Below are 288,358 nucleotides of genomic sequence, written 5' to 3'. Positions count from 1 at the left end.
TGCCCTCTGGAGAAAAGAAGAGTCCCTGGGATACTATGCAATTTTAATTCTCTTTAAAAGTCTACGAAGGCCCTTCTGGGTGACATAGTGCTCACTATTTTATTTTATTTATTTATTTATTTTAACATTTATTTATTTTTCAGACAGAGAGAGACACAGCATGAACGGGGGAGGGGCAGAGAGAGAGGGAAACACAGAATCGGAAGCAGGCTCCAGGCTCTGAGCCATCAGCCCAGAGCCCGACGCGGGGCTCGAACCCGCGGACCGCGAAATTGTGACCTGAGCCGAAGTCGTCCGGATGCTTAACCGACTGAGCCACCCAGGCACCCCATTGCTCACTATTTTAAAGCCAGCTGACAGGGCTGAGGTGTGGACCAGGCCTAGAGGTTGATTGGATTAAATGCTTCTAAATCCATCCTTGCCAAGTCCCCATTCTCAGGGGTAGGTCAAAGTGAAGACAAGACCTCTGTGAGCTGGAAGAAGTTTCTTTCATCCAGGGACCAGGGCAAGGGGAGGATGGAGAAGGAGTTTGAATACATTGTATAAGCAAGGGGGTAGGGACAAGGAGGTGAATGTGTAATACTCCAGTATTATGTCCTTGAAGAGAAAACATGGAAACCATCAAATCATATGCAGTTTACAGGAATATATATGAATGGGATTACATTTAGTTAGGATTCTGTGCCAGGTTAACTGGAGTTCATGGATGCTTCTTGCAGATGGTAAGACTTTTATATTTTCACTTAAATAGTGAGATGGATTTAGGATATCCGATGAGAGGAGTAGCTGCTCCACATAGGTGAGGTCACCCCCGGGAAACTTTCAAGATGGTGGGGGAGGGACCTGTGTAAAGTCTTGCCTGCATGGAGGGGTGGGATGAGCTGGGCCACAGTGAGAGAAAAGAGCAGCGCAAAATGTTTAGTGGGCTTATGAAGACTAAAATCAAAATCGGTGCTTGATGAAGAGAAGCGGAGTCTGCTTATCCCTTAGGGCAACCAAATGTGAAAGGGAAGAGTAGTGGCTAAAGAGGCTTTTTGCAGGCAGCAATGGAGAGAAGACGTGGAAGGGATGTAGGGGTGGGGTGGGGTTCTGGTGATGAAGAATCCAGCAAAAGGAAATCATTTTTGTACATGAGGACCAACCAACATGTACCAACTAATCCTTTACTGAGGGCTTTATCACCCTTCTCTCTGAATAAGGGTGAAGGTACTGAATAAGGTATTGAAGCTCCAGAGGTAAGTAAATTTTGATTTCTACCCTCAAGGGTTTCACAGTCTGGCAGAAGGAGCGAAACTGCAAACTGAGCATTGCCTAAGTTTTATCCCAGATACAGGGGAAGTATAGGTCCACAGAGACTCCCCCAGGATAGGCGCCATCTTGTCTCTGCTAGATTCGTGTGACAGCTTCCTCACCCTCTACTCTCCTAATCTTCTTAGATATTCTCTTCCCTGGAACCAGCACGATCATTCAAACATGGAAATCTGTTCAGAGCACTTCTGCTAAAACCCTATCACGAATGAAGCCCAAACTTCTCACAAAGCCATACTTCTAGCCATTGTCCAGTTTGCTGTTCTCCTCACACTGGCTCCAAGCTGACCAAACTTGCCGCCAGGCTGAACCTTTGTAGACCTCAGAACATGGCATCTCTGTTTCACCTCTGGACCTTTGCACTTGGCATTTTCACTTCCTGGAATCTTTCCTTCACCTTGCTAATACCTACTTATCCTCAGGGCTCAGCTTATAGTCACTTCTGGAAGCCTTCCCTGGTCTCTGGTGGGTTTCTGACAACTGCCTGGACTTAGCAGTTATCCCACACTGCACTGTAACTGCCTGATGCCTTACTTGTCTCCCTGTGGTCTCCAATCTCATTGGGCCCATCGTCAGTGCTGCTTATCAGTGTTTCCTCAGTACCTAATATGACTCCTGACTCAATAAATCATATTCTAAAATAAACCCATTTGCTAAATTGGGCTTTTTCAGAATGTAGAAAGAGACCTGCCCAGGTTATCTTAAGCAACTGGGGTTTATCAGAAGGATCTCAGCCACATGCTGGCGGCCATTTCAACAGCTAGATGATTCCTTGGAACTCCTGAGGGGAGATGACTCATCAAGTAAGCCTTCTTCGCAGCAGGGAGGATTTTTGAGCTTGTACTGAAAGACAAACAGTGTTTGCCTGGAGACCAAGGTAGGGAAGAGGGTGTTGTAGCCTCACCCGAGCTGACTGGCTGCCCACAACTGTCAGGCTCTTTTGTTAAATATCAGTACCAATCAGAAAAGGTTGAGAACCGTATACCTCCTGTCTGACAACTTCACTGCCAGGTGGTAGGTTACTGTGAAAACAAGTCTTTGACCCCTGCCGTACTTAGAGCAGGCATCAGCAAGCACACACAGAAGTAGTCCCACAACCTGCCTTTATATTTGGTTACATCTCCATCGCTTGTTCCGGTGGGTGCTCCAATGAGCACTTTCCCAGCAGATTCTCTCTGAAGTCCATGCGACCACTCCGTGGGAAGAATCATCTGACTTTATTGTCAGATGATAAAATCCTCCATTAACTGGGGGTCCCCTGACTGATGGAGTTGCACAGCTGACGCACCGCTCAGAGGGTTCCGGGAGCTGGCTCCCCCAGATCCTTACAGCTCAGCAGGGAAAGACAGAAGTGGCTACACAACCCTTTCTAGCCAATTTATCTTAAAAATCCCTCATTCCACAGATGAAAAAAATGTCTTTAACCTCCATTTTGATAACTACAAAACTTTCTGCTGCAGATTTGGATAGTGATATTTCAAGCGTGGACTCTGAGATGTGTCCTTCAAACATTAGCTCATGGTGTCTAGAATGTAGATTATGGGGGTCATCACACGATAGTCTATATAAAAATAATATAAATTTCAGACAATATGAGGAGTGGATGGGCAAGGGGACAGACATCAGCAAAGGGCATGGGTGAATTCACAGATAACCCTCTCTTAGTTGATGTGAGTTAAGCCCATGTAAATATAGCTTGAGGAACTTAAATGTCAGAAATTCTTTCACATGGAGTCTGTGTGGTTAAGGTCCATGGGAGTGACTTGGCACCTTTCTTCCTCTGTTCAATGAGAATGATAATGTGTCTGTCACATGGGTTTTGGATGGGATGATTTAAAGAGAATACATGGAAGAGCTTGGCATGATGCCTTGTACGTAGTAAGTGTCCAATAAACATTAGCTGTAATTGCTTTTACTGTTATTGTTATTAATATTAAGGTAATAATTGTTGTTTGCCCATTGTCTAGCCCTATACGTGGTTCATAGTAGGCACTCAATAAGTAATTGCAGGGATGAATGCATTTGGAAGTCTCCTGATATATATTGACTCATTTAACAAATATTCGTATGTGCCAGGCTCAGTGCTAGGCCCTGGAAATAAAATAGTAAACACAGCCACACAACCTTACCTTAGAAGATTTTATAGTCTAGAAGGGTAAGTAGGCAAGTGAATGGGCAGTAGGGATGCTTCTACCTAAGCTTCGAAGGGCCCATATATATTCTAAGGGAGGGTCAGGAGGGAATCCCTGGAGAAGGTTATGTCTAAACTGAATCCAGAAAGGTGAGTAGGGATTAGCCAGGTGAAGGTGATTAGAGCAGGAAGACAATCCCAGTTTAAATGTGTTCAGGGGCCTGAGGCAAGAAAACACCTATCATTTTCTCACAGTTCTAGGCAGGTAATTTAGTTCAGCATCCCAGAGATGCTTAGACTAACATTATAACTTTTCTCATATACAACTACACGAAAATCATTTATATGTTCTGACTGCAAAAGATGGAATACAAGCAAATGTTGCCACCAAGTCTGGAGAATGGAAGACGGAAGGAATTATTTCCTCTCTCTTCCATTCCTTTCCTTTCCCTTCCCTTCATTCCTCTTCTACTCCCTCTCCCTCTGTCTTATTTCTGGTTTTTGTTAATATGATTTATGCTCTATCCAGGAATATAGGCTTTTATTCTTGGATTTCTACTTCTTGGAACTGATCTTACTGAGCCTGTTTATTGAAGGCTTCATGACTTAAAATAATGACTTCAAGTAAAGCATGTTCTTTTTGCTTCCACCATGTTTTTCAATCCACGGTCTTTTTTTTTTTTTAATGTTTATTAATTTTTGAGAGAGAGACAGAGAGACAGAGGGTGAGTGGGAGAGGGGCAGAGAGACAGGGAGACACAGAATCCAAAATAAGCTCCAGGCTCCGAGCTGTCAGCACAGAGCCCCACGTGGGGCTCAAACACACCAACCAGGAGATCATGACTTGAGCTGAAGTGGAGGCTTAACCGACTGAGCCACCCAGGTGCCCTTCAATCCATGGTCTGGATGAGAGTTCATTTGATCGGGCTCCAGGTTGTGTGTGGTTGTTGCAGAGGAGGGTGGTGGACGAGGGATGAGAGATTGAACAAATATTCCCATAGTCTTCTGGCTCTTTTGCTATATTATCCTTTGGAGTAGGGATTAGAAACAGATGAAGGGGCATTTGCAGGGTGATAGCAAGTCACTTGGGAAGCACCAATAACGGGGAGCTAGCCTTGGGGCACTTGGGTAGCTCTGTTGGTTAAGCGTCCAACTTCGGCTCAGGTCACGATCTCACAGTTTGTGGGTTCAAGCCCCGCATTGGGCTCCATGCTGACAGCTCAGAGCCTGGAGCCTGCTTTACATTCTGTGGCTCCCTCTCCCTCGGTCCCTCTCCCACTCATACTCTGTCTCTCTCTCTCTCGCTCTCAAACATAAATATTTTAAAAAATTAGAAAAAAAAAAAGGGGGGCGGGGGCTGGCCTTTGTCTAAGTTCTTCAGCTTTCCTGGGACCAACTTTGACACCACTTTCATTGGGCACAGTGCCCTGGTATGAAATTGGATTTACTTCAGAATTCCTTTCATTGTGCTTGGATATTGGAAAGTTCTGTTCTATGTGAATTAACTCCCACCCAACCCCTGCCATGGCTAGATCACACCCTCAAGTCAAGTGTTTACTAGTAAAATATCTTAGGATTCATACATTCACTTACCCATTTATAAATAGGTTTACTCAACAAAGATTTACTGAATACCTACCATAAGCAGAGTACTATAAAAAATAAGGAAAGGGAGGAAAATGGAAACTTACATTTTTAATAAAAATTTAAATTTATTAATAGCAGGTTTCTCAACCTTAGCACTACTACTACTGACGTTTTTGACTGGATAGTCCTTTGTTGTAGGGGCCTGTCCTATACTTTGTAGAATGTTTAGCAGCATCAGTGGCCTCTACCCACTAGATGACAGTAGCACCCCTCCCCAGTTATGACTATCAAAAATATTCTCAGACATTGCCCTTGGGGGGCAAAGTAGCCAGTGGTTGAGAATCATCCTAGACACTTCATATACATTTTTTCATTTAATCTTTCCTCCCCAATAAGCCCTTGAGGAATATGGTTTGAATATGAGAGTAAGAAAAGCTAAATGATTTACTCAGGGTCCCATGGGTAATAATTATGGGATTTGGGCTTTAAATCTAGACCTTTCTACAGACTGTCTCCAGACTTCCATACAACACACTGTCCTACCCCGAAAGGAACTTAAGATCTAGTTGGAGAGATGTGATATGAACCAGATAAATTATATGTTTGCAGTTATTGGAGAATAAGTGATGTGAGCACTCAGAAGAGAGAGGTAACAGTAGGCTAGAGAGGTCAGGGAACACATCCTGCAGAGATTAGAATGTTCTTTGAATATCTGTAGATCAACACTTTGACTGGAATAGTGATTTTGTGTGGAGGAGTGGCAGGAGGTAGGACTTGACAGGTATCGTTGGGGAGCAGTTAAGAACATAGCACTGGGTCCAGACGGAATTGGTTTGAGTTCTGGCTCCTCTACATATTAGTTGTGTGACCATGAGATAATGAGGTAATCTTTTAGCCCAGTTTCACTGCCTGTAGGATGAGTTGATAATGATAGTACATATTCTTAAGTTGTAATAAGGATTTAATGAGTTGATATGTAAGGGGCTTAGAACAAAACCCAGCCTCCAGTAAGTGCTCAGTAGGTGCTGGCCACCTAGTGCTTGATTCTGTTGGACTTCAAATAGTTCAGAATCCATATAGTAAATAGTTCAGGAGTTTTTGAATCAGGATCCACAGGTATTGCCATTCCCCTTCCTGTGTTTATGGCAAAATCACAAATTGGTATCTTTGAGTTAGAAACCATCTCTGGTTCCATCAACTGTTCCCAGAGTACCAGTGTCAAATGGTTCTACACCTCTGTAGGGACTTTGGGCTTGAAGCTTCAGAGACATCTTTCCAACAGAGATTTAAAGGGGGAAAGAGTTAGGGGTGTCTGGGTGGCTCGGTAGGTTAAGTGTCTGACTGTTTAGGCTTGGGTCGTGATCTCACGGTTTGTGAGATCGAGCCCTGTGTCAGGTCAGGGCTGACATTGCAGAGCCTTCTTAGGATTCTCTCTCTCCCTCTCTCTCTCTGCCCCTGCTCTGTTCACGTGCTCTTTCTCTCTCAAAATAAATAAGCTTAAAAAAGTAATAAAAAATAGAGGGGGAAAGAGGAAGCCTGGGCATCTGTTCAGACAGTCATTCACTCTTTACATTCAGTCAACATTTACTGAATCTGGGCATTATGTTTCCATTAACTACATCTGGAACACCAGGAAGTCACCACTCTGCCCATGTGTCAGCTGTAAGTTTATTGGATAGAATTGTCATTGTTTAGTTTTAAGACAATTCAAAGTTATTTCTGTGGTTTGTGTTAAAATCTTGAGGTTTCTTCTCATGCTTCAGTTGGTGCCACTGCTGGGCCTTGTATTTATGGAGATCTGATGGCCCTGGATGTGGTTGGGGATCTTCTCCTGGGAATTTCCTCTCTCTTCCTCTCTCCAGCTTTTTATAGCTACATAAGGTTTAGATCTCTTAGCAAACACATGGATAATTTTGCCCCTCTCTGTTTATAGACTCAGGATAAATTGTCCTAATGGGAAAATATCTGTCTTTTGTAGTAATTTGGATCAAGGCTATTAATATTTTATATGTGTGTGGTTCGTTTTGCCTTTCTGAAAATCATTTTGATGTTTGTTTCACTCACAAATCATCTATTGTTGATATACAACAGCACTCAATAAACCCCATTAAAAATCTTTTCTCAATCTAAAAGTAGTTTACATTGGAAAAATACGTGACCCATCCATATGCTTTCTCACAGATGTTGAATTAAAGGAAACAGTTGTAATTTTTTTAAGTTTATTTATTTTGAGATAGAGCAAGCTGGGGAGGGGCAGAGAGAGAGAATCCCAAGCATGCCCGGCATTGTCAGCATGGAGCCTGATGTGGGGCTCAAACCCACAAACCATGAGATCATGACCTGAGCTGAAACCAAGAGTCTGATGCTTAACTGACTGAGCCAGTGAGTTGCATTTTAAGACTCTTAAGGGGCCTCTGATAAGAAGCTCATACAAATGACCCACCAGAGTCTGATCACCAGCATGTTGGAAAAAGTCAATTCAGCTCAGCATCCCTGTCATAATGCATTTATATTCATTCATTCAACAGTCACAGAAGACTTACTATATGGAAGGTTAGGTTATAGATGAATAGCTTATAGTTTCTAAATAATAAAACAGAGGTAAACCTTGATTGGATTCTTCAGCTTTGTGACAGACAGAAAGATATGCTTCTGATCAGAAGGCAAAACCAGTTCTTTCCTCTGCTAACCTGGGAAAAAATTGCATTCCTTAGGTGTTATAAACCTATAGAAGTCTTGTTTTTTCATCAGTTTGGGCCAACAAGCATAAATGCTCCTCTTTGCAATGTTTCCTCCCTCCCAAGAGCTAGAAATACTTAATGATTGAAAGCAGTGGTTAATGGGTAAGCACACCCTTTTGAGTCAAACTAAATGAGTTTGAATTGGGAACTCCAACATTTACTAGCTTTGCTACTTAACCCCATTGTCACTCAGTTTCCTTGTGTTAGAATAAGCCTAATAATTATTCCCACTTCACAGGGCTCCTGCAAAAAAAAAAAAAAAAGAGAGAGAGAGAGAGAGAGAGAGAGAGAAAAGAGAGATAATCTACATAAAGTTGCTAGCACGGTGCCAACATAATTATAGTAAGAGCTTAATAATGCATAGCTATTATTATCTTTAACATCACCATCAACTAATATTTGTGTGCCCACTAACCAAAAAGCAATGTTGCCTATACAGAGAAACACTATAGGGTAGCAAGTCTATAAAATATACTTATCATCTATTCAGTGTTTGGAGTTGGACATATTCTTTTTTTCTTAAGTTTATTTATTTTGAGAGGGAGAGAGAGAGAGAGCACAAGCAGGGGAGAGGCAGGGAGAGAGGGAGAGAGGGAGAATCCCAAGCAAGCTTCGCACTGTCAGCGAGGAGCCTGATGCGGGGCTCGGACTCATGAACTGCGAGATCATGACTTCAGCTGAAACCAAGAGTTGGATGCTTAATCCACTGAGTCACCCAGGTGCCCCTGGAGTTGGACAGATTCTTAGACATACCCATTCTAATAAACAAGGATCCAATGAGATGTGAGCATATGTTTGCAGGGAGCCTTATATTTTTGTGGGCCTTGTAGAGCATGGACACTCAGGACCTTTGCTCCCACATTCCATGAGTCAAGAGGACCACTTTAGCCCTAGAAGGGAATGAAAGGAGTTCTCTAGACTGGCTCCTGCCTAAACAGACTAAGACTATCACTTAAGATGGAGTTTGATAGGTAAAGACTGCACAGTGATGTCAGTGTCATGTCAGTTACCATTAGCGTCAAGCAAGCCTCCTTCATGTCTGACCCAAATTTTAATGTTGAATTTGTGCCTCTTACCTCTTCTGTCTCCTGTGGAGATGAAGAACAGCTGGTCGGTATCCTCTTTATAATAACCCTTCAAATGGGAGATGACTGTTAAGTTTGCCTTTAGGCACTTTTTTACTCTAGACTAAACAATTGCAAATCCTTTAACCTTCCCTCAAAGGTTCTATTTTCTGTATCTTTAATCATTTTGGTTCTCCTTTGGAACCTTTCCAGTGTCTCCCCATCTCCCTTAAAATGAGGGGCCTCACACTGGACATATCACCCTAATAAGAGTCTATCAGCTGCCAAATTCTTCATTATGGGGGAGGAAGGAATGAGGAGAGGCATTTCTCTTTCACGTCAACCTCCCGCCAGTGTGAACTTGCCCCAGTACTGTGTTGCCTATTTCTTATCAGTACAATATGCAGAATTCATATTAAATGCATGGTCTGCTGTGATCCTTGCGTCTTTGTTTGTCTCAAATCTAGATATTAACTCCCATTTGTGCCTGTCATTTTGATCATCACCCCTCAGGACACTACTTTGTAATCAGCCATCCTGCTGAACTCTAAACTCTTTTTAATGAACCATTTCCTTTATGTGTTGAAGACACTTTGGATTCTCTTAACGTATCAGCAGTTTCTGCTCAAATTAATATTACTTGTAGACTCTGGTGTACACATAGCAATCGTAAGTATTATTTAAACCAGACCCAGGGTAAAATTGGAGGCCACTTTTAAAGCACCCCTTTGTTTACTGAACCATTGATCTCTTTTCCAGTCGGCAGTGAAACCGGTGAGGGAAAAGACTGAGCACATCATATCTTTCTGGCATGCTGATGAGAATGTCATATGCATTCCAAAGCTTTCCTGAAATTAAGTTATTAAACAGATGTCAAATTTTAATTCCTGGCATATACACACCCTAAACTGAGTTTAGACAACAAAGTTTGTGGGGGAAGGGAGAATATTTATTTGTACTAAGCTTAAAATCCTGGATTTAGTTTAAACAGCATTGATTTGCACATCATAAATTATATACCAGATTGAATGAAGGAGCAGACAAAGTTAGAAGTAAAGCACTAAGAAACTGTCAGTGGAGGGGCCCCTGAGCCCTGGGTGGCTCAGTGGGTTAAGCGTCCAATTTTAATTCAGGTCACGATCTCATGGTTCATGGGTTCGAGCCCTGCGCCAGGCTGTGTGCTGACAGCTCAGACCCTGGAGCCTGCTTCAGATTCTGTGTCTCTCTTGCTGTCTGCCCCTGCCCCGCTCACACTTTGTCTCTTTCTCTCTCTCTCTCTCTCTCTAAAAAATGAATAAAATTAAAATTCTTGTTAATTTAATAAAAAAATTTAAAAAAAGAAACTGTCAGTGGAGAAAGCAATCTGAAAGGAAGAAAGGATCACTTCTGAAATTGTTAGAAAATCATGCAATTTGAACCTAATTCCCATAAAACTTACCAGATACCGAGATGTATGCTAATGAATCTACTAGGACTACCACCCCTAAGCAGAAGAGAGGGAAATGGGAGCGGGGTGAGGAGCCAACATTCACCGAGACCTTATAATATTTGTAAGCCAGACACTGTAAGAGTTCTGAGCTTTTCCTAAAATCACAAGCCTCATTTGCTTTGACCCAGGAACTGTAGGGTCTTGAGGCATGCAAAGCTTGTTCTCACTGGACACCTATAGTGTTCTCCTAAACTCCACACACCGTTGTCAGTTGCGATACCCACACCTCCTAGAGACACACTTTATCCTGGGATTCTGTTTCCTTGTAGTACTTTCACAGGAACGCCAGCACCTGGCAGTCCTGCCTGTTGCCAGGTTTGCTGTTGTGCCAACCTGAATGAAGCAACTGGGGGTAATTCCAGGACTGGTGATTACGGTGATTAGTTACCAGTGTTCTCTGTGGGCTGCTTCAGAGAGAAGGCAGATTACCAGCCTGGCCTTGGCATGGCTTGGCCCCTCTCGGGCTCTAATTACCCATTCCAGTAACAGTAATAGTATTGGGAACAGGAGCCTTCTTTTGCCTCTTCCTTTACAATTAATTGCTTCGAATTCCACCAGATCTATACCTCACAAAGCTAATTTATGTTAAGGGGCTGCTGGATACCCAGGAAGAGAACCATAGCTGAGAGACCTAAGTTTGGGGCAAGATTCTGGTATGAACCCCAGGGAGTGGGATGGGTGTTCTCAAGTCCCAGGGGGCGCAGGTCTTCCGTTTGTGCCTAGATGGGTGCCATTCAACCACAGGTGGTCGCCATACCTCTGCCCCCTCTGGGAGCTTCAGCCGGATCCCTTTCTGAAGCCAGGTGAAAATGTGCTGTGAGCAGAAGTTCCTTCATGGTTTGAGGTTTGGCACAGCGATGCTTTTTACTTTTCAACAAGTGTTAAAGGTGGGAAAATGGAATAAAATACAATTGAAGTCTTAAAAAACCTCTTTATGCAATGAAATGTGGGGTGACTCCCCCTCTCTAGGAGAACCCCCCCCCCCCTCCTGCTTTAAGAAAAGCAAACAGTCTTTTCCTGTCTTATTTGTATTCCCATTAATTAGAGACAGGAAGCCCTCGGTGGGTGTGATGTAAACAATTCAGCCTCGTGGGTCGGGCTTCCTCATCAGTTTGCAGCTGGAGATGGCTTGAGCGGCCCAAGCCCATCCTTGCCTCTCCGGGGAATGACTTGTTGACTGAACCCCGCAGACGACGGGAGGGGCGCGGGAGCGGGAGAAGGTATAAAGGAAATGCTTAAGTTGTGCAGTCACCGGTGATTGTAATTCAGCGGTGGTAAATTGGGTTCCTGCGGCAGCAAGGCTCTGACTGGAGGTTTCTGAAAAGTTTCTTGACACGCTGCCCGGTGCGATGGTTGCGATTCTGGTTTGGGGCTCCCCCACCCACCCCCTGTAAGAACCCACGCTGCTGCTGGTTATGAAACGGAGCGGTTATGAAATGAACTGGTGTCGGGGAGGTGGAGCTTCTCGGAGAGAGGGAGAACTTTTGACCGGGCGAGGGTGTCTGAGAAGGGCGTTTGCTGCTCCGAACCTGCTCCCGGGGACGGCGGGAAGCCCCCCTCCCCCACCCGGCACTTGATGTAAACAAAGGTGTCTGCGCGAGCAACCGCAGAGTCCGTGAAACCCTCCCGCAGGCGGCTTCCTCTTCCCCGCGAGGGAGTGAGCGGGGAAGGGGTTCTGGAATGCTGTGGAGTTTTGACAAGTGAGCAGGGGAGTGACGGGCCGAGCCGGGATCCCATTACAGTCTTTTCATAACCTCCCAGCCGGGGCTGCGGGCGGGAGGAGGGGTCCTCCCACGGACATGGAGCGGACCGAGAGGCACCAGCTCCAGAAGGAAGGCGCGGAGGCGCGCAGGGGGGCGGCGTCCCGGGCGGGGAGCCCGCGCTGAGCGCCCCCCTCCGGCGCGCAGCGGGCGGCGGCAGGTGATTAAGCTGCGGCTCGCGGGCGGGCGAGCGGGGCCCCGGCGCGCGGGATTAGCGCGGCCAGCTGCTCGCGACGCGCACGCCGGCGGCGGGAGACGAGACCCCCGAGGTGACTGCAGAACTGGAGGTAGGAATATGCTTAGCAAATAGAAAGCTCAGGCTTCCCCTCCCCATCGGGTTGGGGGTGCGGATCCAGGCTGAATCCACAAATGTAGAAATTTAGCTCCAGCCTCGGAGAAACGCCGCAGCCAACTAACTCATCTCGCAGATCACTTGGGCGTCTTGTTTTTGACCTGGGGGATTGGCGTGTTTAGAGATGGTTTGTGTTCCTTGGGAGGAGAAACCGACTTGGAGCTGGTTTGTCAATTACTCGACGGAAGGAGGCGCCCGGAGTGTGTGTGATAGGCGGAGGGGAGGGGGCCGGGAAGGCACCAGGGACAAGGCTGGAGGGGCTCCAGAGCCACGGTTCTGTCAGACACCTCGGATAAGAGGTGCTGTTGAAGCCCATGAAGTGTGTTTGTGTGTTTGCGGCGTGTTCCAGCAACCTGGGCATCTGTGACATTGCCCTTATCCCAAGCTCCTCGCTTTGGCTAGTCCGGGAGGGAATCGGAGGCAGAGAAAAGATGCGTCTTGTCTTCCACCAGTGGGAACTTTTTTTTTTTTGAGCCTTCAGGGAGCCATGGCATCCTTTGGGGACAGATCTTTGCCCCAAACTACTAAACAGCCTGCTTGGACAACTCCCCCACCATTGATTCACAGAATATTTTGATTTAGTGTCCACAGACACTTTTAAGATTTTAAAGATGAAAGATGTTTGGAAAGAGAATGACCTTTTCTATCATGTTGTTATTCCCTAATAGATAGTTTATAAATACTAGGGGTGAAATTAAGTCAGTCTTGTCTGTGAAAGGGGGGTAAGAAGGAGATAACTACAGCTGTCATCCTGGGAACCATTTCTGGGAGAAAAGCTTCTGTGAAGGTAAACAATAAACACTTTTCATATAAATAGGTCAGGCTGAGTTTGATATCATAAAGGGCATGACATAAACTCTGTAAATACTATCATAAAAGGCATGACCTAAACATCTTCAAATACACATGAAATAAATAGTATTTTCAAACTTGACATGCCTAGACTGTTTTGCCCTTGCAGATGAAGTGAAAAATGAGGTACAAGGGGATCTTTCTACCTCCAATGTTAATCTGGCCATTTAACACTCACTAACCTATACCCTTTCTTTAGCTGAAATATTAACAAAGTTAACAGGACTTACTCCAATTGTTTTCAGGATCTCTAGTCAAATGCTTTGTCTTTAGGGAGCAGCCACAGGAGCCACTGGTGTAGGGTGGGCCTTGGGAAAGGACACCTTTGTCTGGTTCTACAGGAAAAGGGTTCTCAGAGTGGGCTACACACAAAACTGGAAATCAGATGTACCAGGCAAAGTGGGGAAACCCATGTGGACTCGGGATCTCAGGCTTGCTCACCCTCTTTCACCCTTAGGGTCTGTGAGCCTGCATGACTGGGTAGAATTGTCTGAGTACATACCCTAATCCAGTGGGAAAGGAAGACTTCATAAAGAGCTGCAAAGCTTCCAGAAACCGCCTTTCTGCTTGCCTTCTTGCTGCCACAAATTGCCTGACACTGTGCTTAGCATGTACAGTCCCCTTTAATCCTCCGTTCCTGCTAATCTCCTCTGTAGATCCAGGCAGGTCACACTTAGGAATTGTTTCCTTGAAGGGAAATAGTGACCCCATTCTGGCCTCTTTCCTGGGACATTAAGTTCTCTTCTCATCTGCTCTGCCAAGAGCTCAGCCCTGCCTCCTTCGTCATCTCTTCTGTTTCCCAAAGGTTTCACCAAGTACCTTTGCTGCCTTCTGGAAGTGGGTTCTCCTGGGTGGGGAACCTTTCCTGATCTGTGTTTGGGTTCTCATTCTGGAATCTGATTCCAAGTTTCCCTTTTTTCCTTAATCAAAACTATACATACATATAATTTTCTAAGTCCGATATTTCTAGAAGCAGCAGTCACTTGCCCCACCCTTCACCAATCTCAACTCGTGTGCCCCCAAAACAACCACTTTCGACTCTTTGTATGTATTTTCAAACACTGCAGGTACCCACGGCTCAACCTGGTACTCTCCCTCACCGGCCCTCGGGCCTCCTTCCCCACTGTGGATTTGCTGCTCTTGAGGTCTGCTCTACACCCGTCATCCTGGAAATCTTTCTTCATTCTACCGGGGACTCATACTGCCTCTTTCCCTTGTGGCATCCCCTGGGTTCTAGATCCACATCTTCCTCTTTCTTTGTTTCTGTTCTCTTTCTGGTAAGACACATCTTCCAGAAGTTCCTAAAAAAGAGTACATGGGAAATCAGTTTTTTAAGATCTTCCAAGTTTGACTGCATGTGTGATGAGGTATGAACTCTAGGTTGGAAGTCCTTTTCCCTCAGAATTCAGAAAACATTGCTCTGCCAGGTTCAGGCTTGGCATTGACGTGTCTGTCATCCTAATTCCTGATGCTTTGAATGGAATTATTTCCCTCTCAAAGTTTTTAGGGTTTTCTCCTTGTTCTTTATAATGTCTTCTGTCTGTAATGGAATTTCTTTATAACATATCTTGCTGTGAGTTGTTTTTTTTTTTTCCCCCGTCTATTTTACTTGGCTTTCAAGACACCTCAGTCTGGAAACTCATGTCCTTCGGTTCTGAACAGTTTTCTGGAATTAAAAAAAAAAAAAAATCATTTCTCTCCTCTTTTGGAACATCTATTAAGTTGGAAGGGGATCCTCATGGATTGAATTTCTAATTATTTTACTTTTTCCTCTTATATTGTCTCTCTCTTAAAAAAAAAATTCTACTTCCTGGGAAATTTCCTCCTTTTATCTTCCAACCCGTATACTGAATTTTTATGTATGCCATCAAATTTCTAATTTCCAAGAGCTCTTTAAAAAATCTCTGAAATATTCTTTTTATAACCTCCTGTTCTCATTTCACAGATGAAAAGCTTTCCAACTCTCTGCAGATCTCAATGACAGCTTCTTTGAAGCATTCCTCTATTCCCTGCACATTTTCCCCCCTCAGATTTCCTCCTAGTTTTTGTTTTGTTTTTGTTTTTAAATTTCATGCATGTTAAAAACTTTCCTCTAATGTCTGGTCCTGAACTGATCACTTAAAAGCTAACTGGAAAGTCTGCATGTGTGGATGGGGCTTACACCCAGGAATGAATAGTTCCTTCTTACAAAGAAAGACACCTAGAACAGTGTTCTGGAATCTGTAACAAAGCCTGGCACACGGTAAACTTTCCATTCCTATTTGCCAAATGACTGAATGACATAGGATCTTGCCTGGGGCCCAGGTAGTAGTGATTATTAGAAGCTCCCCAGGTGATCCGAATGTGCATCTGGCCCTGAGCACCTCTGCTGGAGGATTATCTTGCTAAACAGTTTCATTGGAGGACTCCCTCCGGTGGAAGGTCTGGAAGGTCGTTCCTCTCAGAGGAAACTAATCAGGTGAAAAGAAATCAAGTGGAAGGAATCAGGTGAGGGGAATAGGTTGGTGGCGGCATTCAGTGAGCCAGATTTGGGAGGGAGACCAGGAGTCCAATATTTGGTACGGAGACTTTGTCTTGTTCCCCGGTTTTTAAAGCGGCACCCCTTCCATTAGCTACCTCTTGTGTCTCTGAGTCCAGAGTTGCTCTGATTTAGCAGCGCAAACATGACACAGAATGTAGGCAGTCACAAGGGAGCTAGGGCTAAGGAGATTACAGGGGTCTGACCGCTTCAGGCACAGACTCTTAGCAAGCTTTCCTACCTTTGGGACCCTTGTCTGGTGACCCCAATTCCAGAGACTCTCTGCAGCTCTGTGGCATGAATCCCTGCCTGCTTCTGTGCTTCCTGCCCTGTCTGCGAAGTCAGTTACTACTGGATGGGCCACTTCCCAGCTTCCAAAATTTGTTGCAACCATTGCTGCTTCAGTTCTCTTGAAGAGTTTAGCGAATCCCTCCCCCCATGCTTAAAAAAAAATCACTTTACTCTCATTTCAATCCATCATGTTTACTGGGGAGTGACTCTCTTTGCCTCATGCCCCAACTTTGTCTTGGAACCCTCCCTGCAGTTCTTTCTGTATTTATCCCCCTCTACTGAAGGTGATACATTATACTAGATACATTAGCATCTTCTCCCTCGTGCTATTAACCATGCTTCTTCGTATGTGTGGAGTATCCAACAGAAGGCATTTTTGAACATGTTTGATGTGATGGCTTACCACAGTTCTATCTGTGGGAATAACTGTACAGCATGTTAACTTTTTTTGAAGTATAGTCATGTTCCTTTCCTTCTTTGGTCCTCACCAGAAGCCCACTGAGTGGCTTAGTGGTCATGTGGATTTGGAAGCATCCATTTTCTGAGATGATTAGCACATTCTGGTTGTGGTACCTCCACTCCACATTCAGAGACAAGTGGAGGAAAGAGTCTGTGATTCAAATCTGGGTGATGGGGTGTGAGGGAATGTCCCTTGTGGTGCTTCTAGGGAAGGTTTGCTCATTACTGAGAAAAGGCCACAAACAAATGACCCCTTTGCTTCCTGGATACGTTGCTCCATTCTTAGGCATCTTGTCTCCATTCTTAGGAGGAAACCAACACACAGGAGACAGCAGATCCCAGAGTGTCCTCAAGAAGCACTAGGCTCTCTCTTGCAGGTCCCATCCTGTGAGAATGATTAATTTCCTCCTTCTTCAAGCCACTTTGAATCAGGGTTTGGTATCGTTTGCTGCCAGACTTCGATACAGGCAGACATTTTTTTTATGTGTGGTCTCATTCCTAAGAGTGTTAAGGCAGACAGTGGGCTTACCTTACTGAAGTTCTAAGCTGATTCCTCATTCTGGCTCCAAATAGGATTCCTCTCTATTCTATTTTCTGGGCAGATGAAATTAATTTTATTCTCTCTTCAAGCTTCAAAAGAAGGAATAACTGGGGAAACATTTGGTGGGGAAAAGAGGATTCCTTGCTTTGGAGATTGTTAGCTGATCCCAGCGAGAGAACATTCTGGGGCTGTCACAGAAGGGCAGACTGTTCTTAAAATGACAAAGCAATGACGAGACCTCATACATTGCAGCCCATGAGAAGCCAAACACTAGTTTTCATTCACTGTTGTGGTTGTGGAGGCTGGCCAAGTCTTGCCTGCACACTTGGTGTTGTTTCCTCTGTCTTCCATCCTTTGTCTTTTGGGGAATCCCAGACTTTGGGAAGCTTTGGAGAAGAAATAAATTCTGAAAGTGCTCAGTGTTGTCAGGAAGACTGAATGCAGAAGAAGGTAGACAGTACCTGTTTTCCCCAATCTGACTCAAGTGGCAATGGCACACTGTCTCTATTTTAAGAGTAGGAAGCCCTCCTAATGTCTTCCATTCCCAGTGTGATGTCAGCCTAAAGAGAAGCCCCTGATTGGACTTAGCATTATACCATCATTGTCCTGTTTGTATCTTTTACTAAACGAAGACTGTAAGGATGAACTTCATATTGTAATACAGATAAGATTCGTTGAACACTTACTACTTGCCTGGCACTATAATAAACTTTATATGTATGCGGTAACCTAATCCTCAAAAATGATCTTATGAAGAAGATGCCATTATTATCCTGTTTACAACAGAGATCACTTGAGGCACCCCTTAGTTAGGGAGATTGTTCAAGGTTGTCCAGCTTTTCGGTGCTGAAGCAGAGAGATTCAAATGTTGGCAGTCTGGTACTGGAGGCCATTCTGTGCTATATAACATGTATGCTTTGTGCAATGTATAATTCATCATTATAGCCTGAACACCCTTTCACCATCTGTAGTGTGCAATAGGGATTCAGACATTACCATGAATGAATAAATACCAGGATTTTTCATGTCATTACAGACTCATTAATTTTAATGGCAGTGTATTTGCCCATCGAGTCAAAGGACCATAATTTGTATAACTATTTCCCCAGGGTTAGACATAGTAGTAACATGGGCTAGAATATTTGAGACTGGGACTGTCCTGAGAAATCCCAGGTATGTGGTCACTAATTGGGAGATGACCAGGAGACATTTTTTTTTTTTTTTTTAACTCTCCTCCCTCCCTCACACATTACTTTTCCCATCTTCTGCCACCCTTAGGAACGATCCTAATCCTCATCTTGTTCCAGATTCCCATTGCCATCAACAGAACTGCGCATAATAGTAAATGGTGTTATAGAGGCTTTCATACTTCTGGAACCTTTTCTGAAGGTCCCTGTTAGAAGTTAAACGTTAGTTGGCAGGGAATTGCTACAAGAAATGCAGATCCCTGAAATGTCGCCTGCCAAGTGCTGTTTTCCAGGTGGTTTCTCATAACATGTCATTTTGCACTTTTGAGTCCTGAGATAATATATCTGACTCCTTCATTTGTTATTTAAGACTTTTGGCTGACCTCTGGGATTCTTGTTTTAATTGCCAACTGATAGAAAATATAAATGGAAAAATGTGTGTGCAAACTTTGGAGTTTGTTTTTTTATCTTTGAAAATTGGGCTGGTAGGGATAGAAGATTAAGGAAAACTTATGAGACAGTTTTGTCTGGTTAATGGGCTATCTTCGTAACAGTTTCACTTGTTAGGCCCTATGTAAACAAATACACCGTGTGTCAAACAATATGAGCATTATGTACAAGCTATTTGCAGTTGAAGAAGTTTGTTTATATAAATTATATCTGAGGTACACCTCAGATGACCTTGATGTTTAAATTTAGATTAATCTTATGGTGAAACCTTTTTGTACAAGTCATTTTTTTGAAATGTCAAAGATACACTTGTTCCAAATATATTTCAAATGTATATACATGTGTGTATAATTTAGAAGTGTGTGTACACACATGTTGTGCACCCCTTACCTCCAATTCATCATCTGCCTTCCTGTGCACCAAGAGGTTTAGTGCTATAAATGACAACATCTGGACTCCCTTGTCTTGTGTCTGGTTGGCTTCAGCCAATGGGAGGCACGGGCAGGGGATCAGAAGGCCGGAGGAGACAGTGTTGGGGTATTTATTCCCCTTGTCACAGAGCCCTCAGCCTTGCAAAGGTTCTGATGATGGCTAATTTGCTCCAGCTCTTGATGGGCAGCTCACTTTCAAGGCTCCAGTTTGCACTGCTTCCTCCCGTTTGCCCTTCAGACCTAAAGGTGATAACGGTTTCCCAGCTTGTTCATTGCTGGCCCCCGGGTGCTTCATCCTGCCCGCATCTCTCTAAATAGTCCCTACATAAAATTCTCTCTTGTTCAACCCTTTGGAGTGTGCTTTCTCATTCCTGCTGGGTGACCTCATGATGTGTATGGTCCTCTCTTTCTCCTACACAATCTTGTCCTCTCAGGCTCTAAAATGCCAGTTACATTTACATGAGTGTGTCTGAATTTGAATTGTCCGAGAGTTGCCCTTTCACCCTTGTGTCTGTTTTGTCTTTTCTGTTTGATTACTAGTCCTGGGGAGTGAGGCAGGGGCGTGAATTATTCCTTTTTCTTCCTGCCACGCCTAATACGCTTTTTACATACAGAGGTCACAAACAATTGGCAACTTGAAGTAGAGGAACATAGGAGTACGTGTGTATGTGAGTGTATCTGTGACCATTGTTTGTTTTAACCTTTGTATCCTTACCAGCTTTGGTTCATTCGTTTATGCAGTAAACAAAAATGCCACGTGCCGGTTTATAGGCAACACATTATGCTAGGCATGCCTTCATATGGTCTCCTCAGAGTTCATGAAGAGTCATAAAGGGGTTTCATTAGGAACTGAAATAGAATTTCCAAGCTATAAGGAATCAGAGCTTTCCTAACCTGGATTTATCATTCTAAGGTGCAGCTCAGGCTGAGTGGGTCTGTGCCTTGTTCTGGAGCACAGATAGTAAGTCGTATGGATGACTGGAACTTGGTCCCCCACCTCCCAGCGTCCGCTCCCCTCCCCATCTCCCTCCTATCACACTGCCTGCTCATCTCCTGGGTGCTTTCTGGTGAAACAAACCTCTACAAGGTGTCCTTTAGAAAGCCTCTCTGCTGCCCCTTATTGCTTCCCTCTGTATGAAAAATGCAAACCAGATAGTCATGCTCTGGGCTTCATAAAAAGGCCCTAATAGGATGCAGACAGAGGATTCTAACCCAGGCTCCAACATCAGCCCCACGTGTAGACAGCTGGGGGAATATTTGGACCAACCCATCACCACTCTTGGATATCTCCCTTCACCAACTGTAAACTCTGGAGCAACGTTTTATGTGAGTGTATGAGGTGTTGGGATTGGGTTGGGAGTGAGTTATGTGCTCAGCAGCTCCCAGAGCCAGAGTCGCAGGCCTCATCTGTAGAAGATGCGATCTGTAAGGCCCTGGCTGCTCACAGAACCATTCTGTGGTTTGCTATTTGGCTCTGTTCCTGTGATGATGGCCCTTTATGAGTCCACTTAACACAAGGACCAGAGTACAGGTATTCCTACAAAATCAAAAACTTTGGCTCTGTTATACTCACCTTAAAGCTGGTTTAAGATGGACAAGAAAAAGCCTTAACAGAAACAAAGCAGATTGGCCAAGATTGGCATCACCCGTGTGTGATAAGATGAATGTAATTAATGTCCCGTCCTCCCTACCTTACCTTCTTTCACATATGCAGGTCAGCGGGGAGGTGGGGAAGATGGGTGTGTGAAGCTGATAAGTTGTTTGCCTTCACCTGTAAGCCTTGGGTTCAAGATTAAGGGAGGAAAAGGCAGGACAGTGTCTTTACTGAGTCCTGCTATTAGCCGGGCTTTAACTAAAGAATCTCACGCCCAGAGAAGTGTTAAGTCCATTTTGCAGATTTGGAAACTAAGGCTCAGTAGGGCTGTGACCTACTCAGAATTATGTAGCTACTATAAAGTGATCTATCACATTTTTAACTCTGTCTCCCCAAATAAACTTTGTCAGTGACTAGTGACGTTCCAAACCCAGCTGGCCCACTTTTGCGCTGAGTGACGCTGGGGAGAGTTAACTAGCTTCTCTGCGTTGGTTTTCTCAACTGTAAAGTGGGAATAAGGTGTGCCACTCCCTCTAGTTAGTGGTGACAGCTGAGGTATTGCATGTAGAGTGTTCATCACTGTGTCGGGCACATAACCCTTTAATGAAATTGAGCTCCTGGGCCCTTGGAGCTGGGTTTTGCGGCTCCTGTTTTCTGGGCATGCTTTGTTGTCTGTCAGCTGTTAACTTCCCTGAGCTGTTTCCTTAGTCCTCAAATCAGGCCTAGGTGAAAGGTCCATTTTCTTAATGGAGAAAATCCCGAGGAGAACAAGACAAATCCCCCATCTCTCGTGTTATAACTGTCAAGCTTCCAAAAGTGTGCGGTCTGTGTGTTGCTTGAGGATATAACCCACTCAAGTCCACGGCCAGGCTGTAGACTTGGTCAGCTGCCCTGGAGGTAGCTTTCTGAATCCAGCCAAATTCCAGCAACACTTCCTCAGTTCTACCGCTCAGGTTTTCCTCTCTTTCATGACTCACTGTCCCTGTTGTAAAGAAAAACTCTATTTATTGTTTTCATTGATGTTACACACAATACTCCCTGAATACTACTTCACTTCTGGTCACCAAATGTGTGTGTGTGTGTATATGTGTGTGTGTGTGTGTGTGTGTGTGTGTGTGTGTATAAAGGTTTCCTCAAACCAAACAATTCTGGGACCCTAGCTGGGTGTCCTCCAATTCAACTGAGTTCAGACACTGTCTACCTGGAGAGAGTGTCAGACCCCACATTTTAAGGGCTCAGTCCCACGATATCGTACCCCTCCCCTCCCCTCCCCACAATAGTCCAGATGCCAACTGAGGGTCCAAAGTCTGACCAGCTGGCTATAAATAGGTTCCCATGACCCCTCCCGTTAGTCATTAGTGTTAATTAATTGGGTTTGATGAATTTGCTAGAGCAGCTCACAAAACTCAGGGAAACAGTTTACGATTAGATTACTGGCTTATTACAAAAGGATAAAACCCAGGAGCAGTCAAATGGAAGATACATGGGGGAAGGGGCTCAGAAGCTCTCTGAACCCCATCCTCTTGTTTTTTTGTGGAGGCTTTGTTACATAGACATGCTTGATTAAATCGTTGGTGGTTGAAAATCTCCAGCCCCTCTCCCCTGCCTGGAGGAGAGGTGGGATTGAAGGTCCCTACCCTCTAATCTGAGTCTGGGTCCCCTGGCAACCAGCCCCCGTCCTTAAGGACTTTCCAGAAGTCACCACGTTATCCTAAACTCAGATGTGATTGAAAGGGGCTTGTTATGAATAACAAAAGACACCTAGTTCACCTTTATTGCTCCGGAGCTATTTCGGGAACTAAATACTCTGAGGAAAAATGCCCCTGGGGCTCTTATATAAGGAATTACAAGGGTTTTAGAAGCTCTGTGCCAGGAACAGGGAACAAAGACTGAATATTATTTCTTATACTCACAATAATCACACTGTTGTGTATATTCGTCATCATTATCCTCTTTTCTCCTCCTCCCATCCCTCCAACTGAAATTTAATGGCTGCAGTTAGCATCTTTACAGCTTGGAGTGTTGTCCATTGTTCTTTTCCGCTTTGGTCACTGAAATGGGTCCTAGGCAGGGGCTCAGTGAAGCTCTCGAGGTATTCAGGCCCTTCTCTAGAATGGTCCAGAAAGTTTTCCCCTTTGCTTACATATAGCCATCTTTGTCTTTCTTTGCCTTTGGTAAGGCCCTTTACCAGTGCTAGAACTGAGCTCAGAGTCTTGCTGCTGGAGCATCTGAGGACAGAGAGAGGGCAGGTCTCACCCCCTTTGGAGGGCAGTGATGGGATCTGGGGGGACTCAGGACCACACAGCTGGCCAGGAGTCTCCCCATTGTAGCTAGTCTCCTGTCACCCTGAAAATTATCACATCACAACTGCATAAACCATTTTTAAAAGAAGAAAGAAAAGACAGCATAGCCCTCCCAGGCTTGCTTGTGTGTCAGCGCCCATCTGCCTGTGGGAGAGGCACCTGATTCTGGATCCTCTAGACCTAGCATTTTGGATTACCCTGGAATCCCCCAGTTCTGCCCTGAGAAAGTCCACTTAGGATTCTGTACTGTGTTGCCATGGCTGGCTGCTGAGGAGCAAAGGCAGATGTGAGGCAATACGGAAAATGAAGTTACACGATTTGCCTCATATGCCCAAATGGAAGACATGGTTCCTTCGCCCCTCAAAGAGTTATGATCAGAAATGAGGGAGCTGCCTTAAATTTAAGCCCACAAACTGTCTCATGCTATGGGGAGATCTCACAGTTATTTTATTTTGAACATCAAAATATTGTTGAGGGAACACACAGCCTGAAATGACCTTTGTCAGTGCTGGTTTTAGATGCTTATACAGGTCAACAGAGGAAGTCATATTTAAAAAAAAAAAAAGTTTAAAAAAATCTAGTAATATTTTTGGGCATCTGACCTCACAATAACAAGTGTTGGATTTCTTTGTAAACAAGACTTTTAAAGATCATTTAAAAATGGAACAAGTTAAGACCCTTCTCCAGATCACATCACACGAAGGGGATAGTGGAAGAGACTCAAAATGTAGCCATGCTCGTAGGAAGGTATAAAAGTGCCAGTGCCACTGAAGACTTTGAATAAATGTTTTTCTAAAGTGTAAGGAAACCAGAAATATTTCTAAATTAGCACTGACTTGTATGATTATGTAATATTTACATATATATTTATGCATATACAATTATGTGTATTACACATCATTAAATAGCTTAAGGTAAATATTTTAAATGTTACATTTTTAATATCTTGGACTGTTTACATCTAATGATAGAGATTTTTTTCATTTACATCACTTACATTTATCTAACAAATCCCCCCCCCCATTTTTTTAAACTGTCTTCTGATTGGGACAGTAGGGGATCACTTATGTTTGAGTCACCTTATTTAGCTGAGATGTCTTGCTCACCTGTAACTCTATAGGAAATGCTAACTGATGTCAAGAAGTATATTTGTAATATATTGTTTTGTCCTCTTGAATCATTGTTTCAATAACTTGATTTTTTTTAAGTTCATTTATTTTGAGAGAGACAGAACATGAGCAGGGGAGGGGCAGAGATAAAGGGGGGAGAGAGAATCCCAAGCAGACTCCAAGCTGTCAACAGAGAGCCCGACGTAGGGCTCGAACTCACCGTGAGATCGTGACCTGAGTCCACATCAGGAGTCAGTCACTTAACTGACTGTGTCACCCAGATGCCCCTCAATAACTTTATTCTTGTTTTTACTTGAACTCTCTTGGTTTGCAAATGCCAAACCAACATAAAATAAAGTGAACAGAAATGCAGAATATTAAAATGGCTCAAATTTTAGTATCTTCTTTAAAATCAGTAAGGGATCTAAACTGGGAAAGGGGTATAACTTCTACTTAAGGTTCCTTCTGTCTAGACATGTGGCATTTGGAGGTGCATTGAGCAGATGAAGAGGAGTGTGGACTTTTGTAGAAAGCTAGAGCACTTAACACTATAGATGACCATGTGAGCAGAGCTGAGAGCCCGTCGGTGGAGAAGTAGTCTATAGAGCACAGTCAGTCTTGGGCAGCCTGTCAACTTGTGGTTTTGGTGAAACAAACAAGGAGAGTTCCCCTCAGGAAAAATCACAGGCACAGGAAGAACAGACCTCACTCCTCTGGCCCTTTTTCATCCACCACATGAGAGTATGGATGTGGGTCCTCCCCACAGAGCCTCAGGCCAACAAGCAATCACAGGCCAATAGGGAAATTTCCACTCAGAAAAAACAACATTTCCAACAAGAAGCCACCTTACAAAGAACTTTGTCTTCTCTTGAGATGCATTTTCCTAGAAAGTAAACACAAGATGTATTTAATTTCAATATGTTGCTGTTAACTGGTGTTATCATAGTTCCATCCCTCCCCCAAAGCATGCTTTTCTCCCCTTTAAAAAATGTTACAGAAATTGGGGACCATTTCAGTTGCTGAAAAAGCAAGGTTGCCCCCAAACTTGCAATGTTGGGTATTAGTCAAGGTTCTCCAGAGAAACAGAATGGGAAGGAGAGATGTATGTGTATGGGGGGGGGGGGGGTGTTATTTTAAGAAATTGGCTCATGAGATTGTAGGGGCTGGCAAGTTTGAAATCTGTAGGGCAAGCCAGCATGCTGGAAATTCAGGCAGGGTTTCTATGTTGCAATCTTGAGAATAATCCTTTCTCCTTTGGGAAACCTCAATTGGATGAGGCCCACCCTCCTTATGGAGAGTAATCTGTTTCATGAAAAAAGTTTACTGATTGAAATGTTGATCACATATAAAAAATACCTTCACAGCATCATCTAGACTGGTGTTTGACCAAACATCTGGGTACCATAGTTTAGCCAAGTTGACACACAAATTAATCATCACAGTTGGGGTCGATAACTTCATTTATGTCTCCCCTATTTATGTACTGTATTTTGAGGTTAAGAATAAGATTATAGATAATCAAGAAAATACTCTGTGGTTGATAGGGAAGTTTATGAAGAAAATCTAAATTTAACATTTGAGTTTTGAGAATCCTTTCTTAAAAAAACGTAAAAGATATAGAACATGCAAAAAATAATCTAGCAAACATCCATCCATATTCCTGCCACTCAGATTTAACAGCTATTAGTATTTTTCCGTATTTGCTTTAAGGGCTTTGTTTAAACAAAGCCAAAAGTCATAAGTAAAGTTCCTGTAGCCTTTCCCCATATTTTCTTCCAGTTTAATACATATCCTTCGAGCCTAAGTTTTAGATATTCAAGTGCTCTAATTTATACATATGCATCTTAATGTGTGTGGTTTAAAAAAAAAAAAAATTCATTTATTTTGAGAGAGAAAAGGAGAGAGAGAGAATCCCGAGCAGGCTTCCCGCTGTCAGCACCGAGCCTGGCACAGCTCAGTCCAGTCTCACGGATGGTCAGATCATGACCTGAGCCAAAATCAACAATTGGACACTCAACCGAGTAAGCCCCTATGTGCTCCTTAACGTGTATTTTTTTAATTTTTTTTTTAACATTTATTCATTTTTGAAAGGCAGAGAGAGACAGAGCATGAACAGAGAGAGAGGGAGACACAGAAACAGAAGCAGGCTCCAGGCTCTGAGCTGTCAGCACAGAGCCCGATGCGGGGCTTGAACTCACGGACCACGAGATCATGACCTGAGCTGAAGTCGGCCACTTAACCGAGTGAGCCACTCAGAGCCCCAACGTATATTTTAATTGACATAAATGGCATCCTGTTACATCTTGCTTTTTCTACTTTTTATATTTTTTTGAGATCTGGCCACGGTAATAGAACCATTCATTTTAACTGCCTTTTCTGTTTTAAGAACATACTCTACCTCTCCTATGTTTTTCATTCAGTAATTTTTCATATTTAGGTGGGTGTTGTTTTTGCACTTTCATGTGGAAAATGTAGAATTCGATCTTTACCTCAGTCTAAGGAGAAAGACAGATTTAAGATGGATTAAAAATAAATTTCAAATGGATTGCAAATCTAGCAGTGATTAGTGCTCTCACCCCACATATATAGTCCCTAAAAATAACTATAGGTAGGTCAGTGTCAGCCTCTGTCTTCCGTTCTATACTTTGTCTATTCCTAAGTCGATATACATTGTTTTAATTACATTGTTTTAATTTCTAATGTGTTTTCGGATAATCCACCCTCTTTGTACTTTTCCAGAATTGTCATAGTTATTCTCAGTTCTGTACTCTCCCATATAAATGATAAAATATTTTTCAAGTTTCCTAAAAATTCTTGTTGACATCTTTCACTGAAATTATTAATTGGGAAACACATCTTTAAAATGTTGTCTTTCTCTGTAGACAAGGTTTATCCATTAATCCAAATCATCTTTTATATCCTTCAATAAAGTTTTATAATTCCTTACAAAGCAACATTAGTTGCTTTCAGATTTATATTTCTTTCTAGTATGTATTAGTATGGAAGCTGATTTTTTTCTTCCTTTGTTCTCGATACTGCTGGTATAAAGGAATGCTATGGATCTTTGAATTTGGATTTTTGTTACCAATGTTGCAGCATTTCCTGTTCTAACTGTTTGGAGATTGGCCTTGATAATTAAAGATAAAAAACTGATTACAGGTCTTCACTACCATTCTGAATAATAAATTTCATAATTACATTGTCCACCCCTGAGCATAGTGAATACAAAGGACCTTGACTCTGAATTCGGGCTGTATGTCAAGGGACATAAAGGTGAAAACATAGAGTGGGCCACCAGTTTCGAGTGGTGACCAGCTATGGCCTCAAATTCAATTCTTACAACATTTTAATGTAAATGCAGCTTTTCAGACTGTTGAGTTCTCATGCCAGACTGCCCAGTTTCTTGCATTATCACATCCAAATGATGTTGGAAGCTGTGCCTCAGATTTCTTTAAATTGGAGGTAACAGTATTATCTATTCGTGGTGGATCGTGAGGCACTAATGAGTTATTGCAAATACCTGGCCTAGTTGAAGTTTTTAATAAACGTTAACTATTTTTATGAGATATCCTTACTGAATTTTTTATCTTCAGGTATTTCGAAATCTTTCAGATGTGTAGCATAGGATTGGTGTTAGTTTAGACTTAGTAGTGCTTTATCAGAATGTTGACCTTTTCTCCTTTATAACTTGCTTTAAAACACTTTGCTGTGTTCACTGTAATCCTATGCCTAGTATCATAATGCAGGTCTCTGGGCCCCTCCTCTATTCACTGGAAGTGCTATCTGGCCCATGCCTCCCACACTGGCCTTTTTTCTTGTTCCCACACGACTAGCTCCTTTCCTTCTCAGTGTCCCCATCGCCCATCTTGACTTCCTAGAATTTTGGTCTAAAGCACTGTTCTCTTTATCTGACCCTCAGAAGAACACAGACAGTCTGGAAACCCTGAATGGCATTGCTTGCTGTAAGGTTTCTGGGCCCCTAGTGATTGAAGGGCCTCCGCTTATTTTGAAATTTGGTGGAAAATAGCTAACCTGGTGTCTTAAATATCTGCTGTTGTATACCCTGCTGTCGCTGCCTGCCCACCGTAGAAACGTGGCCCTGTGCGGTGATGAAGGTGGACACTTCATCACAGTACTGAAGGTACTACTTGGACTATGACATTGACGTGATTATTCCGCTGGGGGTGGCCGGCCATTTTTTTATATTCTAAGTCCTGTTGGTGCTGGGGTGCTCAGATAGGTATTAAGAATTGACATTTCTCCTCAAGTATGACCAGCAAGTTGTCATGTGTTCTGTTTTAGAGCGCAAAGGCTGGAGTTGAGAGCATCTGTAGTCATTCTGAGAGCTTTCTTCTAAGTCTCTTCTTAGCGAGGGATAGAAGAGTACGCAGCGTGAGGAATCACCAGATCAATTTTAGCAAGAGGCAAACCTGGTTGCTCTTTCATGCTTGCATTTTATTTGTTGGCTCCTTCTCTTCCAGCCTCTCCAACATTCAGAGCTTCAGAGATCTGCGAGGATCGGGGATTTTCTTTCTTCTCAAAGCAGACTTTAAATGTTTTTCTGCATGGCACTTCTCTTTATCTTCAGCATCTTTGTTAAATACAGTGAATCTTGATTCTTTTCTGAGATGAAAAGAAGGGTGCTTTCAGTGACCAAGCTGATCTGGGTGTGATTCAATCCCTGGATCTGACGTTGACTCCACCAAAGGTGGGCTTCTGAGATGACTCACGCTTTCTCTAGCAACACCTGACTTTGAAAGACCAGAGTAATGTGGGCATTTTTATTTATGGTTTGTACTAAAGTCCATGGAGGTTAGTCCTGCTTTGGCCAATTTGATGACACAGATTGTTCTATTATTATTTACATCTTTTAGGATGCATCCAAATTTTGCAACACACAAATTGCCTGTGTCCAACATTCCCCTATACAGTGCATTTATTTCATCCTGTGTTAGTTACCATGCTTATGAATGCGTAGGAAGCAAACATGTTTGAAATTCTATGAACAGAATGTTTTTTCTTTTTTGCTTTTCCACAGCGGCTTTAGCCAGTATTCTCATTGGCAGAGATCAGAACTTGATCTGCAGAAACCCTATTTTGATTGGCTATAGGGCTTTCGTAACCCTGTAGCTAAATACCAATGTATGAAATGGTTATTGTTCCCTGGAGTGGTGGGCCTGGGCCAGAACACATTCTTTGTGATTGCCTGGGGGATGGATGTAAGTGTCCCCACAGCCAAGTCAAGTAAATAGGAGCTCCTATAACCTCAGACACAGAGATAGAAAGGTAGCCCTCTGGCTATGGTTTTTTGTTTTTTGGTTTCGTTTTGTTTTGTTTTCTTTGTTCTGTTTTGTTTTTTTTCCTTCTGGCTATGGTTTGGGACTGGGATTTCTAATCAGCCAGTTGACATTTAACTGAAGGTTCTCCATCACTCTGCCCCTGTGTGGTCAAAGAGTTTTAAGACCCACATCTAATATTTGCTATTACGATTGGATTTGACTTGCTCTGTAAATTAGGGTTATTCTCTCAGGAGTGTATTTTTAATAATTATGAGCTGGCTTATCTCGTCCCATTTCCTCATATTCGAGAGTGTTTAGTCTACTCTCTCCCCTCATTCTGGACGTGCAAAAACCCATCCTAAAAGTTGATGGCTTTGCAGACCTGATACGTGGTGAAAACAAAGTCCATTGATTCCATGTGTGTGGCATTGCTAAGCGACATACATTCATCAACACTAAACCTGGAAACCTAAGAGGTGCAGGCCCTATTCCTGTGTCCACTTTATAGAAGAGGAACCTGAGACTTGGGTCCTATAATTGCTTAACCTCCTCAAGGTTATTATCTCAAGTCAGTAATTAGGACAGCAGGTGAGAGAAAGACCCCACACTAGAATGGCTGACTCCATCTCCACGAGGTTTTTGAAAGGGGCCTTGAAGCTCTAGATGTCCTTAAAAACAGGCATAACAACCAGAAGCCTAAAGAATTCCATAAATAGGGAGGAGGAGGAGGAGAGTGGTCGTAGGTTCTCAGCAGTATTGCTTTCAATTATTCCATTTGGATTTTCATGACCCTGGTAGTCCTTCTTACATCTCACTTTTTAGGCCACCTGCTAATGGGTGGCTGTCCTAGCAGAGGTTACATTGAGAAGTGCAGTTGAAATTTCTTACAAGAGCAGATTGGATCATTCTTTGCTTGTTTTTAGCTATAGTGAATGGTTTTGGAGGTGACCATTTTTTTGAGACCTGTAATTTGACAGGCCTAGTTCTGGGTTTTAGAGATCCAGAAGAGAAGGACAGATAGGATTCCTTGCTCTCATTTCGCTTATGTTCTAGTGGGGAGAAATAGGAAGTTGACACAGTAGTATACAACTGGAAAGCAATGATAAGTGTCTTTTTAAGTTGAGTTTTTGAGTGAAATTTTATTTCACTGTTTATTTTATTAGCATGTTACTTTCTTTGATGGGAGAAAAGTACATGAATCAAATGCCGAATAGCTGTGTTTTGTTGTCATATCAAAGTGGAATGAAACTAGACTCTATACTTTAAAGACTGTACTGGGTTCCTAGAACCAGAGTAGAGCTTAGTTCTGGTCTTACTTCTGTTAGGAGACCTTGAACTCCTCCCTCCAGCAGCCTTTTCCTGCATTTCTTCATTTGTTACATGAGGGAATTGGACTGAATCTGTGATTTCAACCTCTGCTCTTGGAAGCTCTGAGGAGTCCCTCAAAATGAGAGTTGGGAGTTGGGGGGGGGGCGGTGGTAGGACCTTCAGAGGCTGGTTTATCCTCAACCAGAGAAGTTTGGCTGTTGTCTGTTACTGGGGGTTCCCCTGGATGGGAGGAAGGAATTTATCACTGAAAAGAACAATTTGGACATCGCTGTGTTGTGCATAGGAAACCACCCTGTTTGTGGGAAAATTCCAGGAGCAAAACTTTAAAAAGACTGAGAGAAATGTGTAAAACATCTATAACAGACAGATTGTCAGAATATGTAAAAACCTGTAAGTTACGAGGGGAAAGTAAATGACCCAAAAGAAAAATGGGCAGAGGAATGGCAAATCACAGAAGAGAAAATGCAAATGGCCAATAAACATGAGACAAAATGCTTAATCTCTCCAATGGAAAGCAGTGGGATTTCTTTGTTTCTAATACTGTCCACCATCCATTCTGGATCGTGTCCCGTTTAAGGTGAGGCTTAGGCAAAAATGAAGAGAATGATGGAATCAGGTGTGGGAAGGTTAGGGAAAGGAGTGCTGCCATACTGTGAGGGGGGGGGGTGAGCTGCAGCTGTACTGTCACATTACACATAAGCTGTGACCCATCGCTTTCACCTCTAGAATTGTATTCTAGCAAAATACTTGCATCTGAATGTCTAGTCACTCCAGAACTGTTTGAAATGGGGGAAAATGCAAATTAAACATCCATACAAGAGTGACTAAATAAAACACAGTCCACATCGTGCAAAACTATGTGTCAGTTTCAGAGAAGGAAGTGGGTCTCTTTGTGTAGATAGAATGAACTCTAAAACATATCATTAAATGAAGAGAAAACACAGTGTAGAGTGGTAGGTACAATATGTAGCCAATTAAGTAAACCAATATATATTTTTTGCCCTATGTGAATATAACAGTATGTAAATGCTGCATCCAGAAGGTCTAGATGAAAAACAGAAAACAGTGGTTATTTGGGGGAAGGAGAGTGGAATTAAAGAGGAAATTAAGGCTTATCTATATAATTTGGGTAAAATGCAGAAAGAATGTATCCATATAGACCTTAAGCAATTAACACATTTGTTGAAAGCCTGTCACTGTACAAGATGACCTCTGAGATGGGTAGTGGCTCAGAAGTTTGGTTTCATTTGCCCTGCCATTGCCAAGTTGTTGCTGTGCCTCCCGTGGGCCTCTTCCTTCCCTGCCCCTCCTTCTTCCTCCCAGCTTGCTGAGACTGTTGCCCCCACTCCCTTCCTCCCTCCTCCCTCGTTGAGGATTTGCCAGCTGAAGAAATTCCTCCCTTTGCCCTTTCACCCTTCTGAGAACTGTGGGCTGGCAGAGGACCAGCAAACTCCCTGCAGGAAACTGCTTCTGTGAAGGATGTTGTAGATGGAGCGTGGGCCCTCTGCCATGTCTCGGGTCCTTTGCTACGTCCCTGGTCCTCGTGCCCAGGGTGGAATTCAGTTCTTGCATTAGGACCAATTGACTCCACACACCAGGCCCAGAAGGACTAATGCTTCAAGTAGATTCTGTCAATGTCGTTGAATGTCTACCGGGTGCAAGACTTTGTGCCAGGCTGTAGGCTTATGAGTTCTTGGATGAGTATAGCCTCTCTCTGCCTAGTTCCTAAAGTTTTGATAGGAGCTGGACTCATTGTTTCTTTTGGTTTCTGTATATTGACCACTCTGATATGTTCTAGAAATACTACAAGCCTGTTGCAGAGTGCATGCTAAATAGTTCAAAACACAGATACAGATTCTTAGAGTAAGAATTGTATTAGGAAAACGACTCTTGCCTCGGAAATGCTTGGAGTGAATTTGGTGCCCTGGAGATTCTCAGAGGAGGGACTTCAGGTGTTAGTGGAGGGGATCACATTATGAGTTTGCGAGTTTTCACTCATCCACACACTGTATTCTGTTTCATTATGCTTTTTGAGGTTTAGAGGCCGACCTGAGGATCGAGGATGCTATCGAGATGGCAGCTCTTCCGATAGGAACTGTTTTAACAGAAAAGTACCACGCCTGAGATCCGGGAGTGCGCTTGCCTTATCTTGCTCTGCTTATCATCAGTTGCCTGTTGTTCTTGTGGAACAATGGGACTAATTTTCCATAGGAATCTTTGAAAATTGAGCATAGCTACCCAGAGAACTGTCAATTAGGAAGACAAAGTTGAGGTCACCACCAGCACAAATGCAGAAGGTTGCATGTGCACACACTCTTATTTCAGAACTTTCTCTTCTCTTTGGTTTCAACCATCAGTTTTCTTAGTTTTTTTTTTTTTTTAAAGCTTTTTCTAAAGGAAAAATAAAATAGATTGGCCTACTGGGGGCCACACAGAGCTCTGAAAGGCTGCTTAGCTAAGGGCAGTGAAAGTGGGGTTAACCTCAAACACAGACTGCTGTTTGGGGCCACATCAGAGGGAAACCGCTCTATTTTCCAAGCCTGGGTTCCAGGGGTGCTGCCGTTTCGGTCCATTTAGAGTACTGGGATTTCGAAGGAGCAGCTGATGCCCATGGACCGTTTCCTAAACAAGAAAATAGGGTTGGGTTGCTCAAGACCAAATATTAGGTTTTTTGAGGTAGTGGTCTTCTGTTAACTGCTAACTTGCTGGTTTATACTCTCCAAGGCATGTTAAATTATTTTAGGGGTTGGGGGTATTTCTCCAAGCATTTCTATAATAATTGACACTCAGTGTAGTAACAACCAACTGTTGATTATATAGATTTTCTTAACACTAAATCATTCACTGAGAGAAGTCAATAGCTTAACTGATTTTAATTGACTGCTATTTGGAAATCTTTATGGTAAATACTCTGAAGGATAGGAAGATGAACAGAGATACCATCAGTCTGGGATCACACACACAAACACATATAAACACACATACACACACACACACACACACACACACTCACACACACAAGGCCTAGGACCCCACCATTTGGGAGAGCAGTCCCATTGTATGATGGGTAAACAAATGTTGGGCAGAACAGAGGTGTCCAGCATCAAGATACCCCAATGCATGGAACCAGGAAAATCTCTAGACCAACCTCTCTCTGCTTCTCAGTTTCTCCTTCCTCTGTTTGCTTGCTTCTCCTCCATTTCCCCCAATCACATACATTTCGTGAATTGTTCTATTGTTTTTCTTTGGAAAGATTTATACATTTGTACAGAAAATCCCAGAGCCTTTTCCTCTTAATGCTATAAAGTTGCCTTTAATGAGGCATTTGGAAGGCCACCCAGCCACTTGAAATCTGAAGTGTCACACTGAAGGATTGTTACCAACAAGTATTTACATTGGAGCCATGGTATTACTTTCCCTTGGCAATTGATTAATTTACTGCAAGAGCCAATAAATCCTTGGCCAGTGAAAAACAGATCGGAGGGGAGGAGCTTCTGTTTCAGGCCATTTTCTTTAGGAATGCTTTTAACACTTAGCCCTGGGGAGGATTGTGTCCATTGGTGTTGTTAAATAGCTGGAGTTGGCCAATTGAGGGCGCTGTAAGGACAGTCCTGTCAGGTGGGAAGCAGTGAAAGTGACTGGGTCTCCCTGGTCCCTGGATTTGCACAAACCTAACACTTCTATTGAGAGAATGTTTGAAAATGCACTTTCTTGAAAGTAGGACTGTGTAAATAATTGATTAGGTCTGAAGGAGTGATCTGAGTATAACAGGCAGGGGAGCTGTGGGACAACTGTCCCCCATTGGCCTGTGCCTGTTTTATGTGTTGGGAACAAAAACTCTGCTGCTTTCTTTGGGAGAAAGCCTAGTTGTGGCCCTACTGCGTCAACACAAAGGGCTTCTCTCTTTGTAGGCGTTAAAATACATGTGGACCATTGCCTTCCTGAGTATTTGACAGGGCTGGGATGTTCTTTTCTGTTTTTTGTTTTGTTTTGTTTTTGTGTTTTATTGTTTTGTTTTTTTGGGTTTTTTGTTTTTTTGAGAAATCCAAAAGAGGCTATAGAGCAGTGGTGTCCAATAGAATTTTCTCGATGATGGCAGTGTTCTCTATCTTTGGCGGCCAGTATGATAGCCACTAGCCACGTGTGGCTATTGAACCCTTGGAATGTGTGACTGAAGAATTGAATTTTTAATTTTAACTAACGTAAGTTTAAATAGCCACATGTGATGAGTGGGTATCATTGGGTAGTGCAGTTCCAGGGGGCTTTTATGCTTTTTCTGTAAGAACTCCTGAGTTAATCCCCTTTGACATTCCTAGGCTGCTTGAGAGGGGTGGAGGTTTTTGGTAGGTAGCCTATTCCCAATAGGGAAAATGAAGAAACCAGGACCCAGAGAAGCCAAAGGATGGGTTCGTTGACCAGTAAAACAGCAGAGCTGGAACTAGGGCCAGGGCCCCTCTGCCTTGACTCCCATCTCTAACAGCCCCTCAGAGCCCAGATGTTAATTAGAAGTATGACTTAGCAGGGGACCCTAACCACAAAAGGAAGGCTTGCTGAACATCTGGAATCTTGGCTGTGGGCTGTGTATTTAATCTTCTCCTTTAAAATCAAACAGGCGTAATAAGCAGCGGGATTTGAGGAAGCCCGCTGGGCCCTTAAATCCAAGGAGGAGTTTCTCTGGAACCAGAGGAAATGGGCCAGACAGGTGAAGTCCTCCCCTCCCCTCTGGCCCCCTTTATGTGGCTCTGTCTGTGACAATTACAAGTGGGAAAGGACCCGAGGAGACTTACGGTTCTAGTTTCCTATCCTTAATGTGCTGTAAAAAGGCCAGACCCCAAGACAAATGGCATACACTTGGATAATCCTGATTTTATCAGTGCTTCTGGCAACTGTATTAACACACCCCTTGCTGCTGCATAAACCAGAACCTTAAACACCAAGTCTGTTAATTGGTGCCAGTGCCATCCTCACCTTCTCTGGTTCCTACCACTCCTCCATCCTTGAGGACTATAAGAAAAGCTGGGGGATTTTCCATTTCTTACGGGCAGCTTAGAGAGAGAGTGGTTTCATGGGCAGAATTCTGAGCCACGGAGCAGTGACATCTGGGTTGGAACGGCGAATGCTTGCCAGCATCATTGGTTTTCAGTAGTCCTGGTGTGGATTTAATATCAGTGTGGCTTTCTCCACTGCCCCCGACACTTCTAGCCATTACTGGCCTCATCCAGCATCTACATTGTGCCAGGGGGTTCAGAGAAAGCAAAGTCCCTTTACTGTCATCAAAGGATTGACTAGATAATTAGAAGGGAAATCTGCTGTAACAAATCAAAATTACCCAGCATGCTTTCTAATTCTTAACACACTAATTTCTGGATTACCTGCTTCTCAGTCAGTCTATTTATCTACCCAACCACCAACCTACCTGCCTATCTACCTGCAGTAACTGCAGCAGATAATGGGGAAATGACTTAAAAAATGAACAAACTAACTCCATAAAAACCAACAGCCGGGGTGGTTTTTATGAGTGGCTCAGTTGGTTTAGTGACCAGCTCTTGATTTCAGCTCAGGTCATGATCTCACAGTTCGTGAGTTCAGGCCCCACGTTGGGCTCCCTGCTGACAGCATGGAGCCTGCTTGGGATTCTCTCTCTGCCTCTCTCTCTCTGCCCCTACCCTGCTCGTGCTCGCTCGCTCTCTCTCTCAAAATAAATAAGCTTAAAAAAAAAAAAAAAACCAACAGCCAACATTCATCTACTGTCTCTTAACAGGGTGGTTGTAGGATTTGTCAGACATGCAAGTACACTTCTGTGAGCGAAAGGCGGCATTCATAATGATGCCAGGATAACCAGTTTGAACCTGACACAAACCTGTGGTAAATCTGCCTCCTCTTTGTTTTCACTCAGCCACAGAGTAAACATACCTTCCTGGAGAAGGAGCTCTCCCTCTTCCTTTCCTCACCTCCATTCTGTTCCCACCCCTGCCCAAAGACTGCAGTGTTTATGCCTGGCCTTAGGCATTCACATACTGAATTTTTCCTTTCTTCATGACCCTGGATAACAGGCTCTGTCCTCCTGTCACTGTTAGGTTACTAGCTTTACTATTAACCACCAAGGATGTTTTGGGGGCTTTTACATACATTCTTAGGTTTACGCCTTCCAACATCCTGTGACACAGCTGTTAGTTCCATTTTACTAATAAGGAAACTCTAAGTTGGAATTTAAGAAACGTGGGGCACCTGGGTGGCTCCATTGATTAAGTGCCCAACTTAAGGTCAGGTCATGATCTTACAGTTCATGGGTTTGAGTCCCGCATTGGGCTCTGTGCTGACAGCTCAGAGCCTGGAGCCTGCTTCAGATTCTGTGTCTCCCTCTCTCCCTGCCCCTCCCCACTCATGCTCGCTCTCTCTCTAAAATAAATAAACATTAAAAAAAAAATTTTAAGAAAAAAAGGAAAAAGGAACATGCCCAAGGACACTGACCCAGTAAATGGTAAGATCCAGAATTGGGTGACTAAAACCTGCCCCTTTTCCATGGGACCAGGCTTGCCTCTGACCCTCTCTTGACACCTCCCAGGTACTGTGACAGAAAAGTAAAAAAAAGAAAAACAAAAAACTATACTACACTAAGTGTATGTGTGCACAGAGTGGCATCCGCGGGGCAAGTAAGGTCTGTGAGTCCTCATCAGCTAGTTTCCTGGTGGTACACATGGACAGTGTTAGCCCATGGGTAAGTCCTAGGTGACTTCATTGCTCACCAGACTCCTATTTGATGGTCTCTGGTGATTCTTTCTTAAATCCCACGCCCAGCAGCACAGTTGGGTGCTGGCCTGGACTTGTCCACCCCAGCAGTGTTTGATGCTGTGAACTTGACCTAGCCTCTGCCTCTAATCATTATAGAATGCATTCACTCTAAACAAATTTATTGAACACCTGCTATGAGCCAAGCCGTGTGCTAGGAGCTAGGCATTAATTTAATACAAGCCATTAAATAGGTTAAACAAGGGTTTCTAAATCTTTAGATGCATAAAATATTTTAAACTTTTCATTACAATAATCTTTTTAAAAGTATTTTGCCAGTTCCTAAGAACAAAGTCCTCTTTTTTCAGCAATAATTTCTAACTGAAAGATATAGCAATAAAATCAGATTTTATACTCTTAAGTTAATATTACTCAAAATGAGGTCCATGGATATATGGTAGGGGTCTGATAAGATTTTATTTTGTTTAAAATTGGTCTATACATTACCTCTGTGTGAAAAATGCAAGGTTAAAATATTTTTCCTCCTGCAGAAACATACTTCTATTTTAGAAGACTTTCTGAAATAATACCTAAACCAATGGATTAACTTACACCGTAGCGTTTAGGGCCCTGGGACCATGTCAGGCTGATGCAGGAGATATTTCTGGGAAAGGAAACTTCGGTAACCCTTAGCACAACATGAACACTGTGTTCTTGCCTTTGGAGAATCTGGGCCGTTTGGGCTTTTCTTTATCTTCTCTGCAATTAATACTCCCCCAGCCACTCACTGCGATCACTTTGCCCCCTTGGACCTTTGAGTGCTGCACGCATCTCTGTTGTTGGTCCTCTGTGTTGCCTGATGTTCAGGTCTAAGTCAGGAGTAGCATACGTTCAGAAGAAACATTGGCTGAAGTTGCACTTGAGATCCCAATTATGACTGACCTCAAGACTCTTTACCTTCCCCCAGCATTATCGAGTGCTTTCTACTGGTATGAAGATATTTTCTTTCTCTGGGGTTAAGGCAGATAAAGAAGCAGCATGAGTAAAGTCTCCAACTACCAATAAATCACAATCTTGTTAAGTACAGAAGAGACACGTCACAAACACTCACATGATACTAGGGATCATTTTGAGTGATTGTTGTTGTGTGTACCTTTCGTCTTTGCCCTTAAAGGGTGATGACTCTTAGTCTTTTGTTTCCTCCCTGGAGTGATCTGTATTATAGGCATTTTACTTAACAAAGAACTAAAATCACACCTCCAAACGTGTAGAGTACACTAGGACTCGGAGCTGGCTAACTTCAAAGCCCGTTGGTTTTCCGTTAGACCAGGCTCGCCTTTATAGACTTGGCTGCTTCTATCATTTATCAGGTAATTGCACATAATGGCTGACATAAAAGTGTGGACATACAGGTGTAAAGTGTAGAGGACAGTGAGCCCTGTGCAGGGAAGCTCTAGGAGAGAGCAGTGACAAAAATGCCTCCTCTAGCCAGGTGCCAGGGATGAAGGACAGCTGACGGAGTGGATACAACATGGACCCTCCAGGATGCTCCTGTCAGGGCTGCAAGTGCAGGCAGGGGATTCACTGCTTTGACACAGAAGGGCTTTCCCAGAGCTACTCTTGCCCCGTTTCCTTCCTAGCTGGGTGTCCGTTTTCCATCCCGTGTATCTATAAGCTCTGGGCTCGACAGCCCTCAGGGATTTGTTCTGCTGGGGTATGTTGCTCACTTTGAACTGTGCTGCCCTCTTACCTGCGGACGTACATCAGCACATGCAGTGTGACAGGGTAGCTCCAGCTGATCTAGTCAGTACAGGAGAGAGGAGATCCGCATCCTGACACTGGATGGTCAGCAGGAAGCTGCTCTACCAGGAAAATGTGAGAAGTCTGCTGCCTTTCTACTAAAAGAGAGACTCTGTCTCTCCCTAGGACTGCCCCCAAAAGCCATCCTCGGTGAGCTGGTTAGCGATTCCCTTGGAGCCGGGGAGGGAGCTAGCTCAGCAAGACTCAGTGTCTACACACTATGTGTGGGGACATCCTTCCCCAGGTAAGAGGGGAGCAATGTTCAAAGCGAGCAGCATACACCAGCAGGATAATAACGATGCTTCCCACTCAGATTTGTCGCTGGGCTTCCATGATAAGAACGCACATAAAGCCAATGACATGACACGCAGACCGCAGCAAATAATGTAGGTACATGAGGGTGGCCAGGAGTTGGAGAACGACAGAGTGTGAGTGAATGGGATGGGTGGTTGTGGGTCCTCATCTTTGCTTCCTCTGGAGGTTCCTCTCCGCTCTGATTTCGGGGAGGCACGGATAGCACCAGAGTACCCCCCCCCCCCCCCATGGTTCTGGGACTGCTTGAGACAGGAAATACTCACGAACACATGCGGTCCTTTACTGAACTGGTTTATGGATTTGCTGACTGTTACTCTTCCCATAGAGAAAGCTGTCTACACGTAGAATTGTAAAGGGCTCACCTGTTACTACTGATGGAAGTCAGGCTTCCTCCCTCACCTGAAGGTGATAGGCAGAAGGGCCTAGAAGGGAGGTCAGCTCCAGGCTGCCCAACGGGGGGTCTGCTTTTTTGAGAAAGACAGGCAGGATAGAGGGGATGGACGTAGGCTCCCGCAGGGTCTGGCGTGCCTTTATCACTCTCCATTTGTTCCTGCTGTTGAGCGTCTGTCTGCCTTGGCCTGAGGAAGCAAGGCCCTGCCAAAACAAAATGAAACTGGAGACCGTAATTAGGTGATTCCATGTGTAAAATGCTATTTATTTCTTGAGAGACAGAAAGTGGAAGACTATCTCAGCTTCTGGGCGTTCTGAAGCTCTCTCTCTCTCTTAATTAGGATCTTGAGGAACAGCTAGTTTTGTTTCCCTGAATTTGTGTTTCTTTATCTATATAAAGCCTTTTCTAGTGTCGACCCTTAACTTCTTAGAAGGCAACTAAATGTTCCCATTTATTTATTTATTTTTTTTTTGCTGGGCCCCAAGGTTTATGTGGAATGCAGGGTGAGGGGAAGGGAAACCCAGCAAGAATGCTTAGATTATTTTACTTCTTAATTTTCTAATTTTCTATTTTACTTCTTAAATTTCTATGAAGAATTTTCTGTCTTCATGAATCTTCTTGGACAGATGCTTACTATCCGTATTAAAAAATAGTTGGATAATTTTTCTTGTTTTGCCCAAGCACTGATACGTTGCCAGTTCAGAAAAGGGGATGGGGAGTTAGAGGCTAGAGGTGATCTTCCTAAGAACTTTGTACTTGCCAAGCATTTAAAATATGCAGTTGGGTTAACTATTGTAAGAATAAGTGACTTTAAGTAACCTAGATAGCTTTAGTTCCCCTTGATTTTGCCTGTTTAAAATTTGAGAAGTTAGTACTTCCCCTCAGTCAATCTTCAGTGCCTTCGTTGAGGGGCACATAGTGTTAGAGAATCCACATGCCCTCATCCGTCCTCCTAGGAGGTGGGTTTTTTGTTTTTTGTTTTTTCCTTAAACGTACATACAATTCACCTATTTAAAATGTACGATTAAATGGTTTTTAGTATATTCAGAGTTGTGTAAACATTATCGCTATCTAATTTTAGAACATTCTTTTTAACCCAAAAAGAAACCCTGGATTAATTAGCAGTCACTCCTCATTTCCCCCCAATCTCCTCACTCCTGGCAACCGCATATCTAGTTTCTGTCTCTATAAATTTCTTATTCTGGACGTTTCACGTAAACGGAATCAAACAATACGTGGTCTTTTGTGACTGGCTCCTTTTACTTCGTATAATGTTTTCAAGACTCATCCATGTTGTAGGTATGTCAGTACTTCATTTCTTTTTATCACCAAATAAGAGTCCAGTGTATCAACTGATGGATGTTTGGGTTGTTTCCACCTTTGCCCAACGTGAATAATGGTGCTATGAACATTCCTCAGCAAGTTTATGTGTGGACATAAGTTTTCTTGGGGTATATACTTCAGAATAGAATTGCTGGGTCATATAATTCCATTTTTAATATTTTTTAATAACTGCTAAACTTTTCCAAAGTGGCTTTACTATTTTACATTCCTACCAGCAATGCATGATGGCTCCAGTTTCTCCACATCCTCGCCAACACTTGTTATTATCTGCTTTTTTGAATATAGCCATTGTAGTGGGTGTGAAGTTATGCTCTGAATGATTCACATTGTGAACGTTGTGGTTTTTATTTGCATTTCCCTGATGACTAATGATGTGGAGCATCTTTTTGTGTGCCTGTTGTCTCTTTGTGGATCGCTGAGGGGATGTCTATTGAAATCTTAAGCCAATTTTTCAGTTGGGTTGCCTGCTTATTATTGAGTTGTTAGATTTGTTTTTAATGTATAGTTTTAGCTCTTATATTTAGGTCTGTGATCCACTTTGTGTTAATTTATGTGGTGTGAGGAGGGGGGGGGTCTGGCTTCGTTCCTTTTTCCTGTGAATTTCCAGTTGTTCCGGCCCCATTTGCTGAAAAGGATGGGAGAAAATATTTACAAATTAACCGAGAAGGGGACTGTATTCAGAAAATACAGACAAACTCTTACCACTCACAAGTCAAAATCAGAAAGTGTTAGGTAAGTTAAGGATGAAAAGAAGATAATTGGGAGAGGTAATGTCATTCTAATTAGTGAAAAATATACATTTTGAAATATTTTGTTATTTTTTTGAAGTAGGCTCCACACCCAATGTGAGGCTTGAACTCTCAATCCTGAGATATCAAGAGTAGTGTGCTCTACCAGCTGAGCCAGAAAGGTGCCCCCAGTTTTGAATATTTTATTTTTTAAAGTTTATTTTGAGAACGAGGAAGTGCATGCACACAAGCTGGAGAGGGGTGGAAAAAGACAGAGAGAGGATCCCAAACAGCCTGCATGTTGTCAGCACAAAGCCGGACATGGGGCTCAGTCCCACAAACCACGAGATCATGACCTAAACCAAAAGAGTCAAATGCTTAACCTACTGAGCCACCCAGGTGCCCCTTGAATATTTTAAAGCAGTGTTTAAGTGTGTCTGTTTTAGTGAGGCAAAATACAAATAAAACAAATCAGCAAAATAATAACCGATAAATCTTCATCATGCGATATTTATTCAGCACTGAGTTATGCCATTTCTTATAAGCTTAATTATTAATAGGACCATGCTACATCTTTCTACAAATTACAGACTGGTCAGGGTTAATGTAATGAAAACAGCCACAACTGTTAAAAATCCAGGAAAAGTTTATTTAGTTTCCAGTCCTTCATTTAAACATTTATTGAGTGGTTACTATGGGCAAGGCTGGTCATGGCTGACATCAGAAAATGTAATAGATTTTTTCTTCCCAGCGCCTTTTAACTGAACCAGTGTTTGTAAACATGCCAGTATATTTCCTGGAGAAAACAATGAATGCTGCTGTTAGCGTCACCTATGAGCTAAGATGCAGGAATTTGAGCCTAGAGAGTATAACTCAAGCTGTAGGTGATGAATGTTATTAGAAAGTACAGATAAAGAATTCTGGGCACAATTACACTGAATAAAGCTGAGGCGAGAAAAGAAGCAGCACATGCTAAATGTTGCTCCTTGTCTTTTAAATTAGCCTATAAAATTATACTAGTGAGTCTGCCTTTACCAAAGGGAGTAGGTCCAATGAGTGCTCCTCCCCCCCCTTTTTTTTTCTTTTTTTTACTTTAGAGAAAGACACAGAGAGAGAATTAGCAAGGGGAGGGGCAGAGAGAGGGGGACAGAGGATCTGAAGCGGGCTCTGCATTGACAGCAGAGACCCCAACGCAGGGCTCGAACTCACAGAACTCACAAGCCATGAGATCATGACCTGAGCCGAAGTTGGATGCCTAACCAACTGAGCCACCCAGGCACCCCTCCCCTTTTTTTTACTAATGGATGAAGGAATGCAGAGCAAACCTTCCTCCTACCTTGCAGGCGTTCTGCACCCAAACCCCAAGGATGCTGGGGCTGCTTTTCTTCCTCTCCTAACCAAGCCGGGTAGTGGAATCTTCATCTGTGTTTTGGCCTGTCTTTTCCTACTTTTGGGTTGAGTTGAGTTGAGTCTCACTGAAAGATGTTTGCATTTTCCAACCCAGCAGACGCCTAAACACCATTAAATATTACCCCATTCTGGTTTTCTGCATATTCTTCTTGGTCATAAATGTGTCATCTTTTTGTTTGTTTGTTTGAGAGAGAGAGCGTGCGTGGGCAGAGAGAAGGAGACACAGAATCTGAAGCAGGCTCCAGGCTCTGAGTTGTAAGCACAGAACCGTATGCGGAGCTCAGACTCACGAACAGTGAGATCATGACCTGAGCCGAAGTTGGACAGTTAACCGACTGAACCACCCAGGCGCCCCAGAAATGTGTCGTCTTGAGAGGGAGTTCACCTCCCTGTTGAGAGCTTCCCAGAGTAACAGCAGCGTTATTCAAATACTGTGTGCCTTCTGATGATGCTGAATTTGGCAGCATCAGTTCTCAACATTTTAGATGACTTGAAACGCTTGGAACTCCCCAGTCAGAGCCTGGAGGAAATGGCCCATCTGCTAGAAGTAAACCTTTGTTGTTGGGGGGCCTGGGTGGCTCAGTCAGTTGATCCACTTGATCTGCTTTCGCTCAGGTCATGATCTCATGGGTAGTGAGTTTGAGCCCCACATCGAACTTGCTGCTGTCAGAGTGGAGCCTGCTTCGGATCCTCTGACCCTAACTCTCTCTGTTCCTCCCCAACTGGCACACTCTGTCTCAAAAAATGAATGAACATTAAAAAAAAAAAAAAAAAAAAGGAGAAGAAGAAGTAACCTTTGTTACCGGGTTTTGGAAATGTAGGAAAGGTTTGACTATTGTTACCAAATATCTTTCCTCAGTACAGTTATACATCACTCCATTCTTTTATGTCCATCTTTTTTTTTCTTTCTTTCCAATTATTGGACTAACTTTAATGATTCTTCCTGGTTCTTGAGAGAGAGAGAGAGAGAGAGAGAGAGAGAGAATGTGTGTGTGTGTGTGTTGCTAAGTAGGAAATCGAGATAATTTTAACTGAGATTCCACACAAGTGAAATGTGCCTCATATGATGTCTTAATTAGTTTGGTTTTAGCAATGATTTGGGAAATCTATTAAGAGGCTGTTTACAATGTCTTGAACAGAAGGTTTGGATTTATTTTTCCACATTTGGATAGTCTGATACCCAATAAGAACTGTATTTAATTCTGTCTAAATTTTTGAGAACTGTAGAAACCAATTCTGGGTAGAATGCTTGGTTAGCAAGAGTTTGTACTCACATTCAAACAGAACTGAGGACAAACAAGGTCAACATAAAGGGGCTATTTTGTGAGAATAGATAGTTGTCTTTGTTGGCGGTTGAGTTATGATCCCCTCTTAGCACTTTAAGTGGCCTCATTTGTAACCCTTTGGATTCTCCTTCATACGTCATAAACATCATAAATGTTTGACAAGCCTTTCAAGGTTATTGTGTATCTCCTTCAAAAGAACCACTAAAACTACATGCTATGGAGTATCTGGCTAAATTCATCTTTCCATTTCCAGTGAAGCAGAGATAAGACCCCGTGAAATATAATCTTTTCTGTGTATCATGTTCCACGCTTTATGAATGCAGAAAATCTTATTATGTTCATTGGATTTTTTTTATCCCCACCCCCAAGAAAATGAAGGCATAATGAAGGCATCTGATAAATACAGTTGGGGAACATCTTTATCCATTTTGGATGTTATGTATATTTAAGACACATGAAGATATTTTACATTTCCCTCCATTTTATTTTATTTTGCTTTGATGCTGCTTGTTTTTGTTTGAAATCTAAAAAAAAAAAAAAAACAGGAATGGGGTTATAAGAGCACTAATTTAAGAGAGCAGGGACATATGGTTTAAGATGTTTCTTGATATCAGTTTGAATTTTCTATGCTGGTGAAGGAGTAAGAACATTTTCTTTTACCATATATCATGGAATATAAGCCCCACACATAAGAAGATCTACAAAAAGGCTTTTGGCCAACATAAATATACATGAAATAGTATATTTAGTACACTAATCATATAATATTCAGCATACCAATAATGTGTCAGTGTACCTGAAGTAGTCGTGTCTGTACTGTCTGTTTTATCAATTTAATTCACACATATTTAAAATCCCATTTAAAATGTAAATGATATATTAATTTCAAATATTCTTTCTCACACTCATATACTTTATAAAGCAAATTTGTTCAGACTCAGAGCCCCATTTTAAGTCCAAGAAGTCCATTTTTCAGAGTGTATCAGTCACCTTCATTTCCATCTTTACTATTTAAGAGACAGCAATTTTTATATCCACATACAGTGCTATCACTGGACCTTTTTTCCAAGACCGCAAGAGTCCATTCGTGTAACCTTGGCACAGTTCTCCTACCCCTTCATCCTATAACTGAGAACACCTTGTATTTACGTGCATTTACCGTGTGCCAAAAACAGTCATAGGTGTTTACATGTATTATGCTCACTTACTCCTCAAAACAACCTATGAGAAAGATACCTTTATTATCTCATACTACTGTGGGAGTCAAGGTCTAGAGAGGTCAAGAAACTTGCTCAGAGTCACATAGCTCATGAAAGGCAGAGCCAGGATTCAAACCCAGCCATGGCGCCCACAGTTCATGCTTTTAACCACCATGCTACTTGGCTACAAAGAAATCCAGTGCCTAAGTTGTGAGGTCATTTCCCCCCGGAATAGTTGTTAAATTCATTGTTGAATTTATTCTCCCCCTTTATTTTAAACCAGTTCTTACCTCTCTAAACATCTAAAATGTCATCAGTTGACCTGAGACCATTGTGTCTTCTCCAAATATAATTTGCCAAATTAATTGAAAGGGAGATTCACAATATAACTGTTATAGACTCAAATATAAGACCTCTTTGTCTTTTTTGAGGATAATTTTAGGGAAAAATATAATCTTAGATTTTGACACAATAGATGTATTTCTCTATATTAACATGTAAGCCAAATCAGTTAGTGAAGGCTGGCGGCAGGTGGGGGGGCGGTGGGCAGCGGGTAGCTGTATTATTTCTGGTATAACTCCTGGTCCCTAGACCCTATATATTGGGCTGTTTACATACATTACCTAGTTTTACTCTCCCCACAACCCTATTAAGTAAATAGCATTGTTCCCATTTTGTAGATGAGTGAACTCAGGCTCCGAGAATATGAGAAACTTGCCCAGCAAATACAGAGATTAGGCAGTCATGTTGAGACTGTAGCTCGCGTCCAGCCAGCACTGAAGCCTGTGCTCTGCGGATGATGCCGTGTGGCCTCACTGGGCACACGGCACTGGATGGAAAAGCCCTGACTTAGCGCATGTGGCACTGCCCTGCTCCCGCCAGCTGGCTTCCGCTGCCCTCCCTGCTCCCTGTCATCCCTCTGCTTTCTGCCTTGCTGAGCCCAGCAGGGCTTTTGGCTGCAAACAACAGAAATTCCTGTCGCTAGTTTAAGCAGAAAGGGATGCAGTAAAGGATGTTAGTTAGCAGGTGGCTCGTAGAACTTCCGGGAGGGACCAGCATCAGGCTCGGATGTTGCAGAGCCAGGACAAGAGCCAATCCGCAGCCCCGGCCCAGGACGTTAGGGAGAGGGCGCCAGAATCATGTGCCTCTGCAGGAGCGCTTAACCTCCACGAGGCTGCGGTCTCGGTGGGGGAACGCCGCCCACTTGTGCATCCAGGTCTGCTTGGTGGAAAGTAGCTTCCTGGGCCTGCACTCTGGCTGCAAGGGAATAGGAGAAATGAGGGTGATCCAATTTTCCACTAAATGGGGGTTGACAAGCCAAGATACATCTTCTGTGAAACGTCACCCTGGTCCCAGCCCCAGCCTGGGCCGCAGCATGCCAAGATCAGATGAGTAGTGCTCATCCTCAGTACCTAGTGCCTCGTGGATCCAGAGGGACACGCGCATGCTCCTCTGAGTGCCGGGCCCCATCTGCCCTGCTCTGCTGCTCTGGCTCGAGGTCGTACAGCTGAGCGTTGGGCTAACCTGAGGGTCCGTCCAGCGTGATGGCATTTTCCCAAGTTACATTTTGATAGCAGAAGCCTTTCCTCTAGACTCCAGCATACTGGTTGAAGCCCACACAGCGGGGTGCATGGAGCAGAACCTTTCATTCCCACAAAGTGCCTCTCTTAAATCAGGACTTTCATCAGCTGGGTCCCATGTGCTGAGCACAAAGATAACAAAAGTAACAAGTGATGAAAGGGTTAGCATCTTTCTTCTTTATAAGAAATACACTGTATATACCTTTTCAGTCTTCGGGTTTCCAATTGCTTTTGAAAAAAGTAGCGAGTGGAGGCCCAAGGTCTGAAAATAATAGACTTGAGAGTAATATGTTGATTGGAAGAATAGTGTATAGAAGTGAAAGGAACACAAAACCCAAGAATTAGCTGATGACCCTCTTATCAGTGGGGCTACATCAGGCAAACATAATTGGTATTTCTGACTGGTGGTCTGTAAAACTGGATAAGATAACAAACATTAAGACTCTTAAGAGTCATTTTTAAAAAGGGGCAGGCGGGGGGAAGGCTCCTGGGTGGCTTGGTCGGTTGAGCCACCAACTTCAGCTCAGGTCATGATCTCTTGGTCTGTGAGTTCGAGCGCCTCCTTCGGCTCTGTGCTGACAGCTTGGAGCCTGCTTCGTATTTTGTGTCCCCCATCCCCACCCCCCCACATCTCTCTCTCTCTCTGTCTCTCTGCATCTCTCTCTCTCCCTCCCTCCCTCAAAAATAAAATGAAACATTAAAAAAAAAGGTTCTAAAAGTTATTACAAGAATTACATGCTCAAACTCTGGACACAGTGTCTGGCACACAGTTTTTTAACCGTCTTGTCCTTTAAAGAAACCACAGTCACACTGTGTGAGGCCATCCTCCCCACTCTGTGCTGCCAGCATGGGTTTTGTCTTTCTTTGCTGGAAATTACATGGGTAGTTTCCATTATCAAATGAGTACACAGGTTGAAGTTGAAGGAACTCAAGGTGACTGGGGAAAACAAGCCAAACCTTGCTTCAGCACCTGATTCACCGTGACTAGGGTTTAGAGCTTACACATCAGAGATAAAGTCATCAGGAAGGGTCTTAGGTTAGTTTGCATTTTTCTGGTCATCTTGAAATCTTGATGTGGCCAGGGGCTCATGGTCTATGTATTGATTTTCCTTCAGAGTTCATTTAGCAGCAACAGGCAGAGGAGTCATTTGCATTTTAATTGGGTCGTTGTCCTTCCCCACCCCACCCCCCCACCCCCCGTGTCCCCACCCCCAGCATTCTCTCTACTGCTGAGAGCTGGAGCCAGATGTCACTCATACTCCCTGCCTCTCAGTGACACAAATGTCAGTATCTCTAACTTTTTAGCAGCACCAACGCAACCACAGAGGGCCTCGATGAGTTCTCCAAGGCCACGTGATCCCAGAATTGAACAGCTAGGAAAATTCTCAGTTCAAGTGGCACATGCAGTTTCCAAAACATTAAAAATTTGGGAGTTTTGTAAATTGAAGTCACGGATGGCAAAAACCTCCACCATCCTTCCCAGTGATTCGTACTAAAGATTTTAGGAATAAAACACAAGGATCTCATTTTGAAAAGGCACATTTTGTAAGTGGGTGGTGCATGTCTCAGGGCACAACCGGGAAAATTTTTTGGAGGACAGATGTAAATATGAGAGTAACCCAAGGAAATCTGGCGCCATTGCTAATCTTGTGCTCTTAGGTGAAGAAACTGAAGCAATGATTGCGGGACAAAGGTGGTTTCATTCCAGCTGGAAAACTCAGTTCAAATCAAGGCCACCTTGTGTAGATACCACTCCCGGTGCAGAGCTGACATGGAAAGCTGGATGAAGCAAACCTGAACCCAGCCTCGCAGCCTCAGTAATTCTGACATGTGCTTGTAAGGGAGGTGGGGACAGCATAAAATATTTAGAGCAAGGCTGGTGGGGATTAGCATATACAGAGGTTGAGTTGAGCAAAATGTAGGACGCGGAGGAAGCCTTAAATGGTGAAAACGTGCCCAGTTGTCACGGGGAGAGATGCAAAGTTTGAGACATGAATTCCTGTTTGTTTTGAAAGCTCTACGGCGGCTTCACCAGACACCTTTACTTTCTCAGAACAGTTGTGTTAGATGTTTCCAGAACTGTGCAGTGATGCAAGGGAACATTGGGAAGAGATGTCCCCTACTCTCCCATTCCCTGTGCTCTAGTGAGGAAAATTACCATTTATTTGTAACATCCAGATTTTCTTAGATTATCCTCTCAAGCCCTGGCAAAGGAATTGATGAGCCTGTGCCCACGACAGTTGATCCTCTCTAGGGGCCCTGTGGCCTCCTCCAGATTTCGTTCAGACTACCCAGTTAACTAGCCACAGACCTTCTGTGCTGGGTGGTGGTCCCTCAGAGGCAGCACGCCTCCTAGATGCATTGCTACTCATCCTCTGGGCACTTAGAGGACCATCCTTATCAGAGCCTTGTATCTGGATGTTTCTACCAAGAGGTGGGTGAACTCTCCAAACTAGCCCTGCTGTCTCCGAAGAGAAGGTTATTTCTGAGTTTGCCTGCAAACACTCTGAAGACTCATGAGCATGCCTTTTGATGTGTGTACAGGGCAGAGAGTTTCAAAGACCAAAGGCTGAAGGATGTGTAAGAGAAAGGGAGCTCTGATCTGCATGTGTGAGTGTGTCTCTCTTGTCAATGTGCTCTTGCATAAGTATATGTTAATGGGTCAAAAAAATGTTTTTTGTTTCAACATTTAGCCTGCTTAGAAACAAATATTAGTCTCAGACAGGTTTTGGAAAAATAGAGCAAAGGATCAGGAGTAGGCAGACAGGTTAATGAGCTCTTGGCCCCTCTCTGAGCACAGTCCTGTTTTCACTCTGTCAATGGGGAAAATTTCCTTTTTACAGGGAACCTTCAGACCAGTGCTTTGTTCAAAAACCCTTTATTGAGAGCCTCTTGCTTTTTAAGAAGAATTTATTGGATGCTGATCTGGCAAGGGCTGTAGTCATCTCAACATCCATGTGTGGGGGCTGTTGTTGGGGGGGGGTGGGGCTCATATTTCTCCTGTTGTTTGCAAATGCTCATAAAATCTGAAGGCTGAATCCTGGGTAGGCAAACAACAGTTGAGGGGGGTTGTGCTGGAATTTTTTCATTTTTTTTTCCCCCTGGACGTTTTCTAGATGCAGTACACGGTGTTTACAAAAAGCCTTCCTCCATGGTTCATTCTAGAACAGGGCGTTGGTGTCCATGTTGGCAGCCATGTGTGCCCTGCTTGGACACATCTTCCTGCTGTCATTCAGATACTATTGGTGTGTCTGAGTATTGGCTTCTCCACTCCAAGTGCTGTTGTATTGAATGGGAGAGTACCTTTGTGTGCCCTCAGCCAGCTTTGAGCCTGATTTCTCCTCCCACTGGGTTCCTGATTGCCTTGGAGCAAGAGGTGAATGAGTACACCTGTGCCATTTTTGTATGTCTACAAACCCAGGGCCCCGGCTGTCCCAGCCCAGCAAACGAACCCTGTGAGGTAGGTGTGGTGGCATTCCTGTGCTTTCTGATGCTTTCTGACAGCTTCCTCCTTCAGGTGCACCTATTTTTAGACTGGGCTTGCCCCGATCTGAGTGTTAACTTTTGCAAAGCTGTGGCCTCCTGTATGTGTTCAGTGGTTTTTCTCAAGGACCCCTGGGTGTTCATTGCTTCCAACTCTTTGAAGGCCTTGTAATCTGCGAGGTGTTGCAAGTGCCGAAGCAAGTTTCCCGGCTGTCCCTGGGCAAGAGCATTTTGTTTGGCCAGAGATAAAACGTGGTGTCCAGATGCCGAAGGAAGGGAGGGAGCTCCAGGATTGATGGGGCAGTTTCCTTGAGGGTGAAATGGGATAGAGCTGTGAGCCTCCTATCAAAATCTGTCAGTATTTACTGAAGGTCCTGGTGCTAATTGTCACCATGATAGGGACAGCTCGTGTGTAACTGTTTATAAACTTAGTAGCAGTATTTGCAGACTTGGGAAGCATGTGGCTGGGAGCAAAGGTTGATGAAGACCGTCTTTACCACTTGAGGGAGGGTGGGGACACAGTGGCCTGTTGTGAAAGACAGAGGAAACCAGGTGGAGCTGGCAAGGAAGGTGGGGTCAGCCAGTTGAACAGTTTGGTGGCCACAGTCAGATGAGTTTGCGTTCGATCCAGGATTGGGATGCTTATGGCATTTAACACCTGGCACGTGGAGAATTTTGTAAACCTATAGCCAAGGAGGGCTAGAAAGGAAATAAGAAATACGGTCCCCCTCCATGTGAGGATGTACGGAAAGAACAGAGAAATTCTGACCGGGTTTCCCAAGAGCTCAGAGTGGAGGTGCCCATGAGGCTGAAGGGAGTACCTTGGGGAAAGGAGAGGTGACAAGCTGAGTAAAAGGTTATTGGCACATTCAGTTGCAAATGTCAACCCCCTACAGGTAACAGGGAACCAGCTTCAGTGAGCACACAGAGTTCCTGGGATTGAGAAGTTAAGTCAGGGAAAGAACCATCTGGAAATCATTTGCGGACATCATTCTGGGTACTTCAGAGTTCTCCCTCGAGACATATTATAGAGTCTATGGAAGGGACAAGGAAAGACAGCCGTGGCTCTCCTGGGAGTTCCAGGGGCTCTCAGGTAACCTTTCTTTTCAAGTAGCATAGCTAATCTAGTTCAGGCTTCTCCTTTAATTTTTAGAGTAGCCTTAATCATTACACTTCTTTTCTCTTCCATTTTTTCATCAAGTAAAAAGAAAAAAAAAAGGGACCTGACTCACGCCTATCCTGACAGGAAGTAATCTGGAAAAAAAAGATAGATGAAGCTCTCGCTCCTGAGAAGCAAAGTGCCACGCCCTTCCGAGTGGAAGCCTGGATCTTTTTGACAGCTCCACGTGGGCGTTTTGTGTGGCTTTTCAGGGAAAACCCTGGGCAGCATGTGGTTCCCTCTTCGCTCCTCTTGTCAAGTAAACGGTGGCTTGATTGGAGCTGGCATCCCCTTTGGGGGAACACTCAGCACCGACTCCTGGATCTTTTCACACTGCCCTTCACCGAGCCCTCTGCTTTCCCTTCCCAGTTTCCCCTTTGTCACTTTCAGTTAAGCCAGGAATGTTTGGAAGCAGGACAAGCCGTGTGTAATTCGGTTAGCAGAACAACTAAGAGGAGACTGAAATGCCAAGGACTAGGGGTAGAATGAGCGGGTCTCATACAGTGGTCACTGTAACCATAGTTCATCGAATGCCTGCTATGTGGTCGGCGCTGAGATGATCCCAGATACCACCATCTCTCTATTTTAGCGACGACTCTGAAAATGCATTGTACTTTTTCAGACGCGGAAGGCAAGGTGTTGAGGTCTGTTATTCTTCACGGAGCGAGTAAGCAGAGAAGGTTCTTAACCCGCCGTGGTCCAACCGAAGCTCCCTCTTTGCACAAAATGTGCTGTCCCTCCTAAGAGACTCTGTGACAAACGGGACATGTTAAGAAAACGGTGCCGGAGAGGAGAGAACAGAGGATTTAGGAAGGAAAGGAACAGGCAGACCTGGTTTGGTTGGCAACTTGGGGAAGTTCCTTAAACCGTGAGACGTAGTCTGTGCTCTCAGCCTGCAGTGCTCTGTGAAGCGTCCAGCCCCCCTTCGGCTCTCTGAAATCTGAGGTGTATGTCATGAAAAGTTGCAGCTAAAGTAATTTCTGAAGTTCTTGAGCCCAGTTTATTTTCTTTGGGAGTCTGATAGTCTACTTATTAGAATGTGAAGAGCTTTTGTGAACCTTTTTTCCCTGAGTCTTAAAAATTATGCTCTCATTGGTCAGTGCTGGGAGGACCACACTATTCTTGGTTGAGTACAAGCCAAGGCATCGCCCTCCCGTGAGGTACTTGCAGTTTTGTGCTTTGGCTGCTGTTCTTACTGCCAGGGTTTTCATTGTTACGAAGTTAGGCAGGCACATTCTTGGGGCTTTTGTTTTTAAACTGTTTTAGATAACGTTTAAGACCTGGAAGTCACCATCGCCTGATTCCCATGGGAAGTCTCCAGTTATTTAGAGAAATTCTTCTTGTGGGAAAAAAAGGGGGGACGGGAAACAAATAACTAATTGTTTGGAGGCTCAGAGAAAGAAATTTCCATGTATGACCCAGCTTCCTCACCGTTGCTTCTGAAAACTGTGGTTTTGTAAGACAAGTTCCTACCCCCCACGGAACCATGCATGATTCCAAGAGTAGATTCTTCCTGGTAAAGATGAGAAATACCTTAATGTACATTTGAGTCCAAACATGTCATTGAGTCTAATGTGGCTTTTGATGGGTTTCCTCCTCCAAGGGCCTCACCCACCCTTTCCTACTTGAATAAGAAAGACTCTAATAATATTTTTAATGTTTATTTCTTTTTGAGAGAGAGAGAGACAGAAAGCATGATTGAGCAGGGGAGGGGCAGAGAGAGAGAGAGAGACACAGAATCTGAAACGGGCTCTGGGCTTTGAGCTGTCAGCACAGAGCCCGACGTGGGGCTCGAACCCACGAACCGCGAGATCATGACCTGAGCCAAAGTTGGATGCTTAACCGACTGAGCCACCCAGGTGCCCTAAAACTCTAATAATTTTTAATCATAATGTAGACTTGGTAAGCTTAGGGGACTGTATTTTTTTAACAGGAATTATTTTGAGATCTGAAAATTACAGACTGGGTGCAATAAACCTTTAAAACCCAAAGCACCACAGGGAACTCTGTTACCACTATTAAGCTTACAGAAGAGCCCAAGAAGACAGGGCAGGGGGCGGGGGAGGAGTTGGCTAGTTATAGAAACTGCTTTAAAAAAAAAAAAAAATGTCCAGTTCCAACACGTTTCACCAGACCTTCTGAGGTGCACCTGCAGCCCGATCACATGATCGCACGGTGTGGAGGGTTTTTGGAGTGTGCACTCTGATCCGGTGACCCAAGTGATGTAGCATCAGTGGCTTCCCTTGACCACTCAGCACCTCTGCAGGAGTCAAAATTAAGCTTAGTCTCTTGCTGCAGGAGAACACTACCCAGAACCCTGCTCTCTGCCCTGAGTCTTCTGTGTAACTCTACAGTCTATGTGTGTTTGGGGCGCCCTTGCCTCAGTGGGATTGTTAGGGAGTAACGAATCATCCGCGTCACCTTAAGTTTCTGAAAGCCAAGTGGATGGCAACACCTTCACTCTTGGACGATATCAGTGCAGTGAAAATAAAATACAGCAGGCTGGAGATTCCAAACCCTGCCTGCTGTTTTTATTTCCCCTGTGTGGCATTCTAGCGGACTTGTGACTGTGGCCTCTGTCATGCTTATCTGGTTCATACACACCTAGTGGCATGGGCAGCAATCTGATCCCAAACCTGGCTGGCAGCGGTCCTTTCCAGAATGCCTGTTTAACAAGCCTGCCATTTGGCATGTTCTGCTCACCATGCCAGTGTGTCAGGTCGGGTGGGTCTGGCTGGAATGCAGTTGTCTCCAGAAGCCGCATCTATGAGACGTAGCCCACTCTCTATTTATCTGGGAGAAGTGTGGAGCTGTGGGAAAAGCCAAGACCAAGAAGCTGACTTTAAGACTTTCTATAAGACCCACTTCCTGTGGAAGTCACTCTTGATTACCCCACCCATCATGACACCTCCCTGTGGGAATCCTGGAGCCCTGACTGCCTGTATCTGTCACTTCTCATTCAGCACGTGTTGCATGGCAAGTGGTGGGAATCTTTTCTAATGAACAGGGTCTTGCCTGCCCAGCAAATTCACGTTGCACAGGTGCTTACAGGAGACCCTTATTAATTACTTGTCTGATTCTGGTCTTGAGGGGTAGCGAATCTTATGGAAATCTTTGGGGAAATGTCTGCAGAGATGCTCACAGAAATTGATGTCTTAGAGAGCCCAAGGCCATGAGAGGCATTACAGAGAGGTGTCGAGCTGAAGGTGGCTGGTGACATTGGCTAAGGAAACTGCTTGTTCCCTGTGCTCAGCTGAGTGTGAGTTATCAACACTCATGGCTTGGTCTGTGGGGGTCCTCAGGTCTGGGGCAGGTTTCCCAGGAGTGAGTTCAAGTTATGATGGGGGTGGATTTAGCTTCCAAAAGCAAAAACGTCTCCATTTCTATGAAAGAAACTGCCTCAATTCAAAGGATTGATTGGACTGACAAGCCAGGATAGAAAGTGGGGACCAAGCACCACTCTTGTGGCTAAGACCAGTGGCTGGTTGGTCTAAGCAGTTTGTCCTTGGCTAGGGTCTGAGGAGGTACAAATGCCTTGAAGTCAGGGCATGGGCTGGTCCACCTCTCTGTGGAGGAGTATGGCAAACATGTCTCTGGTGGTGTGTGTCATAAAGACTTTCTACTCCTCTGACGTTAGACTTTCCTTGTCCAAAATGATTGGTCCTTTCCTCCATCTGGGTGCAGAAGAGACACACTTTTCTTTTTGAATGGACTGACGTAATCCTCATCAATGGGCCTTGATTTTGTAAGGCTGGGCCTAAGAATCACGTGTCATTGTCCAAGATCCCAAGTCCTTGGGGCATGCCAGTGGGTACCTCCTATTCGATTGCAACCACTGACCATAGCATAGCTCTCATTTCCTCCCTCCATCTTTTCCTAAGACAGCTCCTTCCCGAAGAAAGCTGGGAAGTTTCAATGTGCCCACATTCCTGTAGATGTGGAGGCAAGTTATGAAGATGGGAAAAGCGGGAAGAGACCCATCCTGGCCTCAGAGATGGGGACGGAGTTAGGGACAGCTGGAACTTTCCTGCACCCATGTGCAAGTTTAAACCAAAGAGTGCCCCATCTAGATGGAAGGGCAAATCAAATGGCCAAGGAGAATGCTGGAGAGTGTTTGAAAAGTCCTCAACACACTTGTTTGCTATTAATCAGCTATATTATAAAATGTGTGGGAGCTGTTTGATAAAGTAAGATCTGGATGCACTAGTTAAAGGGAGAGCTAGTCTGCAACACTTCTCGAACGTATTGGACCATGGAGCCCTTCTTCCACAGGGCATCTTCTCAAACTGGCACTTTGTTGAATGTATTTGTGGGAAAACTGGAGTAGGGTAATGAATTGTACAAAGAAAGAACCCTTGAGAAAAAAACATTCAAAAGGACAGTGAAACTGCTTTAAGGATCTGACATGAAGAGAGCTTTGTCCTGTTTTCCCATTTATTCGCTAGAATTTAGGGGAAGGTAGCACTCTGAAGGAAATACAAAAGGGAACTTTCTAGTAAATGTTGATCCAGCACTTTTAATGGAGCAAGTGCCAGGGAAGTGAGCAGTCCTCACCTCTGCTCACGAGCCTCGTAGAAGCTGCATTGGTTCAGCTCAGGGTTTTTGGAATGTTGACTCTGAGTTCTTTAGGACGGAGATGGCTGCTCCAGTTTTCACCACCCCTGTTGCTCTTGCCTAACCTGCTTGTCTCATTCATGTAACTTTCTGCACCTGACAACATGCATGCTTGCAGCCCCAGAGTGGGAAGCCATTGTGGTAATAAATACAGTGTAATCCAACGCCGTAAGAACCCATATCCTCTGTTGTTTGTTGCAGAGGGCTGTCTTGCGCATTGTCAGATGTTTAGCACTACCTCTACCCTTTAGATGTCAGTAGCAAGCCCTCCTCCTTCCCACAGGGCGTAAACTCTTGCCCTGTTGAAAAGCACTGGTATATGTGAGAAGCATAAACAGATGAAAAAGAGCAGTAGCCGCGTGTTTCACGATGCAGGCAATGGGGCTAGATCAAGAGTAAAGATATTAAGACTTCATCCTTCGGGCGATGAGAAATTATTAGAGCGGTGAGAAATTATCAAGCAGATCTTACATACTTGCCAGCGGATGTCTCTGTGTGCAGGATAGATTGGAGGGGTAGACAACTGAGGAACAGAGAAGAGTTCGGAATGAAGACCCTAAACATGACACAATACAGGGGAGGGGACAACGAAAGACGTACAAAGTGGAGCAGACGGGACCCAACCAACCACGAAGTGCGAAGGAAAGAGGGTGGTGGGTGGGGACTCGAATGCTGGGTGACCAGGGGTGGGCATTAATTAAAAGAGGGAATATAGGAGGATGGGCTGGTTTGAGGGAGAGCATGATGGTTTTTATTTCAGGGCACGCTGAGTGTGAGATGCTACCCGCCATGCGGGTGGAGCAGGGCAGGAGGCAGGCAGAGGTCTGGGTCTGAAGCTCTGGAAGAAGATGGAGATTGAGGAGCTAGAGGCTCTCACTTGGTTGTAGTTGCTTGGCAGTGGGGGTGTGACCCAGGGAGGCGGGGGGAGAGACGCTCATGCCCATTCTGGTCTCACCTGGTTGCCGGCAGGGAGGAGGCAAGTTGAGCATGGAGACTGAGAAGGGCTGATCAGAGAGCCAAAAGCCGCTCCATCCACCGGACTTTTGGTCTCAGATTCAATTGCAAAAACAAACAAAAACCAGTTCTGTATACAAGTAGGGACCAAAAAAACACGATGGTATCAGTGGGTGCTGCTGGAGTTGAGCGAGGTGAGAGGGGTGTGTGACCTCCACGAGAGCTGCCTTGGTGGCCAGGTTGGAAGGGAGCCGTTTGTTCACATTGCCAGGCCAGGGCTCTCCGTGCTTGAACAAGTCTGAGGGTGTTGCCCATCAGTACCGACATTATCCTCTCCCGTCACAGAATATAGAAACAAACTGAGCACATGGGTGGAGTTCACAACATTCTGGGGGATGGGGAAAAGAAAGGAGGCAATTTTAGTGCTTCCTGTTGTTGTCAAGTCATTTATGAATTGGCAAGGGGTAGTCTTTTCACTTTGTGGCTTTAATAATATGAAGCATGATAGTCATACGACTGGCCAAGGGGCAATTGCAGAGAAGATGCAGGTTCCATTAGCTTTATAAAAGTGTATGTAATATAGAATTTACCATGTTAGCTATTTTTTTTCCTTTTTTTTTTTTTAAATGTTTTATTTTTGAGAGAGAGAGACCGTGCAGGGGAGGGGCAGAGAGAGGGGGGAACAGAGGATCCAAAGCAGGCTCTGAGCTGTCAGCACAGAGCCTGATGCAGGGCTTGAACTCATGAACCACGAGATCATGACCTGAGCCAAAGTTGGACGCTCAAGTGACTGAGCCACCTAGTTGCCCGCCATTTTAGCTGTTTTTAAGTATGCAGTTCTATGGCATTAGATGTGACCACATTGTTGTGTGACCACCACCACCATCTGTCTCCAGAACATCGTCTCTTGCAAAACTGAAACTCTGTACCCGTTAAACAGTAACTCTGTATTCTCCCCTCTCTCCAGCCCCTGGCATTCACCATTTTACTTTCTGTCCCTGTGAATCTGGTTACCCTTAGGTACCTGACATAAGAGGAATCAGGGGACATTTATCTTTTTGTGCCCGTTTTCTTCACTTAGCATAATGTCTTCGAGGTTCATCCCTGTCGTAGCATGCATCAGAATCTCCTCTTTAGGGCTGAGTAGTATTCCATTTTATGTATATACCACATTTTTTAATCCATTAATTAGTCAATGGGCACTTGGGTTGCCTCGACCTTTTGGGAATTGCTGCTGTAAACGTGGTTGTGTGTATAGCCATTTGTGTCCCTGCTTTCAATTCTGTGGGGTGTGTACCCAGAGTGTCCTTTGGCTTGTTGATTTCTTTCTCTGTTAGGGATTTCTGGAACATTCTCTAGCTCCCTGTCCTTCTGATGCTGCCTTTGTTTGTTACCCTTCTGCTTTTGCTCATGGGAGAGCCTTAGGTGTAAAAGTGAGAGAAGAAAGCAGAGTTCCAATTCTACCATGGGAGGTTTGACCCAAATCTCCTCTTCCCCAGAACCTTGGATGGTTAGATGTCTCTAATGGCCTGTGTATTTGTCTAGTACAGGCTGCATGGCTACTTCTGTGAGTAAATGTAACAGCAATTCCCCTTAAAGCAAAATTATATAATATATATTATCCACCCTTGGTTGAGAGAACAGGAGGCGGGCAGAATAACTGGTTTCACCATCGATTTTTGGCCATCTCACAAACTAACACTGCAGCGAATATAGGCAAACTTTACCTCTAAGACTAGTTGGTTATGGATCAAGAAAATTGTAACCTCCTTTTTTCCCTCACTCCTTAAATTTTTTTTTAAAGAACAGAACCCCTCCTTTTAGCTTAAACTCAGAGCAAGTCCACTGTCCTGGAACTAGGGAGGTGAATCCCAGAAGGGCACCCATGTAATCAACCTTCAGGCTCCTGGTTGGCATGTGAAAACTGGAACCGGTCCAGGGTTCCCTTCTCGGGCTTAGAGACTAGGAACTGATCTTCCCGTCAGTTCTTTTTGCCCTGCCAGTGACACATCATGTATTTACCAGTGACTTTGTGTCTTGCTTCTCTGGGTCTCCTCTGTAAAAAGCAGATCACATACTTTTTTTCAAGGATGTGGTCTTAGACTAGACTAGATGACTAGAACCCACTTGAAACATATGAAGATGTATAGCATTTTTTCTTAGGGGAAATTGTAACCATCTAATTAAAGAAAGAAGCAGACTTTAAGTCTGGATCCTAAGTCATCAGCTTTTTAATATAGGGAAATTAAAAAGCAATTTTTTAAACTTAAGAACTTCCCCTGGTGATTGGGACTAGCTTTAGACAGCACGAGGAAACATAGAAGGAAATCCATATTGGATAAAACTCTAAAATAAATGATGAGAGTGAAAACAGACCAACATTAACTCTAAACCCTGACCCGAGCATGCCTGACAATGAGCAGAGGAATTGCTCCTTTCTCGTTCCTGACAAGAACAGCTACTAAAAGACTGTCAGTATTTTCATAATAACACATTCCCATTTTAATGGCTTTGTGCAAATTTTCATATCTATTCCGAAGGCCATAGGGTTTTCAGGACCTGGTTGGTGGTACATGAATGACCCCTTTTGCTCCAGCTGCAGATAAGGTGAATTTTGTACGTAGTGGAAGTCGTGATACATGTGTATTGGTTTGGGGGAGCCTATTTTTCAAAGTTCTATTTCCTGATAAAATCTTATCATCTTTGTAGCTGCCGACATTCCGGCTGGGTAAGTGTTCTCAGGAGCTGGTTCATAATCTCTATTTTTGCAAGTAGTGGTCCAGAATGGAAGATGCAAGTGTTGTCAGAGTAGGAAACTTATAGATTAGGGATCATCATGACAACGGGCTCCTTTTTTTTCTTTTTTTACAAATGGTCTCTTACTGGGACACCTGGGTGGCTCAGTCAGTTAAGCGGGTTAAGCATCTGACTCTTGATTTTGGCTCAGGTCATGATCTCGTGGTTCGTGAGATCAAGCCCCACGTCGGACTCCGTGCTCTTGGCATGCAGCCTGCTTGGGACTCTCTTCTCCCTTTCTCTCTCTCTCTGCCCCTCCCGTTTCTCTCTCTCTCAAAATAAATAAACATTAAAACACACACACACACAAATGGTCTTTTACTTACCAGTGGGCTTCTTTATAATATTATTTAAAGTCTCAGTTTTTATTCCCATTTAAATGCAGTAAGAAACCTGGCCTTTTAATAAGTGCAAAGTAAAATAGGTCACTGGGTGCTGTTTCTTCACTGATCATCCGGGCTTCACATTTTTAGTGTATTTTTGTTGTCTCGTGCCTGAAATCTTCAGGGTATTTCAGGTTGTGGCATCTGCATACTGATGCTCTTACAACTCCATCACCAAGGTGTGGGTCCTTTGTGGATGGAAGTCTGGTCTGCAGATACCTGCAGGAGGAAACCCCAGATGACTTCTGCCACAAGCTAACGCTCCCCCATACTCGTGGAAAATTAAAGCCGCCTTTAGCAGCGTGGTTCCAGGACACTGGCAGGGCAGGGGTTGGCTCATTCTCTTACACACAGTTTCGCTGGATGCACTCATAAATGAAAAATGATCTGAGTGCTGTGGGTGGGGCCCTCGAGCGCAGGAGGTGAAGCTGGAGGAGGAGAGAGAAAATCTGCTCCTAAGCTCAGTAGAGCGTGGGGAGCAGGCAGGAAGTCAGAGCACGCCCTGGCATGGCTCACATTTTTGTTGATAGCTAATAACCCGGGACTTTAAAGGACTGAATGGAGAAGGGAAATGAAGCACGACAAACTCTGGAGCCTGTCCTGTTCAAGTGGGTGTGAAGCACAGTAGAGAAGGCTCACCTGATCAGCTCAGAAGCAGGTAGGAGGGGACCCGAGCTGGGGAGAGAACCCTGTCTTCTCTCTGAACACAACTTCTATGTTTGCATTTTTTTTAAGCATATGAGAAACGAGTAGATAATATTGACATCAGAAACAGACCTAGCGTGAATTGTGCTGATAGCTGCCCAAGCAAGAGTTTTTATCTCAGTGACTACTTTGATGACCAAATGACTTATATTCTGGAGGTTGCTTTGAAAACAATCCTACCAAACCATGCAGCATTGAATTAAAACTGATTTTAAACTTGGCAGATGATAAATGAACTTCAGGCACTGTTTTAGAACAAATAGTTTGAAGATAGCCAACCAGAAACTGATTTTCAGGCTTGACCGTTGTTGTATTTTTATATTTCAGTGCCAACAAGGTGCTTGCTAATTTTTGCTGGCTTTTGCAAGAAAGGAAGTAGATGTACAACAGCTGTGAAATATCTCGAAATTGACCGGGATCCAGAGTGAAGCCTGAATGCACTAATGTTTTCTCCATTAAGGCAGGCTTGCTTTGCTCAGCTTCTAAGTCAGGGAATTGGAAAGTAAAGTGTGCATCTAAATATTTGTCATGGTGGGCGCAGGGGGGAGATGAGGGTCAGAGGATTGGAAACTGTCACAGTAATGTCTTCATGCTCAGAAGTAGAAAATAAATGTGGAGGGCCATGGGTTGCGGCCACACGCAAGGATAATTTAAAGACAGATCTGTGGTTCCCGTGGTTACAGCTAAGTCTCAGAGCATCCTTTCCATTGTTGGGGCTTGTGAGATGAGAAGAGGAACAGAATAAAGAGCAGCTCAAACCTGGGTTTTGGAGCCATTGCCAGGCCTTGCTTCTGATAGGTGCCTGGATAATTGGACATGCATTTCCCCCCAGCGAAGTGGTCAGAGTAGTGGAATTGAGCTGACTTGGGGGCAATCAGAAATGGTGTGGGTGGTCAGAGTGACAGAAGCATCAGAATTAGATAGAGAACTTAAGATTTCAGTGGAATAGTCCTGCCTGAGTACTGGCACCCTTGGAGTGGAGCTTTGGAGAATGCCATATTAGCCACAGGGGTGTGTCTGAGGAGGTTGATGTGAGAGCTGCTTCGCTTACTGGCTGGCTGAGTCCATCCATCGGGCTGGGGAAGCCAAATCTTCTGGCTTTGCATTTTAGGCCTGGAGGGCTGTGCTTAGTCAAGGCAAGCCCATACCTTATCGCTGCTCTCTTGTTCTCTCTGACTTCTCTGCCTTCCAAAGCGATACCCAGTGTGTAGAGGGGAGGGGGGACAGTCTCTCCTGTTCCCACTACCCCCAAGTCTCCTTTCTGGCTGACTCTCCATCAGTTGGGTGGGGCGCCTTTGTCTCCCATCCTTTACATGCCTGTTCCAGGTGCTTTTGCCTGTGATTTAGGCTGAACTGGGGGACAGACTCCTTTTTCGGATCCATTCTGGAAGCAGTCAGAGGTCAGCCCACTGTGGCCTGTGCACCAAACCCAGCCTGTCTCAGCTTGTATTCAGAGGGCTTGGGAGCTAGATGTGTATTGTACATTTTAAAGGGCTGAAGAAACAAGAATACAGGACAGAGACAGATAAGGTCTGCAAAGCCTATGATAGTTTCTCTATGACGCTTTAGAGAAAATAGTTGCTGACCTCTGATTTTTAATATCACTCGTGACCAGAATGCTCAGTGGGTTGTTGACACAGCTCAAGTTCTCAACAGTTTGAATGAGCTGTTGTTTTGGAAACTGATTTTAGTTTCTCAGTCTGTTAAAAGGCAATATTGCCTCCAGAAGGGTGGATTCAGGAGCAGGGAAATTGGAAGATTTTCTTCAGGGTCCAATCAATGGGAAAGAAACATCAGATGAACTGTGCGTTGTGGTTGGGTTTTCCTCCTTCCCCCTTGTTGGTGAACCTTCTGGTGAAGGCATCTGGGAGACCCACCACATGGTGACGGTGCCCCCTGCTGAAAGAGTCTGATGGGGAACGAAACTCCGCTAACTTACACAAAAATGATTCACTTCCTTGTTTCTCTTTTGTGGACTGAATGCTGGCCAGAATTCTACAATCTGTGTTGTTTGTTATCGGACTTGGGAAAAAAAGATGTTTTCTGTAATAAAAAAGAGAGTGAAATGAATATCATGTTTTCTCATATCCAGAACAGTGTTCCTTTATTGCTATCTAAGAAAGCTTACTATAGGTCCACCGGCCTTTCCCTGAACATGGAGTTCTCCTCAACCCAGCACAGTATTTCATTGTTAATGTCCTTTCTAATAAGGGAAGAAGAAAATCTGGTGACCTTGCTCATGTTTAACTTGTATCAAAACTGCAGGCCTGGATATGGAGCAATGAGTAAGTAAGTAGCTTATTGTCTACTGCAGAAACACAGAAGAGTTTCTTACAAGAAGATTGTAGTTTAAGAAGAAAAATAAAATGGCCAGTATTAATTTTTTTCTCTCCAAGACATTTCACTGTCTATGTCCTGTATTTGGAAATTGGATGCTGTCAGTGGAGAAGAATGGGGGTGGGGCCCAGTTTGACAGATGGAAACAAGTGAGGAAGTATGAAAATATGTATAGTATGGTGTCCCATGGGAGTTCGGGGCTGGAAAACAAGATGGCGGCAATGTACTTGACAAGTCGGCCTGTCAGAACTGGCAAGGGTGGGTCCTTTAATCTACCATGTGATCCAGGCAGCACCTTTGTCTGTATTTAGAAAAGAGTTTGGCTCTGAATTTAGAGATTAAGCAACCTGCTATTCCTGTATGCACTGGAATTTCAGACATAGTCAGAAACCTGATTTGCGTAAGTGCTGAAACTCAACCAGAAGCAGAGCACGCTGAGGCCTGGACTCCCCAAGCAAGGAGCAGTTAGGAATCACAGCACGTGAGGCGATTTATGAAGCTTGCCCAAGAGGGTGTGGTGCTGGGTGGCCAGATTTAATGGGGCACAGGCTCTGGGGTGAAGGGTCAGCTTTGGGTTCCCAGAAGGCCATGGTTAGAGGGTGAGTAACCTCTTCCTCTGCATGGGTTGGCTGTGTGTATCTAAGAGCTCTCGAACTACCTGGTGTCTCAAAGTAGCATGAAGGACCTTTTCAGTTCTGAGCCACGCGACCAAGTTGGCTCATAAAGAGACAGAGGCAGCCAAGCAGTCAAAATATGATCATGAGCTAAACTGGAGGATAAGCCACAAGCAGCCCTTCATCAGCCAACTCATTTATAGACTATTGGGAGGGCAAGTGTGTCAGCTCATAGCTGGAGTATCTGCCCCCCTCCCTTTGGCTATCTGAACAGGACTCGAATCTGACTTCTGTTCATCAACTTTTCCCTGATGGTGAATGGGATAAAAGACCAACTTAAATGTTTGCCTATGTGTACAAAAGTACATAAAATCTAGAAGAGAGAAATGGCCAAGCAAATAGAAGTTATGATTCTGAGTTAGCAAGGGAAGCTTGTGATCATGTCCATGAAAGGGAATTAATAATTTCACCTCTTAGTGGCTGGCAGGGGTCCCTTTTGTATAGCTTTGTGTCCCTCTTAAGAACTTCAGGAGGCAGTGCACCCTCTCAACTTCAAACATTGCCTGCCGTGGGGGTCAGGGGGTATAGCACAACATCCCTGTCACCTTGGATGTCCTGACTGGAGCTCTGCTGTTTCCTCAGTGGCCAGGGAAGAAGGTGGTAGCATCCTTCTTCACTCACATGATACCTGCTCTGCTTAGCAAAGGAGGGGGCGGAGTGTGTCCTACGAAGACATCTTCTGATGTCCTATTCTGCTGATTGGCCCTTTGCGTTATGTGACCATGGTTTGTTAAATCTAGGTGTGCGTGGGCATATGCACCCACACTACACTGTATTCCACAGATGGCCTCAGTCGGGCACAGGGTGAGCTCACACAGTCTCGCCTTAGATACAAGGTCCCTGGGCAGTAAGTAGGTCAAGACAGCAATTGACCTGGGACTCTAGATCTGCCTGCCTTTTTATGGTCTCTTCCTGAAGAAGCAATATAACTATATTTTACATACACCAGAGAAACTTGGCACTTAGGAGGACCGAGAGTGATGCCTTTGGTAAAAGAGAAGCATTACTTTGTGTTTTTGGTAACTTTGAGGTCTGGAGGCTATCAGGTGTCTTAAAGCAAGACACTTGGGACTGTCTTCTTTGCCTTTCTAATTTCCACTCTAGTTTTCTTCCCAAATTAAAAGATGGAAACCAAGGTGGAAATTGGCAGAGTAGGGTGAGTCTGAGTATCAACCAGAGTGGTCCTTGAGAATCAGTTCAGTTCAAAAGCCTCTATTTCAGTGTGACGACTCAGACTGTGGGGGCAAAAAAACATTTGCACATTTCTTCCTTGAAGAGTAGATAGCTTTCTATTTCTACATTATATCTTCCCAAGCCTTGCCCTTTCAACAAAAGCTTAAACATTCTTACAGTCTCTCCTCCCTCCCCCTCCAAAAAAAAAAGGGGGGGGGGCAGCAGTGATCAATTTCACTTCCCACCCAAATAAGAACACACTTGGAAGTGCCCACGCCAGGGAGAAGTGGGAGAGAATTCAAAGGCACCATAGGTGACCTTCATTTTGAATGGCATGACTCTCTGGATTCATCATGGTACTCTTGATGGATAACAACCCTATACTCATACCTCTTGCTCTTGTTTCTGCCTCTTTAACAAAAGTGTTCTTTTCTCCTGCAGGCTGGTTCCATCAGCCAGAGGAGGGTCTGCCCTCCAAGGAACCATGCCTTGGCCTTAGCCAAATTCCACCTTAGCCTTCAACTTGCAACAATTTGACTAAAGTTCCCAGACCGCTGCCTGTGGGGTAGAGGGTTGACTGTTGGCAGTAAGCTGCTGGCTTTAGAAAACATCGCAGGTATTTTATTGTAGCAGATGCAAGACAGTTTTGGCAGGACAGCAGTAAAGACCCAGAGGGGGAAAACAGAAAATTGCCTCTGATCACTGCAGGGGAGAAGGTGGCAGAAATAAAGGCTGCAGTTTGGGTTTGGGAAGGTAAGTCCTTTGCACAATCCTTTTGACAGGCTAGAACTTGCCTGACTTCAGTTTCTCCCTCAAGTCAGTCAAAGAATGTTGAAGGAGAACTGAACGCTTCAGCTGAGAAGGTACCTAGGGGCATCTTGGTGGGTGAGGATTTTATGGAGGTCTCAGTGGCCCCATGAAACTTTGTGTGGTGGAAATTCTGCTGTTGGCATAATGCTGAGGCATTAGACATTCTTATGTCTATAACTAATTAGACATTCTTAATGCGTTTCTTATGGTAACAAAAATTCAACACTTCATCTTTAAGTGAGTAGAGTCAGTTATTTCAAACTTTCACTAGGAGAAGCTTGAGTCATCTCTACAGTGTTCTGGTGGCTTAATTAATTACATTTGTTGCTGTTGGGATTTCAGGGTGGGGAGAGAATCTGCCCTCAGCTTTAGTCTTTTTATTCTTTATGCACTCCAGCAGCAACCTCTGGGTTACTCTAAAACCAAAGCAGTCTCAAAGCTAAGATCTCAAACCTTGCAAAGAATCACCTTTCTAGGCTCGATGACAGTGAATAATACGGTGCTAAATTTTAAAAACATTTTTTCTCTGATGCAATTTACTGTGATAGACTCTTATCCACAGATTGACCCTTAAATCTGTGAGGTTTCTTCTGCTCCCAGCCTATTTTCTTTCTTATAACCATCTCCTAGATTAACTGCCCCTGAACCAGGATAGGTGGAGAACTAGATAAAGGAAATTGCAGGGTGTTTGAAAAGCAAGGTTTAGCACTCTTTTCCAGATGAGCACACCTAGGTAAAGAAAAGCTAAGTGTGAGTGACTAGTGTGTGTGCGTGTGTCCAGGAGAAGGGCTGCAAACGGAAACGAATTCATGCCGTTCCCGTGCACCTGGAGACATGGCTATTTTTGAGCAGAAATCTTTATGTAAGACTGGGTCTCAGGTTTGTAGGTCTTTCTTCCTTTTGTAAACATGTGGCTCGAACATGCTCACATGATTTGTGTTTGTTAGAGAAATGCTTCATTGTGTAGTAGCGACTTTTCTGTGAGAGTTCAAACCAAGTGTCAGATGAATTCCCCCAAGGCTGATGTGTTCAGTTCCATTTTGCTTTCATGGCACTTCGGTTAGTATGAGGGGGAAATGGCCTGCAGAGCGGTGTAGACGCCTTGGATGTACAGTTTTGAAATTCAGAGACAAATCGATTTTGGCTTTTTCTGAAAATGGATCTTATTTTGAGAACCACAGTTGACATGGCTGTGGGAAGTGTTGCTTATTCTTGGCAAGAAAAGTACCCTGAAAAGGTGCTTACGATCCAAGAGAGAGAGAGCCTGCCCCAGGCTCTCTGGCAGAGCAGGGAGAATGTTTCAGAACTCAGTGTCAGTAATTTATATTAAATCCACATTTGTAGGGAAGTACCTATGCAGATGGAGACAGCAGCTTCCTACAAAATGGGATTGTTTTAGTTACTCTGTGCAATGGTATTCAGAATGTAGCCTGGCATGTCTGTTTCAGAAATATTTGGGACCCCAACCTAGAGGATTTGATCAGACGTACTTCTTAAACATCTAAGTGCTCATCTCTGTGGTAGGAACTTGCATCAAAGCCAGTGGACAGAAGCCAAAAAGGCAAATGCAGTCTCTATTGGAGAAGGAAGTGATTTGGCCAGCTTTGCTCAAACTAAGATCAGACAGTCAGACAGATATGGGGCACAACTTTTACCTCCTTTTGCATAAGATCCCTGAGCATCTCTTATTCTTAACCTCGACTCTATTAATAAAGGGGGACTATGAACCTGGCAGGGAGGAAAATAAAATGTTTGTTGTCACTAAACTGTAGTTGAATTTAGTGTTTCCTTCAATAATTGATTTAGGGTCGAAGTACTATAGTATTAGCAGTCCCCATGCCTGGCACCAGTAAAAATGGTGCATGTTATTTGTAGTAGATACCTTCCAATATTATGCACATTACAACTTTGAAAATATACCAGTTAATAAACTTGTTGCCAGATATTCTTATTTAATATGTTAATAAAATGTGTTATGGTATACATTTAAAAACATTTAGGGTATTCTGTTTCACATAATTGGTTTTCTTTGTAATCCTAGATATCTTATGCATTGAAAAATAGTGAGATTTTACCTGACAGCCAGAGAGGTCCATGGTATAAAAAAGAAAAAAAGAGAAAAGAAAAGAAAAAGACTGCCTATGTTAAAGACTACCATTTGATTTTTTTTTCAAATTTTTATTTAATTTCTAGTTAACATATAGTGTAATATTGTTTTCAGAATTAGAATTTAGTAATTCATCACTTACATATAACACCCAGTGCTCAACACAAGCACCCTCCTTAATACTCATCACCCATTTACCCATCCCCCACCCACCTCCCTCCATCAACCCTCTCTTCTCTATCGTCAAGAGTCTCATAGTCTGTTTCCCTCTCTCCTTTTTCCTCCCTTCCCATATTTTCATCTGTTTTGTTTCTTAAATTCCATATATGAGTGAAATCATATGGTATTTGTCTTTCTCTGATTGACTTATTTTGCTTAGTATAATACACTCTAGCTCCATCCATGTCATTGCAAATGGCAAGATTTCATTCCTTTTGATGGCTGAATAATATTCCAATGTCTGTGTATCAGTATACACCTTTTTTATCCATTCATGAGTTGATGGACATTTGGGCTTTGGGCTGTTTCCATAGTTTGGCTATTGTTGATAATGCTGCTATAAACATTGGGGTACATGTACCCCTTCAAAGCTGTCTTTTTGTATCCTTTGGATAAATACCGAGTCGTACAATTGCTAGATCTTGGGTAGTTCTATTTTTAACTTCTTGAGGGACCTCCATACTGTTTTCCAGAGTGGCTGCACCAGTTTGCATTCCCACCAACAATGCAAAAGAGATCCTCTTTCTCTGCATCCTCGCCAGCATCTGTTGTTGCCTGAGTTGTTAATGTTAGCCATTCTGACAGGTGTGAGGTGGTATCTCATTGTGGTTTTGATTTGTATTTCCCTGATGATGAGTGATGTTGAGTATCCTTTCATGTGTCTGTTAACCGTCTGGATATGTTTTTTGAAAAAATGTCTACTCACACCATTTAATATTTAGATCTTTATTTACCAGGAGAAAAATACTAACTCAGGACAGTAGGGTGTGTTCCAACCTGTGAGTCACCTGGGGATAAAATGCAGATTCTTGTGCAGTGAGTCCAGGTGGAGCCTGACATTTCTGCGTTTCTAACAAATTCACAGTAGCCAGGCTCTAGCCCACAGCAATTCACAAAGGCCTGTGTTTTCCAAACTCCTTCTAATAATTTTAATCAATCTCCATTATAGATAATAGTTTAATTATTGTAATACTTGGTTATGGGAAGAGATGCCCCAGGACAGGGAAGGTGGGAGAATCTCAAAAGAAGACTTCACCTGCTTCCAAGGGTCCTGTGTTAGGTCTTCTGGAGCCTCAGAGTAGTTGCCAGGCTGGCGAGTGAATGCGGTGGAGGCTCAGGCCTGGGAAAGGCCATCAAGATAAAGGGCTCAGTAGCAGATGGGTGTCCCCCAATGGCTCTGTCGTGGGAATGCCTTGTCTGGGAAGCTGCTGCAGCTGCTGCTCCATGAGGGGTCACTTCCTGAGCTCTGGGGCTGGTGTGTGCCAGGCGAGCTGGGAAGAACATTGCCGCTGCCTGGGGAGGGCAGGGCGACCATCCGATCCCCATGTGTGCGTGGTGACCGTATGCTCTGCCCTGAGGAGCTCTGTGTCCTCTTTCCCCGAGGGTGATTTATTGATTAATGTGTAATTAAATGATGCAAGTGGTGTGTCTTTGTAAGATTTTCAGGGATGTTTGCGAATTAGGGAAAGGTACTTTGGCAGAGTATGGCGGGGGGAAAAAGTCACTGTGCCTCCACAGCCCAAGCAAGTTTCTTCAATAATCTCAGATCCCCCAGTCCTGACCTGCTACCTCCTAAAGGTGCTACAGACCTTGGCCCAAACCACTTATGTCATGTGGCCTGCTGGTGGCCTCATAGAGTGGCCACAGAGATCTGGGAATCCAATTTTGTCCATCTACCAGAGGTTATCAACTGCCTGGAGACTGACTTATGCTAATCAAACTCCCAGGAGATTGGCATCCCAAACCCAGTCTATTAACTCCTAGTGAAGAAAGGATCCTTCCGGTCACCAGTTACTGCCATCTTCTTTGTCATCTGTTTCTGCCATTTTAGCCCTATCTTCCCAGGAAAGAGGTAATTGAGCCAAGGACATAATATGGAATAAGTCTTAAGGAATATTCCACGGACCTACATTCTGTGTTCTCTCTCATGTCTAAGGCTGAATAATCACAAGATAGTCTCTTAGTCTTTGGGCTCGCCTTGACTAGATTCCCTTATGTCCCCTTCTCCCTGACCTGGTCCCCTGCAGTGACCCACCTCAGCTTCCACACTTCCAGGCCCTGCCTACCTGAGACCACCTCTGCTCCCCTGGGATAGGGGTCATCTCTGAGGAAGGATGTGTGTGTGGTTGTGGCAGGTGGGACGGCACAGTGCAAGGCCATTACAAGGTGACTCTTACTATCTCTACTCTCTGTTTTTCTTTTAATTCTTTCTTACTGTTTCTACTTCCGGGGCCAATTCCCTGTACCCTCAAGAGTGGCAATCCCAGCCTTGAGGAGACACAGATGACACCTCATGACCAGGAGACTGCTCCATGAAAAACGTGTTGCTTTATTACCCATCTATGGAAGAAGACTCCCTATTTACCATCAGTGCCCTCGTTCCTAAAAGCCAGCCGTTGACTCTGGCTGTGTCACAAGAGGCATTTGATAAGATACAGATTGCCATGCCCCAACCTCCATTCTCAGTGAGGGTCTGGAGTTGTATTTGTAAAAGGAGTAAAGGAATTCCTCACACGTTGGTCACCTGTTTCAGAATGTTTTTGCATCACTGCTGTCCTGTCACCAGTGGGTAATGGGGATTGGGGATCTCTTTTATTTCTTCTGTGTGCTGCTTGTCTTTGCTTAAATCTTGTATGTAATGAACATGTGTCATCTTACAAAGCTGTCTCTTTTTTTCTTCTTCGGATAAAAGTCTCCCCAGATTATTCTTCTGATCAGCTGTGTTTGAAACCACTGCTGTAGACCTGTTGTCCCAGACCCAGAGCCCTCACTTTATGGATGAGAACATGGAGGCTTTGTGCGTAAACTGGCTGACTAATATGGGGGGAGGGGTACCATGAAGGTTAAGTATGTAGACCATGCCCAATGCAGACTCCGTGCTCCTTGACCAGAGCCACTTATTTTAAGTCTCAGGGGCCTTAGTTCTGGGGTGTCTTCATAGAGCAACAAAAATCTAATGCCCACATGTGTGAAGTGCAGACCACATTTCACCCAAATAATAGTGCCGAAGCTCTGGCACGAAAATGTCCGTGACATCAGCCATCCTGCTGCTTCCACAGCTGACAGATTGAGGCCCCCAGAATGCCCAGGGGGCCCCACCTCTTCACTAGATCACTTCAACCTCCAATGCCTCAACTTCTCCATCTATAAGATGAGCATAATTCTGTTTGCACTTTCTCCTATACAAACTTATTGGGCAAATCAAATAAAACAGTGTATGGAAGGACTTTGGGAGAAAAAGCACAAAGCATTATATAATCTTAAGGTGGTCTCTTCATCACCAATATTATTGTATTACCCTCAAAGACTTTACCTTTCTGCTGAGTGGCTCCAAATAGAATCACTATGGGTAGAAGAAATACTTTATTCTATCATAACACAATGAAAGGCTTACTTTGGGCAGCAGGGGTAGGGTAGAGATGGGGGGAGTCGGGATTCCCATAGAAATATATCACTTCTAAATTTCCTGACTAAAGTAGCTCTAATGGCCCATTAGAAAATCATTTCACACCCTCTGCCCTTCAGTGGCCACTTTTCAGTGCCAGGAATTGTTTGGGTGAACAAGTTGGTACATGTAAGTCACAGGATGTTTTTCTGTCTGCTCAAAGGCAGGGATTGTCTTTCCTGCCTCTCCTGCTGCTCTGGGTAGTGAAAATGCTTCAGGATTTGTCATTTTGAGAATGGCAGGGTTTTTGACCTTGTGTTCCAGACTAGATTAAGAACCAGACAGATTTTAGTATCTGTAAAAATGTCTGCAGTGGTTCCAACAGAGAGAGATCTCTAGAATGGATTAAGCTTTACTTTTCTTCCCAAGAAATAACACTGCTTGAGAATGAGGGAACTCAGTGTGTGGTAAGTTAACCTTAGGGATATTAAGCACCAACTATGTCTCTCTAGAGTTGCCGAAGGGAAACTTATGGACTTGGAGAGATAAAGTATAAAGACAATGAAAATTGAAATAAAATTATTTGAAAGAAATTAATTCTAATGAAAGGAGTATGTGAACTAATGACATGACATGGATGGCATGTGCTTACTAGAGGACGCTTCCACTTCTGAAATTTAACTTTATGAAAAATCCTAGGTTGGAATGGAAAGGAAAGAGTTCATGAAAGAAGGCATTCTCTCTCTCTCTTTTTTTTTTTAAGTTTATTTATTTTGACAGGGAGAGAGAGAGAAAATGGGGGAGGGGTAGACACAGAGGGAGGGAGGGAGGGAGGGAGAGAGAGAAAGAGAGAGAGAGAGGGGGGGGGGGGAGAGAATGAGAATATCCCAGGCAGGCTCTGCACTGGCAGCACAGAGCCCGATGCAGGGCTCAAACCCACGAACCACGACTTGAGCCGAAATCAAGAGTCAGATGCTCAACCAACTGAGCCACCCAGGTGCCCTGAGAGAAGCCATTCTTAAATTGACCTTGATGCGTAAGTAGGATCTGTACAGGCAGAGAGAATGAAAGTGCCTTCCCAGGAGTGAAAGAGTAAAGTTTGACGGAGGGGGGGCACAGGGTTTTGTGGGTTTGGGGGAGAAGTTATGTGCTAATAAGAAGACTGGGAGGTGAGATTCACCCTGTAGACACTTGTAGATTGATCAGATTTGGCCTGAGACAGAGGAGATTGAAAATACTTTAGACAACCAGACAAATTATTTAATGGTTCATATCACTCTCATTTGCTTAGAAACCCAAATGCCAGACTTCTGAGAATCTGCATTCGAATTACCTGCAAAACTTTAGGGGGGGAAATGTGATGGCTTCTGCTCTACCACCCCCCAGCCCTGATTTAGTATTTCAGAACCTTGGAAACAATTAGGGGAAGTGGTAAAGGTAGAGATCCTAATTACTTTTAAGCTCTCCAGTGCAACCAATATTAGGGGCCATGTAGCTTTTAAAGAATTTCATCCTCATATATGATATAAGGATAATGTAAAATACCTCTTAAGTACCCCCTTCCCCAATTTATGTGATCCTATCAGAGTTTTGAAGTTACAAGTAATAGAAACCAATTCTGGCTCATTTAGGTAGAAAAGAAATTTAGTGACAGAATGTTGGGTAGCTTACAGAAGCCAACAGAAGTGTTGAGGTCTGGGCTCAAGAGAATGGGCAAGAACCAAGTGGCCAAGAACACACCCAAGGTCATGGCACAGGAACAGTCTGCTTAGGACACCACCACTGCCACCACCATGGTTACTGGACTCCCGTGACTAGCCTTTATCTGTCCCTGTGTCCTATCAACGTCCTCATGATCCAGAGTGCCAAGCAAGAGCCTCCTGGGGGCCAAATGTAAGTCATGTGCCTGTGGACTGGTTCATGGGTATGGGGACAGATAATTAATGTCCCGTCCCCGCCACCCCTCATGTAATGGAAGCGTCTCCAAATCCAAAAGCTGATCAAATGTCAGGCAGATAGCTCCCTGACCAATGCAGGAAAAACGAACTAGAGAGTTTGTCTCCTCCTTCGTCATCTTTCCATGTGTCCACATTCTTTCCTTTCCCTTCCTTTCCTCTCCTCCTTCACTGCCTTTCCCAGATGTCCCATTCTTTCTTGGGCGTGGCATACCTGGTAAACCACCAAGCTCAGTGTGATTGGCTTACTGCTGGTCCTCTCTCTTTATGGAAGTCCTCCCACCCAGCCCACCACCAAATCCAAAACCCTACCTGCAGCTTCCCTGCCTCTGAAGGCAGCCACTCCATCATGGGATTATAAAGCCAAATATCTTTCATCCTTTATCTTTTTCTCATGGGTCCTAATCCTATAACCTGTGTCACCTTGAGTGGTTTATCCCTTTTTTCATATAGCCATTCAGATAGTTGTATATAAAACCATTCTATCCCTCCTACACCCCGGCCCCTGCCTCTGCATTATCCTCTGCAGGATAAGTATCCTTAGTCCCTTCAGCTGCTCATCATAAGACAGGATTGCCATTTTTAAATGTTAATGCCTAAACTGAATCAAACTCTCTATGTGCAGTCTTATCTAGAAAAGGATTATCACCTTTTGATGCAGACAGTATACTTCTCTTAATGCCAATATTGAAAATGCAAATATTGAAATGCCTTTAGTTGGTCTGTTATAAGACTAAGTTGACTGTCGATGAAAACCCATAGATTTGGATTGAAGCTATGTGGTACTTGTTTAAAGTATCCTGTGGGATCAGATTCTAACCCAGGAGCCTGAGACCACCATCCTGGCACCAGCATTTAATACAGTTAACCTGATTCACTTGAGAGAACTTCCACATTGCTCTGTGGAAGGACTGAGAAGGTGAGTTTCAGATGCTGCAAACGAAGAGCACAAATCAGCAAGACCCAGTATCGTACATCGTCCATTAGGTGGATCCTTCCCCTACAGAAGTAAATAAGTTGCTAATAGCTATTGATGGACGGAAGATGGTATCAGAAGACAGTTTGGCTTGCAAGAGTATTCTTCTTTATTATTATTAAGTTTATTGAGATAGAATTTGCTTACACTCTTTAGCATGATGAATTTTACCCAATTCCTAAAGGATTAGATGGAATGTACTTAAAGTACAAAATTGAGACATTATGCTAAAACATAAGAAAGAAACTGGAGGAAGACCTTTCCAGTTGTACCATTCTGTAAATTATGACCAACATGAGTCATGTAAATTACCACCTCAGTCAGGAGGAGAACCATTCCATCACCCTGAAAAGTGTCCCCCTGTGGTCAAACCCTCCCCTCCCCCCATAGCTTCTGGCAACCGCTGATATGTTCGCTGTCCCTGTTGTTTTGCCTTTTCCAGGATGTTATATAAATGGAATCCTACATTAAGTCTTAATTAAGCTACTTAAGTAGCCATTTAAGTCTTTCACTTAGGATAATAATGCATTTGAAGTTCATCCATGCTGTTAAATGTATCAGTAGCTCTTCCTTTTCATTGCTGAGTAGCATTCCCTTGTACAGATGTGTCAATCTATGATGCATCTATTCACTCCTTGAATGTGTTAAGTCAGAAAAAGATCTGTGTAACATCTCATGAAAGAGAGGTTTTGTGCCCCTTCTCTCTCAGTCAAATGCAGCCTATCGGACAGAGAAATCGTTGCTCTTGCATGTGATCTCTGCCCTTCAGTCATGCTGGATTATTATCTTTATAATATCTCCTGAAGCATAGAAAAAAAAAAAAAGAAAAGTAGACTAGACAGAGTATGTTTTCTTTTTCTTTGCCCGCAAGCATCAGCACAAGATTTTTGTCTATTTTAAATACAGATCTTATTTCTAGCTCTTATTACTCTTTGAAACAAGTTTAAACCCTTCTTATTTGTTTGTTTTTGTTTGTTTTTCTTTTTAAGGAAAAATATGCTCCACCTTCTCTAAAGGAAATCCATCAGTGTTTTAATATTATGACTTTTTAATTGAATTTTAATTATTATATAAATAGGGATGCCAGAATTAAAATATATCTTTTAAAGTAGTGTTTTTAGTTTAAAATTGGACTTGTTCCACTAAATGTCTATGGTAATAATTTTGAGATATCTCTGCCAGGAGATATAGTATATCATAAAAACTGCACTCTAAAATTCAGGTTAGAATGGAGAAGGGAGAGGGTGATTTGAAATAATTATGTGATGGGAATGTCTGAATTTGTAACCTCTATATACCTTTGATTTATAATTTGGTAAAAATAACTTTTAAAGAAACCCTTCTTGGATTTCATAACCTCAGTTGAAAACTTGTGGGATGCTGATTACAGCATGGAGATTTATTCTAAAGATTCTAAGCTAAGGCTGAGTATGGTGAATTTGTTTGCTTTTTAATGGGGGCAATCTTAACTTTTTGCATCCTTAACTAAACAATTGTTCACATTATGTATCTATAATCACAGTTCTTGTACCTACAGCTCTACAGACAGTCCTTTAAGGATATTAGATCCTGCTGTCTTCCTTTCCTATCTGTAACTAAATGCAATTTCCATCAAAATTTGAAAAGAATTATTTTGGAACTTGAACAGATGAACTGGAACTCATCTGGAAGAGGGAAAAGCAAGTGATAGCTAAGAAATTTTTGGAAAAATAAGAACAATGAGGAAGGATGTGGGCTGCCTCACCAGAAAGCAAACTATACTTTAAAACTATAGTAATTCAAATAGTGTGGCACAGGAATTACCAAACAGACCAGGTGAACAAAGGAAGGAATCCCAAATAGGCCCATAAATATCAGGAAATTTGGTGTATGAAAAGGAGAGACTTTAAAAATGGAAGAAAAATTATGGTCTGCCTAGCGGATTTTATTGCAATAATTAGCTGAAACTTTTTATGGGAGACTGTGAGGTTAAGTCCTGCCTTAAAATAGATGACTAAATTCCAGATGGGATAAAAAGCTAAACATAAAAATGAAATCTGTGAAGGTATTAGAAGAAAAACAGAATATTATCTAGGGTGGGGAAGCCTCTTAAGTAAGACCATAAATGCAGGAAGTTACAAAGGAGAAGATACACGAAACTTATGGATGAGATAAAAGTCAAAGGTTATAGGAATGGTTTTGAGGATGATATGAAGGAGTGACTTTCACATCTCACTAACATCCCCACCATATGAGTTTTTGCAAGAATTTATTCACAAATCACAGAAGTTTCTCAATGTGCTTACTACAGTGTGTAGACCATGGCACATGCATATAAATTATAGAGCTATTACTATTTCTAAACCCCTTTCCTCACTTACAGTGATTCATGTTTCAAAAATGTGGCTCCATGTTTAAATACATTTTTGTAAAATTCTCATATGTTTTGAAAATCATTGCCTTGTTGTTGATACTCTGAATGCTGTTTTCTACCACTCTCATTACTTCTCAGTGCTGAGGATAAAGGATTCAGTTCTATTATTATATGCATGACTGTTGGCTTGCAGTATGCTTGGGAATACACTACATCCTAGGGGAGGACATGGGAGAGACAGGGACAAGCGGATGTAAAAGAGGGACGCCTGAGTGTCTCAGTCAGTTAAGCATCTGACTGTTGATTTCAACTCAGGTCCTGATCTCACAGGTTGGGGGATCAAGTTCCACATTGGGTTCTGTGCTGACAGCATGGAGTCTGCTTAGGATTCTCTCCTTCCCTCTCTCTCTGCCCCTCCCCTGCTCATGCTCTCAAAATAAATTAATAAACTTACAAAATAATTAAGAAAAAAAAAAAGGTTGCAAAAGAGCCATGAACCTGCTATAGGGTGCACACGGTCTTGTTGATCAACATGACAAGCACATAAAAACAACCAAGGAGCAATTTGAGGAAGTTTAATCATCAAATGCCAAGTTGAATGTAATCAGCCCAAGGCTGGGCACTGGAGGTGTCTAAGTGTTCTGTGGAACTTCCAAAGGGGACCACCTCTTGAGGAGTTGGGAAGAGATGAATCGAGGAGCCCAGCAGTGGTAGATAGACATTTCTGAAAATTTTCCTTGTCCTCTTGCTTTTTTGAAACAGGCGTTTTTCTAGCTGAGCCTATACTCTGAGTTTGGGGTGGTTCAATGTGACACTCTAGAATGCTAGGTTAGGAAGTTGAGTTGCTTGCAGGGGCTGCAGTAGAATCAACTTTCTCTGAGCAAGTGGGACTGGTATCCACTTCCCCAGCATTTTCAACTTTGTCACGTGGGTTCTGATTCTTCCCCTTCTCCAATGGCGATTTTTATATGTGGTTAGTTGACTTGTCTACATATGTAGCCCGGTGGGCTTGGATGTAGTCATTGTGAACATTTTTCAGGTATTGCTAAATATCATTTAATTCTCTTAGCAATCCATTTCAGATGAGGAAACTGAGGAAAAAATAAATAATTCACTTTAAAGTCCTACAACTGGCAAGTGACAAAGTCTGGATTCCAACCTAGGACTGCCAGGCTCCAAAACCTGCATTCTATCCAATGGGCTGCTAGGTCTAACTCAGCCCGTGCCCCAGTGAGCATCACATCCTCCCCGTGGTACAGGGAGAATTCTGGAAGATCTTCCCGGCTAGAGTCCAGCCGGTTCCAAACACAGCAACTTTACCATCTCTTTCCCTCTGTACGGAAGGAGGAAGGTGCTCCGGACCAGGAGTCCAGATGGGCTCCGTGAAGCTCCATCATCATTATTCCTAAATTTTAGCACTTATGGACTGGTGACAGCCACATATTCTTTACCCACCTCACAAGTTTGTAGTGGTCGGATAGTCACGATGATAGTACTACTACTGACTTTCATAAGACGTAGAGTTACACCAAAGTAAGGCGGTAGTGATAATAGTGTGTAATGTGTAACCCCAGGGGCTCTGATTAGTCTTTTATCCCTCCACTGATACACTTTGCCTGACACTATTCTCTTGACCTTTCCTCCCACTCTCTCCTACCTGAAAGCTGTGAGTAGCAAATCCAAACTTTACTGTATAAGGAATGGAAAACAGACCTGTTAGATGAAGGCACCCATTAGAAATGCGGGCCTGTCCTCTGGGCTGATGGCTCGGAGCCTGGAGCCTGTTTCCGATTCTGTGTCTCCCTCTCTCTCTGCCCCTCCCCCGTTCATGCTCTGTCTCTCTCTGTCCCAAAAATAAATAAAAAACGTTGAAAAAAAAAAAAAAATTTAAAAGAAATGCGGGCCTGTCTTAAAGAAGCTATGGCTGGGGACTCCTCCCCTTCGCAAGAACTTCTAGGTGAGGTCTGAGCAATGCAAATGACTGAAGTCTTTAATTCTGTTATGTAACATGTGCTGTCCATGCTTGGCTGACAAGATGGCAGCCCGTTGCTACTGCTACAGGAAAAGGAAGGAACTACTGCCGGGTTAAAACACGTGTTCTGATGACCTGTCAGATGGCGTAGGGGAAAGGACAAAGAGGAAACCGAGACTCTCCCAAAGTTTAGGGCCCTTTAGAAACCTGTGTGAAACATGGATAGTACACATTGACATCTTTATTGGGTTTGTTTGCTTTTTAAATACCCTCTGACGCATGTTTAGTGAGGAGAGAAGCTGATAGGACATATAATGCCTGTTGGCCCTGAGCCAGGGGGAAATCACCACTCAGTGGTTTGAGCTCTCTGAAACTCACCGTACCACAAGACCACACCCTCGGGCAGGAGGTCACGCATTACAAACCTGTGACGGGGAAGTTACCAAGAATTGGCAAAGGTGTTCCAGAGGTCCTGTTGTTAAAGGTGATCATGGAGTCAACTTCAGTTGTCTTGCTAAAAATCAAAAAATAAAATAATTGCTTAAACATTTTCCCCTCTGAAATTATTTAAGAATCTCAGAGCAGGTACTGAATGGGAAAATAGTTGGTGTTTCTGTGACTCAGTTAGCCACATGACTTCATCTCGTGGATGATCAGCTCTAGCCATCCTAGTGCTTTTGTCCGTTGTATAGTCCTAAATCATTTCCCTTGCTTGGCAATATCTTTGTTGCTATGCCTTTAAAAAGTCGTGAAAGACAGGGCACCTGGATGGTTCAGTCAGTTGAGGATCCAACTTTGGCTCAGGTCACGATCTCGTGGTTTGTAAGTTCGAGCCCCACATTGGGCTCCATCGCTGGCACCTTGGAGCCTGCAGCCTGCTTCTGATTCTGTGTCTCCCTCTCTCTCTGCCCCTCCCCAACTCACGCTTTGTCTCTCTCTCTCAAAAATAAACATGAAAAAATTTTTAAAAAAATTAATGAGGAACATACAGTGATGGTTCTCCTAAAGATGATCTTCACCAGATCTTAGGTGCCATTAGTCTGATCAAAATGTATATATAACATCTGTCTCTTGTTCTAGTCAATGTTGCTGCTGTTTATTGGAGTAAAGACTATTTACCCCGCAATGTATTGTGTGAGAAGAAATGATTATAAGTTGCAGCTGGAAATCTCTGTCATTCCTTTTCATCTAAATACAAAACATAATGATTTTTAAAATAAACCAGGACATTTTATACAATCCAAATGCAAAAATTCTAAATATTCAAGAATTAAAACAGCAGGGTAATGTTTTTCCTGTTATTGATGCCATAAGTATCACATAGGTAATTTTTCCCTGTATTTTTAAAACACATATTTTAAATATTTTTCAGTGATATATAGTATTTAAATTTGAGTCAATAGATCATCTTTGTTCTTACGGATTAATCTGAAGTAAATGAAACAGCATGCATTACTTGGGAAACAGGGAAATACATCTTGATATTTTGAAAGATTGTACTAAAAGGGGCTTTAAGTCACTTCAATAGCATATCTAATATATGTATTTAAAATCTTGTGGTTATATAACCATGAAAAACATGATGAAGCTATCTTAAGCAGGTCTTAGAGGCTTTACAAGACTGCATCTTACTGTGAAAGAAGTTCAAGAGTCATAGTCATGGAAAAGCTGAAAGGCTTGGGGTGAGGCTGTATTCATTTTCTCTGATGTAAGAAAGTACCACAAACGCAATGGCTTCCAGCAGCAGAAACGTCTTTTCTCATGGTTCTGGAGGTTAGCAGTCCAAAATCAAGTTGTCAACAGAGATGTTTCCTCCCAGAGACTCTGAGGAAAGAAATGTCTCGGTCTGTCAGCCTTCATCTCTGCAGGAAATCCCGGGCATTTCTTGGCCTATAGATGTATCACACCAGTCTCCACCTCCAGCTACATACCACCACCTTCTCTGGGTCTCTGTGTGTTCTTTTCTGTCTCTTATAAGGACACTTTCTTTGGATTCAGAGTCCACCCCGATACAGTGTAATCCTTAAGTAATTACATGTGCAATGCAGAGGCCCTCTTTCCGTGTAACATCACATTCTGAGGCTCTAGGTAGGCGTGTATGGGGGAGGAGGGGTGCGGGGGGAGCCATTCAACCCAGAAGCTATCCACTAGGACATCTCCAGTGTGAGCGGAATTAGAATTCACGGTCAAATTCCAACCCAGAGCCTTGAACGTGATCTTAATTTCTGCCTGGACCTTCTCTCCTCATTCCAGACCCCATGCTTTAGCCTCCTCTCAGCCTAGCTAACTTCTGCTGGACCTCAGACCCCTGGTTCTTCCTGAAGGAAACATTTCATGTTCATATCCATCCCCAAAGCAGGCCAGGCCCTCTTTTAGAAGTTTCTGAAGTAACCTGTGCTTCTGTTGGAACATTCTTCATATAATTAATATTATTTTAAAATTTATAGAATATAAATTCATATTATATGTTTTTATTTTACATATCAATATTTTTAAATATTTACCTAGTAGCTAATAAATTTTATTAAGATCTATTAATTTTTATCTTACTGTTTTGTTATATAAAATTTTATTTCTGTGATAATATAGTATAATTTATAATATAAATGTTATGTTAAAAATATAACCTGATGGGGCGCCTGGGTGGCTCAGTCGGTTGAGCGTCCGACTTCAGCTCAGGTCACGATCTCACGGTTCGTGAGTTCGAGCCCCGCGTCAGGCTCTGGGCTGATGGCTCGGAGCCTGGAGCCTGCTTCCGATTCTGTGTCTCCCTCTCTCTCTGCCCCTCCCCCATTCATGCTCTGTCTCTCTCTGTCTCAAAAATAAACATTAAAAAAAAAAATTAAAAAAAAATATAACCTGTTACATTATGTCAATTATGTCAATGATATATAATGTCAATATAACAATATATATTAATATATATAATATATAACAATGATATATAATGTCAATATAATGTTAATAATATTATTGACATAATATAATTCATAATATACTATAATAATTATAGAGTTAATTAGAAAACTGACACATTAATTTGTAACATTAATTATAGGTTCACTGTGAAATCTATGAGGGCAGAAGTCAACTACCTTATTCTATTCTTTGTCAGCACTGAGCCAGCATGCCTGCTCTGCATATTTTGAGCCTTATTCTCTGCATATCATCTCCTTAATTTTCAGAGAAAATCTTCCTTGGCATGACTGAGTCTCTTGTGTCTGCTAGTAAATGCCTCATGGGAAGCCCCTTTTGGGGGCTGGGGGAGTAGTTGTGTGTTTTTTTTGTCTTCACCTCCACATTCATTCATGGAAGCTGGGGAGTGATTTATGGTTGGATTCGGTGTTATCAGAGAGGTGTCTTTGTCTTGTCTTGAAATCCAAGGCAGGGCGTTTTAAATACAACTTCATTAATTGGCCCTGTTGAGATTTAAGAAAAGAATGAAATCTGAAAACCCACTTTTCTTACTTGTTCTTTCTCTAAGTTTCTTTTTGTCTTGTTTTCCTTGTATTCCTCACCTCTGCCCTAGAGAGAAAGAATTGGGACATCTAAACTTTAAAAACCAGACTTTTAAAAAATGTTTATATTTATTTTGGGAGAGAGTGCATGTACACGGTGGGGGTGGGGAAGCAGGGCAGGAAGTGCAGAGAGAAAGGGAGAGAGAGAGAATCCCTAAGCAGCCTCCGTGCTGACGGGCTCCATCCCATGACCACAAGATCAGGACCTGAGCCAATACCAAGAGTCAGACACTTCACCCACTGAGCCACCAGGAGCTCCCGGACATTTTCCTTAGACCGGAACTGTAGACTCTGATGTGGAACTTAAGCCACTTGAAAGAGTCTGTGAGAGGCCCCTTTGGACTTTGCCTCATATTTACATTTATGTCTTGAAGATATTTCTAGTGAAATTGGGCCTTATAAGCTTTGTGCCTGATAATGTAAAGATTTCTCCTTTTCAGTTCTTGAAGAAACAGCAGTATTGAAATTTGCCACCCATCTGCTTTGTCCAACAAAGCTTTTCACTCTCTTAAGTCATCTAAGAGATCATGTCCTTTTGCCCGAAGCCAAAGTACCAGGAAGGGCCCTTCTGAGAACAGGTGATGCCGATATGTCCATCCTTTGAGAAGTTGAACAGGGAAAGTAAACACCTCTCATCTTGATGTTCTCAGTACACCATAAAAGCAAATTTTAAAAGACTGCAGTTAAGTCTCTTTAGAAGGAAATCTCTGAAGAGAACTCAGGATGCAAGGTGTTAACAGCAAAAAAAAAAACCCCTCCTAGTTATTGAGAGTTGCTGTATTTTCTGAAATACGGTGTCCTGGGTCTTTCCCAGAGCCCACGTGGAGCATATGGGTGCCCTGACCCCTGATCACTGCTGTCCTCATAAAGGTCCAATCTCTGTGAAAAGTGGGTGTGGTTTGGTCCCCAGTTTGGGAAGCCAGAACAAGCTAAGATACCCCTTTATCTGTGAGAAATACTTGAGTCTAAATGGACCAGTGCCACAGTGGAAAACTCTCATATTTTCTTCCCCCAGAGATTCAAGAAGGTCCTCTGGTCAATGCTTTTGTTTCCCTCACTTCCAGACTCTTTCAGATCACACTTCCTGGTGTGCAATTCAAGAAATAACTTTTTGGGGTATTTGTTTTTCCAGGCGGCCCATGGCTCTGATTTTGTTTTTGGATGTTTTCTGTTTGCTCGAGGTTGGAGGGTTCCAAGTTTAGCATGTGCTGTCTGCCAGCTATTTCCTGTTGAGAACACTTGCTAACAAAGTGAGCTGCTAATATTCTAAAACATGCTTGTGACTCAAATACCCACACCTGTGTGCACCTCTCACAAAAGTAGAGATGCTGGCTGTTCATGCTGGGAGTGTTTTCCCCTAGAGTTGAAATCATGTATCTACAGAGACCCTCTCTAGACATTTAAAAAATATCATAATGTTTGTCTAATGGCATTGTAATATGTTGAAACGTTTAATATTAAAACAACTGGGCTTTTGAAATCCCTGCCTCAGAAAAGTAAAAGATGCCCTTTTAAAGGAGGCAACTGAACCAAAAGGGAGAGTTGTTGTCCAGTTATCTGTGACAAATGGCAGAAAGGTAGGTCAGAGAGAGAGGATGCTGAGAGAGGGGCAGCGTTTCTGCTCGTGCACACATGCATCTGATTTAATCGTGGCAGTTGCCCGTGTCAGCGGCCCACATATTTTGCAGAGTTTCAGGCGTCAGCCCATCTCACAGCGTGGTTGGTTGGGATAAGCAACCTCCCAGGCTCCACCCTGAGTCCTGGGTCAGTTCCAGGACCTCTGGGACCATCCTCGGGGTTCAGGTCAGGCCAGAGAGCTTGCAATTTCTCCGGGAGTTGGAGGCTGACCCCAGCCAGATGGACATGGAAGCAAAACAAGAGGCCACCCTTGGTCTGTGTTTTGAAAGACATGTGCCTTTCTCTCTCTGGCAGAGAATATCGCCTGCAATTGGCCACAGTCCATGCTGATTGCCTATATGAGCCTGATCCCCCACAGCACACACACACCCCTTCTTCTCCGTGGAACCACATAGTCCACGAGACCCCCAGAACGCCTGTCTGTGAGGGTCACCTGGGTGGCTCAGTTGGTTAAGTGTCTGACTCTTGATTTCGGCTCATGTCGTGATCTCACGGTTCGTGAGATCGAGCCCCAAGGCAGGCTCTGCGCTGACAGCACGGAGCCTGCATGGGATTCTCTCTCTCCTTTTTTCTCTGCCCCTCCCCACTTCGTGTGCTCTCTCTCTCTCAAATACACTTTTAAAAAAAATGCCTCTCTGTGAGGGCTCTGTGTCTAACACATGTTTGCTCTGCCTTTTCAGATCTTTGGTTTTAGAATAATTTCTGACTCTGCCTATCCTTGTGAATTTGGTTTTTCCAGAACCCATTCCCCTTGCCCCCACCTGGACTTGACTGTGGTTCTCTCTGCTTCATTCAGACCACAGAATCTGACCACTCCCTTCTGTGAGTTTGCTTTTCATCCAGGACAATGTCAGCAGACCAGTCTAACAGGCTGACCTATGATCACCTAGCAAATTTCTGAAAGGGAAAGGGGCTAGCACTGGTATTTATTATGTACCACATGGGAAACCAGCCCACGTAGTCCATTATTCTATTCAATCCTCCCAATGACCATAGGTCTACAACACTCAGGGGTCAGTCTCTGAGGTTTAATATCCTGCCCAAGGGCCCAAAGTGGCAGTGCTGACACCTGAACCAAGCATAATCTTGCTCCAAATACTTGATACTAAGATGAAGTTTGGTGAAGTTGTTTAGGTATTGAGTAAAGAGAGTCTAATCCAAAGGAGCACCTTTGCAAAAGGAGCCTCTTGCCCTTTGGTTTTTTCCTGCCATCAGCAAACAGGTTTAAATGCCGATCATCCAACTTGACTTCTCAAGAATGCTCTGCTGGCTGCTTCTGTACCCAGATTAGCTGAGTCCTACGCATCCCTCACAACCTTTTTTGGCTACTGTTATTTCCTATCACCTCCTTTTTGGGACATACTTTGTTATTTTCTTTATATTGCCCTCACTCACGTTCTCCAGGAAGCAGATGCTGAGTTAGAGCTAAGAGTGCAAAATGTCCTGGGAAAGAAAACGGGAGGAAGTGGTGCTGGGCAGGGGAGCCACACACCGTGCTGCCCACCTGACAAAGTCGGTCAGCCCAACAGGGGGCTCTGAGAACAAGTGTGCCTGGGGGAACTCTGCACTGGGTAGCAATGGCCAGGCCCCATCTCCCAGTTGTCAGGAAGCAAGAAGATCCTGTCTCCTCAAGGTCCTTCTAGCCAGACTAAGCATCATATTGACATGAGGCAGATTAACAGGAGAAAATCAAATTTAATAGCATACATACAAGGAATCCACACAGACATAGAAATATCAAAGACAGGCAAAAAGAGGTCTATGTGTCATTCTGAACTAAGAGGAAGGAGATAGGGGTCTTGGACTTCAAAAAGAGGGAATGCAATTCACAGGAAGATGAAAAAGAATGAATGTTTGGTAAACAGATGTTTGCTGGGCCACTCAAACAATGAGTTTGAACAAACTGGCCTTGCTAGGTTCCTCCCTGACCATCATATCTAGTTCACAGTACAATGCAGTTATCTATGCTGATAGCTCTCTTCCTGGAGCAGTTCCTCTATCTAAATTCTTAACAGGCCTTTGTAAAACATTGGAGTTGCCAAAACTGCTGAGTTTGATTGTTTTTTAACTCAAAATAATCTTCACACCAAAGTGGCCCATCTTGGGACAACCTGCCCTTGGCCGCTATACCATCTTGCTTGCCATTGGCCAGAAATTGCCCCAGGAGAGCATGACCTTGACTTGAAAGCTGAGGGGGACCCTGATGAAGCTCACAGCCGGAGGTCCTGACCTAACTAACACTCCTCACCAGCTGGACAGCAAGTGCTTACTTGAGGGGACATCTGAGTGGTACTTCAGCCCAGAGATTTACCTGCCTCATGCCCATTCTGACCCATGTGGACCCATCACCACTTGACAGCACGTTATCTTGGACAAGAATGCACAGGAACAATGAATATGGTATTAAGGTGCCTCTTTCGGCCAGAAAGTGTACACAGACTACCTGCAGTCAGAAGGGGCAGTTCATCGTAGAAGGAGAGGTGTGCAGTGCGTAATACTGGTCTGGGGTGGGGGCACTGTGGAGAGAGAGGGGGTGACTGAGCTCCAGAGTGTGCCTGAGGGAGAAGCCATCGCCAGAGGGCATATCTTGTGTTGGCCGTCTTGTGTGGCCTTGGCTGGGTTGGGGGCCAGGTTGGTTCCTTAATCCTCTGATTCTGGCTAATCTGAGCAAGTATTGCATCCGCTTTTCCGGGATTCCCCGGGGACTGTCTCAGCTCATACCTGAGAGATGGAATGAGAGCTGGCGGCTTCCACCCACACCCCAAGAAACCACCTCACCCCTCCCAAATACTAACCTGCCTTCTGGACCTGCCTAAAAGTACCTCTTGTTTTCCCTAGGGCCCTTTTCTTATAGGTGTGGGACATATTCTGGGTTGTTAACATATCACTAAAATGGAATCCTTTGTGATATTAAAGTGGGGAGAGGTTTCTTTTGGCTATTGGAAGTTGTAGGCCTTCTCCTTCATCCAAACTTATCATAATGACCACCAGTAGGATGGGGCTTGGCTACAGTGAATCCCAAGGTCCCTGGCTGGGTTTGTTTGTGATCAGGTGGGAATTTGAATCCCAGCTCGCTCTGAGACCTGGAGCCAGTTATTCTCCAGTTTTCCCCTCTCTGAAACATGACCTGTAACATCAACCTTAGGGTTGCGTTAGGCTGACATGAGGTAGAGTGCATGTGCAGTTAACTCTGTACACAGCATGGAGTTACAGCATAATATGGGTATTCGCGCCCCCCTTGTCTATTATAACTCCAGTGCGCTTTTGGAGCTTCTCTTATCAACACACCATTAAAAGTAAGTTTTACAGTTTCGAATCAGCATTGATGCTTGTGCATCCGATAATTTCAGCTTTCTTTAACACTTGCAGTTTTGTTTAAAATCTCAGTAGACAATTGCAAACATACAAATGCCTCTGTATGTTCCTTGTCTGAACTAGGAACCAGGGGTCACGAAGATACTCAACGATGCCACAGTTCCAGTTGGTCAATATGAAGAGTGCGCTGATGAGAAGCCAAGATTTTTCAGTGTTCTGAAGGACTTGTAAGGACTTGGCTGATGTGTTTCTCTAGGCCAGAGTTCTGTTGATCTGTCTTGCTTGTAACTGAGGTTCCCCAAACCAAGAAGGGTTCTAGAGGATCATGCAGATGGATGAACAAGAGGGAAAACAGCCACCAAATCCAACTTCTTAGAAGCACTCTTTGCTAGAGAAGGTTGCCAAACTTAGAAAGCCAGTTTACAGGAAACTTTGTAGATGAGGAGCTCTGTCCAGCCCAGCCCTGCCAGCCACAGAACCTTGGAAAAGAAAGAAAAAGAAGAAAAGAAAATCATACTTAAAAAAAATTTCTCATTATGCTGTATAGAAGAGATTCAAGAGAAGAACAGTGTGTGACATTAGTGGGAACACACTGATAGAAGTACTCATTTTGCAATTTCTTAAGTATCTTTTCTGTGCTGACTTCAAAACAGTGAAAGAAATTCGGAAAAGAAGCCCACTATCTTGATGGAAGCTGTTTTGGCATAAGTGAAACCAGGCTTGGAGTGAGGTGGGGGCAGACTCTGGCCAAGCCAATGGAACAGACCCTGGAAGGATTGAGGCAAGCTGGGGAAATTGTTTCAAGATGCAGCTGGAGCCACTTGAAAGGGGAGAGAACTGGAGGGTACAGACATTTCATCAGTGTTTGCATTAGTGTGTGAGTAGCTTGATGTGCGTTCTGAGATGCCTAGGCCTACAGAAGCCTCCCTTCTCTTAGCATCACCTCTGGGGAGGGGGAGGAGGGTGACTGTCTTTTGAATAGTGCAGTGTGAGAGTTTGAGGATTACTAGCTGGTGGTGAACTCTCAGATTTGGTTGGCTTTAGGGAAGAGGGAGAGAAAAGGAGAATGTGTGTTGCTAATTCTCATAGCTTCCAGTGGCTTTCACCACAGGAACATGGAAGCTGTGGCAGGGGCAATATGGAACTCAGTCTCTGTGTCATCTTTAACACATTTCTCAGCACTTGGTAACCCCGAGGCTGGAAAACAGATTGAGCATAATCTCTGGGACATGGTTTGGCTTCAGTAAGCCTTGAGCACTGATCTTGCCCTCTTTCAAGGAAAGTCCAAGGGCAGTACCACATGTAGGGAAGCATAGGAATTGCCATAGGAAATGCACCTGGCAAGGCTAGAAAGTTGGATCTCAGGCAAGACTCAAGACAGGCAGAGGGCTTTCCTGAATTTCATGTGTCTCAGACTGGGCCCATCTTCAGCTCTAGGGACACATCCTAGCAAAGACCTCTGGTGATATGAAGCATCATCTTTTGCTGGCCAGGGAACAAGGCATAGGGGAGATATGGAAGGTTCATTAGCACCAATCGAGGCAAAAGAAGTACAGAGAAGACTCTGAGTCTCATAATAATCTGTTGCTGGTAATTTGTCCTGGACAAAAATAGCATGGAGAAAATTAAAAACGAAATGCTGTTGATGTGAATGCATAGTAACATGAATATGTTAGTATATAAATTATATACTATGACATTAGCATAGTATTTGGATCATTTGCCTAGTCAATGTTAATGAGGAAAGATTTCCTTTTGCAGCAGAATTGGTTTATGATAATAGTGGGACAGTAGGAAAAAATCTAGGGGACCAAATGGGAAGGACTGCGTAGTCCACCTAAGTGCAGTCATGTGAGAATTTTTAAATGTGGGACAGGCTACCAGGGGTTTCCATAGCCCAAACTGGAAGGACTGGTGGGTATGACAGGAGGACATGTGAGACCAATAGGTGAGGTGCTAGCAAGTCTGTCTGAGGGCTGTCTCAGGATAATTGGGTATGATCTGAAGGAAAGTGAAAAAGACATCAAAAGAGCACGTTTGCACAAATCAAGACTTTATAAGAGGTAGATGGCAGAATCCAGAAGGAGGTAAAGTTGGGTGACTAAGAACCTACTAAGAAGGAGTTGTTTTTAAGATGCAAGACACAAGAGACTACGTATTAGATGATTCCATTTACATGAAATGGTTGGAAGAGGCAGCCCTGTAGAAACAAAGTGGTGGCTGGGATGGGGAACGGGCATTAACTGTAACAGCATGAGGGGTCTTAATGGGGTGATGAAAATGTTCTAAAATGGACTTATGGTGTTTGCACAACTTGATAAATTTCCTTAAAATACTGAATTGTACATTTGAAACAGATAAATTATATGCTGTGCAAAATATATCTCAATAAGGTCATTTTTTAATGATTTTTTTTTAAATAGAAGGGATCTTCTCATTGACCCTTCATTTTCATTATGGTGCTTTTTATGCGACAGCCACCATGCTAATGTAGGAGGGTATAAAGATGAAGATCTTCACAAACAGAGGGCATAAATAAGCAGTTTTCAAAGAAGGCAAATGATTAATAAGAATTTTGACCTCACTAGTCATCACTGGCTTGCAAATTATGACATGAGGTAGCTTTTGACTATCAGGCTGACAAAGATTAAAAAGTGACAATATTCAGAAACAAACAGTTCTCTAAGACACTACAGCTGGGATTATAAATTGTTACCCCCTTTTAAGAGGAAAGATTAGAATTACATATGAAACCCTTGAATATGCTCTTGATGAGCAAGAACTTTGGACCCAGAAAATCAACCCAAAGGAATTTATCTTTAGGGGTCTTAAAATGCCATGAATATTCTTGCACCTCCCAAGTTTCTGTCTCCAGACTAGTCCTCTGCTCCAAAATCCAGACTTAGAGAGCTAGCTGCCCACATAATCATATCAAGCTCAACGAGTCCAGAACTGAACTCCAGAATAGATGTGTGCATTCAGAATAGGTCAGAGAGCCCCAAACCCAAAGGCTGCTTGTTCTACCAGCTCAGGTGATGACAACTCCACCTTTCTAGTTATGAAAGCCAAACACTTCATCTCTCACTTTCTCTCATACCCTATATCACATCCAAAAGCACAGGCTACTGACTCTTCCTTTAGAATCCATCATGATTCTGGCCATTTCTTACCATCCCCGTGGCTACTCTCTGCTGAGCCAGCTTATCTTTTGCTGGAATTTCTGAAGATGATCTTCCATCTGGTCTTCGTCCTTCTACCGTTGCCCCCACCACAGTCCATTCTCAACACAGAAACAAAGGGGATCATTTTAAAACATAGTACATATCACCTTACTCCTCTGCTCAAAACTAAAGAGCCCCCCATTTTGCATAGAAGTCTTTACAACTGCTTATACAGCCCTCCAAAACCAGTCTCTGTTACCTCATCTCCTATTATTCTCCTCTCTTGCCCCTTTTCTCAAGCCTATTCCTCAGACACACCAGGAACGCTTCCAATTCATCACTCTTGCACTGGCTCTTCCCTCTGTCTGGAACACTTTGCTCCCAGGCAGCAGCATGGCCAACCCTTTCATCTTCTTCAAGTCTTTGCTCAGTGTGTTCTTCCCAGTGGGGCCACCTCAGGCACAGCATTTAAAGTTTCAACCTGGCTCTTCCAACTCCTGGCATGTTTGATCTTCTGTATCCTGTTCAGTGTTTTCTGTTTTCCATAGCACGTCTCACCTTCTAACATATGATATAGTTGGATGCTTATTTTAACAGGTCCATTGTTTGTTGCCTATCTCTCCCTTCTAGATAGTAAGCTCCACAAAGACAGGAATCATTTTGTTCACTGCTGTACCCCCAAATGCCTAACAGTGCTTAGCATGTAACTATTTGTTGAATGAATGAATGAATGAATGAATGAATGAATTTGTAATGAGCAAATAGTCATTTTATAAACAAAAAACAAGCATTATGTCATAAGGAAAAAAGTGATATGAGTTCCCATGTATATTGTCTGAGCTCATCACTCCATTCATGAGGTGTGATTGACTCATTCATGTACAGCAAAGTCTGACTCTCCCAGCATTCTTTCTGCCCCCATGGAGAATGTGACCAACATCATCAGGATGACCTAGCAAAGCAATGTGGCTGGAGTTTTGATTTGATTCTGTATAGGTTGCAGGTTGATCTCATAAAGTTATAAGAAACCCTGATTCACTCACAGTAATTTAATAAAGAAATGCAATCAGTTGCAAATAGAAGCCTGGAAGTTCTCTTTTAAGGGCCAGTATCTCTGTAGTATGTTTTATTAGGTCAGTTCTCACCATTGATCAGGCATCTCCTACTTAATTTAGCTTCTAAGTTTCTCTTTTCGAAAGGTATATGGTGGCTTAAAAAAAACCACTTTTATTGATTTAGGCAGAAATGAGGTGCGTGAAAACCTTTGAGAAAAACTGGAACTTCATGTCAACCTGCTGCTCTATGTTAGAAAGGACCACAACTGTGCTTCCTTTCTATTAAGCTGTACTGCAGTTGAAAATGTGTAGTGCATCCTAACATGGAGGCTACATAAATCATTTTTGTTAGTTTGAGATGTGAGTTTTTAAGATAAATATGAAAATCAATGATTTCTTGTTACGGGGAAGTCAAAACAATTTTTCCATTAATCATATGATTTGGCTGCTTTTTATCCAGTGTTTTTCTGCAGTGTCTCTACTACCCCCACCCCTTTGCATCCAGAAGCTATCTTGGCAGGAAACAGAAAAAGAATCAGCTGTGCTTCTGTACAGAAATGGATATTGCAGCCAATGGTTGCAGGAAATGGAATTCAAGTAGGGACAGGGCAGAAGTGAGTACACTTAACACGGATGAACACAAAATGTAGCTTCTGCCTTTGAGGCTGACACGCTGAATTCAATCAGTGTTTATAGAATCAGACAGTAGAACACCCACCTTCTTTCTTACACCCCTTAGTGTAATTTCTCCTCTGTTTGATATGCCTTAAAAGATTCAGTATTGGTTTGTATAAGATGCATGTTTATTTTTATTTCTTAGTCACTGGTATTAAGAGAAATATATTATTAAGCTCCTTTTCTAAGTTCAATGCTGGGGAGCAGAACCAATTATAAACTGAGTTACTCTGTATATTATCCTACTGTATGCCAGGAACTACAATTTTACTCTACTAGTAAGCTAACCAATTTGGCCTGCCTGGTTTCATGAATGCCGGTGGAAAGCATGAGACACTTGGATCAAAGATGGAAGACAGTTTATTATTCATAGAAATAGCAGTCGCCAGAGTATCAGTATATTTGCCCCAATTCCCCTGAGGGCAATATGGATCTCTGTCCTGCTGTATAGATGGATATGACTGAAATTTTGCTGCTAAGCTGTGTGGTGGTAGCAAGTTTTGGTAGCTGATAATTTGAATTGGATTTGAATGGTAATATTGTATTCTAGGTCAGAAAAAAATTCTTAAATAAATATTTAACCTGATTTTGCAATATCAACTTGTTTCCCAATCCAAGTTGTATGATAAAAAATAATACAGATTTTATGATAAGAGAACATATTCATGTATTCATATTCTCTATTCTTGACTCCAGATGAAGGAGAAGAGGAAAGAGTGGGTGACCCCCAGCTGTTGATGCTGGATGAGGACGAGAGAGTCAGCTAAGCTGGACTTTATCAGTCACCTCCCTCACGCAGCAGTTGGAATACGGTGCTCTATTCATTTATACTCTAAGCCTAGACTCTGGTCTATTTTCAAAGTCTTTTTGGTGCCTGAGCCCCATCTTTCTCCATCTAATCAGGGCTAATTTTCTCTCTCATGGTCCCAGCAAAGAAGTAGATGGATTTATTTTCAGAAATGGCCATATGAGCACACGAGGATATCAGTCACTCTTTTCAGCACAAAATTCACCCCCAAATTCTATTTTACAGAGTCTCCAGAGAAAGTCTGGCTCATTTTAGGAAGGGTTGTAGAATCTGGGAGGAGTAAGCCCAACATTCAAGGTAGCTGGGAGGCAACAGCTGAGAGAGACTGCCCGTGGGGAATCTTGTTACTAAATGACTCCAGGAGATGTTTGTCATCTTCCCACCCCCTCTCATGGAGCTGTTTGAACTTGCCTCCCTCTGTTTCCCAGCCGAGATTTCGCTGGGAAATTAATCTGTATATATTTAACACTTCCTCTCAACCCGTTCTTCTCTGGGAACCTACAGATTTACAACCTCAGACAGCCCTCTGGATTAATTAGGCTTAGCAGGTTTTCAAAGGACCACAAACAGCTTCTTAACCTCCCATTACTTCTTAGGCAAGAGGCAATCATGAGCAAGAACAGTCGATCTCCATTCATCTTGTGTGTTACACAGGGCGGCTATTAGCAGTTAGTCCCATTGTGTAAAACTCCTGCCTGGACGTAGGAACTCCTCTATAAACATCTTGTTCCTCTACTGTCTATCCTGGGGGCCTGACTCACTCAGATGAAGTGAGAATGTCTGCTTTGCCAAAAAGTCTGAGTTCTGGAATTCCTTTATGTTGTCTGAGTTATACAGTGTTTTCAAGGCATTGGGGTGCAGGCCACCCAGGGGTGGTGAGCCAACTGACTCTGAATCACACATATGTATACACCAATGGATCTGCCTGGCAGCTCCCTTCTGTGGGTTCACACTATGTACCAGCCATCGGTAACTGATGGCCAAATGCCCAAGATGATTTTCAAAGGCACCTGGAGATACTGCTCCTTCTGAGGACTTTGGCAGAACAGTCTAGGATATCAGAATTGCATAGCTGCCTCATGCCTTCTTTTGATAGAATTAGGGCATGGATAAATAATGCGTGTCCTTGGCCTTCCAACACCTACTGTCTCTGCCCCTCTCATCTCCTGCCTCCCTGTCCTTGTTCTTTAAACTCCAGGCAGCTTTATCCCTCTAGCTTTTCCTAGCACCCAACCTTACCTGCCAGTCCTTCCTGGGCCTCCCACCCCTGGAGAACCCAGATGCCAGAATTATGATAGAGCATCAAGAAACACAGGAGGTACTCAAAGCTATTTTATTTTATTTTATTTTTATTTTATTTTATTTTATTTTATTTTATTTATTATAAAGCACTTTTTGAGAGGAAAGGGAGGTAGAAGGGATTAAGTTACAAAAGGTGTTTGCAAAGGCCAAGTGAAGTGAGGAACCTCAATACATTCCACAGGGAGGATTCTAGGCTAGAATTTAGAACTTCATTTCTGGATATGCTTGTCTTTCCTCATTTATCTTAAGGCCATCCTGGGATGGTCAAAATCAAATTAATTTAATCAATAATTTTATATGTCCGAGGACAGTTTCAAATTTGGGGAAGAAACCAAAAAATTACTGAAGAGGAGACCTATTTTTCTGGACCAGGATTATATTCCATTTCTTCTTTCTCAAAGACTAACTTTGAAGTTTAAAGATTCTCATGGTGGGTAGGAATCCTTTTGAACTGAAAAGGGATTTGGACATATGAGTTAGCTAGAAAGGCACTGGAAAAGTTTGGTGAGTCATTTCAGTACAGATGGATAGGGAATATGGAGGCATTACATATAAGGTGGATGGAAGAACTCTAAGAAAACTACCCCCAGCCTAACAGTCTTTCTCACCAACTTGCTGTAGCGTCCGTAGTTGATTCATTACACTTTGTCTTCGGGATGACCTTAGAAGATGCAGTGTCCAGGAAGGAATAAAATAACCTGTCATACAGTTCCTTGAAAGTGTCAGAGCCTTATTTATTATTAGGAAGTCAGGAGGGGATGAGGACGTGGTGCCAAACTAAAGATAAACTCTTGCTTTGTAATTTTGTTGAGTATGGACCCTGCAGAAGGAATAAACCTCCCAAGATTCTTGGAGCTTCTGTGAGAGTAGAGATTTCCAAGATCCTATACTCTGACTCAGTGAGCCAGCCTTTTTGGTACTGAAAAGAAGGTTTCTGCACAGAACCCATCTAATTGTCCAGAGCTTAATACAAAAGATAGAATCCCAAAAGGAATTGCCTCTCCAGGTGATATCTTTTTCAGGTTGATAGTTAATGTCCAGGAGACCTAGGACACCTTGGACATAAAAGGAATGTTTGGGGGCGCCTGGGTGGCTCAGTCGGTTAAGCGTCTGACTTCGGCTCAGGTCATGATCTCACGGTTCGTGAGTTCAAGCCCCGCGTCAGGCTCTGTGCTGATGGCTCAGAGCCTGGAGCCTGTTTAGGATTCTGTGTCTCGCTCTCTCCCTGACCCTCCCCCGTTCATGCTGTCTCTCTCTGTCTCAAAAATAAATAAACGTTAAAAAAATTAAAAAAAGGGAATGTTTGTTTTTCCAGGGTTCTGTTTTGTCTTTGGCACTGGATCAATACTTTGGGGATGGCCTGCACCTTTGATCTCTAGAAGCCTTCCCAAGAAACTAGCATTCACAGTTCTGAACATGCGAAAGCAACTTGGAGATGACCTATTTTAACACCCTCGTGTTACAGACAAGGACACTAGAGTAATTGAGACAGCACAGCAGCACAGTGGACATAGCATGGGTTTGAGAAGCAAGCTGTCAGTCCAGCACTTGACATTTAGGTGAACTGGGGCATATTAATATTTCTAAGCCTCAGTTTCTTCTCTTGCAAAGGGTGTTCTTAAGGAGCACATACTCTAAGAAGTAACTCTGGGGCACCTTGGTGGCTCAGTTGGTTGTGTCCAACTTTCAATCTCAGCTCAGGTCTTGATCTCAGGGTTGTGAGTTCAAGCCCTGCATTGGGCTCCACACTAGGCATGGAACCTGCTTTAAAAAAAAAAAAAGCAATTCAAAACTTGGCAAGAATTATTATATTTGCTGTTATTTTTTTAAATTGAGACCTAATTCATATAACAGAAAATTCACTATTTTAAAGTATACAATTCAGTGAGTATATTCACTGTGTTGTGCAACCATCACCAGTATCTAATTTGAGAACATTTCCATCGTCCCCAAAAACTCTGTAAGCAGTCCCAATTCTCCCTTCTCCCGACTCCTGGTGACCACTAATCCACTTCCTGTCTCTATGGACTTGCCCATTCTGGACATGTCGTATAAATGGAATGACATGGCCTTTTGTGGTCTGGCATCTTTTACCTAGCATAATGTTTTCAAACTTAAGTTATGACATACACTTCATTCCTGTTATTGCCAAATAATATTCCATTATAGGGATATACTACATTTTGTCTATCCATTCATACATAGGTTGATGGAAATTTGGTATCATTACCATTGTTTTTACATGGTTGGGCCAAAGCCAGAATGAAGACTTGAGTGTCTGACTTTCCCCGTGGTCCTGTTTTTACTACCTTATGCTGTTTTTCATAACATCTGACATATGTCTTGCATTAATAGTAGTGATTTGCTCAAAGAAACCCTTACAGTCTGGCTAATAACTACCCTGAAGATCTTATATCTTTACAAAAATTTTTCCAGTGTGAAAAAGATACACAATTCAAAGAATGAAATTTAAACATTATAGAGAAATTATACTGAGAACCAAGTTTAATTTTCATTTTCCAGACTCTAGTGGACCTCTCTTTATACCTCTTCATCTCATTATATTTCACAGTACAACCTGAGGTCTATATGGTACCTTTTATCTACCTGGTTTTTATGTGTAAGTTCATTACCATGTTTTATAGCCCAGGATCAAAGAAAGTTTTTATTAGCTTTGGTGGTTGTTTAAGGACCCATCTCTCTTGTTCACTCTACTCCATGGCAAAAATTCAGAATTATTCTGCTCTTCATGGAGACTGGCATTGTCATTGCATTAACCTGACCATTAGGTATGGGTAATATATGCCTTTGTCCCAGAATTTAGTACATTTCAAACGCAACTGGTTATGGACGCAACTCTCGTTATGGACGCGACCCCTTCCTGTAAACTGACTATCCCAGCTCTCAAGTCTGAGCTTCAAGCCTGGAGGAGGAGCAGCTTGGTATACTTGAAAATGTTCTGTTTCTCATTTATTGAGGATGTGGGCAACCCTTTGTAGGCACATGAAGGCCAGAAGCAGTCCAACACATTAAGGATTTGGTGGTTGACATTCTTTGCTTGTGATCAGGTGATGTGTAGAATGTGGCAACATTCCAGTGGTGAAGGCGTTTCCCTGGATCCATCTGGGGTTTGTGCTTCCTTATCTTGGGTGGCATAAGTAGAGGGTCCAGCCCAGCCTAGTTTCCTGACTTTGAGCAAGTGTGTTTTCTTTGCTAAAGCTTTCATGGTCCTGAATACCACTAATTACTTATCTTGTTTGATGTTCTATTTATTGTTATTCCTTAAGATCTGGAGTAGTTATTGTGTGTCAGGCTTCACATGCATTATCTCACTTATATTATTTCCTGCTTCTAAGTGTTTGGCACCCCTCAAGTACATGAAACGCAACTGAGCCCGGCCTCTGCCCTCTCAAGCCAAGCATCCCTGAAGAGGACATCCCTGCCCTTTCACTTTTCCTGGTTGACACAGTTTCCAATAGCCTTCTGTATCCTAGTCACCCCATGTCTGCATGGTTTTCATTGGGGGTCCTCTCAAAGCGACACCCAGACTGAAAATGACACTCCTTGTGTGCCAGGAACAACCCAAACTAGAACCATTATCAAGAAGTGGACTTGATGCTCATTTAATGCAGCACACACTTGTCAACGCTTATTACCAGTTGTGTCTTAATTCCAGCCAACACCTCTCCACCCCCAACTCAGTATCTCTTTTCACTGGAATGCTGTGAGGCAGTGATTCTTGTTGTTGTGCAGTTGATATTTTCATCCTAAGAGCAGAACTTTACATGTCTCTCAGTTTATCTATTCTTTACCTTGGGAACTTGCAGAGTAATGACATCAAAACTATATGAATGGTGGGGCGTCTGGCTGGCTCAATCAGTAGAGCATGCCACTCTTGATATCTGGGTTGTGAGTTCAAGCCCCACATTGGACGTAGAGTTTACTTAAAAAAATTTAAGTTTGCGGGGCGCCTGGGTGGCTCGGTCGGTTAATTGTCCAACTTTGGCTTAAGTCATGATCTTGCGGTTAACGAGTGCAAGCCCGCACTCAGAGCCTGGATCCTGCTTCAGATTCTGTGTCCGCTCTCTCTCTGCCCTTACCCCACTAGTGTTCTGTCTCTCTCTGTCTCTCAAAAATGAATAAAAATGTTAAAAAAAATTTTTTTTAATTTAAATTTGTTTTTTTAACTAGATGAATGGGAGGCTAGCATAATTCTGATGTAAGAAATTGTTGAGGGAATGGAGAATTATTGTTTTTGTAGTCATATGTAAGGATTGGCTCTGTGAATAGAAAACTCCATTTCTAATTACCTACTCTAGGGTTTTTTTCATTAGTAATTTCTAGCTCGTGGGGATTTTGGTTTGCTTGGGGGTTATTTTTAGCATCAACAATTATGTAGATTAAAAGAATGAACTGAGCATTGAGCCTCTTTGGGAAGCTTAGTACCTCTGTTGCTTCACCAGGTTGTTAATCACACGGGTTCCGCGGGTGCTGCTGAATGCGTCTGCCCGATGCGCTGGTCGAGATGGATGGTGTGAGGGTTTCATCCGGCATTTCTGTGTGTGTTGCAGTTACCTGGCTGAGCAGTGCTGGAATGGCGGCTTTATCTACCTGATCATGCTGCGCCGCTTCAAGCACAAAGTTCACTCTCCGTATAATGGCAACGGTACCAACAGCTCTGAACCAGGAGAGACGCCAACCTTGGAGCTGGGTGACCAAACTGTGAAAAAGGGAAAAAGAGCAAGAAAGTTTGGGGTCATTTCCAGGCCTTCTACCCACAAAGCCACTGAAGAACCCAAGAGCAGTACTGGCTGTGAGTTGGACAATGACCCCATCTCTGAGCCGGACAACGGCCCAGACCCTGAACTTGGCAATGGCCATGCTTTTGAGCTAGAAAATGGCCCGGAATCTCTGAAGGAGCTGGCTGGATCCCATCTAGACAAGTCAGAAGCAGACAGAGGGACAGAGCATAGAATTCCAAAGACAGATGCTGCTCTACCTACAAGCAATGACAAACGTCGCTTCTCAAAATCTGGGAAGACAGACTTCCAATCAAGTGACTGCCTGGCACGGGTAAGCTTTTGTTTGCTTATCGAACCTGAATTTCAAACAAAGTACTGTTGAAATAGCTTTTAAGGCTCAGAAAATCTATCTAAGATGGCCTTGTATTTAGAAGCCAACACATTTAGTAAGACAAATGATCAGAGGACATAACAATAACAACAACAAAAAATCCAAATCATTTCATCCACTTAAATAAAGAGCTAGTTGAGTGATCCTAAGTGGAAAATTCAAGCCCTTCTGTGGTATAATTTGAGTCGTCTGAGGCCCAGATAAAGTACTCGAACTGCATCATTATTTATCACTACTGTCACCAGTGGAATTGCCACTAGTGAGGCCAAGAATTCCTGGTGGCAATTGATAGCAAAAACATTCAAACATTCAGTCCTCAGTATTACACAGGAAGGATGTTCAACACTCAGGGAAACATCTGCTTTTATTTTTAACACTTCAAAACCAGTGATATTTTTATGGGTTCGTGTTATTACGTTGCTGAATTCCAGTGAAGTTGGGGGAAATTTCACAGATATCTCTGATACTATGATATCCAGCTGTGATGGTCAGGGTTGGTCTTACCTAAAGGCAAAGCAGATGTGGTATACTCTGAGTGGTAACAGGTCCACTTCTAGCTTCAAATTTTCTCCTCCATTGTAGCCAACATTCTCTCATGAAATTATATTTCTTTAGGGCAAGCACGTTCCTTCCAAGAATCTTCTTGGCAGGTATGCCTGTGGGTTCCTAAAGAAGCAGTAACTTGCTATGTTGTTTCTGATTGGTTTCCTCTCTGAGTCCCTGTAGGAGACACCCCTTAAGGATGAAAGAGAAAGTTGGGAAGATAAGAAGCATCAAGTTCAGCTTTGCATACTGCTGAAATGGTACCCTGGGAATGAGTCTAATTTCTAGAAAGGCTATTTCATGCATATTTCTCCAATCATAGCCAATCTGTATAATGGGATTAGAGGAATCAAAATAATCCCTCTCTCAAGGAACCATGTTCCTTCATTTGAGTATCTGGGTGGTCTTCATAAAGCCTTACCCAAAGGAGGCATGATTTGTAGATAGAATTGTAAATAAAGGAGAAGAAAAAAGTAGTGTCTCTATCAATGATTTTCTACCAACTTTATGGTTCTCCTCAAAAAAGAATTAAGGTCAATAAAAAGATTATAATGTGGACCTCCCAAATTAAGGACAATACAAAGATTATAATTTGTTTCTTTCTGATGAGTACTATATTTGGATATGACTTTTTCTCCTAATGATTAGATTATGAATACACAGAAAGCTGAGGATGAGTAAGTTAGGGAGTGTTGGTTAGCTTAATCATTTTGAAGGTTTAAGTTAGCAAAAGAGACTAAATCTCACATATATTCCAAAGAATAGGCTTTCATTTGGCCTAGGACACAGTAGAAATAATTTGGAAATGACTTTAAAAGAAAAAAAAAAAAACTTTTAAGAGGCTACTCATTCTCTGCTAACCTTTTTTTTTTGTTTGTTTGTTTATGACAGAGACAGAAACAGAGCAAGAGTGGGGGGGTGGTGTGCAAAGAGAGAGGAAGACGTAGAATCTGAAGCAGGCTCCAAGTTCTAAGCTGTCAGCGCAGAGCCTGACATGGGGCTCAAACCCACGAGCCGCAAGATCTTGACCTGAGCCCAAGTCGGACACTTAACCAACTTGAGCCACCCAGGTGCCCCTCTCTGCTAAACTTAACTAAAAGCAGTAACATAAAAGTGAATTTCTGGATTAGACTATTTGAAGACTACACATATCAGACTTCCTTTGCCTGGTTTTTGCACTCAAGATCAAATGTCAAAGAAGATATAAATGAAATGGTGATTTAAAAAAAAAACAAAAACAAAATCTATTGCCTTTAGGACATTTTTTTTAAAGCCACATGCCTATAGAAAGGAGAGATCTGCCATCTGGACTTTGCATTCTTCACAACTGCCCATAATCTATAGATTGAATGTTGACCCTGGGTTATACTTTACATCTTAGAAAGTTGGAATGGGCCATACACCCTTTTAGGCATGAATATCTTTTAGGACCCTTTTCAAACCAAGAAGCATCATCATTCAATGCATTTACCCAGGATTGATAGAGTTGGCAAGAAGTAGATCTTCACTGCTTCCCCAACATCCAGATTGGAACCAGTAGACCATCACAGAAGGTGGTGTAGGTTCTTGGGCTGAGCGGATTTTTATTTTTACTCCAGGATGAGCCCAAAATCATGCTAAAATGGAATTTCCAGAAAAAACAAAAATTAGGCATTTACCTCTTAAACCCTTGGGGCAAAAAATTCTATTCCATTTGAATAATGGGAGATTAAACATGTCAGCATTGTTCTGTTTCTGCTTTATTAATGATTTAATATAAATCTACAAAGAATAAATTACAGAATAGGTTTATAATCATTCAGACCATTTATATTTGTGAGATGCTTCTTTTCACAGACTGTTATTTGTTACATAAAAATAAATCTTCTGTCTTTATTTTTATACCCTCTTTTCCTTTAACAGAGCTGTAGGAAACATTTTATCTAGTAAATATCTTCTTTTAAAAAAACATGTTTCTATAAAATATTAACACATAATAAGACATATGCAACCAGATTAATTTTTTAAATTATAAAAGTTGGGCCCATTGTCTAAAACGTTAGAATCTCCTAGGACATAGATAAGCAGTTTTAGAAATGAGTTCAGAGTTCCTTACTCCCTGTCTAGTGAAGATCATTATTCATCCAAGGGAACAGTTCTTGCAAGCCTGTTTACTACAAATGTGTATTTTTGTAATGCAGCATGGTAAAAATAAGTACAACTTAGTCACATAATAGGGAGAAAAAGAACCCTACCATTTACCAGTCAGGCAAGTTTCTTCATAGTTGGCATGTGTGTCTGTGGGTCCATTTGTGGTCTCACCCTAACACTTGTAATTCACCCTATAGAGTATCCGAACTCTTCCCTAGACCTTCAGCAGAGACCTCAGGAAGGCTGAGTGGTTCAGTGCAAGTGGTCTGCAGAGACCTCAGGAAGGCTGCCCCAGGTCTGAATCTGCAGGAAAAGGTAACTGAGGAGAATCACATCCAGGACATCTCCTGGGTAGTTTTATGTTTGCATCAAGCAGAGACAGCATGAGGATGATCCTATTCTAGTAAGCAATGGGTGAACGTCTATCCTTCTATGTGGTAATGTCTCCTAAGTCCGTGTCTGCTCCTTTACCTCTCTCCTGAGCGCCCCCGCCCCAAGCTTTCTACCACCTACCTGCAGTAGGTCTCCCATCTTAGATATTTCACATCGATGCATCATTTTCCCACCCAGCTGGCTCCAATGTTCCAGGTCCCATCACTCTCAAAGTCACCCAAGCCAGAAACCTGAGTTTCAGCTAGCAGTTACTCACCTGGTTTGTCTATAACTTTCCGTGGTTTTGTACTGACAGTCCCATGCCAGGAAATTGGGACAGTTGGCATCCTGGAGTCAACTGAAATACTGGCCTCTTCCTTCCCCATGTCCAGTCGAACACCAAATCCTATCAACTCTGGCTCCCTGTAGGGTCTCCCTCCTCACCCCACTTCTCTCTCCCACTCCCACTTCTATGGCTATAGGTCTGGACCAAGCTGCTTTCATTTCCCATGTGGGTGGTCATAGTAGTCTGCTACCCATCCGTGTCCAGTGTCTTCCTGTCATCTGCTGTCCCCACAGCAGCCAGAGGGACCTTTCTAAAGAGACTCCATCAGTCATGCATGTACCTGCTCACACACACTGCAGCTTAAGCCCTTTGGATGGGTCCACTTTACCCTCAGGGTAATATCTGAACACCTTAGCTTGACAAAGCACACGAGGCCTTTCACTCTCTGATCCCTGCTTAACTTTTTGCCTTCATCTCTCACTGCTTTCTTCCTCCTCAGTTTAGACTGAATTAGCCACATTTTTTCCCAAAAGGCTACCCTATCTCCTGTGAGCCTTTGCAGCTGCTGCTCTCACCATTCTGTTTCTTCTCCCCTCCCCCATGTAGCTTAGCGTCTTCCATTTCTGGGGGACACACTCCTCTAGGAGGCTTCTGGGGACCCCCCCCCACCTGTACCATCTTTAAGCATCTCCTCTTTGGGCTCCTGCATTATCCCCTCCTTATCTTGATCAATGCATGAATCCCACATATTCCAGTTGCCATAGGGCTTGTTGTGTCCCCAGTAGACTTTAAGGGCAAGGACCTTATTTGTCTTTGTGTCCTGGCTCAGTGCCTTGCACCTGCAGGTGTTCTGTGCCCATTTATTAATGAAAGCGCCCAAGAGCTCCAGGCCTAAGGGGCACCTGGGTGGCTCAGTCAGGTAAGTGTCTGACTTCAGCTCAGGTCATGATCTTGTGGTTCATGAGTTCAAGCCCAGCATCAGACTCTCTGTTGTCAGTGCAGAGCTTCCTTCAGATCCCCTGTCCCCTTCTCTCTGCCCCTCCCCAAATCACATGCACACTCTCTCTCTCTCTCTCTCTCTCTCAAAAATGAATAAATATTTTTTAAAAAAGAGCTCCAGGTCTGAGAGATGGGATACTATGTTCCAGCCCTAGTTCTTCCTTCCCCAACTCTGTGGCCTTCAAGCTGCCATGTTCTTTCTCTGAGCTTCTGTTTTCTCACCTATAAACTGAGCATTTTGGTCTGCTACCTCAGGAACTTCAACCCTGACATATCACACATCATTTCTTACTGATCATTCTAAATAAGAAGGGATAAGCAAACAGTCTCAGAATCTAAGTTTGCAACTAGAGCCAGACCACTTACTGCAGTAAAATTCTAGTTGGATGATGTTTCTTCTCACATTTGGGGAAAAGATGCTATTGTGAAATATTATTTTTGGTTCCAACAGAAGATGAGGTCATTTAAATGCTGCCGAGACAGCTCCCTTTAATGTACCACCTCTGTTTTGTAAATAAATCCCCCCCCTTTTTTTTTTGGCCTCTGTGAGGAGATGCATGTATGAGCTCACACAGTAATTGGCGTTTTTATAGGAAAGGGTAGCACTTCAACAACATTAATATAAATGTCCATAGCGTCCAGTTTTGCGTGGTTTGGCTTTTTCTCAACAGGCTGACAATCTCGTTGCCCTTTAAGCCAATGCAAAAGGAAGCAAAGGCTTGAGCCATCTGTCTAGACAGGATCTGTTTCAGAACTCAATCATCTCTACAACTGGATCGGGTGTTCACACGCTAAACATTGGCAAGCGTGCAGGTATCCCGTCTGGGTGAGCCTCTTAACATCAGTCTCAATAACTTCTGAAAAACCATAGGATGAGTGTATAAACATCCCACATTTATTAATTCTATGGCATTTATACGGTATTGTTATGTGCTAGGCACCGTTTTGTTGCTGGAGAACCCACTGGTAAATGAGAGACAAGGTTCCTGTGCCATGGCACTTAACACAAATAAGGGGCCACAGGGAATAAATAAGCAAATTGATGAATCAGAATGTTAGATGGTGACAACAAGTACTATAAATGAAATCGGTGAAGTGAAAGATGACTGGGCAGTGTCCTGGTGGGGTTAACTGAAATTGGTATCACTGAAGGCCTAATTAAACAGACAATGTTTGAGCCGAAGCCTGAATGTCAGGAAAGGACAGCCGTGCAACATCTAGAAGCAGAATATTTCCAGCGAGGAGGCAGCACATGTGGCTGCCCTAGGCAGGAGTGATTGGGTCTTCCAGGGATAGAGAGACAGTAAGTGCTGGGGAGAACACGGAGGTGGGGGAGGGGATATGATTTGGGATTGCAGGCAAGGCTAGAGATGGAGGTTTGTGTTCGCCATCTCAAAGATTTGGACTTCAGTCTGCGTCTACTAGGGAGCTGTTGGAAGGTTTAAGCTGAGTGCATCATGATGTATGTTGTATAATGGAGAATAGGGTATTGTAGGAGATGAGGAAAAAAAGGGAGACCATACTGGAGACTACTGTGATAATCCATATTAGAGATCCTGGTGGTCTTGACCAGAGTGGTGGCAGGAAGGAGCAGGAGTAGATAGACGTGGATGTGTTTTACAAGTAGAGCCTACAGATCTTGCTCATGGTTTGGGTATAGGAAATAGAAGGAGGAATCAAAGCTAGCGAGCTTTTAGTTTGCATATCCTCTTTAGCTGGCATAAATGATGGTGCTTTTCCCATGGAGGTGGGAAAGCCAGGAGGGAGAGGGAGGCAGAGTCCTGTTTTGACCATACTGAAGTGCGTATTACATACCCATGCAGAATTCTAAGGAGGCAGTTGGAAATCTACTTAATATTCTATTTAAGTTGGCCTGTTGATTTTTGGTGAGTGCCAGCTTTAGCCTCATAAACTTCAGACACTGATTTTATTTGTAACTGAACACTGCTCTCAGCTGTAGGCAACTAGATTTAATACTGACAGTTGTACAATTGAGACTGATAACATCTGCCACTTCCTGTTTGTATCTTCCTTTGTGTATCTTTGAACTCCTCATTAGATGATCAAGAAAACTTGCACTAATTTCTTTGAATCCCCCCCATCCCCCCCTGCCCCCCTTATAGTTCTTACTTTCAGGTATGGAGAGAAAACTCATGGTATTAGATAAAAGTGAAAAAGAAGAAGATCTGTTTCTTGACTGTATCATTGGGGGCTGTATTACAGATTGATCATTCCTACTTTCTGAAGCCATTTTTATTAGATATTTGCTTTATTTTGCTTTTAACTACTTGTGTGTATATTGGGCAGGGGAATGGAGTGGGCCTGTGAGTGCTCTTACTGAATTTTGTCTTTAGCTCTTTTGTCAAGAGTATATGTTAGGTCATTATTCTTTCTCCACGATCATAGGTTTGCATGTTTCTTGTCACAAGTCCTACTTCTTTTTTTTTTTTTAATTTTGTAATGTTTACTTATTTGTGAGAGGTGTGGGGAGGCAGAGAGAGAAGGAGACACAGAATCACAAGCAGGCTCCAGGCTCTTAGCTGTCAGCAGTACAGAGCCGATGTGGGGCTCAAACTCAGGAACCATGAGATCATGAGCTGAGCCGAAGTCAGATGCTTAACTGACTGAGCCACCCAGGTACCCCTCAAGTCCTATTTGTAAAGGCATTTAAAAATTAGAAAGGACTGTGTATCTAGTATTGTCATACCATCTGTGAACCATACTTAACATGTTCTGTTTAACAAAAGGATGGTAAGACAGATGTAACTGGTAATGGGATGGATAGGTTTTTATTAATTTGGGCTAAAGCCAAATGGGTTTGCTTATTTCTGGACTCTCCTAATAGTCCCTGTTGCTTTTGGGAAGGGATTTCACAGCTTTTCTGGACTGGGAGAGGGAAGAGCACTGTCCCATATCTTCAGGACCCTAGTAGCCATAGCATGTCTTCCATGGAAAAAACAAGTCAAGCCACCATTCCGCTCTAGTTTCTCAGCTACTTTGTTAGGCCCAGGGAGTCAGCTATGGGACTGACCCAGGTGCTAGTTTGGGATGCCCAGCAAGCTGGGACAACAGCTAGTCAGCACGTCTCTGAATTTGTTCCCTTTGGGGCTATGCACTAGGCCACGGCCTCATGTACTCGAAGTGTCAAAAACTGCCATGTCATAAGTAGCACTGATTCTCAAGGATGGCATCTTGGACATAGTGGAGCTGTGAGAGACTTGGAAGGCCAAGGAGGTTGTTTCTGAATGGAGAAGAGAGAAAGGTGTTCCAGAGGTCAGAGGCAACACACCAAAAACCATGAAGTCCAAAGTGAAATGATTGGATGATATAGGGATTGTTGACAAGTTCATGAACTACTGTGGTAAGCCAGTGACTTCTGAAGTTACATTTGGCCAGACAGGCCTCGTTTGTCTGTGGTCAGCAGATGAAGGAGACCGTTGGCAAACACTGCATGTTGCTGAGCAATGGAGCCCCGCTGAGTAGTGCTATAGTAGAAAAAGTATAGGATCCAACAGGTCTCTGTCTGTTAATAATTTCCCCAGACGTTCCTTTTGCTGCACATCAGTGACCATTTAACATCTGGTTTTTTTACTACTGCATAAAGTTTCATTTTAGTTTCTGACTGTGTATTTCAGATTTTCTGAATGCTTTGCATTCTTTCTCTTTTGCAAGCAGCTTAAATGGGAAGGTTGCCTATTTCTAGGGGGAGGATGGGTTTGTTCATATTGGACTGTAATGGTTTCATTGGACCTTCATGATAAATGAGGAAAGGACATGGCGCTTTTTTTTAATATGTTGAGGAATGCATTGTGACCCATACCCACATACCTAGAGATAAGAGGAACTTATAGGAGTGAGCATAAAGTAAGACCCTCCCAAAGGAAATCACTTTGGAAGGTTTTTCTTTCATTTCTCTGAACAACCAAGTATCTGAGGTAACTCAAACATTTTGTATTGGGTATATGTTTGCATCCTTCGAATAAAATAGGGAGTCAAGAGGAGAATTAACCAAAGTAGAAAAGCTACCAGTAATCCAGAGGACTTACAGACATGGTTAGCTTTTTAAAAGGATAGATTTTTATTAGGGTGTTTTAATGTATTTAAAAAGTGTACAGACCCATGTCTAGAGAAGCCAATAATAAATTCATCAATTAATATCCTGTTTTGGTTTCTCTTGCCAAAGTTCTCATTTATATGTTCTAAGGAAGTTTGAGATTCAATTCAACATGATGTATTTTTTTTTTAATTGAAGTGTAGTGGACACACAATGTTACATTAGTTTCAGACGTACAACATAGTGATTGGCCAACTCCGCCATGCTGTGCCCACCACAAGTGTAGCTACCATCTGTCACTATGCAACACTGATGCAGTACCATTGGGCATATTATGGTATGATGGTTTTAACACATATGTGTGCGTACATAAGTAATATATGGTTAGCAGTCAGCATTTATTATGTCTCTACTAGGTGTCGGAAGCACTGCTCCTTCCATAAATATCTCACGTAATCCTAATGACAAACTTGAAAGTATTCATAATTATCCCCACTTTAGAGGCAAGGAAACAGAGGGTTTTAGGCATAGGTGGCTTTCATAATTACTAAGTGGCAGAGCTGGGCTCAAATGAGTTGAAGTCTCCAAGACCTATCCTTGTCTTCCTTTCATCTTCCTTTATTTATTAGTAGCTGTGTGTAAATAAATGGAACCCAGACACAGCCAGTGTTTACACACACAGTGGTATCTGGGTTTCAGGCAGAAGAAGCTTTACTTAACATAACCTTGATCAGGAAATTCGATAGTCACTCTTATTGTCCAATATTATAGCCACTAGCCACAGGTAACTATGTAATTTAATGTAAACTAAATGAAATGAAAAATGTAACATCCCAGTTGCCACTAGTCAAGCCCTTGATGGCCACCTGTGGCTAGTGGCTCCATGTTGGATCGTACAAATATAGAACATTTCCATCATCATAGAATGTTCTCTTGGGCAGGACTGGCAGCTAGAGACTATGATTTAGCACATGGAACTTTTCCTTCTGTGGTCATCTTTAGTACCTGTTGACAATTGAAGAATATTTGGCCTGACCTAACAGCTCCACTCTCCTGTGTCAATGCCACGTGTCTGTCCGTATACTTCACAGTATGCTCACTTTTTCTTCCAAGGAGGAAGTTGGCCGGATATGGAAGATGGAGCTGCTTAAGGAATCGGATGGGCTGGGAATTCAGGTTAGTGGAGGCCGAGGATCAAAGCGCTCACCTCACGCTATCGTTGTCACTCAAGTGAAGGAAGGAGGTGCCGCTCACAGGTGACTAGATAACTCTTCCCCTTTCTCTGACTCCTCATCCTCTCCCTTCCCTTCCTCCGGGGGCTAGGACTCTTCTATTTGGCCAAAGCCCTGGTAATTACAGTTTATCCTTCGGGAGCATGGAAGAAAATCAGGCAGGAGCAGTTCCAATTAAACACACCCCTGGGCACAGGAAGTGGCTAGTTGCTGGAGATACTGTAGGCTCCTCCAGATCATAGAGAGATTGCATTTCTTTCCAGTCTGTTTTGAGTTTCAAGTGATTGTTACTTACACTAACTTTTGGGATACTGGTAATATGTGGTTACCTATTGAGACTATGCCATGCAACAGAAAACCACTTTCCTGAATCTTAACCCCTATAAGATGGTGGCTAATGACTTGGGAAAGTCATTGATTTTAAATGTGACCACATTTCATGTGATCTGTTAAGGCTCTCAGGATTCTACACACACATGGATACGTGTGTCATGCAGATGTGGAGTGGTAAACAGTAAATGTGAATTTTTCTCCTTGTGACCTTGAATAATTCATACTTCAAACCTTCTTTTTAAGTCTGAACTGTTGTTTTAAGTAGGAAGAAGGACAGTGCTTAGGCAGAGCATGCACAAAGAAGAAGTCCGTTTGGAGTTACAAGGATGTAGCTATCCCAAAATATAAAGCATGCTTTTGCCTTGCTAGCTGATTGCTTCCACATACACAGGGTGTCTACTACTTGCAAGGCACGTTGGGGTGTGTACACGCGTTGCATGCCCACATGTATACACCAGGTGTGTAGAGGTAGAGTTTCACTGATGAGGGAGGTAAATCTAGTTGAGAATTTGGTGTTCCATTCAGGTACCCTGGCTATAAAGGGGATAAGACAAATCAGAGTAGTGTTGGCCTGCCCCAGACCAAGAGAGGACTGAAAAATTTATCTCATGAAGTGGCGTTGAAGGAGCTGGAGGTAAAAAATGGAAAACTGAGGAGAGGACCAGGGTATAAATTAGCAAAGTGTGTCATGGCCCTGTTCTGGTCTTGTAACTAGAGATTAAGTTGCCAATAACTAGAGATAAGGTTAACTGCACTGGTCAGTTGTCTGGGCAGCAGTCATTAGGGAAGGATTAAGACTCTAGTTTTTATCCAGAAGAGCATCACTAAATTTCCCAAATGAGGTGTATACCTTGAGGAATTCCCATCAGAGAGCCATTTTCCCATTAATGCTACTAGGCCTTGGATTCTAGCATGTCTTTGGAAGGTTGGCAGTTAGAAAATTCCTGTGCCCAGAGATAAACTTAAGAAGAGCTGTTCTTGTCTGTTTTCTATGTGAGCTGTTTTTAGTAGGTGTCACCATTAGACACCCATTTTCTTTTCACCCTGAACCCTGAGTTTTATGTGTGTCTTTCTCTCTCTCGCTTTCTGGAGTATATAATTCACACGTGTGGCATTCTAGGTAATAACAGGAGATGAGGGAGATGGAATTGAAGAGGGAAATAAGAAAAGGGATGTGGGTAGGAATGGTCTTGCATACATTCAACGACAGTGGTCAGAACTTTGTGTTCGTTTTTACTCTTGATCCCTGTTCACCTGGGCCCACACACCTCCTTGAGCTTCCAGTTTGTTCTCTGTGGGTTTCCTATTCCCCTTCTCTTTCCATTCCAAGCAGCTAGAAGGGTTCTTAGCATTTCTCTGCTTTAGGGATTTTTGAAGGACAGAAAGCAGAGGCTGTCAGAAGACTCTGGTGCCTCCTGTGTTCTGTTAAAGGCTAAATTCATAGAAAAGACTATGATGCACGCCCTAGAGGATTAAGAGAAAGAAACTGGTGAGGGAGAGTAGGATGAGAGAAGGTGGTTTATTCACTGAAGGAGAGTGGAAATGTTGGAGAGAAAGTTGGTGAATCTGGGAATATGGGGGGCATGCACATGTCCAACAGCAGCACCCTGGGCATTGATGTAAAGCCTTCAGAAGGGATGGTGGGGTCCTAGGCTTAGGGTCCATCTGCATCACCAGATTTCCTATCCCATATTTAGCAATGGAGATGAAAAACCTCCTTTGGGATCATGGGAGGCCAGACCATTGGAGGTTCAAGTGGAACCCACAAGACTGCCAACCCACCGTGACTGAAAGGGCCTGTGCAATGCTCTGACACAGGGTGCCATGGCAGACCCTTGACCCACCCTTGAGCCTCTTGCCAGCCCAATGGGAAGGAAGCTGTTAGTTAGCTATAATTTACTTTAGAGGGAATAAAGAAACATTTATAGACCAGGTCTGATAGCTGCAATAGCAGTAAATTGGTCATTCTGTTTGTTTGCTTTTGTATTCATCCTTCTGCTGGTGAAGCTTGGCTGTAGGATGGAAAGAAACCTCATCCTCAAGGTCCTATAACTGTGTGTTTTGGGGACGAGGGCATGTCACCTGGAAAGAGAGAGGGCAGCAGTTTAGACAAGGCTTTTGGTCAAGCTTAAGATACCTTTGTTTGGGGGTGCTTAGCTCAGTGACTCAGCTGAGAACTCGGTTGTGAGGGCAGGATGGCAGATAGGATTGAGGTAAGAATGACTTAACTGTCCAAAAACCATGGGGTCTTCGTTCCTCTATCATTGTCTCCCCCTGGATGGGAGGCATTTCATTAAAGTTGATGCAAGATATGGTAGTGACTTAAGAACTTGCCTACTACCAGGCAACCACTTGAAATCATGGAGCTTCCCTAAGTGGGCATCAGGGGACCCAGCCAGACCAAAGGATAAATCCCATCCCAAACTATTGCTGGCCATCTCTCCTTTATCCTCAGCCTGATTTTAACTGTGCCCTCTCACGACCCTCCCCAGCTCCAGGAAAATGTCCCTTCTCAAGCCCAGAATATCTTCACAAGGGATTTTTTTCCCATCTCCATTTCCTCAGGGATGGCAGACTGTCCTTAGGAGACGAGCTGCTGGTAATCAATGGTCACTTATTGGTGGGTCTCTCCCATGAGGAAGCGGTGGCCATTCTTCGCTCAGCCACTGGAATGGTTCAGCTGGTGGTAGCCAGCAAGGTAGGTAGTTTGGTTATTTTTTATATCTGTTTTTAATGATGGTGGTGAATTCGGATTTGAGCCCTCCCCATCCCGCACACAAACACTGACACACATGCTCCCACTTGGGCCATTTAAACAGCTCACACTCGCGCATACCCATACTTGGGCCATTTAAACAGCTGTGATTCTATAGTGTAAGCCCATGAGGACGGCCTTTAGCTGAAATAGTAGATGGAAGAGCAGTGCTCAGACTGAGGAAAAGGGAAGGATGGTAGGGTGGACAGAAATTCAAGGTGGAGAGAGCAGCCTCTCTCCCAAGGAGACACTCAAGAAGAGACACGGAAGCCCGCCGGACGGCAGGGATGCCAGAGGCATGGAGCTGTGCATTTTCCAGGTCCCGAAGGAAGAAAGGTTTAGGACTAGTCACAGGCAGGCCACAGGCCCTGGTTCTGACTCATGGCCTCACGGAGTGTTGGTGCTGCAGGAAGCCCTGTGAATCCTGTTTGTCTGGTCACCGTCCTCCGCTCCGTCCTCAGTTTCCCCAAGGAGCCAGTGAGGACTAACTCCCATGGCTGGTTCCCATCTCACAGAGGCCTAGATGCTATCTGCTGTCTTCTTAATGCACAGCCGGTGTCTGTCCCCTTCCTCTGGCTGCCACCTCCTTTTCATAAGGGGCTCAGGCTGGTGTTTCTTGTATCCCCATCCCCAGAGTGTGTTAAAATAGCACTGAGGTCCTGGGCCCCAGCATCTGCTTGTCCCCTGGTGTCTTAGCGCCCTGGATGAAGGCTGCAGGCCTCCACAGCTGTGTGACCAAAAGGAGGAGGACCGGAACCCTCTTGCTTCTGCCCCGTGGTCCCGTCTGCTGTTGATAAGACAGGAAAGTGTCCCCAGGACTCAGGAGCTAGTGCAGTGGAACCTGGGCTTCATTCTAGTTCCTGTAAGCAGTGGTGGGAAACCACCCCGGTGCTCCACCCTTCGCGGCAATACGCTCTTGCCAGCGTGGCTCATTCTTTCCTCGTTATCCCTGCTATTTTTTTGAACCTCGCATCCACAGGCTCTTCTGTATTTTCTCTCTTAGATTACAAGGTCTAGTGCCTATTTTTGGAGTATTTAATAATTACAATATTTTAAACTATCTGAAAAATCTGTTTTCCTCTTTTCACACCTTTCACCCCAATCCCTTAACCCAGATTCTCAGGCTACCAACGAGAACACAGAGCCTTGACGCAGACTTGGGAGGAAGGGTTGGCTTTGAGGCCCCGGAGGCAGGAGTTGAGACAGCCTCCATTCACAGGTGCCCTCCTCCCCCTCCCAGAGATACCGCCGGGAGCCCTGCTGTCTCCTCACAGTCTATGGCTCAAGAACACAGGGGCTCTGGCACATGCATTATACCATGGCCACCGAACCTTTACTTCTACACTGACTTCTTTCTCCTGCTAGTTCAGAAAATGGAGAAGGGGGAATCTCTTCTATGTCAAGCTATTACCCACAAACACACAGAGCAAAGAAAACATAAAATAAAAATGAAAAAGGTCCACTTGTGGATAAGCATAATTAAGGAGCGTACAGGAGGGTGTTGAAGGCTGGTCTCCTGGATGATGCCTGATCTGTGGTCATGTTCACCGACTCAAAGAAAGGGCACTAATATGTATCAGGGACACACTGGATGCTAGGTGCTTTTTACCTATGATCTCATTTAATTCTTGAAATCCCATGAGAGAGCTATTTGTTCTTTTTTTCCAAAAGATGAAGTAAAAATCTGAGGGGTTAATTAATTGACCCAGAGGTCACACAAGCAGTGGGTGGCAATAGCATGTTCCGTTGCGGGTCCATAAGACTTCAAAGTTAACTTCTTTCCATATACCAAGCTGTCTCTTAGTCAAATAAGATAGAAAGGACACAGAGCCAATGGTATTAGAGAGAGGTAATGTGTTCCTGCCAGAGGCTTTGACTTTTTTTTTTTTTAAGTTTATTTGTTTATTTTGAGAGAGAGAGAGCAGGGAAGGAGCAGAGAGAGGGTGTCAGCACAGAGCCTGATGCAGGGGTTGAACTCACCAGCCATGAGATCGTGACCCTAGCCAAAACCAAGAGTCTGATGCCTAACCAGCTGAGCCACCCAGGCACCCCAAGGCTTTGACTTTTAAGGACACTCACTGGGTCTTTGTAAGGCTGAGCAGCAGTCTGGAGCCAGGAATGGGTGTTCCCATTGTCAATCTATTGCTGTTGGCCATCTGTACTGAATAATGGGCCTAAAAATGACCCAGACCACAGAGGAGTGACACCTTTCACCTCTTCCCATTGACTCTGTTTCCATCCAGGCAATACGTTGCCATAGCAGCTGCCTGCTCTTTGTTCCTGAGCTTAATCGGCGCCGTCGGAGATGCTCAAAAGTCTGCCTTTCCATACCTCCTGGCATCCATTCCTCGTCTTTATCCAACAAGAGCGAGTAATCCAGTCTTTATTTTCTCTTTATGTTTGAAGAGAGGGAGGGGAAAAAAAGATTTTTATTTGCTGAATAGAAAGAATAGTAAGAATATAAATTATTATTGTAGAACACAGTCCCTTTCCCCCCAAACTTTAGGGTGTTGTTTTGAAGATATAACAGTTACTTTCTTCGGGACAGGATGTCTTGTGTTTCCCCACAAATACGTTGTTTGCTTATACATGGGAGCTTAGAAAGTTTTTGTTGAACGAATGAAATCAGAATATCCAAGTTTGCTTTCATATTCCTGGAAGTACATGCGTAGCAATATGATTTCTCTCTTTTTATCACTTTGTTTTTATTAACAAGTAATACGTATTTATTATATCTAATGTAGAAAACCTAGAAGAAAAGGAAGATAAAATTTTCATAATGCTACCAGTAATTCTTTCCATTAACTTATTTGTCTGTCCTTCCAGACGTGTTTTTTTAATGGAGTCAAACACAAGAGATGGATTGCCCCTGGAGGCAGACCTGCATAGACTTCAGAGGCACAGCCTTTAAAAAAGCTGTATATTTTGGGGCACCTGGGTGGTTCAGTCAGTTGAGTATTGAACTCTTGATTTCGGCTCGGGTCATGATTGGATTGAGCCCCACATCAGGCTCCGTGTTGAGCATGGTGCCTGCTGAAGATTCTGTCTCCCTCTCTCTTTCTCCCTCTGTCCCTCTCTCTCTCTCTCTCTCTCTCTCTCTCTCTCTCTCAAATAAAAAAATAAAATAAAATTTAAAAATAAAAATAAATAAAAACTATATATCTTGAGCACATTACTATATTTTTTTAAACCTCGGGGTTCTCACCTGGATAATAAGAATCCATAACTGCTTTGTGGAATATCAGGAAGATTGAATGAAATATAAAGAGCCCAAACAATGCAGCTGGTTGCAACAAGCATGTGGTGAAAGGTTTGCCTTTATGGTTATCACGTGTTAACACATCCAGCTTATTGTTACATCCATTATTAATACGGCAATATTGCTTTTCCATCTGCCTTTTTCACTAAGTTGCATACCGTAAGAGTCTTTCCACCTCAGAATGTACGTTGCTGTAGCACCATTTTTAATGACCATGGAGTATTCTGTCCTGTTGTGCAACTTACTCACCAGTTGGGACCTTCATCTTTTTTTAAAAACTCTTTTCTGTTAATGGTCTAGCAGAGTTGACATCACAGAAGAGAGCTGAACTCCCTTTTTGCTTCATAGCTTTTGCTCCTTCCCTCAGATAAGGTCTAACTGTGTAGTATTCACAATTACTGACCTGACAGGAATGAGCTTCGGGTACCTCCAAAGTTGGACCTGCATCAAACTAGTAACAAGTGTCACTGTCACCAGTATACCTACTCACTAATAGTCTGTAACACCTGTTGTTTAAGATGGGTGTCTTGTGTTATTGTTCTCTTTTCTGTCAAGCCCCGAGGAATATGATGATCAAAACTTTCTACATGCTTCCTTCCTGTAGAAACAGCTGTGGAAGAAGGAGGGGAGGACGCATTTCTCTCTTTTATGGCCTCAGATCAGCCACCCCTACTCCCTGGCCTCCTATGCTGTGGTGTTTCCCCAAGAGTTCTCGGCGGCTGTGTGCACCTCACTTGCGTGTGAGATTGTCAAGTGGCCTCTGTGACCTTGCCTGCATCCCACTCACCCCTGTGGCCTTGTCTGTGTGTAGGAAGGAGGGCTATGATGAAGCCTTCTTTATACTCTAATCTAAATGGAGTCTGGGGGCGCCTGGGTGGCTCAGTCGGTCAAGCGGCCGACTTCGGCTCAGGTCATGATCTCGCGGTCCGTGAGTTCGAGCCCTGCGTCGGGCTCTGTGCTGACAGCTCAGAGCCTGGAGCCTGTTTCAGACTCTGTGTCTCCCTCTCTCTGACCCTCCCCCGTTCATGCTCTGTCTCTCTCTGTCTCAAAAATAAATAAACGTTAAAAAAAAATAAAATAAATGGAGTCTGATTCCATGTATTTTTTTTGACCTCTAAAAAGTGTTGAAGGGCTTCTTTCTTTGAAGAGACGTTATCAGTCTCCACTTTGGGGTTATGATTCAATCAACAGTCTGATCTCTTTTCAGTGAATGAAATCTCGTATGCTAGTGAGATGAGCAGTGAGGGGGAGGAGCACATGGATATTAGAGCTGTGTGCTGGGCCTGGGGACACAGCAAAGAGTAGAAATGGCATTCAGTTTGGGGAACGCTCCGATGAGCAGGAGAGATAGGCGTACTTAGACATACATGCAGGGCGATGAAAGAAACAGTAAAGGACATTTGGGAAGAAGGGAAAGACATGCAGAATGGCTTCTGAGCTCATCCAGGAAGGCTTGCAGGGGAGGGTGCTAAAGCTGATCTGCAAAACTGAGCTCCCTGGGCAGAGGGAGCTGCTGGTGGAAAAGGGCGTAGAGCAGGAGAGAGCCTGGCATGTCAGAAGGTCAGTACGGCTGGCACAGAAGGTATGGGTTGGAGGGGACGATGGAGGGAGGTGTATTTGGAATGCTGGTCAGAAGCGACTGCTCTAAGATCCTGACCTGCCAATGAGGGGGCTTAAAGTGTAAAGTAAGGCAGGGTATCAAAGAACCTAAAGGACAGAGAATTTGGATTGCCTGTAGAAACATCTGTCTATGAAACAGGTTTTTCAGGGAAAAAAAAATTGGTTGGGATTTAAATTGGGTCTTCGCCCCTGACGTGTGGTAACCCTGCCAACCTGAAGTGTGGGACATACGTTCCATACGGTCTTTGGGTTCAGAGCTCGTGGCCACGCTCACAGCTGCCTCTTCTAGGTTTTCCTTGACCTTGATCCAGAACTGCTTGGTGCCATGGGGTAATTCATAGCCCTTTAATTGTGTCCCCCTAGGAAAGCTCCACAGAGGACCTCCTGAGGTTGACATCTAAGAGTTTGCCTGATCTGACCAGTTCAGTAGAGGACGTGTCCTCTTGGACCGACAACGAGGACCAGGAGCCAGACGGGGAAGAGGACGAAGGACCTGGCTCGTCTTCCGTCCAGGGAGCAGTAAGTGTGCCTTTGGTTTCCCCAGCTGCTGTGCTGGAAAACGATGTGTCCCTGAAGATGTTGAAGGCAGGATCAAAGATAATAGCATAAGATAGTAGGGTAGAGACCCGGACGGGAGAGGACCACAGGGTGTTCTTTTTATTTTTTTTGTCACGGTCTTCGAGACAAATCCATGAGAGTAATGATTTTCATTTAAGAAAAAACATGGAGGGGTGCGTGGGTGACTCGGTTGGTTGGATGTCTGACTCCTGACCAGCTTGGGTAATGATCTCATCGTTGTGAAATTGAGCCTGTGTCAGGCTCTGTGCTTAGCACAGAGCCTGCTTTGGATTCTCTCTTGTGCGTGTTCTCTCTGTTCCTCCCTCGCCCACGCACACACACATATGCTCTCTCTCAAAATAAGTATTAATAAAAAAAAAAAATTGAAACTGGAAATGGGATGAGAGAGTAACTGTGTATTAAGTTCAGTGTGTATATCAATTTCTAGCATGCTTACTAATTAATATATATGAGAATTTTATTGCTACTTCTTGGTGTAGGTTTGAAAAGTAATGTTTGTGAATTTAAGCCACCCAGGAGAGGGGCTTCTGGGTGGCTTAGTCAGTTAAGCGTCCCACTCTTGGTTTCAACTCCAGTCATGATCTCACAGTTTGTGAGTTTGAGCCCCACATTAGGCTCCACAATGACAGCACAAGGCCTTCTTGGGATATTCTCTCTCTCTCTCTCTCTCTCTCTCTCTCTCTCCCTCTCTCTCTCTCTCTCCCTCTCTCTCTCTCCCTCTCTCTCTCTCCTCTCTCTCTTCCCTCTCTCTCTGCCCCTCCCCCACTTGCATGCGCTCTCTCAAACTAAATCAAATAAATAAATAAACAAGCAAACAAACAGGCTTAGATGGAGAGATTCTGGTTGAGAAGTGGAATGTTACAATAACACAAAACCCATTCGGGCAAAGTTGTGCAGATATGTCTTAGAATTTTGGGGCACCTGGGTGCCTCAGTCAGTTAAGCGTTCGACTTCAGCTCAGGTCATGATCTCACAGTTCGTGAGTTCCAGCCCCGCGTCGGGCTCTGTGCTGACAGCTCAGAGCCTGGAGCCCGTTTCGGATACTGTGTCTCCCTCTCTCTCTGCCCGCCCCCCACTCATGCTTGGTCGCTCTCTCTCTCACTCTCTCACTCTCTCACTCTCTCACTCTCTCTCTCTCTCTCTCTCAAAAATAAATAAACTTTAAAAAAATGTTAGCACCCCTTAAAAAAAAAATATGTTTTACAATTTTAATGGAACTGGGACTCTTGCATGGCTCGGAGCTCTTACGTGGCCTGTGATGTTTCACACCCTCGTGGTCTGCTGGCACACAGAGTCAGGAGGGCTTTTGGTTAACTGTGGTTGCAGTGTGGCCCCATGGTTTCCTCTTTGGACCCCAGATCTGATAGATGTGTCATTTTTAGTGTAAACTCTTGTTAGCTCTTGTTCCCCATCCAACCAGCCATGGAGAGGGGGCCCTCCTTCTGCCATTTGAAGACCCTTACTCTGTCCCACCAGCACTAAACCTAGGCAGCATGGGTAAGCATTAGAAAATTAGTTTTGGTTAAATTAGGCCTCAGAAGACCAAAAAAAATGCATTTTTGTTACATTTACACAGTATGCTATTTTATTTTAAGGAAGAAAAAGTTGCTTTTCTCCTTTCTCTTTGATTACTAGACATCTAGGGTCACTGAGGATGGTTGTGCGAGTGTGGACTGCACAAAAGTGCTACATCTAAGGAAGCACATTCACATCATAAAAATCAGGGACTTTTACATTTATTATGGCAGTTTTCTGGAAGATAGCAATAAAGAGTTTTGCTCTAACAAAATCAATATATCAAGACAATTTGCCAATAAAAGAAGGAAAGCATCTTAAAGAAAGCATCTTAAAGATGCCTTTTTGTAATTTGCCCAGAGGCATTATATAAGCCCAGTGTTGAGTTGAAACATTTTTCTAGCTGCTCTTCCTTCACAGAACTTTCTCAGAAGGCTAACCTGTAAAGTAAATAAGCCAGAGCTGAATGAATGGCATTCAGGTGAACAGTTTAAAAACAACTGCGATTATTCCCATTTCTTTGGATTATGACACCATTCAGTGGCTTCCCTTACTTTTACTTTTAGTTAGGGTAGAGACCAAACTAATTTTGTGGTTTACACTGCCTCCTTGGCTCCTGCCTACTTCTTGAACCTTACTTCTTTCTCACAGAGCTCATCACTCCTAAGCAACCACTACACTGCCCTTACTGTAGTCCCTCATGATGGCTACATGTTTTTCTGCCACAGGACCTTTGCAAATGCTCTTCTGTCTCTCTGAAATCCTCTGCCTGAATAAGATGACTCTATTCATCTTTGGGATCCCATAGTGTTACTGCATCAGAGAAGCTATACCCACGTATATTAAATCTGTTAGCTCTCTGGGGCATCTGAGTGGCTCAGTCGGATATCGGCTCAGGTCATGAGCTCATGGTTCATGAGTTTGAGCCCTGTATCAGGCTCTCTGCTGTCAGCATAAGCCCGTTTCCAGACCTCTCTCCTCCTTGCTCTCTGCCCCTTCCCTGCTCACACTTTTTCTCTCTCTCAAAAATAAACTTAAAAAAAAAAAAAAAGCTTAAACTAGCTTTAAAACAAAAATCTCTTAGCTCTCCTAGCATGATTATGTGGCTCTCCTGTGAACTGCTTATCACATTTGGATTTGTGATTATGTGATTAAGATCTGCTTCTCCCGTCCAACTCTAAAACTCCATGAGGTAAGGGAACGTGATGACTGGATTGGGTTCCCAGTGAATCCCTAGAATTTAGCCAGTACATCTGGTGCTGAGTTATAAATAACTAAATGAATTCAAAATCAAACAGCAGAGTAAGCATTCATTGAATGCTACTGAAAATGACACCAAAACTGAACTGGATTTATCCACCATGAAAATTATGGTTACTCCGAGGCCCACAGCTGACCATAGTGTGGCAGCCTCAAAGGGTCTTTGGGCTAATATCGACGTTCCGGCCTCCTGAGCCTTCAGGGATGGTCTTTGAATACGCCTGGAACAGGCTTCAACATCAGATGTCTCCTCCCTGCTGCCTCTCACTACTGCCTACCCATCTTCCTCCCCGTGACTTCCCAGCCCTAGGAGCCCTACGTTCTCTGTGTTGACACAGCAGTTACCCTCTGTTCCTTCTCATCCCTGGCACAAGAAATATGTGGCAGCCCACCAGAGACTTCTCAACTCCAGCACCACTCCCATATTTCCACCTGACTAACCAGGCTTCCTTCCCTGGCGTCTCTGCAGCCTGGCCCCCTCCCACGGGGACCTCCCCTCATGGGACCCCACTGCTGGGGACGCTGCCCTGGGTTGGCTTGGTCGCTTCTCCACAGAATGCTGAGCAAGCTCAGGATCTTAAAGAGAGGAAGAGGCTCTATAGCTCTGTGCCTCCTCTGATAAAGCCCAGGGCCATTTGTGTGGCACAGCAGTCTTTGTGGAGAGGTTACAGTCACGTTCGTTTTTAAAAATTCATCACTCGTACTCTCACAAAAAACACCAAGGAATTCTTTAATTGCAAATTTTTTACACTAAATACTGCTCTAGTAAATGGGCCTTTCTCTATATTAAATACATCGTGTTACATATTTGTAAATTATACTTATTTGCATAAATTTATAATTGATTAATTTATTATAATTTATTACATATAATTTAAATGAATTTTTCTGATTATAATACTATTTTCACTATATAAGTGATTTTTGATCAGAAAAACCCCACACACACAAAAAAGAAAAATCCCACAAGACCGTATAAATCACCCATAATCCTACTCAAAGATAGCCATATTTAACATTTTTAATGCCTTTCTGTTTGATATTTTTCCTTACGCACATATGTATTTTTTAAATTCTAGTACAGTTAACATACAGTGTTACCTTAGTTTCAGATGTACAATATACTGACTCAACAATTCTATACATTCCTAGGTGCTCATCATAAGTGTACTTTTTATTATCCCTTCACCCATTTCTTCCCTTTATCCCCTTCACCCATTTCTCCCATCCCCCACCCTCTTCCCCTCTGGTAACCATCAGTTCTCTATGGTTAAGAGTTTGGTTTTCAGTTTGTCTCTTTTTTCCTTTGTTCATTTGTTTTGTTTCTTAAATTCCACATGTGAGTGAAATCATATGGTATTTGTCTTTCTCTGATTTATTTCACTTAGCATAGTACTGTCTAGATCCATCCATGTTGTTGCAAATGGTAAGATTTCATCCTTTTATGGCTGAATAATATTCCCTTTGTGTGTGTGTGTGTGTGTGTGTGTGTGTGTGTGTGTATCACATCTTTATCCATTCATCTATCAATGAACATTTGGGCTGCTTCCATAATTGAACTATTGTAAATAATGCCACTTAAACATAAGACTGCACATATCTTTCTGAATTCATATTTTTGTATTCTTTGGGTAAACACCCAGTAGTGGAATTACTGGATTATATGGTAGTTCTGTTTTTAATTTCTTAAGGAAGCTCCACACTATTTTTCACAATGGCTGCACCAGTCTGCATTCCCAACAGTACGCGACAGTTCTTTTTTCTCTACGTCCTCACCAACACTTATTGTTTCCTGTGTTTTTTATTTTAGCCATTCTGGCAGGTATGAGGTGATACCTCATTGTGGTTTTGATTTGCATTTCTCTGATGATAGGTGATGTTGAGCATCTTTTCACGTGTATGTTAGCTATCTGTATGTCATCTTTGGAAGAGAGACAGTAATTTCTCTACCATAGCAACATTTTTCTAGACGTATTTCCTAAGGCAAGGGAAACAAAGCAAACATAAACTGTTGGGACTACATCAAAATAAAAAGCTTCTGCACAGCAAAGGAACAACCAACAAAACTAAAAGACAAGCTACTGAATGGGAGAAGATATTTGCAAATGGCATATCTGATACAGGGTTAGTGTTCAAAATATATAATGAACTTAAATAACTCAACGCCAAACCCACAAATAATCTAATTAAAAAATGGGCTTTCTCCAGAGAGATTATTTATACTAATTTAGACATCTAGCAGTGGCCAGTTCCCATCATCACCAATAACATGTTAAAAAATAACATCTTTTTAAAAAGTTTACCAATTCATCATATATTATTTTATATGTTTATTGTATTTTTGCCAAAGGAATTGCAATGCATTCTATTATAACATAGTTTATTTGGGAAACTCAGCACTAATTTTCCATAAGCACATGTTTCAATGCAGTATGTTAGGGGTCTCTGTCCTGTCAGCCCAGGCTTTCGTAGACAATCCCAAACCCAGTATCCACGCAAAACCCAAAGTCATCCTGCTTTCACAGTTCTCCCTTCTCTGAGCTTCTCTGCCTTCCTCACAAAGCACTCGTAGAGGAGGGGACACCTGGATTTCTCCCTGGCTCACCACTGATGCCTCAACACCAATCATTTGTCACCATCCTCTTGAGCTCTGGTCTTAACCAGGAGAACCAAGCCTGAGATAGAGCCCTGCAGGATCAGAAATTGGTCAGCTGGCATGAAGTATCTTCTGGATTTGACAGTGTGCCCGAGGTCTCCCCTGCTCTGCCTTATAAAAGTACTGAACTACAGGGAAAAAAGCTTCATTTTTTCCGTTCTATGTTTGCAGTCTAAGACTCTCTGTTTTATCACTTTTAAACACTAATGAACCATTTAAATGAAAGAAACCGGTACTGTTTACAAGTCACAAAGCCTTTTATTTCACAGATGATAATGATTAAACCTGCTGCCAGGCTCCACTCAGACCTTGACTATTTTTGCACCTGTAAAGTCACCATGTGCTCGAAGCCTTAGCTGAGTGAATGTAATATGAAAGCTGAGGATCTGTGATGAGTACCCCTGTGATTTACTTTGCATGGCTACAGTAGACAGCAATGAGATTTTCCTTCCAAAAAGATGGAACCATGCTTAGAATAAAGTCATATGGTGAATATCAAATTGGAGGAGTAGAGGCAGGAAAAGAGAATGCATTGAGCTGGGACAGTGAAATTCCATGGTCATTTGAATAATTTTCATCCATCTCAGAGGGGTCTGGCTTCAGTGATAGGGCTCTGTCTCCACCATCCACCACTCACCCCCTACATCCAATACAGAAGATTGCCAGTTCAGCCTCCAAGATACCTAAATCTGGCCCTCTCCCCCATATCAGCTGCAGTCCTGGTCCATAGGATTGGCCATTCTTTCCCAAGTCTTGCTTCTCCACTTTGACTTCTGTTCTCCAATGACAGTTTTTCAGTGAGAATCTGGCCATGTCACCTAATGGTTTGAAATCATTCAGTGACTCGGGGCACCTGGGTGGCTCAGTCGGTTAAGCATCTGACTTTGGCTCAGGTCATGATCTCACAGTTCGTGAGTTCAGGCCCCATGTTGGGCTCTGTGCTGCCAGCTCAGAGCCTGGAGCCTGCTTCAGATCCTGTGTCTCCCTCTCTCTCTGCTCCTCCCCAACTCACACTCTGTCTGTCTCTCTCTCTCTCAAAAAAAGAAAAAAACATTTAAAAAAATCATTCAGTGACTCTCAGTCTCACTGAGGTTAAAATCCCAACTCCTTAACATGGAATGCCATTAGCGCCTGCCTTCCTTCCCTGACTTCTGTACATGCTCCCGGCAGCCCTATACACACACACACACACACACACACACACCCTCCTAGCACTGCGAGCCCCACATTCCACAGGTGCTCCAGAACTCTCCACTACTTTATGCCTTACACCTGTTCTTTTTACTTGGAAGATACTTGTAAACCCAGCCCAAATGTCACCTCTCCCCATAAGTAAACCTTTCCTGACCTCCCAGAGTTACTTGGTCTGTGCTCTGCCCTTGCACAGCACTATGAATAGATTTCTGTCATAGTGCTATGACATATAAGCCCATCTTGTTTTCATAATTTATCTTTCTATTCTTCTGTCTTCCTCATTAGACAGGAACATTTCAAGGGCAAAGACCGTGGTGCTGTAAGCATCTCTGTTCCCCTGGGACAGTAGCATGCCTGAGATCTTTGAGGGGGTTGAAAAGGATTCTCCTGTGATCTCTTGTCATTCCTTGACCACTTCTGATCTGCCCCTCAGTGCTCACCTCGTCCTCTCATATCCTGGGTCCACAAGCTTCTGACTCTTGTGCTTCATTCCTCTCACTCCCAACACATGCCCTGCCTGGGTCCTTCTCCATCTACTCTTCAGAGGAATTGGCCCCTGTCTCTTCCACCATTGAGGACATCGCCCTGTGGGACATCACAGTGCTGCCAGATCTGGCCTTGCTGCTGATAGAATCAGGAAGAGTAATTCTCTTCTGGTCTTTGTGGCCAGTTGGAGGAGGCTCTACTCATTGCAGGTTTTGCACACTTGGAACCCTCATGGCATAGTGCAGCTGAGTGCGGAGGCCTGTGGAGGACATGAGCCACAATTCCTATTCTGCATGGTGACCTTCCCATAGCAAGGAGAGTCGGTGTTGATAGGAATTGAGATGTTTTGCTTTGAGGCATTACATGTGTGCCTTCATCTCTGGTTATCTAGGCACTAGCCTTCCTTTCAAGGACCTCTCAAGTCAGAGAGTTATCTCCAAGGCCGCCCTTGGCTTGCAGCATCTAACATCATTGCTCTCTCTCCCAAACGTGCTGATCACTGCTCCCTGGGCATTTAGCATCTGCTGTTCTTTTATTTATTTATTTATTTATTTATTTATTTATTTATTTATATGAAATTTATTGTCAAGTTGGTTTCCATACAACACCCAGTGCTCATCCCAACAGGTGCCGTCCTCAATACCCCTCACCCACCCTCCCCTCCTGCTGTTCTCTGTTTACTTGCTGCTTATCTCTTTGGGCTCCCAGTACCCATTGGAGTACCTTGTATTCAGTACTTACTCAGTACACACTTCTTGATCATAAAGCTGTCTCTAGAGCAGTGGTTCTCAGAGTGTGGTCCCTGGACCAGCAGCAACAGCATCACCTGGAAACTTGTTAGAACCACAGATCCTCAGGGCCCACCCTCAACCTGCTGAATCAGAAACTCTGAGGGTAGTATCCAGCAGTGTTTTTTAACAAGCTTTCTAGGTGATTTGGACACAGGCTAACGTGTGAGACCTTTAGAGCCCTCCAATAAAATGACTGTTTTATTATTGGCTATTCCAGAAAGCTTGTGTCCTTTCTCAAGTGTAAATAATTACAGTCCATCGTTTTAAAAATGAGACTTTTTTCAGGAAAAATAAATCTAGGCTTTGGAGAGAGTGGCTCCTCTCTCTCTCTTTTTAGTTTTATTTTAGAGAGAGAGAGCACAAGTTAGGGAGAGGGGCAGAGGGAGAGAGACAGAATCCTAAGCAGGCTCCAGGCTCAGCATGGAGCCCGATGCAGGGCTCGATCCCACAACCCTGGGATCATGACCTGAGCCGAAATCAAGATTCAGACGCTCCACTGACTGAGCCACCCAAACACCCCACGAGTGGCTCCTCTCTTTTAAAATGAAGACAGGAAGGAGAGTTTTAATACAAGAGGGTGTGGACTGGGTGATCCCTCTTAAATGACGGGGAGTCTGTCTCTCCCTTTTTATATTTTAACAAAAACAAAACTGGAAGTAATGATTGTCTTGCCAAACCTGCAATTGTCAAGGCTCAGCTAGGAAGAGTTTGTTTAGCACATCAATCAGCAGGCCTGTATCCGGCTTCCTTTGACATCAAGGGAATCAGTTCTAACATTTTTGGAATCACCAGTTCGGGAAAATCTTGCAGAACTTTTGGGTGATTAGGGTTTAAGAAGGAATAAAGGACCTCATCTTTCAAAAGGAAAGAAGTGCCAAGCTGGCTCTTACGATTCTGTAAGTCTGATATTGGTGTTTGATTCTTTATTGGAATAGTCATGAGGTGTGAGAGCCTGAGTTAGGAGAGTTAGCATCTCAGGGGTAGATATTAATCTATGTATGAAAAGAAAGGACAAGAGCTCTTGTATTTTGTTTGGATTGAATAACTGATAAAGTGTCAGCCCTTAAATGTTTCCAAGAGTGTCTGGGCATTGAGGACTTGTATTGAAGTATCTGGAAGTTTCTGGGTGAGTCAAGCTATCCTAGATGGGAAATTGTGTTTTGTTTGGTGCCTAGGCTAGATTGTTTTTCTGTGAATCGAACTTAGAGCCTAATGCAAAGAACAGTGAGCACCAAGTATATAAACTTGCAGTTAGTACTAACACGGAAAGATCTCATTTAGGACTGAAAATCAGATCCTCACAAAGTGAAACTGTTCATGCAGAGACACTGACACAAGGCACCCTGTGCTTTTTGCAAGGGGAGTGAATGTTCTTTCCCTCAAGGCTGGCGGGAAGGGTGTTAAGACAGATTGCTCCTCTGGGCTCAGTAGGCTGTGCTAGTAACCTCAGGATGCCTCTGAGTACATGGCGATGGCAGCAGCTGCTTAGAGATGTACTCACTTCGCTGGGTCAGGAATGGCCTTCCCTTCTTTCTGGGCTTCCTCTTTTTGTTCTCTCACTTTGGGACTCGCTTCTTCCAGGAAGTCTTCCCAGATACACATATCCTTTATTTCTGGGCCCCCAGCAGGTTATATGCCCTGTATTTTCCTTCATAGTCCTTAACACAATTCATAGTGACGCATATATTCATATGACAACTTGCTTAACATCATCCTCCCCCATTAGCAGAGGACCCCTGTAGTCAGGGACCATGTCGGGTTTGCTCCCTCATGTATCCCAAGTGTTCACTGCTGACTCTCAGTATGTATGTATGTGTGTATGGAATGGAAGGATGTTTGGACAGTGGGACAGCTGATGACGCCCCCTTGTCATGTTTGGTCATCTTCCACTGACTTGCCTGCCTTCCCCAGCGCTCCATGAATTTAAAATGGGCACGGCACATAGTCGATGCTTATTGTTTGTGTCTGCAAACTAGAAAGTCTATCTGTCTCTCCCTTCTGGAGTTTCCACCTGGCATAGGAATACTGATGATAGAGAAATCATTTTTCTAAGTATAGCATGGAGAAAACACAGCATTACCTTCCCTTAAAATAGGATATCCATGGTAGCTCCTCACTAACAAATGAGTAGATTTCTTTTTGTTGTTGTTATGTGAAGGTTTGAAAACTACAGGCTAGAAATGGAGTTTAGGACTTGATTTTTTAACAAATCAACAGAAACGACAAAAGATTAAACACCCCAAGGGAGTTGGTGAACTAATACATGGAATGTAAGTGAAGAAACAAGTCAAAAAGGCACGAGGGAAAAAAGCACGGAACTAGGAGTCTCGAAGATGCGGAGTTCCGATAAATAAAACTGTAAAGTGTCAGAGCTACAGGGAACTTTGGGGATTAGCTGGTCCAAAGCTTGCATTTTTTTAAAGCTAGAAATGTGTTGGGGCGCCTGGGTGGCTCAGTCGGTTAAGCGTCCAACTTCAGCTCAGGTCACGATCTCGCGGTCCGTGAGTTCGAGCCCCGTGTCGGGCTCTGGGTTGATGGCTCAGAGCCTGGAGCCTGCTTCCGATTCTGTGTCTCCCTCTCTCTCTGCCCCTCCCCCGTTCATGCTCTGTCTCTGTCTCAAAAATAAATAAACGTTAAAAAAAAAAAAATTTTTTTTAAATTAAAAAATTTAAAAAAAAAAAGCTAGAAATGTGTGATGGGAGAGAAGCCTACTGAGCTCTGCTTGTCCTCTGGACAAGTCATGTTTATGACTCAAGGCAGCTACGAGGGAAAAGAAAAAGCCAGGAAAGAAAAGGGGAATGTGCTCAGAAAGGTGTTCACAGCACGTCTCAGTTATGCAAGGGGAGCGACTGTGTGCTGCATCACACACGTGTGTACATGTAGCTCTACACTCTTCCCTGGGTCTAAAATGCACAGGGAGGGTGTGGTTTCGGCTGGTCATCAGATCGTCGGGGTCCATGCTGGAGAGTCCCATCTGCCTGGTCTGAGTGGGGTGGGGCCCAGGAGTTTATTTTCAGAAGCTTCCCAGGTGATTCTGATGCTCACCCAGATTTTGAAAACAAATTTTAGAGAAAAGGTGACTGCTCTAGGAAGCAGCAGTTTCGAATACACCCTTTGTTGGCTATGTGGCAGTTTCTAGGACCTGAGACAAAGTGGCAGGGCTCCTGAGTCTCCTGGCTAGGGGCTGGATGAGGCCCCAAGACCTCTTTGTCCACGGCTTTGAGATAAGGGGAGGTTTAGGCCCCCAACCACCTCCCTCCTTCCCATAGCTTGAGATGAGGGAGTGAGGCCATGTGTTTGAGGTGCTTGTGGCAAACTTGGAAACATAGATTCCCCCAGCCTCCTCTGGATCCTCCGTGAGCATAGACTTACGTGTACCTCGTGGTTCTTGTTGCCTTCGCAGACACCAGTTCCCGGTGGCGCGATGGTCGTGGGGTGCAAAAGCTCTCTTATTCCCTGCACCAACTCAAAGCAGGCAGCAACGCATACTGGTAGCAATTCCCCGACTTGCACATTTTCCATTCCACTGTCCCAGACTGTGAACTACTTTCTCTTTCCCCTCAGTGTCCTAGACTTTCTGAAGCAGGGCCCCATTCACTTAGATGCTCCTGAAGCCATGCTCCAGCCGGCTAAGCAGTATGTACGAGGCTGTGCGAGCTTAGCACAGTGTGTAGAATTGCCAGAACAAGATAATACAAGGCTGCAATTACTGCCGGTCTAGGAAAATAAGATTTAAAGTTGGGGGTGGTTTTTGTTTGGTTTCATACTTAAGGAGATGAAGTGATTATTTAAATGGGTGGGGGGGAAATAAGATAAGAATAATTATTTGGCCTGGATAAATTGCCCAGAAAACTGCTGGAGTTTGCATTAGGTTTATTCCCGTGGCACATTTTCTGGGGCCTGTTCCAACTCGTTACCTGGCTCTCTGCTGCACTTTTAAACGAGCAGTTTGCATTTCTCAAGGAAGTAAACAACTCGAGTGATTTGCATAAAAAAGGCAAATACTGTGTTCTCCAGTCTCAGCACAGTGGTCTCCAAAGTGGGGTGAACATACCCAGTCGGGGGATGCCAGACAGTCCCTTGGCATGTGCGAGGGAAGTATTAGAACCTGTATAGATTTTATTTCATTTTAGATTCTTTTGTGTTTCACAGTGTATACATACGTTAGTACAGTAGCATGGGGTTATAACTTGTGAATCTATGTTAGGAGGGCCTGGTGGTTACACCATCTACAAAGGTTGACGTTTCAGCATGGAACACTGTGAAATACAGCCAAAGAAATCCCCATAGTGTGCAGTCAACCCTATTTTCATATTTTGGATCTGAAAAGTTCCTTCAAATTTCAGTGAAAATAAAATATGGACCACCAGAACATGTAATAATATTTCTTTGCCCTCAAATTAATTTCTTTTATGAAAATAACACCATAGAAGTCATGAAGCAACTTTATGACTTCAAGTAAGTTGGTTGCTGTCTTTATGTACTCCATTATCGTATTCCAAGATGCCTTTCAGCCCTGACCCCTGTTATGAATTTACCTCTTATAAAGATCACCCCCACCAATCTAGTTCTATCTGTCCTTTGGGAGATTAAATCTGTGATCCTCACATTGAAATGTAAAGTAGAATATATTAAGACTTGAGGACGGTGGCAGTTCAGAAATGAAACTGAAATAAAACTTTTTCTGCCCTAGACAATATGATGGCAATTGCGCAGGAGGCAGAAGGGGATAATGTGACTCGTGTGTGCACCATGTATCTTCGGAAATCTGTCTTATTTGTTTATGAGCTTCACTAAGCCTTTAAGGTAACAGAAATCCTTGAGATGGATGTGTCTTTTGAGACTGTAAATGGAGATAGTGCTGATACAGTCAGATTCTTACTCTCTTAAGAGAAACAGGATATCCCCCACTTAGTTTCAATTCCAGTTATTGTGTTGGTTTTTTTAGGAAAATGACAAAACCACTTTGACAGTGCATAGATGAGTGAGACAAATAGGCAGTGTGTGCTAGGAAAAAACACCTCGCCCGATGACTCCATGAGCAGTGGAAGATTTCGAGGGTTTTGGGTGTTTTTTCTCTTTTTCACCACATCTTATGCAAAACAGTAGTCCAGAGCCTGGAAATAAAAACAGAGCAAAATATAAGAGGTCAGAAATTCCCCTGTGGAAACCAGGGCAGACATTTCTCAAAGAAATGGAGTTGTTTAAAATTAATAGTGTTCTCCCCACCCCTATTGTTAATGTTGTTTGTTTGCCTAGCTTTTTGTTTGCTGTTTGTTTGCTTGTTTTTGCTTGGTAAGCTTTTTACGTAGGACTGAGGGATCTCAGTAAATGACATTTGCAGAAAAAGAAAACCAAGCCTCTCCCTTCTGTTCTTGCTCTTATTCCTTCGCTTGAAATATCCTTCCTTCTACCTCTGACTGTGAAGATTCTGAGCCCCTTGGGGCGCCTGGGTGTCTCAGTCACTTGAACAATCAACTTCGGCACAGGTCATGATCTCACAGTTTGTGGGTTCAAGCCCCACATCAGGCTCTATGCTGACAGCTCAGAGCCTGCAGCCTGCTTTGGATTCTGTGTCTCCCTCTCTCTCTGTCCCTCCCCTGTTCTCTCTCTCTCTCTCTCTCTCTCTCAAAAATGAATAGACATTTAAAAAAAAAAAAAAGATTCTGAAGCCCCTTATCTTTCAAAGAGATTTTTTAAGTAGGACCAGCCTCTGTTATGTCTGTTTTCTCTGATTGCCAGTTTCATTTTTCTGTTTCTCACATCGTAGTACTTAATCAGAAAGACCCCTCCTGATTTAAAATGGGTTAGGGGTCCCTGGGTGGCTCAGTGAGTTAAGCATCCAACTTCAGCTCAGGTCATGATCTCATGATTTGTGGGCTTGAGCCCCACATCAGGCTCTGTGCTGACAGTTCAGAGGCTGCTTGCGATTTTCTCTCTCTCTCTCTGCCTCTCCCTGACTTGTACTTTCTCTCTCTCTCTCTCTCAAAATAAGTAAATAAACTTAATAAAAAATAAAACTGGGATGGATTTTTTTCAGAAATTTTTTGGTTAAGCTGTTGTTTCAATATTCAAATTTATTTCCTCTAGCAGCAGACATATTTACTTAATAGCTCTTTGTGGAATTATCTTTTGAGCTAGTAGAGACAGACAGGTAGCCCGCATGTTACACACACACACCTTCTCCTCAGCATCAAAAGCTGTAATTCTTCCTGACCTTCTTCCCACTGAGACCAGATACAACCTCAGAGGTTGGTAATGTGGCCCTGCCGAATGCCCACAACCAGGCCCTGTTAGGAGCCCAGGCTCGACTATAGCCAGCCTGATGCTGCCATCCATATGCTGAGGGCTGTGCTGGGCACTCTGGGAGATACAAAGGGATAACAGACACAGTCTTCCTCTCTTAACAGGACTTCTTATATTCTGTAATGAATTACGGTTATTTCTATACTTTTCATATTCCCCTCTTCCACATAATATATTCCTAGGAACCATATCCCATATTGACCCGTTCCTTCCAGGAATCTGGGAGGGCTCAATGGATGGGGTGGTGTTTGACTAATCCATGGACTTTCCATAGGAACACCCGCAGAAGTAGGTAACCTTTTAGGACAGAAAAGCAACATCCACAGTGGTCCTCAAATAGGAAATTTTACAGCCTGTTCAAGGATCAACAAATAAAAAAAAAAAAAAAAAGCACAGATGTTCAGCCTGTGCTTTTAGCTCCAGACTAAAGAATTTGACTTATCTTAACAACTACTCTACTCAATGATGGTTTTCAAGTTGAATGAGTCAGAGTATTTGTTCTTTTTTAAAAAATTCATTTATTTATTTTAATTTACATCCAAGTTAGTTACCATATAGTACAATAATATTTCAAGAGTAGAATCCAGTGATTCATCCCCTATGTATAATACACAGTGCTTATCCCAGCAGGTGTCTTCCTTAATGCCCCTTGCCTGCTTAGCCCATCCCCCTGCCCACAACCCCTCCAGCAACCTATAGTTTGTTCTCTATATTTAAGAGTCTCTTATGTTTTGTTCCCCTCCCTGTTTTTATATTATTTTTGCTTCTCTTCTCCTATGTTCATTTGTTTTGTATCTTAAATTCCACATATGAATGAGGTCATATATTTGTCTTTCTCTGACTAATTTTGCTTAGCACAGTACCCTCTGATTCCATCCATGTAGTTGCGAATGGCAAGATTTCATTCTTTTTGATTGCTGAGTAATACTCCATTGTGTGTATACCACTTCTTCTTTATCCATTCATCTGTCGATGGACATTTGGGCTCTTTCCATACTTTGGCCATTGTTGATAGTGATGTTATAAACATTGGGATGCATGTACCCCTTTGAAACAGCATACCTGTATCCCTTGGATAAATACCTCGTAGTGCTGTTGCTGGGTCGTAGGGTAGTTCTATTTTTAATTTTCTGAGGAACCTCCATACTGTTTTCCAGAGTGGCTACACCAGTTTGCATTCCCACCAGTGGTGCAAAAGAGTTCCCCTTTCTCCACATCCTCGCCAACATCTGTTGTTGCCTGAGTTGTTAATTTTAGCCATTCTGACTGGTGTGAACTGGTATCTCATTGTGGTTTTAGTTTGTATTTCCCTGATGATGAGTCATGTTGAGCATTTTTTCATGTTAACCATCTGGATGTCTTCTTTGGAAAAGTGTCTGTTCATGCCTTTTGTCCATTTCTTCGCTGGATTATTTGTTTTTTGGGTGTTGAGTTTGATAAGTTCTTTATAGATTTTGGATACCAACCCTTTATCGGATGTCATTTGCAAATATCTTCTCCCATTCCATCAGTTGCCTTTAGTTTTGCAAATTGTTTCCTTCGCTTATTATCTTGATGAGATCCCAGTAGTTCATTTTTGCTTTTGTTTCCCTTGCCTCCAAAGATGTGTTAAGTAAGAAGTTGCTGTGGCTGAGGTCAAAGAGGTTTTTGCCTGCTTTCTCCTCTAGGAGTTTGATGGCTTCCTGTCTCACATTTAGGTCTTTCATCCATTTTGAGTTTATATTTGTGTATTGTGTAAGAAAGTGGTCCATTCTTCTGCATGTCGCTGTCCAGTTTTCCCAGCACCATTTGCTGAAAAGAGTGTCTTTATTCCATTGGATATTTGTTCCTGCTTTGTCAAAGATTAGTTGGCCATCCATTTGTGGGTCCATTTCTGGGTTCTCTATTCTGTTCCATTGATCTAAGTGTCTGTTTTTGTGCTAGTACCATGCTGTCTTGATGATTACAGCTTTGTAATACATCCTGAAGTTCGGGATTGTGATGCCTCTAGCTTTGGTTTTCTTTTTCAGGACTGCTTTGGCTATTCAGGGTCTTTTGTGGTTCCATACAAATTTTAGGATTGTTTATTCTAGCTCTGTGAAGAATGCTGGTGATATTTTGATAGGGATTGCATTAAATATGCAGATTGCTTTGGGTAGTATTGACATTTTAACAATATTCTTCCAATCCATGAGCATGGAATATTTTTCCATTTTTGTGTGTGTGTCTTCTTCGATTTCTTTCATAAGCTTTCTGTGGTTTTCAGTATATAGCTTTTCACCTCTTTGGTTAGGTTTATTCTTAGGTATTTTATGGGTTTTGGTGCAATTGTAAATGGCATCAATTCCTTGATTTCTCTTTCTGTTGCTTCATTATTGGTGTATAGAAATGCAACCGATTTCTGTGCATTGATTTTATATCTTATGACTTTGCTGAATTCATGGATCAATTCTAGCAGTTTTTTTGGTGGAATCTTTTGGGTTTTCCATATAGAGTATCATGTCATCTGCAAAGAGTGAGAGTTTGACTTCCTCCTTGCTGATTTGGATGCCTTTTATTCCTTTGTGTTGTCTGATGGCTGAGGCTAGGACTTCTAATACTGTGTTGAATAACAGTGGTGAAAGTGGACATCCTTGTCATGTTCCTGACTTTAGGGGGAAATACAATCCTCAAGGGGAAAAACTGAGAACTTTCCTCCCAGAGTATGTGTTCTAAGGTTACTTTAGCGGTGAGATAGAGAAACAGCTGGACTGAATAAAAGGGCAGGGGCAGTGGAGTGCAGAGACAGGAATGGAGGCCTTTGCTATAGTCCCACTGGGAAGTGACCAGAGCCTGTGTGGCAGGAAAGGTGGCCATAAAGATGGGAAGGCAGGAAGCAGTGTGACTGACTGGTCAGGGGAGGAGAGGAGCAGGCCCAGCCCACCAAACAGAGTGCTGGGTTCTGCGGGCAGGGCCTTCTTGGTGGTAGAAAAGAAGGATGAAAAGGATTTCCTCCCCACTTTGTGTGTGTGTGTGTGTGAAGGCAGGGCCAATCCTAAGCAATAGTTTCAGTAGGATTTAGTTGACCTTTGAAACCTCCGACTTGATGTCATCTGTTCCTCCTTACTTGCTAGTTCCTCTCTTCACAGGTTTCCTGAAGTCCAGTGTCCTCATTCTGCTGTAAACTCCCCTCCTGAGGGTCCCCACAGTCACCCCCCACTCCTGTGAGACTCCAGGCTCCTAAGAAGTCCTTCCTTCCTTCTTCTCCAAGTCATTTCCCCCCTTTCACTACTAACATCGATAACAAAAAAGACCACCCAACAAACAAAATCTTTTCCATTTCTTCCAAGCAGTATGTTTGTGAATAAAGCAATCTAATTAAACCAGTCTAAATGGTGGCCAGTAATTCTATGTCACTGAGCAAACAGTGTGCATTTTAAAAAGAGAATCCTTGTTACTTCACATGAGTTTCTTACCAGTGTCATTTTAAAATGAAATTTAAAGGTAAAATCATAAAGTGTGGATGCTAAAGATATTTTTAGAGGAAATACCATGGTAGACCAGTAAGCCTTGTCTCCAGTAGCAGCTTCCTTAAGAGGTCTCTACTTGTCTGTACCTTTGCTTCAGCTTACTAAGTCATGCTTCCTAAAACTTCTCAAGTTTGTTCACAGTGACTTTGGATAGGGGTAGCGGTGGGGAGGTAGGAGGTTCATAGGGTATTCCTACAGTTGAGAGGTCAGCAGTTACAAAGGCCAGATCATAAACATTTGAGGCTTTGCTGGCCAAACAGTCTCTGTTACACTGGTTCATCTCTGCCTTAGTAGTGCAGAAGTGGTCACAGGGAATAAGTGAACTAATGGGCATGACTGTGTTCCAATAAAACTTTACGAAAATAGATGTTGAGCCAGATTTGGCCACCTGGCAGCAGTTTGCCAACCCATCTATAGATGATCATGTGGGATCCTGGGACAGCCTCTCTTACTATTGCTTCCCATGTGGGCTCCCATGAGCATACCCCAGTTTTCTATTCAGATTCTTCAAGAAGTACATGCCCTTAGAAATATATACCAGCAAATAAGCATGAAGTTAGTACCATTCCTGGAAAATAAAGAGTTGAGGGTGCAACTCATGTTGATCTGGAAAAGGCAGCAGAAGGCCTTAGGGTGCCCCCTGGAACTTACCAGCACACCAAAATATACTGTCTTCAGCATGACCAGTTACTCTTCATCTAAAACCTGCCTAAATGGTATGTTCAGGTTTTTAAAAATATTTATTTATTTTTGAGAGAAAGAAAGAGTGTGAGCAAGGGAGGGGCACAGAGAGAGAGGGAGACACAGAATCTGAAGCAGGCTCCAGGCTCTGAACTCTGCACAGAGCCCGACACAGAACTCGAACTCACAAGCCGTGAGATCATGACGTGAGTCGAAGTCGGACACTTAACCGACTGAGCCACCCAAGTTCCCCTAAAATGATCTTTTACTATTTTTCTAAGCCAGATAATCATGTAAAACTTTTTCTAAAACATTTGTATAGAGAAAAGGCCCTGGAAGGATCTTAATTCAGCCTTATTTTCTTTCTCCAATCCTCCTTCTTGCTTCTTGGGTCTCTTTTAACATGTCTTTCTTTTCTGATAGCTCACCCACCTCTACTTTTTGTGTGTTTTGAGATTTTCCTACACACACATGATTTTATCATTCTGGAGTTTAGGGTAAAGAATATCATAGTCCTGCTCCCAGAAATATGTCCATGGCAGGCAGGCAGCCAGCTCCTGCTGAGAAATGACCCAAGGATCTGTCTTTAGTAGCCAGCCCACAGGCCAAAGAAGAGCTCCAGACTGCACATTTTTCTCACCCACGAGGTTATGGAACATGGCGAGAGTGAGAGATTCCTACTTTGTAGAGAATGTCTGCACTCGCCTTGCCTCAATTTGAAATCAATACCAAGGAGGGACATGTGCCAATTCTCCTTCTTGCGATCCACATCTCCTATTATTTTTGAAGAACTGAGTCACTTGAGGACATTGTCCTCTCCTTGGGAGGGTGACCCATACAGACCCACCACAGGGGAGGCAAACTTGGGCCAACAGCTGATTACATTCCTACGTCCTTAGAGGTGATTTCTTTGCCTCAGCTTTCTAAGGGACTAAGAAATCTAATTTGTATGCATAAAAATCATCCAAATAATCAACATAATGTCGAGCCCATTCACGTTGTTTGGGGATGATCAATGGGATGAACCCAGAAATGGGCTCAGAACAAGGACAGTATTCCTTCATTTTCAGAGCACCAGCCTGAGCGCCTGGGTCCACGTCAGCTGCTGCTTTTCCCCCAGCTGCATCTGATGCTCTGCACACACATTCTACGTGTACCAGAGCGTTCTGGGGTCTGGCAAGTTTTGCTTTTAGGTTTTCCTGTTTTCCTCTTCAGTCCTGAGTCTTCTTTGTTAGGAAGCAATGAATCTAGTGTAGCGGTAGATTTGTGTTTTAATTTCTGAAGTCGACTCACAGCCTTCTTGCTACCTCGGGCTGATTTATTGTTGTTCTGATTCCCTTTTTCTGAATGGCTATTCATTCCCAGCCCTGGCCTCTTTGATGGCCATCTGGTTCTCCTTCGGTCACTCAAACATCTGCCCCAGAGATTTGGAAAATGAGCTTCCTTTGGCAGCCTAAAAATAATCTTAGTGTGACTGAAGCATGAAAGGGAAATCACCACGCTCCACAGTCCGGTAGATACTGACCAGGGGAATGAGCCAGCACAGCTTCCTAGGGATTTGGAGCTTGGAGGTCTTCTGTCACATCTGCAGATTATTTTTTTTTCAAGTGCTGGGAACTGTAAAAACATGGCATGAACTGGGTGCAACCCATCCTCCTGCAGTTTTCCTTGGGATCGGATTTGCTTGCACAATGGAAGTGGTTGGAGATAAAAGCCACACGTTGCATGGTTTGTTTGTAAGGCTTCAAGGGTTTGCTGAGGAAGACACATGATGCTCAGGGTCCAACACTCTATTAGTCACAGTGTGTTTAAGGAGATCTCATAAATGTTTTGGACAGCAGTTACCGAACATTTCTAAACACTAGGCGTTTAACTGGGACCCAGGGGGCCTGTATCTAAGGCAGTGATGGTTTGCTCCTCACCTCCAGAAGAATGAAATTTGCCAGAAGCTAAAAATCAATCCCTAGGCTGTTTCTCATACGCAATTATTTCTAGCCTCATTGTCCAGTGCAGCTTTTCAGAGGTGCTACAAAGAGATACAGTGTCAACATAATCATGATACTCAAACAAGTAAAATGCCAACAAATTGAAATCCCCTTGCAAGTCATAATATAAAGGTATTAAAATCTAAAGTAACTAACATCCAAACTTAAGTTTCCTTCACTTTTTGAGTTAAAAACCAAAGCACTTAATGGCCTTCTTAGACCTCTCCTATTCCTTATTTTGCTCCATCTTCACAAATGAGATTTTTTTTTTTTTTTTTTTTTTTTTTTTTTGTAAATGAGATTCTTGACGTTGGGGAGAGGTTGTGTGCTCTTCAGCATCTGCAGCCTGGGCGATTTCTCACTGGAACAAATGTGGCTCTTTCAGCTCCAAGAAAGCTGAATTTGTTGGACAGCAAGTCTCTTGTGTGCTTTCCTTTTTAATGAAATGTAAATGAACAAAGAGAAAATGGACCTATTACCCTTGACATTTAGAAAAATGAGCCAATCCCTCGCTTCTAGACAGTTGTCCCAGGCAAAATTTTGTTCCCAGGACCTTATTTAATTTTGCCAAAGACCACATCAAGAACCTTTAAAAGTTTGAGTTTTTACACTACAGTTTCATGGATGCTGGCACAAGACAGGAGATTCGTGGGTCAGAGACAAACGACTTTATTACTCATGGCACAGCAATTACCTTTTGGCTTTCTCCAATCCCAGTTTAGGATTCAATCCCAGTTTAGAGAGTCATGTTTGCATAATTTCCTCCTGTACCTCTATGTCCTATGGGAATGATATAGAGGGACTTGAGTAGATGTTCATACAGTGGATTTATATCATGGCTAAGGAACCCTGATTGTTGGCAACCTGAATCTTTTATGACAGGCTCGGAGCAAATCTGACTACCCTTTGCTCCAGAGAGAGATGTTATCTTTATTATACTGGACAATGAACAAACCTGCTTTTTCTTTCAGAGACACTGTCTCTGACTTTCAAGGCTGTTTACAAACATCCTTGAAAAGATAGATAATCTAGAGTAAAAACAGCCTATGTCTCTTTTCATAAGCCACATAGGAATGGGAGAGACCCATGGAGAACCCTGCAGCCCATAGCAGAGACCCAATCATATCAAGTAAAGGACAGCTGATGAAAATATTCTTGGCTTCTCTAAATACAACTCAGTGTGTGGCAGTTATTTGGAATCCATGACCATGAATTTAAATTCAACTGGCAGAAGTCTTCCTCCCAGTCTGGATGGGGAAGATCAACAGGGTCCTACTTATAGTACTTTTCATTTATATTCAGGATCTTCTTGATTTGCATTTGCACTTTGAGATGAAAGTGGAAGGCTCCCTGTGCACTGCATTTCGTGTGGATCATGCATCGGACAGATCCTCTGTGATCTCGGGTGCAGGCATTTCCAGTCCTGGGCCACGTTCTCCATTTCCACCACCTCTTAGAAGTGCTTAGACTAGATAAAGCCGTGTCTTCCCTTCCCCATTTACTCAGCTGGAAAAACACCTTCTGTAGATTCATGAACCAGACGTGCTGTTGATGATTCTGAAGCTTATGACCCTAATGAGCTAGTAAGGGCTAATACTTCTGCCACCTGCTCCTTGAGATTTGTCTTTCCTCAGGTTTTGAATGTTCTAAGGGTTGAGTAACATTGCTTCCTGCTACATATTTTGGGGTAGTAATTGGATATGCCTCTAGTGTTTTGTGTCCATCTCCTTTGGGGAAGACTCAGTTTTGTTTAACCTGCTGTTTAAATGGACTCCTTTCTTCTTTCATAGCCCTGCTTGTTGAGTCTATGTACTTTTTATACTTCTTCTGTCCCTTTGCTTTCTGACCTAGATTTTTTTTTTCTCTAAAATACTGTTCTAGATTCTGTCATGTGGGGCTCATCATTGGGAAAGACATGGAATCAATGAGTCCTCTGTTTACTAAAGTATCCATTGTTCAAATGCATCTTCACCACCACCACCTCTGAGTTGGCTAATTCCACACAGGAAATATTCTCCCATCTGACCAGCATCCAGTTCTGGCCTATTATCATCCTGCCTGGCTCCCCTTGCTATGTCTCATGTTTGCTTTCTTTACAATGTAATTTCATACATTTCTTAGGCCACTTCCATCAGGCCAACAAAAATAACCTAGTCCCTTTAAAATTTACCCAGAAATATTTTTAAATCTCTTCCTGGGCTTCTTCACCCTTCACCTTTAAATCTGTCCAAACTTTCTGATCCCTCTTTGGTACAGCTGTCCCAAATCCTCTTACTCAAGCCCTGCAGTTTTGAAATCACCTCTCATTGTTCTCTGGGCCTGAGATCTCCATAGAAGTATTGTTGCATTCTGTTCCCTGTGGTTTTGCCTCTTCTTCTCAGATGGATTTCTTGAGGCCCCGTCACGCCCTCCCTTCTAGTAAAAACTACAGTGGCTCCCCACTTTTATGACATCTACTTTAATTGTGGTTAGGAACTGGCCTCCTGGACTTCACAGTCTCCTCTCCCCTTCATATCTGCACAGCCTGTTGTCTAAGATCTCCGTTTTTCCTTTAAGGAAACCTCTTTCTTCCTCTAAGAAATCTTCACATATTCCTTTGTTTTCTCTCTTCCACTGATTCTGCTTTGATTGTAAGTCCACCGCATGTTCTCAAATCCTCCTTGGTGTCTTGTGCAAACCTGATTTCTAAAAACATGCATTTCCAGGTACATGCATTTGAAACTGTCTTCTTAGAAGTTTGCAGTAATTTTATGGTGCTTTGTTCTCATCTTGAACTCAGCAAGATGGCAGGCATATTCTTGTGGCGTCCCCATTTGTTTTACTTTGTTCATTCATTAAATGTGCCACCCTTGTGTAGGTATGAAGTTGAAATGTTTATCTCTGCAGTCTAGAGCTATAATCAGAGTCTATGTAGTCATCAGATCTAGAGGCACCATGAGACTTGGTGGGGAGAAAGCTTGAGGTGTTTTGTTTGAGCTGAACCCTCACTATAATTTCATGATACACATTAGGTATTCTGTTAGTACTCTCAAGTGCATTTTTATTTAATCCTCATAATAACCCTTATAAGATCATTCTAAGGCAAATTTATCCCTTTAAAAATAAATACTTTGGGGGCACCTAGGTGGTTCAGTCGGTTGAGCATCCGACTTCAGCTCAGGTCATGATCTCACAGTTCGCGAGTTCAATCCCTGCATTGGGCTCTGCACACTGACAGTGTGGAGCCAGCTTGGGATTTTTTTCTCTCTCCCTCTCCCTGCCCCTCCCCCACTCCTTCTCTTGCTCGCACTCTCTCTCTCTCTCTCTCTCTCTCTCTCTCTCAAATAAATTAACCCTTAATAAAATAAACAAAACTCTAAAAAACTAAAAATAAACACTGTTGGGGCACCTGGCTGGCTCAGTCAGTAGAGCATGCGACTCTTGATCTCAGGGTCATGAGTTCAAGCCCCCCATCCAGCATGGAGCCTACTTAAAAATAAATAAATAAACAATCCTAAAATTTGTATGGAACCATAGAAGATCCCGAATAACCAAAGTAATGTTGAAAAAGAAAACCAAAGTAATGTTGAAAAAGAAAACCAAAGCTGGAGGCATCATAATCCCAGACTTTAACCTATATTACAAAGCTGTAATCATCAAGACAGTATGGTATTAGCACAAAAACAGACACATAGATCAGTGGAATAGAACAGAGAACTCAGAAATGGACCCACAATATATGACCAACTAATCTTCAACAAAGCAGGAAAGAGTATCCAATGGAAAAAAAAACAGACCTTTTAGCAAATGATGCTAAGAACTGGACAGCAACATGAAGAAGAATGAAACTGGACTGCTTTCTTACACCATACACAAAAATAAACTCAAAATGGATAAAAGATCTAAATGTGAGACAGGAAACCACCAAAATCCTACAGAAGAAAACAGGCAGCAACCTCTTTGATCTTAGCCACAGCAACTTCTTACTTGACTTATCTCCAGAGGTAAGGGAAATAAAAACAAAAATGAAGTTTTGGGACCTCATCAAGATAATTCTGCACAGCAAAGGAAACAGTCAACAAAACTAAAAGCAACTGATGGAATGGGAGATATTTACAAATGGCATATCAGATAAAAGGTTAGTACCCAAAATCTATAAAGAACTTACCAACCTCAACACCCAAATAACAAATAATCCAGTGAAGAAATGGGCAGAAGATATGAATAGACACTTTTCCAAAGAAGACATCCAGATGGCCAACAGACACATTAAAAGATGCTCAACATCACTCATCATCAGGGAAATACAAATCAAAACCATAATGAGATATCACCTCACACTTGCCAGAATGGCTAAAATTAACAACTCAGGAAACAACAGATGTTGGCAAGGATGTGGAGAAAGGAGACTCTATTGCACTGCTGTTGGGAATGCAACCTGGTGCAGCCACTTGGGGAAATGGTGTGGAGATTCCTCAAAAAATTAAAAATAGAACTACCCTACAAGTCAGCAATTGCATTGCTAGGTATTTATCCAAAGGATTTAAAAATGCTGATTTGGGGGCGCCTGGGTGGCTCAGTCAGTTAAGTGTCTGACTTCGGCTCAGGTCATGATCTCGTGGTTCACGAGTTCGAGCCCCGCGTCGGGCTCTGTGCTGACAGCTTGGAGCCTGGAGCCTGCTTCCGATTCTGTGTCTCCCTCTCTCTCTGACCCTTCCCCCATTCATGTTCTGTCTCTCTCTGTCTCAAAAAATAAATAAACGTTAAAAAATGTTTAAAAAATGCTGATTTGGAAGGGCATATGCATCCCAATTTTATAGCAGCACTATCAGCAATAGCTAAATTTGGAAAGAAGCCAAATGTCCATCAACTGATGAATGGCTTAAGAAGATATGGTATATAAGGGCACCTGAGTGGTTCAGTTGGTTAAGCAGCCGACTTCGGCCCAGGTCATGATCTTAGGTTTGTGAGCTCGAGCCCTGCACTGAGCTCTGTGCTGACAGCTCAGAGCCTGGAGCCTGCTTCAGATTCTGTGTCTCCCTCTCTCTCTGTCCCTCCCTCACTTACAGTGTCTTTCTCTCTTTCAAAAATAAATAAACATTAAAAAAAAGATGTGGTATACACACACACACACACACACTGGAATATTACTCAGAGATGAAAAAGAATGAAGTCTTGCCATTTGCAACAACATAGATGGAACTGGAAGGTATTATGCTAAGCAAAATAAGTCAGAGAAAGATATGATTTCAGTCATGTGGAATCTGAGAAACTTAACAGATGAACATAGGAGACGAAAGGAAAAATACAAACAGGGAGGCAAACCATAAGAGACTGTTAAATACGAAGAACAGACTGATGGTCGATGAGGGCGTGGGGATGGGTTAAATGGGTGACGGGCATTAAGGAGGGCACTTTTCAGGATGAGCACTGGGTGTCATATGTAAGAGATCACTGGGTTCTACTGAAGCCAAGACTATGCTGCATGTTAACTAACCTGAGAATTAAAAGAAAAAAAAGAGTCAACTGTCTAAAATATATACATACATACACACACACATACATACATATGTACATACTGTTGTTTCTATTTGCATCATGAAAAACCACCTCTGATGTCCATGATCTATTGATATATTCTGGGCGCAACCCATGTCACGACCTCTAGTAATGGAAGTTGCATTAACTTGGCATGCGGTGCAGGTGCTTCTCGTTCATACCGAGAGTGAGGCAGGTTTCCGCCATTGCTGGTTAACATGCCAATGTGCCCGACAGAGAGCGGCGTGATCACCACCCTCCCTCATCCTTTGGCTGACAGCTTATTGTGGTGCAGCTGGAGCCTCCATCCTTCCCTCTAGAGTAAGCTCGGTAATTGCAGCTCGGCTCTGTCTGGACCAGGGCAGTGATGAACTGTGGGGCCTGCCCCACTTCCACCGGCCTGGGCATTCTTTCTTCGCTCTCCAGGGGATTCTCTTACACACCAAAGTTTGTCCAGGTCAGTGCTGAGACCTGGGAGTCTCCTCACAATCAGATCCGTTCTAAGTACCTGTGTCAGGCACTTTCCCCTCTCCCCGCTGCCTCAGCCTCACAACGACATCCCCACACCTCCAGAGACCCTTTATTGGCAACTCCTGAGCCTCCAGGGGACCTCTTGTTCAAACTGGGTCGCTTTGTAGCTTTCTCCAATCCCAGCTTTAGAATTCCGTTTTCTCAAGTTGGATCCGTTAGCACATAGTCGTGCTTACTGGTTTCCAGAGTCTTGTTGCTTTTGTCTTTTGTTCTCTTTGAACCCTTGTGGGATGATGTCTGTTATTTTAAAATCTCTTCTCTGTCATTTGAGTGTGGCTTCCCATGAGGGGGAAAAAAGGAAGGAAATCTGCTATCTTTAATCAGAAAATTATTTAATTCTTTTTTTTTAATTTTTAAAAATTTTTTTTTTCCAATATATGAAATTTATTGTCAAATTAGTTTCCATACAACACCCAGTGCTCATCCCAAAAGGTGCCCTCCTCAATACCCATCACCCACCCTCCCCTCCCTCCCACACCCCATCAACCCTCAGTTTGTTCTCAGTTTTTAACAGTCTCTTATGCTTTGGCTCTCTCCCACTCTAACCTCTTTTTTTTTTTTTTCCTTCCCCTCCCCCATGGGTTTCTCTTAAGTTTCTCAAGATCCACATAAGAGTGAAACCATATGGTATCTGTCTTTCTCTGTATGGCTTATTTCACTTAGCATCACACTCTCCAGTTCCATCCACATTGCTACAAAAGGCCATATTTCATTCTTTCTCATTGCCACGTAGTATTCCATTGTGTATATAAACCACAATTTCTTTATCCATTCATCAGTTGATGGACATTTAGGCTCTTTCCATAATTTGGCTATTGTTGAGAGTGCTGCTATAAACATTGGGGTACAAGTGCCCCTATGCATCAGTACTCCTGTATCCCTTGGATAAATTCCTAGCAGTGCTATTGCTGGGTCATAGGGTAGGTCTATTTGTAATTTTCTGAGGAACCTCCACACTGCTTTCCAGAGCGGCTGCACCAATTTGCATTCCCACCAACAGTGCTATTTAATTCTTTTTTAAAAAAAAATTTTCTTTTACATTTATTTTTGAGAGACAGAGTGAGACAGAGCACAAGGTGGGAGGGGCAGAGAGAGAAGGAGACAGAATGTCAAGCAGGCTCCAAGCAAGTGTTCAACACAGAGCCCGACGCGGGGCTCGAACCCACGAACCGTGAGATCATGACCTGAGCCAAAGTCAGTCACTTAACCAACTGAGCCACCCAGGCGCCCCAGAAAATTATCATTTAATTCTTAAAGCCCATTTTAGAGATGAGGATGCTGAAACTCAAGGAGGTTGGCTCATGCACCTACACTGGTAGTAAAATGGTGCAACCAGATCTGTACCCAGGCAGCTGCTCTTAACCGCTCTGCTCTGCCACTTGTCTGTAAAGCCAGAAGCTAAAGATTCTGCTTCAGTGTGAATCTCATAGGCTACAAGTGTAGAAAACTGTCCAAACGGAAAGGCTCTAACTTGGAAATTGGCAAATTACGTTAGATTCCATTAATATAATGGCATTGTTGTATAACACATGAATTAGAAATTGCTGATGAATAATAGATTATACCAGCTGAACCAAAGGCCTTCCAGGAGCACTTTTTGCACATTTCATTTTAAAACAACTAAAATGACATCATTCCTAGAACAGCTTGATTTGTTCCGTGTATCTAAAATAATAAAAATACAACAAAGGGACTCTTTAGAGTGGGGACATTTTCAGACAATAGTCACGAGACTGAAGAGAGGCCCATTGTGATCAAAATTGCACTTTGCATATTGTTACTTCCTGTTCGTTGACTTACATACCACCTAAAATCATGACAGCTTTCTGTTGTGAGAGGGAAAGGTTCTGTTTAAATTCAGAACCCAATGCTAACACTTTGAGGGGGTTCTGAAATAAGATTGCATGGCTGCCTGAGCTCAACAGTGTGCCGTTTGCAACTCTCTGAGACGTCTCGAGGTCCATTCTTGTTGGCTTTAGTCACAGGCTTTCAGTAGTAACGTTAACACACCCACCATCTTTAACGTAAGATTTCTTTGGTATAAGAAATGATATTGGTATTTTCTAGATCATAGAAACCAAATGTCATTTCTTTCTTTGGTGCATTTCAGTTTAAAAAAAAAAAAAGTTATTCCTTAAGGCTGTGATTCTCTTACTTCGAAACCGCCTCTCTCAGATTCTGAAAATAAAGCAGAATTGGCAGCCGTGGGGCTCACATCACAAGAACACAGATTTGACACCGCGTGTGTGTGCTCTTGTGAAACTACACCCCTCAGCTTGTGCTCTCGTTTGCTGTACACATGATCTAGCCTAGATCTGGGATATATGTTATAAACAAAAGGGTGTTACTGAAGGGTCTCCATTTTTTTCCTTATCTGTCAGTGGAGAGAATATTTTTCTTTTACCTTGGGACACATGTTTGCTGTGAACATTAAGTGGGAAATATTTGAGGTGTACGAACTACATAATACGATACAGTATTGATCATCCAAAGTATTAACTTAATTAAAAAGCATCTAGGGGCACCTGGGTGACTCATGCAGTTAAACGTCCAACTCTTGATTTCAGCTCAGGTCATGATCTCACAGTTCAGTGACTTTGAGCCCCACGTTGGGCTCTGAGCTGACAGCACAGAGCCTGCTTGGGATTCTCTCTCTCCCTTTCTCTCTCTCTCTCTGCCCCTTCCCTACTCATGCTCTCTCTCTCTCTCAAAATAAATAAACAGTAAAAAAAAAAAAGTAAAAAAAAAAATCCTCTAAGGAGGGAGGGAGGAAAAATCCTAGTAATGCATGAAACTGGAAATTAGGAGACTAAGAAGTCTCAGCCTTACCTGTAATGAGTTGAGAAGGCTTGGGCAGGTCACTTGCCTTTCTGTTACTCATATGAGGGCTTATGTCATCTCCAAAATTTCTCTGTATGAAAACCTAGGGCCGTGCTGGAAAAACAGAGGGGAAAATGGAAGAAGGAAGCTTCATGAGTCCAGAAACATTTGGCTAGAATTGTTTTCCTCCCTTGACATGAGATCCTCAAACATGCTTTCTGATGGTTTGGGCCGTGGCTTCTATGTAATAAGCCACCCACTGAATGAGCACAGAGGAAGTAATGACTTACAAGCTGAGGAATCCTTTCTCTGTAGGCTGATAGCCCGGGTCAGGTGGTATAAGAGAAAGAACCAGGAACTTAACTCTGTCTCCAGTAATTGCTGTTCACAGTCTGGAGACAGGTTCTTTCCATAAAGCTTTTAAATTAAGCAAAGGAGAGGCCCCGAGGCTTCTCTCTAGATTATTCCTATTTGCATGTCTCCTCCTGTGCCCCAGATCTCTGGCATGTCTCCAAGAGGCTTCTTTTGCACTGGGTGTGAATTAAATGTTGCAGTTTGGGGTTGGGAAAGACATCCCTCTTGAGAATCTCTAAAATCATCCTCAGGATTCCAGTCTTGCCTTTACTTAATAATTTAAACCTGGAGACCTGCCAATCCCTGACATTATAATAGGGATTCACCAAATTTATCTTTGTTTTTATATATCAGGATGAATTTGTTTTCCCAGGCCCCTTCCTCAACTTACCTACATCTCCTCATTTCTCAGACCTTTTCTCCTCCCCTCTTTCTCATCCAAAAAGATAGGTGAATTTGAGGAGGGAGGGGAACTTGAGAAGGAGGTGGGGTTTACCTCAGAGATTACTCTTACTGCTTACTTTATACATTATCATATACTGAATTTGATACACAATGTATAATTTTTATTATCTGTTAACATTCAGGGTTTGGGTTGTTTGTTTGTTTGTTTGTTTTTACATCATAACTACATGACTTTCAATGACCATGAAGTGTTAAAGGATATCTTCTATGTCTTTTTAAAGTTCATATGTTTCTTCATGTGAATCCTACCTATTTTAACTAACATGACTTTTTCCCTTCAAAACCTCAAAGGAAAATAAAATTTCAAATGGGAAAGCTCATTGTTTGATCTATCTCATAAGTTATGTACATATAAATTTACCTCCCCAATTTTTTATACGGGCTCTCAAACACACGAGTCTCCTTTTCCTCTCTAATAAATGTAATTGGTCATTGTTAGCTTGTTTGGCTTTTCTCGGATAGAGGACCTTACAGACCTTGGGACCTTTCTTTCTGTACTGTCCCTTAGGGTCCGAGAGCATAGGTGCACACTGTGCAGACGTGTGGGCTGACTGTATGTGGCTGCCTGCACGTCGCCTGGGCAGTGCTGAACCCGTACGTGGGAGTATAGCACATAGACAGTGTGGTTGGCCCAAGAGGTGTACTTACTTGGCTCCACAAAGTTAACGTGTTACTGTGTTTTAGAATCTAATTTAAATTTCTGGTTTAATATTTCTTGCAATTTGCACTGTAGGGACAAGCACTCACCCACAAGTCAAGAAACCTGGGCTATAGTTAGTTGTGTCTTCATGACCACCTGGGTGACCTTGACCAACAAGTTTTCTCCAGAAGTAAAATGGCCTCTGGGGCCGTTTCCACTTCGAAACCTCCTGTTTCTCTGCTGTGCAGCCGAGGTAGCGTGCTGAGTAGGAACTTGCCGGCAGAAGGCTCTGTGGTTCCAGGTCATCTGAGGGCTTGTGCTTTGATCCCAGGAACCTTTTTGCCCACGTGATACCTGTATTGCTGCACTTGAAGCCTGGGGATAAATCCTGGGAGAGGGACCTCATCAATGATTGCAGGCTGGCCTCTCCCGTCAGCTCTGTGCTGTCTGATTTCAGATGCCTGGGACAGATGAGCCCCAAGATTCGTGTGGCCCCGAGGAACCCAAGGGAAACCTGGAAAGTCCCAAGCAGGGCAGCAGTAAGATGAAACTCAAGAGTCGCCTTTCAGGTAAGCGGAACTCTGCCTGGTATAGCCTGTCAGCTTCCAGCCTCAGGAGTGGGAAGATCAAGTCATTAACAGAATGAGCTCTTTTTGTCCCCTTATACCCTCAAAATTGTTTTTCCTTTAGGTAGTACATGCCCCAAGCATAAAACCGCATTCAGCCCGGCTGCCCACGTGAATATTTTTACTTGAGTCATAATGAAGTGACTGTCAAGTTTGTGAATCTCTGTTTGTCTCTGCTTAAACTTGATCATTTACTTCCACAGGACTTCAGGTGACCCATTCGCTGTGGCGTATTCCTACTGGCCTATCTTCTGGGCACATGTCCCTCTCCCCAAGCCTTTGGTCCACCAGAACAAGGGGCAGTGAGCTATTTACTATGAAATCTACATCTCAACTACGCAGGTGGAAAAATGGGATAGGAGTTGAAGCTTTTGGGAACAAGTAGATTTCCCGTTTCCTGGGTATAGCCTCATAGTAGCTGGCCTAGGCCTTGAGAGGAAAAGTCAGTGTCGAAAGCAGAGGCCATGTGCAGAGACCCGTTATGACCCGTGCGTCCTAGGCACTGTCTCCTTGGTGGGCTCTTTTTCCTATTAAAAAAAAAACTAAAGGGGCGCCGGCGTGGCTCAGTCAGTTAAGCGCCCAGCTCTTGATTTCAGTTCAGGTCATGATCTTGTGGTTTGTGAGTTCGAGCCCCATATGGGGCTCTGCACCAACAGTACAGAGGCTGCCTGGGATTCATTCTCTCTCTCTCCCTCTGTCTCTGCCTCTCACCCGCTCTCACACATGTCCTTCCTCTCTCCCTCTCTCCCTCCCTCCCTCTCTCACTCTCTCTCTCTTAAAATAAATAAATAAAATTTTTAAAAATTATTAAAAACACTAAAAATTATGTTTTATGGCTGCGAAGATTCAAGCTGGATTCATTATTCTCTCTCCATTACTATTCTTATAATTAAAGCTTTTTTGTGGGCCCTCAGCACTGTTTCTGCTGGCCTGTTGGAGAAGCCAGTCCTGGCTGCCCACCTGTGAAAGACATCTCATATGACCTTGGGCTGGTTATTTAAAGCCCCTGAACCTCCACTCCCTCACCTGAAAAAAAGGAGATAATCTGACTTTGAAAGGTTGAGCACATTAGGAAACAAACAAAACACATCAAAGTAGCCAGCCAAGAAATGTCAGTCCCTTCCTGCCACACAGATCGGTGGCGAGGGGTGGTGTCTGTGCCTGACAGCCAGGAGCACCGCCCCCCAACACTGCCTGGCCCTCTGCTGAGTTATTCTCAAGTAAAGCAACCAGTATAGGGCCACAAAATACATCTGTTTGTCTTTAAAAACCCGAGTAACAAAGTGAATTAGTTTGTATTTGTAACTCATAATCATTAAGCAGTATACACCTGAACAGGGGGTTGTGACAAAACAATGTACTCTGGCCAGAGGCTGGTAAGTCGTAGGACAGATGTGGTGCCCAAGGTCCCCGTGTGGAGAGGACAACCAAGCCCCCCTGCAGCCCCCGAGGTACGACTAAGAGAAATACATTTACCTTCTGTGTGCTGGGCTCCTGGGAGTCACGGGGGCATAGCAGACAGAGATCTTTAGGGCAGCTGTCATAGCAGAGTTAATCAACACCTTATTAACAGTTCTCAGGGGGGCCACAGAGCTCTGGAGAAAAGTCAGGGACCTTTGAAACCCGTACAGTCACATTCCTCGCTTTATGGATGAGACCGGAGAAGCTAAGGGAATCCCAAAGGTCACCCGGTGCCAGCAAAAAGATCTGCCTCCCAGACAGTTCTCCTTTCCACCCCTTGGCTTCCTGAGACTCTTGAAGAGAATCCTCCTCCCCAGTCTGGGGCTTTCTAGATACAGATGTGGGGAGGGTGATGTAGCTGGGGACCTTTCAAATCATAAATCTCTAACACTGTTTATACTATTAATTTAGAACAAGCAGTACATTCAGCTGAGTAGTAAATCCAGGGCTGGCTACTGTTTGCCACAAATGGATGTCACCCTCCCTTCCTTTCCTTCCCAGACATCTGCGGCCATAATAAGGAACTATGTATATAACATGCACGAAGTCAGGGAGAAGTCAGTGTTCAGTTCCCAGCTCTGCCTCAGTTCCTCAGTCCCTCAGGCTATGTGGCCTGAGACCGATGACTTGAATTCTCTGAGTCTCTCTTTCTTCATGAAAGAGAGAATCCTCATGTGTAAAATGAGGATTCTAAATTACTTTTATTCTAGGAATCAGTGTACCGTCTCAGTTGAAAGATGGAGAGAATGAATGTGGCATGGCCACTCCCGAATATGGTAGCAATAGCCCACATGATAGCTGCCACTGTTGTCACGTTGCCGTCATTAACATCAATTCATCATCGTTGTCTCCTCTTTCCCTCTCAACAGAGGAAGATGGTTGAGGAGGGTCAGACAAGAATATTCTCGAGAACTTGAAGGCCATGATAAGGCTCGAACGAGAGTGTTTCTGGGTTGTGGCACTTAGGGGAGGCATCCAGAGGACACAAGATAAAGGAGGGCCAGTATCTTGGCAAGATTTGACAGAACCAAAGAGGAAGAAAACAACGGTGTAGACTAGGGAGAAAATGCATGAGAAATGTTTAGGGGCAATGGGGGAAAATTGGTTAGAGAAGTTTTTGGCAACTGTTTTTCCTCCTCAGCCATCTGAAAGATCCAGTAACTCAACAGGAACAATGATTGAAACCAGCAGAACTTGTCAGAGAGATTAGGGGTAAGGAGCCCCTCAGGGTGGGAGCCGATGGCGGCAAAGTGAGGTAAAATATCAAGCGATATTTATAGGCTCCCCGGTTTTGGAAAGGATGCGGGAGGAGGACAAATCTGCTCCTTTGAGAATCAGCAGGCTGAAGCAAAGAATTCGTGTAGCAGGGTAATGGGAGATAAGGCTGGAAAAGCAATTTGAGATCTATGAAAGAGGCTTACGAGTCTTCATTCAGTGCTGTGAAATATGGTTCAGTCTAAAGACATTTGAATACAGGAGATTTTAATGCGATCAACTGCTAATTTGTCCTGTAAACTTAGATGTTTACTTCGTATTTTCTAACAGTGAGTCACTCTGGTATTTACGTATCAGTATATTATCTACAGACACTACCGTATGTGGTTTCTCTTCTGTTGAGGCAAGTGCCTCCCTGTTGACTCAGAAGGCACTTTCTTCTAATAAATCTTTTTCAGATGAGTAAGCTTGCCAAGATGGATTAATCTGGTCATGAATTAGTAAGTCATGAATTATTAAGGAGATTCTATAAAGAAGTTCCAGCCATTTTCACTAAGATTTTTGCCTATCTTGGCTCCAAAATGACTGAAGCCATTTTATGGAACATTTTTCCTGATATTCTAACCTGAATTTTCCTTACTTCATACTTCCTTTTTTGCCAGCAGGGTTCCCTTTTCATTTTGGTATTTTTGATTTATCCACATTAATCCCTTAGGTTTGTGATCTTTTTAAATGGAAATTTCTCTTTGATTGCAAAGGAGTTTCAGGTGTTTGAAAATCTGTATCACAAAGTTAATATGTAGCTTTTGAAAAACCAAGCTTTTAGTGATGTTCCTGTTAATATAACTGTATCCTCACTCTTCCAACTTTTCATCACTATTAAAAACTCAATATATTATTTTTAAAAGGCTACAGAATCATCTTTTTTATTCCATGAAAAACTTTCTGAGAAATGTTTAGGTAAATTGAATTTTAGGTCATCAAATGAAACATTACATAGTCTAGGAGAACTTAATATTACAAAGAATCTGTATGTGTATATAGCTATACACACACATATGTATATATACATATAGAATGTATAATGTAGACACTGTAGTATGATTATAGCCATATTCAATGTAATTAAGCCATCATTTAAGATTAAAGTCCCTTAAATTATCTTATTTTTAAAAAGCATATAATATAAACTAGGTATTGATAAAGGTTTCTTTAAAAATTACTGTAAAAATTTCTTGGGGCCCCCGGGTGCCTCAGTTAAGCTTCGGACTCTTGGTTTGGGCTCAGGTCATGATCTCACAGTTTGTGGGTTCGAGCCCCGCATTGGGCTCTGTGCTGGTGCATGGAGCCTGCTTTGGATTTTTTCTCTCCCTCTCTCTCTGTCCCTCCCCTACCTGTGTTCACTTGCTCTCTCTCAAAATAAATAAACATTAAAAAAAATTTTTTCTTAAGACACAAAAGCTCTAAGCATAAGGGGAAAAATTGATATATTATACAATATTAAAATTACGAATTTTTGCATCATAAAATACCATTAAGAGTGAAAAGGCAAGGAAGTCACAAAGATGGAAAAAGATTTACAGAACATAGATCCCATGAAGGACTCATATTCAAAATATGTTAACAATAAAAAAATAAAAACTTCTATACATCAACAACAAAAAGACAGAAACCCGATAAATAAACAAAAGACTTGAACAGGCACTTTACAACTTAATAAAAATAAAAATAAAAATAAAAATAAAAAAACAGCCCCTCTGCAAATTTACAAAAGTAAAACAGCCAATAAATATTTGAAAGAAACTCAGTCTCATTGGTCATCAGTGAAATGTAAATTAAAAACCACAATGAGAGGCGCCTGGGTGGCTCAGTCGGTTGAGCTTCCGACTTCAGCTCAGGTCATGATCTCGCAGCTCGTGAGTTCGAGCCCCACGTCGGGCTCTGTGCTGACAGCTCAGAGCCTGGAGCCTGTTTCAGATTCGGTGTCTCCCTCTCTGTCTGTCCCAACCCACTCGCATTCTGTCTCTGTCTCTCTCAAAAATAAATAAACATTAAAAAAAAAAAAAAACAGTGAGGGGCACCTGCCTGGCTCAGTTGCTGGAATGTGTGACTTTTGACTCTTGACCTCAGGGTTGTGGGTTCAAGCCCCACATCAGGTATAGCAATTACTTGAAAATAAAATGTTAAATAAAAAACAAACTTGAAGTGGCATTACAATATCCACCACAGTGGCTAAAATTAAACTGGCACTACCAAGTGTGACAAGGACGTGGGGAAACTTGGACTCACACATGAATGTTACAACGTTGGTAAAGGTGAATGTGTACCAGTAGCTCAGCAACTTCGCTCCTAGGTCTGCACCCCACAGATAGGACTTTTATAAGAGTGTTTCATAATAGTATATTCTAAATCTTGGGTCAGCAAACCACCATCCACAGCTACATGTGTATGGACCACAAGCTAGAAATGCTTTCTGCATCTTCAGTGGGTTGTGTTAAAAAAAAAAAAAAAAAAAAAAAACATTTAAAGATTATGCAGCAGAGGCCACCCATGGCCCATAGAGCCTAAAACATGTACTATCTGGCCTTTACAAAAGAAAAACGAAAAAGAAAATGTTGACCCTTGTTCTAGATCTAAAACTGGAAATAAACCAAATGTTTATCAACAACAGAATGCATAGCCAAATTGTGGCATGTTTATACAATGAAATAGTATGCAGAAATGGGATGAACAAACTATTAGCAACAGCCAATGTTTCACAAACAGATGCTAAGAGTAAGGAGCCAGATATAAAAAAAGTATTTATCATTTGTGTTCATCTATATAAAGTTTGAAAAGGCAAAAGTAATCTATGATATTAGAAGTCATGATAATGGTTACCCTGGGTGAAGGGTGGTTAGTGGTGCAAAAATGGCTTTTGGGTTCTGATCGTATTCTATTCCTTGGTCTGGGTGTTGGTTTTTAGAACATTTACTTTGTGAAATTTCTTGAAACCATACACTTATATGATTTGTGCATATTTCTGTAAATTGTTACTCTTTAATAAAAAGGTTATTTAAAAAGTCATTAAGTGAAAAAAACCACCTGCCACAAGAATGGAACTATGCCAACCACAGAATAATGTTCCTCCATCACTAGAAAACCACCTATACTGATGGCATTTTCACTATCATTTATTGCCATATCGACCCTGGCTACATCTTACTTGGATGAAACATACATTTTCCCATATCCCGTCTGGTCCCTTCAAAAACTGGCACATTCTTCACAATATGGCATTAATGGCCTCAACATACACCCAGCTTAGGCAGAGCTTATTGGTAGAAAGCAATGAGCTCAGTGCTTTAAAAGTATGAGACACCAGGCCTTATGAAAACCATGAAGTGTGGACATAAATGCAACAAGTTTATGCATATGATGCTCTGATAAGATTCTTTAAATCTCGTATCAAACCATGTTTTTCCCCGTTTTTTCAAGGGGGTGTACACCGTCTAGAGTCTGTTGAAGAATATAATGAATTGATGGTACGAAATGGGGACCTGCGGGCCAGAATGTTGGAGGTCTCCCGAGATGGCAGAAAGCACTCTCTTCCCCAGCTGCTGGACTCTACTGGAACATCACAGGTAGGACAATACCATAGAACCTTTTGTTTTCTCATACAAAGTTGCCCAGTTAGGGATGTAAGAGCATGTTTCCACCCCTGGGTCTCTAGGCTTTCAAATATTTACTCTTTCAGAGACCAACAGGAATAGCCGTGTTATGAAGAACTTCCCATCTGTGTGGGCAGGGGTATTTGGGACTAAAGATGTAGCACGGAGAGCGAGGTCTATCCATGGAGGTTAGAAGGAAGTCAGCCTAGTATTTGGAACAGTAGAGAAAAATAATCCCTTGTTGGATCTCGACATCTTGCTCCCCTTCCTACTGTGTGTTTTGGAACTGAGAGCTGCTTTCAACTGCCAGGAGACAGTGGCGCCTCACGGTCTGTGGTCAACCACCATCGCTTGTTTAGTGGGTGCGTCAGGTGTCAGCATAACCACCGGCTGGGTAGGTGGGTGGGTGTTGGGTCGTATGAGAGAGAGAGAGGGAGTGCATGTGCGTGCCTATACTGTGTCTGGGATTTTACCTGTTACACAGTAATGACTCAAACAGGCAAGGTCAGTGGGGCTGCAGATAGGGGTGAAGTAGGTGGTGATGTTAATATTCCAGGGCCTGCCTCATAAGAGTTCAGAGCTCCATAATTCCTCACAGAGGCTCTTCCTCAATTACATCATCCTCAACACAGTCAACAGGGGAGACAGCTCCTAACCAAGTTGAAGGCAGGCTCAGTCTCTGGGAAACTTGTGGAGCGTTCTTTGAGTCCTGGCATCATCAGCCAGAGAAGCCATTGGCATCTTGCCTACAACAAAGCAGAGGAGGAGGGTAGCAGCAATGACATCCATAAGCTCATGTAGACTCACAGATGGTAAAGTCGTAAAGGACGTGTAACTGGTCATCTGGGTTGGGTCATTACTTTTGGTGTATCATCACCATTTTATTGACAGGCCAATGAATCTCAAAGAGATTGAATATTTTGCTCAAAGTGATATGCCAGAATCACTATAAAGAAAGTTTTACCTACCCAGTAAAATAGTAAGTGCCCACGTTCCATAGGCAGTTGCTGATCAGGTTATTTTGTGTGGAATCTACCCAAAGACAACTTGAGTTGGGACATGGAGAAAAAGCAGAGCAAAAAACTTGCATGGGTCCTGGTTAAAACTCCTCCAAACCCTTGACTAGAGACAAGCCTATGGCCTGCTCAGAATGATCCAACTGGGCCGGCAGAGTCAGGGGGTGGATCAGAAAGTTGTAGGAGAGCCACATTGTGGGCTATTTTAGTTTAGTGTGGAAAGTGAGAGAGGGTTTCCTGCCATCAGAGCCAAGGATGTCTAGCACTGAGGTGGCGATTTCTTAACTGACCTGCTGAGAAACCTGACCATATTTATTATTTAAAGCCCAGAAATACTTATTTGTAACCAGGCTTCCAGAAAGCACAGGCTAGTGAAGATTTTAAAGGAAAGACTTTTTCCCCTTTTCAAACTGTCCTTTTTCTTGTCTTTTTTTCTGCCCTTTTCTTTTTCTCCCAGGATTCACCCTTCAAAATTTTCCCTGTTCTCTCTCCCTCCCCTACAAAGCATTGTCTAGAGTAGAGCTACTCAATACAGCTTCCTGCAGTGATAGAAATGTTTTATGTCTCTACTATCCACTGTGGTAGCCATGTGTGTCTACGGAGCACATGAAAAGTAGCAAGTGACACTAAGGCGTGTATTTTTTATTTTAATCTCTATTTAAATATAGACCATGACAGGTGACTTAGTGGCTGCCATATTGGACAGCAGAGGTCTAAAAAATGCAATGGGATCCCTGAAACACATCAGGAGAGCAATGAAGCACGCAGACCTCTGGTTCCCATGGGCTCCCAGAAGGGGGATGGAAGGAGGTGCTGCTGGAGATTGGTGGTGAGAGAGTATTCCCTTCTAAGTCCACACATGAACCTCCATATTTGAGGGTTGAAAACCCATAGGCTATGTCTGCCTATCTCCATGATGGTTTCAGTAAAAGGGTAGTAACCTTGCCAAGCCAACATTTTTTAAATGAATCAGAGTCTGGGAAGCCAACATCGCTGGCAGATATTTTGTAAAACTGCAAAAATATAATTGTTCTAAGCTGCCAGGAATACAAAAATATCATTAGCAGACATCTCATTTCTACCTTTGAATGTAGAATATACTAATTAAGGATAGCAACTATTTTCTGATGTCTCTTTTCTCATATTAAGCACAAAGTTATTTTTTTTTCCTTTTTTGCTTATGCTGGAATATCTGTCTCATTTAAGAAATTTATTATTCTAAGAAGAATAGCAAGGAGCTAAATTGTAGAAGATTTTAGCCCTACATTTTCTTTATCTCTCGTTCATGTTATAAATAGTGTACCCTGCTTCCACACACGTACATGTGGGTGATGGACAGGAGAGGGATTGAGATTCAAGCTCTTGCGTGCCATAAAGGGGAAGGTGTGGCTTCTGGGAAAGAATTTTATTTTCCAAACATGAGGGATTAGAACCGAAGCTGCTGCATTTCTCACCAGGGTGTTTTGTACAGAATAATAGTTGTCAGGATTTACGGTTTGGGTGTTATAAGAAACAAGGGCTTGCTAAGTTTTTGGTTGAGTGAATTAAGCTTAAAATGGCAAGATACTTTCTAACCATGATTGTGAACTTGGCATGGGGGTAAGGGATGGCTTCCAGGGAGAACCCGGCCACAGGATGGCCCTCCTACATCTCCGAGGCCTTTTGGCTTCTGGTTCCTCACTCCATTCCAGAAAGCAAGAAGAGTCGGATCTGTGGGGTACAAAGAGCAGCACTGAGTGCCAACAGCCGCCATGCAGCTCTTCATGTGCAGTGGAAGGCACGGCAACCTACTGCAGCCAGGGCTGTTCCTCCAGTGTTGTTGATAATAAACTTCCTTTAAGCTGCTGGACCAGAGGTGGAGCAGGGAGAAATGTCTGTGTCACCCAAAAGACAACTGAGGTTTTCAAAACCTGAATATATTTTTATGCCAGAGGCCACAGGAGGATAAATGAGACTGTCCCTGACCTTGCCATGTGCTGACTTCTAGGAATACCAGATTGTAAAGAAGTCCACCCGCTCCCTAAGCACCACTCAGGTGGAATCTCCTTGGAGACTCATTCGGCCATCGGTCATCTCCATCATTGGCCTATACAAAGAAAAAGGCAAGGTGAGCTCCCTTCTGCAGTTTTGTCCTCCAAGTGAATGTTAGTATATATTTCTTTTTTTTTTTTTTAACGTTTGTTTATTTTGAGAGAGAGAGAAAGAGAGTTTGTGTGCAGGGGAGGGGCAGAGAGAGAGAATTCCAGGCAGGCTCTGTGCTGTCAGCACAGAGCTCAATTTCACGAACTGTGAGATCATGACCTGAGGCGAAATCAAGAGTCGGACATTTAACCGACTGAGCCACCCAGTCGCCCCTGTTAGCGTGTATTTCTTAAATGGTGAATTTTGTTGTTGTTTTTACATGAAATAAAAATTAAAAGGTATAAAGAGGAATAGATTAAGTGGCCTTTATGTAGATTTGAGTGGATTCCTTTGCTCCTTTCCTGTGGGATTTGACATGATCATGCCCTTTTGTCCTTATGACTTAGGGAGTCACCGGCACCTGGGAGCTAGGGTATAGTTGAGGGTGGAGTGAATGTTCCAACATTTACTACTATTGAAAGAAAGGCCACCCCTGTAGCTTCAGGGGGCATATTCCTACTTACCCTTTTGAATGAATTTCATAGCATTGCCATTATCATAAAGATAATAATACAAATACCTTGATATTATACAAATATCAAAACATCCATCTTGATACAACATGGAAGTACTGAAACAAAAGAATAAAATAAGTATGGCCCCTAAATTGTGTGAAACGACTCTCCTGAGCTATTAATCAATCCATGTGAAATTGCCATTTTTGGAGATCAAAGATTGTCAAATACTGGCAATTTCATGTTTCGGTGTAAAACTTTCTCCCTTTAACATAATGCAAACCTAGTGCACTGCAAATAGATCTGAGGAAGGAAATAGAGAAGGGAACACAAATTCATAGCTGGTTATCTTAACTCTGAGCCTAGTTGGGAAGGAGACTTCAGTTAAATACTACAATGGGAAAATGCCCTCAGTGAAATACTGAGACAAAAACAGATGCCCTCAGTCAAATACTGCAATGACAACCTGGACCCCCTTCTGCTTGGGGTGTAGGGCCTTGGCTTTAGCATTGCTGGAGGTCGAGACTGCATTCGAGGACAGATGGGGATTTTTGTCAAGACTATTTTCCCAAATGGATCGGCTGCAGAGGATGGAAGACTTAAAGAAGGTAGGAGAAAGCCTCTCCGTGGTTCTCAGTGGTGGTGAGTTCTGATTCCATCAGAATCTGCCTCCTTGCAAGATGTGAAGCCAGTGGCACAGCAGCCAAAGCCATGGGCTTGGGGGTCGAGAGGACATGAGCTGAATCCAACATTTACTGCATCATGGCCTTGGACAATTGATGTAACCTGAGCTTCACTTGTCTCAGTTTGTAAACTTGGAATATTAACACCGATCTTAAAGAGTTGTTGTGAAGATTAAATGAGATGATATGCAGAACATGACTTGATATTTTTATTTGGTCTTTAAGTGTCTATCTTGTCCCATTGGATCTTGATCATATTCCTTGCCTTGAAAATTCCTGAGAGCTTGCAGGCCATTCTTGCCTCAGGGCTGGAGTACATGCACATCTTTCATATTCTCCATGCTACCTGACATTGTGCCATGCATAAACATGCTAGCAGAGTGCTTTTCTTTCTCCCAACTATTGACATGTGAATGATATATAACACTGTGTAAGTTTAAGGTGTACAACATGATGATTTGATGTGCATATATATTGGAAAATTATTAGCACACTGAGTTAGCTAACACCCTCATCATGCCACTGAATGACCGTGGTGGTGGGGGGTGAGAACATTGAAGACTTACCCTCTTAGAAATTTTCAACTGAACAGCACAGTATTGCTAACTATAGTCACCGTGCTGTGTGATAGATCCCCAGAACCTATTCACGAGTCCTGATTTTTCTTCCTCCCTTATTAGCACACTTCCTTCGTGAAATGATGAAATGACACTATTTGTAGTTACCTTTAAAAATGCTATGACTGGTCGGTTCAGTTGACCCAAATTATAGGTACTATTCTGTTCTGCCAGCTTATTTTTTTTTAACTGATAAGAGTCCATTGGAGTCTCCTTTTTCAAGCAGAGCTACCCTAGGAGCCTGTATGCTAATGGTAAGACGTGACCAGGCTTATTTTGATGGCGGAATATTTATTTCTCTTTTTTAGAGGAAGGATTAACTCCCAGGTGGTATTTGTGTCTAGTTTCAGAACAATGTAAAATTCTAACAGGGTGTTTTTTATAATGAATGTGCCATATGTTCATTTGATTGAAATTCATCCTGCAGTACTGGTAGAATGGAGACAAATGGAGGAAAAATCAATAGTTAGTAAAGGTTAATAGCACTTGATTCTCCTAAATACTGTTTTTTCATATGTGTTCATTTACAATAAAGGTAAGTCATTGGAATGGATTTTCAATGTGTTGAATGATCTTTTAAAAATCTTGTATAAAGATTTTTAAGAGCATGAGCAATCATTTTAATGATCGTATCCTTTTCCCATATGGAAGCAAACCAAGAACCTTACCTAGTTAGGTGGTTATTTTTAAACAGATTATTTCACTTATTTTACAACTTCTGTAACTGCATTAAAGAAAAACACATAACAAGTGCATGGAGGTACTGCCACCTTTTCAACCTCATCTACAGGATTCCTTTAATGGAAGGCACAGTGTGCCCCTGGGATTAGCTGCCCAGTAGAGGTTCTGCTGCTGTTGCTCTTTGTTACAGGTAAAGGGAGGCCTTCGTTTGTCCTGCACCGCTGTGTGAAGTTCATCTGTTCTTCTCTCAGTGGCCCCTTCGTAGTGTTTTTGATGAACTGTTATTCCAAAAAAACAGACCATGTTACGAGAGTATAAACCAAAACAAACTGAGAAGTCAACTGGATGTCCAATTTCTCTTATAGTCCCAGCAGACACTATCAACAGCTGGAAAAATGACCTGACCATGCGTCCTTGGGGTTGAAGATGAGTCCAGGATAGTTTGAGAGAGAGAGAGAGAGAGAGAGAGAGAGAGAGAGAGAATGAGAATGAATGAGAGAACAATTTGGCATTAGCCCACAATAATCTCTCTTAGTCTTAATGACTGAGAACCTGGAACAACATCAGTAAGACCAGGCATCTAGACTATTTCTGGAGGGAGGACTGCCATTTTTAGATAATATCTCAAAAGTTTTTTGTCTCTGTTATTAAAACCATTTTCCACACACCATGATGATTCTGCAGGCTTGAAAACCTTGTCTTTCTGCAAATACAGAAGTGGCTTTCTCACATGTTATATATATGTTCATGCTATATTGCCAGTAGGTTTAGGTTTTTTAAACAAACACTATGAGGAAAGGCTTGGGACTCATTATTGCATTTTGATCTCTAAACTTAGGACACCTGTTATCGAACTTGGCAATGTCTAAAGAATTAGAACTTAATGCTTCCCCTGGTTGTTTTTCATTAAAGATGGAGATACAGAATTACTGCAAAAGAATATGTATTGTTATTAATTGTCCCATTTTTTGAAATTCCTGAGAGCTATGCTAATGAAAGTAGGCTGGAACAATAAAAGTCCTTTTATAGAATTGTAAATCAGGTACCATATGGTATCCTCTTCTAGTACTGACCATGCAGTTAGATTCTAGTACATCAAAGTTTGATGTTAATGTAATTCTCCTATTTTGGCACTAGGGGATGAAATCCTAGATGTAAATGGGATACCAATAAAGGGCTTGACGTTCCAAGAAGCCATCCATACCTTTAAGGTAACCACATTCTTATTTATCTCTTTTATCTTCTTGATTTCTTTTCCCTTATTTCCTTCTGGTTTGGGTTCTTTTTTTTTTTTTCTTTTTTTTTTTTCTTTTTTTTTTCATCCTTTAATCTAGGAGTAGTCTGAATGTTTTAGCATTTAGAATGTTTTACTCTCTTGTTTTCTCAGCAAATCCGGAGTGGATTATTCGTCTTAACAGTACGCACAAAGTTACTGAGCCCAAGCCTCACACCCTGCTCCACACCCACACACATGAGCAGATCCAGCTCCCCCAACTTCAACACCAGTGGGGGCAGCTCAGCAGCAGGCTCCGACGAAGGCGGTTCTTCATCCCTGGGTCGCAAGGCCCCCGGGCCCAAGGACAGAATTGTCATGGAAGTCACACTCAACAAAGGTGATACCAGCTACTCCCCACTTCCTTACATTCTCTCACATAATAATTTGTCATCTGTTCCTAGGTTTCGTTTTTTTAATTTTTTCTAGGAACTGTTCCTTTGGAACAGTTTACTGCCAACAACGTATGGTATTCTGTAAATGGACAGTGGGATCACACGTAGAGATTTTAGTCATTTTGCTAAAGTGAAAAAGAGTTACCAGTAGTACAAAGTCTTTTAAGCTCTCCCCAGATGAATCACTGTGTGTCAGAAACTCATGTTTAAAAAAAAAAACCAAAAAAAAAAAAAAAAAATCACTGACTGACTTAATTCTAGGGCTAATAAAAAATTTTGAAGAACAAAAGATTATAGTTGAGAATACAGCTAATAACTATAAGTTGTGGGTCTTCACCAGATCTTACAGCCTTTCATCTGTTTCCTTTTCCTCTATACCTACTACAGAAATATGAGCAATGAAGTAACCAAGAGATTAGTTGCTAAAAAAGATAAGTGAAAGAAATGTATCTAGAATAAAAAATATTGGGACGTCTGGGTGGCTCAGTTGGAGGATCATGGGACTCTTGATCTCAGGGTTGTAAGTTCGAGCCCCATGTTGGGTGTAGAGATTACTTAAAAAATAAAATCTTAAAAAAATATATTACTTTGACTCTGCCTGTTTCCAAAAACAGAATTGAGGAGGTTCTTTAGACTAAGCAGAGAGCAGACAGCTGAATAATTCAGTCCATAGTTAGCCCCTGGTTCTGCCGTGGACTCATTTCATTTACAGAGTATGATAATGTTAACAGCAAAAAGCAGGATTTACATTCTCAGTCTGGTCAAAAATAAATGATTGCTGGTCTGAATATACAGTGGTGTAGCTTCATATCACTTATACTTTTTTTTAACTCTGTTTTCTTTGATGCCTCTCAGAGCCCAGAGTTGGATTAGGTATTGGTGCCTGCTGCCTGGCTCTAGAAAACAGTCCTCCAGGTATCTACATTCACAGCCTTGCCCCAGGATCAGTGGCCAAGATGGAGAGCAATCTGAGGTTTGTTGTAAACCTGATAGTATAGGCTTCTGGCATGTTCGTGAATTTAGGAATGAATATATGTGTAAGATATCTGCCCTATTACATTCTTTTGTGAGATTCTAAACTTTTGTATTATTTGCAGTGATAGTATAGCCAAGACTACAATTAATTTCCAAAGATGAAAAGCTAATGTAGAAGTAGAGAACTATAGATCTTGGCTTCCCTATTTTGATCTGTTTGGACTCAGAAGCTCAGTTTCAGAAGCTTGACAAAATACAACTCTACATAGATACCTATGTAGAAAGAAATATTTTCTTTCACTTTTATATTCATTTATGTAAAATTCATATGTGATGCCAGGAACTGCTCATAACAGTTCAGAATCACTGGATACAAAAGAGTCCGAAATCATGCCCTTAAACCGGGGGCCTCTGTTATTATTAAGTACAATCTCTTGACCTTTCCTGTTGTTTCATTCCTTTCTGAGTGATGTTGTCTAGATGCTTATTGTCTGAAATCACCACATGTCTGATTTCTCAGTCCAGCTAGTTGAGTTGTAGCATGGATATTCTGTTATACAAGAGATGTCTAGGTGTTCTATTATATAGTAACTGCAGTGGATCTGTGCCCACCCAAACGCCACAAGAACATACACGTAGTGCACAAAGCACTCTGTGTAAACAGTATCACTTTTCCCCCCCATAAGCTTCTAAGTCCTTGAGCAGTTGAGGAATTGTCAAAATGACATGCCTTGAGGTTGCCATTTTGGGGCCCTGTTAATAGATTATGTTATGTTTTTAGTTAATCATCAGAGTGAATTTTCATACAAAAAAAATTTAGCAAATCATCCAAAGTACATTAAAGAAAATATACTTTTAGAACCCAAGGAAAAAAAATCCTTTAATGACATCCCAAGATGATGTTTCTTTCTTGAATGGTTCCATATGTCTGGAGCCTGCCAAATGAACATTCTTCAAACACCATATAAAGAGTCTTTTGTTCTCTCCTACTGAGTTCTCTGCCTATAATTTCAAGTCAAAATGGGCATCTTGTCCCCAATTTCTCATTTGTTCAAATTTAAAACGTTTTTACAAATTCTTGGGTAACCTTTGAGCTTCAAGATATTTCCCCCTCAAATTACATTACAATAATCATTTCAAGATGGTAGGGAAAAAAAGAAAATGGTGGTGGTCAAGGAGCTACCTTGTGATGATCAAAAGGTAGACCTGAGTTCAACAGTGTGTGACATCAAGGTGGCCTCTCTAAAGTCTGTGGCCTTGTCTAAACAATAGAAATAATAATACCTGTTCAAAGGATTGTTGTGGAAATTGCTTTGTATAGTGCCTGGTTTACACTCTGTGCTCAAAAAATGGTAACCCTTGTTATTGTCTTATTATCAATTTTATTTAACTTTACTACTTCTGAAAATGCAGCTAGATACGCATAAGGACTTTGCTGATTTAATATCTAATGTGTTTATATGAATGTGTTGCTTTTTCACACATATGCAAAGATGAAAAGATGTCATTTGCTTCTTTAAAGTATTCAGAAAAGATTTCATATTATAAACCTCTCCCAGAGGGAAATCTTGTAAAAACTTAACTGTTACCACAACGTGTTGGTTATGTTGTCCTCCCTAGCCGCGGAGATCAAATCCTGGAAGTGAACTCAGTCAATGTCCGCCATGCTGCTTTAAGCAAAGTCCATACCATCCTGAGCAAATGCCCCCCAGGACCTGTTCGACTTGTCATTGGCCGGCACCCTAATCCAAAGGTGAAGTACTTCTTATTGTTCTAAATATGAAAAGATGGCTTGGTTATTTGTCCTGTAGCAGTGATTACACATATTCCTATGATGACGCACACTCTGGTAAGACAGTTCACCCAGCCGGGCTTGGGAATCAGCCTGTGGTCACACAGTGGCCAAGTAACTGATACACATGGGAACAAATCATTGATGTGGACTTCTTCATCTTCACACTCTTAGAAATTTCATTAGAAAATTTTGACAGTGTTATTGGTGAATATAAAATATGGTAGGAAGATAAGAGTGCTGGGTTCTGAGTAACTTCCAGCTGTTTGTTTGATCTCTAGTGAGATACTTAACTTTTTGGGTTTCTGCATCAAGAAAATGTGAGAGCATTGGATTAAATGATCTGTCCAGGCCATCCTTGACCTGAGGAGAATACTTCTGTCATTAAGGCTTAAGAGTCCACTAATTTTTTTTCTGCATTGATATCACATTGTTGAATTTTTAGATAATCATAGCCCCTGTATCGTGGACCTTTGTGTTATTTGGTTGTATCTCTTTTATACTTGAGCAGTTGCTTTTAATTTTTTTAGGTTAACCAGAGCACACCTCAGCAATTTCAACTCTACTGGCTTTGAGCACTGTTTTTTGTTGTTTCAAGTACTTGATGTAAAAATCCTTTTAAATTAACTTGTCTATAATATCAGGTTATATTTTACAAAATTTAGCCTTTCCCTTTCAGTAACTCAAAATGCTCCTTAAGAACATTAGCTCTTTTGGGGGGCATCTGGGTGGCTCAGTCGGTTAAGCATCTGACTTTGGCTCAGGTCATGATCTCACAGTTCATGGGTTTGAGCCCTGTGTCAGGCTTCATGCTGACAGCTCAGAACCTGGAGCCTGCTTTGGATTCTGTTTCTCCTGTTCTATGCCCCTCCCCCTCTCTAACTCTTTCTCTCTCTCTCTCTCAAAAATCAATAAACATTAAAAAAATAATATTAGTTCTTTTTGTGCCTATCATATGACCACCTCCTCTGTATCATTTGTACTATTATTTGATTATATCCTAAATGGTCCCAGACTGCTATGCTTGATGGACTTGTATGCCATCTTGAGAGTAAGACATGTGTGTGGAGAACTTTGGGTCATCCCATTTCTGAGATTTCTTTAGTGTATTAATTTTATAGCATCATTTTTAGTGTTTTCAGTGGTGTGTTTTTGTTATACTGATTCTCCATAGTGCTTGGACAAGGATTGCCATTAGACTGATTCAAAGTCAACTCCACTACTATTTTTTTTCCCAGTTTGTGTTCTCCTGTCTATATATGTCTTAAATAAAAACTTCTTGAATAAGTATCATTAAAATAAAATCAAGTCCTGCTTCTACCATTTTCCACTTTTTCCTTCTTGTCACTTCCTGTTTTTCTCCTTTACGTTTTATAGTCCTGACATTTTCCCTTGTAATCTGTTCTCCTTTATCTCTCTGCTGTCCCCATGGCTCTCTTTGGGTCATTTTTTTTTTAAGTTTATTTATTTTGAGAGAGAGAGTGTGCAAGCAGGGGAGGGACAGATTGCTGTCAGCAAGGAGCCTGATTCAGGGCTTGATCCCAACAACCACAAGATCATGACCTGAGCTGAAATCAAGAGGCAGACACTTAACCAACTGAACCATCCAGGCACCCCATGTCATTTTTAACACCACTTTGCCTCAAACTCACAGCTAGAGTGGTCTTGACTCCTTCCTCTAGGGTCCTCTCTGGGATTCCATCACCTGCTTCCCACTTAGGAAGCAGTCCAATAAGCTAGAGCTGACCTCGCACATCCCTCAACAACATTATAAAAAATTAAGTTCTCAGTGGTTTCCAGGCATTCGTTTCAAGGCATGCCTGACTTCAAAATCCATTCCAAAATAGCACAGGTCACGATTTGTTGGGAGGTCTGCTTCGTCTCAGCCCAAAAGCATCTACCTAATTTGCCAGTACAATCAAACATCAGAATGGCATTTAAGCGCAAAGCATAATAATTCTGATGGACTGGTGGTCTGCGATCCTGTTGAATACAGGTTGATTCATGTTTCTGGCCACAGTAAATGGTCATCATGATGGTGTGGGAGATACATCCAGCAAAACCAGATTTAAGTATTTGTTTTACTAGATTTCACATTTCTTCCTAGGTAAACATGGTGTTCTTAATTGTAACATATACTATATTTTTCTTTTGGTCAAGATTCCATTTTATGTTTAATGTATTTTTATACCGCTCACCCCAGCATCTCATGCCAGTAGTACATTTTGATACTGAATGTATGTACTTCCTTAGTTTTCATGTTGTTCCAATAGAAATACCACAAGGATTTTCTTTTCTTCTGTTTCTCATAATGACTGGCGCAGTGACTGCCCAACTGGGATATTCAAACCCTCCAGGTCTAGACAAGCTAAGATTTGGACTTACTCAGGTCACAGCTTCTAGCTTATGTTAAGTAGAAGAAAGTCATAGAGGTCCATTTTTAACTGGTCCTGGGGCTCTCAGCATGACTAGAATTATCCAGGAAATCTTTCACTTGTTTCAAAACCTGACCATTTTTCTCCCACTCAGAAAAATAGTTGCAAATATTGAAAGTCTAATGTCAATTAGAAAATGGCAACCTTGCAATTCTTGCAAATTGGCAAGAAAAATTTGCAACCACCATATAAGCTTATATTTTCCCTAACTCATTTATACAAAATTACTTTTGCTTTATGAAGTATATGTGTGTGTTTTAGTGTATATGCTTTGTGCATGTATATATATATATATATTTTATTTCCTGTGAAGGTTGCTAGAAAGTATTACATAAAAGCCATGATGTGATTATGATTTATCTGTTAGATTAAAACATAATGCTGAATCTTGCATAACTTTATTTACTTATTAAGAAAAATTGCTATGCTTATCCAAATATTACTTATGCTAAATGTTATTTTAGTACATAAAATTACCATTCTAAGTTTACAGTATTCTTACCTTTAAAAAAGAAACTCTATGCAAGTTATGTAATTGTCTTTTAAAATACCTCGTAGTTCAGCATTTTTCAGGCTTTAAACTTTTTTTCCATATTGAATAATGACAGTTAGGGATAACAACTAATGGGGGAAAAATGCATGAATCTACCATGATCCCAATAAATATAGAAGGAAAAGAAGAGTTATAAAATGACAATTTTGAAAACTTCATCATAAAAATTGATTCAAATAAGAATAATCAATGATGCTAAAACCATTGAGTAAAAATATACTGGGGAGCAGGATATTGATGTTGTCTGAAGCTGTTTCCTCCCAGATTACTCATTGATGACCAAAAAAAAAAAAAAATCTAGTAAAGAAATGTGGTGAAGTCCGTCCTAATCAAGTGGTCAAAGTTACCATCAGTCATGAAACATGAAATGCTGACCCTGAGTGCCTCTCTGATGCACTGAAAAGGAAGCAGTTGTAGTTTTTCTGCCAAAAAAAAAAATACATAATCTAAATCTCAGCATGAAAAAACTATTAGATCCTAATTGAGGGTTTGATTGGCCTAAGTTTCTTCCAGAATATCAGTATTGTGACAGACAAAAGCTCAGTAGTGTTTTGGATTAAAGGAGTCTAAAAAAGACTTGACCCTAAATTGAATTCTGGATTGCCAAAAATGAAATTTCTATAAAGCATTACTATGCGAAGGAGTTAGTTGGCGACAATCCGCTAAAGATCCACAACAAGATAAGGAGCTTGCACCAGAATGCAAATCAGTTACATCACTAGGGCCACCACTCAGTTCAGTGGACATTTTTCCCCCAGCAAGACACTGTTGGGAAAGAAGCTGAGTGTTGGTAAGCATTCTGGAGGAAAATCCTATCTCCTCACAAGCTGGCATCAAACTTCCTGTGAACTACTTCTGTCTACTGACACATTTTGAGTAGCATTTATGAAGGACGGTGTTAGTACAGTTGGCTGAATTGGAATATGAAATGTGCATTAGACAGTCATTTGTGTCAATGTTAAATTTCCTAGAATTGACAATAGTACCGGGGTTATTAAAGAGAATGTTCTTGTTTTTAGGAGGTTTGTAACTTCTTAACGTCTGCAACTGACTCCCAAATTAAAATGTTAAATGGTGTGTGTATCTGTATAAAGAAAGAGCATGAGTGTAAATGTGGGAGAATGTTTTAAAAAACAACAATGAAGAATTTGTTACTCTTGTGTTACTTTTACAAGTTTTATGTAGGTTTGAAATTGTTTAAGTAAAATCTAGGAAAAAAATTAGAAGTGAGTGTTCTAGAGAGAGGCAGGTATCAGCCATGTAGCACCTGAAAGCTTTAATGAATTTGAAAACCAACTGAGGGTCTGATTTTGAATACATTGTTTGAAGCAATATGTTAACCTGGCAATATTTCTTATACACCCTGAGCTATTGCTTCAGAGGATGGTCATAATCTTTGGTCCTGTGGTTTTCCTCTTTATTTGCACTCAGCCTCTGACTCTGGTCCTAGCTACTTTTTTGGGGGGAAAATAAATAAAACCAGCTAATTTGTGCTTTCTGCTGAAAACCAGGTTTCCGAGCAGGAAATGGATGCAGTGATAGCACGCAGCACTTATCAGGAGAGCAAAGAGGCCAATTCGTCTCCTGGCTTAGGTACTGTATTTGCACATTTTCATTCAACACTCAGAAGAGTCTCTCAATTAACCTTCCCCATGGGACACTCCCCAATGCAATGTTATTGGTTGGATTCTTTGTAATTACCAGGTTTGGCAGAAGTAGTTGTCCAAGAGATTCTGTGCTTTTTCTTAGCATCTACTTTTGATTTCTGCAGTTATTTAATGTGCTTTATTAAAGTTCTAATTATGCATGCTTCTTGTACTACAAGATCATTTGCAAAAATGAGTTAGCGGCATTTCGTGTGTTTTATGTACAATTCATATAAAATGTTTTAGGTAAAAATGAAGTAATCCCAAAATATCAGTTGTTTGATAGATGCAGAGTGGTCTCCATTCCAAAACCTGGGGTTTCTTTACATGAATTAAAAATTTCCACAAAGTATGGCAGCTCTATTTCAATAATAAGTCGGTATTTTTTTAAGTTTCAACTTAAGGGTTAATAGAGGCTCCCAAAATCATGATTTTCTGCTTCTTTAAGTGGGAAACTTAAGGCAGAGAAGGACTGAAATAGTAAGAATTTCATATGAATTTTAAATGTGAAACATTCCATCAAGTTTTGAAAGTAATGTTTCCGGTAGAATAGAAATCCAAAGGGACTCTGCAAACATGTCTCAACTCAAGATATTACTGATGTTAAGATTGATGTCAGGAGAAAAAAGAACTGAGACATGAGTTACTGGTTGTCAGAGGAAAAGGAAGACTTAAGATTTTTTGGCAGCCATGTAATGCCCTGATTATTTCCATCCATAATTAATATATTTAAAGTGGGCACAACCATAATGGGCTCTTTATTCGGCCATCCCCTTCTCCTGACCTGCGTGCAAGTTGTCCTCTCCTAAGCCTGGCGTACCCATTCGATCATTTATTATGAAAGATTTTTATTAAGCTATGGACCTCATGCCCAAGATCTTTTTGCTCATGGCATAGAATTTAAAGTTTCAATGCAGAATCTTCACATCCTTCTACTAAAAACCAAAATAGGTTATTCAACCCTCTCCCCAGTTTCTTCATGGGTTTCTTGAGTGGGACTTCTTTGTTCGTTCATCCTTCGATCCGTTCAGCAGATATCACCGAATACTTCCTAGACCCAGGTGCAATGCTGAGCATTGTGGAGTCAGATCACTGAAGATCTCAGCCCTGTAGATGAATAGCTGAGGAAGGAATATGAGAGGCATCCACTTATAATTAAATTATACTGTGTGTATGGAAATTGGTGTGTGGGTAATATAAAGTACTCTCGAGATTCAGAAGAAGTTACTTCCAACTGGGTGATCCCATGGAGGTGGTAGCATCCAAGTTAGGGCTTGAAGCATGAGCAGAACCTTGGGAGGTGGGGTGGGGTGGGGTGGGGATCGGGTCAAGTGCATACATGTCTACCACCTATGCACACAGCCCATCAGTGTCAGTCAAGCAGAGAAGAGTTAATATGTTTGGCTCCTTCTTTTCTAGTTGAGAATGAGAGCCTAGTTGTAAGAATTGGAGCTGCGCTCTTTTAACTTTATGGTGAATTTTCCCTCCAACAGGTACCCCCTTGAAGAGTCCCTCTCTTGCAAAAAAGGTGAGTCAAGGCACACTGCTGCCTCGCTCAGCTGGCCCACAAACCGATTCCTGGAGCCCAGAAGCCAAACCTGAGGGCCCAGCCCATATTTCTGTCCATGAGTCATTTTGGCCACTCTACACAGACAACTGCAACGATGCTAATTTGAGAACAAATATAAAAATGTGTGTTTCTTTCATTAACTATTCATCTAGGAAAAGAATAGAGCAACAAAATAAAAGAAGTGAGCTGCAGTTTTTCTTTTTAATTTTTTTTAACGTTTATTTTTGAAAGAGAGAGAGAGCACGCGTATGTGTTGGGGAGGGGCAGAAAGAGTGAAGGAGACACAAAATCTGAAGCAGACTCCAGGCTCCTAGCTGTCAGCAGAGAGCCTGATGCGGGGCTCAAACTCACAAACCGTGAGATCATGACCTGAGCCCCGTGAGCTGCAGTTTGAAGGATAGTTTACAACCTGCTCCACAATAAAGGGTCCCAGTTGGTTTGGGGGGAGCCTGTGACTTTAAGGAGACTGGAATCGTTCTCAGCTGGCAGCCCCTCAATCCCAGTGGATCAGAGCCCAGGATTCAAACTCCCCTCTTCCTTGTTCCATCACTAGGTTGAACCAGTGGCTAGGAATTTATTTCTATTTTCCTCTCTCTCTCCCCCAGTGTTTTTCCTGGGATGGTTGATACAGTGCTGCTGTGGCTTTTCTGATCATTGCTAAGCATTTGGCAAAAAAAAAAAAAAAAAATCTTTTAAAAACATGGTCTGGCAGCAACTGTTGGCTTTTTCCTTAATTGTTTAATTTAGCCATCCTGAAGTAAATGGAACTGGGTGTTTATTGTCACCACTGTTTCACAGGACCATGGATTCGAACAAAGTGTTCTTGGAAAGACAGGAAGTAATTACTGTTTCAGCTGATCAGCTTCTGGTGTGCTTGCTCATCATCCACCACTGTCTTCTCCAACAGGACCCCCTGATTTCTGACCCCGAACCCGCCCAGTACTTTGCCCCCGGTGTCCCAGGCCCCCTGTCAGACTTCATGGTGGCCGGCTCTGAGGACGAGGATCACCCAGGAAGTGGCTGCAGCATCTCTGAAGACGGTGGCCTGCCACCCAGCACCTCCAGTAAACAATGACTGTTTTCTGACTTGGGCCACATGGGTTTACGTATTATGATGCTTTTATGTGAACGGAGAACTGGAATCCAAGCCTCTGGTTGAGTAGAAGCCATCTTTGTTCCCTGACTAAATTCAGAGTTTATTCTTAGAAAATGCAGCCCACCATTTAATGACGGGCCCCTCAGGTCTGCGGTAAAGGATCTGGACACCCGTTCTGCACCCAAGGTGTTGGAGCATCTAAACCAGCATTTAGATGCTATTTACATAACTTAGTCTTGAAATTTATGGCATGAAATCAGGTTAGCAACCTGATGGCTTTATGTTTTAGGGGAACCCTAGCCAAGATCCAGGTCCCTTCCCTCACTGGGCCCTAACTTCATTCTTTTTAGAAGGCAGTGAGTGAAAGATTCTGAACCCGTAAGAGAGATGTTATCAAACAGGTGTTTTTAAATCTCATTGATTACGCTCTCACTATAATATGAGGTAATCCCATGTGAACCATACTGGTTTCTCAGGCTTCTGCTGGTGTGGTTTGCTTTTTTTTTTTTTTTTTTTTTTATTTTTTTGGTAATGTTTATTTATTTTTGAGACAAAGAGAGACAGAGCATGAATGGGGGAGGGTCAGAGAGAGGGAGACACAGAATCTGAAGCAGGCTCCAGGCTCTGAGCTGTCAGCACAGAGCCCAAGGCGGGGCTCGAACTCATGGACCGCGAGTTTCACAGGACAAATAAACACTAAAAAAATTACCAAAATATATATATTTTTTTAATGTTTATTCATTTTTGAGAGAGAGTGAGAGTGAGCATGAGTGGGGGAGGGGCAGAGAGAGAGGGAGACACAGAATCTGAAGCAGGCTCCAGGCTCTGAGCTGTTCACACAGAGCCCGACATGGTGCTCAACTCACAAACCGCGAGATCATGACCTTAGCCAAAGTCAGACGTTCAACCAACTGAGCCACCCAAGCACCCCTGCACTTTTTTTTTTTAATTTCTAATGTCTGAACAAGAACATCTCTGTCTTAGGACAGGCAGACTTGACCACTCTGGCTTTCATTTGAAGCAGCTGATGCGCTTACTCTAGTCTCTGATGGAAACATTTCAAGGTGGAAGCACGTGTAATTTTTCTTTCATTTAGCAAGATGCAAAGAGTTTGCTGAGCAAACAAGTTTTCCTCTATCCCTGGTTGGTTACAGACAATATAATATCAGGCTCCCTGTACCATGTTCTAGGAGCTTATGTGCCCCCCGTACCCAGCCCCTACTCCTTGCCCCTGTGGAAGGGCCTCCTGTGATGAAGGGGGGGCCTCACAGGATAAGGTCCTGGAGTGCAGGGCTTGCTGGTCTCTAGGCATCCTCCCAAAAAGGAGCTCCCAGCAGCAGCATTTAGTGCGAACCCCAGCCATGTATCAGGCATCATGGGTGTTGATGAATTAAACATTTCTGTCTCTAGGCAGCATACATGTGCAAACCAAATCCAGAGATTGAAGTAAAAAAAAGAAAAAAATTTTAAACAAGAAAAGAGGCCAGTGGGAAAAGGAGAGAGGGACTCTGGCTGTCTACTCTGTGCAAATCCCAAGAAGCCCTATCATCTAAGCCTGGTCTTCAGTGGCCAGAGGACGAATAGGTGGCAGTTGTGAATGGGGGGGGTGCTCATGTATAATGAGGGGGGTTGAGTTGTAAAACCAGGCCAGACGGGAAACCCTGTCTCATTTGATGATTTCTTTCCCCCTCCCCACCAGCTCACAAGGAACCAGGAAAAGCCAGGGCCAACAGCCTCGTGTCTCTAGGAAGCCAGCGGGCCTCGGGGCTCTTCCACAAGCAGGTGACGGTTGCCAGACAAGCCAGTCTCCCTGGGAGCCCGCAGGTGCTCCGAAACCCTCTCGTCCGCCAGAGGAGGGTTGGCTGCTATGACACAGACGATGCCAGTGACGAAGAAGAGTTTGATGGCGAAGGGGATTGCGTTTCCCTCCCAGGGACCCTCTCTGGTCCCAGCAGGTCTCTGCCAGAGGACGACTGTAGGCAGGTCTTGATGACCTCTTCCAAGATCATGAGTATCAACAACCAGGAGGAACATCCCCAGAAAACACTGGTCAGTAAGGCCTCCTCAGTGCCTCTCCTAGGCAGCTCGCTGGACTTAGAGGATAGTGTCCCAGAGGGCACGGGGGACACTCCTTCCCATTCAGCCAACCTGCTGGCCTCGGTAGCGGCCCCCAAGGGTGGCCCTGGCCGCTCAGGGAAGAAGGAACTATCAGGATCTAAGAGTTCCCCCAAATTGGAATACAAAGCCGATACAGGCCCCCAGAATCTGGTGCGCACAGATGTCTCCAGGTCCCCCCAGCAGAAGAATGACAACCTGGGGTCCAGGCACAAACCAGTGGCCAGGGTCAGCCCACACCACAAGAGGCCCGAGGCTGACGCCAGGCCCAGCAACTCCGAGACTGAAAACCTAGCTGATGAAGCTGATGACCCATGTATCCAGGCCACTTCTGGCAGAGAGACCGGGACTGATTTTCATCCCGATGGAACCGTGGAGAAGGTAACTGGTTTCCTTTCAGTTACTTGGGATCTCAGTGACTTTTGTGTGAGTGAATACGGAGTGTGTTAGGAAGCAGAGGGTATCCTGCCTGGAAGAGGGGGAATGGTTGGAGAAACAGACTGTAGCAGCTGGTGGGGGGAACATGCCCAGGTATTGAGTCATAGATCATTCTGCCAAAAGATGAAATCCCTCTCTTACCTGTACACGGGACCTGTACACATGGTTGATGAGGGAAGGGCGGCACTAGGCTGGTGAAGAAGAACGCTGGGTCTGGTCCACTGGCTGGTTGGGTGACCATTGAGGCAAGTTGTTGAATCTTTGTGAGGCACAGTTGTCTGGACCACTGAGGAGAGATCGTGCCCTGATTCTGAGGAGAGATTCTGCCCTGATTATCTCTCAGAGCCAGAGGGACCGTCACACAGGCTAACAGTGATTCTCTCCAGCTGGTGACGTTCTGCGCGATCCTTATTTTTTCAGACTTTTTACGGCAACTGTGTAATAATCAAAACTATTCGTACCCTTATTGTGAGAATCACGTGAAAAATTGGGCAGGCATTCACTTAGAAACTTAACATGCACCTGGGCGCCTGGCAGGCTCAGTCTGACTCTCCATCTTGGGGTTGTGAGTTCCAGCCCCATGTTGACGGTAAAGAAGACTGAAAAAGAAAATCTTAAAAAAAAAAAAAGAAAGAAAGAAAACTTATAATGCACCACTTTAAATGCGAGTCAACATTATTTACGTTACAACTTGGTTACACATGTTAGAATGGTCCAGATTGTCAAATTGCTTGATTTTCAAAAAAAATTTTTTAATGTTTGTTTATTTTTGAGAGACAGAGACACAGAGTGCAGGCGGGGGAGGGCGGAGAGAGAGGGAGACACAGAATCTGAAGCAGGCTCCAGGCTTCGAGTGTCAGAGCCCAAGGCAGGGCTCAAACCCACAAACCGTAAGATCATGACCTGAGCCACAGTCGGACGCTCAACCAACTGAGCCACCCAGGCACCTCTCACATGGCTTGATTTTAGTCAGTATACCTCCACGTAAGCAAGGAGGAGTAAGAGAAACAAATGTTTGCGATCTCAACATAAATAGTTTCTCTCTGAGCTGATTGTAAGGCCGCATCTATAAAGATACATGTTCAAGTGGTTTATACAAACATATGTGTAAACAGACCCAGAACATATGAAGTCATAAAAACTATATTAGGCAGAAGGGATTTTTGTTAACCATATAGAAAAAGTAGAAACACATCTTTTTTCATCCTCCTAAAATATGTTACTACTTCCAACTAGCATATGTGTTTTAAAATGCAATGTTCGGCTGATGGGTTAACCCCTTCTTTTAAAAAGTATCAGCCAGTTTTGGATAACTATATAAATCAAGGGTTTTGTTCATAATTGTTTATAAAATAAGAGCTTTTGTCATTGTGAATGAGTATTCCCAATAAGAATTTTGAGAAGCATTTAAAACTTTTGCATAAAAGTTTAACTCTTCTCTTAAAAAAATTTATTTCAAAAATATGATTTCATCTATACATCAGAAAGAAAATAGAATGCATTGCCATTTATGGGGCGCCTGGGTGGCTCAGTCAGTTAAGCACCCAACTCTTGATTTCAGCTCAGGTCTTGATCTCGTGGTTCGTGGGATCGAGTCCCACCTCAGGCTGTGCACTGACAGCACGGAGCCTGCTTGGGAGTCTCTCTCCCTTTCTCTCTGCCCTTTGCCTGCTTGGTCACATGATCTCTCTCTCTCTCTCTCTCAAAATAAAATTTACACTTGATCTTAGCCAAAAGGCCGAGAAGCAATAAATAAATAAACTTTTAGAAAAATGCATTGTCATTAAGTATTTACCCTCAAATATTGGGAGCTTAAAAAGAAAAAAACCTTCGGTAAGTAAGTTGTCTTCTGCTGTTTTTACTTAATACTTTTGAAGTTGAGACGAATGCCACTTAACATAAAATGAAACACTGTAGAATACAGTTCAGTGGCACTTGGTGCATTCACAGTGCTGTTCGGTCACACCTCTGTCTAATGCCAAACCTCTTTCATTGTTTTGTATTACATTTATGCCTTACTAATTCCAAACCTCTTTTGCTGTTTTCTATTACGTTTATGCCTTACTGCTAAAGAGAAATAACTGACTCAAACCCTGTGCAGATTTCCCTCAGCAGATACTAAATGATTTTTATACAAGAGCCGCTGAAAGACGCTGTATCCATTTCACCTCTCTCCTCTGCTGCCACCTTTGGGCCACTTTGTGGAGACTCCTTAACTCTGAGAGTGAATTTCAAATCTGATTTAACTTCCTGGCGGGGTGGTTTTGCGATTTTTTTCTTTCTTTTTTTTTTTTTTTCAGTAGGTTTTAGATAGAAGAAAGGAAGATGAAGTAATTGACACTTGGCTAAAGTGAAATTTTGGAAGATTAAATGTCCGTTTCATTTGTCCAGATGAGTCCTGGCCCTAAGTACCAAACTGAGATGCTGACCTTACAGTCATGGATATTATCATTACTGTACACAGACAATAATACCTACGTCTGTATAGCCTTTTGTGGGCTATATATATATATATATTTTTTTTTTTTTTTTTTTTTTTTTTTTTTTTACTCATTTACTCATCTTTTATTTAAATCTCTGTGAGTTAGACAGGGCAAGTCTTATCCCCAATTTTTTCCCCATTTGTTTCTCCTGTGGTAAAATCCACCTTATGTGAAAATGTACAGTTCAGTGGTATTAATATGTTAATAATGTTGTGCATTTATCACCACCACCTCCTGAGCTCTTTTCATCTTGTGAAACAGAAACTCTGTATCTGTTATATAATAACTCTCCCACCAGCCCCCAGAAACCACCACTCTGTCTTCTGTCTCTCTGATTTCTACTCCTCTCAATACCTTATAAAAGTGGAATCATACAGTTTTGTCTTTTTGTGACTGGCTTATTTCACTTCACATAATGTCCTCAAGGTTCATCCCTGTTGTAGCCTGGATCAGAATCTCCTTTCCAAGACTGAGTAATATCCCATTTTCGGTATATCCCCCATTTTGATTATCCAGTGATCTATCAACGGACACTTGAACTGCTTTCACATTTTAGCTATTGTGAATAGTGCTTCTATAAACATGGCAATACACATACCTCTTAGAGACCCTGCTTTCAGTTCTTCTGGGTATATACCCAGAAGTCGGATATGTGGATCGTATGGTATTTCTGTGTTTATTTTTTTGACAAGCCTCCGTAGCCTTTTCCATAGCGGCTCAACCATTTCACATTCCCGCCAACAGTGCACACGGTTCCGGTTTCTCCACATCCTCGCCAACACCTGTTATTTCTGCTTTTGATTGTAGCCACCCTCATGGGTGTGGGGTGACATCTCAGTGTGATTCTGATCTGCAGTTCCCTGATCACCCACATTCCAAAGTTAGGAAAACTGAGGCTTAGGAAGAATGACAAGTCCATATAATTTCCAGTGGATCTGACACCCAGAATCTGGATCTCGTGGCTCCTCATCCGGGGTTCTCTGAAATTCCCCAAACCAGCTCTTCTCTGTGTGTGAGGTCTTAGGGTGCAGAAAACCTGAAAACTGACGACAGTGACTTGTGGTTGTCATTGTGCCAGGAATCTCTGGGGAAGCTAACTGTCGAGGATGGACGTGTCCCTTCCAACTGGGGGCCAGCCAGTGCCCCATGCCACCCAGAGGCTGGCCACCGCACAGAGAACCTGCCGGAAGCTGCACCGGAGCAACCAAGGACAGGTAAGGTTATTTTGGTGCTGGTTAAGCTTCAAGATGGGAAGGCAGAAGTTACCCCTATACAAATGTTACACGTGGAGAACTTTGGGAAGCGGGGACGGGGGGGGGGGGGGGGGGGGGCTTTTACACAGGTGAATGATATTTAAAAGCTCCTGCATTTAACAACTTTACTAAATCATTGTGCCTAAACTCCTAGTTTTAGTTCCACATCAACTGCATCCATTTTCAGTCAGTTGACACTCTTTACCTATTTTGTGATGTGAACCTTAGTGAATAAGTCATGAGATGACACAGAGGGGTTCCTGCCCTTCAGAATCTCAGCACTCTGCTTACATGAGATCAGATGCACCGAGAACTATCTTTTCCCTCACACATCCACAGAATGTAATATTTGAGCCGTGTGCTGAGGTCACAAGACACTCCTGGCCTGCACGGCTGACGCTGGCCCTGGCGGGCCGTCCTAAACACTTAATGAGTCCATCTCCACACACCTGTGGCCCCGCTCTAGCTCGGACGCTGCACCGATGTCTTCCGCGTCCTCCTGTGCCTGCAACATCATTTGTAAGGCTGCTGGGCCTCCCTCCCCATTTTGTGCCATAACTGAGGCAACATTCTGCCCATTATTGGACATTTGGGGAGGTTTACAAGTGAAGGATTACTTTGAAACGTGACATCAAGGACTGCCTCTATGTCATTTAATCTCCCCCAAAACACTTTTAAGTTACACGCTTTGCAATAAAGTCAAATTGCTAACAAAAACTTAAGGTTTGTTCAGCAAATGCATCTGAAACTGAAGAACGACTGTTAAATCCCTTCCTTTTGTCTCATTGTGACTTTTCCCCGAGTTGGTACCAGCAGAAGCAGGAAAGTCATTCTGAAGGGAGTTCAAAAAGGCAGAGCAGAGAAGGACATGAGCCCATGGATTCGAATCTTGGCACATCCCTCCCCTTCCACAGGGTCTGGGGAGGTTGTGTATGCTCTCCACGCATGTGTTGATAGGCCGACCTTGCTGTTGCCAAGTGCTGTCTACACAGAGGCCATGCAGTCGGGGTTTATAGATAACAGGGTGGGGTGTGGAGCCACCTTCCCGGGTGACCCTGGCTATAAACTCTGGCCCTGGATCCATTGCTTAACCACTCTGTGCCTCAGTTCCCTCCTGTTCCCAAGTAGATGGTGACAGGACCTACCTCACAGTCTTGGGAGGAAAATTAAGTGCATGAAAAAACTCTTAGCACAGTACTAAGTCCTAATAACTAGTTCTTAATTGTTGACATAGGAACTTCAGGAGGCAAAAGGAATATGCAATTAAGATGATTTGTGTGGAAGGGGTGCCTGGGTGGCTCAGTCAGTTAACTGCCCAACTTTGGCTCAGGTCATAATCTCCCGGTTCGTGGGTTCGAGTCCCACATTGGGCTCTGTGCTGACAGCTCAGAGCCTGGAGCCTGCTTCAGGTTCTGTGTCTCCCTCTCTCTCTGCCCCTCCCCTGTTCACACTCTGTCTCTCTCTCCTCTCTCTCTCAAAAATATTTAATTTTTTGGGGCGCCTGGGTGGCTCAGTCAGTTAAGCGTCCGACTTCAACTCAGGTCACGATCTCACAGTCTGTGAGTTCAAGCCCCGTGTCGGGCTCTGGGCTGATGGCTCAGAGCCTGGAGCCTGCTTCCGATTCTGTGTCTCCCTCTCTCTCTGCCCCTCCCCCGTTCATGCTCTGTCTCTCTCTGTCTCGGAAATAAATAAATGTTAAAAAAATTTTTTTTTTAATATTTAATTTTTTTTAATTTTTAAGTAAAAAATTAAAACATTAATTAAAAAATTAAAAAAATGATTTGTGTGGGAGATGTGGAGTGAATATAACGTTTGGGGAGACCATCATCTCAAAGCAGGTGCTTTCATTGTGACTGTTTCCCAGCAACCCATAGTTCCCAAGAAAATAGCAAATCTAATGTTCTTATTATGTCCTTTCTCCCGATTATAAGATGCCATGTGCCAGAGGTGAACAGATTAGCCCGAGTGTGTGGGGGCCTCATGAGGAGGCCCCTCCAGAGCCCGTCTCATGAAAGGACTTCATTTCCCACTGTCGCCGCACGCATTGCCTTTCCCTGCGCCTCTGAGGTTTCATGCACTCTCTTCTCTGCTTTCATTCCATTTTCTTCTTCGCCTTCCTCCCCATCACTGTGTGGCCTGACTCGCCCCGCAGAACTCCCCCCCCCCCCCGCCCCCGACCCCTTCTGTCAGAGCTTCCCAGACTATGTGGCCTTCCAGCTCTCCCAATCCTCTCAACGCGGTCAAGACACAACCAAGGTACAGTGCGGACTTGCCTCCTTCTGTGGCGTCCTGTGTTTCTTCCCAAATTAGCCTCCTCCTTCCTGTCCTGCGCTGAGCAGTAAGTCCCCAGAGGTCATCACTTGACTGTTTTAGACTCGACTCTACAGCTCACAACTCCCACCATAAGGCCAAACCCATGACCTAGAGCTAAACCAGAGACCCGAAGCCTCTGCAGATGAACATAAAGCCGAGGGATCAAATAGAACAGCCTGACCCCTGAGGCCATTGCCATCAGAGCAGACGGTGTAAAGAAACCCAGGGGAAGGGCTTCTGGGGTCCCCATCCTTAAAAATAACCAAAAAGAGAGAAAAGGCAGAAACAAAGGGTTATTCTGCCAGCCAGTCTGAGTTATTTCGGAACGTCTAGAGCAGGGTGGTATTTGTTAGATGTGAGCGCTCTGTAATTTCAGAGGCAAAAACAGAACGACAAGGAGGCCTACATTTAGGCTGTGGGATGTCTTTCTGAAAAAAGACCAAAAATTTGAGAGTGTTTCATTTTCCTTTTTTTTTTTTTCAATTGAGAGTTTTTCTCACACATTCCCCTCTCTCTCCCTGCTTCCCCCCTTATCTCCACACAGGACTAGATAGACCCCCGGACCTCATCCCTACCCCAGAGCAGAAGGGGGCAGCTCACCCTGAGCCCAGCAAGACCTCCATGGACACGGGGCCAGCAAGGCGGCCTGAGGACCGCGGAGAGCCAGTGTCACCCGGGGTGCCTGAGTCTGAGGACAGATGTCATGTGAGTCTCGCCCAGGAGAGCAGCGCCTCCCCAGGGAAGATGGCAGTGGCTCGCCGTGACTTCAGCAACCTTCCAGCAGCCCCAGAAGCCAACTTGCCCAGGAAGGCAGCTGCCCACAGGGGCGCGGGACCTGAGGCAGAGGCCGCGTCTGCAGCTAGTGGCGTCCTGTCCCCAGACCTCGTGTCCCAGGAGGAGAGACAGAGAAGTCCCGGTCACCACGGCAAGGCTCTGCAAGCAACAGGCGTCCTCGTGCCTGCAAATTCCTCAGGCTCTGCCCTGCCCGAGGGAACAGATTCTGTGTCCGAGAGGGCCCCGCAGGCCAGCCCCGCCCTGCCGTCACCCGCTGACCGGGCTGCAGGGGCGTGTGGGGGTGTCTCTGGGCACTGCTGCCCCAGGGAAAGTGGGGGCAGTCCTGTGACTGACATCGACACACTCATCAAGGAGCTGGATGCTTCTGAACCAAGACTTCAGTCTCCTCAGAAAGGGGACCGGTTGAGTCAAGTGGGACATTCTCAGGGTCAACCTCCAGCAGGCACTGGAAGTGGAAGTTCCCACCATGCTGAGCCAGTTGTGGGGAACCAGACCCCCACCCTAAGGAGGGCCTGGGCTGCTGGCCAGCCCCCTCCCCCACAGTGGGCCTCCCAGCCTTCAGTTTTGGATTCCATTAATCCTGACAAACATTTTACTGTGAACAAAAACTTTTTGAGCAACTACTCTAGAAATTTTAGCAGTTTTCACGAAGACAGCATGTCCCTGTCGGGCCTGGGTGACAGCACGGAGCCATCTCTCTCATCCATGTATGGTGATGCCGAGGACTCATCTTCTGACCCTGAATCGCTCGCCGAAGCCCCACGAGCTTCCACCAGGAACAACTGGTCACCCCCTCGTTCCCGCGGATCTTCTCACAGGGAAGACACTACAGAGTCTGAGGAGGAGCAAATTGAAATTTGTTCTACAAATGGTTCCCCCAATCCACCTTCAACTACTGCTCACGCACCTGCCCAGGCCGCACCCTGCCCTGTGTTGGCCAAAGTTCTGCCCTTAAAGCACAGTGCTCTGAGTCAAGTGGTGGGAAATCCACGCGAGAGAGCATCCTTTGTGCCAGGAAACTCATGCCCTTCAATTCCAAACTCTTCCCAGCCATTTCCTCTCTCGGATATAAGCTCTCAGGAGCATGAACTTCATGCAGATGTAAGGATTTTACAGAACCCCAGACCCTCGTGTGAAGAAGAAACCATGGAGGCCACCAGTACTAGCTCATCTGTGGGGAACAGGCAGCCTCCTGAAGCCGCCACGCATTTCCACAACCCTCCGGTCGCTCTCAGCAGTCTGAACACGGTAGATGTTTTAGAACATGACTTGCTGCGTGTCGAGACCCCAAATAAAAAACAAGAGACAAATGTCAATGCAACTGAAAATCAGTCCCCCTGTAGCGTGCATGTCCCTAAGAATGGAGAGTCTGTTTTGACAAATCTACATATCTCCGAAAGTCACGAGCTGGATGAGTTGCTACAGAAACCAAAAATGGTTTCCAGGAGGCCCATCATGGCCTGGTTTAAAGAAATAAATAAAAATAACCAAGGGACACATTCGCAGGGCAAAACTGAAAAGGAGCAACCCATGGCGCCCAGCAGAAGCCCTGACTCCAAAAGTCAGGTGTTGAGTTCCAGCCAGAATTCCAGAAAGGGGATTGCTGTGCCTAATAGCTCCCCCAGCTGAAAGTGAATCTGGAAAATAAAGACTCACCTAAAAAAAGTTCAGTGGAAACACTCTTAAGTAACTGTCAGAAACCCAAATCTGGTCCTAAGCTGAAGAGACTCAGCATCAAAAGCAAAAGCAAAGCCAGTTCCGAGGCCCCTGCAGCTCACGTTGCCAAGGCTGGTGGGACAGACCCCAGGAAACCCCTCATTTCACCCCAGACCTCCCACAAAATGCTTTTGAAGGGAGCATCTAACCAGTTCCACATAGACCACGAGGAGCTTGACAAAAATGCCACGGCCACCCCCAGGTCCCCCCAGTGCATGCTGGAGACCAGGCCACCTGCTGCCCCGGGGTCACTGAAGCCGTCAGTGTCGGAAACGAGCATCACAGCGTTCATTTCGCCCCACGCCTCCCCCAGGACTCTCCCTGAGCAGAGTGCATGCGGTAGATCCTACGTGGCTTTCCACTCAGAACCCAACAGAGGCTGCCCAGCGGCCCCCAGATCTCCTAAGTGTGGGCCAGAGACCAGGGCTCCCCCTGTGGCCTTGGGGAACAGCGCGTCCACAGCCACAAATGGACAGGAGGCCCCACCTCCTGGGCAGAGGGAGCGGCGCACGGCCAGCCGAATGGATTCGGCACCAGAAGTAGCCCGATCGGGCGTGACTGATGACAAAGGAGGCAGAATAATTACTGGTGATCCCCTAGAAAGAACAAACCAGCTGAAAATAGTTGAAATTTCTTCTGAAAGAATGCCCAAGAATGCATGTGGTGACAAGCTAGCTGAAAGTGACAGATTAAGAGGGTTCTTGGCCCAGAGCAACTGTCAGGAGAAGAGTGAGATCAGGTTCTGTCACCAGTCAGAGGAGACGTCCTCAAGTCATCCGCCGTCACTCACATCTCGTGCGTCCCAGGTAGAGCAGGAAACCCAGCGATCTTTCAGTGTGGCAAAACTGGCTTCCTCCTCCTCCTCCCCACAACTGCCTACTAGAAAGGTGGATTCCTCGCAGGGGAAGTCAAGTCAGGTGTCAGGCTCCCTCGGGATGACCAAGAACGGCACGTCAGCGGGCCCAGTGCCAGATGACCATCCATACTTCACACCAAGGCCAGCGACCAGGACCTACTCCATGCCGGCCCAGTTTTCAAGCCATTTTGGACGGGAAGCGCATGCTCTACACAGCCCAGGTCGCTCTCACCGGGACAGCCAGATCCCTGCAACAAGTGGGGGGCTCCTCGAGGCCAAGGCAGCCAGAGGTGGTGGTCTTGGCCTGGCTAACGGACAGGGCGTGTACAGCGTCAAGCCCCTCCTGGAGACATCGAGGAACCTTCCAACAACAGACGAAGGGGATGTTCTTTCAGTGCGAGAGACGAGCTGCCTAGTCACGGACAAAATCAAAGTCACTAGAAGACATTACTACTCTGAGCAGAACTACGAATCTACCTCATTTTTCTCTGTGAAGCAGAGGATCAAGTCTTTTGAGAACCTAGCCCATTCTGATCGGCTAGTGGCCAGGTCTGGGGGGTCTCCTTTTTTGTCAGCGAGCTCCAAGCCTCCCATTGGGAGACGGTCATCTGGCAGCATTGCTTCCGGGAGCCTCAGCCACCCCAGTGACCCAGCAGCAAGGTCACTGAGACGCAGCCTGAGTTCCTGCAGCGAAAGCCAAAGTGAAGCCAGCACCCTGATCCCCCAGATGACCAAGTCCCCATCGAGCACAGCATTGACAGTCTCCCAGCAGAATCCAGCGGAGGCCAGTAACAAGGGCCCTGACTCAGACCCAAAGAAATCACTTAGTCCTTCTGGAATTCCCACCCCAACCATGACCCCAGCCTCTCCCGTCAAAAGGAACAAGTCCTCGGTGCGCCACACCCAGCCCTCTCCCTTATCCCGCTCTAAGCTCCAGGAACTGAGGGCCTTGAGCATGCCTGACCTTGACAAGCTCTGCAATGAGGACTTCTCAGCGGGACCGACAGCCGTACTCTTCAAAACCGAGCTGGAAATCACCCCCAGGAGGTCGCTTGGCTCTCCTGCGGGAGGCCTCAATGGGTCCACTGCCCTTTCATGCCCCATGAAGCGGGGGGACAGGGCCTGTCCAGGAGGAAGCAGCCCTAAAGCCAGTGAGCCTGGGGCACCCAGTTCAGCCCATCATGTGGGTGAAACCACCTGGGATCTGCCTTCTGGAAAAGGCTGGTCAGTTAAGTAAGTATCTGCCTCTCCCCTTTTATTCAAATAAACTGTATAAAAACTTTTTTAAGGTTTATTATTTATTTTTGAAAGAGAGACAGAGACAGAGACAGAGTACAGAAAGGGGAAGGTTAGAGAGAGGAAGACAAAGAATTCAAAGCAGGCTCCAGGCTCTGAGCTCTCAGCACAGAGTCTGATGCGGGGCTTGAACCCACGAGCTGTGAGATCCTGACCTGAGCCGAAGTCGGATGCTTAACTGACTGAGCCACCCAGGCGCCCCTCAAATAAACTTTTAAAAAAATTATGAACTAGTTTTCAATTTTTGGAAAAGGTGCAAAGACTGGCAGAGCGCTCCCAAGCTCCTCACCCAGCTCTTCCTAATGGGAACATCTTCTGTAATCCTGGTCCAGTTGTCAAAAGTCAGAAATTTAACACTAGAAGAACACAGTTAACCACAGACTTAATTCAGATTTCACGGAACACATTTCACTAACGTCGTTTTTCTCTGTCAGGATACCACATTGCATTTAGCCCCCTTTGCTTTTTAATATCACTACTGGAAAAAGACCATGCCTGCAGAGAAAGGGTTTCCAGAATGTCGCTCTGCAGGGCAGTCTTGATGGGACATGGCACTTTTGGCAAGAGCGCCATCAGAGAGATGAGAGTGGACAGGGAGGGCTGCACCTCAGGGGACAACAGTCTGGGCCTTCGAAGCTGACCTGAGTTAAGCAGAAAATTCCTAACATTTTAAAGAATATTTTTCAAACTCAGAAATGTTCTGCGGAGCTCCAGCACTGGTTCCCTAACATCCTGAGGTGATGGATCCCAGAAGCCACAGTAGTTCCTGTGAATGACATTCCTGCCCAGCACTCAGGATTCTTCAAGCAGTTTGAATTGAGAGTTCTTATGACCAAAAGGGGCACCTTTAGAAGGGGCGCCTGGGTGGCTCGGTCAGTTGAGCGTCCGACTTCGCTCACAGTTCATGTCATGATCTCACAGTTCATGAGTTCGACCCCCACTTCGGGTTCTGTGCTGACAGCTCAGAGCCTGGAGCCTGCTTCAGAGTCTGTGTCTCCTTGCTCTCTCTGTCCATCCTTCACAGTGCGCTCTCGAGAAAAAAAATAAACATTAAAAAAATTATTTTTAAAAACAAAAGAAAGCACGAAAATCAGAAAACACCTGCAACTTGGTAGAAAGAGCATTGTAAATACAACCTTATGAAAGGAGAAAATTGCCTTTTTCTTTCATATTTTTATATTAGTTTGGATCAACTTCTAGTCTCAGCAGGAGACCAGCAAAGATTACAGTCTGTTTTATCATCAGTGGGGTCAAAATCGACGGTCCCGGCTCTCATTCAGGAAGCGAAAGCACAATCAGAGGTGAGTGGAACCTGACCACACAGGGAGAGGAAGCCGGGGCAGGGCCGGGGTGGGGTCGTGCCCAGGTTCGGGGCAGGAGCTCTGGGAGCCAGGAAGAGCTCTGCTCTGAGCCCGAGCACAGAGCTGCCCAGCTGGGTCTGACCTCTCTCGAAGTTGCAGCTTGCAGCTGGCTTCACAAGCTAGACCTTGACTTGAATTTCAGGTGCCAGATTGGCGCAGCCGCTGTGTTAATTCCCCAGTAGTGACTAGTTACCATCCTCCTCACCCCCCACGCTTGGAGTCTGTCAACAGAGGGTCCTCAAAACTGAACTAGGCATGTTGGAAACATGAGGGAATGGCCACAGCACATCTCTGCACCTAGGTGGACGTTAACTACTTGTCAAGGGAGCCACCTGCTGGGGAAATGAGTTAGCGTGTGTGTAGCCCTGCCCTGGCCCCAGCATGAGAGCTTCTGAAGCCTGGGATTCAAGACAAGGTGGCTAACCGGTCATTAGAAATGCAGTCTTTTGGGGCACCTGGGTGGCTCAGTCAGTCGAGTGTCCAACTTCAACTCAAGTCATGCTCTCACAGTTCATGAGTTTGAGCCCCGCATCTGGCTCTGTGCTGACAGTGGGCTCTGTCCTGACAGCTCGGATCCTGGAGATGCTTCAAATTCTGGGTCTCCCTCTCTCTCTGCCCCTCCCCCACTTGCACTCTGTCTGTCTCTGTCAAAAATAAACATAAAAAAAGTCAGTCTTTTGGGGCACCTGGGTGGCTCAGTCGGTTAAGCATTCAGCTTCGGCTCAGGTCATGATCTTCGCGGTCCATGAGTTCAAGCCCCGCATCAGGCTATGTGCTGATAGCTCAGTGCCTGGAGCCTGCTTCAGATTCTGTGTCTCCCTCTCTGTGCCCCTCCCCTGCTCATGCTCTGTCTCTCTCTCTCTCTCAAAAAAAAAATAAACATTTAAAAAATTTTTAAAAAAATGCAGTCTTTCAATAAATTAGATGTGATGATAGTAACAGAAGAAGCCATGGGTTCATATCTAGAATACTTCTCTGAAGAACATTAATTTCTCAGAACTGCCCTTAGAGATTTGAACCCTAATAAGTGAATATTTGTTTTGAGAAAACAAATATGAACAATTTTTTCTTGACTGGTAATGTACCTGGGCCACTCATAGATCTGAGAACACTGTGCCAGAAATTTCTCCCATTACCCAGAAGGGCTGTGATGTTGGCATCCCCTGAGGAAGGAACCAAGTTGGAGAGGAGACCAGCTCCCCTTAGTTTACACACTCCCTCTGGTCCTCAGCCTGCTGGTTTGGGTCTGTGCAGTTAACACATTGAGACATCCAGCATTTTTCACTTTCAGTGAAAGGGACCGTTCTGTCCTCTCCCTTCTTTCTTCGACTTGTGACAATAGTCACAAGTGTTCCATGCATGCAAGTCTCATTCTGGCATTTCCGGTCAATGTGGCATGGTGGGATCACACTTTGCCGGGTCCCTTGTCCTCCAGACATTCTACAGTGTTAGATAAAATGTAGAAGGAGGGGCGCCTAGGTGGCTCAGTTTGTTAAGCCGTCTGACTCTTGATTTCGGCTCAGGTCATGATCTCACGGTTCATGGGATCAAGCCTTGCGTTAGGCTCTGCACTATCAGTGCTTGGGACTCTCTCTCCCTTTCTCTCTGCCTCTCTCTCTCAAATAAACTTAAGAAAAAAAGAAAGTAGAAACAGAAAACCAAAAAGTCTCAACCTACCTCACAAATGAAATGCACGTTTTCAGGGACCACAGACACAATGGGAGACTTTTTGTGCGGGCAGGACGCTGAGTGCCAGCTGGGAGGGTCTCCCACCCCGTCCCTCTGGTTCCACATTCACCCCCAGACAAGTACGGTGGCTTGGTGTGGAACAGCATTCCTACTTGCATCAGAATGCAGCAGACTGCAGGGAAATGAGCACCCTCATTTCCCTGCAGTCTTCACTTGCTTTCACAGAGCGGCCGTGGTCGGCTTCTAGTGCGCTTGTATCCTCAGACACAATTCGAAAAAACATTTTTTGAGCAAATTAAAATTTGGGTGTACCAGACCACATGCCCCATTTTCATCAAGAACGCCTAGTTTTCATTCTTCTCTCTGAACGTGTCTGAGCCTGTAAATGGTTAGACTTCCCAACAAAGTCAAAATCCCCCAGCAGGTCTGTGGAACATTCTAGTGTCAGCAAATGGAGATTTGGTTTGAATGAACTTCTTTGGGGAGACATAAAATGCTTGGGATCACTCTTTAGGACGTATTAATAGGACTAAACTCTTTTTCTTTTATTTTTTTATGTTTTATTTTGAGAGAGTGAGCGAGCGAGCCTGCATGTGAGTGGGGAATGGACAGGGAGAGAGAAAATCCCAAGCAGGTTCCGCCTTGTCAGTGCAGAGCCTGATTCAGGGCTCAAATTCACCAACCATGACATTATGACCCGAGCCGAAATCAAGAGTCAGATGCTTAACCGACTAAGCCACCCAGGCACTCCTAAACTTTTTTTTTTTTAATTATGGGTTCCTTCCCCAGCACAATACAGAGGTGGTTCTCTCTTTCAGTGTTTTCACCTTCTCTCATCAAAACAACACTTCAGTTTTATTTTTAGATTCTTTTTCTGTTGCTGGGTTGAGAACACCTTGAATTGATGGATTATAAATCACTTCATGGGGAACCTAGCAATGCAGATCTTGAAAAATGTTGCGGAATCATTTTTACCATGTGCGGTGAAGGAAGTCAAAATTCAGAATAATTAGCCTAACTCAGTTATTTTAAAATATTTTAAGGTATCTTTTGTTGGATGCTTGAAACATCCAACAGGACAGTCTTTTGTTACGTAAGCCTAGACACTACTAGGAATGTTCTAGTCTCAAATACAAGTTGGCAGTTAGTTTTAGGGTACTTTATATATTTTTTTTTAATTTTTTTTTCTTAATGTTTATTTTTGAGACAGAGACAGAGCTGACTGAGCCACCCAGGCGCCCCTACTTTATTTTTTTTTAACATACTTTGTATTTTAGGAATACCCATTCATTAATTACACCTCAAATCCAACGAACTGAACGTGGTGGGAAGGGGTCATAAAACAGTTGGCCTCAGTGTGTTCTCATCCTGCCTCTTGGCACTTCTTCTCTGCTGTGGTTGACCCTGGCCTGACTAAATTATAGACTTAAACAGTTATAGAATGAAGAATTCCCTTCGCGAGGCACCTGGGTGGCACAGTCTAAGGCTACGCATCTGACTTTAGCTCAGGTCATGATTTCACGGTTCAAGAGTTCAAGCCCCGCATTGGGCTCTGCGCGCTCAGCACAGAGCCTGCTTCAGATCCTCTGTCTCCCTCTCTCTCTGCCCCTCCCTCACTCACGCTCTCTCTCTCAAAAATAAACATTAAAAAAACCAAAAAGAATTCCCTTCATGACCAAATTACGTGCTGTCTTCAGATTTAGGAAGAGACAATATGGTGCCTAGAATAGGTCCTATATTGTCCCGTCCCTGCCCCTTTCTGTCCACCATCCCCGTGGTTCTGTAGGTACAGGATGGACCCCCAAACTCCAAGTAAGCACTGCCCAGGATGGGTAGAGGACAGTTGAGTTCAGGAAAGGTGGGAAAGCTCCTGAATAGCCACTGGGGCTCGGTGCTGACAAGCTGTGCAACACAGCGGGAGGGCTGACCACAGAACTTACTAACTCCCAGCACAAGGAACAGATACGTGACCTTGAACAACACAGGTTTGAACTGCACGGGTCCACTTACGCGTGAGTTTTTTATAGCACTCTAAATACACTCTCTTTGTTAGGACTTTCTTAATTATGTTTTTTCCCTTCTAGCTTTTTTTTTTTTTTTTTTTTTTTTTTTTTTTTTTTTTTTTTTTTTTTTGAGAGTGAGCGAACAGGAGTAGGACAGAGAGAGGGAGACCAAGAATCCTAAGCAGGCTTCATACTGCCAACGCAGGGCCCAGTGCAGGGCTCGAACTCACAAACCATGAGACCGTGACCTGAGGTGAAATCAAGAGTCAAGACGCTTAACTGACTGAGCCACCAGGCACCCCTCTGTAGCTTTACTGTAAGAATACAGTATATAATACATATAACAGAAACTATGTGTTAACCAACTGTTTATGTTATTACTGAGGCTTCCATCAAGGGCAGGCTATTAGCGGTTAAGTGTGAGGGTCAGTCAAAATTTATAGGCAGATTTTCCACAGTGTGGGGGTGGGTGCCCCAAACCCCATGTTGTTCAAGGATCAACTGTACTTTTTTCCGTTTCTTTTCACTAGAATAAAGAAGATGTTTGCTTCATCGTCTTGAATAAAAAAGAAGGCTCAGGTCTGGGATTCACTGTGGCAGGAGGAACAGATGTGGAGCCAAAATCAATTGTGGTAAGTGACAGTGTCAAGGTGCTCGCAGGAAAGTCACTCCTGAAGCAGCCTCACATTTGATCAGAACAAAATTCACGTCTGTGAGTTCAAAGAATGCTGGTGTTTGTCCCCTCCTCACAAAACAAAAATGGAAAAGTGGGGAAAGTAGGATATGATATATTCATTAGCAAAGATACACATTCTTACCACAGAGCTGACTGATGTATACAGATGGAGTGATTAGATGCAAATACACATCAGCAGTTTTCTGTACCCTCCTATTCACCTAACATTTTATTCTAGCACTAGGAAAACACTAGAATTAACTGACCAAACCCGCATTTGCTTTTGAAATTACTTCCTTCTCAAGAACAACCTAAAATTTTGTATCACTCAAAGGACTTTGAGATCATTGGAGAGGCCACCTTCATTAGGCAAGACCAGGCCCTGTTCATTTTTGTGTTCTTCTTGCCCCCATGGAGTGCCAGGGCACGAGCCCTTCTTAGACACGAGCAAGAAGTTGAGTAAAAAATATATTCCAGGGGCGTCTGGGTGGCTCCGTTGGTTGAGCGTGCGATTTCAGCTCAGGTCATGATCCAACGGTTCATGAGTTTGAGCCTCACATCGGGCTTTGTGCTAACAGCTCAGAGCCTGGAGCCTGCTTCCAATTCTGTGTCTCCCTCTCTCTGCCCCTCCCCCGCTCATGCTCTGTCTCTTTCTCAGAACTAAATAAACATTAAACATTTTAAATATATATATTCCATCCCTCACACTGAATAGGTTTTTGGTAAACCACGTTTGTATGATGACTTTGGCTTTTGACTTCTCCTTGCCGCAGGTGCACAGGGTGTTTTCTCAGGGGGCTGCTTCTCAGGAAGGGACTGTGAACCGAGGGGATTTCCTTCTATCAGTCAATGGCACCTCACTGGCTGGCTTAGCCCATGGGGAGGTCCTAAAGGTTCTGCACCAAGCACAGCTGCACAAAGATGTCCTTGTAGTCATCAAGAAAGGGAATGACCAGCCCAGATCCTCCACCAGACAGGAAGCCAATGGGAAGGGCTTGCTATCCAGAAAGACCAGCCTCCTGGATCCTGGAGTAGGTAAGACACCAGTTCAACAACCAGCAGGGTGGGTGCAGCTGGCAGATTGGTTCCTGGTGAGCATGAAGGAACATAACTACTATCATCTGGGTCAGAGAAATCAAATGTAGTGAAGTCTTATGTCGGCAGATGGTTCTTGCAAAAGCAGTGTTACAAGGAAGTTATAAACCACTGCCCCCAGTAGTTAAAGTCATACTATTGAAGATTTTTAACGACCGCTTGACTGCTTCTCTAAATGTGCTAAGAAGGAAGCCCTTTCACATTTATATCTTCTTCTTAGGACTTAAGTGGCCGGTAAGTAAAGCAAGAAACTCTTGTGACAGGGGAGGGGAATCATGTTGAGACTGTAGAAAGAGAAATTCCAGTACTGAGATTTGTCCTCGGAAAATATCAAGGTTTGTATTCTTTCCTGTTTTAGAAGAATGTAAGGAAATGAGGGGGTACAGATGTTTAAAGACAGAGACTATAGCCTTGATCAACCAAGAAGAACTTACAAAAAGAGGTTCAGAAGTAAGATTTTCTGTATGCCCTCCACACTGTCACACCAAGGCTCATGAGCAAGGCGTATGAAGTACTTACTCAGGAGGAACTAAGTACCACTTGTGTTTCTGAAGCACAGGCTGATTACGGCCTTCAGATAACTACATCAGACTTCAGTGGTGTCCCCTACCTTGGAGTTCAGGAGTGATGTCTTTAGTCCAGGTGGCATAGGAGAGCCAACGAAGCCCGGGTCAGGGAATTGCCTTCTGGGGAGGTTTTTCTTCCACTCAACATCTCTCCCTAATGAAGTTAAGGGTAGCTGAATTCCTCCCTGTTCACCTTGGCTTCGTGGCAGCCTGGGCTCTCTGTGATTGCTTTGCTGGAAAGGGCACTGATGTCCACTGAACAAACGGAACTCTTCTTGTCCAGATGCCTCCGCAGGCTGGGGGCATTCTCAGCCATCTCTGTTCCCTTGCTTTTGCTCTTCTAGAAAATCGAAGACCTTCCCAATATTGGGAAACACCTTAAGTCATCAGACCTTGTCATGCTCACCTTTGCCCCCGCATAGTCTCAATTGCTTGTACTTTCAGTGGGATCCGGGCAACTTGTCAAAGGAAACCACTTGACATTTAATCCCAGTAGCTTCCAGAGTTTTTAAGACTCATGAACTCGGGATATGGAAGGCTAATCCTGTCATTTATAATCATTAAGTATTCCTGTGGCACCTTCAGAACATCTGGCCTTGAACCAGATTCTACAGAGTTACCAAATTGTAAACACATTCAGGGCCTAACCTTTATTTTTTCGTATTCCTGTTCCTTAAAATGCCCATGCCCAGGGCTCTACCTGAACCTGTGCAGTTCTCCCCTAACACAGAGAGCATCCCACTTGAGGGCTGATGCGGTAGGCTGCACGTTAAAGACACGTAGGAAGCTTTTTACAATCCTCCTGCTCAGTAAATTCCCCAGCTTATTTCAATCATAAAACCTCAGGGATGGGGGTGAAGGTAAGGGCCAGGGCCCAGCATCACAATCTTTTTAAGGTTCCTGGGTGATTCCAGTAGAGTCTGGCCAGAGCTGAGAGCCACTGTAATGGGCCTGTTTTCCTGTTTAACAGCAAGTGAAATCACCTACGGAAAAATCAGGCTGCTCCCATTAGCACATTTCCTTCAGACCACATGGGACGTGGAGTCGCCTTCGTGAAACCACACTAATGGACTGGCCTTTATGTGCGAGAGCAGTGATGCTGGCTAGCTTGGCCTCAACCTGAAGGGGGCAGTTTAATCTGTGGTCCTTCCCCTGCCTCCCAGAGAGCTCGGTGCGCCTTTCCATTCCCCTCAACGTCCTTCACTGAGAAAGTGTGTAAATAAGAGAAATAAAAGGCAAGCTTACAATCTCTATGCAGATCTCCAAGGCGGATTTCAGCCAGGCCTCTCCACACTAGCATACAGAGCAGACACGAGTGTTGCCGTGGAAACGTCCCCCACCACCCAGTGGAGAGAGGAGACGGCAGTGAAGGCAGCTGGTGTGTGATGAAAACACACAACAGGAGCATGTGTGGCAGGAGGAGGAAGGAAAGGAGCTCTGGGCGTCCCTGGGAGCTTTGGAATCCACGGTCACGGTCTCACATGGGGTCTGGCATTTGGGTGTTGCAGGATTTCAGTGTCAGACTGTGACACACTGCTGCCATCAGCAGTCAGGGTCAGCAGGAAATCGAATTTGACTCCCCAAGTGTGACTTCACTGAGACCCACAGCAACAGCATGTGGGGCTTGCCAAGAGCAGTTCGGAGTCTGGGGGTTTCTGCTTGGGCACAACAGGAAGTGCTTAGAAGAGCACAAGGTGCAGGCAGGTATGGCAGGAACTTAGCCACGAGGCCAGCTCCAAATTTGGGAGATCAACTCTAACGCTGGTTTCGAAGGTAGATGGGACTCCAGGGTGCGGGGGGAAATACATTTAGGGGACAGGACAGGAGGTGATGAGTGTCCCTGTCTCTTCATCCTTCCGAACGTCGTTGCTACAGGTAGAAGTGTAGCTTCCCACGATGCTCTGTGTGTTGAAGTGCTGAAGACCTCTGCCGGGCTGGGATTGAGTCTGGATGGAGGAAAATCATCGATGGCTGGAGACGGGCCCCTGGTCATTAAAAGAGTGTACAAAGGTAATGCCCTAAAAAACCCAGTTAGCAGTCTGTTTTCTTTCCATTTGGAAAATGTTCTTATTCTCTGTGACATACAGGGTGTGCTGTGTCCGCCCTGTTGTGTTCTCCACATGTGAACACATGTCGCCCCCATGACAGTCCTATCAGGTACTGTTATCCCTGTTTCACCAGAGGAGAGACTGTGCCACAGGGGACCACACGAGCCCCGAAGGTCACAGGTGCAAATGGCAGAATAAGGCTTGACCCCAGGCAGTCTGGCCCCAGGGTCTGTGTCCAACTCCAGTGTTCTTAACTAGTATTAGCTGTAGCTGATGTAAACATACAGGCTAAGTAAGGCCATCAGGGTTGCCAGTCAGGGGTAGTTAACATGGACCAAGATCCCATTCATTTAAAATTGCAATACTAGGATGGGAGTAGAGATCATTGAAACATGTGGTAGATCTGAGGTCTCTTTATGACCCTGCATCGTCATTTAATCTTGGACAGTTCTCAAAGACCTCTTCAGGTTCCTGAGCTAAACAATTATATTACAAATTTTAAATCTAATTATAGAGGAGCCTGGGCGGTTCAGTCGGTGAAGCATCCGACTCCATCTGGGCTCCGGTAGCGATGTCGTGATTCTTGGCATCGAGCTCCACGGTGGGCTGCGTGCTGACAGCATGGAGCCTGCTTGGGATCATCTCTCTTCCTCTAACATTTTTTTAAAGTATAGTTATACTAACAATATCAGTATGTATAAAAATATACTAATGTATATCCTATTATATGTAATATGCTATCACAATAGTGAATACTAACGGTATCAGTAACATACACCCATATACTCCTAAGCTTGTTATATAGAAAGCTGCGGTGTAGAAATACATCAGGTTTTGTGTGTAAGTAATCTCCACAGTCCCTGATTAGCCGTCATGGTATATTAGATCAAAGTGGAGCCTGTTTTCCTACACTTATTGGCCATTTGGATTTTAGTTACTGATTTGTAGTTCTTTATCTAGTCTGCGTATTCCCTCTGTTGATTAAATTCATTGAAAATGATTTTCTCCTAGTCCACTGCTTATGCATCTTAGGAGAGGAGGGGGTTACAGATTTGAATATTTAATGGATGTATGCCCTGTGCGTCTTAAGAATATAGGCACTGGGTACCATTTAAATTTTTCGTTTCCTTGGAATTTATTTTGAATACCACGAAGGTGCCAAGCCCTTATTCTGCATTTATTCTCACAGGGGGTGCAGCTGAACAAGCGGGAACAATAGAAGCTGGAGATGAAATTCTCGCCATTAATGGGAAACCCCTGGTTGGGCTCATGCACTTTGACGCCTGGAATATTATGAAGTCTGTCCCGGAGGGACCTGTGCAGTTAGTAATTAGGAAGCATAGAAATTCGTCCTGAAACCATCACCAGTGGTGATGCTCACTGGTCATGCTGGTTACATTTTTGAACAAGCATCTCCTTTTCTCAGTTCCCTTACTTGAGCAAATCAGAGTAACTTCTTCAAACGCTGGGTTCCTAAAACAACACAGGAACACTGATACAGGCAAGGACTATAGAAATCTCCACGTTTTGACATCTACGTGAAGCTGACCTCTTGTGCGTGCAGCAGCGGTGGAGCGGACCCCTGGAAGCCTTTGACCTTGACCACCTCGGCTGGGAGGGATCCTTTCGTTCCAGTGCCTGTCCCCTCCTTTTCACATTTACTGATGGGGACACGAGACACGGCGTGCCCTTCATTCGAACCATTTACCTAGACCTTCGCATCCTTCTTGCCTCCTTTCGCACTGTACCCAGTCCTGGCAGTGAGGGAGGTAACCAGGTCCGAGGGGGCAACACAAATGTCACAACTAAAAGGACTACAGTTTTATATAATTTTGTAAGTAAATAACAGTGCTTTTAGGCACATTCAGTGGAAGGAGCTGTGGGTCTGTATTGTTACCGTGAAAAGAAATGAGACTTAAAGAAAGAAAGAAGATCAGTTATGACCTAACAGTTAAGCTGAGCTCAGGAATTACCCAAAAATGAAAAAGCAAAATACAGAAAGTGATATTTTTTAGAGAGTGTCATGTGCAATGTACGGATGCAGAGTTCAACTCAGTGGATTGTCGATCATCATGAAGTGCTGATCGTGATCTAAAAGTGTAAGTCGTAAGGCTATGTTACAAAAATGCCGTTCTGATAAACCACACTAAATAGCCATGAACTTTGCTGCTTTGAGCAGAAAGTTCCAGCTCTGAAAGCACCTTGCATCTGGTTTGCAACTTGTCTTGAATAAGTGCTTCAGTTCAAGACCAGTCAACCCAAGAGTGGGCAGAAATATCATAGTCACTGGGTTTCCATTTCTATATTTTATGCACTCCAACCACTAATTTAAGCCAAATTTTTAGAAATCTTTTTAGTACCCTTGGATTTATAAACGTAGGCATTACATTTACAATCCAAATGGAGGAACTTAAAAATAATCCTTCTAGGGGACTTTTTTTTGGTTGGCTGGTTGTGTTCCCCTTTCCCAACAAGCTTAAGAAATAGAACCTTTCTAAAGCACTGGACCTCTTTTCCTGACCTGGGTGTGATGTCGGCTCTGCAGTGACTAAAGCGTTTGCTGGTTTTGTTTTCCTGTTTTGCAAATTCTTCCTTTTGCAAAACCGTTTCCCTGCAAAAGACTGTCGTGACTCATACTGCCTGTGAAAACCCCTCCCGGCTGCTCTCCTTTCAAAGCATGACTTGTTCGTAGTGGCTGTTCCCATTCAATGCGCTGTTCCCTGTCACAAAACTGGCTTTTCTCCTCCTGCACCTTCTTTTCTTAAATTCTAAACCTTCACCAGCTACATTTACCAAGATGTAAAAAGAAGAAAATGGAGAACAAGGGTGAGTCACTCTTTCAAGGTAAAGCAGCAGAACTATGTAGTTACGAGCCAGATCCAAGGGTGATGCAGGCCAGCAGATCAAGTCCTGGGAGTACAGGTGAGAATCATAACCTGCCTGTGGGAGGACGCCGAGGTATTATGTCGGAGACTTCTTCCAATAACCTGCAGCTTGGGTCTATGGCTTAGAGAAAAGAATGGAGGTCACCGTACCCCCTCCCCCGATCATAGAGGTGCTTACTCACCTTTGTACATTGCTTTTCCAAGTGACTAATCCCAGTAAACCTCTGTAAAGTTGGCCCAGAGGGGTCTCTCAGATGGGACTGAAGTATCTGGCTGGTGAGCCCAGATTTCTCATTTTTTTTTTCCGTAGGTTATATACAAAAGAGAATGTTGCACAAGAGTTAGCTAGAAAGACCTGATTAATTTAGCTTCTACTATTCACTACAGTTCCAGGTAGGATACTATAGGCAGTCAGTGCAAGGTGCATGCTAGATTGTTTTTAAGTCTCTGGGGTCAGTTTTGTGGTTTCTGCTTTCTTGCCTGAATGGTAAGAGAATATTTGCCTCCACCCTTCCAGCTGTGCCTACCAGTAAGAAATTCACATTCCTACGCAAACAGGAATGTCTACAGAATGGGGAGCAGTGGAACAGTCTCCTTCCAAGAGTCCCTGATCATCGTATCTGAAGAGTGCAAAGGGTAGACCTTTGGCTCACTAAATTGTGTTAAAGTCATCAGCCATTTCTAGTAGATCTTGCAAGAAGGGTTTCCCTGGTCACCAGTTGGAATTGAAGGGAGAAAGCAAAAGGCTAAACTATCTCTGACCCTTAGAAGGCTACTTACTTGTCTTCAGTGTTCAAGGCATGACTAGTATTTCTAATTAGTCTAATTCCCACACTTCCTGAAGTGAGCACTAATGGTATTCTATTATCCTACTAAAATTTTCATTGTTTGGAGTTTTTATTTAACTCGTCAGTCACCCACAATAAGCTATGAGGGTAAATATGTGTTACAACAAGTAAATTGTAGTTGCAAGGATATTCTGTGAAAGTTGAAGTCGGGTTTCATTTCTGTCCTTCCATACACATCTCATTTAATTTTATGGTTGACTTAATTGGCACCACACCTGTTGTATTATAATATACATCCTTTATTTATGTAAAATAAAATGCCTTATATATTAAAGAGTAAGTGCAATAATATGAAATAGCCTGTACATTTTTAAAATGTTGTCGCCAAGTTATGTAAATCCACATCTCTGTAAACAACCTTTTTTAAGTAATTTTAAAAAAATAAACACTCTACTTACTACTTGGTTCTTTCCTTGTTGTTTTAGTTCTGCAATCCATAAAGTAACCTTTTAAAATATGATGATAAGGGGCGCCTGGGTAGCTCAGTTGATCGAGCCCCACTTAGGGCTCCATCCTGAGCATGGATTCTCTCTCCCCACTGCTTGCATGCTCCCTAAAATAAAAATATAAAAAATATCAAGACATGTTAATTATTACTTAAATTATTACATAAATGAGAGGTCCAAAGGCAACAGAACTAAAAACAACTCTTGGGGCACCTGAGTAGCTCAGTCGGTTAAGCGTCCGACTTCGGCTCAGGTCATGATCTCGTGGCTCATGAGTTCGAGCCCCACGTCAGGGATCTGTGCTGACAGCTCAGAGCCTGGAGCCTGCTTTGGATCCTGTCTCTCCCTCTTTCTCTGCTCCTTCCCAACTCACGCTCTCTCTCAAAAATAAACATTAAAAAAAATTTTTTTTAATCAACAACTCTTACATGGCCACACTGAGGATCTAACACAATCTAAAGCTCCAAGACCTTCAACATCCCATGCCTTTGCAAAGCCCTGACCATCTAGATTTTACTCCCCTCTTCCCACTACTAAAGTCTTCAATTTCCGCAAGCCTAATCCCAACACTGTCAATGTTCTCCCCATCAGAGGCCCCACCTTTCATTTCTTCTCTGTTAGACTAGACACCACGGTAGAGCACAGCAGCCCCCCATCCATCCCAGAGACTCGGCACCCTTGTCCCAGCTAATCCTGGATCCTTCCTTCCACTAGCCAGCTTGTTGGTTCCTACATTCCTCTTCCTAGAGGAAATCCCACAACCATGTAGAATGCTGCTGCTATAAATCCATGATTTCCAGCGATACCTGGAGACTCCCCAGCTACTCAGCCATTGTTTCCTTGTCGGTTTTTCTCTTTATAATGACTACTATTCCTCATTTTTCTCAAAACTGCTACCCACTCACCTCCCGCTACCACCCTACCCACCCCCGTGACCCCATGCTTGGATGACCTGGGATCCTGCTTCACAGAGTAAAATAAAAAGCATCAGTTTAGTCTCTTGATTTTAAGATGCAGACACCAACCTAGAGTAGCACAAGAAAGATGATGGCAGGTCATAGAAATGTAAAAATGGGACTTGGCATATGACCGGGCCTCTGATACTGAACGATGGGGTTCATGGGTGTTCACTCAGTGCCCTCCACTGATAAGACTCCCTTGTTATTTGGGGCACCTGGGTGGCTCAGTCGGTTGAGTATCAGACTCTTGGTTTCAGCTTAGGTCATGATCTCACAGTTTATGGGATCAAGCCCCACATTGGGTTCTGGGGTGACAGGACTGAGCCTGCTTGGGATTCTGTCTCCACCACCAACCCCCCCCCCCCTGCCCTTCCCCTGCTCGTGTGCTCTCTCAAAAATAAACATAGTACATAACCATCCTGCTATGTGTGGGTCTGTTTCTGCAGATCCATTTCTCCCTCTACCAGTCAGTGGCCTTATCACCAACTCTTCATACCTTTTCTTTATTAGAAACCTTATAGATGCTATTTTGTCATAACTTCGGCCTCTTATCACAGAATTTCTCTGGACATACCAGCTGCTGCCTGCCTGAATTTTTCCATATACACCCCAAAAGTCAGGTGCTGACCGGCTCACTCCTACTCAGGTAAAACTTCTGACAGAGAGTGTGCTTATTTGCTCATGTAACTCTTTTGTCTAAAGCCCAAACAAGAACACAAAGAGGGATGCATTTTAATACAGAAATAGCCCATTCTAGGAGTGCTGGAGAATGCATACCAGGTACAATACAATCTTAATACCAAACTGAAGAGCAATGAAATGGGATACAATTTTTTTAGCAAAAGAAGTATGAAATGAAAGTCCTGAAGAAAGCCACCTAAAGTCTTACCCTGGAGAAAGGGGATTGCAGGACAAAGTGGGCCCCAGAAAAAGCAGGAAGCACCCGGAATTGGAACCATTTACACTCCTCAGAATGGTAAGGAGGGTGAGGTTGAAGAGGGGGGATTGTTTTGATTTTTCCAGATACCTGGGTCAGCCTAGATAGGGCCAAGGAACAACACACAAGGAATGGTCTGATCTGAAGGGAGCCCCCGCCAGATAGGACCCTACCACAAAAAGGCTGAGCTAATTCAGTAAGGGTTTAGCTGCCACAGCTCACCCACCCCAGAAAGGCTTCAGCAGCAAGTGCCACTCCACACACCCCTTCCCAATCCCCCCAAAGCAGCTATCTGAATGAAACAAGACTAAGATTGGCCACTATCCAGCTTTCTTCTCTCATCCTAAAGGATGCACCGAACACACTTAAACACAGAGACCCACCGACCAACCCTGAGCAAACAGCAAGCTTGGACAGGACGCCCACTAAAAACAATTTGGTTCAGCAAAGGTCTTCCTCATGAAGACAGAACTGGGAAAGGTGGAGGGAGGACACTGAAACACAATATGCAAAAGGCAGATAAATATAATGGGAGGACCACCTTGGGTATCAGAAGATGATAAATTCAAACGGATTTGTATTCTCAATGTACTTAGAGTGTAGCTTCTAAGAAACAAGATCAAAAAAGAAAGAAAATCAAGTGAGATTAATATGGATCTGGTGTAACCAAGAACAGAAACTAAGAGACCACCTTACCAAACTAAAAGACCTAGCAGATGCATCAAGTCAAATCAAACTGCAGAAACCTAAATCAGTGACATTGAAGATGAACTTGAAAAATGCTTAAAATACAATGGAAATGCACAAAGGCCATCCATAAATAAAACAAAAATCCTGATGAAATGTTAGGTAGTAGAATCCAGTAATGCATTAAGGAAAATACTAAGCCTAAGTGATGTTAATTCCAAACATGACTGGTATGAATTTAAGAAATCTTTAAATGTAGTTCGTTTTATTAGGACTATATATATATATATATATATATATATATGTTATAAAAGACATCAATAAATATTTTTTAAAGTTTGCATCATACTGTATTTTTTTATCATAAAGTGAATAGGAGGCTAAATTCAGAAACTATAAAACAAGAGACTCATAATTTAACCAGACTACATCCAAACTAAAAACAACTGGAGACTGTCCCAGCAGATTTAGGCAAGATAGCAGAACAGTGACATAGTGTTTTAATCTCCTTACCTCCCACCCATTCTCTGCTCTCTGCAGCTACCACACACACACACACACACACAACTAGTATAGATAAACAATGTACTACAACAAAACTAGGTTTGAAAGTACCCCCACAAATCCCAGAATATACAAATAGGCAGGGACAAACTACTAACAACAGCAAGATGCGTGCAAACAAGGCAGAGGAAGCACCAGGACATCTGACAGCCCTTGAAAACCCCACCGTCCCCACCATAATCAACGTAATCAATAGGGGAGCAGAACCAGATCTCAGAAAGTAATCTGCCGTAGCTCTTTCCACTACACCCAAACAGAAGAGGCAGGTGTAGAGAATAAATACAGTTAGAAAAGCTACCCTGACCCACATCCCTTGTAAAACAGCAGCAAGAGTAATTTCATGTAAAAACAGGCAACAGAAGATAATCTAAGTAAAATCCCATACAACATTATTATAAGAACAAAGAGCCTGAGGCTCAAATACAATCAATCCCTATAGACAACAACAAAGCACACCAGAAAGACATGCTCAGGAAACCAGTGAAAACTGTAACCGAATGCCTCAAAAAAAAAAACATCAAGAAAATGGCATAAAATATAATATAAACTGAAATTAGAAAAAAATTCAGCAATTGGTTATTATAATAAACCCAGTAAAAACAATTTCAGGAAAGACGAAACTAGAGTAACATCTTAAGATAAAAAGGGTGAGAGGCTTAAAGATCAACGGTAATGAGAAAAAAGAGCCCAAGCAGAGCAAATATAAGGAGCTGTAATAACAGTCCCCAAAGAAGAAAACCTAAACCAAGGGACAGAACAAACACTGAAAACTTTACTTTTCCTGAAACTTAGAATAAAAAAGATTTGACACTACACATTGAAGGAACGTACCATGTACTTGGAAATACTGATCCAGGGCACCTGGGTGGCTCAGTCGGTTGAGCGTCCAGCAGATCTCACTCCTTATGGGTTTGAGCCCTGGGTCCTTTAAAGGAGAGCCTGGAGCCTGCTTTGGATTCCGTATCTCCCTGTCTCTCTGCCCCTCCTTGGCTCGTGCTCTGTCTCTCTCTCTCCCTCTCAAAAATAATAAGCATTAAAAAATGTTTTTAAAAGGTAATACTGATCCAGAACAACCAACACCCAAACACAGTATGATAACATTATTGGGGGGAAAAAATCCTGTGGGCTCCAGGCAAAAAGAACAAGGCATTGATGAGGGAAAGAAAATCATATTACAATCAGACTTTGACAGTAATGCTTTATGCCAAAAAGAACACACTTAACACAGTGAAAAAAAAAAAAAAATCAAAATATGATCTAGAATGTTATCCAGACAAACTGACCTTCAAATAAAAAGGCTGCAGATAACCTGTCACCAGAATACCAACACTCAGGGACTATTATTCTCACAGGCCTTTCTGAAGAATCTAACAAATGAGCAAGACAACCAAAATGATAGGACAATGACATAAGGAATGGTAGTGAGCACTAAACATGTATTTACCTGAAGAGTTAAGACCAAAGAGTTAAAAGGGAGACTGTACTATATAACGACGATGTTCTTACAATGCAGATACAGCTCAAAGTGGAGCACTGACTTGTACACTCAAAAATGGTTAAAATGGTAAATTTTACGTTACCACAATAAAAGAGGAAAACAAAGTAAGTACGTCATAAGTTTACAGTGATACTTCTCATTTAAATGTAGAACTACAAAGGTTTTGACTACCTTCTGTCTTAAAGCTATACTTTTAAGTTTTCCATATCAAGAATCCTGGTTCTCATCAAGGAAATTAATTATGATAAAAGAATGTTTATTTCTGCAAGTCCATAATACTTAACGAGTCAGTCACCTTTAGAGAATGTTAGAGAACCAACTCTATTTTGAAACTCAGTAAAGAAAAGGTAGAATTTAGGGGGCACATGGATGGCTCAGTTGGTTGAGTGTCCAACTCCTGATTTCACCTCATGTCATTATCTCATAGTCATGAGATCAAACCCTGCACTGGGCTCAATGCTGACAGTGTGAAGCCTGGTTGGAATTCTCTCCCTCTCTCTGCCTCCTTCCCACACACGCACTCTTTCTTCTCTCACAATAATAAACATTTGTTAAGAAGGTAGAATTGGGGCACCTGGGTGGTGGCTCAGTCAGTTAAGCGTCCAACTTCAGCTCAGTTCATGATCTCACAGCTCGTTGAGTTCAAGCCCCACACCGGGCTCTCTGCTATCAGCACAGAGCCTGCTTCAGATCCTCTGTCCCATTCTCTCTGCCCCTCTCCAGTTCGTTCTCTCTCAAAATAAACACACACACACACACACACACACACACACACACAAAATAAAGACTTTATCCTACTTTTCCTCTATGAATACTAAGAGGTAATAGCAATGATACAGGTGAAGTCTTATAAGCAAAGAAATGTAAGAATTAAAGTATCACCCCTCTGCAATCCCAATAAATCACTGATGTAATAAGAAATGACCAGTAAGGTTACCAACATCACAAAAGGAAAGAGATTAAAAGCTCCCTGATGGAAGAACAAACCACCACCTATGAAAAAGTGTTGCCCAAAGAAACCTGAATCTGACAGCCTCTAGATCCAATTACCAATACCTGGCAAGTACAAAAGTCAGAAAAACACATTAAACTACACCACGTGGAAACAACCAGCAAAATCCAAACTTTGAAAACTCTACAGGACAAGTGATCCAATTTCATCAGCAAATATCTTGCAAGGGAAAAAACAAGAGATAGATGTCAGGGGGAGACCTACATTTTAAGAGAAACCTGGGGTGGCTCAGTTGGTTGAGCGTCTGACTTCAGCTCAGGCCATGATTTCACGGTTTGTTGAGTTTGAGCCCCGACTTCGGGCTCTTCTGCAGTCAGCCTGTCAGCACAAAGCCTGATTCAGATCCTCTGTCCTCCTTTCTCGGCCTCTCCCCCTCTTGTACTCTCTCAAAAATAAACATTAAAAAAAAAACAACCACTTAAAAAAGGCCATCAAATGAAAGATGAAAGGGGCACCTGGGTGGCTCAGTTGGGTAATGAGCATCTGACTTTTGGTGTCCACTCAGGTCACCTCAAGGTTCATGGGTTCGAGCCCTGCGACAGGTGCACTGTCAGCATGGGGCCTGCTTGGGATTCTACCTCTCTCTGCCCCTCCCCCACTAGCACTCTCACTCTCTCAGAATAAATAAGCTTAAAAAAAAAAAAAAACAGGAAAATGAAACCAAACAAAACAAAATTATTAGAGATGCAATACTGGGTCAGAACAGTATTCTCAGGGATTAGGGAGACTCTAACTGGGAGGAAGCCTTGAACAGAGTCTGGATAGCTGGCAACATTCTGTCTCCTGACCTGGGTGATGGCTACAAGCATATTTGCCTTAAAATAATTTATTAGCCTATACATTTGCTTATGTGATTTTCCATGTGTATTTTAATCAATACATGTGATTTTTAGATGTTATATTTAACTGTATCCCCAAATTCATATGATATATACATATCCCAAATCTGAATACCAGGCAGATCTCTTTAATAGGACAATTAAGGTCTGCACAGATTCCATGCTTGAGCACTGCACCATATACTTTTCCAAAGATTAAAAAACAAAAACAAAAAGAATCACCATATACCAACTCCAAAGACTGGGAAAACCAACTGCATCACAGACACAGGGTTAATACACATAATATATGGAAAGCCCTGATGAAGCAATACAAAAAAAAGATCAATGCCCCTTAAAAAAATGAAAAACATGAATAACTCACTTGGGGGGGGGGGGAATACAAATTACCAATATAGTAAATGATAACCCCTGAATAAAATAATTTGATCATTCTCCTCTATTAAGCTCGGTAAAGACCAGAATTGATGATACCCTCTACAGTACTGGCTAAGGTCTAAAGAAACCAGCATTTACATTATTGGTGGAAATTAACATGAATCTTAGAAGTCAAACTGATTTTATCTTTACATTTTCAAGACCTACTGTTTGAGTAAATTCATTTCTATTATTCCTCCTACAGAAATAAACTATAAAGACATGGGGTGGCTCAGCTGGTTGAGCGTGCAACTCTTGATTTCTGCTTAGGTCATGATCCCAGGGTCATGAGACTGAGCCCCACGTCAGGCTCCATATGCAATGTAGAGCCTGCTTGAGATTCTCTCTCTTTCCCTCTCCCTCACCCACACTCTCTTTTTCTAAAATTAAATTTAAAAAGACTTTAAATAAATATAAAAACAGGAGAATAATCCAAATGTTCATTAGTGGCAAAGTTATACAATGAAGCCAAAAATGCTTAAAAAGAATGTGTGCTTATTCTGAAAGCTCTCCACAACATAAATGGAAGAAGAATATTGCATATTCCCATTATGATGCTAGTGGAAATCACGGTACAGCACTGGTCTACCAAGAGTAAATTCTAACATTCAACTGAGAAAGTATGTGTATCACTTTAACTATGTTACCATCCATACCCCTCTGACAGTAGCCCACAAGGTTATGTACATTAACACTGCTGCCTTGCCAGTGCTATTAAAGAATACAGAAAATTTATGCAAAATTTATGAGAGCCGGTGATATCGTCCTGGGACTCAATGGGCTGCAATGAATAGGAAATTACTCAGGTTGTCAGTCATATTGATCTGGATGAAAGTAAAATGGAGCAAACATTATCTGTAAATATATATAATGAGGAAATACAAGATGGAGAAACCACAGAGCTGGAATTAAACTTCATAAATACCTCACACAGACTTGTGACTACTGATTTCCATGTTCTTGGGGCAAGAGTGGCCACGACTCGCAGTCCTGGACCCTTGTCATCATCAGGCTGAATGTCATTATTTACTGGTCCTATATTGCCACTGAACCAAACACCAGCCCCTTTCACTTTCCTTTGGGTGATGACCAAACTCAGACGTTATATTTAAAAAGAGTATTGTATTCATCTGTTCAGAAACGGTAGGAAGAACTGAATGATGGAATGTGTCTGAGACCACTGGGTAATCCTGTTTCCGCAGATCAGGAGCTTTCTTGGCCACCTGACATCTGACAGTGTCTTTTTCCTCTAAGAACATAGAGAACTGGCCAACTTTTTCACCCCCAAAAGACAATTTATGTTAAATTATACCAAGATATTAGAAGCAAGCAGGAATATCCTTCTATCACTGAATTCTGTACCACCATGAGAATTTTTGCATGCCTGCTCTTCTCCTCTCTGTTAGAGAAAATCAGTCCCCTCCTAGTGCCAAAGTAAGAAAGGAAAAATTGTAGTTGAATGCCACGACTATTACTCAATCACTCGGGATTAAAAGTTCAAACACTTGGGGCGCCTGGGTGGCTCAGTCAGTTAAGCGTCCGACTTCGGCTCAGGTCATGATCTCACGGTCCGTGGGTTCGAGCCCCGCGTCGGGCTCTGTGCTGACGGCTCAGAGCCTGGAGCCTGTTTCAGATTCTGTGTCTCCCTCTCTCTCTGACCCTCCCCCATTCATGCTCTGTCTCTCTCTGTCTCAAAAATAAATAAACATTAAAAAAAAAATTTTTTTTTTTAAAAATTAAAATAAATAAATAAATAAAAGTTCAAACACTTACCGGGTAACCTGAGACTCAGCAAGGCATCCTCTCCAAGCTTGTCCTTCAATAAATGAAGATAGTAATCGGGGTTTGGGGAGCTCAAAACAAAGTACAGACTACTTTACCAGGCACAGAGTGTGCGTTCACCAAGGCTTGTTGCTCCCTTTCTGTTGGAGCCTTGTTCTAGATCAGGTTAGAGCACTGTTAAAGATCAGGTTAATTTAAGGAACACTCAACAATTAAACAGTATGTGAAGAGTTCAAGAAGCAGTAGATTCTTTACACAATAGACTTTTATGGAAGTTTTGTTATATTCAAACTCACTGACTGATTTTTAGATCCAAGCAGCATAAACCCGTGGAAACACCGCTCCTACCACACAGCACAATTATTTCCATGGGTCCTATCATTTCTCCTTTAAAGAGGACTGTACACAGTAGCATTTTATAGGAGAAAAAGTTCTAGATAACATCCCCCCACCTCCAAATTGTACTCCTCTTCCTCGCCTCTGGCTATAAAATATGTACTGCAATTGGGGCCACAAACAGGTGGAGGTAACTGGGCACTCAGCTCTGAAACCACTGACAGAGGTTCAGACAAGGCCCTTTTCCAGCCTTGCTTGAGAATATAGATGCTGGCGACGAGGTGAAGAATACTTTAGAAAAACATCCATGATCTCACTTCTAAAAACTTTGCAAGGAAAAAAACAGTACATTTTCACCTGAAAAGAAATCCCAGGATAGAATCAGTTATCGGTTCAGTATTCACTTTATAAGGGAAAAAAAAAAATTAACAGTTTCCATACTTATTTACCACCAGTAGTGTCAATTTTAGAGCTAAAGGAGGTTATTTTAAAGGATAGGAAATCTTTTTCCATGCATTAAAAAAAAAGAGCCTGGCAAACTACTACCAATGGCCAGCTGCCTGTTTTTGTGAATAGTTTTATTGGTACACAGCCTCATCCACTTATTTGTATTGCCTATGGCAACTTTCATTCAAGAGTTGAGTAGTTGTGACATTACAAATGGCTCACAAAACCTAAATATTTACTATCCAGTCCTACAAGAAAAAGTTTGCCAGCCCCTGCACCAAAATATTACCACACTAGGGGTGCCTGTGTGGCTCAGTCGCTGGAGCGTCAGACTCTTGGTTTTGGCTCAGGTCATGAACTCATGGTCATGAACTCATGTGGGTTCAAGCCCCACGTCAGGCCCTGCGCAGACAGTGCAGAGCCTGCTTGGGATTCTCTCTCTCTGCCCCTCCCCCACTCATGCTGTCTCTATCTCTCAAAATAAATAAATAAATAAACAAACAAACAAACTTAAAAGAAAAAAAAAGTATTACCACACTCAAGTAAGGCTAAGTAAAAATTGGAAAGAAAACCATGGTAGAATACAAAAATACAAATGACATGCTTGCTCTGATTCAGGCACTTTCAAGATCATAGTTTATTTATTACTTCAGATAAAAAGATAGTATACATATTAGGGAATCCCTTAAAATTCAACTCTACAGTTATACACCATCTAGTACTTTTGCATTGAATGTTAACCAAAAAAATCTCTAAACACCTGAAAGCCCCACTATTAACATGAACTATGGTAATAAAAAATTTGACATTTAATTTGTTCAATATATAGTATTTACATTATGAAACCAATGCTGATACCATAAACAGTGATAAAGAAATAGTAAAAATAAACTTTAAAAAGCAAAGGTTTATATCCTTACAATGTGCTAATTATCATAATTGTATATAAAAATTAAAACATAGCAGAGCTTTCTGTTACAAAATTCTTAATCATCTGAGTTGTAGTCATTACTTGATAACAATTTACATGCAATATCTGCTAAAACTGACATTTGATTTGTTTTCCCCCAAAAAAGTATGAGTAGATAAATGACATTTAAGAGCAGACATTAATTTACCTGTGGACAGAAAAAGAAAAAACTGTACTCAAGATTAGTACTGGTCACAAGCCTCTTCCCTATAGAAACGATAGAAACATTTAAGACCAAAAATAATCCCAAAAGGAGATGCATAGGCAAAGGGTGCCATGAATGGCACAGCCCAAAAAGTCTTGGGACCAATCAGACACATCTTTTCTCTTTCCTTCAATGATGAGAGGTCTATTTTGCCATCAAATAATACGGACTGAAGCAAGTGAGGGGCACAGGTGTACAACGAATGAAATCTTGCAAAATACTAAGATGGAGGCAGGAGTGGCCAGAAGGGGCAATTTATATAGAATTCAAACTATATACAGCATATGTGGAATGCGGCCCACCCTGATCCGGCTTTGTGAAACAACTGGACCTTTAGGATTTAATAGTTAAAATTACAACAAGTGTAATAATACAATAGATTTACATGGGAAACAAAATCCAAGGGGCATTTTATATTATTTACTGTGTTGTTTCAATTTAAAAATAATTTTGCTAAGTATACATCTCAACTGAGGTCTATGTATAAAATGTCCTAATAGATACAGATATTTACCTTTGGTGAGTTAAAGGCCTTTTTGTGACTTCTGTCTGAATCATAGGCAGAATGCTAGGTGTACGTGCACACGTGGGAAAAACTCAAGTTGAGGTAATCCAAAAGATGTGCGTGTGAGGAGACTGGAGTCACTTTGAAAGTCAAAGCGTGCCAGAATCCCAAAACAGGTTAACAGTGAGGATGGCAACAAGGAATGGATTGCCAATATGGCAGTAAAACTTTTTTTGAAAACAGAAAGAGGAAGGCCTCTCGTACCAGCAGAATCCTGCATACATACAAAAAAGAAAAGCCACCCACCGTTTCATAAAACAAAAGCCAATTACAGTGTGGAAAGTACAAACTGCAGAGAACCAGAAGTCAATAGAAGAAAACCTACTGGTTTACATGAGAGAGAGAACTTCGTTCTGAGCAGCTACTTGGTGAACGCTGCCACCACCGCCCACAGGACCTCGTTGGTGTTGGCCTTCAGACACTCCACTTCCGGATCTAAGTCGAGGAGCTGCCGTACTCTCTTGGTGGCTAAATCATACTGCTCGTCCAGAAGGGGAGCGAAAGCATTCTCCAGGACGTCGGAGGCGTGGGCTAGGTAAATGAGGGCCAGCAAGCGTTTGTCCATGCGGTGAGGGTCATTCACCCATTTGTCAAGAACAGCTTCCTGTACCTTCTTGATGAGGCGCTGCTTGATATTGTTGTTGGTGAGGGGATGTGTGGTCATGTCAAAGAGTAGGAAGTTCTGTTTCTCTGTTGTCAATACGCCCTTTTCCACCAGGTTTTTAGCTAATCGTTCCCGCACGTTTCTTAACTGATAATGCAATTTTAACGGATTCCATGTCTCACCTAAACAAAAGATTTCAGAAGTTAGAAATGACAGGTATTATACTGCTAACTTTATAAAGTGTACTACTAAAATAAAGAATAAAATTTGATTTCCACCCCCTAAATAAATAAAAGAAAACCCAACTATTTTTCTTGTCAACTAAACCATGAACCCCTTGAGGGCCAGGCCTTTGGATTCTAAGCACCCGTCACGTTTTCAGGCACAACAGTTACTCAAAGGACCAAATTGAAAGCAGTCTTCAAACCAGGTACCCTAAGGTGCAAATGAGCTAAATACTAAATACATTCAGCCTCCCTCCAGCTGTTGTCAAAAAGCAACCAGAGCAAAATGTTTCTTTTCTATTTAGAAACACTAATGTGCAATAGAGACACAAAAGAAAAAAAGTTTCCTGATTAATATACTATTCCAGAAACTGCTACATAACAGCCTGCAAAGCTAGGAAAGCCTGTTTGGACAAGGCTGTTCTTTGATAACAAATTAATACAAAGCCAATTCTAGAAGGACAAAACACTTTCACCATTTTAATCTGGTCACCTATGCACATTTCCTTTCAAGACAGAAATATTTAAAATAAAACCAAACAATTTTCACGAAGATAATTTTTTTCTCTACAGAAATACTGGAAGGAAATGTATCAAAATATTAACCTTAGTTTTCTTTGGGATAATGTGTGACAAATTTTCTTTTTTGTACTTTCTGTATTTTCTGAATTATCTCTAAGGAACACATAACAATTTTTTTAATTTGAAAAAAATACTACAGCAATTTTCCCAACTGGGACGTGTTAAAGATCAACCACGGGCACTTTTGTTATATGAAAAAGCAATAAGGTTGAAAAAATTGTTTTAATGTTTATTTAGAGAGACAGAATCCTAAGCAGGCTCCATGCTCAGCGTGGAGCACGACGTGGGGCTCAATCCCACGACCATGCGATCATGACCTGAGCTGAAATCAAGAGCTGGATGCTTGACCAACTGAGCCATCTAGGCTCAAGGAAGCCCAAGGGTGAAATTTTATAATATTAAGAGAAAACAAACTGTATTGTCTACTACAGGACCCACTAGCCACATGGGACTATTAAATTTAAATAAATAAAAAATTCAGTTCCTCAGTTGTACTAACCATGTTTCAAAATGTTCAATAGCCATGTATGGCTAATGTCTACTTACTGGACAGCAAAGAAACAGAACATTTCCATAATCACGGAGAATTCTAGTGAAGAGTGCGATCTTAAAATACATTACTATTTAGTTGACCATAAGCAGAAGTATTTTATCATATGACTTAACAATAAAGAATATGGGGCTAGGATAATCAGGCCTGGACTTCTACAATTAGACCCTTTGGCCTTCCATAAATAGAAACCTGGATAAAATATATGAAACAACTGCTTTCCAACACTAGTCAAAAGGCAGTCCAGAGCTGTGACCCTTGAGAGAAACCTAAGTGAGCCATACTTTTGCCCAAGCTTACTATCCGATAACACGTCCCAGGGAGCAAAGCAGGACAGAAGACCTCAAACAGAGCACAGAAGTTTTAAAACAAGCAGAAAAAAAATTTTAATTGAAAATTTAAATTAAACAAACTAGAAAGACAGAGATCAGAGTTCCAAGACGGCAAGGCAGCTGAAATACAAAGGCAGAGTACTGGAAAAGAGAGAGCTATGCAGAACAAGAGCTCTAGAAACCTGTACGGTGTTCCTTTGAGTCTGGTTGAAAACAAAGTCACACAAGTTAAGATGAGAAACTCTGCAGGGGTAGGCAAAGAAAAATTAACCAAAAGCTGTAAGCTGAACAACTGTAAGTGTTCACATGAGGCTGGGGAAAATTTGCGTGCCAAGTAGCCTGAGTGGAAAGGTCTCACTGAACATCCAAAATATTCAGAAGGGACTCCAGAGGATCACACCTTAGTACTAGGCCTAAACTAGCCTTTGAGAAAAGGCTATTCTAGACCTGGCCCAATAAAGCTTAAAAACAAACTGATCCACAAGTAACTTAATTGCCTATCAAAACAAATTTCAACATTCTTTAAACAACAGAATCCGGCATTCAACATAGCATTCACAATGTCCAGCAACCAATAAAAATCACTAGACTTGCAAAAAGCAGGAAAATGTGACCCAAATGGGGGGGGGGGGGGGGGGGGGGCGTGTTCAACAGAAACAGTGAACCAAATTAGACATGACCCAGAAAAGACAGAGATGATGGGAATTCGCAGACAAGGACTTTCAAATGACAATTATAAATTTCTAAATAATTTAAAGGAAAACCTGAATGCAATGAAGAGAAAATAAGAGCTATTTTTTAAACGAATGATCTGGAAGTGACATTCTGAATTTATGATTCACTCTATAAAACTAGGGACTTGAAAAAAAACTCAAATAATGAAGGGCTGGTGCCATGAATTATTAAATTGAAGTCATCTCCTGCATTAAAAATATATATATATTCTTTTCCATAAAAACCCAAGCTTCCAAAAAAAGAAAAACAATCATTGCATTCAATTCCCTTGGTAACTTTGAAAAGGAAAAGAAAAAATATTTGGGGCTCTATTAGATTTTAAAACCTAATAGTATAAAAGAGAAATGTAATTAAATAATAAATTAAATTCTACTTATTTCAATTTCTAGTGTTAAAGAAACCCATACCTACATTTAATGTTAAGAAATTATTAAAAGTTACTTGATGAAGCATTACTGCCTAACAGTCGTACCAGGCGAGCTCTGGAGCCAGACTGGTTACATGTGAATTCCAACCTGGTCATTTACTAGCTGTGCAAACCTGGGCAAGGTTTCTTACCTTCTCCATTCCTGTTTCCTCATCTGTAAAGTCAAGATAACAACTCTACCCACCTCATCAGGTTATTATGAGGATTAAATGAGTTAAAGACATATCCAGTTCTTAAAACAAAGCCTGGTAACAAGGCTAGTTATTATTTATTCATGCACAGAATCAGCACTCTGAAAGAATTTAATGTGTTCATAATGGCCTAAAAAAATATTAGGAACTAAGAATACAAATGTAAGTTATTTCCAATTCTGAAAAGTTTTTAAATCAAGTGAAGGAAATAGATTCATAATATAATTAACAAGCCTGGCAAGAATAAGATGCGTAGGACCATAAAAACAGTATGAACAAGGAGCCTAGAGGGAGGAAGAAATTATTTGGGTTTGATGTAAGGGGCATTTCTAGGGAAGTTTCCGGGGAAAGAACTTTCAGGTTCAATCCTGCAATCCAGCAGGATTCTACATCCCATGAAACAAAGAGGAGCCTGCATTACAGGCAAAAGAAACAACAAAGTGGACAGGCAGTGACTACATGCAGAACATAATGAGCCCTGGAAAGGAGGTACACATCTTTCCAAAATGTTACGACTTTCATTTTTTAAATGTTGTACCAACCCACTGTCCTCCCCAACTAATGCCTGCCTGCTGTACCTTTCACCAGACAGATTGGGGTTTGTTTTCTAGTATCATCGGCATGTGGTAGCAGCCTAAGACACTAAGCTAGAATTGGCTAGGTTGTGTTTTCTGACCGTCAGAAATTTAAATAAACACAAAATAATCAATAGCAAATTTATGTAAAAGCCCATAAAAATTATAGTTCAACTTTAAAAATAACTGTGTTTATAGTAACTGGTCAATTATCAAACAAGCACTTTTCCCTAGCAACTCATTAGTCAAATAGAAAGGTATTTATTCCATGCCCCCAGAGGGTATCTTGGCTATCTAGTTCCAAAAATGGCAGGGGGAGGGGGGGCAGAGGGGCGGGCGAAATCAAGATTATTCTGAGAAGCCCATAGTTAAACTTCTCTTTACAGATCTAAAAACACAAAATCCCTCTAATGCTGCTTTACAATGAGTTTTTTTCATTCTCATGGGAAATCAATGGGATTAGCAATTTACAACTCTGTGCTGAAGTCATACTGAGGTTTATCCTCACTGTATGCAAAATTAAATCTTATATATTACAACCAATGGAACAAGTAATGCTCATGAAGTTCGTGTGAGAAATTTCTCAATTCCAAAATATGCTAACTTACAATTTAGTGTTACTGCTAAAAATGAGAAGAGTGTAAACACGGACTTACTTCAGATAAGGCATTCATTCCATTTATGATTGGACCTTCTTCTGGCTATAGTTAGTTTCTGCCTCAGAGGAAGTAATAAAAAGGGACTCAGACATCATCTCCCTTTGCAGCAACTTCCTGGGAAGGGCAAATCTCTCATGCTCACTCCAATAAAAAGGTTATTCAGACTACCTCAGATATTTGAAAAACGGAAATCTCATGTGCAGAAGGCTGAAATAGTGCAGGTAATATGCAGATGTTGTTTACTATTTTTTAAACCCCCCAAAAAGGTACAATAAAATAACTGAGTGGTGAAAGTGTCTTGGCATCCTGACATTTCTGCCATTTATTTTAAGAAATAATAATAAATTAAGCTAAATCCAAAGAACAAAGTCACCTCTGAGATTAGCGTACTTAAGGCACCGGTATAAACTGGGATGGGAGGGTAGCTGGATGAGTGAAAACACAATTAAGATTTCCACCTAATTTAAAATGTATAGAATGTATTTGTAGTTCATTTTTTTGTAAAGGAAACTGAGAAGTCTATGCAGAGAGGACACGGTTCTTTATGTCCACTGCCCAAAAATTACTTCAGTGAAAATGACACACTGACAGGTACCTTAATAATTTTGCTGCAAAAAACTTCTATATTCCTTGACTTGTGTTACAAAACCAAAAGCAGCTTTGTTCATACATCTGGCAGTCTAGTGACGCCTTGTGATCAAACCAATCAACTACAAGTCTTAAGATTTTAGAAAGTCTAAAGCATATTAACAACACTAAGTAGTATTTGCCTCAAACATACGTATATTTGTTAACTTTTAAATTAATGAGATATGTAACTGTTTGAAACAATTGGCAGTTTTAGCATGTATAAATGTACAGTGTAAATAATAATATTAACAAACACTTGGGGCCTCCTACCCCGGGGAAGTCAGGCCCCACTGTGCACTTAAGGTAACCAACCACCAGACCAACATGCTCTCTTCTTCACATATAATCTCAACTCTGCACATGTCCCTCAACAATGCAGCACAGTACCTAACTTCTAAAGGCCAAGCAGCAACCCCAGACAGGCCCACCAATCTCACCGCTCCCTCTAACCCCTCTGAACAAGAGCATTTCCTTCCTTCTGTCTCATTCTTACCCTTTAAAGACCTAATCCAAGTTTTGCTTCCTCCTCCAATTACCAAAGATCCCCACAATTTCTCTTCTCTGAGCAACTGTACTTTCAGAGAACCATATTGTTAAACCTTAATCAGTTATCGAATTATTACAAATACGCAAGTGTTTCCCAAATGGATTTTAAGATTCTTCAAGCACTTCCTTGTTCACAGCACCTGCCAGTATAGCGATAAAAACTGGTATTTGCCACCACTCATTACCTGGAAGCAACTTAAAATTTTAAGAATTTAAAATTCAACAACTGAACATTTAAAAATGGTCAAAATGGTAAGTGTTATGTTGAGTATGTCTTACCATAATAAAAAATATGCTTTTTAAACAAAATCAGCAAGGTACTAACAGTACCTTCCTGGGGCAGAAAACAGAGGCTTTCTTCTTTTAAAAGAAATGTACTTTTTTCTCCTCTCATTCTGGATTCTCTCCTTTTAAGCTGAAATTACAGGTCATTTCCTAATATGTCCGAAACACATAACTGAGATGCTACAGGTGACATTCTAGCATTTACAGCCACTCTAAACTTCAGAGGGTACTGTTTTTTTTTTTTTAATTGCCCTAAGTATTAGCCTCACAGTTTATCCAAATTCCTAATTCAAATGGACACTCTGAATTCCCAACCCAAATGGACACTCAGAATCATTTGCTGAGAATGAAACGGCCTGTGGCTGACTCACAGCATGAGTGAGAAGTCCTAAGGCTTCTGGGGCTTTGGGGTTGCTTGTTTCCACAGCTTAGCCTAGCCTAGCCTAACCCAGTACCAGGTAGCATGAGATAATTTTGAAAACTATTTTGTTTCACAAAATCTTAAGTGTATTTAAATACTTCGGAGAAAGTTTTAAAGACTTCTGCCATCTCTTCATTCTCTTCCATCAGGGGAGAACAGCGCAAGAGAACAGCCCAACTTGATTCAACAGCACGGATATTGAGTAGTGACAAGTTACTTTCATAAAATGTTACAAAACAGGTAAATTTAAGATGTAGCCACCACCTTACAAGTTGAGATTCACTCTCCCAGCATGCCATACTTTCATCCCCTACTCCTTGCATGCTTACTTGCATGATATGTATATTGTCAAAGGAAATTTAGTTGTGTAAGACAAGTTAGTAAACCAAATGCCGATGTGCCATTAGCACATATGATATAAGTTTATATGAAGAGACTGCTGGTAATGGAGGGGTCTGAAAACATCTCCATGGTGCTAAGTGGCACCAAAGTGGGTATCAGTAACGTTAAGACAAGACCCAACTACATTCCATTAAAGAACACTCTGACTTACCTGCCAAAAAAAATTAACTTTGAAAAACCCTGTTTTTCGTCAGTGGAGAACTTAACTACAAATTCTAATCTGCACCACCAGAAGTGGTAATGGGCCAACAGCAGCAGCACAACATGAGCATGACACAAAGACTGCTTAGGCCAGTGATCTCCTGAATGATCCATCAAGGTACAGTTAGAAATTATCAGCACTTCTATTTTTATCTGAAAAAATATTTGCTAATACTGAATACCTAGAGTTAACGTTAATGCCCTCATTGAGTCTCTGTCAATGGCCATATGTCATCAACAGGCATAAGTGGAAGGCTAACCCAAAGAGGACTGACAACATGCTGGGCAATGTGACATACAGTACTGGTACATGCTAAGCAAGAATCTAGTTTTAATCAAACCCTGATCAAATGGGCAAAGTAATTTTTTTTTCATTTTTTTTAACATTTATTTATTTTTGAGAGGGAGAAAGAGACAGAGTGTGAGCAGGGGAGGGGCAGACAGAGGAGACACAGAATCCAAAGCAGGCTCCAGGCTCTGAGCTGTCAGCACAGAGCCTGACACAGGGCTCGAACTCACGAACTGTAACATCATGACCTGAGCTGAAGCCAGATGCCTAACCAACTGAGCCGCCCAGGTGCCCCAAATGGGGAAAATTTCTCTTACTCAATGAAGTAGAAACCACCTGGATCAGAAGATCTACAAGAGGATGGCCAAAAGAAAAATGTTCGAAATTAATGAAAACAATCTTGTAAGTTTGCTTTCCATCAGTAAAAAGAAAGAATAAACACTGCCCTAAGCATAAAGTGCCCACTGTTGTCCTATTAGCTAAGAATGGAGTATGTGTATTCAACTTTTAAATACACACAAATGCAAAACTCAAAATCTTTTACTGAAAGAACACCTCATAATAGAATTATTCTTAGAAACTGTTTTGTAAGTGGGAAAAAGAAATTACTTGTAAGAAAAATGACACAATGTTAATTACCAATCTCACAACATCTAAATGTTTTTAAAAGTTAAAGAGCAGTGGGGCACCTGGGTGGCTCAATCAGTTAAGTGTCCAACTTCGGCTCAGGTCATGATGTCATGGTTCGTGGGTTCAAGCCCACATCGGGCTCTGTGCTGACAGCTCAGAGCCTGGAGCCGGCTTTGGATTCTGTGTCTCCCGCCCTCTCTGCTCCTCCCCCACTCACGCACTGTCTCTCTCAAAAATAAATAAACATTAAAAAGAAAAACTTAAACAATGGTGGAAGCTCTAAGGAAGAATATTCTGTTTTACTGAACATGTATCTGCTTGTTAAAGGGAGTGAAACTTTTAAAACTACTATTTTCCCCATTCAGTGACTAATAACTTTTAAGTCTGCCTAAATAATAAGCTTTTGGCTATTTTGTGTAAGTTCTTCCCAAAAGGATTTTAAACTTTTGCAAAAATCTTTTTTTTTTTTTTTTTTTTTCTTAAGAGACAGCAGGAACAGGAGAGAAGGACAGAGGGAGAGGGAAAGACTCAAGCAAGCTCCATACTCAGCAAGTAGCTCGGTTGCAGGGCTCAATCTCACGACTCTGGGATCATGCCCTGAGCTGAAATGAAATGAAGAGTCAGATGCTCAACCAACTGACCCACCCAGGTGCCCCTTTTTACAAAAATCTTTTAAACAGAATTCAGCTTTCAGTTTATACACAAAAGCTTACCACTAAGTAATTCAATCCAGTTCTGGACCGTTTCTGGAGGTTGCGTCTCCTTAACATGCTTTAGAGCTTCATCAAGAAGAACATCCCCCGTTGGAGCATCTGACTTACAGATCACCTAAAATGTAAGCAATAGGAATGAAATGATCACGAATTCTTTTTTCTGACTTCATCTCTTTAAATGAAAAACTTAATTATGCAAAAACTTCTTGAAGTTCTTCACACAGTGTGAATGTTCAGATTTCAAATTAATTCTCTATTCAGAAATCCAACATTGAACCTAACCAGATTAGCCACAATCATGAATGAAAATAAAGTAACTGTGCAAGAATTAGTAAAGACAAATGCTAGAAGAGTTGATACTAATTCTTTTCATTGCTAAACCTTAGGCTATTTAATCAAGAAATTCATTTTTTAAACATTTATTAGTTATAGAAATAAACTCAATTATATATAAAAATTCAGTATATGATAAATGTGGCATTTTACAGCAGTGGAGAAATGAATTTTTCAATGTTACTGAAACAAATGGCTAGCCAATTAGGAGTAAAAATTAAGTAAGACTTGGCTCCTCAAGAGCTTATGCCACAATAAAAGATAAAAATTTTAAATATGAAATATAATTTGGCAGGTGAGAAAGTTTTTTTTTCAAAATTGTGACAACTAGGGGCGCCTGGGTGGCTCAGTCGGTTAAGCGTCCGACTTCAGCTCAGGTCATGATCTCACGGTTCGTGAGTTCGAGCCCCGTGTCGGGCTCTGTGCTGACAGCTCAGAGCCTGGAGCCTGTTTCAGATTCTGTGTCTCCCTCTCTCTCTCTGACCCTCCCCCATTCATGCTCTGTCTCTCTGTCTCAAAAGTAAATAAATGTTAAAAAAAAAAAAAAATTAAAAAAAAAAATTGTGACAACTAGCAGAACCTTGAATATACCAATAAGTTTGGTAACACAGTTGTTACACTACAAAACTTTTTAAAGTTAAGATGGTTATAGACTCACTCCATCTAAAAGTGGAAAAAGACAAGACTGGGGAACAAGAAGAAAATGCTATTTACTGCTTTGGCCAAGCATTAGATTTCTGCAGCCTTCACGGAATTCTTGGCTAAGAAACAAATTTCTGGTTGAAATTCTCTATAATCAAATTGTAATCTGCTATATTACTTATGTAATATAAGTATATAATGTAATTATTAAAACATTACAAAATCTAACTATTATTTTGTAAATGCAGCAGTCTTCCCTTAAACTTATCCTCAACAATTGTCCTTACCTTTCTGTTCGATCTTCTGAAAAGTTAAAAAATATATATATAATGAGATCTCTGTTTCTGAGACAGCATGACCCAACAGAAATATAATTAGAACAAATGTAAGCCACAAATTTTTTTAAACTTTTGTAATTATTTTAAAAAAGAAAGACACAGGTGAAATTAATTTTAATGTATTTGCTTTAACCCACCATAGCCAAAATATTGACATGTAACAAATATTTTTAAATTGAGATATTTTACATTCTTTTCCATAGTAAGTCTTCCCAACTCCAGTGTGTTATTTACAACATGCCCCAGATGCACTAGCCACATTTCAAGTGTTTGGTTCACAGACACCAGGTGGCTAGGGGCTACAGTGTTGGCAGATACGGAACATTTTCCATCATCACAGAAAGTTTCGCTGGACAGTGCTATTCTGGACCATGCTTTTAGTTAAGGGGTCAGAGAAGAAAAAAAGGAGAACCTTGGGAGAAAAAGTTGTATCTTTATACACTGTAGTCTTGCCACCACTTCTTACTTCCCACTTGCTCCTTAAATCCACTGCCATCACCTCATGCCCACCTTCTGAGATGGGTCTTCTATCAGGTCACAAGAACCTGGGTGTAGGTGGGGCTTTTTTCTTATGAAATTCTCTCACAGATAGATTACTCTTCTCTATCACCTCTGTAATTATGCTACTCTACTTAATCTAATAATCTTTCACTTGTATTAAGCTTCCTAACTAGCCTCCCCAAACTATTTGTAGCCCTTTTCAATCCATTCTCCTGATTTTAATTTTTTTAATTTATTTAAATCCAAGTTAGTTTACATATAGTGTAATAATGATTTTGAGAGTAGTGATTGATCACTTAATTTATCATATACAACACTCAGTGCTGATCCCAACAAGTGCCCTCCTTAATGCTCATCACCCATTTAACCCATACCCCCTCAATGACCTTTCTAAAAGGCAAATCTTAGCTCAACGGTTTCTGCCTAAAAGTCTTCAATGTGTACAGTAAGTTCCAAACCCCTTATCAAATTTCAGCAATGTGTGGACCACTAGTAAATATGCTCTCCCCACACCTTTAATTTCTATTTAGTGTATTTCTCCTTAGAGGAGAGCCTCATTCTTAAATATGAACAGATAACCAAGGATAACAAGATACTAAAATAAAACCTTCAACATGGAAGAGACCAAAAGACAGAAAATAAGAACTTTCAAGAAACAAAAGAAATTTTCAAAACAGCCATAATATCCTTGGAGATTTAAAGGAAGATATGACATCCCTAAAATAAGAAGGTGTGATTAAAAGACAAAACAAAGCGGGGCGCCTGGGTGGCGCAGTCGGTTAAGCGTCCGACTTCAGCCAGGTCACGATCTCGCGGTCCGTGAGTTCGAGCCCCGCGTCGGGCTCTGGGCTGATGGCTCGGAGCCTGGAGCCTGTTTCCGATTCTGTGTCTCCCTCTCTCTCTGCCCCTCCCCCGTTCATGCTCTGTCTCTCTCTGTCCCAAAAATAAATAAAAAAACGTTGAAAAAAAAAATTAAAAAAAAAAAAAAAAAAAAAAAGACAAAACAAAGCAAAAACAAAAACAAAACACACGAAAACAAGAAAAAGTCCCTGGAAATCAAAAACATGAGAGCCACAATAAAAAACTCAACAGAGGATTAAAAGGTAAAGAAGCCAAGAGAATGCCAATTATACCTCAATAAAGCTAGGAAATTAAGAAACAGAAAGAAAAAAGACTAGTCAAGAGGTCCACATCAAACTTATAGAGGTCTAGAAAATGGAGCACAGAAGATACAAAAATAGAAGAAAATTTTCTAAAACCAAAACTAAACACTTCTACGACGAAAGAGCCCATGCATAATGATTTTCAATATACGTGCTGTCACAGTGAGCACAGCATAATGAATTTTAAAAGACCCACATCAAGGGACAGCGTACAATTTCAGAACACCAGGGAAAAACAAAAGATCTGAAACACTTCCAGACTGGAAAACAAGTATCACACAATGAATGAAAATCAGAAGGGCACCAGACCTTAACAGCAACTGTGCATACCAGAGGACAATGGGGAAATGACTTCAAAATTCTGTGGGAAAGTAACTTAAATGCAACATTCTATTCCCAAACCGTCAAATAAAAATGAGGTAAAGAAATTTTCAGGAATGCAAAGTCTCAAAACATTTCCTCCCTCCAGGATAGAAAAACAAAAAATACTAGATCCAGAAAACAGGGGGTTGAAAGCAGTAAAATATGACAGGAAGTTCCAGTAGCACCAAATCATAACCAGTCCAAACCAATGTACTTGAACATTTGAAAATTAATAATGCTAATTTTTTTCCAAGGGAGCATGTGAGAAAAAAGAGAAAGCTACATAGAAAAGATTTTTTTTTAAATTTTTTTAACGTTTATTTTTAAGAGAGACACAGAGAGAAAGAGGGGTAGAGGCAGAGAGAGGGAGACACAGAATCCGAAGGAGGCTCCAGGCTCTGAGCTCAAACTCACGAACCCTAAAATCATGACCTGAGCTAAGTAGGACACTAAACCGACTGAGCCAACCAGAAGCTCCAAAAAGATTTTTTTAAAAGAAAATTATGAAAACTCTTCAGAAAAAAAAAAATGAAAGGAGAATATAGGATCTGACATAACTCTGCAGGCAATAGTAACATAATTATAATACTATAAAGTAATTGTTCTGGTTTTGCTCAAAATTACAACATAACCCTATTAGGAAAACTGGGGGTAGAGATAAGTAGTATGTGAGAGAGCCAAATAGTCACCTTTCCTTTTCTTTTTTCCTTTTTTCCATCTTTCTTAATAGAAAGTAAACAGCATTTCAAAGTGACTTAGCAAGAGATGACAGGGGCACCTGGCTGGCTCAGGCAGACAGCATGTGACTATTTATTTTGGGGTTGTGAGTTCGAGCCCCATGTTGGGTATAAAGATTACTTAAAAATAAAATCTTAAAAAAGAGAGAGAGAGATGGCAGTATAAACTCATTAGAAATATGGAGAAAAATGCCAAAAGAAATAACTAAGAGAACAGCAAGTTAAATAGTGGTCCCCAAGAGGTGTTCATGGCCTAACCCTTGGAACCCTTTACTTTTCAGCAAAATCCCTGTAGATAAGATTAAATTAGATCTGGAGACGGTCTGGATTATCCAGGATTAATTAGATCAGGATTAGCTAGGAATGAAAGCATCCTTATAAAAAACACACAATGCAATGAAAGCGTCCTTATACAAAACACACAAAGGAGAGACACAGAGGAGAAAGGAGTGTAAAGACAGAGCACAGAGATGCAGTCAAAAGTCAAGGAAACCCTGGAGCCAGCAGAAGCCAGAATTAAGACACAGTATCCTTCTTGAAGCCTTCTATGAGAGCATAGCATATGCTGGCCTCCAGAACTGAGAGAATAAGGATCAGTTGTTTTAAGCCATCAAGTTTGTTATTAATTTGTTAAGGAGACCCTGCAAAACTAATACAAGGACTAAGAAGGACTGCCTCTCAGGAGCAGGACTAAGAAGTGGGGAAAAGTGAATAGAAGATTGTTATTTTTTGTTATAACTTTTACAATTTGATTTTATCACTATTAATATGTATTACTTTAATAAAATCCATCATTATTTTTAGGTCAATAAATTAAATCATATGGAGTATTTTTCCAAAAAACACATCAACCACCTAGTTAAGGTCACACCAACAATGAACTGAAACAGAAAGCCCATGAGGTAGGGAACATGTGTCTCTTGGCCTCCACTGTACTCCCAGGGTCGAGCAGTGTATGGTAGACTTAAGCACTAACTAAATATTGGACAAATGAATAAACGAACAAAAGAGCAAATAATCTGCTGATAACCAACACAAAGCTAGCTCTTATTCCTACAAAAAGAACCAGTATCAAATCCTTTCATTTTAGGTCAGGGCTTCATAACATTAATATCAAATTGTTTATAATTACTATAATCAATAGCAACCTATGTGTATGTTTTATTGATAACTATAATGGCAAATTCTTAACGTTTTCCTCCATAAATCTACGGTTTCACGGTAAAACAGAATAAAATTTATATTCTGCTTTATGATACAGTTCTCTAAAACAGTAATTTTAAAACCAATCTCAGGCCAGCTCATGTAACTCTACTTTGCATGACTAAAAGTAGATTTAATTTTAAAATCCGATGAGGAATATGTTCTGCTATACAATGTTTACTTTGCATATAATTTTCAAGAACATATAAAAATGGCTCTCTTTCCTATAGGATTATGGCATATCAATCAAAAAACATTCAGTTTTGATCTAAAACTATGTAGATTTCTTGAAGATGCTGTATTAAAGAAAAAACAGTTCTGGGCACCTGGCTGGCTCAGTCAGTTATGCATCTGACTTCGGCTCAGGTCATAATCTCGGAGTTCGTGAATTCAAGCCTGGTGTTAGGCTCTGTGCTACAGGTCAGAGCCTGGAAGCCTGCTTTGGATTCTGTGACTCCCTTTCTCTGCCCCTTCCCCGCTATCTCTCTCCCTCTCTCTCCCTCCCTCATAAATAAGCATTAAAAAACTAAAAAAAAATTGAAAAGTTTTAAAAACATCATGCCCCCCAAGAAACACAATGACAGACTAGAAGAGAAACAGTTTTGAGTATTTCAGACTGAGGATGGAGTTAAGAATCCTAAAAACTAGCCAAAAATAACGATTTATACAGCCTATCACACTAGAGAAGGCAGAGATCTAAAAAGCACATATTCATATTCTGCTTGGGGCGCCTGGGTGGCTTGGTCGGTTGAGTGTCCGACTTCGGCTCAGGTCATGATCTCACAGTCCGTGAGTTCGAGCCCCGCGTCAGGCTCTGTGCTGACAGCTCAGAGCCTGGAGCCTGTTTCAGATTCTGTGTCTCCCTCTCTCTCTGCCCCTCCTCTGTTCATGCTCTGTCTTTCTCTGTCTCAAAAATAAATAAACGTTAAAAAAGAAAAAAATTAAAAAAAAAAAAAAAGACCAACAGCCCATGGACAGTTAATTTGCACGATAACACCTTTGAGTTTTAAAACAAAATTATGTCAGGTCTTTCCAAATTATGGCTTTCAGAAGGAAAATGAAGTCTAGAGTCTTTCTGAATATGTGAGATGCAGTGGCCAGTGAGCCTGACAATGAATTACATGAGTCATTATGTACAAAGAACTAAGAAACCAAAAATACAAAAAGGATATGGAAATAATGACTTCCAATAAAGTCTTAACTTTAAAATCAACTTCCTAGTTAATTCTTTAAAGGTATTAGAAATTTTCACTTTTAGTCAGCACAAACTCTTTAACAAGGATGTTATTTAGCACTCCTCTTACCTTTCTTGTTAACAGACTTTTACGTCTCATTCCACAAGCCTCTAGTTGTAACCTTCCTCTCAGTGCTAATTCAATTAACATACAGCCACGTAATCCAGATGATATACAGTCATTCCAAAATGATGTGTAACCCTAGTTTAAAAAAAACAAAAAGAAAAGAAAAGAACTAATTTATTTTGAATTCAGATTCAAAAACAAATATTTTTAGGCAAAGTTATTTCTGGTACCTTTTACCTTTATCTTTTCATTATTATAATTTTAAATAAAATACTAAAAACTTACAATTGTTATACATTACTAATCTAGAGTTTTCAGGTGTTTATTGTCTTTTCACCACTAACCCTTACATGCAGTTAAACAAATAACTTTGGAAGTCAGAGGTTTAAAACTATGTCTCTCATTCTTCATTAAGTGTTTTCTAGGCTCTTTCAGATTACAAGGACCAGAGCTCACTCACGCAGTTAACCCCTGACTGTAGTTTATTATTAGTACATATGGGCAAGTTAAAAAGATCCAGAAAAACAATCTAGCCCAATGTAGCCTCAAAGAATACTGAAACATCATTCATTCTTTTTAGCATAAAAACAAAGTTAATTTTTTAATGCTTATTTATTTTGAGGGGGGAGGGCCAGAAAGAGAGGGAGAGAGAATCCCAAGCAGACCCCACGCTCAGCACACAGAGCCTGACACGGGGCTCAATCTCATGACAGCGTGGAAGGATCACGACCAGAGTAGATATCAAGAGTCAGACGCCTAACCAACTAAGCCACCCAGGCACCCCCACAAGATTAATTTTGAAAAAACATATTAGCAAATTTATGTGCTGGCCCATGCCTAAAGCTCTGAATAACAAACAGTAAGGCAATCAGATGCTCCACCCTCACTCCAACAGAAATCTAAGGGCAACATGCGAGGTGGAAGAACCACCAGACAGAAGGAGACTGACAGACATCTAGAGATCTGGGGATACTCATATCAACCAGATGAAGTCTGGGCACTATTTGAGAGCAAATAATTGGGAGTCCTCCAAAATATGAAGCTATGAACTTTGCCAACTACTCATCTAAAGCCCCCTACTCTGGGGACACCTGGGTGGCTCAACAGATTACACATCGACTCTTAGATTTTGGCTCAGGTCCTGATCTCACAGTTGGTGAGACTGAGCCCCGCTTAGGGCTCCATGCTGTGTGCTAACAGAACACAGCCTGCTTGGGATTCTCTCTTTCCCTATCTCTCTGCCTGCACCCCCCCCCCCCGCTTACTTGCTTGCACGCACACTCTCAAAAAATAAAATAAACTTAAAAAATTTTTTTTAAAAATTAAATAATAAAGTGCCTAACTCGGAGGAGAAAGGAGAACTTCTAAATGGTTCTCAGAACCTAGTAACATATAGTCTTGGTAGGAGGGAGAGCAGGCCAATGGATTCTCTGAGTAATGGAGGGTCTAGGATTAGGGAGGGACCTAGCCCTTTGATTCTGGCACTTGTTCAAGGTCAGTCTTGGTACTTTGCCAGGTCACAGTGGTCAGCCTGTATACAGATGGTGACTGACCATCAAGGTCCATGAGATTCCACTATCAACACAGGGACTTAAATTAGCCTAATAAACTACCACTCCTGAGGGAAAAGGCTTTGGGAAAGTGAGAATTTAGATTAAGACAGCCACAAAAGAATAAACAAATTAGCAATTTAAACTCTTTTTTTCTTTTAAAGTTTATTTAGTGGGGGGGGGGAGGAAGGGGGGGAGAGATGGAGGGACAGAGAGGAGAGAGAGAGGGAAGGAGGGAGGGAGGGAGGGAGGGAGGGAAGGAAGGAGAGAGGGAGGGAAGGAGAGAGGGAGTAAAGGAAGGAGAGAGAGGGAGGGAAGAAAGGAGGGGGGAGGAGGAGGGGAAGCAGAGAGAGGGGGAGAGAAGCAGAGAGAGAGAGGGAAGGGAAGGAGAGAGAGAGGGAAGGGAAGGAGAGAGAGAGGGGAGGGAAGGAGAGAGAGAGGGAAGGAGAGAGAGAGGGAAGGGAAGGAGAGAAAGAGGGAAGGGAAGGAGAGAGGGAAGGGAAGGGAAGGAGAGAGAGAGGGAAGGGAAGGGAAGGAGAGAGAGAGGGAAGGGAAGGGAAGGAGAGAGAGAGGGAAGGGAAGGGAAGGAGAGAGAGAGGGAAGGGAAGGGAAGGAGAGAGAGAGGGAAGGGAAGGGAAGGAGAGAGAGAGGGAAGGGAAGGGAAGGAGAGAGAGAGGGAAGGGAAGGGAAGGAGAGAGAGAGGGAAGGGAAGGGAAGGAGAGAGAGAGGGAAAGGAAGGAGAGAGAGAGGGAAGGGAAGGAGAGAGAGAGGGACGGAGAGGGATGGAGAGGGACGGAGAGGGATGGAGAGGGACGGAGAGGGATGGAGAGGGGGAGAGGGATGGAGAGGGGGAGAGGGATGGAGAGGGGGAGAGGGATGGAGAGGGGGAGAGGGATGGAGAGGGGGAGAGGGATGGAGAGGGGGAGAGGGATGGAGAGGGGGAGAGGGATGGAGGGGGGAGAAAGGCAAAGGGGGAAAGGGGGGAGGGGGAGAGGGGGAGGGATGGAGAGGGAGAGGGAGGGAGAGAGGGGTAGAGGGCGGGAGAGGGGGAGAGGGGAAAAGGGGAGAGGGGGGAGGGATGGAGAGAGGGAGAGAGGGGGGAGAGGGAGGAGGGATGGAGAGAGGGAGAGAGGGGGGAGGGATGGAGAGAGGGAGAGAGGGGGGAAGAGGGGGAAGGGGGAGAGAGGGGGGAGGGGGAGAGGGGGGATAGGGGGGAGGGGGAGAGAGGGGGATAGGGGAGAGGGGAGAGGGGAAAGAGGGAGAGAGGGAGGGAGAGGGGGAACGAACCCCAAGCATGACCTGAGCTAAAACCAAGAATTGGATGCTTAACCAACTGAGCCACACAGGTACCCCTAGGCTAATTTAAACATGAGGCAGGGGAAGCAGAAATTGACTGAATTTGAGAGAATACTTTTAAACTTAATAAACGATAGGGGTCTGATTAAATTAATACTGCCATAGGTTTAGTGAAGTGGCTACTGAGATCAGTTAAGTTACAGAGGTTAGGTAATGCCCACAGCCTATGTACCCATGTCACCTAAAGCCCTGGGAAGCCTGGGAATGGATTCCACATGAAATCAAAGTTACAGATATCTGGCTTCTACTGACCTGGACACGGAGATGGAGCTCCCAGGTAAGCCTCTAGCAACTGCAAACAACAGAGTGCACCTCATGAAGCAGTAACGGATGTGGACAGTACCACGCCCTGTCTGTCTACAAGTCCGGAAATTCCAGATGAACTGTACTGAGAAGCTCCCATTTGTTAGCTAAGGATGAAATTACGTCTCAATCTCAACTACTCCCAAGGTAACTGTGTATCCAGACCTTAGCCAACTGGAGTCTTTAACACCAGACTTTAAAAACTTACATGAAGTGAACGGCTTTTAGGCATTACCAGTAGAAAACATACAATTAAAATCACATGGGAAAGTGGACTAATCAGCACAGACAGTTCTGTAGCAAAACATGATCAGGAATTAACCAAGTTGGGAGAGGGGAGGGAGAGGAGGAGTACTAAAAAATGCAAGATTAAATTTAAAATTTTGAATGGTGGGGCACCTGGGTGGCTCAGTCGGTAATGTGTCCAACTCTTGGTTTCAGCTCAGCTCACGATCTCACGGTTTCGTGAGTTCAAGCCCTGCGTCAGACTCTGGAGACTGCTTCAGATTCTGTCTCCCTCTCTCTCTGCTCCTCCCCCGCCCATACTCTGTCTCTCTCTCCAAAAATAAACACTAAAAAAAAATTTTTTTTAATAAAAAATTAAAAACAGAGTCTCTTTTTGTGACGATGTTAACTAAATCCATTTTGGTAAACATTTCACAATATCTGTAAAACAAACCACCATTCTATGCTCCTTAAACTTACACAACAATGTATGTCAATATTTCTCAGCACTCTTGCGGGGGGGCGGGGGGGGGGGGGTTAGTATCTCTAAAATTGGGATGCATTTCAAATAAGATGGTATTTTAAAGGAAATGCCACATTACAGTTATTGAGCCTAAACCCATGGAAGAGAGAAGAGACATGTGGCATAGGCCCCACATGTCCACAGCGGTGTAGTGATGACAGTTACCTGGAGTACTTAAAACTTGGTACAAGACTGGATGACTGAAACCACATCCAGGCATGCCATCAGTCCACCTGACTTCTCAGTGGAAAAGATTTTTTACAAGGGCAGGTCAATAACCACTGCTTGAAAGATTCAGTCCTCAGACAAACCATTACTCCCTGCAACTGCAAGAACTGTAGTCTAGGTGGGATGCAAGACATGATGTGTTTGCCCCATAAAAATATACTCTGTTAAGCAGGGCAAGCCAGCCACAATAAAAGTAACAGTTAAAATAGGTGAGGAAGACCCAGCAATATAAAGCAGTTTATGATTTGGCTCAAAAGGCACAACTACCTACATTTGCAGCCACGTTTTAAGAGGGTAAAGAAGTCCCAGTTATGATTATGTACCCAGTGACACCACACAGCTCTTACACTTATAAGTCAATAATCATTTCAGATCCCTAAATGGGTTTGAGATTCTACCACCAGCAATGGAGTATCTTCACGCCCTCGGTTAGTCCAAGGATAGGTACTCAACGTTCAGGGTCACACTGAGAGAAGACCACTGGCCAGACAATCAACTTACTGATGAAGCAGCAGCAGCTGCACTAGGAATACCAGTAGCCACAGGACCTTAAGGATAACCCCCCCCCCCCACCCCGTTCACTGTAGAAGAAACAACTGGAGGTTAGAAAACCACAGCAAACTACTCTGGGGCCCTACAAGTTATCAGTTCCAATATCCTAAAATACAAGAATGGGAGAGACAGAGATATTCCAAGCAGAGATAGGTCATAAGCTGTTCCCACAAAACCCAGAGAAACATGACTTCATTAGGTTCATGGGTCCAAAATAGGAGGGAACATACCAGAACAGAAAATGTATTAAGACCCTAATATGGTCATATTGATGAACTAAAAAACCAACAACAGGCACATTTGAAGATTATACTATGTGCAGCTCACAAGGCCTCCAACAAAGAACAGAACAGAACACAAGAGACAAGAAATCCAAAGGTTCTGGAACCTAATTCAAAGCACCTCTACTTGCCTTTCACCATCTACTTTAGTAACAACAAATGATAACCAGATAAGTAGAAACTTTCCCAATGGGGTGCCAGCTAAATTAATTACAGAGTTGTACTTCAATCAATCTTTTGTTATTCAGAGTCCCCAGCATCACAGAGTCACTCAGTCAAATGGCCAAACTTTCAGGCAGATCTCATGAGAAGGTTGTGGAACATAAACTGAAATATGAATTACCTTATCATATAGTATGCCATTCAGATGCAAGGCGGTAAAAACAATGAATAATGTAATAACAAATGAGGCAGTGATCTCAGGGACATGCTCTACAGACACAATTCCCTTGATGGGCAGTTCCAAGGTCTAAGTTTAGGGGACAGAGTCTACAGAAAGCCCAATGCTGCTACACATCTAAGCAACAACCTCCAACACAGCTTATTCTCAGTGATAATATTTATTTGTATCTCTATTTGCCTGAGTCCCTCAGGTGGCTCAACCTGAGTGGGGGAAAGGGTGTTGTTTTACTGGGTCCCTAAAAATGCAAACACTGAGCTCTCACCATTCAAGGTATAAGCTCCAGAAGCACTTAATGAGAAGCATTTTGCTGTTTAAGAATCAACTCAAGTAAAAGTAGAACATCCCTATGACCCAGCAATTGCACTACTAGGTATTTATCCAAGGGATACAGGTATGTTATTTCGAAGGGACACAGGCACCCCCATGTTTATAGCAGCACTATCAACAATAGCCAAGGTATGGAAAGAGCCCAAATGTCCATCGATGGATGAATGGATAAAGAAGATGTGGTATGTATGTATGTATATGTGTGTGTGTGTGTGTGTGTGTGTGTGTGTACACACACACACAATCGGCAATCAAAAAGAATGAAATCTTGCCATTTGCAACTACGTGGATGGAACTAGAGGGTATTATGCTAAGCAAAATTAGTCAGAGAAAGACAAATATCATATGACTCCACCCATATGAGGACTTTAAGACACAGAACAGATGAACACAGGGAAGGGAAGCAAAAATAATACAAAAACAGGGAGGGGGACAAACATAAGAGACTCCTAAATATGGAGAACAGAGGGTTACTGAAGGGGTTGTGGGAGGGGGGATGGGCTAAATGGGTAAGGGGAATTAAGCAATCTACTACTGAAATCACTGCTGCACTATATGCTAATTTGGATGTAAATTTAAAAAAATAAAATTGAAATTAAAAAAGAGTCTCTTGTGGTTTGTTTCCCTCTCTTCTCTTCCCTCACCCCTTCCATATGTTCATGTTTTGTTATTAAATTCCACAAATGAGTGAAATCGTATGGTATTTGTCTTTCTGACTTACTTCGCTTAGCACAATACATTCTAGAACCATCCACATCATTGCAAATGGCAAGATGTCATTTTTTCTGATGGCTGAGCATTATTGCATTGTGTATGTATGTGTGTATGTTTGTGTGTGTGTGTGTGTGTGTGTGTGTATAGACAAAATCTTCTTTATCCATTCATCAGTGGGCTCTCTCCATAGTTTGGCTCTTATTGATAATGCTGCTATAAATATTGGGGTGCTTGCACCCCTTCAAATCTGTATTTTTGTATCCTTTGGGTAATTACCTAATAATGCAACTGCCGGGTTGTAAGGTAGTTCTATGTTCAGTTTTTTGAGGCACCTCCATAATGTTCTCCAAAGTGGCTGCACCAGTTTGCACAAAGAATAGCATCCTAACGACAGAACCAGTCCTATGTATTGGGCTGTACTGCTGAATACCTGTGTCTCCTTATCTTAAGCTACTTTGAAGGGGTTTTGTTCAAGTAAGCAAGTAATTTCTAGTAAAGCTAAAAAGAATTTAATAAATTCTGACATGTATCTGTTAAAAGTCTCTAAATAAAGCAACTACAACTAAAAGATTTACACAGGCCAATAAATATTATGCATAGCTAAAAAACTCAAATCTGCATGCACTTAACATTTGTTATTAGAAACCTACTCTGATTATGACTATAAGGGCAGCTGCATACTAGTAAACAAAAGGCAGTCCAATCCACCCACATTATCATTTGTAAGAGAGCAAATTAGGACTTATTAACCAAACAAATGTCACTTACAATTTAACTGCCACATTCCAATTAATCTCATCTAATTAGAAGCAAATTAAATCCAATATCCCCAACCTTACAAAGGTAAAGAAAAAAACAAAACAAAACAAGCAAAAAAACACATACACTAAAAACAAAACCAAAATGGGGTGCCTGGGTGGCTCAGTCGGTTAAGTTTCCAACTCTTGGTTTCAGCTCAGGTCATGACCTCACAGTTTCATGAGTCTGAGCCCCACATCAGGCTCTGCTTGGGATTCTCTCTCTCCCTCTCTCTCTGCCCCTCCCCCACTTGTACTGTCTCTGTCTCTCTCAAAATAAATACATTTTTAAAAAATTAAACAACAACACACTAAGATACACATTAAAAAAATATTTATATGGGGCACCTGGGTGGCTCTGTCAGTTAAGTGTCTGACTCTTCATTTCAGCTCAGGTCATGATCTCATAGTTGGTGAGATTGAGCCCCACACATCAGTGTGGAGGCTGCTTGTGATTCTCTTGCATCCTCTTGCTCTCTCTGCCCCTCACCTCACTCAAAAAAAAAAAAAAAAAAAAAAGTATTTACACAAAAGGGGAGTCTAGGTGGTTCAGTCAGTTGAGCATCCAACTCTTCATTTCAGCTCAGGTCATGATCCCAGGGTCACTGGATTGAGCCCCCATGCTATAGAATTTCTCCCCCGCCTTCCCTCTCCCCTGCTCACACTCACTCTAAAAAAAAAAAAAAAAAAAAGTATACAACAGACAAATCCAAATTGAGGGACATTTTACAAAATAACTGGTTAAGAACTAAAGGAAATCAGATTTTAAGAATCATAGGAACAAGGGGCGCCTGGGTGGCTCAGTTGGTTAGGTGGCCAACTTTAGCTCAGGTCATGATCTCACAGTTCATGGGCTGGAAACCCGCATCAGGCTCTATGCTGACAGCTCAGAGCCTGGAGCCTGCCTCAGGTTCTGTGTCTCCCTCTGTTTCTGTCCCTCCCCTGATGACACTTTGTCTCTCTCTCAAAAATGAAATGTTTAAAAAAATTTTTAAAGAATTAAAGGAATAACGCAATGACTAATTAAGAAAGTTGATTCATCAAATACAGAATCTCAAGAGATGAGAATTTGAGTTAAAATTAATGACCTAAATGAAAAGTTCACAAGAAGAGTTCAACAGACTTGAAATGAAAGAAAATCAAGGAACATGAATTTGAAGAACAGCAAGAAAAAAGAAGAAAATGAGGAATGTCAAATATACTTTAATTAAAAAAAAAAGAGAGAGAGAGAGAGAGAGAGAAAATGAGGAAAGCCTCAGAGACTAAGGTCTTTTTTTTTAATTTTTTTTTCCTTAATGTTTTTATTTATTTTTGAGACAGAGAGAGAGCATGAGCAGGGAAGGGGCAGAGAGAGAGGGAGACACAGAATCGGAAGCAGGCTCCAGGCTCTGAGCCATCAGCACAGAGCCCGATATGGGGCTCGAACTCACAGACTGTGAGATCATGACCTGAGCCGAAGTCGGACGCTCAACCAAGTGAGCCACCCAGGCGCCCCAGAGACTAAGGTCTTTAAGACCTTAGGAGTAAAATAGGAGTAAAAGGAAACTCAAAAAGAGAGAAAGTAGAAAAAATAACAGCTGAAAATTTCCCAAACCAGGTAGAAAATAATTCATCTAAGATCTAGATGCTCAACAAACTCCAAACTGGATAAACACAAAGAGATCACCAAACATAGACATCATAGTCAAACTGTTGAGAAAAAAAAAAGTATCTTGAAGGCAGCAAGAAAAAAAACAACTTATCACATATAAGGGAACAATGCAAATTACCAGTTAACTTCTCACTGCAATCACTTAAGACTGGAGACTAGAAGGCACTGAGATTTGAAGTGCCGAAAGAAAGAAACTACCAACCAAGAATCTATACTGTGAGAGTGAGATGATTCATTTTCAGATATGCCAAATAAAAGCAGTGCTGTCTAGTTAACAATGGGTTAACTTTTGGAAGTATGTATGAACCACTCCTCGCTCCCCAAAATGGGGAGTCCCAAGCCCTTAGACACTTCACTTCCTGGTTCTTCTTCCCCTCTCCTTTTCACAGGGTTACTTTCGCAGGATTTGCAATAAGCATGCTTCATAGAATAAAGGGAGGAGGGACTGAAAGTCTCTGCATCACCTCAGGGAATGTACATTTGTTCCAATCAGACTACTTTTTGGCCTTACATGGGCATAAGCAACATCCAGGTGAGGCTGTAACCTCTGTAGTACTCAGCCAATGAGGAACCAGGAGAGGGACTTCATGCTAGGAGATAAATTCCCTGCTGGAACTGCCTGGAGTGTGCCCGTCCATCAGATACCCGTTCTTGGTTGATTAAACCCTTGCTCCACTGTGCTCCGAATCTCCACATCCCTCCTTTGATTGGGTCAGTGGGCTTATTTCTCACGCATACTCAGCAAAATAACCTTCAAAAATGAATTTGAAACAAAGACATTCCTAGATAAAAGAAGAATGAATTTGTTGCTAGCAGATCAACCTCATAAGAAATTAACTAAAGGAAGTTCTGCTGCTGAAAGTATCATCAGATGGTATTTCAAATCCACATAAACAAAAGACAGATACAAAGGTACATTTTTAAAACTGTATTTTCGGGGCACCTGGGTGGCTCAATCAGTTAGGCATCAGACTCTTGATTTCAGCTCAGGTCATGATCTCAGAATCACGGGATCAAGCCTCATGTCAGACTCCACGCGTTTGGGATTCTTCTTTCCTTCTCTCAAAATAAACAAACACTTTTTAAAAAAGGATATTTTCTTTTTCCTTTTAAAACCTTATTTAAAAGCAAAGGTTTGCATAAAACTAAGTATAAAACATTGTTGTTGGGGTCATAACATAAATTTGTAATATTTCTGACAATGCAGAAAAGAAAGGGGAGTAAATAAAGCTATACTGAAGCAAAGCTTCTATATTTTGCTGGAATTAAATAAGTATTAATTTGAAGAATGTGATAAAGATATATATTGTAATTTCTAAAGTAACTATTAAGAAAAAGACTCTAATATAGAAAAGAAAGAAGAAAAAAGGGAGGAAATTTAAATGGTTTAATTATAATTTTCTATTTAACACAAAAGAAGGCAGTACAGGAGAAACAGAGGAACAAAAGGGACATCTGACAGAAAACAAAGAGCATAGTGGCTGGTGTAAATCAAACTCTATCAATAATTATGTAATTGTGAATAGATTAAATACTCCAAAGATAAAAGCTTACCAAGACTGGATAAAAGACCTAACCATATGCTGCCTACAAAAGACAGTTTAGATTCAAAGACACAAATAGGTTTACAAGAGTGAAAAGAACATGCAAACACTAATCTAAAGAAAACTGGACCAGATATATTAACAAGACAAAGTAGACTTCAGCTTAAATAAAGTTAATAAGAACATATAGGGGGCATTTTCATATGATAAAGAAGTATCAGGAAGATAGAACAATTATAAAGTAATACATACATACCTAACAAATGCAAAATACATGATGCAAAACTGGCCAGAAAGGAGAAACAATACAGTAACAGTAGCTGAAGATTACACTGACAATGGATAGAACTAGACAAAAAAAACAACGAAGATACAAAACTGAACAATACTATCAACCAAGCTGATTTAAATGGCATTGAGAAAACTCTCAAACAATAGTTTGAAACAACAGAACTGAAATCATATAAAATATGTTTTACTCTAAGGGAATTAAATTAGAAATCAACAGAATGAAATCTGGAAAATCTCTATTTGGAAATTAATCTATGACTTCTAAATAATCCACTGTTCAAAGAAATCACCAAAAAGTTTCTGCACAGCAAAGGAAACAACCAACAAAACTAAAAGGCAACCAACGGAATGGGAAAAGATATTTGCAAATGACATATCGGACAAAGGGCTAGTATCAAAAATCTATAAAGAGCTCACCAAACTCCACACCCGAAAAACAAATAACCCAGTGAAGAAATGGGCAGAAAACATGAATAGACACTTCTCTAAAGAAGACATCCGGATGGCCAACAGGCACATGAAAAGATGTTCAACGTCGCTCCTTATCAGGGAAATACAAATCAAAACCACTCAGATATCACCTCATGCCAGTCAGAGTGGCCAAAATGAACAAATCAGGAGACTATAGATGCTGGAGAGGATGTAGAGAAACGGGAACCCTCTTGTACTGTTGGTGGGAATGCAAATTGGTGCAGCCGCTCTGGAAAGCAGTGTGGAGGTTCCTCAGAAAATTACAAATAGACCTACCCTATGACCCAGCAATAGCACTGCTAGGAATTTACCCAAGGGATACAGGAGTACTGATGCATAGGGGCACTTGTACCCCAATGTTTATAGCAGCACTCTCAACAATAGCCAAATTATGGAAAGAGCCTAAATGTCCATCAACTGATGAATGGATAAAGAAATTGTGGTTTAGGGGCGCCTGGGTGGCTCAGTCGGTTGGGCGGCCGACTTCGGCTCAGGTCACGATCTCGCGGTGTGCGAGTTCGAGCCCCGCGTCGGGCTCTGTGCTGACCGCTCAGAGCCTGGAGCCTGTTTCGGATTCTGTGTCTCCCTCTTTCTCTGCCCCTCCCCCGTTCATGCTCTGTCTCTGTCTCAAAAATAAATAAACGTTTAAAAAAAAAAAAAAAGAAATTGTGGTTTATATACACAGTGGAATACTACGTGGCAATGAGAAAGAATGAAATATGGCCTTTTGTAGCAACGTGGATGGAACTGGAGAGTGTGATGCTAAGTGAAATAAGCCATACAGAGAAAGACAGATACCATATGGTTTCACTCTTATGTGGATCCTGAGAAACTTAACAGAAACCCATGGGGGAGGGGAAGGAAAAAAAAAAAAAAAGAGGTGAGAGTGGGAGAGAGCCAAAGCATAAAAGACTGTTAAAAACTGAGAACAAACTGAGGGTTGATGGGGGGTGGGAGGGAGGGGAGGGTGGGTGATGGGTATTGAGGAGGGCACCTTTTGGGATGAGCACTGGGTGTTGTATGGAAACCAATTTGACAATAAATTTCATATATTAAAAAAAACAAACAAAAAAAAAAGAAATCACCAAAGAAGTTAGGAAACATTTTGAACTGAATGAAAACAAAAACAAAATATCAAAATCTATGAGATGCAGTGTTTAGAAAGAAATTTATCTCTGTTAAACATCTATATTGCAAAAGAAGAAAGGTCTCCTACCTTAAGAAACTAGAAAAACCAACTAAATCCAAATCAATCAAAGAAAAGGAAGTAATAAAAATTAGTGCAGAAACCAAGGAAATGCAAAGGGGCGGGGGGGGGGGGGGGGGGAGGGAGGAAGAATCCATGAAGCCGAAAGTTATTTCTTTAAAAAAAAAAAATTTCAAGGTTAAAACAGGGGCATGGAATAGAGGAATAAAGAGTAAAGAGATATACAAATTACCAAAGTCAAAAAAGTAACGCAGGGACATCACTTCCAATCCTACAGAAATTTAAAGGATTTTAAGAGAATACCATAAACAACTTTATGTCAATAAATCAGACAACTCAGACAAAATGTTCAAATTCCTGGAAAAACACAAATTACCAAAACCAACTGAAAAAGAAATAAAACTCAGAATAAACCCCTAACAAGAAACAGAATTAGGTAACAAAAATCTTTACACAAAGAGTGTCATTACGATGTATGAATAATCAGGCTGGACCAGATGCTGAGAAACCTCAATCCAGTCCCAGCCACAGGGAAAACTTTTTACAGGATTTGAAGCAGATCATTTAATATCTTCTCTGTGCCAACATTTTCTCACCTAACATGAAAAAGACGTCAAGCATTCTACAAGGATGATTCTAACCAATTAAGAATTCCCTAAGGGGGTATGTGACTTAGGGCAAAACCAGATAAACAATCCTGTTAATTTCCAAAAAAGCATTTCTAAGTCAATTACCAAGGGCATTTTACAAACTCCTTAACAGCATATAAAGAACTGTGTGAAGAATAAAGTTAACCGTATCCTAGGATAGATAAGCATTTATGATGGGGTACATGAAAACTGGTATTTGGCACTGTTATATGGAGTCTAGATGAGGACAAAACAAATTTCAAGTTTTCATTTGACAAGGTGATCTTCTTAAAAGTCAAACTGGTAAGAAATTTTGGGACTATCTTGGCACACTATTAACAGTTACAGAGGCACAGCAAGTGAGTACTACATTTAGACTTTAAGAATCCAAATTAGACTCTCAGGATGATAGGTTCTGGAGTACACAGAATCTAAAGATCACCACTGTTTCCTAAAAACCACACATCCCAGTACGTTAAGGTAATTAATGAGGCCTACAGAAAGCAGCTTATCATCAAAAAGAATATGGGCTAAAAAGCCAAAAAATAAAATAGGTTTCAAAAAAATAAGTCATCCTATCCTTGTACAGAAGCAGCCTCTAGGGCAGCCCCCAATAATCCCTGCCTCCTGGTATTCATGCCCTCATGTAATCCCTCCTTGTGACTGTAGGCTAGACTTGGGGTTTTGCTTCTATCAAGTGTATGGCAAAGATGATGGTGTGTCACTTCAAAGGTTAGTTACAAATACAGTGTGTGCTTCCATCTTGGGCCTCCTCCCTTCCTCTGCCAAATGCCATGTTTCCAGCTGTACTATATAGACACATCAGGCAAAGAACTGAGGCTCTCAGACTAACAACCTGCAAGAAATAGAATTCTCCTCCAGTTGAACCTTCAGATGAAACTGAAGCTCTCTCCGGCCAACAATTTAACTGCAATCTCATGAAAGACCTTGAGCCAGAGGCACTCAGTTAAGCAATGCCCAGATTCCTGGTCCACAGAAAACTAGGAGATAAAATACATTTGCTACTTTAAGCTGCTAAATTTTTACACAGTACAACTTACGTAGGGGCTGCCTAGCATTGAAGAGACAGGAAAAAAGGAGGTGATGGCCAAAGAGTCTGAGTTTCTCTTGGGGATAACCAAACTGTTCTAAAATTGCTTGTAATGACTGTTGCACAATTCTGAACATACTAAAAACCTTGAATTGTATACTTTAAGTGGGTGAATTGTATGATGTATGAATTCTACCTCTGTAAAGCTGTTACCAAAAAAAACGAACAACAACAACAAAAAAAAAAAAACTACCACACCTTGTATATGAAATTACTCCTGAAATCTTAAAAGAACTTTTCATTACTTTGGAAGAACTAAGAGTGAAAAAGTTCTTAGCAAAAATAAACTGATAAAGACAATGAAGGTGACTTCAGGTAAAGACAGACTTCAAAGATTAGACAAAAATAAGCGAATGAAAACAGAAAAACTGGAAAACTATCTACATTTGCAGGTGATATAACTAGGGACTGAAAAAAAAAAAGGACACCCAGAAAAAACTGAAGAGTATAAATGGAAAAATTACTATACAATAAGAAAACTTTGAAAAAGTACCAGGACTACAAAATTGACAACCATCAATAACTGCCATATACCAAAAAATAAAAATAAAAAAATAAAATATAAAAAGTTAAGATATAACTGCAAAGACCTCATTTACAATCTTAACCAAAGAAAGAATCTAGGCAAACCTATACAAAGAAAAGTTAAAACTTTCCTGCAAGACTTAAAAACAGACCTGGAAGATGTCTTACATACAAAAACATTATCATGTTATGAGTTATTCCTAACTTACAAAGGTCCTGATAAAAATAGCAAGTTGTTTTTTCCTGGAGCTACAGAAGTTAAAAACGGAGTTCATAAATACAAAAGAATAACAAAGAAAACTTGGGAGAGGGCAATATGTGAGGAACAGAAATGGAAACTGTCCTACTAGTTACTAAAACAGATTTAAAAGCCTCTAGAAATTAAATGATGTGATACCAATGCATGAACAGGCCAAAAGAATAAAAACCAGAAAAAGACCCAAGAATATACTGAAATCTAATAAATGATAAAACTGTAATCTCAAATTAGTATAAAATGGAAAGATGGGTATTTTAATTAATAATTGGGACAAGTGGATAGATAGCCATTTAGAAAAAGAAATTAGATCCATACTTCATATTATACTTCTAAATAAAGCTCCAAATAGATGGGTCAGAGACTGAAATGTAAAATGAAACAATAAAGTACTAGAAAAAAACAGAGGTGAATACCTTCATAACCTGGGAGTGAGGGAAAAAACTTTCCAGCTATTACTCCAATTTAAAAGAAATAAAAGAGACTGATTTTACACCACCCAAGTTTTTCCAAGTCTGCATATGGCAAAAACGATAGACAAAATCAAATTTTTTTTATTTTCAAAGAAATTCTGTTTTCCCACTCAAGTGTTTTATCCTGAATTCTACCACTGACTCCAGGCTAAGAACCTCCACTCCCTGGGAACTTGGATACCAGCATCAAACCTCAAGAACCTCTGTTAGAACCCAATCTAAGTAGTAAGTTCACATCCAATCCACATCCAATTCTTCCTCAATTTTGTGGGGAATCCAATCCCAAGCCTTCCCTCCTTCATATCAGTCCCCTCCATCTTTATCCTCACCTCTAGCCAGAACAATCATTCACTAAGCACCCACAATATGTCAAGTATTATTCTAAACACTAAACACATAGTAACTCATTTACACCTTACAGTAACCTTCTGAGGTTAAGTATTATTATTTCCAATTCAAAAATAGGGAAAACAAGCCCAGAATACACCACTTAGACTACACTCTTGCTAATTTCCTAAATGCGTTTTCTATTTTTCTTCTACTACATTCACCTAGCAAAACTCCAACTCCAGATCAATCCAACTGTCCACTTTCTCCTTTTCTGTGCTTCTGAACTGCTAGTGGGGAAAAAAAAAATCTTGCAATCTCAGTACAACTTAAACTGTCAATGATACCTGGCAAATCCTGTGTTCCCCTCAAAACTCTTCTCACTCCCTGTAGCAGCTATTTCAAAACTCCATTCTCCTCAAATCTCTGAACTTGGCTCATTTTCAGCAGATGACTTCACAGAAGTAAACACCATCTGACAGGAATGGCCTCAGCTTCTAACAATGAACCAAACCTATAAACTCAAATTCCTCCCTACTCATTCTTTTGTCTGGTAACAGAAAAAACTGCCTAAGGCTCACCCTTCTACCAATGCTCTCACATCTTGAGAAGTACCTTTCCTCACAATTACCGTCCTTCTAAAGCATCTTAAACCTCTTACATATATACTAGCACTTCCTATTGACATTCAAACATCCTCAAGTTTGCCCATCATGAGAAACAGAGAGAGAGGAACCAGCACTGCCCTATATCCTGCCCACTCACCACGAACTCCTTGAAAGTACAACAGACACTTCAACACTGGTTTGAACTGCACACGTCCATTGATCCACAGATTTTTTTCGATATGCACAGTACTACAAATGTATTTCCTCTTCCTCAGGATTTTAATAACATTTTCTTTTCTGTAACTTATTTTAAGAAAACAGCACAAAATATATATACAAATATGTGCTAATTGACTTCATGTTATCGGGAAGGCTTCCAATAAACAGTAGTAGGCTACTGGTAGTTAAGTTCTGGGGAAGTCCAAAGCTTCCTTAGCTTTTGTGGTACCCCTAACCCCTAAACTGTTCAAGAGTCAACTGTTTGGTCAAAAAATAACTCGCCACCACTTCCTTTTCACTTTCGAACCCATGCAATCTGATACAGTTCTCAACAAGCCTTGCCTTAACTAACTGCCCCACAACCTCTGCCGCTGCTGACCTTTGCTCCTCCTCCCCTGGCTTCCATAACACCACTCCCTTACTGAGCAGCTCCTGTTCAGGCTTTCACAGATTACTCTTGTTTCACCTACTCCTGAAGCGTAATACTCCGTGGTCTTGTCTTACTTATACGCTTTTTTTTTTTTTTTTTTTTTTTTTTAGATTTTTTTAGGGGCACTGGGTGGCTCAGTCAGTTAAGCATCCAACTTTGGCTCAGGTCACGATCTCACAGTTTGTGAGTTCGAGCCCCACATCAGGTTCTGTGCTGACGGCTGAGCCTGGAGCCTGCTTTGGATTCTGTGTCTCCCTCTCTCTCTGCCATCCAAGACAGATTTGTTTAATGGGTAATCTAGGTATGCTTCACTTCAGCCCCATGAAAATGAAAGATACAGTAGTCCCCTCACCCCTTACCCACAGTCTGTTACCCATGCTCAATCACCATCCAGAAGTAGATAACCCTTCTGACTTTATTGTCAGAAGGTTAATAGTAGCCTAATGCTACATACAATGCCCCGAATTCATTTACCTCACTTCATCTCATCATGTAAGCATATTATCATCTCAAATCATCACAAGAAGAAAGGTGAGTACAGTACAGTAAGATATTTTGAGAAAGAGAAAGACCACATTCACATTACTTTTATTACAGGATATTGTTATAACTGTCCTATCTTGCTATTAGTTGTTAATCTCTTACGGTGCCTAATTTATAAATAAAACTTTATCATAAATATAATGACCAGGAAAAAACATGATATATACAGGGTTCGGTTCTATCTTGGGTTTCAGGCATCCCCTGTGGGTCTTGGAACATTACCCCTGTGGATAAGGGAGCACTACTGTACTCATTTTTCTTTCCACACCTGCCACTGATCACTTCAATACAGAAAGCACAAAACTAAGTGTGAGAAGAAACTGACTTCCTCACAAACAAATAAATCTTTTCAAGGATCCATGGCAAAATGTATGTTTATTTGATCAGTTAAGTTTTAAAGTGTATTTAACAGCATCTTATTAACAAAACCTAACTCTAATCCCAGTCTTAATTCTTCTCTAGAAAGCATGAGGGGTTTACTTAATAAACACAACACAAAAACATTTCAATTTGCAAAGCTCTCTTCACATAATCATCTCATCTCATAATAACCCAGTAAAATACTATCATTCTACATTTGAAAAATCTGAAGTTTAGAGAAGAAATAAGACTACATTCACACTCCAGAAGCAGCAGTCGTATCTAATGCCACAGTGCTGTGACTGTAAATATAGTGTTTCACCACTACATCACACTATCAGTATTCTGAGGACATTCTGAAAACTACAGATAATAATGAAAGCATGTAAGTTTTCTACCACATCACCATAACATTTATCTATTCGATGCAGGTGTGTGCATGATTTTCTAGCAAAAAATCCCATTTGGGAGGCAGAGACACAAAGCTGCATAAAGTAAAACATAATTTTGTAATTCTTAAAATAAGAAAATATCATTTTAATTCAATAAATAGCTATTGAGTGCCAAGACATTGCTAAGCAGAGATTAAAGATAACCAAGATAGAAGGCACACAATGAAAATAAAATTATAATTCAATATCATAATGCTAATATGAATAAAATGGCAACCATTCATTCCTTCATTCCAAAAACATGCTGCTATGAACTGAATTGTGTACCCCCCAAATTCATATTTTGAAGCCCTAACCCCCATGTGAATCTATTTGGAGACGGGGGTCTCTGAGAGATAATTAGGTTTAGATAAAGTTGCAAGTGTAGGGCCCTCATCAGAAGGGACACCACACATTTTGCTGTGTTTCTCGGCCATGTGAGGACACAGAGGAATCTCTCCAGAACCCAACCATGTAGGTACCCTAACTTCAAAATTCCTGCCTCCAGTACTGTGAGAAAACTTCTGTTTAAGCCAATTCTTTTGATTATTTTTATTACAACAGCCCCAGCAGGCTAACACATATGCATAAACCCCTAGAACATACTAGACACTGTGGTAGGTGCTAGATACCCAATAAGCAAAAGGGATGTGAGAGCAACTAACACTGCCTAGGGGGCTAGAATAAGATGAAGAGCCTCAGCTAGGCATCAAAACATGAGTAAGAATTGGCTGCTCGGTGAAGAAAAGGAAGAGCCTGTATGGGAGAACCTGCTAATACAAACATGAAAGCCTAACAAAATAATAATGTGATTTCCAGGCCATTAGAAAAATAAAGGAAGGTCCCTAACATACACACCTATTAATTATGGTACATCAAATAATATGTTCTATAATGCAGTCGCCGAAAATAATGGGACACTGTATTTCTCGCTGTGCCACTTGAATTTTTTTTACATGAGTAAATGCATATTTACTAACATGGGAAAGTGGTCACTACATATCATTAAGAGAAAAAGGGTTACAAAGCAGTACTGGAAGATCTCATTTTTCTAACTGAAAACTAAACATGTGCAAATTCATTTAAAATAAGACTAGAACAATAATACACGGTGTTACCACCCAATTTTCATCACTTGCCGTTTTGTTCAAGCCATTTTCCACCCAGAACTTTTTTGTTGTTGTTAGTGAAGTATGTCACTCCCCAAAACCCTTCAATGGTTTCCCAACTGCACTCAGGAGAATATACAAAATCCTTAAACTGCCTTGTAAAGCCCTGTATTGTGTGTTCATCATCTCAGGCCTTTCTCCCCATCACCCCACTCCTGCCTGAACCATTTTTCAGTTCTTTAAGCCAAGCCAAGCTGTCTCACCTCAGGGCCTTGGAGTACACTCAACTAATCTAACTTCACTGTCTGCGGCTCCTACTCATTCCTTGAGTGTCAGCCTAAATATCATTTCCTTGGAAAGTTCTTCCCTTTACCCTCCCCCTATACCCACTCTCTCACAGCATACTCTAATTTTTCTTCATAACATGATCACAATGTGTAATTATACACATATATGCAAATTTATGTTGTTCTGTCTTCCCTAGTATAGTGCCTAGGATACAGTAGGCACTCCATAAATGTTTTTCAAAGGAATAAAAGCTGAATTGTGGATTTCATTTTCTACATCTTTCTCCACAAGGAGCATAGTTCTTTAAACTCAAACCAACCATGTTCTCTCCTCTAAGCTTTAATGGTAATTAAATCCTATTAATTCTTCTATAAAAATTATCTTTCTGATCAAGACTGTTCCCTCTGCATCCAAGATGCAGGCACAAAATTTCACAAATTCTAGTAACTTCAATCCTACTACCAACTTTCCTGCCTCCATCCTCTCCATCTACAAATTATTTATTCACTTAAAGGAACCCTTTCTAAAAATCCAGTTTACAGTATTATTGCTATCTTTAAAACCTCCAACTGCCTCCAATATCATTTCCAACTTATATTTAAAGATCCTAAGGTACTAATGACTTTTCATTTCCCTGTTCCACACAAACTCCCCCCCCCCCCATAACTTAGTTCTCATTATATACAACAGATTTTCTTCTTTAGCTATGGTAAAATAATGTCAATCTTAGAAAGAGGACTTCCTCATATAGTTATTTTCACATATACCCTGTCACAATATATCCTGTCTAGAATGTCAGTTTCCTGTCAAGTGACATGCCACATCTCATTCAATATTCTGCTCAAAACTTACCTCCCTAAAGTGTTTCCTGCCCTTTCCAACGTCCTTCTTTGGGCACACTCCTCAACCACACATCTCTGCCTTCCTCACAGCACTCAGCACTCCTACCTGTTCTACCAGTGACAACAGAATCACTTTTCCCTTCCTCACTGAAATCTGGACAACACCCCACAGGAGGAACTCCTCCCTTCAAAGGAATTCTCTAACCAGCTACTAAGATAATAACACATTTTCCCCTATAGGAATAGGAAAAGACTGCCATTGTTCCACAGACCAGGCAAGACCATCAGCCAAAATGTGATCTAAGAAATCTGAAGGTGAGAGAAGAATCACTTCACACACCAAGCAATGAAAGAAATCACAAAGAAACACAAACCCTAGACCTTCAATTCAATACCAATTCTACTGAATTCTACCAATTCTACTAAATAGTTTCTAATAACCAAGTTTACAATCAGAACACATTTACAAAAGTATGGGGAAAATAAAGCCATGATGACAAAGCTTAAATGGTCATGTGCAGTTACAGAAGAGATGGACAGATGGAGGAGAAGAAGATCTAAGAGCTGAGGGAGCACAAGCATCAAAGAGGCAAAGAGACTATACTGGAGTGGGAGAAGGGGTTAACCTTAAGCAGAAACCCCTTCCCCTGTAACAGAAAGGAAGGAGTTTAGATAAAGGTAGATAGAGGAAGACAGGTAAAAGAAGCCTCTATAGACCCAGAGCAAGGAAGAAGTAAAACAAGAAACTTGAAGGGAGTGATGAAGATTTTAAACAGTCACTGAGGAAAACCAATCCAAGAGAGAACAGGTGAGGAGGTGAACTAAGGCAGTGGCCTTAAAAATGGACAGAAGACAAATTCAAAGAATTCTGAGAATGCAGACTGAGTTACCTACTGGGCATGGATTGTGAAAGAGAGAAGACTGGGAAGTCTGACCTAAGCAACTGTGTGGCTGCAGGGGAATAGACTCTGACATGGAGTGCAGGAAACAATCTTAGGGGAGAGATACAACTCCAAATCACCCTTTCCAATCCAGACACCTCTCCTGAACATCAAACCCAAATTTGCAACCTCCTACTGAAGCATTAAGGGATAAATATATAAGATTAGGTATAAATAACTGGTTACTGGCTCTCCTTCTGAATCTCCTAAACACACTCACAACCCGGAACAAATCAGCAGACAGCTTCAACAAAGACAACGAAGTCAACAGACTTTAGTGTGAGACTTCTGAGCTCTTTTCAAGGGCTCTAACCTTTCAGGCAGATAGGATAGTTTTTACTATCTAATTTCATTTTCAAAAACTTACAGCTTGAACAAAGTTGGGGGATTCACACTTCCCTGATTTCAAAACGTATTACAAAGCTACAGTAATCAAAACAATGTGGTACTGGCATTAAAACATACAGACCAATGGAACAAAAGCCCAGAAATAAATACTTGCATGTATATGGTCATACGATTTTTGACAAGTGTGCCAAGATCATTCAATGAAGAACAATCTTGACAGCAAAAGGTGCTGACAAAACTGAATATCCATATGCAAAAAGAATGAAGTTGGACCCCTACATTATACCATACATTAAAAACTAACTCAAAACGATCAAAGACCAAAACATAAAAAAACTATAAAACTCATAGGGAAAAAACATAGCAGAAAATCCTAAAAACATTAAATTTTGAAATGACTTCTTGAATATGACACCAAAAGCACAGCCAACAGCAACAAAAAGATAAAGCAGACAATCAAAAGTAAAAACTTTTGTGGATCAAAGGACACTGTCAACATAGTAAAAAGGCAACCCACACGATAGTAGAAAATATGTGCAAATCATAGATTTAATAAGGGATTAATATCCTGAAAATATACACAACTTCTAACACTCAACAACAAAACCTTATTGGGGGAAAAAAAAAAAAAAACAGGGCAAGTACTTAAATAGATATTTCTCCAAAGAAAATACACAAATGTCTAATCAGCACAAAAAAATTTGTTCAACATCACTAATCATTAGAGAAGTGCAAATCAAAACCACAATGAGATACCACTAAACACCTGTTACAGTGGCTATCATCCAAACAAACAAACAAGTGTTGGCCAGGACACAGAAACTGCAATCCTTGTGCACTGCTGGGAATGCAAAATGGTCCGGCCACTGTGGAAGACAATATGGTAGCTCCTCCAAACATTTAACATAGAATTACCATGTTTTCTAGCAATTTCATTCCAAGTATGTATCCAAAATAATTAAAGCAGGGACTCAAACAGATATTTGCATAACAACGTTCAAAGCAGACTTATTCACAATGGTTAAAAAGTAGAAACCAAAATGTTCAACAGATGAGTGGATAAACAAAACGCAGTATACACATATAACGTAATATTATTCAGCCTTGAAAAGGAATGAAATTTAGGATACATGCTACGACATGAATGAACCTTGAAAATATGCTAAAACAGACATAACGGGGCAAATGCATGATTCCACTTGTATAAGGTACCGAGGATAGTCAAATTCATAGATATAGAAAACAGAATATAGATCTTCCTCAACCTACAATGGAGGTACATCCCAATAAACCCCACTGTAAATCTGAGAATATAATTTAAGGTGAAAATGCAGTTAATACACCTAATTCACTGAACATCACAGCTTAGCCCAGCCTACCTTAAACATGCTCAGAGCACTTACATTAGCCTATAATTAAGCAAAACCATCTTAACACAAATCCCATTTTATAATAAAGTACTCAGTATCTCATGTAATTTACTGAAAACTGTACTGAAAAACAGAACGGTTGTGGGTTCAGAACAGTTCTAACTGTTACCAGCTGTTCATCCCTGTGATCACATGACAGCTGGCGGCTGCTGCCCCCTTAAGCCCTGCCCGGATTAAGGGGAGAGTATCACAGGGCACATTGTTAGCCTAGGAAACAATCCAAAGTCAATTCAAAGTACAGTTTCTACTATCTATATATCCCTTTCACACCACCATAAAATCAAAAAATTGCACGTTAGACCACTGTAAGTTGGAGATCATCTATAGTGGTTACCAGAGGCTAAGGGAAGGGAGAAAGGAAGAGTTAGTGTTTAATCGGTATACTTTGTTTGGAATGATGAAAAAGTTCTACAGATGGTTAGTGATGATGGCTACAACATTCACAACAATCTGAATGTCCTTAATGCCCCTGATTTGTACACTTTAAAATGGCTGAAATCGTAAATTTTATGTTACGAATATTTTACCACAAGAAAAAAAAATTAAGAATAAAGAACCTACAGCTTTCCTTTTACTCTTTGAGGCCTACCAGTCACAATTAAGACTATGGAGACTATCTTAATGTTTCTAGTCCAGCAGTCAGGACCCTGCCCAGATCATAAAAGATCCTCAATTATTTGAGACCGGGAGATGATGGATGGGCAGATTACTTTAAGTTCACATTTATAAGCAATAATTTCTAAACACTGCAAATATTTTAAGAAAATTACAATGTATATTAAAACAATTTTCTAACTTAAAATTTTATAGATGCATGGGGCGGGACTAGCCGAGATACCATCTTAAAAGACTGTGACAATCAAATGAAAGTTAACCCCAAAACCAATTTCCAGTCAGCTCCAACCAACTCTGTGGACAGAATCCCCTGGGAGATTCTGTTATAAGCCCCAGCTCCCCCTCCTCTCCTAGAATGGAATGCCGACTCCTCTGTAAGGGGAATAATGCCCAGCTCAACTTCCCTCTGCTCCTGACCCTCCTGGCCAGCCTCAACCTATTTGCTACTTCCTCTGAATAAAAATGTATGGTATCCACTATCCAAGTGGCACTTAGGATAGTGCTAATTTACACCGTTATTTGAATTCTCCCATGTCCTGCCTCTCCACCATTAGACTATATAAACTTGTGAAGACTAGGACTTTCCTTGCTACTTTTATTCCTAGGCTCATTTAACAAAAAGACTTGCACAAAGTACAATTTCATAATTTAGTGCAACTTTGGAAACTGGCGTTCCCACCTTTCCCCACTCTCAAACCCCACAGGGCTCTGGCTTGGTAGCCAAAGAACCTATAGTGAGGAAAGAGCGAACAGTACATTAAGACAGGAAGAAAATAGGAAAAAAATTTTCAATGAAATAAGATAAAAAAAGAAAGGATTGTGTGCCAATGCCTTCTCCAGAGGACCTAGCCCTAACACCCTAAGAGAAGATCCTGGCCTTGAACTCAGGTAGAAAGGACCCCCTGCCTCCTAAAGGGGGGAGGGCATCAAAAACAGGGGGTAGGACTATGGAAAGTGGGAAGAAATGGTGACCACCGGGGTTGGAAGAGGAATGTTCTACTAAGCCCAGTAGATAAAGAATAAGAGGGCCAAGAAACAAAAATAGTGAAAATATTAAATACTTATCAGTACCACTACAAACTGTAACTCACTTCTCGAGGCTAGGCCATTACTCATTTGTTCAGCACTTTGCAGTTTTCAAAGATCCTGCATATATGCCAGTTCACTGGAGCCCTACAATCTAGAGATTATGGGACAGCCCACAAATATAGGCCCATTTTGCCCAGGGAAAAACTGAGGTTCTAAGAATTCAAATCATTTATCCTAGTTTTTCTAACTACTCAAAGGCAAGGCTGGGAGTCTAGAGCATGGCACAGTCTTTCGGCTGCTGATCCAAGGCATCCCCAGTATGTCCATACTACACTTAACATGTACTAACATTGAAGTCTGCAATCTCTTTTATTGAAATCATTTGCACATGTCTTCTACACAGACTGGATGCTTCTTGAGGGTAAGAAATTTTTCTCTGAAACCCAACCATGAAGGAAAGAGATGGACATACAGAATGTGTTCAATAATTGGATTGAACTAAACATATGGACACTAAACCAGATTCCATTTTAGATAATATAGATCCAAAAATTAAATGTGACAAGCTCAATTCAGTGCATGAAATCAAAGTTCAGTTTTTTTTAAAGTTCAATTCTATATGTTATTTTGAGCTTATTTTGTTAACATAGCATAAAACTTTAACAGTAGTGTTTAAAAAAACAAAATTGAAAATAAAACCAGAGTAAAAATAACCATCAGCAGTTTATATGCAGTCCTTTAATTTCCAGCCCTTCCCAGACAATACTGGGAGAAGAACACAAAACTTTACCTACACATCATCAACCAACAAGAATAACTTTGATCTTAAAATTTTACTCACAACCTCTTACAGTTTCGTATGTTAAAACTGTTCCTCCCACTACTGAACTAGAAGCCAAAATCTATTACAATAAAAATGCCAGGGGCGCCTGGGTGGCTCAGTCGGTTGGATGCCTGACTTTGCTCAGGTCATGATCTTGGCAGTTTGCAAGTTCGAGCCCTGCATTAGGCTCTGTGCTGACAGTTTCGAAGCCTGGAGCCTGCTTCGGATTCTGTGTCTCCCTCTCTCTCTCTCTGCCCTCCCCTGCTCATGCTCTGTCTCTCTCTCAAAAATATATAAATGTTTAAAAAAATTTTAATTCCAGAGAAAAAGGTTTCTAAACTTCAGTAAAGGGCACAAATTTAGTATTTTCAATATTGATTCATTTCAGTGTTTCTCAACTTTTTTTCATTATTGCTCCCTAAAGAAGCTTTTTCAGACTTATTTTTCCTAACTACCCTCTCCCCACTAAATTTAATAAAATGGGGGCGCCTGGGTGGTTCTGTCAGTTAAGCATCTGACTCTTCATTTCAGCTCACCTCATGATCTCACAGCTCGTGAGATCGAGCCCCAAGTCAGGCTCTGCACTGACAGCAAGGAGCCTGCTTGGGATTTTCGCTCTCTCTCTCTCCCCTCCCCCCTCTGCCCCTCTCCTGCTTTTGAGCCTCTCTCTCAAATACTAAAAAAAAAAAAAAAAAAAAAATTTCTAAGATGGATACACCATCTGTTTACAGGACAGATGTACATTTATGCTTATACATAAAAAGAGTAAGGACTTTTCACCACCAACCCCAGAAACAATTTTCACTCCCTTAGAGAGGACATTACCCTCATCAAAAAAACATGATTTATTTAATAAATACTTAAGTGGTAGTATATGCCAGGCAAGATATTCACTATCAAAAAATTCTAGAGGGGAGCCTAGGTGGCTCAGTCCATGAAGCATCTGACTCATTATGTCGGCTCAGGTCATGACCTCACGGTAGCTTCACCCAGGTGCCTGAAAGCAGACTATTTTCTATATGTTCCCATAATACCTAAAACCTCAGTATTTGCTAGACTGCATTATAATACTGTACATGCTACTGAAACAGGTAGCAATCTTTCAAGCTTTGATTAGAGAAACCTAAAGCCACAGATATCAATTTCAAAATGAAACCAGATGGCCCACTTTGGCACTTGTCACTATGCTTATTAAATGGAAGAAACACAGGACAAGCACAATCTTTGTGTTGCTTTAAAAGGAGACTCACATGAAAACAGAATGACCTAAAGAAAGACTACAGCAACTTGGAATGATACCATTTACTCTGATTAACAGCAGAAAAATTATGCTGATAGAAAGTAGGGAAAGTTTGCTTGGACACAGAGGAGTGTTGGGCCAAAAATGTAACATGACATAACAGGAAAAGCATGATTTAGGTTTTTGAGACTTACACATAAGCTGACACTATAACAGTTTACTTCTTTAAATATCAAATATGTCAAACTTTGATCAAAATTATTTCAAAATATAATTCTAAAACATAATCTCAAATGATCCACACAGGGACAGTCAGATGGTTAAAATTAAGATATATCAAAACGATTTCAGTATAAACTCTTGTTTAAAAGGTAAAAATGGTTCGATGAACTCCAAAAACTAATTTTTGAGATCCTATGTGCCTTTCACTGTATACCTACTCTTAAATACACCTGAAAAAAATAAATGAAGATTCAATCTTTTGAAAATATGAAAAGAATATTATTAGTAAAGGAATCACAAAATTCCAAAGCTCAGAAGCCTTTAGTATACACTAAGTTACTAAAATCTTAGCACATGGCAGCCAAGCCCCCCTTAAAAAGGACTTTCATGAAAGGATCTTTAAGATTACAAAATTGAAAGCACCTGGCTGGCTCAATGGGTAGAGCAGGTGACTCTTGATCTTGGGGATGTGAGTTCAAGCCCCACGCTGAGGGTAGAGTTTACTTTTAAAAACAAACAACAACGAAAAAAAACAAACAGGGGTGTCTGAGTGGCCCAGTTGGTTAAGTGTCAGACTCCTGATTTCAGCTCAGGTCATGATCTCACAGTTCATGGGATTGAGCCCCATGTTGGGCCCCCGTGCTGAGCATGAAGCCTGCTTGCAATTCTCTCTCTCCCTCCCAAAAAAAATAAATAAACATTAAAAAAAAAAAAATACCACTAGGGGAAAAGTGTCTTAAAAACCAGGAGAGGAAAGACAGCACCAATGGGTTAGGGAGAAAGAAGCTCAAAGAACCATGTCAGAGAACATTCTGATCCACACGCTGGCACTAACCTTGATAGGTCTCCAAAATACCACAGCCTGTTTCACTACCAAGATCCAAAGCCCTGGAAGAAAATACCTGACTGGATAAGGCAGTGTGACTGCATCACAAAAGGGGAGGGTAAATGCTTCAACAGGGCCTCCAGGGGCTACACACAATGGGGGAACCCCTATAAAAGGATGGGGGTGGGGGGGAACAGATAGACAGGATTCAGCATGGTGGAGAGTAAAACAATAAACGTCCAAAACAGCCCAATCAGAACCATGGAAGAGAATTCTCTCTCCATTTTAAAGGAGAATTTTGAGGCCCAAGGGCTTAAATAATATATGTAAAACAAAAGATAGGTCTCAGAGATGAACTACAATACCTCTTTCCACTTCTATTCCACAGACACACTCTAAATTACACCTGGCCATTTAAAATAGTTACATCCAACCTCAAAGCACTAAGATCTGCCACAAACAAAAATATTTAAAAGTATCTGACAAGGGGCACCTGGGTGGCTCAGTCAGTTAAGTGTCCGACTTCAGCTCAGGTCATGATCTCATGGCTTGTGAGTTCAAGCCCCACATCAGGCTCTGTGTGGACAGACAACTCAGAGCCTGGAGCTGCTTCAGATTATGTCTCCCTCTCTCTCTGCCCCTCCCCAGTTCACACTCTGTCTCTCTCTCAAAAATAAATAAACATTAAAAAAAATTTTTTTTTTTTTTTTTTTAAAGGTATCTGACAATAGGGGTTCCTGGGTGGCTCAGTCGGTTAAGCGTCCAACTCTTGATTTTGGCTCAGGTCACGATTTCATGGTTCCTGGGATCAAGTCTTAAGGGCTCTGTGCTGACAGCATGGAGCCTGCTTGGGATTCTCTCTCCCTCCCTCTGTCGTGCTCTCTCTTCCTCTCTCTCTAAATAAACTTAAAAAAGTATCTGACAACAAAACAAACAACAAAAACACTCATAAACACAGAGAACAAAATGGTGGTTGCCAGGGGGCAGAGGATAGAGGGATGGGTGAAATAGGGGGAAGAGACTTAGAATTACAAGCTTCCAGTTATAAAATAAGTCAAGGGAATAGAAAATACAGGGTAAGAATTAGTAAAAAATATGGTAATAACTTTGTATGTTGACAGATGGTAACCATACTTACCAAAGTGAGTATTTTGAAATGTTCAAAATTGTCAAATCACTGTTACACCTGAAACTAATACAACTATACTTGAATTAAAATTTAATAAATGTAAGTAAATAAATACAATAATGATGTCCTGAGAGAAGAAATAAAATGCAAAAAAATAAACGATACCAAGTATTTGAGGTAATTGAGACGTTCTGAAAACTGACTCTTGGAGGCATCAGTGGAAAAACTAAATAGTCGGGGAAAGGAAAAAAATCTGGCTCATTTACTGCCCTTCCCCCTCAAAGGAGAAGATTATAGAAAATCTTGAGAATTTGGAAGCTGAGTTCAAGTTTAAACCTATCTGCCATTCTTACTGTGGTCTCTGAAGATTTATTTCAATACCTAAGTCACTGATGCTCCATCCAGACTGAGCACCGCAATCCCCAGAGGGCCCAAGCAGCTTCATAAGAGCCACAAAGGAAAATCATTGGTAAAAAGTGTAAAACGCAAACCTAAATTTTAAAAAAAGGAAAAAAATCCCTCACAATGACCTTAGAGTCACTCCTGATAGGTAAACCAAGGCCAGACCATCTGGTTATTGGCAACCTGAGCCTTCTGTTCAATAAAGGGAGGACTCCTAGGAGGAACACTAGATACAGGATGTAAGTCAATGTAACTGTTTAAATACTGTAAATTACAAATGTGTTAGAAGCTGAAAATTCAAAGAAAATGAACAAATGACAACCTCACACAATACAGATAAATGTCACAATGCAAAACAAAAGCTGCAAACGGAAGTACAAAAATGGACAAAATTATTCTCTGCTGAATTCTAAAGTCAAGCTAGTTGCTACCCTTAAGGACTAAGCAATTACTGGAAAGGCATCAAGTGGGACTTCTGGAGAGTGGTCATGTTCTGTTTCTTGATCTGGGTGCTGGTTTAACAGCTATGTTCAGTTTGTGAAAACTTACCACACTTCAGCGCACTTTCCTATATACTTCTTATTGAACAAAAATATTTTTAAAAAGCCATAATGTCTGTTTTAAAAGTCTAAGTAAAGCTAATTTCACCATCTTACAATTTCTTTACATTTTTTTCTCAATTATTTGGAATTCAAATACAATAGTTCACACACGTGCATATATAACGTATCTATCGTTAAGGACCTTAAAATGTAGGTTTTCATATCTCACAAGTACCCAAACGTAACAAAGATGGATACTAAGCTAAAGCAGTAAATTTATTAAGCTATATATTATGCCTAAAGCTTGAAACTTGTTAATATCAAAATCTAGTATTAACAAGCATAAATGCCTAGGCTCTAGGTAAGAGTAATTCCTGCCCCCACTATAAAGACTGATACAAGTTGAAGACATGAGGGGAAAATCTCCCAAACTTATGAATGGAGGAGGTGACAGGTCCATTATTAGTACTGTAAAGATGTAAAAGAGAAGTTATATAGATTAATCCCTAAAACCTCTATCTAAAGCAATGCCAAATCCCAAACCCACTCACCTCTACTTCAACTCCCTAGGCTTGCCTGCAAAAGGGGAAAATAAAAAATTTCTCTAGGTGATTGTTGAAATCAGCAAGAAATGCTCAAAATTAGCTGAGTCTGGACCTTAGCCATGACATGGCAAGGTACAGTGACTCCTGACATAAGCACAACATATGGTTTCAATTACTTGCCACCAAAGAAATTTAAATTGTCTACATTTTTTAAGTACCATTAAGCTTCAACAAATTCTTTAAATTATCTTCATGACAACCAAGCACCAAAAAAAAGTCAATCAATGTGTTTTAGCTTAAACTTTTTCAGTAACACATACTTTGGGGGAAAAAGGTACTTTTTCACCATAAGCTCTCACTTGGGACTGACTCAAATCCAAAAGCTAGTTTTGGTTTTAGTTGGTTTTGGTTTTTGGTTTTTTTAAGTTTTAGTTTTATGCACAGGACACAGCCACACAGAAAACTATCACAAATGACATAAACCAGAATGCTCACTCAGGAATATGGAGGACTTGTTTCCTTCTTTTTTTTTTTTTTTTGTATTTTCTAAAACGTTACTTTGGTTCTAAAGGAAAAAGACAAAGAAAAATGTTTACTACCAAAATTCTAAATTGTGCAGCCTAAAAAGGCAAGTTGAATACTTTCTAAAATCACATTTCTAGAACACTGTACACCTACAGACCATCCCCAACTTAACAATTTTTCAACTTTATGACTGCACAAAAATGATACTTCGAATTTTGATCTTTTCCTGAGCTAACAATATGCATACACATATGATTTGCTAGGCACAGCCACATGACCACAAGGGTAAACACCTGATGCACTTAAAACCATTGTTTTTCACTCCCAGTACAGCATTCAACAAATTACACGAGATATTCAACACATTATAAAAACGCTTTGTGACAGGTGAGTCTGCTCAACTGTAGGCTAACTGTAAGTGTCCTGAGCATGTTGAAGGTAGGCTAGGCGACGATGGTTCATAGGTCAAGTGTATTAAATGCATTTTCTTTTTTTTTTTTTAATTTTTTTTTTAATGTTTATTTATTTTTGAGACAGAGACAGAGCATGAATGGGGGAGGGGCAGAGAGAGAGGGAGGGAGACACAGAATCGGAAGCAGGCTCCAGGCTCTGAGCCATCAGCCCCGAGCCTCACGCGGGGCTCGAACTCACGGAGCGTGAGATCGTGACCTGAGCTGGAGTCGGACGCTCAACTGACTGAGCCACCCAGGCGCCCCTTAAATGCATTTTCAATATTCAATTTACAATGAGGTTATCAGAACATAACCCCATCATAAATTGAGGAAGACCTGTAGCTTGTTCTTCCAAAGAACAAAAAAGAATTTCACATCAGTCTGTTTCCATTATAACTCACTAATTAATAAACATACTGAGTCCCTTTCACACCCAGGGGAACCTTTTTTCAAGTGATCCTTATTAAAACCTAAAAATGGGAAACCAAGATACAGCAAATACTCTAGACATCTCTATAGAAGTAAACTTTAATTCATTAAAAAACTAAATATTAGGAGGCCACAATCCATATAAAACTCTGGTATATAAAATATAAAATATCTGGTAAGTTTCAGTGAAATAAGACCAAATCGTTTTATAAGGATTTTTTGCCCACCTTTGTGACTAGGGAACACTTTATTAAAAATCAAAACAAAACTTGCATATTTCTGTATCTGACTCTCAAAATGTGCAGTTTGTAGTTTCCACGCTGAGATAAAACAAGCTTCTGAAATCACCTCACCAAAACCGGCTGGTCTCTTTATAAAAATGGTTTTTTTGTAGATAAATGGATATGTGATGAAGCAAATCTAGGAAAATGTTAATGACAGAACCTAGGAGGGGAGTGTACAGGAGGTGAAAATAATCTTTCAAAATCACAACACACAAATATATCCACAGCAACTTTAACCCACCTAAGGCCTTGAATCACAAACCTAACCTTTCCAGCACACCACGAAAAAGCCCTTCCTTAAGATAGGAAGACCTTCTTGCAGACTAGTCAACTGATAAAATATAAAAATGATACTAAAAGTAATCTCTTACCCAAAGCAAGGTTACCTAGGAAGTCATTTTCCAGAAGGTGTCATGAGAATTTTGTTGGACTTTTAACTTTATTGGATGTAAAACAACTTTTGCCTCCATTACCATTTCACCGAAATTTTTCAAAATTCCAAACAGTACACCTTAAGTTTTGTTTTGTTTTTTAATCTCCCAAAAAGCAGATCCGTGGAGCCCTCCCAGGTCCTAAAACCTGCAAAACCCATGAGAGTTCGGGGCGCTGGTGGTTCCAGGTGTTTCACTCTAACGTGCAGTCTCCAGGTGGGGCTGTACCCTGGGGTCTACACGGGTTAAAAAGGCGGAAAAAGGGAGGAAGACATACAGACCGCCAAGGAGTCAAAACCAAAGGAGTGACTGTGTAAGGAGGAAGGGAAAATCCAAGCAATCTGTGCGGGGAGGATCTGGAAGCACCGGGCCAGCTGGGCGCTCAGCTCAGGAACTCGGGAGGGCAGACGCGCGGAGCCGGAGGCCGGGCTCCCCCTGTGCCCGGGCCCCGCGCCGGCCGCCAGCCTCCGGCCGCCCCCGCCCTGCCCGCCGCGCCCGCACCTCTCGGTCCTTGAGGCCCAGCAGGAGCACCTCCTCCATCAGGGTCAGCCGCGTTTCCTTGGAGTCGCCCTTGTCGTCGTCGTCCTGCTCGTCGCGGCGGCTCTGCGCGTCGTCCTCGCCGCTGCCGCCGCCGCCGCCCGCCACCCGCTCCTTGTCGGCGGCGTTGCGGGAGGCCTCCGTGCGCCGCTGCACCAGGCCGGAGCTGCGCTGGGTCAGCGAGGTCATGGCTCCCGCCGAGACGCCGTGCTGGGCCGAGAGGGACGCGGGACCTACCGGGTCTCCCTCCTCCTTCCCCCGCGGCCCCCGACCCGGGCTTCCGTGTTAAATCCCGGCGCTGGGGCGACGTCCGTCGACAGCTGTGCCGGGGGCAGTCATGGGGAGACGGGTCGGGGCGAAACGGGCGGGCCGGGCGTCGGCGGACCTAGAGAGGGGCTCTTCCTTCCGGCGTCCGCAGGCCCCAAGGCAGCCCGAGATCCTAGGTGGAGGCGGAGGTGGTGGCGGCGGCGGCGGCGGCTGCGCCTTCCCAATATGGCGGCGCCGACTGACGTCACCGGAGGATGTGGCACAGCCGGCGCGGGGCGGGCCCGGAGGGCGCCGGAAGCGTCGGGCAGGGACCCGGCGGCAGGGGACAAGGGCGGGGATCCGCCCACACTGACCCCTTGCTGGGCCCTCCGGTCTCCGCTGGCTCTCGCCCTCTGCTAGGCGTCCCTTGGCCGCCGGGCCCGCCATCCCCCTCCTCCGGAGACCCGTGACGTGTCCTCCCTCCGTCCGCCTCCCCCTTCGCCCCTGGGGAAACCGGGCCTGGCGCCAGAGACTGGCTAGGCCCCCGCCACGAATCGGGAGAGTCGTGGCCTAGCGAGGCTGGACCCCGCTCAGCCTCAAGCTGTGCAGTTACCACGGCAGACACCACCATCCTCGGAGTTGGCCTCGGCCGCGGAAAGGGCGGAGGGGGGTCGGGGAAGGGACCCCGCTTGGAATCCGGGGTCCCCAAGAGACACAGGAAGGACTTTGCCCGCTGCTGATAGAGCGAAGAGGGAGCGCGCTCTCTCTGCCCACACTCCCTAACCCTTCCGAAGGAGTAACTGCATTTAAATAGCTTGAAAATGGACTTTTAGTATTTACCGCATGTATTAGAGAGAAGTTAGACCAAATTGAATAGTTTTGTTTGTAGAACTTTTTCCTCGCCTCCTGACTTGTAAAGTGACCAGGGCGCAGTGAGTACTGTTAGTGCTGTACGCGTCAGTGCACTTGACCTTAACGATCTTTTTATAGAGACAATAAACCTGTTGGGTTTCATGCCACGTCCTTGTACAAATTAAATCTCCTCGAATTTAATTACTAGGTGAAATCCTCTTGGCGTTCTTGACAGTTTGTGCAAGTTATGTTATAGCGTAGATGTCAAACCTGAGGGGGAGTTTGGAGGACCAGAAGGATGGAGCTTACAAATAAAACATCCAGAAATGGCATTGTATGCCATCCAATATTATTTAAAATCAACAGTGGCCACAGGTTATGGCTACAGAATATTCAGATAGGAGAAATATATTGTTGTAACAGGACTTGAGCTGTGATAAATGATAAACGCTCACAGTAAAACTGTCCCGTCGAACGTTTCTGGCTACAGAGTTCTCCCGCTTCTACAAACCCATCATCCAAAACTCCTACTGGCTGCACACCATCATCACCCCAAACCCTAGAAAGTGAGAATGCTAAATGTGGGGTGAGGAGAGAGAAAGGTGAACACAAAGTAGACCCTCCCTTTTTCCTATCTTTCTGGGCAAAGGTCAATTTCACCTCAACCAATTTCTCCACATCCTGTTCAACTATTTTTTTCCTTTTATTTCCGTAGCACTTCTTTCCCAAATAGCTTAAAATGTTTTTTTAAAAGAAACGTAATTATTTGTTTAATCAAATACATAGTTGAAGGAGTATAAAAATGAATATAGTGAAAATCTACCTTCAAGCCCTGCCCCTATTCACCTAGTTGTTCCCCCCTTCTCCTCCCCTAGTGATTTCAAAATACCTCAACAAAATTCTCTGGTACTCCTTTCAAAAGATGAAGTCTGAGGTGCCTAGGTGGCTCAGTCAGTTAAGCGCCTGACTTCAGCTCAGGTCATGATCTCGCGGTCCATGGGTTTGAGCCCCACGCAGGGCTCTGTGCTGACAGCTCAGAGCCTGGAGCCTGCTTCCAGATTCTGTGTCTCCCTCTCTCTCTGCAACCTCCCCCACTCAGGCTCTGTTTCTATCTCTCAAAAATGAATAAATGTTAAAAAAAAAAAAAAAAAAAGATAAGCCTAATTCCCCTCCCTTGAGTGTGGACTAGATTCAGTGACTCTATTCAAATGAGTAGAATGTATGCAGGTGTCCACAACTTCTTCTCTTATGGTCCCTCTCTCCCTGCCTCTATCTCTCAGATCTTTCACCCTGAGGGAGGCCAGCTGCCATATCATGAAGACATTCGAGCAGTTTTGTTTTAAATAGAGACTTTTCATTTCTTTTTCTTATAATGTATGGTGGTTCCAAACTGATTTTTTTTTTTTTAAGTTTATTTTGAGAGAAAGAGGGGAGAGAGAAAGAGAGAGAGAATCCCAAGCAGGCTTCGCACTGTCAGTGCAGAGCCCGATATGGGGCTCAAACTCACAAACTGTAAGATCATGACCTGAGCCGAAACCAAGAGTCAGGTGCTTAATGGACTGAGCCATCCAAGCATGCCAACCTTCAAGCAGTTTTATGGAGAGGTCCAATTGGGAAGGAACTTAGACCTCCTGCACAGAGCCACAGGAGAGAGCCATCTGGGAAGCAGATTCCCCAGCCCCTGTCAAACCTTAGTTCATATCTTGATTGCAATCTCATGAAAGATTTTGAGCCAGTCATTACCACCCAGCTAAGCCATTCCTGAACTTCTAAACTACATCAACTGCAAGATAATAAATATCAGTTGTCTTAAGCTGCTAAATTTGGGTCATCTGTTATGTGGTAATAGGTATTTAAATACTTGGGTGCTTATACAAACAAATAGGTAACAATATTATTTTTATGAAAATCGGGGGCACCTGGTTGGCTCAGTTGGTAGAGCATGAGACATTTTTTTTTGGAGGTGGGGAGGGGCAGAGGGGAAGAGAGAGAGAGAGAGAGGGAGGGAGAATCTTAAGGAGGCTCCACGCCCAGCACAAAGCCATGAGGTTCCATCTCATGACCATGAGTGAGATCATGACCTGAGCCGAAATCAAGACTCAGATGCTTAACCAACTGAGCCACTCAGGTGCCCTAAAGTAGAGCACGCAACTCTTAAACTTTGGGTTGGGAGTTCAAGCCCCAACCCAGGTATAGAGCTTACTAAAAAAATAAATAAATAAACTTTAAAAATAGTATTGTTATGAAAATCAATTCCAGGAAACGTCACTAAAGTAGAGGTCAGGAGGCTAGAAAGGGGAGGCTACAAGGGGGAGCCAGCCCACTCAACCTCTATTACAGGAAGAATTGTCAATTTCAGACCCCTAACAGAAGAATCCTCAACAGGAAAGAATTAACAATTACAGGCCCCAACAGGGAAAAGATGTATATTGCATCTCCTACTAGAAATCAGCTACCCCTGCAATTCAGCCAATAAGAAATCATCACCACCCTGATAATGCTTGCTTTTGTCCAATGGACTTTCACTTAAAACAACCCCTCCCAACTTCCTCCTTCTCCGTCAAATAACGTTTTTCTCTTTTTTTATTGGACTTGCCTGAGGTTTTGCCTTGGCTTAACATGTTCTGAATTGCAGTTCTCTTGTGTTCCCAAATAAACCCATTTGCTGGTAAAATAACTAACCCTTTCTTTGATATCCTTCCAGAGAATTTTTTATGCATTTTCAAACAAATATGAAAATATATTTTCCTTCATTTCTTATCCAAATAATAGCACATAATATACATTGTTTTGTATCTTGATTTTTTTTCACTTGATGTTGGAAAACATTCTATATCAATACTTAAGAGTTTCTTCATACTTTGTTTCAGCTGCGTCATATTCTATCGTAATACACTTTTTTAAAGTCAATCCCTTATAGATGGACATTTAGATTGTTTCCCAGTCTTTGCTATTACAAACAATGCTATAATAAGTATAATGAATAGCCACATATATTTTGTCCACAAAAATGCATGTACATGGTCTGTATATTCATGCACATTCTTCAAATTACTGACTTTCCACAGCTTCATTATTTGTTTTTTCAGTTTTTCTAGCATTTTTCCTTGTTCATTTTCTACAAACTAGACTTCAAAATCACCATATCTGGAAAGAAAGGGAAGGAAGGAAGGAAGGAAGGAAGGAAGGAAGGAAGGAAGAAAGGAAGGAAAGAAAGAAAGAAAGATATGATATTTTGGGAAACCAAAATATATATTCCAAGTAACAATGACCATTTATTTATTGATGACTGAGAATGTGGCAGGCGTATTCTCCAGGAACTCCGACCCAAATCCCGCAGACTAGGTGTGGGGCTGTTCTGCAAAACCCTAACCTCCTGGTGCAGCAAAGCCTGTCCACATACCTCATGCCCATGCAGAAGAACCTGGAAGTGTGCAGAAGTTAGCACTTCAAGCTGGTAGATAAAAGTGTCCCTTTCTCTCTTCAAATGGATCTTTAAGATCCTTTATACAATTTGTCAATGGCATTTAGCTACAGAAAACTCAACAACACACTCTTGACGTGGCTCTCCCCCCTTTACTCCTCCCTCCACCTCTTCTTTACTCCTGTTTTTGGGTGCTATGCTCCCTAACCAAATAGTGGCACAAAAGCCTTTATCTCAGACTCTGCTTTCTCAGAAGCCCAGATTAAGACAGAGGCACTGGCTGGCTCAGTCAGCTGAGGGTCCAACTGGCTCAGGTCATGATCTTGTGATTCAGAAGGGTTTGGGAGTTTGAGCCCCACATCTGGCTCACTGCTGTCAGTGCAGAGCCTGCTTTGGATCCTCTGTCCCCCACTCTCGCTCTCTCTGCCCCTCCCCCACTTGTGCTGTCTCAAAAATAAAGAAAAACATTTTAAAAATTAAAAACAAAAGACACTCATTTTACTGTGAAGAAACTGTAATTCAGAGAAATTAAGTAATCTGTCCAACATAACACATCTGGTAAATTGCAAGCATGCATTAATGAAAACCATATTTTCATTAGAATCCCAGTCCTTAATCCAATAATTACACAAATATTTGCATTTATACATATTTGCTGTATGCCAGGCACTGTGCTAAGCAATGAGGATATTATAATAAACCAAAAGAGACACAGTCATAGCTTTCACGAGGCTGTTTAGTGGAGTGCATAGATATTAAGCAAATCATCACACATTAACATACAAATTGAGAAATGCTTTGAACATATTTGAATACAGAAGGAATACAGTATTATGAGAGCATGTATTCTCAAAAATATGAGAAGTTTGTATTTTATCTGGGACTCAAGGAAAGCAACTCTGAGGAAGTAGTAAGCCAAAGAATGAACAGAAATTAACTAAACCAAACCTCTCATTCCTGAGGGGAAAAAAAAAAAAGCATGGGAAAAGGCCCTGTGGCAAGGAGAGATCATGGGATAATGGAGAAGGAAATAGAAGACCATTTTGGGTAGGCTAAGGTGGAGAGTGTTGTCAACAGCAATAGTGACAGACATGGATCAAATCATGCAGTGCTATAAGACCATTTAAAGATTTTGGTCTTTTTCCAGCCAAATACAATGAGAAGCCATCAAAGGTGCTTTTAAATGCCTGCCTTGTGGGGAGAAGGATGGAATGGGTGAGTGTGTAAAATTATCAGACGTGCATTTTGAAAAGCTCCCCCAATACACGAAAGAGATGGTCACATTGGATACAGCAGCCAGTTAGTTCTGTAATAATCCCATAGGACCTGATAGTGACTTAACTATAACTATGGAAGAAGAGACATTACAAAGTGGAAGTTTCCAAAAGATACTTAGGAAGTAAAATTAATAGAACTCAATGGAAGATTGACTATGGAGTGGGTGGGCCACAAGAAAGATAGGTTTTCAAGGATGATTCCCCAGCTCTGGCTTGTGTGAGAGCACACAGGAAAGCCATTCACTGAGATAGGTACCACAGGGCCCTGAACAGGTTTGCAGTTGAGTTTATTTCAGTTGAGTTTTTGAGAAGTAAATGAAACCTTCTAGAAGAGATGTTGTGTAGGCAGTTGGATGTATAGGTGCTTTCTGTTTTAATCTGATTAAAATTTCAAAACACCTAGAAAATGAAACTATAAAAGCACAAGAAGAAAACTATGAGTGAACTCTTTTATAACCTTGGAGAGGAGGCACGTTTCTTATCATGACTCAAAATTTGAGAAAAAAATTTTTTTCTGAAATAATTATATAGATTGACAAGAAGTTGTAAAATTAGTACAGAAAGGACTTGTGTAGTCTTAACCCAGTATTCCCCAATGGTAACATCTTATATTGTCTATAGTACAACACTAAAACCAGGAAAGGAATATTGGTATAATCCACAGACATTATTCAGATTTCATAGGTTTTATATGCACTTATTTGTGTGTGTGTGTGTGTGTGTGTGTATGTGTGTGTGTGTGTGTGTGTGTGTGTGTATGTGTGTGTTTGGTTCTATGCAATTTTACCACATGTGCAAATTTGTGTTACCACCACCAATCAAGAGATAAAATTGTTCCCTCACCAGGAAGATCCCTCACAAAGACCCTTTATAGTCCCACCCCTTCCTCTGCTCCATCTCTAACCCCTGGCAACCAACAATCTGTTCTTCCTATAATTTTATCATTTGAGAATGTTGTGTAAATTGAATCATACACTAGGTAGCCTTTGAGATTGCCCATTGCCACTCAATATAATTCCCTTGAAATCCATCCAGCTTGTATGTATCAATAGTTTGTTCCTTTTTACTACTGAGTAATATTGCACCGTGTGGATATTACACAGTTTGTTTACCCATTCACCCATTGAAAGACTTTGGGTTCTTTCCAAGTTGTATCACAAATAAAGCTGCTGTGAACATTTGTGTACATGTTTTGTGTGGACATCGTTTTCATTTCTCTGGGATAAATACCCAGGAGTGCAATTGGGGTCACATGGTGAGTATGCATTTAGCTTTTTAAGAAACTACCAAAATGTTTTCCAGAATGGCTATTCCATTTTACATTCCTACCCCAGCTATGCCCTGAAGCACAGCAATATTATTGACATGACTAGCAAAACTTTTAGAGGCATTCAACAACATTATTTCTTTTTAAAATATGTGTTACAATGACTGCAAAGATTTATATTCCAGAGATAGCTCTAGGTGCCTTACACGTTAATTTTAGATTAAACTGTATCTATAGGTCACGAGTTTTCACTCCCCTATAGTTATACATCCACATCCTTGCTACCCGTATAGCGTGTGTAGGATTCTTGATCACCCCTTGCCAGGAGGCTTGCCCTAAGTCTCCACCTGCGGGTTGGCCACGTGACTGTCTTCAGCAAATAGGATGTCAGCCGATATGATGCAGATGCAGGAAATAGGCTTATGCGGTTGTACTTTTCCTTTTGTGCTCCTGGCTGCTGCCATGAGAAGAGGTTCTTTCATGGCCATGAAAACACTTCCTCTGGGTAGTCTGCTGGTCCCAGAGGAATGAGAATGAAGCAGACAAAAGCGAATACACAGCTTGGAGCCAAGCCTAACCAAACCCAGCTGAGATCTGCAGAGCCATTCCGGCCACCCTGCGATTGTTGAAATAAATGCTTACTGTCATATGACACTAAGATTTTGTGTTATGGAACAGCTCACTTAGTTCTCATGACATCCTGATTATGTGCTATAATTAGCGCCATTTTTCAGAAAAGGAAATTGAGACTCAAAGAGATTAAATATCTTGCTTAAAGTTCCACAGCCTGATTCCCAAGTCCATGTTCTTAATTAGGATCTCAGAGTGGCTCAATGAATTTAGGGTAAAAACAACTATGCGGAGTGACCTTTGTTAAAAAAGGCATAAAACTCCAGTGAGACTAATGCAAAGTTTCAAAGATTAAAAAATATTTTTTAGAGGCACCTGGGCGGCTGCGTCGGTTGAGTCGTGACTTCAGCTCAGGTTACAATCTCGCACTTACTGAGTCCGATCAAGCCCTGCATGGGGCTAGCTGCTGACAGTGCAGAGCCGCTTCAGATCCTCTGTCCCCCTCTTCTCTCTGCCCCTCCCCCGCTCACACTCCCTCAAAAATAACCATTAAAAAAAGATTTAAAAATTTTTAATAGGAAAACCAGAATTCAACCTTTTATTTTATTTATTTTGAGAGAGAGATAATTCCAAGCAGTCTGCATGCTGTCAGTGCAGAGCCCAATGCCATGAAATCATGACCTGAGCTGAAACTGAGGAGGTCGCTTATCCCACTGAGATATCCCGGTACCCCTCAAAAATATAGAATTTTATTTTATTTTGGAATGAGTAATAAATTCACATACTTCAAAAATCAGAATGATAAAAGGCATATACATAGAGAAGTTGCAATTCTACCTATGTCCCCATCTGTCATAGACAAAATTCTAACACGTCCCTTGTGATTCTTGCCACCATGGTATCTACACTGTGGTGTGATCCCCTCTCCTTGAGTGTGGGCAGAAGTTGTGACTTGCTTCTAACTACTAGAATATGGCAAAATGGGGAGGAAAAGTTGCGGATGTAGTTAAGTAATTAATTAATTCACTCTGAGTTAATCGAAAGAGAGATAACCTTGGGTGTGCATGGCATAATCAGGGGGTCCCTTGAAAGCTGATCCAACACTTCCCTAATGAGAGAGACCTGAGTCAGCTGAGACCCTTTTTTTTTTTTTAGATTCTCCATAGGGGGTGACTTCCCTTTCTTCTTTTTTCATTGAAGTATAATTAACATACAGTGCTATATTAATTTCAAGTGTACAATATAATGATTCAACATTTCTATACATTTCTCAGTGTTCTCAGTCTCAAGAAGAGCCGCCTTCTTCCTCTTGAAGAAAAAAATAGCCATGTTGTAAAATGCCTATGAAGAAATGTAGCTTCTAAAAGCTGATGGTCTCAGTCTTAGAAACACAGCCACTGAGTTGTGCCAACAACATGAATGAGCTTAGAAGAGGACTCAAACTCCAGAGGAGAATGTAGACCAGCTGATTACAAACTTGTGAGACCCTGAGCACAGGACCCAGTTAAGCTACGTCAAATTCCGGATCAATGGAACCCGTGAGATTATAAGCATGTGTTGTTTGAAGCCACTAAACTAGGAGTAATTTGCCATGCCACAGATGCAAATAGGTTGAAACTAAAGGATAGGGGCTCCTGGCTAGCTCAGTTGGTGGCATGTGCAACTATTGATCTTGGGGTCAATTTATGGCCCCACAGTGGGCATAGAAACTACTTTAAGAAAAAAGATGATAGGGCTCCCTGGGTGGCTCCGTTGACTAAGCCTCCATCCAACCTCAGGTCATGATCTTGTGGTCCATGAATTAGAGCCCTGTGTCGGCCTCTGTGCTGACAGCTCAGAGCCTGAAGCCTGTTTCAGATTCTGTGTCTCCCTCTCTCTCTGCCCTTCCCCCGCTCATGCTGTGTCTCTCGCTCTCCCTCAAAAAAATAAATAAACATTAAAAAAAATTTTTTTAATGAAAACAATGTTACTAGAAATACCCTCTCAGATTTATGCTCAATTGATTTGCAACAAGTGTGCCAAGACAATTCAATGGGGGAAATAATCTTTTCAAGAAATGGTACAAGGACAACTGTGTATTCACATTAAAAAAAAAAAAAAATGAAGAGGTGCCTGGCTGGCTCAGTTGGTAAAGCATGGGACTCTTGATCTCAGGGTTGTGAACATCATATACCAAAAATTAACTCAAAATGGATCACAGGTCTAAATGTAAGAGCCAAAAAATATAAAATGTTTAGAAGAAAACAAAGGCATAAATCTTCATGACCTTGGAGCAGGTTTTTTAGATATGACACCAAAAACTCAAGTGACAAAAGACAAAAGAGATAAATTAAACATTAAAAGAACACCATCTAAGAAAATGTGCTTCAGAGGACACCATCAAGAAAATGAAAAGACATACATAAATCATATATCTACTGAAGGACTTCTATCCAGAATGTATAAATAACTCTGACAACTCAATAATAAAAACACAAATAACTCAATTTAAAATTAGGCAAAATACACGAATAGACATTTTTCCAATGAAGATAAAGAAATGGCTAAGAGGCACATGAAAAGATGTTCCACATCTTCAGGAAAAAGCAAGTCAAAACCACAATGAGGTACCATTTCACACCCGCTAGAACGGCTATAATAAAAAAGACAGATATTAACAAGTGTTATTGACAACGTGGAGAAATTAGAGCCCTCATACAGTACGTGTGGGAATACAAAATAGTGTACCACTTCAGGAAAAAAAGTTTGGCAGTTTCTCATAAGCTTTAAAAATAGTGTTATCAAATGACCCAGAAAAATAAAAATATAAGTTTATGCAAATACTTGTATGTGTAAATTCACAGCAGCATTATTCATAATAATGAAAAAGTAGAAACAACTCAAATATCCATCAACTTGTGAATGGGTGAATAAAATGTGGTATATTCATACTATGAAATATTATTAAATAATAAAAAGGATGAACTACTGACACTTGAAGACCCTGAAAACATCATGCTAACTAGAAGAAGCCAGTCAAAAAGACCACATATTGCACAATTCTGTTCATAGGAAATGCTAGGAATCAGCAAATGTATAGCAAGAGGAAGTAGATTAGTGATTGCCTAGGACTGGGGAGATTGGGGGTGGGGTGGAGAATGGGGAGTGACTGCTAATGGTTCCAGAGTTTCTTTTTGGGGTGCTGAGAATGTTCTAAAATTGGTTGTGGTAGTGGTTGCACAACTGTGAATTCACTAAAAACCATTGTGTTATATATTTTAAAGGGTGAATTGTATGGTATGTAAATTATACTTCAATAAACCTGTTATTAATGAAAATTAGGGATCTTTGAATTAGGTTTGGCTAGGAATATGTCCCAAGATACTTTATTACTAAGAGAAGAAAAAAAAGGTTTGTATTTTTTTAAATATACTTTTTGTAATATGTGCTTTTAACCATTAGGTTAAAATGGGTTTTTTTGTTTGTTTTGTTTTGTTTTTAAGTTTATTTATTTATTTACTTATTTATTTTTTTGAGAGAGAGAGAATGAGGGGGAAAGGGGTAGAGAGAGAGGGAGGCAGAGAATCGCAAACAGGCTCCGCACTGTCAGCACAGAGCCCGATGTAGAGCTCAAATTCACAAACTGTGAGATCATGACCTGAGTGAAACCAACAACAAAATTCTACACCTGAAACCAAATTCTACACCTGAAACCAATTTTACCATATATGTTAACTAACTAGAATTTAAATAAAAACTTGGGGGGAAAAAGAACTAAAATAAAAATTTAAAAAATAAAGTAAAATCTTTATCCAGAAAAAAAAAATGAGGAATTTTCATAAAACATAATTTCATGTAAAAAAGAAAAGAAAGGAAACAGTCATTAGCTTTAGCCCATACTCAAGAGGAGGTGATTACACAAATGCTTGAATACCGGAAGACAGGGATCATTGGGTCTGCCCACCACAGCGGTAATGAATCCTTTCTGCAGGGGATGGAGAGGATGTGAATGAACAAATTAATGAGCAAAACTGAACCTGTCTTCCAATATTTTGTATTATCTTATCTCTTTATTCATAACTCCCCAGGAAAACATGTGTATAAATTATTTATTGCTGTGTAACAAACCATAGCCTCAAAATAGAGGCTTAAAACAGCAAGCACTTGCTCGTTTTTCTGTGGTTCGGCTATTTGAACTGGGCTTACCTGGGCTGTTCTGCCAGTGTCCCATGCAGTTGCTCATGTGGCCGTAGTAAAACTGCAGCTTGACATGAACTAGTTAGTTGATTTCACCTGGCCCCACTCACACTTGTAAGAATTGGTGCCGACTGTAGGCCAGTCCACACGTCTCCCACAGGCTGGCCCAGTCCTTTTCACATGGTGTCTGAGTTCCAAGAGTAAGAGAAGCTGCAAATCTCCCAAGTTGTATACTATTACTCTGCCACATTTTATTGGCCAAAGTTTCCAAGGCTAGCCAGACGCAGCGGGTAGGGAAGTATACCCCGCCTCTTTTCCAGTCCAGAATTGCGCAAAGTTCAAACCCAAGAACCTTTAAGATTTACCTAATAACTGTTCCAAAATATCCATCTTCACATATAAGAGCATTTCTTAACGGGTTCAAGTTTTAATGACATTTAATGTTTATTATTGTTAAAGTACAGTAGTTAATTGATCTTTGCTTATGTACTAGAAGCTATCTTCTCCAGATACCTTCACATGTTAGCCTTAAATGTTGCTAGGTTTATTATTTTTATTAATGTTTATTTATTCATTTAGAGAGAGAGAGTACATACGAGTAGGGGGAGGGAAGAGAGGGAGAGAGAGAGAATCCTAAGCAGGCTCCATGCTGTCAGCACAGAGCCCGATGTGGGGCTCTATCTCATGAATCGTGGATCATGACCTGACCTGAAATCAAGAGTGGGATTCTTGGGACACCTGGGTGGCTCAATTGGTTAAGTCTCCAACTTTGGCTCAGGTCATGATCTCACAGTTTGTGGGTTCAAGCCCCGCGCTGGGCTCTGTGCTGACAGTTCAGAGCCTGGAGCCTGCTTCGGATTCTGTCTCTCTCTGCTCCTCCTCTGTTCGCACTCTGTCTCTCTTTCTCTCTCAGATATAAATAAACATTAAACAAAAAAAAGGAGAGAGGGACACATAACCGACTGAGCCACCTAGGCACCCCTAGGTTTATTCTTAATAAGTGTTTGTCTTAAATATTGCTAGCTGCTTTCATTTTTCTTTCAACTATTTATTTTGATAAGATTTCAAAGCACTTAATAAATGAACCGTAAAAGTAGCAGACGACACTATGAATGGATTCTTTTGTGACCTTGGAGAGGAAAAGCCTTTCTTATCATCACCCAGAATGCAGAGCCATGAAAGAAAACATCGATAAATTTGATTCTGCAAAAATCAAAAACTTCCACGTGGAAAAAAATACCACAGAGTCAAGACTCGTGGCAAATAAGAAAAAAAAAATGGTCACAGAACATTAACAGACAGTTCACAGAGAAATAAACATAGTTGGCTTTTAAATACGTAAAGAAAGTGCTTGACTTTATTAATAAAAGAGAAACATAGTAAAACTATGCTAATAATCCCATTTCACCAACTAGATGGAAAGTTTGGTGACACAGCATGTAGGCAAATGTATGGGGGAAGTGGGGCTATGATACATTGCTGGTGGGAGTACAAGATAAGGTGCAATATGGTGCTATCTATCAAGATTATGAACACATTTACTTTTTGATGTAGCGACCTCACTTCACTTCTCAGATTTGTGTGCTAGGGTATGAAACGACGCATATACATGGTTGTTCATTGTAACATTGTAGAAGTGAAATTTTGGAAATAACCCAAAGGTTCATCAGTGGAAGGCTGGCTAGAGTGCAACGTCCATCCGCGCAATGGAAGACTGTGTCCTATGAACACGGATGGAGACACTCTCTGTTTGCTAATATGGAAACAACAACAATACCCTGCCTTATGTGTAGGAAAGGAAAGAACAAAAGAATATATATTCATATTTGCACATATATGCATTTTTAAATCCCTGGAAAGATACAGAAGAAGCTAAAAAAAGGCATTCCATGACCTGGGAGAAAGAGGGACACAGTGGTGAACATGCAGCTGGTGTATTTGTTTTTTTCAAGTCTACACATACATGTATTTTTATTTATATTCAATTGTGGTCTTACTTACTTCAAAACATAAGCTCTGTTGAAATATAATGCATATACCATAAAGTTCAACCATCACCACAATCAATTCTAGAACACTTTCATCATCCTCTCCCCCCCAAAAAATGCCTTCCCACTAGCAGCCATTCCCCTTTGCTCATCAACCTCACTCCCAGACCTAAGTGACCAGTAACATATTTTTTGTGTCTATAGATTAGCCTATTTGCCTGTCCTGTGGGGTGGTGATTCTGCTTTTTCCTTCCCCACGCACAAATTTAGTCCACGTGTCCACTTACAGCCACCCTGCTTACTTTGCCCCAGTGCCAGTCCAAACTTCGTGCTCACCACCTGCCACCATACTTCATTTAGCTTTATTTCTATAGATGTTCTGTGTCAGTCACAAGCGACTTGCTGCCAACTGCCCCTGGCCACTGTCTCTAGCTGATGTGGCATTTCCTACGTGGCCTCCTGCTCTGTCCCCTCCTGAAGTAGGGAGCTCCCTCCCTTTCCTGCTGCTTCTCCTGAGGAAGAGCAGAGGGGCTTTGCTGAGGCACATCCATGTGAGAACAGACTTTATAGTCTTCTCCCAACTCCTACCCATCTTTAAAAGATAAAACTGGGGCACCTGGGTGGCTTGGTCGGTTAAGCGTCCGACTTCGGCTCAGGTCATGATCTCACAGTTCGTGAGTTCGAGCCCCGCGTCGGGCTCTGTGCTGACAGCTCAGAGCCTGGAGCCTGTTTCAGATTCTGTGTCTCCCTCTCTCTCTGCCCCTCCCCTGTTCATGCTCTGTCTCTCTCTGTCTTAAAAATAAATAAATGTTAAAAAAAATTTAAGGGCGCCTGGGTGGCGCAGTCGGTTAAGCGTCCGACTTCAGCCAGGTCACCATCTCGCGGGCCATGAGTTCGAGCCCCGCGTCAGGCTCTGGGCTGATGGCTCGGAGCCTGAAGCCTGTTTCCGATTCTGTGTCTCCCTCTCTCTCTGCCCCTCCCCCGTTCATGCTCTCTCTCTGTCCCAAAAATAAATGAAAAAACGTTGAAAAAAAAATTAAAAAAAAAATAAATTAAAAAAAATAAAAGATAAAACTGTATTATTTTGCATTTATATATCCCTTTCTAGAAGCTCACAATACTCTTCAGTACTGGGTGTAAGTTTGTACAATGCCCTCGTAAGGTTTACCCCAACAGTTCTGCCATATTTGGTCCTACTCTACTGCCTTCTCACCACCAAAACCCCTTCCCATCAATTCACTAACAAAATTCAGAAAAGGGGCACCTGGGTGGCTCATTCGGTTAAGTGTCCGACTCTTGGTTTCAGTTCAGGTCATGAATTCATGGTTTGTGGGATTGAGCCCTGTGTCCAGCTCAGCACTGACAGCACAGAGACTGCTTGGAATTCTCTCTCCCCCTGTCTGTCGCCCTCTCTCTCTACCCGTTTCCCCTGCTCACATGCACACACATGTGTGCATGCTATCTCTCTGTCTCTCTTTCTCTCAAAATAAATAAACATTTTTTAAAATCTTAAACAAAGGAGGATGTAAGAAAGTTATCTTAATAGGTGACCTCACAATTTTCATAATAATATTAATAATGACTATATCTACTTTAATTCAAAATCCCAATAAACTTTTACCTTGCACTTACTTAATAAATAAGATAGTGGGATATAATTAAGTCTCTATTTCCTTCTTTATGAACGATAAGTTTACATAAGTCAAAATGTACATAAATAATAAATAACCCTAAATTTGACAATGAAATTGGATTGAATTTTTTTAAGTTTTATTTGTTTAAGTAATCTCTACGCCTAACATGGGGCTCAAACTTACCACTCTGAGATCAAGAGTTGCATGCTCTACCAACTGAATCAGCCAGGTGCCCGACGAAGTTGTTTGTTTTTTTTTTTTTTGAAGAGTTGCACAATTGGTTAGGTTTTTAAAATATTTTCATTTTGCACTTGCATTTGAAGTTTAGTGTTTTTGTGGATTTTAGAAAATTCATAATCAACCAAAAAAGCAAGATCTGATTGAGGGAGACCTGGGAAGATCAGTTTCTCAGTCTTCACATTTGCATCACTGCTTTTGTGTTCTACTTCAGATCCAGTAATCAACTCTGTCTGTGGTCTCCCTCAAAACCAAGGTGTGGCCAATAGCTGGCCTACATCCCCCCCCCCCCCAATCAAGAGCTAGAGTCTATACCCCCTGCCCTTGAATCTGAGTAGGCCTTGAGACGGCCTCAACCAATAGAGTATGGTATCATTTACCTTATGTAGCTTCTAAGGGTATGTCATTGAAATATCGTGTGTATCTGCTCTGTTGTCTTGGGATGACTGCTCTTGGAATCCAGCTGCCATATTGTGAGGAAACCCAAGCATCCTGTTCAGAGACCCACCTAGAAAAGAACTGAGGCTTGTGGCCCACAACACTGGCTGAGCTCCCTATTAAGTCTGCACCAATGTATCAGCCATGTGAGGGAGACATCTTGAAAGTGAATCCTTCATCATTCTAGTTGAGCTATCCCAGCTGATGATGTGGGGAGCAGAGATGAGCCATCATCAGTTCATGAGAAATAGATAACTGAAACACAGGTTAAGAAATTTCCTTGGCTCAATCATCTCTAGAGCAGAGTCTAGTAGTATATCTTGAGACTCAAAGGACTTCCCTCTTCCTGAAGTAAAACCATCAAGCCAGCAATCAAGAGAACTGTTAGTTGCTAGTACAACTCTGAACCTTTCATCAGTTTCCTTCATTCAAATAAGTAACTTAGTGAAAACTGTAGGAAAGATCCTACACTCAGTTTACAGGCTGGAGACTTTAAGTAGGCTTCACACTCGGTGTGGGGCTTGAACTCACAACCCTGAGACCAAGAGTCACATGCTTTACAGACTGAGCCAGCCAGGCACCCTCAGGCAGGAAACTTTAAATAGGAGGAGTTAAGCCACCAGTGGACACAAGGGCCAAGAGAGCCTGACTAAGAAAAATAATCCGGTTAATGCAGTAGTCAAGAAGGAAAGAAAGTAGATATGCCCTTGAAAGACAGGGAGAGAACCCTCTAATTGTGAGGTTAGGTTAAAAAAAAAAAAAAGTCAAGCCAGTTGGGGTGCCTGGGTGGCTCAGTCGGTTAAGTGCCGGACCTGTGGCTTCAGTTCAGTTCATGATCTCACAGTTTTGTGGGTTCGATGGGTTCGAGCCCCATGTCAGGCTCTGAGCTGCCAGTGCGAAGTCTCCTTGGGATTCTCTCTCTTCCTCTCTCTCTCTCTGCCCCTCCCCTGCTGCACTCTCTCTGTCTCTCTCAAAATAAATAAACTTAAAAATTTTTTTTCAAAGACTTTAAAAAAAAAGTCAAGCGAGTTAAGTGATCTGAGCATGAACTTGAGGAATTGTCACAGAAATCATCTCTCTTGGTTTTTAGCTCTTGAGGGGGTTGTGGGACCAGGTCAGATGCCAAAACGTTATACACACCAGGGGATCCACATACCACTATGAATTTAATACTTCTTGTTTTCAGGAAAGATTGACTACTTCAAATGACCTTTTGAAAATTCCACAAGTAACATGAACACATTCTTATGATAAAAGATTCAAGCAAGACGGGCGCCTGGGTGGCTCAGTTGGTTAAGTATCTGACTCTGGATTTTGACTCAGGTCAAGATCTCACAATTTGTGGGGTAGAGTCCCTCATGGGGCTCTGTGCTGACAGTGCAGAGCCTGCTTGAGATTCTCTCTCTCTCTTTCTCTCTGCCCTTCCCCTGCTCTCTCTCTTAAAATAAATAAACTTAAAAAAAAAAGATTCAAACAAGAATCATTTCTGGAGAGCAAAATATAAAAGTTATCTTTCATCCTCTTCCCCATTTTTACAACTCTCCTCTAAATCAGCCAGGACTGATTTGTGGTTTGGTGGCTACCTGTTCTGTCCCCATTCTATGCATTTACATGTAACACATGTACATACATTACATAGATTTTTAATATAAAAGAGTCATGCTATACATGTTGTTTTGCAAGTTGCTTTTAATAATGTCTTGGGGGAGTGCCTGGGTGACTCAGTTGTTTGGGCATCCAACTTTTTATTTCGGCTCAGGTCGTTATCCCAGGGCCATGGGATCAAGCCCCACCTCAGGCTCTGCACTGAGTGTGGAGCCTGCTTGAGATATTCTCTGTCTCTCTGTCTCTCTCTCTCTCTGTCTCTCTCTCTCTCTCTCTCCCCCCTGCCCCTCTCCCCTGCTTATGCTTTCTCTCTCTAAATAATAATAATAATAATAATATGCCTTGGGAATCTCCCTGTATCAGTGCACTTACCTCCATCTCATGCTTTTTAATGGTTGCAGAGTGTTTCACAGTATGGGCAAACAATTCACTAGATCAGTTCTGTGATGATGGATATTCAACTTATTCCTAAATGTTCACTAGTCCAACCGTGCAATAAACCCCTTTGTACAAACCTCCATGTGCACTTTCTGTAAGATAAAGTCCATGTCTTAAGCCTATGTCCTGATTTCCCCATGACGTCATACTCACATACTCCCTGATGTTCCTTTTTCCCTGTGCCTTTAAGGACAGTTTCTTTAGTGGGGTGCCTGGGTGGCTCAGGCAGTTAAGCGTCCAATTTCGGCTCAGGTCATGATCTCACAGTTCATGAGTTCAAGCCCCACATCAGGCTCTGTGCTGACAGCTTGGAGCCTGGATCCTGCTTTGAATTCTGTGTCTCCTTATCTCTCTGCCCTTCCCCCACTCTCTCTCTCTCTCTCTCTCTCTCTCTCTCAAAAATAAACGTTAAAAAAATAATAAAAAAGAAAAAAAAAGAACTGTTTTTTTAATGACTTCTTCCAAGGAACTCTAGAAGGGCTACTCACTGAGGAAACAGAAGACTTCAGTAGCAGGACAACTAAGCTACAGAAGCTGAGGTTAACTAAGACCTAAAATTTAACATGAGTAACTGGAAAGCAGTTTCACTCTTCCCAAGAGTTTAACAAAGATAGCCTTGAAATATGTTTACTTTTCTTGTTACCCCTACTATTTTTAGTTCTTTGGGCAAAATTAATACTTGATTATAAATACATTCTTTTAAAATAAAAGAAAGGAAGCCTTATAACATAAACCTAGGAAGTTTCAACTAAAATTAGCCATCTTCTCCCACTGTAGATGCCCGCCTTGGGGTGAATGACATAAATGCTTTGAAGCATCATGAACTTCTTCCTTCCATTACCTCTTCTTGGACAGATACATTTGCCCCATGTACTAACTATACTAACTCGTGCCTCATGACCTTAAAACCTTAGTGTCAGGCTCCTGGGTGGCTCAGCCATTAAGCATCTGACTTGGGCTCAGGTCAGTGAGTTCAAGTCCCACATCGAGTGAACACAAGCCCTGCTTTGGGTGAGTCCCACTTCCCTCTCTCTCTCTCTCTTCCTCTTTCTTTCTGTCCCTGTCCCTCGCTCACTTGCACCCTCTCTCTCTCTCTCAAAAACAAAACAAAACACCTTAATGTCTTTTCCAAACCTCATTTAGCCATGTCTAAATCACAGTGGTATCCAAACTTGTGGTCTATTCTGCCAGTTTTCCTTTTCCTTTCCTGTCTCAATAAGGGTTGGGGAGTGGAAAGGAAAATGAATACCTTAGGTTTGCCTTTTACAAAGACCAGACCAGTGGAAGGCTTAAAATGCAAAGCTAAATATAATAAATTCTTGTTGGATGGGCCTTACGTGGTTGAATTATATTCCACCGGTCATTTGAGTAAAGCCATAGTATTTCTTATACCTGTGTCAAAGATTACCTACCAACAGTGTGTGCAGTGGTCCCACGGACCTGTCTCTTGCTTCAACAGCGTTTAGACAAAACAGACCCAGGGATACCCCTTCTTCCAGCCTCCGGCCACCCTCCAACCTCTTTTCCAGTTGCAACCTTCAGAACCATCTTCTTGGCCATCCTCTGCCTTCAGACCAGCCAAGCCTGTATTTTGAGCTTAGCCCCCAACTTCCTGTCATCCATGAGCTTCCAGATTTATCAGAATTACTCCACCAAGGTGTGGTCTGCCATCAACCACCTAGTCAACATGCATCTGGGGGCCTCCTACACTTACCTCTCTTTGGGCTTCTATTTCCACCTCGAGGATGTGGTCACAGAGGGAGCAGGTGACTTCTTACACAAGTTGGCTTAGAAGCATGAAGGCGCTGAGTACGTCTTGAAGATGCAAAACCAGGGCAGCAGCCACGTCCTCTTCAAGGACTTGTAGAAGCTGTCCCAAGATGAGTGGGGTAAAACCCAGGACACCACGGGAGCCACCATGTTCTAGAGAAGAACCCAAAGTGGGTCCTTTTGGATTTGCATGCCCTGGGTTCTGCCAGAGCAGAACCCTGTGACTTCCTGGAGAACCACTTCTCAGATGAGGAAGTGAACTCATCAGGAACATGGTGATAATCTGATTCACTTCTGCAGGCTGGCTGGCCCGCAGGCTGGGCAGGGAGAGTGGACCCTCAAGCACAACTAGGAGCCTCCTGAGCCAGGCGGCTCTTGAGCAGTCCTTCCAGCAACACCCCGGTGGGGGAGCTTCTGCCTGAGCCTCTCTGGAAGCCACTAGGCCCTGGAGCCCTGTCCTAAGCTGTGGGCCAAATGGAAACAATAAAGTTTTCTGCAGGGAAAACAGAAACAAAACAAGAAAGATCACCTGCCATTCTAAAATGTGTTTCCGTCTGTAACCATACCTCCCGAGGGCTGTGACAGTCCTATTTCACTTATGCCAGGCAGCTCTGCCTTGTTCCTCACGAGAGAGCTTCGTCTTCAATGGCGGTCTGTTAGCTTGTGTGTTGACAGGGAGCTTTCAAACTGTCCAGCTTCAAAAATATAGGACTTTTGTTAGTCTGTTTGTTCACAACAGAAAAATAAGCCTACACAGGCTATTGAAATTTGAACTAAAATTTGAATTTCCAAACAGGAGTTTGATTTGGAATTAAGATGGAGAAAGAAGGGATTGACGATATCAGTTTGTTCGCTGATGAGATTCAGCAACTGAAACAAAGGAGATGAAGTACCAGTGTGTGGACGGCCTCTGCTCCTGAGCGTTTCATCAGGAGAAAAAGAAATCAGACTAACAAGATGACGTGCTGTAAACACATAGGTCCGCCATTTTCCATTTTGTTGGGTTTTTGTTGTTGTTGTTGTTTTACAGTGAAGAAGTCTTATTTTTATAAGACAGTTAAGAAGCCACTAAGATACTTGTAGGTATTATCTTCAGTGATGCTCCTTATCTTTCTTTCAAGTGATATTCAACCCCTATATTCAGCCCCTACAGCTACCACAAATGCAGCAAATCTCCCATTTAATTCTTTTTTTTAACATTTATTTATTTATTTATTTTGAGAGAGCATTAGCAAGTGGGGGAATGGCAGAGAGAGAGAGAGAGAGAGAGAGAGAGAGAGTCCCAAGCAGGCTCCGTGATGTCAGTGCAGAGCCCAGTGTGGGGCTCAATCCCATGAGTTGTGAGATCATGACCTGAAACAAAATCAAGAGTTGGATGCTTCGCCGACTGAGTCACGTAGGTGCCCCTACTTCTTTAAATAATGCACCAACAAAGGAAACATTGTTTGTAAAGCTGCCCATGTCTCTCTAAGCCTCATTGTGGCCCCGTGGATCCCTTAGCCCTCATGCAGCCAGCTTCTCCTGGGCAGGTTCTAATGGTGTCCCTTCTATCTTTTCATCATTTATAATCTGGAAGTTCCATTTTACTATGACCACATTCATGTCCATATCCATGGGCCATGTCTGACATTAAACTGACCTCTCAGGACTCTCAATATCCAGCTCTCTAGCCTGGGTCACCATTTTCCATTTCTGAGACTCATTACCATGGTCTACTCACCTTCCTGTCCTCCATTAAGTCAGAACTGAGAGACATGCCTCTACACTCCAAAATTAGTCCTTTTCTTATTCCCCTCTCCCAGATAAATTGTTTCCACGTATCTCAATATCTCAGTTAAGTGTGTGTGTGTGTGTGTGTGTGTGTGTGTGTGTGTTTGAGATAAAATAATTAAAACCAAGCCCATGACTACGACAATGTGCATTATTAAACTTTTAAGTTTGAACAACTTCAAATGTAAAGAAAAGCTGTCAAAATTACAGAGAACTCCCATACCACCTTTATCCAGAATAATCATTTTGTTTCTACATTTCATCACATTTTCCTTCTCTCCCTCTGTACTTATTTATTTTCTCTGAACCATTTGAGGTTATATAGCTCATGCCTTTGTTATGCTCCTGATACTTCATTGTACAGTTCCTAAGAACAAGTATATTTTCCTACATAGTCACAAAACAGTTTCAAATCAAGAAGTCTCACCTTGATCTGCACTTTTTTTCTACTCTGCAATCCATATTCCTATTTTGTCAGTCATACCAATAAATTGTTTATAGCATCCCCCCCTTTAGTAGAAGCTTTTACCAAAGATCACACATGCCTCAGGTTGTCATGTTTCTTTAATATTCTTTAATCTGGAACGATTCTTTAGTATTTGTCTTTCATGACATTGATGTATTTAAAGAATATAAGGAATATAAGCCCGTTATTTTGTAGAATGCTCTTCAGTCAGACTTGTCTGGTGTTTCCTCATGACTTGATTCAGGTCATGGGTCCCCTGCAAGAATAGCACAAAAGTGATGTTTTGTTTTTCTCTGCATATCATATCTGGAAGCACACCATGTCAATCTGCCCCCTGTTGGTTAATTTTGATCAATTGATCCAAATGTCCAGTTTCTCCACTGTATAGTTACTATTTTCCCTTACAATTAACAAGCAATTTATGGAGAGACACTTTGGAATTGAGTAAATATCTTGTTCCTCATCAAACTTCCCCTCCCCACCCCCCCCTGTAAATTTAGCGATCATTGCTATTTCTTGCCCAAACCATTCTTCACTATGATGGTTGGTAAATGGTGACCTTTCAACTCTACCTCCCTCTACACTTTTTTTTGGTAATGTTTATTTATTTTTGAGAGAGGGAAAGACAGAGTACAAGTGGGGAAGGAGCAGAGAGAGAGGGAGACAGAATCGGAAGCAGGCTCCAGGCTCCTTGCTGTCAGCACAGAGCCCCATGCGGGGCTCAGACTCACAGACCATGAGATTATGACCTGAGCTGAAGTCAAGTCAGATGCTTAACTGATTAAACCACTCAGGTGCCCCTCCCTCCACACTTTCAATCTGCATTTCACTGTAAGGAAGAACCCTCCCTTGCTCAGCCCCATTTATTTAGTTATTTATCATCAGCATGAATTGATGGATTCCTATTTTATTTAATGATTTTATTTAATTTTATTTAATAATCCTTTACTCTCCTGGTTTATCTTTAGCTCAGAAATTTTCCCAGACATGGCCACTGGGCTCTCCTTGAAACCAGCTCCTATGTCCTTTTAACACGTTCCCATCTCTCTTCTGTTTTTTTTTTCATTTCCATATTTTCTGGTACATCAAAATGTTCCTATGTTCCTGGTTCATCTTGTGCTTTCCCTGCCTGAGCCCCGGTCTCAGTCGTTTCTCCAAGGAGCCCTGATTCTTTTTAAAGATGAAATCGGAGGCACCTGACTGGCTCAGTTGATAGAGCATGCAACTCTTGATCTTGGGGTTGTGAGTTCAAGCCCCACATTAGGCACAGAGCTTACTTTAAAATACAAAAGATGAATGAGCACTGGGTGTTGTATGGAAACAAATTTGACAATAAAATATATTTAATTAAAAAAATAAAATAAAATAAAAAACAAAAGATGAAATCATATTTAGAAAGATATGGGCACTAGGTATATCTTTTGCATTTTAAATGAAAAACTTGACCGTAAATGACACTGCTCATAATTGAATTGTGGGTATTCTGTTAGGTTATTTGTGATGAGATTTTTTTATTTCTATCCATCACAAAATAATATAGAAATAATTTTTGCGATATCTTCCAAAAATAAAAAAACAGTATATGCTTTCTGTGAAAAATTCAGAAAATGTCCAAAAGTTAAGAACATATTAAAAATCTCCTGTCAGGACACAACTAGAAATGTATTAAAGTGTTGTTTAGAAATTTAAAAAATCACCCGTTACTCTATTACCTAGGATTAACTATCAGAAAGACATTAATGCTAATTGTCACTAGGTAACCATATTTCACAGTATAAATATACCAAACATGTTTCACCAAAATACAATTCTTGGATAACTCCACTGTGTGTGTGTGTGTGTGTGTGTGTGTGTGTGTGTGCGCGCGTGCACGTGCACGCACGCACGTGCACATGTGTAAGTATTTCTTCAGGATAAAGCCCTAGAAGTAAAATTGCTGGATTAAAAATGTATATGTATTTATAAGCAAAGAAAATGTACCCGACATTTTAGTCATCAGGGAACTGCAAATTAAAACCACAGTGAGATACTTACAACTACTAAAATGTATCAAAAATATTGTAAACTTCCAACGCCAGTTGTCGGCAAGCACATGGGACAATTGGAACTCTACAAACTCCTCACAGAAATGTAAACTATAATAACCACTTTGGAAAACTAGCAATATCTACTAAAGACTGTGTGCCTTGGTAAAAGTGTTTCTCATCCCATGGTTATGAAAAATATTCATCTCCATTTTCTTCTTGCTTTTTGATGGTTTCACTTCTTACATTTAATCCTTAATCTGTATTGACTGTAAGTATGAGGTAAGAATCTCCATCTTATTTCATTTTCCGCAAATGGTTAGACTTGCTCCAACTGTATTTATCGAACAATCATTTCTTTTATTTTAAGTCTTATTTTATTTATTTTGGGAGAGAGGGAGCAGGGCAGGGGCAGAAAGACAGAAGGAGAGAGAGAATCCCAAGCAGGCTCTGTGCTGTCAGTGCAGAGCCGATCAAAGCGTTTGAACTCATGAACTGCGAGATCATGACCTGAGCTGAAATCAAGAGTCGGACACTTAACCAACTGAGCCACCCAGGCGTGCTGAACAATTGTTTCTAACTGCAAATCAGTTTACTGATTGAAAACAAAGTCATGATATTTTAAATTCTCATATCTACTTGAAACCACTCGTAAACTTTTTTTTTTTTTTTTTCATTTACCTGCCTCTTCCGTTTTGGTATCTTAACTGTATCCCATGCCTTATTGTCTTCAGGGGAAATTGTCATTTTTCTTTCTCCATATTGTTCTTCACGTTTCATATTTTTCTTTTCTAGTAGAACTCTAGCTTCCTTTTTTGGTGGTCAAATGTGGTTTTTGGGATTTAATTTGAGCTTGGGTTAAACTTTGAGATAAACTTGAGGAAAACCAACACCTTTGTAACATTGAATCTTCCAATCCAGGGCAATGGGTGCCTCTCATTGAGTCAAGTCTTCCTTTATGTCTAATGGAATTTCCCTTGAGACTGACTTGACTTGTGGATTTCTTGAGGACAGAGCCTATGTTTTTAGTCATTTCAGACCTCCACCAGGGCATAGGGCCCAGTCTTAGCAGGTGCATTCAGTGTTGGTTAATTGGATGAAGGAAGAGCCTCTCTGAGCTCTCAAATTACCCCCTCTTAAAAATAATCCACATGCTGTCTCTAACAGAGTGCCTCTGCTTTAAGTATTTTCAGATCTTAGGGGATGTGAAGGTGAAGACAAGGATAAAAATTTTCCTTGATTTAAGTATGTAAAATAATGCTGCTACCAGGAGTAAAAATGAAATAACCAGGGTCCTAAGTAAAATTTGAAGAATTAAACTTTTTTTGACAAATTAATTTTTTTAAAGGAAGCTCTACATCCAACATGGGCTTGAACTCACAACCTCAAGATCAAAAATCATATCTCCACTGACTGAGCCAGCCAGGTACCGCAAGAATTGATGTTTATAAGCACATGAGTCCTTGATTTTGCCCTTCAAGGAGCAGCTACATCTATGGCTAATGCTTTTTGTTTTATTCATGAACACAATGCTAGCTCGAGAGAGATTGTTGCAGGAGATGAGATCAGTTATTGGGTGGAAACGTGTGTTTAGAAATGTTGATGATATTTCAGGGAAATCTCCACTGACCCAGCTTTGAACCAAATCCATGTGTGATGCAAATAGGTGTGGCCTAGTGAAGAGATGCTAATCTGAATTATTTAACCTCTTCTGTAATGAATATTTCATGGAGTAATTTTATGGTTTTTTTCAAGCCACATTTCAACTTGTATGACTAAAGACAGCCAGTTTATGATACAGGATACAAACTTAGGTATGTGAAAACATAAACTTCCCTATAATCGGACTTAATTTCTATCTAAAGCCTTCATCCTGCTTTGGTCTGAAAACTTAATCTCAGTTAATTTGGGCTGAACTGTCAATTCTAGATGTTCTCAGCTGATTTGGGCATTTCCCACTTCTTCCCAGGGTTGTATGCAGGCTCCAGGGGAAGATAATCTTAAAGTATGTCAAGAGGTGGCCATGGGACAGGGGGTGGCTCTATCCTGGACTTCGCAGCTGTGTGCTCTCCTTCCTACTTACAAGACCCCTCAAATCCCTTGACCCTCTTTCTCCTTCCTACTTACAAGACCCCTCAAATCCCTTGACCCTCTTTCTTAGCTCTTCAGATCCTTCTTGATGGTATGTGTCTTAGTCCATTCAGTCTACTGTAACAAACTTATAATCAACAGAAATTCACTTCTCACAGTTCTGGGGGTGGAAAGTTCAAGATTAAGTCACCAGCAGATTTGATGTCAGATGACAGCCTGCTTCCTGGTTCATGGATTCAGAGAGCCTTCTTGCAGGGTCCTCACACGGTGGGCAGGGTGAGGGATTTCTCCGTGGTGTCTTTTATAAGGGCCCTAATCTCATTCATGAAGGCTCTGCCCTTATGATCCAATCACCTCCCAAAGACACCCACCTCCTCCTACCATCACAGCCAGGGTTAGGAGTTCACATACGAATTTAGACAAACGTTCAGTCCATCGCAGCATGAAAAATATCTTGCTCTTCTCCCCTGCCCCTCTGGGCTACCTCAGGCCTCTCTTCCCACACGGCCCACCCAACTGTCTATTCTATCACCCCTTTGACGGTGCGTGGAGAGGTCTTTGAAATGTGCTCCTTTCCAGAGCTACAAATAGGGGTGAGACACAAGTCCCCTTTACTCTGATTCCCCACATCAATGCTGTGGACTGTGGGGTCCTAACATTCCTCTACACGCATTCACGCGGTAGGGGTAGGGAGCAGGGTGCGACACGCCATTCCTTGCTCTCCAGAGACTCTCTTCCCAACAGAAGGATCTTCAGTCAAGAGAGGCTGGGGAGGAGGGCCTGCAAAGGTGGTAAGAAGAAGCCCCCGGAGCAGCCCAAGGAGAAGAGGCATTCAAACAGAAACAGGGGGCTGAAAATGCGGGAAATCCATTTTCCTAAACATTTAGTGATTTATACTCATAAATATTGTACCTAATTTTCCTGATAAAAAAATCAGAATTTGTAACGCACACTCATTTCCTTAAAAAAGAACCCTATTTTTGGGCGCCTGGGTGGCTCAGTTGGTTAAGCATCCAACTTCAGCTCAGGTCATGATCTCATGGTCCGTGAGTTCGAGCCCCGCGTTGGGTTCTGCTGACAGCTCAGAGCCTGGAGCCTGCTTCGGATTCTGTGCCTCCCTCTCTCTCTGCCCCTCCCCTGCTCATGCTCTGTCTCTCTCTGTCTCAAAAATAAATAAAATAAAAACATAAAAAAAAAAGAACTCTGTTTTCAAAGCATGATGCAAGAATAAAAATACATGACATTTTTTATTAGGAAATCCTTGGTGATCTGCTGATAGGACTATGGAAAAATTCATATCACAGTTTTATAGTAACAGCTCTATTAAAAAGATGTACCAGTTCTTGAAAGATCTTTCTCCTTTACATTTCTCTTTCAGCTTGTACATCTAGAACTTCTCCAGCTCACTAGTAAGTAGCCTTCATTTCATGAGATGTCTGTTGAGTTCTCAACATGAGGTAGCTTCCAGCTGAGTATATCAGCCAACTTTTGCTCTGTAACAAATTATCCCCAAATTTAGTAGCTTAAAACAACAAAAACATGTTTATCATCTCCCAGTTCCTGTAGGCCAGGACTCTGGGCATGGCTTTGCTGGTTTCTCTGGCTCAGGGTCTCTTATAAGACTGCAGTCAAGGTTTCTGGTGGGACTGTAGTCACTTCAATGTTCAACTCGGGGCAGATGTGTTTCCAAACTCAC

General features: G+C 42.3%; 3 protein-coding genes and 1 long non-coding RNA gene across 8 annotated transcripts in view; 2 read left to right on the top strand and 2 right to left on the bottom strand.

Annotated features, from left to right (window-relative positions):
• The first annotated feature begins 61,429 nt into the window (after positions 1-61,429).
• On the top strand, positions 61,430-184,414 carry LOC122230421 (PDZ domain-containing protein 2-like). 4 transcript variants are annotated; one of them, XM_015544396.2, is made up of 19 exons: positions 61,430-61,604; positions 99,656-100,157; positions 109,715-109,857; positions 112,732-112,864; positions 118,164-118,319; positions 149,526-149,637; positions 155,848-155,993; positions 159,024-159,143; positions 160,166-160,280; positions 162,791-162,864; positions 163,041-163,266; positions 164,177-164,294; positions 165,917-166,049; positions 170,588-170,669; positions 172,216-172,250; positions 173,200-173,356; positions 175,088-175,884; positions 179,503-179,638; positions 182,535-184,414. In XM_015544396.2, exons 2-19 carry the CDS (start codon positions 99,702-99,704, stop codon positions 184,412-184,414), a joined length of 5,019 nt encoding a protein of 1,672 aa, XP_015399882.2. In that variant the 5' UTR covers positions 61,430-61,604; positions 99,656-99,701. The 4 variants fall into 4 exon arrangements, with proteins under 4 accessions (XP_015399882.2, XP_042852971.1, XP_007097502.2 ...); XM_042997037.1 differs by lacking the exons at positions 109,715-109,857; positions 112,732-112,864; XM_007097440.2 differs by lacking the exons at positions 61,430-61,604; positions 99,656-100,157 and having other exon boundaries at positions 109,731-109,777.
• LOC102961841 (PDZ domain-containing protein 2) lies at positions 184,412-200,113 on the top strand. The gene is made up of 6 exons (XM_042997049.1): positions 184,412-186,590; positions 187,837-187,954; positions 192,237-192,338; positions 193,156-193,417; positions 195,919-196,053; positions 197,281-200,113. Exons 1-6 carry the CDS (start codon positions 184,627-184,629, stop codon positions 197,445-197,447), a joined length of 2,748 nt encoding a protein of 915 aa, XP_042852983.1. The 5' UTR covers positions 184,412-184,626; the 3' UTR covers positions 197,448-200,113.
• Positions 200,114-208,979: 8,866 nt separating this feature from the next.
• On the bottom strand, positions 208,980-260,863 carry GOLPH3 (golgi phosphoprotein 3). 2 transcript variants are annotated; one of them, XM_042997057.1, is made up of 5 exons: positions 260,354-260,863; positions 227,069-227,200; positions 220,485-220,599; positions 211,814-212,274; positions 208,980-208,999 (listed from the first exon to the last, which is right to left on the bottom strand). In XM_042997057.1, the coding sequence occupies exons 1-4, from the start codon at positions 260,576-260,578 to the stop codon at positions 211,850-211,852; spliced, it is 897 nt and encodes a 298-aa protein (XP_042852991.1). In that variant the 5' UTR covers positions 260,579-260,863; the 3' UTR covers positions 208,980-208,999; positions 211,814-211,849. The 2 variants fall into 2 exon arrangements, with proteins under 2 accessions (XP_042852991.1, XP_042852986.1); XM_042997052.1 differs by lacking the exon at positions 208,980-208,999 and having other exon boundaries at positions 210,357-212,274.
• Positions 260,864-282,597: 21,734 nt separating this feature from the next.
• Positions 282,598-288,358, bottom strand: part of LOC122231856 — a 7,704-nt gene continuing 1,943 nt past the window's right edge. The window contains exons 2-3 of the long non-coding RNA XR_006209122.1: positions 288,000-288,358; positions 282,598-282,803 (exon numbers count right to left, since the gene is read on the bottom strand). The exon at positions 288,000-288,358 is cut by the window's right edge and continues 122 nt beyond it. This is a non-coding gene — a long non-coding RNA (uncharacterized LOC122231856). The remainder of the gene's footprint in view (positions 282,804-287,999) is intronic.

This window comes from Panthera tigris, chromosome A1, assembly GCF_018350195.1.
Source record: "Panthera tigris isolate Pti1 chromosome A1, P.tigris_Pti1_mat1.1, whole genome shotgun sequence".
Classification (NCBI taxonomy): Eukaryota; Metazoa; Chordata; class Mammalia; order Carnivora; family Felidae; genus Panthera; species Panthera tigris.
Note: the sequence above shows the minus strand (reverse complement) of the source record. Positions and strands in the feature narration are given on the sequence as shown.

What these genes read in the sequence shown, in the direction of transcription:
- LOC122230421 (XM_015544396.2), top strand. Translation starts at nt 99,702, where the DNA reads ATGCTGCGCCGCTTCAAGCACAAAGTTCACTCTCCGTATAATGGCAAC. An exon ending in GGAAGTCACACTCAACAAAG is followed by an intron (nt 163,267 to 164,176) that starts GTGATACCAGCT and finishes GATGCCTCTCAG; the next exon opens with AGCCCAGAGTTGGATTAGGT. An exon ending in CCTGCCACCCAGCACCTCCA is followed by an intron (nt 173,357 to 175,087) that starts GTAAACAATGAC and finishes CCTCCCCACCAG; the next exon opens with CTCACAAGGAACCAGGAAAA.
- LOC102961841 (XM_042997049.1), top strand. Translation starts at nt 184,627, where the DNA reads ATGCTTTTGAAGGGAGCATCTAACCAGTTCCACATAGACCACGAGGAG. An exon ending in GGAAAAGGCTGGTCAGTTAA is followed by an intron (nt 186,591 to 187,836) that starts GTAAGTATCTGC and finishes TTTTTATATTAG; the next exon opens with TTTGGATCAACTTCTAGTCT. An exon ending in CATTAAAAGAGTGTACAAAG is followed by an intron (nt 196,054 to 197,280) that starts GTAATGCCCTAA and finishes TTATTCTCACAG; the next exon opens with GGGGTGCAGCTGAACAAGCG.
- GOLPH3 (XM_042997057.1), bottom strand. Translation starts at nt 260,578, where the DNA reads ATGACCTCGCTGACCCAGCGCAGCTCCGGCCTGGTGCAGCGGCGCACG. An exon ending in TGGGCCTCAAGGACCGAGAG is followed by an intron (nt 227,201 to 260,353) that starts GTGCGGGCGCGG and finishes TTTTTAAACTAG; the next exon opens with GGTTACACATCATTTTGGAA. An exon ending in CTGGATTGAATTACTTAGTG is followed by an intron (nt 212,275 to 220,484) that starts GTAAGCTTTTGT and finishes TCTTTTGTTTAG; the next exon opens with GTGAGACATGGAATCCGTTA.